Source organism: Zootoca vivipara, chromosome 17 (genome assembly GCF_963506605.1).
Source record: "Zootoca vivipara chromosome 17, rZooViv1.1, whole genome shotgun sequence".
In the NCBI taxonomy this organism is placed as follows: Eukaryota; Metazoa; Chordata; class Lepidosauria; order Squamata; family Lacertidae; genus Zootoca; species Zootoca vivipara.
The window spans coordinates 19,872,826-20,158,961 of NC_083292.1; the positions used below are offsets into that span (position 1 = coordinate 19,872,826).

The following is a 286,136-nucleotide window of genomic DNA, read 5'->3' on the forward strand; positions in this document are numbered from 1 at the left end:
GCAGAGAGGTTGAAGGTTTTCTTATCTCATTATACGGTACTAGAACTCAGAGTAATCTAGTGAAGCTGTACATTAGAAAATTCTGAACAATATTATATATTACTAGCTGGCCCGGCCATGCGTTGCTGTGGCTCATCCCTATGTTTCCCCCCACCCTGTCCCGAACCATGACGTATTCTGTCTCCCCACCCTACTTCCCTGCTCATCCCTGTGATTTCCCCCACCCTGTCCTGGCCCATGACCTATCCCGCCTCCTCCCCGCCCGTTCATCTCTGTGATTGCCCCCACCTTGTCCCAACACATGACCTATTCCATCCTCTCCCCCCCAACACCCACCCATGCGAGTCCCCACCTCCATTCGGCCTAGTTTGGCCTAGTCTGTAAAGGCGAGCCGGGGTGCTGTGGAGAGGGAAGGTTTTCTAGCTGCAGTACCAGTGTAGCCGCTGCTAGAGGGTGCTGTTTTGCAATCTCTTCTGGCTTCTTTTTCCCAGCATGCACTTTTGGGTGAGTTGTGTGTTCTGAAACACTGGGTTTGGTTTTTTTTACCTTGCGCAGGTGTGACATCTGTCTACGCAGACGGTATATGCTTCCTCTCACAGTAGCATGGGATGTTGTGTGCAAATTTGAACACTATCGGTCAAGCAGTTTCGGATAAAAGTGGAAACACACCCACAAGCCCTTTTTACATACAGATTGTATTTTAATAATGTTATTTATCCCCTTATTACATGTTTACATTTTCTTACGGGATTAAAGTTGAATTTTAGCCTGAAAAGTAACCTGAAAAAATATATAAATTGATTAAAAGCACACACAAAACCTAGATCCCTAAACTTGCAGCTGCTCCTATTCAGATCTGCCCCACCATTTAATCAGCTATAGCTTTTGGTTTACTGTATTAACCTACCAAGTAACACTTGCAGCCTTAATGATATGTTATGAAGCCAATTTCAAAGAACACACACATAAAGTCTACTTAGTTTTTAAGCTTATATAAATCAGGAAAGACACCCAAATCTTTAATTTTCCTGTATAGAGTGGCTGTCACCTTCTAAGCAAAAACGCAGCACGCGAAGCAAAATTGGGAATGATTGCAGTGGGCTGAGTCCACACACTGCATTGTTCAGAGCTAGCTGCGCTAAAACAAGAATGCCTGTATGATGAGAAGCATGAAAAGAACACAAATGACTAATGCAGGTGCTTTGTTTTTAGTGTAGGCAAGATCAACTGTGACAGGTATATGGTGTAGTGAATTCTTTTCCAGACAAAATCGCAGAAAGACTATAGATATGATTGCCCAGAGCTGTTAGTCTGAATCACTGCATTTGGGTTCTGCACACAGTTAAGATGTCCCCTTCCTAAGTGGCTGAACATATTTCTGCTTCAGTAAAGCTTGGCAGAGCCTCCTACATGTTATTTTATTTCTCCCCTAAATTTATAATTATGTGCTGCTGCCTTTGTCAGACTTGGCTCTGAAATCCTTTATATTGCTGTTGTTTCTTCAGTAATAAATAACTAGTTAAGTCTCTTGTAACCAGTTCTCCCCACTGATGTTTGTGCTGTTTTATAAACATACTTTAAAAAAACAACAACCATAATCTAAACATAGCAATAGCATAAAGGGCAGCCAAAACCAAAACAAAATAAACTCATAAAAAGAGGTCAAAATCCTGGCTTTTTAAAAAAATCAATGACAGGATTATATTTGTTTGTTTCATTGATTTATATACTGCTGTCCATCCAATGATCACAGGGCAGTTTACAGTATAAACACACACAGATATACATGGGCGTAGCCAAGGGGGGACAATCAATACAAATTGAGGTTCTACTCTCCCCTAACTAAGCCACCATCCTCACATCCAAGGCAAGTTGCTCAGACTGAGGAGATAGCTTTTGAGGCTAGGCCAGGAGTCAGCAAACTTTTTCAGCAGGGGGCCGGTCCACTGTCCCTCAGACCTTGTGGGGGGCCGGACTATATTTTGGAAAAAAATATATGAATGAATTCCTATGCCTCACAAATAACCCAGAGATGCATTTTAAATAAAAGGGCACATTCTACTCTTATAAAAACATGCTGATTCCTGGACCGTCCGCGAGCCGGATTTAGAAGGCGATTGGGCCGCATCAGGGACCCCTGGGCTTGGCTTTTATAAGGTCCAATGGGAATCAGCTGACAGAATGCCGAGGCCAGTTGGTACTATAACACAGCTGTACTGAAGCACAGGTGTAAATTTGGAAGGCTTGCCCTGATTCATGACCCTCATGCGCACACCTTCTTTCTTGCACTTTATAGAAAGTCCTGCCCATTTAAGTCGGACTTACAGAGGAGAAATTTATCCTGGCAATTGTTCCACTTTTGTGATATGGCCTTTCCCTGCCAACCCATTCCTCCTCAGCCATTAGCCTAGCCTAGCCAATATTTTGCTGGCTATGATGATCTTAAAGTCATTTCTATTTATTGAAGTGCCAGCTATTTATAGTAATCACTTGCCACTCTGGCGTAGCAGCCATTTTAAATGTGAGTGTTTTTGTAGTCCTAGACTTTAATGATGCCATTCCGCAGTCCACAAGTCTGCTTCCTCACCATCATAGTAGCCACAGTTGATATCAGCATCCTTAAGCAACTGTGACAGGGCTCTGGCGGGGTCCCCTACTGATTCCTGCCTCAGGCTCCTCCTTATATTTTCTCTGGCCTGGTACTCCAAGCAGTTAGATCTAGCAGCATTGCCTAGGCAGGGAGAAGAATGGGACAAAATTAGACATAGTTGGCTCCACCTGTCATTGTCTCTGGTCCTGCCTATCATTGGCTCTGACTCTACCTAATGTTGACATCTCTGCCTTCCAACCCATCAGTTCCAATGAGCAGCACCCACCACTAGACATCTCCATGCATGGAGGAGACTCTAGCCCAGGCATCCCCAAACAGCGGCCCTCCAGATGTTTTAGCCTACAACTCCCATGATCCCTAGCTAACAGGAACAATTGGGAATTGTAGTCCAAAACATCTGGAGGGCTGAAGTTTGGGGACGCCTGCTCTAGCCCATGGTAGGCAAACTAAGGCCCGGGGGCTGGATCCAGCCCAATTGCCTTCTAAATCCAATCCATGGATGGTCCGGGAATCAGCTTGTTTTTACATGAGTAGAATGTGTCCTTTTATTCAAAATGCATCTCTGGGTTATTTGTGGGGCATAGGAATTTGTTCATTTTTTTTTCAAAATATAGTCTCTTCCCCAGCTTCTCTACCCCAGTGTTTTTCAACCACTGTTCCGTGGCACACTAGTGTGCCACGAGATATTGCCTGGTGTGCCATGGGAAAAATTGAAAAATTACTTTATATATTTAAACATAATTTTTATTGTTTTTACAAATTACAAAGAATGGTACATACATGAACACCTTTTCCACCTTCTTCCCACCCACCCCCATGGGTCCTCCCCTGCCACAGAAGTATCCCACGCAGGTGAACAGTCAGAAGTGGTCCATTTTATGATTGGATTTCTGTCCTCCTCCCCCTCCCCTGCCCCCGAAGCCCCCCCTGCCACCAGGAAGCTCCAGTGAACCAGGGCAGTACGCAGGAGGTCATCCATCCAACCATCTATTGTCATACCAAAAGAAGAGAATACAAAAAGAGAAAAAGAGAAAAAAGAGAAGAAAAAAATGACAAAAAAGAAAAAAGACAAAAAAAATTCATCATAATTGTTAAATTCATAATTGTTAAACCATATTTTGTGGGCTTCCCCACCCTCCCCCCTTCCCCGGTTTTCCTCCCTTATTTATCATCTTCAACAGTTTCATAGTTTCATATTTTATAACATACACCTTTATAGCTTATACCACTTTTAAACTAACTATTATCATTTTCACCTAATGTCCAATCACTGAAAAATCAAACTCCCATTTTTTCTTCCCGTGCCTAATTTTTACCCCCTCTATAGGCCTCCATATTTTCACCTTTTTCCAGAATCAATTCACTTTTTAAACCTATAACTATTCCCAATCTAACCTTACACCCCCGAGTACCGGCTCCACCCCACCAATCCAGCAAGTTCCATGGTCAGCAGTCCAGTTATAATCCTATTAACCCATCCTTACAATCACAACTTCACTTTCCCTTCACCCCACCCCCTGTTTACAGTCTTTTGCCATCCAGGCCTCCATATCAGACCCCTGAGCTTCTTCTCTTCTCTGCTTAATTTTTCCTTCTTCCCTGTGGTCATTCTGGAGTTCCAGTAAATCCAATCGTGCCCCCCTCGAAGGGGAGGCACTCCCTCCGACTTTTTGTAGAATAAAAACATCATTTTTTTCCTGGTGGGCTTCATTTTGTGTTATATTATCACAGTCCTCATCCTCCTCTTTTCCTTCCAAATCACAGTCTCCATCATTGTCATTCTCTCTCTCATCTTCTTCAGTTTCAATAGCTTCATCCTCTATGAAATCATATTCTGCCATCACCATCCGGAATTGTTGCTGTAACTCTCGCTGTTGTGTCTCCTCTTGACATAGTTCTATTCTTACTTCCCACATTAAGGTCAAAACAGTCCGCTGAAACTCAGGCGAGTACCTTTTTGTTGACATAGTTCAATCCTGTCGAGGTCAAAACTTGTCACATGGGGTGGAATATGATCGCAGTTTATTTTCTCGACTCCATTTTAACAAGCTGGCTGCATTCTTCAAGTCTTTTTAAAAATAAAGTTCGAACTCACATTTCAAAAGCATATAGACCAAAAAGGAGTTTCCAAAAAGTCCAGAAATAAAGATAGAAATAAAATTTGACTATAAATCCTGATCAGCTCACTGGGTTGTCTGGGCTGCCGGCTCCCGAGGAAAAGAAAGGTCTTTCTTAGTCTTAACCTCTTTCTGCAGGGCATTCACAACCACAGTCTCTCTCCCCTTTTACCCTGCATTTAGGGGAGATTCTCTTTGATGCCTTTGAGGGATCCTTTTAAGTTAAGATCTTCTGTTTACGGCTTCGGGTTTCTGTTTACTGTCTCTTATGTTACCGTGGGGGGGGGGTGGCTTCCTCTTTTCCCCCTCTCTCCCAGGTCCAAATTATTGCCTTAATTTAAATTCCAAACAATCCAAATTACTCACAGTCTATTCATTTGCTGAATATTCTTGGAAGAATTGGCCGCCTCCACTTCCCAGACACGCAGCTTCGCGCTCTCAGAGCAGCAGTGTCAGCCTGTCTGCCGCGGTTCACCTCCTCGCTCTCGGGGGCTTAAACAAAGCCGATCCGGGGAGGAGAGAGCCCGCTTTTGGCGCCGCCAGGAAAAATCCGTCCCCAAAAAGCTCGATTTGGGGCTTTTAAGGAGGTTTCGCTTCGCTGGAGCGATTCCCTCCACCTCTGAAGCGCCGAGGTCCGCTCCGCTGAGCGGACCCCCGTCTGAGCAAGATGGCGCGGTCAACCGGAAGCCTGGCGCGGTCAACCGGAAGCCGAAAAATTACTTTATATATAGTCAATATAGGCACAGAGTTAATTTTTTTAACATTTTCTAATGGTGGTGTGCCTCGTGATTTTTTTCATGAAACAAGTGTGCCTTTGCCCAAAAAAGGTTGAAAAACACTGCCCTAGCTAACAGGACCAGTGGTCAGTGTTGATGGGAATTGTAGTCCAAAACATCTGGAGGGACGAAGTTTGGCGATGCCTGCTCTAGCCCATGGGTAGGCAAACTAAGGCCCGGGGGCTGGATCCAGCCCAATTGAGGGCCTTCTGACGGTTCCCTCATTGTGAGAAGCCAAGTTGCAGGGAACCAGGCAGAGGGCCTTCTCGGTGGTGGCGCCTGCCCTGTGGAACACCTTCCCATCAGATGTCAAAGAGAATAACAGCTACCAGATTTTTAGAAGACATCTGAAGGCAGCCCTGTTTAGGGAGTCTTTTAATGTTTAATTGTTTTATTTCATTTTTCTGTTGTAAGCCGCCCAGAGTGGCTGGGGAAACCCAGCCAGATGGGCGGGGTATAAATAATAAATTATTATTATTATTATTATTATTATTATTATTATTATTATTATTATTGCCTTCTAAATCCGATCCATGGATGGTCCGGGAATCAGCTTGTTTTTACATGAGTAGAATGTGTCCTTTTATTCAAAATGCATCTCTGGGTTATTTGTGGAGCCTGCCTGGTGTTTTTACATGAGTAGAATGTGTGCTTTTATTTAAAATGCATCTCTGGGTTATTTGTGGGGCATAGGAATTCATGTGTTTTTTCAAAATATAGTCCGGCCCCTCAGAAGGTCTGAGGGACAGTGGAACAGCCCCCTGCTGAAAAAGTTTGCTGAACCCTGCTCTAGCCTCACCTACTGGTGACCTCCCTGCCTTCCATTCCACCAGTCCCAATGGGCACCGACCTGCATTTTCATTTCCCACAATGCCCCTGACCTAACATTCTGGGGCACTGAAGAATATTTTAAATGGTGGCTTTATTCAGCTACTCAGTGCAGATCAGTGTAATGCCACTCCAATCAGACTAAGCCTAACAGAACATGCTGCCCAGGGACCCCTCAAATATGGAGCTGCCCCTGTTGGTGGCCTGGAGGCTGTGATTTTCACTCTATGTTGCAACTGTGATTGTGCCTCTTGAATACCCATGTCTTTTGTGGTTTCCAGAACCATGTGGCATGTATGCTGTCAAAACTACTGCAAAATTCTCCTATGCTAACTAAAGACCTATTTCCTGGTTAGCCAGATGTACAGGCTAAGGCTGATGGGAGTTGTAGTCCTAAACACCCTGAGGGCACCTAGGTTAAGGAAATCTGTGTTAACAGGATCTGCTGCAGTGTGCATGGGTTCTGTTGCAGCCATTTGAAGGGTTTTTCCACAGATGAGTTGAAAGTAGGAAATTAGAAAAACACTGCTCTAGATAAAATTTAAATGTACTTTTTAGAGATATTAGCTACCGAGTTCAAGATCAAGGGGAGAAGTCTTTTTTTAGGGCATTTAGTTTCTTTTTTTTTCTTTTTCAATAGGAGAAACAGTCATCTTGTTATTCAGCTATTACAGAAGGGAACTTAGCAAGGGTGTCAGTGCAGAATCTCTCTTGCTAACAAAGTCTTTGAATCTAAAATTCACCCACACAAAATGGGTGTTGAAATAGATAATTGATATAGAACATATCAGTGACAAACCAGTGCCTGTGCACTTCCTAAAATATCTGGAAATATACAGTCTAATGTAGTGGGTGAGGAAAGCGACTTGTATAGAGAACTTCTTACCTTTTAAAACTTTTTAAAATTCATCTAGAAGAAGGGGGGGCTGAACTTTACCTACAACTCCTCCACCAAACCTGTTCAGTTCCCAAGATTAATGAGCCCAAAATGTCAATCTGTTTCAGAAGCTTGTTGCCAGTCCTCAAAGCACATGTGATGGTGAAATCTTGGCAACAAACTGTATATATATGTCTATAAAACACCATGTAGACTGCCAGGATTTTCTCCCCGAGCTGGTGGAATAGATCAAGCTGCTGAAGAGACGACAGGTGTATGTCACGGAATTCTACCATTTTCCAGGGGATGGAGGGCAGCAGGACTGGCCTCTGGTAGCATACATTTAAAAAAGATTCTGCCTCCCTCCCCCAAAAAGAATAATGGTAACTGTGGTTTGTTAAGGATGCTGGAAATTATAGCTCTGCAAGGTAAGGGCTAAACTACATTTCCCAACATTCTTTTTTGGCAGTGGTGGGGTGTGTGTGTGATATGATTTAAATGTATGGTGTGAATGCAACTTCTGTCCAGTTAACAGCCAACCATTCTACCTGTGACTGCTTATTAACACCATTAATTGATCTTAATTATAAAAGGGTAATAGGGGCAGAGGAACCAGAGACCAAATAGCAAACATGCACTGGATTATGGAGAAAGCTAGAGAGTTCCAGAAAAACGTCTACTTCTGCTTCATTGACTACGCCAAAGCCTTTGACTGTGTCAACCACAGCAAACTATGACAAGTTCTTAAAGAAATGGGAGTGCCTGATCACCTCATCTGTCTCCTGAGAAATCTCTATGTGGGACAAGAAGCTACAGTTAGAACTGGATATGGAACAACTGATTGGTTCAAAATTGGGAAAGGAGTACGACAAGGTTGTATATTGTCTCCCTGCTTATTTAACTTATATGCAGAATTCATCATGCGAAAGGCTGGACTAGATGAATCCCAAGCCGGAATTAAGATTGCCGGAAGAAATATCAACAACCTCAGATATGCAGATGACACAACCTTGATGGCAGAAAGTGAGGAGGAATTAAAGAACCTTTTAATGAGGGTGAAAGAGGAGAGCGCAAAATATGGTCTGAAGCTCAACATCAAAAAAACCAAGATCATGGCCACTGGCCCCATCACCTCCTGGCAAATAGAAGGGGAAGAAATGGAGGCAGTGAGAGATTTTACTTTCTTGGGCTCCTTGATCACTGCAGATGGTGACAGCAGTCACGAAATTAAAAGACGCCTGCTTCTTGGGAGAAAAGCAATGACAAACCTAGACAGCATCTTAAAAAGCAGAGACATCACCTTGCCTACAAAGGTCCGTATAGTTAAAGCTATGGTTTTTCCAGTAGTGATGTATGGAAGTGAGAGCTGGACCATCAAGAAGGCTGATCGCCGAATAATTGATGCTTTTGAGTTGTGGTGCTGGAGGAGACTCTTGAGAGTCCCATGGACTGCAAGAAGATCAAACCTATCCATTCTTAAGGAAATCAGCCCTGGGTGCTCACTGGAAGGACAGATCGTGAAGCTGAGGCTCCAATACTTTGGCCACCTCATGAGAAGAGAAGAATCCTTGGAAAAGACCTTGATGTTGGGAAAGATGGAGGGCACTAGGAGAAGGGGACGACAGAGGACGAGATGGTTGGACAGTGTTCTCGAAGCTACGAACATGAGTTTGACCAAACTGCGGGACGCAGTGGAAGACAGGAGTGCCTGGCGTGCTATGGTCCATGGGGTCACGAAGAGTCGGACACGACTAAACGACTAAACAACAACAATAAAAGGGTAATATACATTTGTCATGGTCTGGATGCATGCACAAGAGTGGTGGGAGGCACCAGGTGGGGAACCCCCAAGGGAATAAGGCTCCGAGCCAGGGGGTTAGTGGTGGGACAGCAATGAGTGGTCGGAGGAAAAAGAGGAAGCAAACTGGGTGGAGAAGATGTCGGAAGCTGTAGAGGTCACAGTGTATAGTGAGAAGGAAAAGGGTGTGGCAGAGAGAGCAGACCAGAATCAGAATCAGAAGCAGAGGCTGGAAAGGAGGGGGGCCAAGAGGCAGAGATGAGGCAGGCTGCTAGAGAAGCCAGGGAGTCTCCCACTCCTGCTATGACCAGCTTCCCTCTTCCCTATTCTCACAGAACCAAAAGAGGTATGAAGAGGGTGGCGCATAGAGAGGCACAGTGATGAAGTCTCGGGTTGCTTGGGAAGGACCCAGGGGAGGAGGAGACTTAGGCAACTGTGGGAATGCAGAGACCTTCATTCCCCACAACTGCCTCATGGGGGAAAGGTCTACCAAGACGAATTGCTGTGATCTCTAGGCCTGGCCTCTGAGTCAACCTTGTTTCCCTGGGTAAATAGTTCCAGGTATCTCCCCACTTAAGCAGGGGTTATGTTCCTGAGTACTACACATGTGAAATTGGGTATAGTGGGGGAACCCCATCTAAAAGCCTGTAAACCTCTGTAAACCCTTGGAAAATGCTTTTAAAAAACCAGCAGCACTTATCAGACTGGCATGAATGGTTGGAATTGTGGCTCTCAGTCTTCCTCATTGCTGGAGGACAATGTGGAAACGACGACAAGCAGGGTAAACTGGTACCCCAAAGTGCTTGGCTGTGGGTTAGAATCACTTGGTGATGATGGTGCAGATGTTGTCTTGCAGAAGAACCAGCTTCTTCAGCTGGTCAAGGTATGTTTGGGCACCCTCCTTATCCATGGATAAGTGTGGATGTTCTTCAGCTTGAAGCAACCCTTGAAGCAGTTCAGCCAACTGGAGCTGGCTTTTAATTTCTTTGCACACTGCTCCCCCTCTTCCGTAGCAGGCTTGAAGCATGCATACAGGCTAAGAGCTTTCTATCGCAAGGTGCTACTGTCGATGGGGATACGCTTGCAGTTCATGTCCTTCAGCCACAGCTTCAGTGCCTTCTCTGTCTTCAGCAGGGACTTGCACCACACCTGGCTGGTGACCTTCACAGTTGCAGGCTTACCCGCTGCTGCTACCCAGATTTCCTTCTCCTGCATCTTAATGGCACGTATGCTTGATTCATTCCTGCCATACCTCCATGCCACAGCTCTCACGGTCATGCCATCTTATAAACAGTCCAATTTATCCTCCAGTGTGGGCACCACTCGCTGCCTCTTGGGTTTCTCAGCACCCAGGGAAAGTGACGATGCCTTGTATTTAGGTGTTGTCTAAAAAAAAAAATCCAAAAACTCAGCCCCAAATCCGCCAGACTCCACCACCATCACTCCCTCCAAAGCTCCTTTCTCAAACTCCAACTCTCCACAGGCCTGAAAGATTGGTGCAAATGCTCGTGGGATTGCAGTTGCAAAGGCTTCTGGAATTGCTAGCCATTGTTCTGCTAATTTTGCACCATTTTGCAGTTTTCCTACTCTTTGGGGGCGGGCTGTTTCCCCCCTTTTCGTGCCTTTGTGCAGGTTAAATAAATTTATTTAATTATTTCCTGGCACAGCACATATGTGCATGACCACATATAATATGGGAGATGCCTGTAACTTCACTGACACTGTGTGATTTATTGCCGACCTGCTCCTGACTCCCGCTGCTGACAAAATACCTCAAATTCTTTTGGTGTGCTTTGAGGATTTTTGCTGCAATATGGCTAACAAAACACATTACAGCAAGTGATAAAGGTTTTCCCAAATAGTATCCCTTTAGTCTGTACATGCATATTTGAATGCTTTCCAATGAAAATATATATGGCTCCAGCACAAGAAAGAGAACAGTCTAGCTAGCCTAGTCCTTTTTGATGAGAGTTGCTTCTGCACCAGAGCAGAAAAGGAATTAAACTGAAGTTTTGACACAAGCTTCACACTGTACTATCCAGCAATACCCACTGCTCTGATCAAAATCCTTCTGGGTTTACTCACAGGCAAGCAAAGATTCTCAGGAATGTTAATTAAAAAGTCTCCCCCAGGTATGTTTTACCTATTTTATTGCTTTCTGATTAGCACAGGCAGGGGATTAGTGATGAATTGCCCCTTGAAAATCCTCTTAGAAATGTTCAAGTGTGGGCTACTTTTCCAGCTATGTTGGGGAAGCTTTAATTACCAGCTTCCTTTATAGGCAAATGAACAGGTGGTTGTACTACCTCCATTTATAACAGTGAAAACTGCACTGGGTCACTTCAAGATCAACACAACAGCTTTCTGGTCACTTGCCACCCAACTACTAAGATTCTATACTTCAGAGGTAGGCCAATTGATTTAAGCTTGTTCTTTTCTCACTGCTGTCCAAACCTCCAGTTGCCAAAAATTCACCTCTTGAGCTTGGATAGTCTTGACACCCCTCTTCAGTTCTGTACACTAGCTTCCTCTTCCTTTCTACATATCGTTTATCACTTGCCTTAGGAAAGGCCTCCCAGGTACAAGAGAGCAAGAGTGGGGAACCTTTCACAGCCCACGATTTTCATTTCCTTCTGGGCAACATTGTGAGATACAAAAGTGGATACAAAAGTGGGCCACACAATTGATGTGCTTTTTACCTGTGTTCGGCTAACAAATTTCTATGCACATTCACACACTTGCCTCTATCTTCCATTTGGGCAAGCAAGAGTCATTATCAGAGTTCAAGGACACATTCCAGCCAAACAAAAACACCCATGGAGGATGTGAAAAAGGGTCAGTGAGGTGTGTGGCTTGGAGAGAGTCTGGAGGGTGAGGCAGAGATATTGGGGGGGGGCTGCATTTCGTTTGAGGACTTCAGCCCAGAATGTGCAATACAGCCACAGTCCCCCCACTCTTATTGGATCCAAAGTTTGCTCAATGGAGCAAGGGCCCTATAATTACAGAAGGCTTTCCCTAGTCTGAATGGAACTACACAGCCCGAGCTGCAAGTCTGTTAAAGTTGCAGGAAACTCTAGACTTCTGCTAAAGTCTAGAGTTGACATGTCTGCAGGACTTGACATCCTTCCGCAGGGCCTGCGAGATGGAGCTGTTCCGCCTGGCCTTCGGTCCGGGCCCAGTTTCACCCCCCTCTAAGTTACCTCTTTGGGCCCCCCTGTAAGTTACCTCTTTGGCCCTTTTATTGGCTCATGTGGGACCAACATGGATAGCTGGTCCTGATGAATACTTGAGGTTCCTGACCCCTATGTTGTAATTTGTGGGCAGTCATTTAATTTTATCCTGATTCTAATTTTTAAGCTGTATTTTAATCAATTGTTTGATTGAGTTTTAATGTATTTGATACTAGCTGTACCAGGCCACGCGTTGCTGTGGCCCTATGTGTTAAAGTGAAAAGAAAGGAAAGCGAAAGTTTACTGGGTGGTGGGGGTGAGGTTAGTCGGCCTGAGTTTCGGGGCGTCGGGTCCATTGTCTACGGAGGTGTAGGGTCAGCCTGGCTCTCTGGGTGTTGCCTCCATCGGTGGTGGGGCCAGGCTGGTTTTCGGGGCGTCAGCTCCGTTGTCTGCGGGGTATGCTGGGTCGGCATGACTCTCAGGGTGTTGACTCCATTGTTGGTGGAGCCTCCGGGGTCGGCCTGGTTCTCGGGGCATCAGCTCCATTGTTGGCGCAGCCTCTGGGGCTGGCCTTTCTCTTGGGGCGTTGGGTTCGTCGTCGCCGTGGCCTCTGTGGGCGGTCTGGGTCTTGGGGCATCGTTTCCGTTGGCGGTGGGGCCTGTGGGGCAGCCTGGGTCTTGGGGTGTCAGCTCCATCGGTGGTGGGGTCTGTGGGGCCCGGTCTGGCTCTCGACGGCGTGCAATTCTGGAGATGCCTGGATAGGGAGGTAGGAGCAGGGGGGGCAGGATTATGGAGCTATCGCTACACAAAAGTATATGGTGTCTGTTCCTTTGACGTCCACTGAAGGGTGCTATGTTTTTTAAGACAAATTCATATTTTTACCTGTGACAGGTGTGATATCTGTATAATCTAAGGTTATGGAAACACTCGCGGATTGGAATGGAATGTTGTGTCCAAATTTGAATGCAATTAGTCAAGCGGTTTCGGAGAAAAGTGGAAGTTAACAAACATGGACACTTTACATTTATAGATGATAGATAGATAGATAGATAGATAGATAGATAGATAGATAGATAGATAGATAGAAAGATTTGATTGATTGATGTTAGCCACCCTGAGCCTGGTCTTGGCTGGGGAGGGCGGGGTATAAATAAAAAGTTACTTACTTACTTACTTACTTAAGCAACATGTAAGGCTGTGAAGCTTGTGTGTGAGTCTTCAGTGTGCACTTTTGTTGGAGCTGTACAGGGTCATATTTGACCTTATGCATGGACCTGAAATCCTATGGAAACTCTGTCTTTGGGCTTGAAGCTCTGGGATTCCTTGCCTGGAATATAACACTACAGTACTTCTGTCCCTGTTTAAATTTAGATCAGGGATAGCCAACATAGTGTCCAACAGCCATGGATGATGAGAGGTGGAGTCTTAACATCTGGAGGACACTGTATTAGTTACCCTGATTGTTAGAAAGGGTCCTGGTATTTTCCTATTTTCGCTTTGTTACTCTGCTCAACACCTTGTACATTAATGCTGTTATATTGCTAACGCCAATAATAGTATCTGAAGAAGTGTGCATGCACATGAAAGCTCATACCAAAATATAAACTTAGTTGGTCTTTAAGGTGCTACTGAAGGAATTTTTTTATTTTGCCAATAATAATGCTTATCACTGACTGTGTTGTAAGTAGGCCCTGATTGTATGTTGCCTGGATCTTTTTTGCAGGTACCAACTTTGGCTTCTTGAGGGAGGAGGAGCACTTGGCCCATTTTTTAAAGCCTTGTCTTAGAACCCTAGTCACCATAGCAACACCATTGTTTAAATGAGGCATATATAGCCAGTAAGGTTGAAACTGTCATGAAACAATTGAGGACATTGATAAGTAAGTAAAGCTCATGCCATATAGTAAAATGTTTTGTGTTGATGTGGTCCAGTTTGAAAGGATATGATGAAGATCTGCTGTTTTCCACAGATAGAGAAGCACCTTATAAAACCAGTGCTCTGCAATGTCATGCAGGAGCAATTCACAAAGACAAGACTCCCCTTCCCCCCAGGTCCTGCTACATAATAAAGGGAACACTACTTTGAATTAGTTCATATAGCAGCCCCTAAAATCCATGGCTGCATATCAATAAGCTCAGTAGTATGAGAGTATCTCAATAACCTTTCCTATTATAAAGTCCTGGGCAAATCAATCTGATGTTACAGTATACCAGGATCACAGAATCATAATATTGTAGAGTTGGAAGGGACCCCAAGGGGCATCTATTCTAACCCCCATAATGCATGAATATTAACTAGATCATACATGACAGATTGCCATCCAACCTTTCTTTAAAACCTCAAAGGAAGGAGAGTCCATTACCTCCTTAGGGAGTTTGTGGACTGTCAAACAGCTCTTACTTCAGAAAAGTATTCCTGATGTTTAGTCAGAATCTCCTTTCTTGTATCTTGAATCTCTTGGTTCGGGTCCTAGCCTCCAGAGCAGGAGAAAACAAGCTTGCTCCATCTTCCATGTGACAGCCTTTTAGATATTAGAACATTGCTGTCATATCTCCTCTCAGCCTCCTCTTTGCCAAGCTAACATACCCAGTTCCCTCAGCTGTTCCTCTTCAGGTTTGTTTTCCAGACCCTTTATCATCTTGGTCTAGTTTCCCCTCAGAACTCTCTCTCCCCCCCCATGTTTTTACCTGACTTGGATGTGCCTTGAACTCTGATAATGTCTCTTCCTTGCTTGATGGAGATTAGAGAGGGCTGTTTGAGTAGAAAATAGCCCACTGTACAGAGGTGACATTTACATTTGTTGCTGCACCCACTTTTGACTCTAGCTCCACCTACCACTTGCATGTGGCTCTCAGGCTGGTAGTGGATCACGTAGATTAAGAACCCAATAGAGGAACAACTGGGAACATCTTGGCTATGGGGTATGCATGAAATGCCCCAAACAGCCTCAGCCCAGTATACACGAAGTAGCGTCTCCAGCCCAATCATTCTGCCCGGACACTGAGGTCCAGCGCTGAGGGCCTTCTGGTGCTTCCCTCACTGTGAGAAGTGAAGTTATAGGGCACCAGGCAGATGGCCTTCTCAGTAGTGGCACCCACCCTGTGGAACGCCCTCCCATCAGATTTCAAATAAAAAACAACTATCTGACTTTTAGAAGACATCTGAAGGCACCCCTGTTTAGGGAAGCTTTCAATATTTGATGAATTATTGTATTTTAATATTTTGTTGGAAGCCGCCCAGAGTGGCTGGGGAAACCCAGCCACGTGGGTGGGGTATAAAATAATAATAATTTATTATTATTATTATTATTATTATTATTATTATTATTATTATTAAAATGAGTATGGGGTAGATTTTTGTCCCTGGGAGAAAGCAGCTTAGGGAGAACAAAAGGAGATGTAGATAGACATCAACCAGTGGAGGCTGGTTCATTTGGTGGGGCAGTGCCCATCCACCCTAGCTCCACCTACCCACAACTAACCCACACCTTACTTACAATGAGCTTGGTGGGTGGCCCTGGCTGTCAATTTCCTCTTTCCTAACCTCAGTGTTACCCTTGTACAACTCCGCAGGGAAGAAGATGGAATGGGGATGAAACTAGAATTAGTTGGCTCAGTCTGTTGTCTCTGGTTCTGCCCACTATTTGGGCTCCTTGCATTTCACCCTACCAGTCTCAATGAGCACCAGCCACTACTGAGAGCAGTGAGCACTTGGCAGCAGTTGAAGCTTGCAGTCCTTTGCCTTGGATGCTTAGCAGGTGTTGTTGATGGAGAGGGGAGTGGTGTCACCTGAGTGTCATGTCTTAACCCTCTACAGGAGGGAGAAGGGAATTACACTAACTATTGTTGACATACCTCCCCCAGGAAAGGTGCAGTAGCTGTTAGTTCTGTGGCAGCAACATCATTTGCAGGATGCCAGACAGGCTGTGCGGCTCACACTATTGTGTGCTCCAACATCTTGCTGCCGTTTCCCAGCATTTTCCACCTGCCTCACTTCTTCTAATGTCCTGGCCGGCCAGTGGGTTGCAAGGCTATACAGCTCAAAATAATTTAGGGTGACTGATGTAGCAAGAGACAGTTTCATGGACAGCTTCCAATGCATTCATATTTGCCCTCCATTAAATGGCTTTCATTCATAGATTTGGATCTGTGCACTACTTTGATCTGCTTCTGTGCATACCACAGTCAATGGCTGGATGATGACATGAAGGAGTTCAAAGCAAGCTCCCAGCCTGCTTCTGGAAATGGCATTCAATAATTTAATTCAGAGGACGATGACAGAGTTGTTTCTGAACAGGAGATTAATGGATGACCTTGAAGTAAACAAAGCATTAATATCCGACAGAGGGAGCATGTGAAGTGGGCCATGGGGTGGGGGATGTGCTGACATGTCTGGGGCAGGGATGAGCACATTGTTCCGGGTTTGCAAGCCAATGCACTTGGAACTAGACAGAAGCCATGTGTCTGTGTCTCTCTCTCTGTGTGTCACTTATGTGCAAGGAAGGTGCGAAAGCAACACTGACATATGTGGGAGGTGGGTATGCCCTTTCTCCCACCCAGTCCTCTGAGCTCCAACAGTTTTGGGGCATGGCTTTGTTTGGAGTGGATTAAATCCTGCTCCATATAATCCCTTTGTGTGCCATGCTCTGGAAAGAGGCATTAGAGATTAATGCTAACAGCACAGTGGCTTTTGCTAATCAGGCCAGGAGGATTATAACGGGCTCTACCAGCAGAAGGCGTAATATTGTGGATGCTCATTTCCTCTTGGTGATGAGAAAGGAGAGTGACTGGAAACAATCTCATAGGCTCTGTGAAAGACAAATTGAGTTCAAGCAGAACAAACTGTTTATGGCTGCTTCAGAGTCTACAGACATAGAAAATCAATGTGGAGAAATCTTTCACTTTGAGAGCAATGGCTGGAGTGTTTGAATTACTGTAGGCTGAGTTATTGGGGCTTTACATGGGGTTGCTCTGGAACAGAATTCAGAAACTGCAACTGGCCGATGATGCTGTGGCCAGACTTCTGACAGGGCAAGTTGGAGGATGACTCAAATTATTATGTTGCAGACCTAGAGCTAGTGAATGCTAGAAATTAGTAAAATGGTAGAATTTAGATAATATTTGGGATATTGAAGGGAAAATACAGGGTGCAGCAGTTCTCCTGAATGATGGAAATTCCTGGGTTTAGCAGCCCTATGCAATCTAGTCTCTTCCAGTTGGTTGAATGTGAGCCATTATGTGAGCCAGTAATCTACATATCAGAGAAGGATCCTTGGGTCTGTGCAAAACAGAGTTGCCATTGTTAGCATGGGCAGAAAAAGGGGTTAGGACTGAAAACAGGCAGGGGCAGGCTGTGCCCACAGAGGAAAAAAAGTGCCCTTCTACACAGAAGCTTGGAGCAAGGTGTTCTGGGAACAAGAAGGAGGAAATCAGTAGAACTCCATGCAGGGGGGACTGAGAGTCAGAACCATCTTGGTGGGCTGGCTGAAGAGAGACTGGGACAGAGACATAGAGATGTCTTGGAATCTGATGCTGCACAGCTGTGGGGAACAAGCCCCTCTTGAGATGTGAATGCTGTAAACCCCACACTCACTCCATCTACACCCAGGTGTAAATATGTGTAAAGAAATCCATATTTCTTTAAGACACCACAGTCTTGGCCATGTGTTGACTCCCAATGGAAACACAACCCTGGGTAAGCATCTGGAACCTCCTGAAATCGCGCTACTGCAAGATTGGAAGAGATTGGAAGTGGCATTCAGCCTTCGTAACACTGGTGTCAGTAGTGGGATCTGTGTTCCCTGGTGGAAAGGGCCTAGAAGCAAAGTGTGCCTGAAGTCAAAATGGAGGGAGAAGCAGCAGCACCCCTTGAGCAGGAGTGCTGCTGCTTCTCCAGTTCAAGTGGATGAAGGAGCACCACAATCAGCAAATGGAGCAGTATAGGCAGCGAAGTAACCAAAGGCTGGAGCAGCTTCTGCAGTCACATAAATGGTAGAGACAGCTGTTCAACCATAACAGAATAACCACAACCAGAGTCGATGAGCAGAGTGAGAAGCCTCATTGGAGAGCAAAGTGAGACTCCATGTGAGGTGATCACCTTGTAATGGGTTCATAGAATCATAGAGTTGGAAGAGACCACAAGGGCCATCCAGTCCAACCCCCTGCCAAGCAGGAAACAAAATGACCTACCGGTAGAAGCCCAGCTTCCAGGCATCCAGATGAAGAAGGTAGCCAAAGAGACCTAGAGCTGAGGGGCTACTGATCAATCTTTCTACTTCCAGGGAGCCTGCTGTGGAAAAGGGTGTACAAGAGAAGAAGGGCTGGCAGGCAGAGCTGCTTCAGATTGATTTCACCACTTCCTGGGAGACTGCTGTAGAGGACAAAATGGAGGTGCCCAAGGGCATACAATAAGTGCTGCTAATTGATCTCTCTGCCCCTTGGGAGCCTGCTGGAGAAAAGTGTGCAAGAGGAACTTGTGCCAGAAAAGATTTCAAAGAAGGCACCTCCTCACTGGGGAATACATTCCGCAAATGGAAAGCCGTAACTGAAAAATGCACACACACCCCACCGCTCTGCTTCAGGGTCACTGCCACCCTCTGAGCCTCACTCAGAGGGAGTTATGTTTCTTAATTTCTGACATTGTTATGAGTGTGCTACTAAAGTTTCCTGTGACTGTGGTGGTTTGTTTTTCCTCATTTTGTTTTTGAAATCTGATTGTGTTTTAACAGTACTGTAAGTTGCTTGGAGACCTTTGAGTAACAAGTGACTAAAAGATCGAATTTGTTGTTGGGGCAACCCAGCCAGATGGGCGGAGTATAAATAATAAAATTCTTATTCTTATTCTTATTAGTAATAGTAATAATAGTAGTAGTAGTAGTAGTAGTAGTAGTAAAAACAGCAACTTGGATCCAATTAATTTCAGTCGGTCTACTCTGAATGGAACTTAGTTCGCTACAACACTGAAGTCTTTATTTTTTATTTTAATTTTTAATTTTAAAAATAAACTTTATTGAGATTCAAATTAAAATGAACACACACATAAACTCTTGAAATAATAATGAAAACATACAAAACCATATAAAATAAAAGATCTGAAATTAACAATATTAACAGTAAAAATATAAATTGAAAGTTAAATCCATACATTCAACTTAAATCCAACTCGGAAAAAAGAAAAAATGACAACACTGAAGTCTTTAAGTCGTCAGGGGACCCTTCCTTGAATTCAGGGAGGATCTGCTAATTCGTTTTAGTGGCTGTGAAGAAGGCGTGGAAGGGAAGCTATTTAACACCACGAACCGAAGCTCAGTTTACTGAGAAGTAAATCCTGCCAAATTCAATCGGACTTACTCTCTACCAGCGCCTTTAGGATTGCAGCCAGACTATCACCACCCATCTGGGATGTAATTGAACTCCACGGGCCTTACTTCTGAGGAGACGTTTTATAGGGGTCCGCTACAACATGCCGGATTCCTTAAGGCAGAGTCTGCTGGCGAAAGCAGAAGAGCAATGCCCTTAGAGATGCGCTTTGATGCAGCTGCCATAAATCTTTCTTAGTAAATAAAACAACTGGGCCCAGCGCCAGCCCAGGCCAAGAAGAGCGAAGGGGAGGTTCCCAGGCATGCAGGGGGTTAAGTCAAGGCAGGGCTGCGGGGAGGGGAAGGGGCCGCACCTGTGGGCCAGTTTGTGTGGAGCTACCCGGCTAAGCGAATCAGAGCAGGCCGCCAAACAGGTGTTTGCTGCCGTCAGGGACAAGGGGCGGGGCGGAGCCGGGCTTGCGAGTCGGCTGGCTGTTTGTGCAGCAGCAGCAGCCGGCGGCCTTCCGCGAGCTTCCCGGGGCCGCGCGATGTTTTGCAGGTGCCTCGGCGGAGATGGGGCTCGGGGAGCGGCGCTGCAAAGCTGGGCCGGCGGCAGCAGCAGGAAGAAAAACCACAACGACGACGACTGCTCCTGCTGCTGCTGCTTTAACTCCGCCGAGGGAGGAACGTCCCGATCGCCTTGAGAGCGCGCGGCTCCAGAGGCGGCCACAGCGGGGCGGCGAGGCAGAGTAGGCGGCGGCGGCCCCCGCACGCAAACCCAGGGCGGCTCGGCTCGCATCCGCGCAGGGGCGCACGGAAGAGGCAGGAGAGGAGAAACGCGGCTCCCCCCCGCTGCGGGCTCCGGGCTCCCTGCTCCGCTGGCTTTCGTAGCCTGGAGTGGCCCGGGGCCCGGCCATGTCCGCTTTCTGCTTGGGTCTGGCGGGGCCCGTTTCAGCACCATCGGAACTGGACAGCGCCTGCCGCATGGAACTGCAAGGGCCGCCCCAGTCGACGTCGGCGGGGGGAGCCAAGGACAGCCGGAGCTCGCCCACAGCCGGGCCCGCCGCCGCCCCTGATGCTTCCTCTTCCTCGGCCTTCGAGGTGGGCGGCTCGGAAGGAGAGCTGGAGCTGGAGGAGGAGCTGGCTCTGCTAGCCGCCGCCGGGGATGCTGCGCCCGGGGAGCCCGAGTCGATGGGCCCGGCGGCGGCTCCGGAGCCGGAGCTGCTCTCCCTGATGAGGCAAAAGGAGAAGGATTTGCTGTTAGCCGCTCGGCTCGGGAAAGCGCTGCTAGAGCGCAATCAGGATATGAGCCGCCAGTACGAGAGGATGCACAAGGAGCTGACTGATAAGCTGGAGGTGAGGCGGCCCGGCCGGCCGAAGAGGGCGAGGAGGGGAGGGAAAGGGAAAGGGGAAGCCGCCCCTCGCTGGGGCTGATTCTGAAAGGGAGAGAGCTGCGTGTGACCCGCCCGGAGATTGGGGCCGCGGAGCTTCCTCCTATCCCATAACCCCAGATGTGCAAGTAGGGGACAGTTAATGTGAACTCAGGTTTACCGAAGGCCTAGACCCAGAACCACTCTGGCAGGTTCCAAAACACATTCGTGTGTGTGTGTGTGTGTGTGTGTGTGTGTGTGTGTGTGTGTGTGTGTTTGTGTTTGTGTTCTTGAGTCTACAGTCTAGGCCCTGGGTGTTAATATTCAACCAAAGGGCATCTGAGCATGTGCAGAGTCCATATTTTGCGATTGTGAAGGAAGAGTTTCTGAGCATGTGCAGAGAGCCTCTCCCATCAGCTAACTCCAGCCGCCCCCTTTCTTTCCCCAAGACCTTTGCATCTTGGATTGTGACATATAATTTGTCATAGCTAATAAGGGTTAAAGGGCTATGACTTCAGATTTGGGTCTCGGGGTCTTCTGTTTGCAATGTGGGGGAAAGTATTCTGCCCATGCTCAGGACTGCCATTTGTGGGAACCTAACCTAATTTGAGACGTCTGAATTATTCAGGGTACTGGCAAATAGATTGTGCTGCCAGGGCCTAGCAAGTCATGGTGGCTCTAGCTAAGGCCACGGAGAAGGTTTGAGCAGTGGAGCAGAGCACGAGCAGAACTTTTGTGTAATATCGAACTAACCTGAAGTATCTGAAAGATGCAGTCCTGAGAGGAGAGGGGAAGGCCCTGTTTACTGTATGTTTGCCAGATGTCCCTTAATCATTTCTGATGCTACAGAAGACATATTTAGTGCCAGCAATAGATGAAATATAGAAACTGCATGCACCCAACATAGAAATGTCCTTCGTGTGACCAGGCTCTAGCGCTGGGAAGCCCCATCAACATATTGCCCCTATTTGTGGTAAGCTCAGAGTCAGGGAAGCCTGAGGACCTCCAGGCCTCTCTGTCTGGCCCTTGGGACTCTCCTGTGTCACACCCACTCTCCCCAAGCCACAACTCTTTCTGGCCCTGCTTTGCACCCTCTTGAGTGTTATTGTCTGTCTGGAATTTTCATAAAGAAAGAAATGTGTATTCTCCATTTCTAGGGCCTATGTACTGCTCAGTGTGGCTTACAGTTATTTTAAAATCACAGTAGCATATGAATGGTTGGGGGGGGGAATTAGTTAAAAATACAACAGAAAACAGTCTTCACCAACTTGGTGTCCCTCCAAATGTCCTGGACCAGAGCTCTCTTCATCCCCAGCCAGCATGGCCATGCTAATGTCCTTAAACTCTGGTAATGCCTCTTGCTTGTCTCGATGAGAGTCTAGAGACGGATGGATGTGCAGAGAATCTAACCCACTGTACAAAGGTACATTTACATACTGTACATTGTTCCATCTGCTTTTGCCTCTGACCCCACCCACCAACACCAGGCGACTCCCTGCAAGGGAGTGTGGCCCTGGCACTGAAGAAAGATTCCCTAGCCCCTCTATAGGCCTCCTACTTTTACCCATTCAAAGGGAGTTGAGAAAGAATGGGATGGGGAGGTTGGGAGAGACCAAGGATTGCCACCTAAGTAGTACAGATGAGAGCAGGTTGGCTGTCCTGCACATCAGGGAGTGTGTGGGGCTAACCTGTAACCCTCCAGAGGTGGCTGTGTTCCAGCTTCCATAATCCCTGGCCATCGATGATGCTAGCTGGGGCTGATGGGACTTGGCATTGGTTTGCATCTGGAGGGACACAGGTTCCCTTTCCCTGTTTTAGATGTTCTTGGGCTGCAAGTTCCGCCAGCCCCAGCCAGTGTGGGCAATTGTCAGGGATTGTTGGAACTGTCGTGGAAATTCAGAACTTTAGTCCAACGACATTTCGAGGTACACAGGTTCCTCACTTTTTTCTGTACATGACAATTGGAGCTCCATGTGTCTTACCCTGGGTAGGCTCCATGTGTAACTCCTTGCTTATCCTGTTAGTATTTGGACTGTGTCATTTTTGTTTACACACACACACACACAATTTTTGCAAGTAGGAGGATAAGTTTGGCAGGAAGCGACACGCTCATAGTTGCCCAGGTGATCAGCAGCAGTTATGCTGTGCTCCAAGGACGATGCTCTGTCCCACTAGCACTTTCCATGGTTTCATAACTTATTTTGAAGCCTTGATTCTCAAAGTGAGAGGGCCTCCCTAAACAAGCACAGGCAGTTGTCAGGGGGAGGGATAAAATGCCACTGTAGGCCCCTCCTAGCCTAGTTCTGTGGGCATCCTGATTGGATGAGGAGACAGCATGCTAGCCTATGCTCTCCAATCAGTGTGCCCTGAATGACCCTGGCATCCTACAGTGCTGAGCGTGACAGATCTGGGGAAGGTTACAGGTAGGTAGCTGTGTTGGTCTGATGTAGTCGAAACAAACAAACAAACAAACAAACAAACAAACAAAATTACTTCCAGCAGCACCTTAGAGACCAACCAAGTTTGTCATTGGTATGAGCTTTCGTGTGCATGCACACTTCTTCAGATAGAATGGTTGTAATATCCCTGTCACCACTCACCCTTTCTTGATGCCTTTTTTATTTCTGTGGATTCTTTCCCTTTAGGGCAGGGGTGTGGTTCAAGTGACACTTCAAAGGTTGTTGGACTCTTGGTCCCACCAGGCTCATCCAGCACAGCCAATGATCAGGGATGATGAAACTGTAGGCTGTGTACACACTATATATCTTTAAAGCACATTCAAGCACATTTTCCTTCACCGTAGTTTGTTAAGAGTATAGGTTTATTCTGGACCGTTCATGTACCATTCTACTTTATTATATTCTCTGTGAAGCTTCCCCAGAGTTACTGCATTTTGTCATCCGGAGGAGCACCCTTGCTCAATAGTGCAACAAAAGCAGGACAAAGCCAAACCAAAACACAACATTTGCCCCAAGAGTTCTGCAGGTGTAAACAATACTGAAGGCAGGATCATGTATAACTTCCCTGATATTGATATGAGCACCAAATGATAATGAATGCGCAGTAACAAGGATGTCTGGCTGGGTCCTTGATCTACCTGCTCTCCTTCCCACTAAGCCAGGCATCCCCAAACTGCGGCGCTGCAGATGTTTTGGCCTACAACTCCCATGATCCCTAGCTAACAGGACCAGTGAGGGCCGATGTTTGGGGATGCCTGCACTAAGCATTTAGTTACTTAGTTAACAGAGGCTGCTGGAGCAGTGTACAGAATAAAAAACAGGACAAAACACAAAAACCATTTCTAAAAGCAATAAAAATCATTTCTGAAACCATAGCTTACCAATTCTAGAAAACGACAAAACTGTTTCTGCAAATAGGCAACCAATATTCTGTAAGTGACTGGGTCAGCCATCAAGGAAAGCCTAAAAATGTATTAATTAGGTAGCTAAACAAAATGATGTGATGCACCTGCACAATTCTGGCTGGTAATTGATTGCAGAGGGCTGGACTTACAATCCTGAATTCCTAGTTTCTAGGGCAAGCTAACCACACCCTCAGCAGTGCCTGTCTGAGAATTGCCGTTGCTGGGCAGGCATATATTAGGTAAGCTGGTCCCAGTGCTAAAAGTAGAAACCTTGAAATGTTCCTTTTCATTTCCTAAAATTTATACACCAGTTGACTGTTTAAAAAACCCTCAAAGTAGTTTACAAAGAGAAATGTTCCTGGTAGCATATTGGCAGCCAGTGCAGCACCCTCAGAGGTTTGTCACACGGTGTTGAAGAAATGCCCCTCAACAACCTAGTTGCTGCATTCTATACCGGCTGTAGTTTCCAAGTTAAGCCCAAGGGACGCCCCACTTAGAGCACATTGCAAGCAACTTTAATGCAGATGCCTACTAGGCTCTTTTGAGTTTGAATTATATACTGTACTTAAAAACCTCCAAGGAAGGAGAGTCCACCATCTCTTGCGGAAGTCTGTTCCACTGTTGAAGAGCTCTTACTGCCAGAAAATTCTTCCTGATGTTTAGTCAGAATCTTCTTTATTGTAACTTGAATCCATTGGTTCGGGTCCTGGCCTCCAGAACAGGTAGAGGCAATTCAATACTACTGTATGTATAGAGTTTACAGCAGCTGTCCTCGTGCCCTGCTGATATTTTTTACTACAGCTTCCATCAGCCCCTGCTGGCCCAGGCAGTGAGGTGGGGTGGGACCAGCCACCCTGGGGAGGGGGACAGCCGTGTATGCCACCTTGAGCTCATTGGAGGAAAGGCGGGATATAAATAAAATAAATAAATATTCACCACATCATCAATTCTGCTTTCAAACCTCTTTTGACTCTTAGACAGGCAGAATGTTCTGTCTCCAGCCTGCAACTTCTATGGAAAAAAGCATTTTCCTGAAATTCCATCTATTAGCCCTCGTGTGGTGCTGTGTTCTCCCCCACCCTCTTTCTATATAAAATGACCTTAATTCTTTCATGCCTGGAAATGACTGCACTAAATCCTCCAGATGAGCTTTTCATGACCTCCAGCATTAATGCTTTAGGAAACACAGGGAAACCACTGAGAGACCCTTTATGTATCCAGGAGTGATGGAACATTCTATAAATTGCTTCTAGACTGAACTGCTTTGCATACATCTAGCGTCTTGTCTTGAGTCTGACCCATGCTCCATCTTGCTGAGTACTGTTGACACTGACCAGCAGCAGCTCTCCAGAGTTTCAGGCAGAAACCTTTGGAGAACTGCTGCCACCAGTCAGTGTCAATAGCAGTCAGCAAGATGGACCAGGAGTTCAGCTCAGTGTAAAGCAGCTTCCTATGTTCCTTATGGATTTCAGGCACGGAATGTTCCCAGCCCTACCTGGAGACATAGCTGCCAAGTTCTCCCTTTTTTAAGGGAAATTCCCTTATGCTGAATAGGCTTCGTCGCGAAAAAAGGGAAAACTTGGCAGCTATGCCTGGAGATGCCAGCAATTGAACCTGTATGCTAAGCAGGTGCTCTACCACTCAACTATGGCCCTTCACTATTTTGAGTCACACTATTGGTCCATCTGGCTCAGTATTTTCTACCTTGACTGGCAGTACCTTCCCAGGATTTGGGGCAGCGGTCATAAGAGCCCTGGGACATTCTGCATGCAAAGTAGGTGCTCTACCACTAAGCTACAGCTGTTCCCTACTGGGCACCATCTCCTGCTTCCCCATATTTCAAGTTTCTGTAACCTTTCACAAATATGTAGGCCACGCTGGTCTCTGACCCATCATGAGTTTATTTCAGTGACAATATGTAGTCACTGAGCTCTCAATCGTCTCTGCACTAGGTGCAACAACTTCAATCCTGTATGCACTCACATACTTTCTTGGCAGTAAGGCCCATTGAACACTGTGGGCTTTTTTTTTCTAAAGGCATGCAGCATGGCAATCTGAGAGATGGAGCTTGAATCTGGAATCCCTTTGTTCAACTATTGCCTCGGATATAAACTCACTTGTGACCTGAGATATAAACTCACTCAGTCCCTCTGCAGTAAGAAAAAAGAAAAAAGCTAATGCTAGTTTTTATATTGTGTTTCAATGCTGTAACCTGCCCTGGGACCTTAGGGTGAAGGGTGTGTAAATAATAATAATAATAATATTGCAAGTGACCTTCCACACCTGATGCCCTCCAGATATTTTGATTACAACTCCCGTCAGACCTAGCCAGCATGGTCATGCTGAAATCATATGCCTGAAGCAGTTTGGACAATCAGAATTATATAAATACTATGCATTTTTTTTTATTCTTGAATCTACTTGGAGATGAGGTGCTGAAAATGTAATAAGGTTGCTTTAAAAGCTTACTGTGTGCTAGATGCATTCAGAAGGTCCCAGGTTTGATCCCCTGCCTCTCCAGGAAAGGCTGGGACAAATCGCTGTCTGAAACTCTGGAGGGTGACTGCCAGTCAGTGTGGACCACACTGAGCTAGATTGACCAATGAGTCTGACTTGGCATAAAGCAGCTTCCTTTGTTCATCTGGAGGAATTTGAAGGGAGGAGAGATGGTATCATACAGGTGTTCTAGGGAATGGTTTTAGGCAGAGGTGAAAGCAAGGGCGAAGTGGCAGTTAAGGATAGGGATATCAGGGACTGCTGGCCATGATGGCTATTCTGAATACCAATTGCAGGAGGAGGGGGGGTACTCATGCTCTGGTCCTGCTTGTGGGCTTCCCATTTGGACATCTGATTGGCTACTATAAGAATAGGATGCTGCACCCAATGGGCTATTGACCTGATCTGGCAGGCTCATCTTATTTGAGAGAACAAGAGACTTTGGGAGTGCTCCCAGGTGATCTGTTTATTGAGCATTCATCTTGATAAAAGAATAAAAGACAATCCAATGATAAATTTTTGTTACTATATATCTTATATAGCAGGCAAGTCCAACAGGTAGGTTGTGATCTACCAGTAGATCACTGGACGTATGCGGTAGATCACTGGTAGATCATCAGCTCCCCACAAAGAAGCTGAACAACTGTGGCTCCCCTAACAAAAAGCTCAACATTTTACCTCCTCCCTGAAAAAACTCAACAACTTTGACCCGAACCCCCCCCCAAAATAGGCCTTCCACCTTCCTTAAAAAAAGCTCAACAACTTTGACCTGAACTCCAAAAAAGGGGGTAGATCACTGCCAGTTTTTAACTCTGGGAGTAGATTGCAGTCTCTTGGGAGTTGGCCACCCCTGTTATATAGTATTTCTGTATTTTAATGTTTTGTTGGAAGCCGCCCAGAGTGGCTGGGGGAACCCAGCCAGATGGGCGGGGTATAAATAATAAATTATTATTATTATAATAAATTATTATTATATGGCTGCTTCTTTTGTGTGTGTGTGTGTGTGTGTGTGTGTGCACGTGTGTGTGTGTAATTGTATATGGATGTTTTAAAATGGTCTATATCTGTAATGCGTAATAAAGGTTTGGCCAAAGAAAGATTCATCTTGATTTGTTTTCAGTGTTTTCAGAGTGATTGGACAACAGTGGCTATTTAATGAGCATTCATCCTGATTTGTTTGCAGGGAGGTTAGATGGCATTGCGTAAAAGCAGGTGTTATTCCACACTTTTCACAGCATTGTCCCAATGCATTCCTTAGCTCAGAAAGTCTCGTCCTTTGCAGGAAGCAGGTATGCTGCAAAAGGCCTCCTAATTAGCTATAATTGTGTGACCTGAATTTGCTGGTATGTGACTGAATCCCTCCGACAATACTGACTCAGTATAAAGCTGCTCCATTTTCCCATTTAAGTTAACCCTTTGTTCTGAACCACGAGGACAGAGATATTTACTTTTAGGAGAAGGGTCAAAGCATAGTGGTAGGGCAACTGCTTTGCATGCAAAAGATCCCAGGTTCTGCAGGTAGGGCTGGGAACACCCCCTGCCTGAAATCCATGAGGAACATAGGAAGCTGCTTTACACTGAGCTGAACCCTTGATCTATCTATCAGAGAACTGTTGACACTGACTGGCAGCAGCTCTCCAACGGCTTAGACAGGTTTCCGTCTGAAACTCTGGAGAGCTGCTGCCAGTCAGTGTCAACAGCATTCAGCAAGATCAGGGGTCCCCCAAACTAAGGCCCGGGGGCCGGATGCGGCCCAATTGCCTTCTAAATCCGGCCCCCGGACGGTCTAGGAATCTGCATGTTTTTACATGAGTAGAATGTGTCCTTTTATTTAAAATGCATCTCTGGGTTATTTGTGGGGCCCGCCTGGTGTTTTTACATGAGCAGAATGTGTTCTTTTATTTAAAATGCATCTCTGGGTTATTTGTGGGGCCCGCCTGGTGTTTTTACATGAGCAGAATGTGTCCTTTTATTTAAAATGCATCTCTGGGTTATTTGTGGGGCCCGCCTGGTGTTTTTACATGAGCAGAATGTGTCCTTTTATTTAAAATGCACCTCTGGGTTATTTGTGGGGCATAGGAATTTGTTCATATTTTTTTTCAAAATATAGTCCGGCCCCCAACAAGGTCTGAGGGACAGTGGACCGGCCTCCTGCTGAAAAAGTTTGCTGACCCCTGAGCAAGATGGATCTTTTCGTGGGGATCTTTGGCAACATGTCATTGATGCAATAATTGTGCATTAGTGGTGGATTTACACTACACTTTCTGCACATAATTCCTCTTTATTAATTTTCCTGTGATGCTGTGCGCTATAATGCAGCAAAGTGGGACACACACACGAGGACGTTTGTGGTATAAAAACTTACAGGATATCACACTGGTGGCTGATGCCGTTGGGAATTCAGTAGGGTGGAATTCAGCCTCATGCTATTACAGTAAAATAATTATGTCAGCGCAAGCATGCCATTCCTGATAGAATTATCTCTCCTCGCCTCCTTCTGCACCCCTCAGATCCCCTTGATTCCCAGGAGCCAATTTGGGGGAGCACGGGGGAGAAGTAGTGATAAGGCTCATTGTTGAGTCCTACAAAGGCAACACTGAGACCAAAGAGAAGGACACTGACAGGCAGTGGCACTCTGTGGGCTGAATGTGTGTTGGAAGGCAGATAGATGGGGGCTGGTTGAGGGCAGACCAAGGTTGGTAGGACAGTACCCCATTTGCCAAAATGAATCAGTCTGCACTGGGTTTATCAGAGGGAATTTATGGGACGTGCACGGATTGGAAATGAAGCTGTATGTCTACCCCAAAACCTTTGCAGGCCCAAACAGTATTAAAAAGCAGGGTGCCATCTCACTGCCGCAAAACCAACATGAGTAAAAATCATCATGAATGCACAAGAACAATAATAATAACAACTTCTGCAGGGGCCCTTTAGGTGCAAACCAAAGTTCTGGAATGCAGTTGAATTGCTGCTGGAAGATGCTGACAGTCTGGAGGTGCCTGGAAGAGGATTCAGATACCAGTTTTTCTGGCTTCCTTATGTGGAATTGAGAAAGGGCGCCATCTAGTTCTTGACCCCAGAGAGCAAAATGTCTTTGGGCAGCCCTGGCTAGAATCTATATGACTTAAGTGATGCATTTTTAAATTTAAAAAAACGTGCATGGTAGCAGAAAGCGTGAAGGGTTGGAACAGTGACATTTTGACCCTCTCCCCTTCCGTCTCCCCTGTTACACAGCACTTGGAACAAGAGAAGCATGAGCTAAGGCGACGGTTTGAGAACAAAGAAGGAGAATGGGAAGGACGGGTGTCAGAGCTGGAAAGCGATGTGAAGCAACTCCAGGACGAGCTGGAGAAGCAACAGGTTCACCTCCGAGAAGCTGATCGAGAGAAAACGCGGGCAGTCCAGGAACTCTCTGAACAGAACCAAAGACTCTTAGATCAGCTCAGCAGGGTGAGTGAGTCTCATGTGGTTGTCAGAACTGCTCAAACAGCTCCGTGTTTCTTTTGAAGTCCATGCTCTTTCACTGATGTTGCTTCTCTTTCTCTTTTAGATAGATAGATATTTTATTGTCATTGTACTTTAAATAGTACAACGAAATTGAATGCCCTCCCTTAAAAACAAAACAAAAACACAATTACAGTCATACACATACTATACATACACACACCCCTATTCTGTTACACTGTCTTTGTTTAAAGTTGTGGCTTCCAAAGTTTTTACAGTGTTGGAGGAGAAAGTCACTTATGTTTCCTTTTCCTTTTGTGTTGCATATTAGCTCTGCTTCCCTTCTGTGGCAGGTTGCTTTGTATATCTTGAAGGGCTTGGTTTAAGTTTTGCACATTTCACAGTAGCGCGGTAGTCTGCAAGGGTGGGTTAGTGAAGAGCAGTAGTTGGGAGATGGAGGATTGGAGTGGTGTTCAGCTTGTTTCAAACGAAAAGTAGGTGCAGTCCTTGTTTCAGAACTTCATCCCTCACTCAAGAGATTCAGTGGTGTTCTGGGTTTAAATGTATGCTGGAGAACAGATTAAAAACCGGGACTCTCTGAAAGAGAAACTTGCGTGCATAGCTGAGTGAAATGGAATCAAAGAAGGTGGAACTGCCTTGTTTCTTTGCTATGTGAGAGTGGGAACAATTGATGAGCTTGGGGGCGTCATATCAGCATGCCGGCCCGACAGCCCCACCCCTGCCTCCTCTCTCTGTGTTGCCCTCACCTCTTTGGTTCTGAAGTGTGTAAGTTTAGTGATGGGGAGCTGTTTTCAGCATGGGGGCCACATTACTTTGCAAGCAGCATTTTGGGGACCACATGGTGCTGGGTGAGACTACGGTATAGGGGAAAGTGGACAGGGCAACAGATGTTTCTCTTTTCTTTGTAGGCCTGGCTGCATTCCAGCCACACAAAAATCAGTGTGATGTATGACAGAGCAAAGTATAAAGTGATGCATGTTGAGACAAAAAATATATATATCTTAATTTCATATACTCATTCATGGGTTCTGATTCATGTGACGTACCAGGAAAAAGGCCTTGGCTGGGATCATACTAAAGGTAAAAGTAAAGGGACCCCTGACCATTAGGTCCAGTAGACAGCTCAGTTAAGATGTGTGCAGCAGCTGTGAAAAGGGCAAATTCCATGCGAATGATCATTCGTAAAGGAGTTGAAAATAAAATGGCTGGTATCATCCCTGTTAAAAGTGCTGCTCTACACATCTGTTGTGTACAGTTCTGGTCACATCACCTCAAAAAGGATATTGTAGAGTTGGAAAAGATTAAGAAAAGGGTTTAGAGAAAAGATGAGTGAGAGGTGAGATGCTAGAAGTTTATAAAACGTTGAATGCCATGGAAAAAGTGGATAGAGAAAAGTTTTTCTCCATCTCTCTGAACAGTAGAACTCATGGACGTCCAGTAAAGCTCAGTGTTGGAAGTTTTAAAAAAGGACTTTTTACACAGCATATACAGTAGTAGTTAAACTGCAGAACTCGCTCCCAAAGGAGGCTTTGATGGCCACCAACTTGGATGGCTTTAAAAGAGGATTAGACAAATTCATGGAGTACTGTATAAGGTTGTCAACGGTTGCTAGCCATGATGGCTATGCTCTGCCTCCACAATCAAAATACTAGAGGAGGATAGAGTGGTATGGTGCTTGCGTCCTGCTTGCGAATTTCCTTTTAGGCATCTGCTTGGCCACTGTGAGAACAGGATGCTGGACTAGATGGACCATTGGCCTGTTCCAGTAGGCTCTTCTTACATGCAGAGGGTTGCATCCAATGTTAATCCTACTCTGAGTAGGCCATCGAGATGAATGTACCTAAATTAGTCATGTCTGATCATTTCAATGGGACTACTCTGAGTAGGACTCACATTGACTACAACCTAGAGGTTCCTGCATACACACTTCTCCATTCCAGGCAAAAAATGGCCTCGGTCCAGTATACCTGAAGGAGCGTCTCCACCCCCATCGTTCTGCCCGGACACTGAGGTCCAGTACCGAGGGCCTTCTGGCGGTTCCCTCGTTGCAAAAAGCCAAGTTGCAGGGAACCAGGCAGAGGGCCTTCTCAGTGGTGGGGCCCGCCCTGTGGAACACCCTCCCATCAGATGTCAAAGAGAAAAACAGCTACCAGTACCAGATTTTTAGAAGACATCTGAAGGCAGCCCTGTTTAGGGAGGCTTTTAATGTTTAATAGATTATTCTATTTCATTTTTCTGTTGGAAGCCGCCCAGAGTGGCTGGGGAAACCCAGCCAGATGGGCGGGGTATAAATAATAAATTATTATTATTATTATTATTATTATTATTATTATTAGAGGAATTTTCTCCGTTCAAGGGGAAAGTGCTCAGGGAGAGCATGGTGCAAGCCTGGGGATGGGTGCTGGAGAACTAGCCTGTTGTATAAAGGTAAAATTTGCCATTTTTGCTCTGCCCATGTTTGCCTCTGGTCCCGCTCTCCACAGCATGTGGCTCCTGGAAGGTTGCCCAGACGAGTATGCGGCCCTCAGACTGAAAAAGGTTTCACACCCTACTCTAAAAGGATTTGAGCATATTTTTTTCCTTTTCAAAAAGGCTGTGGCTTGGGGCAAAACTAGGCTTTATTTCACCCTGGTCACACACACACCCTTTTGCACATGCACATTTGCATACACACACAGGCTGGGAATCTCAATAGCGCCCCTCTGGAGGCTTCAACTGGGGCAGAAAACCTGGCTAGCTCTCCCCCGTAGCTACGGCTCTGTCAAAGGCCTTAAATGTCTTGGGCCCCAAATACCTGAAGAAAACCTCATCCTTTCCCAACCTTCCTATGCCAATTTCACTTTTTCCTCTGTTTCTCGTTTTTCCAGTCTTATGTTCAACTCTCCACTTTTCTGCATCAGTTCACGATTCTTTATTATTTAAAATTAAAAATATTTTAAAATATTCATCAGTATTTCTGTCAAATTTCTAACGTTCATATGTTTGTGTGCAGTTTTGCCTAACGTCCATTTTTGCAAGCGAAAATTCACCAGCATTTTAATGCAAATTCTCCCCAACTGACACGTTTTTGTACGTCATTTCCCTGTTATATCCACAATTCTGCAAGCTGGTTTTTTGCATATTATTTCCACATACAATATATGCACTCTTTCCCCCTAATAGTTACATTTGGGGTCATGCTATTTGCTTGGAGAGCTGAATCACAAAATTTGGAGAAGGACAAATATGAAAGGGTGCTGTGTTTCAGAAGCTGATCATTAGGTAGATTCACATTAAAAGCCTACCAAATATCTCCTCCATCCCTTGTTGCAGCCCTTCTCTGTGTGCATTTATAGTTTTGCTATGTCTGTTTTGCTAATGAAAAATGAGACCTGAAAAGGACCTTATTACTCAACATGATGTTCTTGAAGATAACGCATACTGGAAAGGTTGCCTGAAAATGTATTGGAAAGGACTGCAGCTCAGTGCTGGAACATCTGTTTTGTATTCATAAGGTTGCAGGCTCAATCCCTAACATCAGGCAGGGCTGGGAGAGAGACTCCCTATCTGAAGCCCTGAAGAGCTACTGCCAGTCAATGTAGACCAGGGGTAGTCAACCTTTTTATACCTTCCACCCACTAAATGCAGGCATCCCCAAACTGCGGCCCTCCAGATGTTTTGGCCTACAACTCCCATGATCCCTAGCTAAGAGGACCAGTGGTCGGGGATGATGGGAACTGTAATCCAAAACATCTGGAGGGCTGAAGTTTGGGGGTGCCTGCACTAATGCATCTTTCTTGGTGGTAAAATTTCCTTACTGCCCACCAGTGCTTGATGGATGGAGGATTCAGCTTGTGCTGTAGAACCCCCTGCTGCCCAGCTAGAATCCTGAAACGCCAGCTAGTGGGTGGTAGGGACCAGGTTGACAACCCCCGGTGTAGACAATACTGAGCTAGATGGGCCAAGGTTCTGAAGAACCATGTACAGCAGGCATGTCCAACCAGTAGATCGCGATCTACCGGGAGACCCCCAGCTGATCCTGGTAGATCGCGGGACCCTTATTGATCGTGGGATTAAGTAAAGTTTACCGAAAGTTAACAAACAAAAGCTGAAGAACTCTGGGCAATCCTCCTCAAAAAATGCTCAATAACTCTGGGCAATCAACCCCCACCCCATGCCCGCTCCTCCTCCATCCAATGACAATGGGTAGATCACTGCCAGGTTTTTTTTAATACGGGGAGTAGATCACAGTCTCTGGGGAGTTGGACGTGCCTGATGTACAGCATCTGTTTTGCATGCAGAAGGTTCCACATTCAATTCCCAACATCTCCAGGTATTGCTGGGATAGACTCCTTATCTTAAACCCTGGAGAGCTGCTGCCAGACAGTGTAGACAATATTGAGCTAAATGGACCACTGGTGTGACTCGGTATAAGGCAGTTTTCTATGTTTGGATCTTCTTGCTGCTTCGGAAGGCATACTTCCCCTTTCTTCAGCTCCTGTATCCTTCCTGTCCCCAGAAGCCAGGACTGACGTGTGCATTTCCCCTCATCCTTCTTGTACCAGAACAGTCAGCGCTGCGGATTGCACAGCAATGTGCCTCAGCCCTCCTTTGCTTCAGGACGATCAATCTCAGCCTGGATGGCTTATTTGCAATTTCCAGAGTGGCTCAGGAGCTCTTGTCGCTGGTTGCTAGGCAACTGTATATCACAGTGTCCCAGTCGGCTGGTGTTGCCACGGAAACAAGGATGGTAGTTCCTGGATTCCCCCCCCACAATTCTGTTACCGTGAGGCTGCAGATGCCGGGGGAGACACGGCGGTGACGTCTGCAAGTGGTCACTGGGGGCTCAGAAAATGTCCTTTTAAAAAGAAATAGCTGTTGAGCAGCAGGGATGTTATAAGGATCTGTCCCTTTTTACCCTATATTTTTTATTATTATGGAACAAGAAAAGCAAATTCAACAGTTTGAGCGTTTATCATTTTGTGATGTTTTTCAGAAGCGAGGTGTCCATATAGTCACAGGGTCACCTGTTTTTGTTGGAGGGGGCTATTCTGCAACAAGTCATTGAAGCAATAATAGCGCATTAATAGTGGGCTTATCCTGGATCATCTACACCAGGCATCCCCAAACTGCGGCCCTCCAGATGTTTTGGCCTACAACTCCCATGATCCCTAGCTAACAGGGCCAGTGGTTGGGGAAGATGGGAACTGTAGTCCAAAACATTTGAAGGGCCGAAGTTTGGGGATGCCTGATCTACACAGCACTCTGCTTTATTAGATTATCTATTTTTTTTATTTAATGTATTTATATCCCACCTATTTCAAAAGCTGGGATTCAAGGTAACTTCCAATATTTAAAAACATCATAACAGAATACAGATAAATAAAACAATTCCACAATCAGGACCTGAGCACAACAGCCCTCTCCCACATTGTGATTCCCAGCAACTGGTATTCTGAGGCATACTGCCTTTGACAGTGGGAGAGAGAGGCAGAAAGAAGCCATCATGGCTAGAAGCCATTGATAGCATTATCCTCCATGAATTTGTCTAATCTTTGAAATCCAGCCCAGTTGTTGGCCATCACTACCTCATGAGGGAGTGAACTGCATATAACTTTGCGCTGTGTGAAGAAGTACTTTCTGTTGTCCGCCTTGTATCTCCTAACATTCAGCTTCATCAGATGACTAATGAGTTCTAGCATTTTCTCCACACCTTCACAATGCATAATTTTGTACACACATTCCACCATTGCTCACCTTTTCTTTAGACAACTTTACACGAACATACAGATGATCGGCTATTTAAATAGTTTCCCATTATCAAGCACAGGAACGATACCTTAGCTGAAATGCACAGTTTATGTATGACGGGGAGGTACTGGCAGTTTGGGGGGTGGTCCAGAGGTTTGCACAAGTATAAAACATGCAGCAACCTTTCATTACAGGATCCAGTTGTGGTTCCTGAATGTGGCTACATTTCTTGGGGCCTACCTCGTTGAGAACATAACTTTTTAAAAAAACCCACTACAACTGTGATCCTTAGCTTGCCCTTTGGATAAAAATAATAAACATTGAAACCATCCTCTCCATGGATGCTCTGGCAGCCATGAAACAACAGGGCTGTTTCTGAAAGCCTTCTTGTAAACTCAAAACCGGGCGTTTTTGGTTTGAGTATATATTCCACTATCTTCCACATACTTAGGTAAAGGTAAAGGGACCCCTGACCATTGGGTCCGGTCGTGACCAACTCTGAGACGCTCATCTCTCTTTACTGGCTGAGGGAGCCGGCGTACAGCTTCCGGGTCATGTGGCCAGCATGACTAAGCCGCTTCTGGCGAACCAGAGCAGTGCACGGAAACGCCATTTACCTTCCTGTCAGAGCGGTACTTATTTAGCTACTTGCACTTTGACGTGCTTTTGAACAGCTAGGTTGGTAGGAGCAGGGACTGAGCAACGGGAGCTCACCCCGTCGCGGAGATTCGAACCGCCGACCTTCTGATCGGCAAGCCCTAGGCTCTGTGGTTTAACCCACAGCGCCACCCGCGTCCCACATACTTGGCAATCCACAAAAGGCTGTTCAACGAACAGCTTACATTGCAAGTAATCCTGTTTTAAAATAGCTTTAACACACAGTCGGGGGTTATTATGGAACAGCGAGGCTATGTCCCCCAGTGGAATTGGTTCAATGGTTTTGTTTTTTCTTTCACAAGCAACAAGATGTTTGGGCTTACTTGTGGCCTGGATGCCATGAGTGGCACACTGTAGCCATGGAGGCTGGTCCACTGGGAAGAATGGGGCACTGCCCCACCAACCTCAGTCCCACTTGACTACCTTTTTGCTTACAACCAGCTTCCTTTTCCGTAGTCTCAGCATTTCCTCCGTAGAACCATCAGGGTGGAGACAAGAATGCGTTGGCTCTGTCTGCCATTGTCTCTGGCCCCACCTACTGCCAGCCTTCCAGCCTTCCACTCTACCAGTCCCAGTGGGCACTACCCATTATGTGGGGGTAACTACTTTGAACACTTGTTTGGGGCCCCCAGCATTATCACTCGTGGGTCTGGCTGTGGCACAGGCCGACATCACACAAGAGTTGCTAAATGCTGCTATGTGGGTGTTGCGGTGCAACTATGAAGCCTACATTGGCTTGAACGGGTTGTCGCAGTGCCTTCTACTTTCCCAACAATCCCAGAAGTGGCAAATTAAAATACTGCCTGAGAGGCTCAAGTGTACTATTCCTGTCTTGTGGGGAAATTGCATTTATTAATTTATAATCTCACTTCCCCGATAAAATGTTCCACGGCAGCTCACCCTGCACTCTTAAATTGCAACAAAAGGCAAATCAATAATCAGCAGTGATAGTTTTAAAAGGAAGATGGACAATCGATGGCTTAAACCCAAGGTTTCACACGCCAATAGAATTAAAATTAAGAGGTCAGGGTGCTTCGTAAATACCTGTCTAAAGGAAGAGCTTCAGTGAGTAGCAGAAGGCTGCTAGGGAGTGAGGCAAATCTAGGATGTCTGTGTCTCCTACTTTCCTCTGTTTGAAAGGCCATCTGGTCCCAAGTTTTTTGTTTTGTTTTTTTTAAGATGAGGAATCCTAAGAAGGGAGAACAGGAATTGGTCAAGGAGCTGCTTATAAGTACCTTGCACTTAGACATTCAAATTTTGGCAGAATGCATAGAACAGCCTTCACAGAATATCATAATGCATAACGCAAGACGGAGCTGTTCCACCTGGCCTTTGGGCTGGACTCAGTCTGACCCCCCCTCTCATATTTTTTTTATGGACCCACGTAGGATCAGCATGGATAGTTGGCCCTGGTGAATATCTGACGTTTTCTCCCCTTATGATATTGATTTATGGCAGGCATCCCCAAGCTGCGGCCCTCCAGATGTTTTGGCCTACAACTTACACAATCCCTAGCTAACAGGACCAGTGGTCGGGGAAGATGGGAACTGTAGTCTAAAACATCTGGAGGGCCGAAGTTTGGGGATGCCTGATTTATGGGCTACCACTAAAACGAGGCTGCATTTTAACCTGTATTTCAATCAAGTGTTTGTTTGTTTGTTTGTTTTGTTTTAAATGTTTTTACTGTATTTTATATTTGGTGTTAGCTGCCCTGAGCCCGGTCTTGGCCAGGGAGGGTGGGGTATAATTATTATTATTATTATTAATTATGTTATAGTAAATGTCCCAATTTTCATAGGAACAGCAGAAGCTACCTTATACCGAGTCAGACTCTTGGTCCATCTAGCTCAGTCTTTTCTACACATTGGCAGAGTCTCTCCAAGGTTTCAGGCAGGGGACATCCCCAACCCTACTTGGAGAGGCTGGGGATTGAATCTTCTGCATGCAAAGCAGGTGCTCTATCATAACCTTTCCTATAAAGGTTTATATAGCAAAAGGTAGATATCTCAGTCTCAGGCTGTATGGGCATTAAAAATCAGAGCGGTGACCCCCCCTGAAGACTTCAGTGATCAGGCAAGGATATAAGGAATCAGGCAGTCCTTGAGATATCCTGGAACCAAGTACCGTGGTACCTCGCAAGATGAATGCCTCGCGCGACAAAAAACTCGCAAGACGAAAGCGTTTTGCGATCTTTTTGTTGACTCGCAAGACGAATTTTTCTATGGCCATGCTTCGCAAGACGGATTTTTTTTTTGCATTTTTTTTTGCTTTGCTTTGTTTAAATTGGAAAACCGCAAGACGAAACCGCAATACAAAACAACTCGCAGAACAAATTAATTTCGTCTTGCGAGGCACCACAGTAGTTAATGGCCTTGTAAATGTCATACACACATACATAATTTTATTTGTATGCTGCCTTTCCATAGTTAAAACCATGCTCGAGGGGGCTTACAACATGAAAAAATGCATAATTACCAGCATAACAAAATGGCCATAAACAATATGTAAAACATCAAAAAGTAAATTATTATTATTATTATTATTATTAATACCCTGCCCACCTGGCTGGGTTTCCCCAGCCACTCTGGGCAGCTTCCAACTAAAGATTAAAACTACATTAAAACATCTGTCATTAAAAACTTCCCTAAACACAACCAAATTAAACAATTTCCACATAAATCATAACAAGATCTAAAATGAAGTTGCAGGGGGGGGGAATCAAAAACAACAGCAACCCTTCCTGCAACAAAACCCTTAAACAATACCCCAACCCAATAGTTTATTCAGCAGCTTCAGCTTTCGTAGCTGGAGTCAGTCAGGGCCCCGCCCTCCAAAGCCAGGTGGGAAAAGGCATGCAAGGCAGGGAGCAGGTCTTCCAGGGCTCACAGCCAAGATGGTAAAAGAACCTTGAAACCTGGCCTGGTAGTGTATCTCCTATATCTATATCTAAGCTGGATGAAAATGGGAACAGAGATTCTTCTTTAAGGTGTCAGAGGACAGATGGTAGATGGCTTAGACGTAGCCCTGTATCAGGACCATAATCCTATTAAACTCTGAGTCTGCACAGACCTGCACACCCGCACTGGCATCTACACAAGAAGCAAACAGATGGTCACTTAGCTCATCATGACACATGGCACTCTCTCTCCCCCACCTGCCTGCAGGACAGCAAACAAAGCTACTGAGGTCACTTGTGCATAAGCCACTTTCCTGGGGTCAGAGTGATGCTGTTTTCCAGTCCCCATGCCTTGCCCTCCTTAGTAGCACAGTGCACACCCTCAGTTCTTGCTGCAATGCATTTTTGTTGCCGGCAGGGGGAGCACTGTATGCACACCAGTTTAAGAAGCACAGGTCGCACTCCACACATATATTTAAGCACTCTTATACAGTACCACTACATCAGTTGTAAAGGTAAAGGGACCCCTGACCGTTAGGTCCAGTCGCGGACGACTCTGGGGTTGCAGCGCTCATCTCGCTTTATTGGCCGAGGGAGCTGGCATACAGCTTCCAGGTCATGTGGCCAGCATGACAAAGCCGCTTCTGGCGAACCAGAGCAGCGCACAGAAATGCCGTTTACCTTCCTCCCGCGGTGGTACCTATTTATCTACTTGTACTTTGATGTGCTTTTGAACAGCTAGGTTGGCTTGGAGCTGGGACCGAGCAACGGGAGCTCACCCCGTCGCGGGGATTCAAACTGCCGACCTTCTGATCGGCAAGCCCTAGGCTCAGTGGTTTAACCCACAGCACCACCCGCGTCCCTCATCAGTTGTGGCGTCCTCCAAAGAGTGCTGGGAACTGTAGTTTGTTAAGAACACTGGGAACTGTAGCTCTGTGAGGGTTCTAACAACTCAGCACCTGTAGCAAACTACAATTCCCAGGAATCTTTGGGGAAGCTATTAATTTTATTTATCTATCTATCTCTACTGGGACGCAGGTGGAAGAGAAGGTTAAGGGGTGATATGATAGCCATGTTCAAATATATAAAAATATGTCATATAGAGGAGGGAGAAAGGTTGTTTTCTGCTGCTCCAGAGAAGCGGACACGGAGCAATGGATTCAAACTACAAGAAAGAAGATTCCACCGAAACATTAGGAAGAACTTCCTGTCAGTAAGAACTGTTCGGCAGTGGAATTTGCTACCAAGGAGTGTGGTGGAGTCTCCTTCTTTGGAGGTCTTTAAGCAGAGGCTTGACAGGCATATGTCAAGAATGCTTTGATGGTGTTTCCTGCTCGGCAGGGGGTTGGACTGGATGGCCCTTGTGGTCTCTTCCAACTCTACGATTCTATGAATCCCTGCCACAGGGTGAGCTCCCATTGCTCAGTCCCAGCTCCTGCCAACCTAGCAGTTCGAAAGTACGTCAAAGTGCAAGTAGATAAATAGGTACCACTACAGCGGGAAGGTAAATGCCATTTCCGTGTGCTGCTCTGGTTCGCCAGAAGCAGCTTTGTCGTGCTTCCACATGACCTGGAAGCTGTACGCCGGCTCCCTCGGCCAATAACGCGAGATGAGTGCGCAACCCCAGAGTCAGTCACGACTGGACCCTAATGGTCAGGGCTCCCTTTTTAAATCTATCTATATCTATCTATCTATCTATCTATCTATCTATCTATCTATCATCTACCTATCATTTTGTATGCCATCCTTCATCTGAAGATCTCAGGGACAATCACAACATAAACATACAAAATGAGAACAACCGAAAACAAAAATGAACCAACACATTTAAAAGGCCATGTAATGTTAATCAGCCCAAGGCCTGGTTGACAAAAAACATTTTCACCTGGCACCTAAGTATATGTAAGATGAGACTCCCCGAGGAGAGCATTCCACAAACAGGGAGTCACTGCAGAAAAGGCCTGTTCTTCTGTTGCCGCCCTCCGGACCTGTCATAGAGGAGGCACAGGAAGAAGGGCCTCAGATGATGATTGCAGGGTCCCGCTTGGTTCATATAGGGAGAGGTGGTCCTTGAGCTGTGGTTGTGGGAGTGCTATAAGAGTGCTTTAAATGTCACGGCAGGATCTGTGCTGTGGAGGAATGGCATAACTCAGTGGTAGATCATCTGCAGGTTCAATCCAACCCTTATAGCTATAGTTATAAATTGTGGGTTGCCATCTGATTTATTCTGATTTTAATCTGATTTTAATCTGTATTTCAGTCGATTGCTGGATTTTATGTTTTAATGTATTATATACTTTGATGTAGCCGCCCTGAGCCCAGTTTGGCCGAGGAGGGCGGGATATAAATAAAAAAATATTTATCTATCTATCTATCTATCTATCTATCTATCTATCTATCTATCTATCTATCTATCTATCTCCAGAGAGGATAAGTGGAAGAGAAAGTTTAGAGCAGCATCCCCAAACTTTGGCCCTCCAGATGTTTTGGACTACAATTCCCATGATCCCTGACCACTGGTCCTCTTAGCTAGAGATCATGGGAGTTGTAGGCCAAAACATCTGGAGGGCCGCAGTTTGGGGATGCCTGGGTTAGAGAATACTGAGCGAGGTCACTTCCAGATGACCTGCGTATTGAGTATTCACCTTGATTTGCTTGCACAAAGTTTGTGGGGAGGTTATGCGACATCAGCTGTTTTTTTTGAGCAGTCATTCTGATTTGTTTGCGGGACAGTTCTATGAAGTTGCTGTGCCAAGCAATTGTTTATCCCACTCTTTCCTGTCACTTTCCCTACTGCAAAGCATCCTATGTTTGTGGGCAGGAAGTGGGAATTAGTTCCAGCAAGGGAAATAGCACCTCCAGGATTCTGAATCTTTTTCAGCTCAAGGACTGTATTCCATTCTGAGCAGCCTTCTGGGACCACATGCCAGTGGCAGGAGGAGCTAGGGGCAAAAGTAGGCAGAGCATTGAATGTAAATTCTCCTTTCGTACAGTAGGCTGATTTTGACGCACTCTCACACACCTTTCAGCTAGTCAAAAACACTAAAGGAGGTGTGTTTTTGCAAACAGGCAAATGGGGGAGTAATGAGGGCCCTCAATCCTGAGGTTCCCCCCCCCCCGCCTACCAGATAAAAAGTGTAAACTTTGAACCTGATATCCCAGCTGAAATGTTACCTCAGCTATAAACACACTGGGTATGAGGCTGGTTCCATGTCTGATGGGGGAATGCCTTTTCTTTAAAATATAAAGCAGGCAACTCTTTATCAATGGATTATTTCAAATGCTCCGGCTTCCTCCTTCATTCAGCACATCTCATTTTTAGTTGCTGGGAGATGGATGCCTCTGGCGCTAACCGAGGTCTATTTTTACTTTTTGCAAAACAGAATGGTAATGATTTCCTTTGGGAACATCCTAGGGCAATTTGTGAATAACTGGAACCAATTCCTGGTCTCACTTTTTGTTTTCTTTTTAAAAAAAAGCAACATCAACCCTGTAGGAAAGTCGCTATCCCCGAAGCTTTATTCCTGTGAACCCCCAGGTTCTCCACCTGCTCCATCACAGGTTATGCTGTTCTCTTTTGTCCTCTAGTGGTATTGTTAGTTGACTTACCCCAACTACATGTACCTGCTTTGAGAACAGATCTGAAAGTTCACCTGTTTACAGCTACAAGATTTTTGATCATTGCCCAATGGAAGAGCATTAATTCTCCATCTATAGCAGCACATATTGATAAGGTGTAGTAAGTTCTAGCATCTGGTGGAGTTACTTATTTAAGCGCCTCTTAAATCCCAGTTGTATTTTTGGAAATGGTAACCTGGTGGAACGTGAGATTTGCCACTGTCTTACATGAAGCTGCCCAGCCATGATGGCAGAGCCATTCTGCCAGCAGAGAGACAATCAATGTTCAGTGGGAAGACCAAAACAAGGCAGAGTTCTACATTAAAGCTGTTTGTGCCTTCGATTATTTATTTATTTATTTATTGCCTAGCACTTCCATCTTTTGCAGGCATCGGAGGTGGAAAAACAGCTCTCTATGCAGGTCCATGTCCTCCAAGAGGACTTCAGGGAGAAGAAGTCATCGACCAGCCAGCACATCATACGACTCGAGAGCCTTCAAGCAGAGGTGAGTTCCCCCCCCCCCTACGGCTGGGATGATCTATGGCACTGGTAGAGAACCTGGAGGGGAAGGCCCATAGCAAAATGGTTCAGTTCCCAATGGCATCTCCAGGTAGGGCTGGGGAAGACACCTGGAGAGCTGTTGCCCATCAGTACTGAGCAGTACTGAGCTAGATGGAGCTACTGGTCTCACTCAGTATAAGGCAGCTTTCTATGCTCCTATGTTGGCCCAAAGGCTGCAGGCAAACACACACGCCCTATCCTGACACTGCAGGCCCATACTTCCTCTACCCCTCTAAGAATTGGGCTATAAAAAAGGTAAAGGGAACCCTGACCGTTAGGTCCAGTCGCGGACGACTCTGGGGTTGTGGCGCTCATCTCGCTTTACTGGCCGAGGGAGCTGGCATACAGCTTCCGGGTCATGTGGCCAGCATGACTAAGCCACTTCTGGCGAACCAGAGCAGCACACGGAAACGCCGTTTACCTTCCCGCCGGAGTGGTACCCATTTATCTACTTGCAATTTGACGTGCTTTTGAACTGCTAGGTTGGCAGGAGCAGGGACCGAACAATGGGAGCTCGCTCGCCCTGTCACAGGGATTCGAACCACCGACCTTCTGATCGGGAAACCCAAGAGGCTCAGTGGTTTAGACCACAGTGCCACCCGCGTCCCATAATTGGACTATACTCCTCTAAGAATGGTTTGCTTTATCTGCAGTGTGTGTGTGTGTGTGTGTGTGTGTATGAGGGTGAGAGAGATAATGAGGTGGTGCAGGGATGGAGGGAGTACTATGCCACCCTCCAAACAGCTCCCACCATTGGTTTCACCCCCGATTGATTCCCCCTGAAGTAATATAGTCTTCAATAGGGGGGAAAAATCATACACCAACCCCGGTCTATGGTCCATTTTGCAAGGATTCCAGAAATGGCAGGGCCACCATTGCAATTAAGACCAATTATGCATTCAGCACAATTAAATGGTGAAGCTCTTCCTGGAATGTTCCATGTCAGCCTTGCCAGCAGGGGTTGAATAATTCCCTTTACATAGAATGATGGGGGAAAGCTTAAAGTAGACTGAATCTTCCTTCTAGACCACTTAGAGTTGGAGTTTTCATGAATGTACAGGGAGTATTTTTAGTTGCAGGAAAGTATCCAGACATCCAGCCCACTGCTTTCTGGATTCTGAGGGCACATTCACACCATACATTTAAAGCCCATTGGTTTCCCCACCCCCCTCGGCAAGGGAACATGGGAAGTGTAGCTTGTTAAGGGTGCTGGAAGTGTAGCTTCGTGAAGGATAAAAAATACAGTTCCTATTATTCTTTGGGGGTTGCCACATGCTTTCAATGTGTGTTGAATGTGCTTTAAACATAAGATGATTAGAACTAGATTTTGAGTTCTTGCTCCTTTGGCAAAAGTCTCCAGATTTCCACTTTAATTCATGTTTCTAGACCTTATGGTTGTAGAAATAACACATGGCACAGGCAAATATAAAATATCTGCTCAAAGAACCCAGAGGCTTGATCAATGCAACTTTGAGCAGGAACAAAAGTTTCTGTATTTCTCTCTTCTCTTTTAGCTTCATTTGGGCCCCCAGATCCTGCCCACCATCTTGAGACTCCTGTTTTCCCAATGACCCATGTGTTTATTCTTTTCTGTCCTTGTCTTTCTTCCCTTTCCCTCTTACTAAACAAACAAACAAACAAACAAACAAACAAACAAAAGCTACAAAACTTCCAATATTGCAGCAAGGTGAAGTGAAGTGGATAAATATTTGTTGCAGTTTTGCATAATTTACTCCCCTTGTTCTGGGAGCTCTGGGGCAGCAAAGATGTCTCTTTGGCTTGCTCTACTTGACCTCCTGGCCAAGTAGGTTGGCCATCGTTGGCTTAAATGCAAAGATGGCTTTGTCTATAATTTGTGCTTTGTACCACAATTGCACCCACAGTGGTGCTAAGTTGAAGTCACTCATCAGTATACATATTTGTTCTGCGAGTGAACTGTTTTGTGCCGAAGGAAGCTTGTGCAAGCAAATGCATAGGCAGGTTGCTGGTAAAGGTAAAGGGACCCCTGACCATTAGGTCCAGTCGTGACCAACTCTGGGGTTGCGGCGCTAATCTCGCGTTATTGGCCAAGGGAGCCGGCGTACAGCTTCCAGGTCATGTGGCCAGCATGACAAAGCCGCTTCTGGTGAATCAGAGCAGCACACAGAAACGTCGTTTACCTTCCCGCCGGAGTGGTACCTATTTATCTACTTGCAATTTGACGTGCTTTCGAACTGGCAGGAGCTGGACTGAGCAACGGTTTGAATCCGTCACAGGGATTCGAACCACCGACCTTCTGATCGGCAAGCCCTAGGCTCTGTGGTTTAACCCACAGCACCCACCTGCGTGGGTTAGCTGGTAGCTTTGTGTAAATGGCTTCTGCTAGTGCAACATTATACAACTAGTAAAACTCAACATCTTCTACTGCAATAGTCCTTGCTGAGAATGTTAGCATCTAGAGGTCTACAGGCTCCCACCGCACTCTGTTTATTAAAAAACAGATTGGAGGGCTGGGGTAAGCATTTTGTTTTATTGTTTTAGAAAAGGTTTCCCCTCCCCACCTTGAGCTTTTAGATTTATTGGTTTCTCCTCGTCAATCCTGACTTGTCCCCTTTCTCTCCTTCCCCGTTCCCTTCCTACTTGACTGTGGAGCAGCAAATCCTTGAAGTAAGTACAAAAGTGGTCCTAGGGTCTGAAATGCATGTCCATCAGCCTCCATTTCTTGCATGTCATGCTTGTGATGCTCTTTATGTCTCTAGCTCTCTGGGTTCTTGGCTTACTTCATCTTCTTCTTGTCTCTACTGATCTGCAAGAAGAGTTGGGGTGTTGGTACCATCAGTGGAGGCTGGTCCCTTTGAGGAAATGGGGTACTGCTCACGAATCTCAGTCTATCTTCAGCCAGCTCCCATCTTCCTGGCTTCTGAATTGTATCCGGTCCAGGGGGTGGCACTGCCTATCAGCTTCCTCCTCCTCCTTAGTCTCAATGTTGCCCCCATAGAACTCAGCAGGGGGGAGGATGGAGACAAAACTAGAATTGGTTGGCTCTGCCTCTCATTGACTCTAGCACCACCTACTGCTGGTCTCCCTTCCTTCTGCCCAATGGGCACCAGCCACCACTGGGTACAATCATTCATTGATAAAGGATGCTTTAATCCAGGCATCCCCAAACTGCGGCCCTCCAGATGTTTTGGCCTACAACTCCCATGATCCCTAGCTAACAGGACCAGTGGTTGGGGAAGATGGGAATTGTAATCCAAAACATCTGGAGGGCCGAAGTTTGGGGATGCCTGCTTTAATCATTGACATATGCATTGTTTTTAAGTCTTGGTATCTGTTTTGCTGTTTCTCTCTCCCAAAGACCTTAAGACTATGGCGGGGAAACCCAGGGACTTCAAGATGTTGCTTGACTCCACCTGCCATCATCCCTGACCATTGATCATGCTGGCTGCTGGGGCTAATGGGAGTTGAAATCCAGTAACATTTGGCTGGTCACAGGTTCCCACCCCTGCCATTAAAAATTGCCAGGCTGCATCAAGCTATTTCATATATCTTTTTATACATGGTTTTCTTTGTTGTTTAGTCGCCTTAGTCGTGTTTGACTCTCTGTGACCCCATGAACCAGAGCATGCCTTGGAAACTCTCACTTTCTTCTCAAAGCTTCTCCTTTTTTATATCCATGGAGTTTTCTTGGCAAAATACTGGAGTGGCTTGCCAGTTTCTTCTCCAGGTGGATCACATTTAGTCTAAACTCTCGACTATGACCTGTCTGTCTTGGGTGACCCTGCACGGCATAGCTCAGGGGTAGGCAACCCAAGGCCCATGGGCCGGATGTGGCCCAATCGCCTTCTCAATCCGGCCCACGGATGGTCCAGGAATCAGCATGTTTTTACATGAGTAGAATGTGCCCTTTTATTTAAAATGCATCTCTGGGTTATTTGTGGGGCCTGCCTGGTGTTTTTACATGAGTAGAATGTGTGCTTTTATTTAAAATGCACCTCTGGGTTATTTGTGGGGCATAGGAATTCGTTCATCCCCCCCCCCAAAAAATATATAGTCCAGCTCACCACATGGTCTGAGGGACGGTGGACCGGCCCACGGCTGAAAAAGGTGGCTGACCTCTGGCATAGCTCATAGCTTCTTGGAGTTATTCAAGCCCCTTCGCCACGACAAGGCAGTGATCCATGAAGGGGACATAGTTTTCTACATCTCTATATTATCCCCCCTTAATTGCCTTCTTTCAAAAAAGCCCCAAACATGGTAGCCTTTCCTCATAGGATCATTTTGATTGCCCTTTTCTAAACCTTTTTTTTTCTTTTTGAGATGTGATGACCAGAATTGTACATCAGTACAGTGGTACAATACGATACGATACGATAATCTTTATTGTCATTGTCCCATGCAGAACAATGAAACTGAACATCAAACTTACAACAACCATCAGCCTACTATCCAAAAAATGCATATCGACTCGCTACCCATCTCACCTATACATTATTAACCCCCTAAAAACTCTTAATACCCTTCCTGATTTGCCCCCCCCCAAAACTCTGATGCCCCACAACTGAATACAGACCCTCCCTCACAGACTGCCTCTCGCTGTGTTCAAAACCGAAATCGCTCTTGGATAGAAGCTATTTCTCAGGCGGCTAGTCTTGGTCTTTATAACCCTATACCTCCTTCCAGAAAGCAGAAGCTGAAAGAGATCATTTCCGGGGTGCACACTATCCTGCACAATATCTGCAACTTTCTTATAGCGCCTGGAGGCATAGATTTGATCCAAAGTGGGAAGAGTGTGCCCAATTATCCTCTCTGCAATCTTTACAACCCTGGACAACACTGTTCTTTCTCCACCTGTGCAACTCCCAAACCACACACACAGACCATAGGTTAATACACTTTCTACAGTACAGTGGTAAAATGCCCTCAGCAGGTCCTTTGAGAGATTGTTTTTCCGGAGGATTCTCAGAAAGTATAGCCTTTGCTGTGCTCTCTTCATCAGGTCTTTGCTATTTGCTCCCCATATTAGATCATCTCTCAAATCCATTCCCAGAAATAAAAACACCGAGACCTGTTCCACACACTTCCCCTCGATATTAAGTGGTTGAATATTCAATTTGCATTTCCTAAAGTCCACAATTATCTCTTTTGTTTTCTTTAAATTAAGCAAGAGATTGTTTTCCCTGCACCACCCCACCAACTTCTCAACTTCCTTCCTATAGGCCGCTTCCCCCTCTCCAGCCGTGTGGTACCTCGGTTTAAGAACTTAATACATTCCTGAAGTCCGTTCTTAAACCGAGGCACGCTTTCCCTAATGAGGTCTCCCGCCGCCGGTGCCCTTCCACCATTCGGCTTCCGTTCGTAGACCGAGGTAAAGTTCGCAAAACAGAACACTACTTCCGGTTTTGCGGAGTTCGTAAACCGAATAGTTTGTAAACAGGACTGTTCGTAAACTGAGGTAGCACTGTAATGGGGAACCTCTAGTCTCATTAGGCCCTGCGGGGGACCTAATTTGGCCTCTGAAACCCCCTAACCAAGTTGCACCTCTCTTTTCCACACTGCTGCAAAGGAGCAACTGGGAGCTTTAAGTGCCTTCTTAATAGTTCCTTGGCAAGGAGAGGCTTGAATCCCGCAACAAATGCATGCCGCACTCGGATTGGTTCCACTTGGGACCTGCTCATCAGTGATGGCTACAAATCCCACTTCCTTTGCCTGTGTGCTTTGAAATCAAACTATGCTGGCAAAGGAAAGTGCTTCCACTGATGTGGTGGTGATGTGAGGTGGTTGATGGTTGCACAGCCCACCCCTGTTGGACACAGTATACAATTGAATTTATCTGATTTGCAATTTTATATACCACTTTTCATTGTCTTAAGTCTCAAAGTGGCTTACAATGATAAAAAAGAAAACATTCAACATATAAAATATCAATTCAGCCTAATTCTCAGACATTGGAAATCTCAGAAATTTAAGCATAAAATCTAAGATTTTTTATTTAAAGAATCAGAACATCATTCATAATTCAAAGACCTCCTGAAATAAAACAGTTTTAGCTAGACATCTAAAATTCAGCTGATTTCATTTTTGATCCCTTTCGTAATGATCCATAACATGGAAGATACCTTTTTCACAGCTGCTGTACACCTTGTGTATCCAGAAATTTGGGCTTTTCTTTCTGCTGAAGAAGAGCTCTGAATGTCTCAAAACATTTTTTAGGTTCTTTTAAAGCCTGTCTGCACTCTATATTGCACCTAGCCTTTCTCTGATTTACATATTTCTGAGGGTTTTTTTAAAAAAATTCTTTATGGGACCTTTTGACCTTCTTGTGTGAGAAACAGATTGGATAACGGGAAGGGTCTGGAACTGGTGAACTGATATTTGTGTACTAAAGAATTACAGAGAACAGGACGATTGTGAGTAATAAAACATAAAACGTACGGGCAGAAAATCCCTTCAGTAGCGCTTGATAACCTTGGGCGATGCTGAAAATTCCCCTGACTCTCCCCCACGGGGACTGAGAATGTTTACCGGCCTCTGCTGGAGGTTGCACAGATAGAAAAGGGCCTCAACAGGAAACATCAAAAAACTGGAGACTGATCCATTGGGGCAAATAGGGCACTGCCCCACCAATCTCAGTCTGCCTTTAGCCACAGCCCACTTGCCTACCTTCTTATAATCAGCACTGGCTGTCAAGTTCCTCCTCCTTAGTCTCAGGGTTGCCCTTGTAAAGCTCAGCAGGAAGTTGGAGGATGGGAACAAAATTAGCATCTGTTGCCTTTGCTTGTCATTGGCTCTGGTGCCACCTACTGTTGGGCTCCTTGGCTACCACCCTACCAGTCCCAATGGGCCCATATCAACATCATTTGAAGCCTACTTGTTCTCTGAAAGCTGCTGTTTTTTATTGCCTTCCTTAAATTTTTTTTTAAAAAAAATTATTTTCTTGCCTCTTCATCCTGTCTTTCCCACTATGGAACCCAAGGCATCATACCATGTGGTTTCCAGGCGGTCCTCCATCCAGGCCCTGGCCAGACCCAGACCTGCTTGTTAAGATGCCTTCAGTTCATGCCCAGGACCATTACTGATGCCAAGGGAAAGGGCAGTATCTCACTGGTAGAGCAGCTCTTTTGTAAGCAGAGAGTCCCAAGCGATCAACCACTGGCAACAGAATGGCCAAAAATGTTTCCGCAAGAACTAATGTAAGCTAGAGAGCACTTTTGTGTGGACTAGAAGTCATCGCCTCAAGAGTAGTTCAAGCAGAGACAGGTGTTTAAAACCCCAACAACTCCCATCTTCAGTCAGCGTAGACAATTCTGAGCTAGACGGACCAGTAGTCTAAATCAATGTAAGCTTCTTATGCTCCATATGGTTTTTAAACCCTTCCCTCTTGGCACATTGACTGTCCTTATGCACTGACGGAGGAAGAGGGGGGCAGGGGGAGTGCACCGCCCCCGGCAGCGCGATCACGGTGGGGTGCCATTGTGGTTGCCCCCCGGCCGTGCTGGGTGCCATGCCCCCACAGACGGCGCGCCACGCCCCCCGGACGTGCACCAGCCACGCCCCCGCCTGCTCTCCGCCCCCCCCCCCAGTGCCGGAGCATGAAGCTCCGCCACTGTCCCTATGAACTACTTCTGTTTCTACCGAGCCCAGAAGAGAGGGTGGTTTCTCCATTCTTGATAGCAAGGTACGGTATGTCCGATGCTGTATCTCTTGATCCATTGCAGAAGGCAACTTTATCAAAGTCAACAGAGGGTACTCCTTAGTGTGGTCATTCTCCTTTGATTTGACCTTATCGCATATGTCGTACCCATTGGGAGGAAAGGGAGTGGGAGGGAATGCAAACAGGGAGCAATTGTGTTTTGCTGATAAAGTAAATTAGTTTCTGTAGCATAAGAAGTAATTACCTAAGTTAAAACAAGTGTGAGTGTTAAACAGCCTTTCCCAACTTGTTTCCAGATGTTTTGGACTATGGTTTCCATCGGCCCCAAACAACACAGCCACATAATGCTGGGGTGATAGGAATTGTCTTCCAAAACATCTGGAATGCACCAGTTTGGGAGAAGGCTAGCACAAAATGTGGTGATCATCCAGCAAGCCTAATTGATGGGAGGTCAATTAGACAAGACTGGTATGTTCTGTGCCCAAGCAGAGGTTCTCAGGAAACAGCAGCATTTCCCACAATCCCAGCTATGCAGAGTGCGCTGCTGTCCATAGCCTGAGAAACAAAACCGAGGTTGAGAAAGGAGGATCTGTCATCACCATTAACAAAGTGGAGAAGGTGCAGGCGTTTGAGTGGCAACTCTCTCCAACGCTGTATTGCACAGGCCCTTATTCTCCAATCCCATTATCTACAGAGGTACAAGACCTTATCTGTACAGATGCACCTCGGGAGCCTTAAGCAGGCATCTCTAGCTGCTACTCAAAATACACAAACCAAGTAACCCACAGTTTGGGGATCAATGCCATCACACCCCTTATATTCTAGCTTGGCCTCTGAGATCATGCAGAGGAGTGCTGTTCGTTGTATCAGAGTGGCTCAACTAGAAATCAGGCATTTAGTGTTGCGGGTCCCATGCTGTGGAACACTCTTCCAGCAGAGATTCGGCATGCAGCCTGTGACTTCTAGGCATCTCCTTTCTATGCTGGCAGAGCCAGTGTGGTGTAGTGGTTAAGAGCGGTAGACTCGTAATCTGGTGAACCGGGTTTGAATCTCCGCTCCTCCACATGCAGCTGCTGGGTGACCTTGTGCTAGTCACACTTCTCTGAAGTCTCTCAGCCTCACTCACCTCACAGAGTGTTTGTTGTGGGGGAGGAAGGGAAAGGAGAATGGTAGCCGCTTTGAGACTCCTTCGGGTAGTGATAAAGCGGGATATCAAATCCAAACTCCTCCTCCTCTTCTTCTTTTCTTTTTAGCTGTCTAATTTTTGTTTTTGGATTAGCCAGTTATCTCAATGGTTATCTGTATTCCCCCCCCCCAGTGGTGTTTTATGTTTTAACTTTCAACACTATCCTAGTACTTTATGCTATGGCAGAATGAAAACACTTTTATCAATAAATAAAGAACTGAATTACAGATCCCAACTCTGCCAGGACTGTTTGTTGTTGATTAGTCGTTTAGTCGTGTCCATCTCTTCGTGACCCCATGGACCAGAGCACGCCAGGCACTCCTGTCTTCCACTGCCTCCTGCAGTTTTGTCAGACTCATGTTTGTAGCTTTGAGAACACTGTCCAACCATCTCGTCCTCTGTCGTCCCCTTCTCCTTGTGCCCTCCATCTTTCCCAGCATCAGGGTCTTTTCCAGGGAGTCGTCTCTTCTCATGATGTGGCCAAAGTATTGGAGCCTCAGCTTCACGATCTGTCCTTCCAGTGAGCACTCAGGGCTGATTTCCTTCGGAATGGATAGGTTTGATCTTCTTGCAGTCCATGGGACTCTCAGGACTCTCAGGAGTCTCCTCCAGCACCATAATTCGAAAGCATCAATTCTTTGCGATCAGCCTTCTTTATGAGGACTGTTACAGGACTGAGGCCAGGACTGTTACAGAACCTAATAATATCACCTACAGCATCAGGGGCTCTTTCGCCTGCTCATCTTTCAATGTGGTATATATGCTGTCATCTGCCTGCAGTGTCTTCTGCATTCTGAATAATAATAATAATAATAATAATAATAATAATAATAATAATAATATATTATTTATACCCCGTCCATCTGGCTAGGTTCCCCCAGCCACTCTGGGCGGCCTCCAACACAACATTAAAATACAGAAAATACATAGGACAAATAGGCCAGACTTTTCTATGCAACAAACTAAATGGACCCAAATCTGATTTTAGAAACAGCAATAGACCAAAACCAGTGTGGGGAGATTGAAACTTTCCAAGAACACACTGTGACTGACCTTAAGGTGGGCCATCCTTGAACAAAAAAATATATCTTCGGAGTAGTTTTTAAGATGCCACAAGACTCTTCATTGTTTTGACAAAAAAAATTCCTTCACATCATGTGCCTGTCGTAGCATATCTACATAGGAATAGCCCTGCTGGGTGAAAACAAACTAGTCCAGCATCTTTTTCTCACAGTGACCAACCAGGCGCCCCCATGGGAGTGATCTTGGGTTGTGTCAACCCAACCCAGCGAAATCTGACTAGGAATTGCCCAGAATTGGTTCAGGTTCTGGGTTTTGATTGAATATGGTGCACATCCCTTAGACACACATACACATATTGAGATTTCCAAGCCGACTTAGCTGCAACAGTCACAAAATGCAATCCTTCCACTAAAAACCACTGACAATTTAAACATTAAATTAAAGCTTTTCAACAGAGAGAGGGATCTCCCCCCCCTCTTTTTTATAGTAAGAAAGAAAATAAATAGACTGTATTATACCTAAATTAATGTTATGGATTTATTTGAGATCTATAGAGATGTTTATGTGCTACACTGGAAGCTCTGAAAACTGGGTGCTGGGGACAGCGGCGGAGCTTCATGCTCCGCCACCGGGGGCGGAGAGCAGGCACGCTGCCCCCAGGGACATGGCGCGCGTTTGGGGGCGTGTCATGCGTTTCGGGGGCGGGGCATGCATTTTGGGGGTGGGGCGGGCAGCCACGGTGGCGCCCCTGGGATCGCGCTGCTCGGGGCGCCCTGCCACCACCGCCCCTATCTTCCTACGCCTCTGGCTGGGGACAAGTAGAAGAAAACAGTCATCATCGGGGTCTGCTTGTGAGCTTCCAGAGGCAACTTGGTGGCTGTTGCTGGTAAATTAGTTTAGCCAGGGTTAGAACAGGCACCCCCAAACTGCGGCCCTCCAGATGTTTTGGCCTACAACTCCCATGATCCCTAGCTAACAGGACCAGTGGTCGGGGAAGATGGGAATTGTAGTCCAAAACATCTGGAGGGCTGAAGTTTGGGGATGCCTGGGTTAGAACAACGGTAGCCAACCTGGTGCCCTCCAGATGTTGTTGGACTCCAGCTCACATCAACCCCAGCCAGCATGGCCAATGGTCAGAAATGATGGGAGTTACAGAGTGGGAAAATCTGGAGGGTACCACAATAGTTACCCCTCGGTTGAAGTGCTGCCCGTGGACTGGAGGAACCCAGGTTCAAATCCCCACACAGCTGTGAACCTCACCGAGTGACCTTGGGCCAATCGCCTTCCTTCTCAGCTCCCGTGGATATAAAAATGAGGATTTGTGAACATTATACAACATTAACTTAAGTGTTAGCTGCAGGTTTTGACGGGTGATTTTATGTACTGAACCCGACTGGAATCTTTGAGAATTTGATTTGGGTGGGGAGGTGGTGGTGGTTGGGGGGGGGCGGTGGGGAGAACTATGTGCTCTGCTTTGAGCTCCTTGGAGAAGAGGAGGGGTCAAATCTCCATTTGGACTTGAAGCTCCATCGGTGACTTTGAACCAGTCAGTCTTTCAGCCTAACCTACCCCACAGGGTTGTTGTGAAGACACAGTGGGGGAAAGAGGTGGGGGGGTGAACTACACGCACTACTTTGAACTCCTTGGAGGAGTTCAAATAGATATTGGTGTAAAAGTAAAAGAAAAGGAGAAAGTGTATTTGCCCTGAAGCAGCAAGAAGGCCTCTTCCCAAATCTGACGGGGCTGTTTAGGTACCTGGAATCCAGACCATGGAAATTCCCCCGCATTTGACTACCTAAAAGAAAAAGGAGGAAAAGGCCCAGTGTGGAAAGCAGTTGCATAAACATATCTGTTTGTGCTTTGAAGGTGTAAGCAAGGTGCTCCGTGAGCAGACTGAGAGAGGGGGCAAGGCGTCCTTTCATGGTGTTTTATCTCTCTTGGGAATTCCAGAGAACACAGCGGCCTGGCTTCCCTCCTTCCCTCCCTCCTCCTTTGCCTGGCAACCCACATTCCAGCTCTCTAAGAGTTTAAATTCCTCCCCCACACTCTCTTTCTTGCTTCTCCAGTTTCTGGCAAGAGGGAAAGCGGACTCCTCTTTTGACTACAGGTGCAGGTAGATTTTGCACTCATTTCTCTCCTCCTCTCCACCTGGCCGAGTTCTCATTCTCTCCAGACTGGGAAATCGCAAACTCTTGAGACTTACTTTTGGGGTTCCTTTTCCTCCCCACCCCCCTTCCTCCACTTTCAGATTAAGATGCTTACGGATAGGAAGCACGAGCTGGAGCGTCGGCTGAGTGCCATGATGGAAGAAAACAATCTTCTTCAGGGGACAGTGGAGGAGCTTCAAGATCGCGTGTTGATTTTGGAGCGGCAGAGTCACGAGAAGGACATGCAGGTATGGGGGAACAGGGGCTTGGGGAAAGGGGGAGACAGCTGGAAGGAAGGGGCTGATTTTAAATATTGTTATTATGATCGAGCATTGCTGCCAGATCACCAGTTTGGGCACAGGAAGGTAAACATCGTGAGGCTTAGACGAGCAACCAGTATGATAATGGTGATGGCGCTCCAGATAGCCCTGGACTACAACTCCCATCATTCTTGACCATTAACCACATGGGTCGGAGTTAATGGGAGCTGGACTCCAATGAAATCTGGAGGGCTACAGATTCCCCTTCCCTGCTGCATATTCTCGAAGGTTGCTGCAATCCTAGACCTGCTCCCCCATTGAATTCAGTGGGACTTCCTGTTCAAAAAACATTTATTTTAGTTTATTATTATACTTCACAAGTGGGACGCGGGTGGCGCTGTGGTCTAAACCACAGGGCTTGCCGATCAGAAGGTTGGCGGTTCGAATCCCCGTAGCGGGGTCCCTGCTTTTGTCAACCTAGCAATTTGAAAGCACGTCAAAGTGCAAGTAGATAAATAGGTACTGCTCCAGTGGGAAGGTAAACGGCGTTTCCGTGCGCTGCTCTGGTTCCCTGGAAGCGGCTTAGTCATGCTGGCCACATGACCCAGAAGCTGTCTGCGGACAAACGCTGGCTCCCTCGGCCTATAGAGCGAGATGAGCACCGCAACCCCAGAGTCGTCTGCGACTGGACCTAATGGTCAGGGGTCCCTTTACCTTTACACTTCACAAAAACGTGTATGCCGCTGAACAGTAAATATAACCTTTTTTTAAAAAAAGAAAGAAATTGTATTAGTTTTATACAAACAATCATAATAACAAAAACAACTGCAACATAACAAACACATACGCACTACATGAAACAAAAACAAAACAAATAATCATTTCTCTTTTTATCTGATTCACAATCCATTATTATGTGGACTTCCCCAAGTCCCCCCTATCTGATTTTCATTTCAACTCATCTTAAGCATTTTCTTAAATATAGTAGTAAATATAACCTCTTAAGTGGTTTACAGAGAATATAAAATGTGCATTAAAATTGTATTGAATTATATTTATTATGGGTAGCATTGGTTTTTATGTCCCCAATTTACCATATTTTCCCTTCTATCAGATGCCCCCATGTATAAGACACCCATTATTTTGGGGGATTCAGATTTAAGAAAATGGGGGGAGAGATGTAGCCATGTATAAGACGCCCCCTAATTTTTGACATTATTTTTAGGGGGAAAGCCTAGTCTTATACAGAGAAAAATATGGTATTTTCTGTCTTAGTGTTTAATTGTCCCTTCAAAGCAGAATGCAAAGCTTTCTATCCAACCTAAGTTGGACTCGCTGAAATTAATGGATCCAAGACAGTCATGCCCATTATTTTTAATGAGTCTACTCTGAGTAAGATTAACTGGATACTGCTTAAAACTTTGTAAAATACAATAACGATTATTAAAGCAAAAGGATATGATCATCCAGTTAAAACCACATTATGCCCGCTTAAACATGAATAATAGCTTGTTTAAAACATTAGCAGCAATGAATAAAAGCAACAGCAGTGAATAAAAAGCAGACCGAAATAAAGAGCGTTTGAGCCGTTTTGGAGCCGTGCAGTGTTTTTAAAAGACATGTAGGATTGTGCTGTAAATGCCTCATTTATGTTTTGTTAATCGTTTAACTAAAAACAAAAGCACAATGTTGTGAATACAGTGAACAGGTGTAAAGGCAGGGTGCTAATTTTAACTAATAAAATAATGGCATCATACAGGCATGTGAAGCTGTGGGAATCCCTCCCCACAGAGGTGTGCCTGGCACATTCACAAAACAGTTTTCATGAAATGCACACACACACATATATATATTAAGACCCACCCTATTCTTCTGATTGTAAATGGTTTAAACTGGTTTTTATCTTGTATTTTATATTGCTGAAGCCTGCTCTGTGACCTTATGGTGAAGGGTAGATGATTATATATACAGTGTGTGTGTGTGTGTGTGTGTGTGTGCGCGCACACACACATACACACACACAGTGGTGCCTCGACTTACAAATTTAATCCGTTCTGAAGGCACCTTCGTAGGTCGAAAAATTCGTAAGTCGAAAAGCGCCATTGGAAACGCGATTTCCCATAGGAATGCATTGGAAACGGAAAAAATCGTTAAGTCGAAGCAACCCCATCTAAAAATTTGTAAGTCAAAAAAACCCTATCTAAAACTGCCGCGGTTTCTGTTCGCATGTCGAGAAATTCATAAGCGTGCAGCCATTTGCCCCATTCGTAAGTCGAAAAAATCGGTTGTTGAGTAGTTCGTAAGTCGAGGTACCACTGTATATATTGATATATAAGAATATATCTTTATAATTTCCTGTGCCAGTTGCATCAGAACCAGCTAGAACTTCAGGAGGTGAGACTGTCTTATCGGCAACTGCAGCTAAAGGTAGATGAACTCAGCGAGGAGAGAAGCCTCCAGAATTTCAACTCTACCAGCACGTCACTGATGTCAGAGATTGAGCAGAGCATGGAGGCCGAAGAACTGGAGCAAGAGAGAGAACAGGTAGCATCAAAACTCTTGGCTCCAGAAGAATTGGGTGCAGCACAGGTGTGTTTATATGTGTGTGGTAGAGCCATAGTGGACTTTCTTCCTAAAATCCTCCGCCCGCAAATGTTTGTGTTGCACATTCTCCGAATACTCCAGTGTTTCCTGAATGTTCCTGATCTGCATTTGACATCCAGTCATGAACCCGATTTCCCAGTACGTTCTATTTTATGGTTGGCACACATTAATATTTAATGCTAATAATTTGTTTGCTGGGGGGGGGGAATCAATTCCACAGGGACAAGCTATGTGTCAAAAGTCATGCCTAGCTTGGCCCCAAGTGTGCTTCTTTGTTCGAAACATGTGGGAAAGTGCTACCCTAGGTCAAATGGAGACTGGTCCATTAGGGAAACAGGGGTACTGCCCCACCAACCTCAGCCTGTCCTCAGCCGGTCCCAATTGCTTGGCGCTTCCTTAGACTCAGTGTTGTCCTTATAGAACTCAGCAGGGAAGAAGATGGGGGCAAGAGTAGAATGAGTTGGCGCTGCCTGCCATTGGCTCTGGCGCCACCTACTGATGGGCTCCCTGCCTTCCACCCTATCAGTCCCGATCAGCACCAGTCAACACTCCCTAGAACAGTCCTTTCTGCATTCTCCTCACAGCTAAGACTCCAGCTCTGGGAGGCCTACTGCCAGGTCCGCTACTTGTGCAGTCACCTTCGAGGGAACGACAGTGCGGATTCTGCAGTCTCCACGGACTCTTCCATGGACGAGTCATCAGAAACCTCCTCGGCCAAAGATGTGCCGGCTGGAAGCTTGCGGGCTGCCCTCAGCGAGCTGAAGAGGCTGATCCAAAGTGTTATAGATGGCACAGACTCCACGGTAAGGTGGGGCGGGGGGGATAAATTCAGCTCACATTTAAAGCAAATCTACCTCATTTGCACTTTCCAGAAGGAAACACAAACCGAAACACTGCCATCCTTTGCAATTCGCGCTTCTCTAAATTTTGCAATGCAGGCAACTAATGAAATTAAAAAATGCACATAAGAGGGTAAAGTGCGCATAAAAATAGCATACAGGTGCATTATATCAGAGAAAATTGCTTTGCAAAACTGTGCATATGGGAAGAAATTGGCACTAAAATGCTGGTGCGTTTCAATGAGGACGTCTATTAAAAATTTGCAAACTGGTGTGGAAATGTGGAGAACCAGACTTAAGACTGGGGAAAGGTGAAACTGAGAAGAATGAATCTTCAGAGTCACCTGTCCCTAACTGAACTTGGTGTGGTCCCTCCTGGACCTCTCCTTTCTTCCATGCCGCTTGCCAAACCTCTGCTGATGGTCACTTTTCTTTCTTTGCTTCATTATGGTTGCCAGAGCTCACGGCGAAGTGACGATGATGCCTTAGAAGAACAGATCAAACAGACGAGCGAAGATTCAAGAGCCTTGAGGGAGTTGATGGAAGGCGAAAGGGGGAAACTGAGGCAGAGCCTGGAAGAGCTGCAGCAGCTCCATAGCCAGGTAAGCATGCACCTCTGACTTTCCAAAGGCCTGTCTACCCCAGCAACCTCTTTTCACCCTGATCATATGCTAATCATTTGCCAATGGGAAACAGAAGCGAGACCTGACCACAGCAACACTCCCCTCACCTGCACTTCCGAGCAATTCAGTTGCACACTACCCTGACTAAACTCCTTTGAGATCATTTGTTTTCTGTTGCTGGTTTGAGTTGTCATGGAATTACGTAGTTTGTTTACATCGTTTCAGTCTTCTTGTCCAGTTAAAGGGAGGAGAGGCTTGTGGCTCTTTCAGTATTGCTGGACTACAGTCCCAAAATTCCTCCTGATGCCTTGGCCAAGAACATTTGAAGGGCCAGAGGTTGCCCACCCTTGGTTTAATTTTTGTTTGGGGATATTGTATACCAGTTTTGGTTCCAGAGATTGAGGGACAGGTTTTTCCTCTATATTTGGATGCAATTGGATGGTGGGCTGAACCTTTTTAAAGCACACTAATTTTAACCTCTGATTTCAAAACTCCACTGATGTTTGTTTCTTAGAATTTCCAAGCAGAGCTGGTCACAATTATATTGATAAAAAAGAGTTGGCCTGGAAAGGTAGACTATAAAAACTGATAAGCATCAGACCTCTGACAGAAGGCCTGCCTATGAAGGCTTGCCCATTAGGGTGAATGGGGGCCTGTCCCACCAAGCTCAGTCTGCCCTCAGCCAGACTCACCTGCCTATTTTCTCACCCAAGAGGAATCTAGCCCAACCCCCTGCAATGCAGGAATCACAGCTAAAGAATCTCTGACAGATGGCCATCCAACCTTTGTTTATAAACCTCCAAAGAAGGAGAGGGCACCCCTTTCCAAGGTAGTCTGTTCCACTGTCAGACAGCTCTTACCATCAGAAAGTTCCTCCTGATGTTTAGTTGGAATCTCATTTCTTGTATTTTCAATCCATTGGTTCGAGTCTGAGCTTTTGCAGCAGCAGAAAACAACCTTGCTCCATCTTCCACCCCCTTAGTCTCAGTGTTGCCCTTCTGGGGCACAGCAGGGAGGAAGATAGAGACAAAAGTAGATTTGGTTGACTCTTGTCTTTCATTGGCTCTGGCACCACCTAATGTTGGGCATCCTTGCCTTCTGCCACACCAGTCCCAGTGCGTCCCAGCTGCCCCAGAGCTTGAGGAGGGAGGCCGGCAAGCAAATGCACTGGTATGTGTGCCCGGTTCTGAATCCTATAATCTGCTTCCCCATCTTCCTGTGAACTGATCATTCTCTGTGTGTCGCAGGACTTTGTTGTTGTTGTTGTTGTTGTTGAGTTATCTCTATATATTAAATGGGTTTAAAACCCACTCCCCTCTTCCCACCCCCAGCTATACTTTTTCCTACTGGATCCATTTTTGTGGTTTGAATGATTGATTGATTGATTGTAAATCCTTAAGGAACATGGACACGTGTGTGTGATGCACAAACTTAATTCATTTTAAATTAAGCTGCTGTTATATTTGCTGAGCCTAATGGTAGGAGATAAGCCCTAAATAAATCGAGAAGACTAGCTGAAAAAAGTAAACAAAGCTATGCAGTCCTCAAAACTCTGCAGCGGCCAATTTTCCATTTCTCTTGTAACTAAGGGGTGGTACTAAGGACATCATTTTTATAGTGTTTCAGCTAGCTATGGTAACCACAAATTCTGTATTAGTGACATTGAAATGTTCAAAAATCCTGATGTGGTTCCTTTCACCGATGGGAATTGCTTAAAACAGCCTCCCTCTAACCTGGCGCCTTCCAGATTGTTAGCCAGCACCAATGAGAGATGTAGTCAAAAACATCTGGAGGGCTACCAGTCTGGCTTAAAAACATGAGGTTTGAAAACCAACATGATGCCTTTTTCAGGTTTTTCTCTGCTGTAGATTCTTTTTAGGAATTTAAGGTTTTAAAATTTATTCCTCCCCCCTCAAAATACCCCATTTATAACTGTCGTTGTGATATGACAAGCACAGTTCCCTATCCACGATCTTTTCCTCGCGGCACCTTCAGAGTGGTCAGCCTTATTCTTGCCATTCAATGAGTGGCAATCAAAGGTTAATTTTTCTTCTGTTTCTTATCAGGTGACGCTACTGAGTGTAGAGATGACTTCCCTGAAAGAGGAAAGGGACAGACTCCGGGGATCAGTAGATGATAAGGATATGAGCGAACAACTCTTGAAGGCTATCAGGGATCGGGATGAAGCAATCACCAAGTAAGACGAATTTTTTTTTAGAGACCGGTGTGTGGGGTTGTGACACCCAGGGAGAGGGGAAGCTGCATCATGTTGGCTTTGTGTGTGACAAGAAGCTCAGTAAAAAGTAAGCCATCATCCCCAGCCAGCATGGTCAACGGTTGGGGTGATTGGAATTGTACCTGGGAATCCTGGAGGGCCACAGGCTCACCATGTGTGATGTAAAAACATCTCTGTTCTTTTCTATATAGTACCATTAATTTGCAATCCTGCAGAGCTGGGGAACGTAGCAGGTAGCCGGAAACTGTATATCAAGCAGATGCAGACCCTCCATCACATGTGGGGGTGTAGCCATCCACTTACATTGACCAGATGACACACCTAGCACAGGTAGAAACCTGGATTTCTGTACAATAGAAGTGCTCCCTCCAGTGGACACGCGGGGAAGCTGGGAAATAGAAGGCAGAAGAGGTTGCAACACAGCGCCCTCTAGCGCCAGCTACACTGATACTACAGCTAGAAAACCTTGGCCCTCTAGCGGAGGCTACACTGGTACTGCAGCTACTAGGCCAAATGGAGGCTCGCCTTTACGGACTAGGCCGAATGGAGGTGGGGACTCGCCTGGGTGTGGGTTGGGGGCAGGAGGGGACAGGATAGGTCATGGATCGGGACAGGGTGGCGGGAATCACAGGGATGAGCCACAGCAACGCGTGGCCTGGCCAGCTAGTAAGAAATAATTTATTTCCCCCCAAATATAAATTATTTATTATATTTGTCATACACGGGGACCAGTTGTATTGGGGAAAGCTATGCAATGGTTCAATCTCCTTATTTTCAAGGATTCTGGCATCATCATTACTCAAGGGGACCTTTTCAGCACGTAGAACAGGAAGCATACAGATCTCTGTTTAAAGAGCCATTGTAGCGCTGCCACCTGTTGGCTAAGGGAAGGAACTGGCAACTGCTGAGTTTTGGATGCAAAAGGCAGCTTTTGATATTTTAGTATGTGTGTGGGTTACTGGCTCTCCTGTATCCATGGAAACCAGCTGCTGTTCTGGGGCTGTATGAGTCCCAGAGTTTTTAATATTCATTCAGCAGTCAGGGGATTTTGCAATGCAGGACTTACTTGGAGGGCCTTGTTCTGGTCGTCTATCTTGGAAGCCGCAGGTATATTTTGCTGCAACGTGACCTGTGATACATCTTAAAATACAGGTGTATTTTAAACAAACTTATCCCTCTTTCCAGGCTTTGGGATGGTTCAAGGCAGTAGACAGGTTTAGCTTTGATTCCAGTGCTGTTCCACATAGGGGAAGGTCTGTAACTCAGTGATAGAGCACCTGCTTGGCATGCAGAAGATCCCAAGTTCCCTCAAATCCTCTTGCACTCAAATCCTACTTGCAGACTTTCTGTATGCATCTGGTTGGCCACTGTGTAAACAGGATGTTGGACTAGATGGGCCACTGGCCTGATCTAGCAGGATATCCTTTTTTAACGCAGAAGCTGTGTGGCCACCTATCAGAAATGTTCTAATAGTGGAATTCCTGCATTGACTGGGGGGAGGGTTGGACTTGATTACCTTTGATGATCTCTTACAGCTCTATGATTCTGTGAAATGCCATGTATGCAAGTTCACCCTCTTGTACAGTATTTCATACAATCCAGTATAATCATACCTGCCAGGTTGCTGTCAGAGAAATAAGGGACCGGGCCGGAAATAGCAGACCGGAAGTAGCGCTGCCGCCATTTTGGAACTGGGCAGAGCATGCTCAGAAGTGACTTTTGATGCTGCTTTGCCCAGTTCCAAAATGGCCGCCGCGCCAGAAGTCGCACTGCAGCCATTTTGGAACTGGGCAGAGCAGCATCAAAAGCCGCTTCTGAGCATGCTCCGCCCAGTTCCAAAATGGCCGCTGCGCCAGAATAAACCGGGGAAAAACAAAAAAATTCGTTTTTTCAGCTAGGAACAGCTGTAAAAACGGGGATTTTCCGGGGAAAACGGGAGACTTGGCAGCTATGAGTATAATGATCACCTTCCCTGACTCCCTAGACCACTTTTGTTAGCACAGTCCTTATAAATGCCTCCAGTCTTCCTTCCCCCTCTCAGCCCTTCCACTGTCCTGCTTCGGCGGTGTTTTGAACTCTTTTCAGCCAGATCAGTGGGTGGGTGGGTGGGTGGGTGGGTGGAAGAGGTCTTTCCAGGCAGCCACTTCCTCAAATTGTAGAGGACCATCTGGCGGCTCAGGGTGCTTCCAGATTACCTGTTTATTGAGCACTCGTCCTGATTGGTTTGCAAGAAGATTTGACCACAGTGGCATTCATTCTGATTTGTTTGGTGGGGTTAGCTGATGTTATATCAAAGCAAGTGTTGTCCCACATTTTCCAGTGCATTTCCTTTTCTCTTTCCTTATCACAAGAAGTCAGATCCTTTGGGGGAAGAGAGTTTGTTGCTCAAGACCCCCAACAACAGGAATTGTGTGACTTGAATTGGCTGGTGAATTGGCTGTGATTGAATACCACTCAAACGTAGTGGCCGTCTGGAAGCACCTTCGATGTAACAGAGTATGCCATCTTTGTGGAAGGCAGGAAGCAGTGGCACAGCCAACGGGAGGCAGCAAAGGGGAGCATGATGTGCCAAAAGGGAGAAATGTGCCAGGTTTCCCTGTACTATTGCAAGGGAGCATGGGACGCATGCCCATTTGGGGCTGAGCCTTATAAGCTTGCTGTCTACCATGTCAACTGAGAGTCAAGATGACAGATTTGGTGGGGTCTATGCAGCAGGTATAAGGGACACAGGTGGTGCTGTGGGTTAAACCACTGAGCCTAGGGCTTGCCGATCGGAAGGTCGGCAGTTCAAATCCCTGCGACGGAGTGAGCTCCTGTTGCTTGGTCCCAGCTCCTGCCAACCTAGCAGTTCAAAAGCACGTCAAAGTGCAAGTAGATAAATAGGTACTGCTCTGGTGGGAAGGTAAACGGCGTTTCTGTGCGCTGCTCTGGTTCACCAGAAGCGGCTTAGTCATGCTGGTCGCATGACCCGGAAAAACTGTCTGCGGACAAACGCTGGCTGCCTCAGCCAGTAAAGCAAGATGAGCACCGCAACCCCAGAGTTGTTCGTGACTGGACTTAACTCTCGGGGTCCTTTACCTTTACCTTTTTATACAGCAGTAGCAGCAGCTCAGCCCCCCCCCCCCAACATAAGAAAGCCCGCTGAATCAGGCCAGTATCTCATCCAGCATCCTGTTCTCACACTGGTGAACTAGACATCTACAGTAAGCCCAAAAGCAGGACCTGAGTTGCAAGCAAAACTCTACCCACTTATAATTCCCAGCAGCTGGTATTCCAAGGCATACTGACACCTGACAGTGAAAGATGAACATAGCCATTGTGCTAGCCATTAATAGCCTTCTCCTCTATGGATTTGTCTAATCTTCTTTTAAATCCACCCAAGTTGGTTGCCCTCGCTGCCTCTTGCAGGAGCTAAATCTATTGTTTGAGTGATTCGTTGTGTGAAAACGTCCTTCCTTTTGATTGTCCCGAATCATCCGAGGTTCCGCTTTGTTGAATGTCCTGAAGTTCTAGTGTTATGAGATAGAAAGAAAAGCATTTCTCTGTCCACTTTCTCCACCCTTTCAACCTCTGGCACTGGGCAGGATGTGGGTCCATAATACTGAAATCCACTCTAAAATATTCATCTTTCTACAATAATTAAATAGCTGGGGAAGAGGGAGGTTTGCCTTAATTCAGGGTTTCCCAAACTTGGATCTCCAGCTGTTTTTGGAGTACAATGAATCCCCATCCTTCCTGACTGCTGGTCCGGCTAGCTAGCGATGATGGGAGTTGTAGTCTCTTAATGTGGAATTTTACATTGTACCATTAAAATCTGTATTTAAAAGTTTTGTGATTGTAATGTTAATTTATGTTGCCCTCCATATATTATCTGTCTGTCTGTCTGTCTGTCTGTTTGTCTGTCTATCTATCTCTTACTGTCAACTTCAGCTTCTAATCTAAGCAGTTTACGTGTATAAGAATTGATTATAGAAGTGTGAAAATATAAACCTCCCTAATTAAAGTACATGATAAAACAACCCCATTAAAACATGTCATAATTAACACTTGGATGAAGAGATCAAGGAAAGATAATAGTCACGTCTTAAAAAACTGGCAAAATGCCAGTTGGACTCCCAACTTCCATGAGACCCAGCCAGCATGACCAATGGTTAGGGGTGATGGGAGCTGGCGTGCAATGACATCTGGAGGACACCATATTGCCTTCCTTCATGTTCATGCATGGATCTTACTTTATAATGCTGTTACCCTCTTGAATTGCCACGTTGCTCAGGCTGTTTCTAAATCCAAAAAGCAAGCAATGGCAGAAGTCTCCCGATAAATGAATTTGACCGCCTTCTGCTTTTGCTTTTCAGGAAGAACGCTGTCGAAATGGAGCTAGCCAAATGCAAGATGGATATGATGTCACTGAATAGTCAGCTTTTGGATGCTATTCAGCAGAAGCTTAACCTTTCGCAGCAGCTGGAGGCGTGGCAGGTAAGAGGGAAATCGGAGTGCGGAGTAGCAGCACAGAGCCCGCCTCCCCTCCCCTATGCTCTTAAGTCAGAAATGCTTTGTGGATTCCACCAGGAGTCCCTTTATTGTGCATTCATTCTGATTCACTTGCCTAAACCTTGCACAGTGGTGATGTACACACATGTGCTATTTAACTAGGCCTGATTTTCCTACTTCCCTGTGATCCCTGGTTGACCTTTTCCCCCTCAGTTCTCAACTTCTCCGTCTTCTCCTCTCTCCCTCTCCCCCTCTCTCTCTTCTCTCCTCTGCTTCCAGTTTGCTTCCTCAGGCCTTTTTACAATATGGCTCCTTTGGTTTCTGATCTAGTGTGGCCTTTCTCAGTTCCCGTAACAACAGCTTTAGTCGTACACCCCTCCTGCCTTTAAGGTGAGCGCCCAACCACCTCATCCTGTTTCATCTCATCCCAGTTCAGTCTCACTGCATCCTCTGGGGGGAAAGAATGCAAACATCTCACAGGCACCCACAGAATCAACCTTGTGGGCACATCGCTCTTCTCATCTTCCATGAGCATGTCACAGTTTCTCTCTCTCTTCTCAAAATTACCCTTCTGAATTTGCTTGCCTGTCTTGTGGACTAGTGTCTTTTTTTTTTTTAACACGCGCTTTCCATTCCAGAGCATGGACTTGCAGTAACATCTTGCATTGTTATTATTATTCCAGCAATTGGAATGCAGAAGCATAAATACCTGCAAAGATGGAGGCGTAGGATAGTCATCATGGCTAATAGCCATTGATAGCCTTATCGAGTGCTATTTTTCTAGAAAAAGAGGTGCCAGAACTCACCATGAACGTTCTAAACAAAATCTGCCCTTATTCCCTTAAGGGGCATACAAGAGCCCTTGTAGAGTCTCACAACAAATGTCTCCCTTAATCTCTTAGAATGGCAATGGGGCCCACCTGAGAAGTGCCGGAACTGAGCCCTGGCCTTATTCTCCTCTGCGAGGTTATCTGATCCGGTGTGGTGTAGTGGTTAAGAGCAGTAGACTCGTAATCTGGTGGACCGGGTTCGCTTCCCCGCTCCTCCACATGCAGCTGCTGGGTGACCTTGGGCTAGTCACACTTCTCTGAAGTCTCTCAGCCTCACTCACCTCACAGAGTGTTTGTTGTGGGAGAGGAAGGGAAAGGATTATGTTAGCCACTTTGAGACTCCTTGGGGTAGTGATAAAGCGGGATATCAAATCCAAACTCTTCTTCTTCTTCTTTTAAAGCCATCCAAGCTGGTGGCCATTCCTGCCTCCTGTGCGAGGTCCATAGTTTAACTGTGCACTGTGTGAAGAAGGTCCTTTTTCAAAATCTGTCCTGGCCCCAAAGGCCCAAAGAGTCTAAAGATGGTGTGGGAGGGGGAGTGCTGTAGAATGAATTTGAAAATGAACTAGAAATTGCTCAGTTTTGCTCCAAAATGAATTTAATTCACATTCAGTTCACCTGGCAATTATGGGGGGGCATAGTTTTTTTAAAAACTAATTCAGTAAACTTTGTTAAACCACACTAGTTCATTCCAAGTACTGTTTAGAACTAAATCACCCAGCACATATAGTTCCAGGGTGGGGAGCTCTTGCTTTCCATGCAGAAGGCCCCTGGTTCAATCCCTGGCATCTCCAGGTAGGGCTGGGAAATCCTAGATCAGTCATCCCCAAACTTCGGCCCTCCAGATGTTTTGGACTACAATTCCCATCATCCCTGACCACTGGCCCTGTTAGCTAGGGATCATGGGAGTTGTAGGCCAAAACATCTGGAGGGCCGAAGTTTGGGGATGCCTGTCCTAGAGAGCTGCTGCCAGTAAGTGTTGATAATCTTAAGCTTGATGGACCAACAATGATTTTTCCTCCAAAGACCTCTAAGTGGTGTATGATTCTTCCCTTTTGCATCTTCTTCTCACAACAACCCTGTGAGGTAGGTTAGGCTGAGGGACCGTGATTGGCCCGAGGTCAGCCAGTGAGCTTTGTGGCTGAGCAGGCATTTGAACCCTGGTCTCCCTGGTCCCAGTTTAACACCCGAACCACTACACCACCAATGGTGCTGTGGAGCACTTTGCTCAGCTGGCAGAGAGATGGCGGTTGTTTTGTTTTGGCCCCGTGTGTCGCTCTCCCCAATAAGATGACTCATAATCACAAGCTGAAAACGTCGTATAATAAGAACATGGAATGGAGAACTTAAAACCGCTCCCTGTCTTCCTGTTTAGATCAGCCCTTTATTCACAACCACGATGGCGGGGATCTTTACTTTTAGTGTAAAAGCCAAAGCAAGCTGGTAAAGCAGGTGCTTTGCATGTAGAAGCTCCCAGATTCAATCCCCAGCATCTCTAGGTAAGGCTGGGATAGACTCCTGCCGGAATCTCTGGAGAGCTGCTTCCCGTTGCTGCCTATATGAGCACTGGCCTGTAGCTCGGTGGTACAGCAGGTAGGGATGGAGAAAGTCCCCCTCTCTGAAACCCTGGAAAGCTACGGCAGACGGTACTGAGCCAGGTGGACCAGTGACCCCATTTGGTGTCGGGTCCCGTTTCCCCGCCTGTGGCGAAATGGGAACATGCTGTGCTGCAGCCTTCCTTAGCTGGGTTCTGTGGCGGTGGCTACAAAATGGAGGGGATGGCGAGTTCCAGCGAGAACTTGTGCGCTCCGCAAGATCTCACCGGAAGCCAGCACTGCTTCTTGGGCAGCAGAGGTGGCAGACCATACATGGGGTCCCTGCTTTTTTGGTTTCTGCTGCCTGAGGCAGCTGCATCACCCCACCTCATGGGTCGTCCGTCCCTGCTTGGTATATGTTTCTTGCAGTGCACCCCTTCCTACAAGCAGCCCCTCCAGTTTCTTCCATTTGAATTTCCTGTCTCCTCTTTCTCTCCCCAGCTTATCTTGCCTTCTCCAGCCCTCACTTCTGTCTTGATCACTCAGTAGAAATGAGAACAGCCAAGCCTCTGCTCCCATGACCAATGCAACTTGCTTTCAAGCAGGGAGGGGGAATCTGTGATCCTCCAGAGGCATACCTTTCAAGTGACCCGGGGAAAAAAAGGGACATTTCGTTTTCTCTTGTGGGATCTCGCTGGCCATTTTGGGTGCTGCGCTCTTGCATGCTCTCGTACTGCGCTCTTGCCTCGGAAAAAAGCACTTTTTGGGAGAGCGAGCGAGGCGCAGGTCACATGACTCCCCTGGGAGCGTGTCCCGGAAGATGCATGTCTTGGTTTTGCATTGGAAAAAGTTGGAAGGGATGCATAGGTTGTTGGACTCCCAGCTTCCATCATCACCAGCCAGCATCAGGGGTGATGGGAGTTGTAGTCCCACAACTTTGGGAGGTCCACAGGTTCCACACCCCTGCTGTTGAAGCCTGAAATATCTTGTGTGTGTGTGTGTGTGTGTGTGTGTGTGTTTTAAAAAAATGAATCACTTCCATTATTCTTTGGGAGGCAGGGGTATTCTAGAAAGGAACCCTTCCTTGGCATGCTCTTTGAAATTGCTAGGCCAAAGGGGATATGCGTATAGATCAGGGGTCGGCAACCTAAGGCCCATGGGCCACAACCGGCCCATGAGTCACCCCTGAACCGAGCCGCCCGCTCCCCGAGTCCCTGTGTGCTGCACTAAACCAGTGCAGCGCGGCGCAGGGACTCGCTTCTGCGGCGCCGGAAATCGCGAGCGCTTGCACTCACGCATACGATCCAGCCCACGGAGGGATCTCTGCTGAAGCGAACCAGCCCAGGCAAGGTAAACCTTGCTGACCTCTGATATAGATGATAGCCAATTGGCCCCTTACTAGACATGTAAAACAGCGGTGGCTGGTGCCCTTTGAGACTGGCAGGCAGGCAGGGAGCCCGACAGTAGGTGGCGCCAGAGCCAATGACGGGCAGAACCAACTAGTTCTAGGTTTGTTCCCATCCTCCTCCCTGCTGAGTTCTACAAGGGCAACAAAGAGACTGAGGAGGAAGAAGAAGCTGGCAGGCAAAGACATCCCCTGGACTGGGTGCAAGTGAGAAGGCAGGCTGGCAGGTGAGGACTGGCAAAGGGCAGGCTGAGATTGGTGGGATAATGCCCTAGTCACCCGAATGGACCAGCCTCTCCATTGGTGTAAGATGAGGCCCCAGAGTTAGGTAACTGGCTAGGTCTGTTTTGCTGATACTGGCGGTGATATGGTAGGAGTGAAGTGTGTGTGTGTTTGTGCATGAGTGCACACACGTCTTCGCTGTGTCCATGTGCATTTGATGGTTGTTCCTAGCAACCGAGCCCTTGCTGTGATGATAACCCACGTGTCGGATGGAAATTCTTGTTTCTTTCCTCTTGGCTTCACTGATTTCTGGCTAATAATGATCCCCCCAACCTTCCTTTTACTGCTAGAGTCTGCTTGTCATGCAGCTCATGGCAAGATTCGTGGAGCTATTTCACCTCAATTTGACATTTAAGTGATCTACAGGCACTACAGTTTAAATAATGGTGCCCAATGCCGTTTGCCATGATGCACAAGGAATGTGCTTCTGTGCAGAGGCAGAACTTACTATGCCTATCTGTGTACTGCATAATACTGCTACCACTAGTACTGCTACTTATACTACTTTTTATTATTAGACATTTTTATTCCACTCTTCAGCCAATAAAGGCTCCCAGAGCAGCTTACAAATAATCAGTGGGAAGACATGTTCTCACAATCGAAGAATTCATGACACAAGAGGAAAACGAGTTAGGGAGGGAAGAGGGGAAAAGCAGGCTCAGGCACCAATTATGAGTTACAGATATCTTGTAACGGGAAGAGTAATGGGAGATAGAATTGGCAGAGGAGGCAAAAGTTGCTGGTTTTCAGTTGAGCCAATGTATAGACCCCATCTCTCCCTCTTCTGCTGAGCTCTCTGCCTATAGGAGCGCTACGCTGGCACAGCCATTTATTTATATGGGTGGGAGGGAGTAAAAGAGAACATTTTGGGCAGCATGACTGAAGGGGGGGGGGACCCCAGAGCCTGAGGAGGGCCAGGTTTTGCTGCTTCTCGACCTTCCCAGGATTTGGCCCATGTATGTTTGTTTTATCCCTCCTGCTCTCTCTTTGTCCTTCCTGTTAACAGCTTTCCTTCTTTCCTTCCTGCTGCAGGATGACATGCAGAGGGTCATTGACCAGCAGCTGATGGACAAACATCCAAAGGAGTGGAGCCAGCCCACCTATTCCTTCTCCAGCGGTCATGGGGCAAAGCGGCGCACCAGACCCTCCCCTTTGCTGAGGCCAGAGCAGCAGGGGGCAGAGCCCAGCGGGGCAGAAGGGAATCGCCTCTTTTCTTTTTTCAAGAAAAATTAATTGGACCAGAGCAACCACTCTCAATTCCTTTTTTTTTTCCTTTTTCCTTTTTCCTTTATTTTTTGAGATGAAGGATGTTGGAGAGAGATTCAGCAAGCCCAGCTTGTGATGGATGACGGCCTCCAATTCCGGTCACAGAAGAAGCCGCCAAAAAAAAGAAAAGAAAAAGAAAAAGGGGGCAAGGAGTGTCCCCCCCCCTTAAGAACACTGCACTAATCTTGCAGGCTGCGTGGTCTGAACTCAATGTTTACATGCGTCATAGTCCAATTGCCGGTCTTCTGTGCGATAGCAATTGAAAAGGACACTCTTCTTTTGATACCTTAAAGCAACATAATAAGAAAACACACAACCTTCAGGGTCTCTTGTTAGGTCCACTCTGTTTCTGCTGTGAGTAATCCAGATGTCTTAAAAGTCATTCTCTTCTGCAAAAGAGGAAACTTTAAAGAACCAGTTGAGATGTGGGAACCAAGGAAGGGGCAGGGAAGATCGAGAAAGGGAAATACCCATGCATTTTATCTGCCGAGTTTCCATTCTTTTCACCAGACCAGAGGGCACCAGGTTGGCAAAGGCGGGTCGTGCTTATCTGTCTATTTCTCATAAGTGAGAGAGAGAGAGCAGTCGTGGCTCCTGGTTTGGGCAGAGCCAGACAGAACTCAACAGATGGAGGAGTGTTTGTGCTCTGTCCTGGTCTCTCTCAGGATGGGTGACTAAGCAAAAATGTAAGCACACCGAAGGCAGATCAGCTTCCATGTCCGCTCTGTTCCCCTGCTCTCTTTCCCAGAGGTTGTGGCTGCAAGGAAATGGGAAGCCAGTTGGAAGTTGCAGGTATGCTGCAGCAAGAGTCAAAGGTGGTGTGTGTGTGTGTGTGTGTGTGTGTGTGTGTGTGTGTGTGTGTGTGTAGCTGCTCCTTTGCCTAAACAAGCACCATACCCAACAAGCAGAAGAATCCCTGGACAAATCTTGTGAGAACCAGAGCCCAGGTTTTTTGCAAATCCTTGGGATTCACAGTATTCCCCCCCTCCCCTCCCAACTTTGCCCTTCAGCAAAATGAGACCACTTGCTGTCTTCTAAAACCTTAGGCCAGGGCTGGCCACATGGTGCCTTCCAGATCTTGTTGGACTACAGTTCCCAATATCACTAACCTTTGGCCATGCTGGCAGGGGCTGATGTTGAGTCCAACAAGATCTGGAGGGCACCATGCTGGCAAGGGCAAACGGCAAGTGCCACCCTGCCCTGCCACTGATGGACAAGCGGCGCCAGCCTTGGTGCCAATTTTGGGAGAGATCTTGCACGTAATCCTGAAATCAGCACCAGTGCCTGTGCTGCTTCTCTGCTGGCAGTGGTCTGCCCACAGGGGTGCTGCCTTGGGGGCTTTTGCTGCCTGAGGCAGTGGCCTCACCCCACCAGCCCTGATGTTGGCTATCCCTGCCTAGGTGCTAAACCCCACCCCTTGCTGCTATTGTGAGGTTAAATTGGGAGTGAGGCTCATGGAAGAATAGAAATGAAAGGGGCGTGGCATTTTCACATCTACTGCTCAGATGCGGGAGCTGCTGAGACTTCAGCCTGACTCTCGCTGACTCCCAGCCAGCATGGTCGATGGTCAGTTGCCGCTGACCGATTGAGGGTCACAGGTTCCTCACCCCAGCATAGGTTAAGCCAGATTCCATCTTTTCTTGGTGTGGTAGTGTTCTAGGCTAGGGGTAGCCAAATGGTGCCCTGTGGGTGCTCTTGGGACACCCGACGTCTTGACTATTGGGCCTGTTGAGAATCCATCAACAGGTGCAGGGTAGCACATTTAGCTATCCCTCTTCGAACTGGAGGAAGGTTTGGGGGCAGCCCCAATCTAGAAGTGGCAGAGCTGAGACGCAGGTGGACTCTATGAGAACAAATCCTTTTCCAACCATAGACAGTAGAGTGGACCGCGGGCTCGTGCCCGACGAGCTGGGTGGCAGAGTAACCTCACACCCAGAATTTTCCTTAACAAAGCCCAGCCTGCTGTTATATTTTCTCTTGGCCCTCCAAAAACAGGAACCCAACTCTTGCACCTGCTGCAGATGCCCTTCACAGCTGGAGCAGCCAGCAGAACTCAGGCTAAACTTGTCCCCTATATATTTAGACTGTGTGCACGCTATACATTTGAAGCACACTTCCCCCTTAAAATACTGGGCACTAAAGTTTGTTAAGAGTTGCTGGGAATTGTAACTCTGCAAGGGATAAACTACAGTGCCCAGAATTACTTGAGGGAAAGAATGTATTTTAAAGATATAGTGTGTTACAGCCTTAATCTGGTAACTGGCTGTTAGAGCAGAATGCTTGCAAGGGAAATAAAATTGCTTGTGAAAAGGATGTGGAACCTGTAGTCTATTAGGTGCTGTTTAACTACAGTTACCATCCTGTCCCTAACTTTGTTATCATCATCCTGTCCCTAACTTTGTTGGCTGGGGTTTATGGGCACGGCAGTCCAACAACATTTGGGGGACTGTGGGACAGATAATGCTGATTTATGTAGAAAGGAATCCCTGCACTGTGAGATCTATGCCACCAGGGGTGGGGAACCTGTTGTTACTGGAATCCCATCAGCCCCCAGCCAGCCTGGCCAATGGTCAGGGGACGATAGGAGTTGTAGTTCAGCAATATCTAGAGTGCCCGTAGGTTCCTGATCCCACCATTACACCAGTATGGAACAGAACCCGAGTGGCAACATTCATAAAGGTATTCTGGTTAAAATAGGGTGTAACAGAACCTGTTATCTATACACTGGTTTGGCAGACACCATCTTTGAGCACTGTGGGTCTTCCTTTAAATGTGATATGCCATATTTTTGCCACCTTCTCCTGCAAGGTTAGCTACTGCCCATTGCATTGTGGGATAGCAATAAAGAGAGAACAGGGAGGGCTGGTCTCCCTCCCCCACCCTAAGAAACCTGACAGCCACACTTGTAGACTGTTTCCAGGAGTTGCCAGTCTCCCACCCACGCTCTCTGTTGAGCATTGCCATCTGTCATAACAGCACAGCTCCACCCCCACCCCACCCCCCCAGCCACATCATGTTGTGATATTATTGAACCACACAGCCAGGGGTGAAGGAGTGGGGAGCTCCAATGATTTGAGAGGAGAAGTGGGTGGCTGTAGAGCAATTGCAAGGAGCCACACTGCCAGGTTTATCTCCCCACTCCCTGCATTAGCTGAGAATCCTCACCAGTGGCATCAGTCATTGTATCACTACCTAAAGACCAGACCAGACAAAACATTGCAGATCTATTCAGTTAATTCTTGCACTTAAAAGTACACCACAGTATACTTTGGAACAGGAAAGGGAAAACTGTCCCATCCCACCCCCACCCCCACCTGTTCTGGGGACTGCAACTCCCATCAGCCTCAGCCAATGTGATCCAGCTGGAGTCCCCCCCCCACTGTGTTTTAGAGCCTGGCATGCATTTTGCCTGTAAGGAAGAGGCAGACTGATAATGCAAGGGGGCACTTGTAGAGCCTCTGGCTCCCTCCATCATTGATCACTGCCAAGTAGCTAACCTTTCCTTAGGAGGAGCAAAGAAAGCTACAGTAAAACAGTGGCAGGAGAGAGATGGCTCACAGCTCCTGCTTTCCCTGTGTGTGACTATCTGGGATCCTTTCCAGCTTTCTCTGGCTGTGGGTTAGGCAGGCTCAGCGTTGTCAAGGAGGAAGCAGAGCTAGCAAACCCCATGGGTACACTTCAAATTGGAGGTGCAATGGGCCACCAAGTCTATTGCCTATAGCAAAATAGAAAGTAATTTTTACGGGGGGACAGGGACGGACATCAGGATCCAGAGAGGCCCAGTTCCACATGGCAAAACACTGATTCTCATTTTTACCAGGAGGGCAAGAGAGATTGCATGGGTGAATGCCTGTCTGTAATAAAATAAATCCCTGCACATCGAAAACTTGCCTACCAGGAAAGAAGGCAACTCTAGAACATTTCTCCAAGTTTTATGTGCAATTAAGAAGAAGAAAGATGAGAGGAGCATTCGGTCGCTCAGTTCCCCATTATAGAGCCTGAAGTGATATAGCCCAGGAAGTGAGCAGTACATAGCCTTTTTAAGAACATCAGAAGAGACTTTTTGCCAGATCAGGCCCATCTATTCCAGTATCCTGTTCTCACGGTAGCCAACCAGCCCTTTTCACATACTGTTTGATCTAGGCTGTAAGCCAGAGCTGGGGCAAGCCTACAGCCCTTCAGACGTTTCTGGACTCTCAGTGCCCATCATCCGTCACCCACAGGCTATGTTGGTGGGGCTAATGGGAACTGGAGTCTAACAACAGCTGGAGGGCCAGAGGTTGCCCAGCCCATCATAAGGGAACTTACTAGCAATGAGAATTCCCCACAGACCACAGGCAGGTTCTGGGGACAATTTGCACCTCCAGAGACCCTCGGATCTGGATCTGTCAGCATCCCCCACTTCAGCAGCTCAAACCACTTACCCAAAAGTAAAGCAAGATGTGCCTGGGAGCTGCATCAATAGGCTTCCCCCCCCCCCGCCCAAAGCCCTTGGAAACCAAGCACACAGCAGGGATGAACAGACAGAATGTATCTAGAGGTATATGTACATATTACACAGTGCAGTAATTTTTGTATGTAGCAGTAATGTAAATAAATGTACTTTTTCTATAAATATATATAAGATATTCTATAAAGGCATATTTTAGTAGAAAACGCCGCTCTACTGCTTCTTTTGTAAATAGTTCTCGTCAGAATAAAATGGGTCCTTTCTATGGGTACTGTCTTTCTATGGGTACTGTGAATTGCTCACTGCTGTAGAGGGGGAAGAGGAGCAGCTGTACCCTGCAAGCATTGCTAGACTCCAACTCCCATCAGCCTTGACCACTGGTTATGTTGGCTGAGGCTGATGGGAGCTGGAGTCCAGCAACATTGCGGGGGGGGGGGAAGGAGAGAGAGAGACACCTCCTTTGGGAGTTCCAACAGGGGAAAACACTCCCTTGCTGCATTTAAGCCAGTACTGGGGAACTGCTTGGCGTACTGACATTGTTGGACTCCAACTCCCATCAGCCTCCAGGCAGCATAGCCAGTGGCCAGGCATGATGGGAATTGGGAGTCCAGCAACATCTGGAGGCCCAGTGGTTTCCCTGTCCCTGACTTCAAACAATGGTAGCATGTTAAAAATAATAATTTGTGGTGTTCGTTTAGTGCTCTTTGTACAAATATATGCCAGTTGGTCACAATGCAAATTCATAATACTACAGGACATAGAGTTGAAAACAAAAGCACTTCTCAACAGCTCCAAAACCAATTCAGACAGAATGAATAATCCAATTTCACTATTTAAAAAAAACACACCTTCATTTCCCATAGGATCTTTATTTAAAGCACCTAGGAGAATAAAAATGTCCTAACCTACGGTAGTACCTGATGGTGATGCTGGCACTCAAGGTGGCTTACTTAACTGTTCAGCTTGTAATAATAATAATAATAAATATACCCCGCCCATCTGGCTAAGTCTCCCCTGAGACGGCTGGGCGGCTCCCAATTGAATATTAAAACACAGCGGCTCCCAATTGAATATTAAAACAACACAGCATTAAATATTAAAAGCTTCCCTAAACAGGGCTGCATTCAGATGTCTTTTAAAATTAGGATAACTGCTTATTTCCTTGACATCTGATGGAAGGGCATTCCACAGGGCGGGTGCTGCTACCAAGAAGGCCCTCTGCCTGGTTCCCTGTAACCTCACTTCTCGCAATGAGGGAACCGCCAGAAGGCCCTCAGCGCTGGATCTCAGTGTCCGGGCTGAACGGTGGGGGTAGAAACGCTCCTTCAGGTATACAGGACCAAGACCGTAGACTCTATCCCAGATCTGTCTCTTCTGGATTATAAACCGACTTTAATTTTCCCAGAGATGAGGAGCAGCCATTACTTCTTTATTCAAAAATCTTGTGTATAACCACATTTTTGTACTCCACCCCCACCACCCGCTTTGTGCAACATCTTGTCCCGTGAAGAGTTCTAGGCAACTCAAAAACCTGCCACATTTAGGTTGGCCCCAATAAAGGGGATGGGCCCAACAAGTCTCTCCCCTCCACTTTATGAAGAAATATAATCTAGCAGATCCCTTTCCAAAAGAGGCTACATACAAGACATTTGCATACAAGACATTTTCCTGACGGGCATATGGAGCCTAACTGGGAGGGTGGGGGGGGGGAGAGTCAAAGGAGCCAGAGAAGAAATTTGCACACCTGGTAGTGGGGGAGAAGCAAAAGACAGGAGCCTTGAAGGAAGATTTGGCAGCTTGGCACCTTTATTTTTAGTTTTTTAAAATTATTTAAAAAGCATAATTAGAAAGTTTCAATATACAGAAATAGTCCTAGCAAACCAGTTAGACATTCCACCGCTTGACATCAGCACCGCTAAAAACGCAGCTCTCCCCACCCCCCCCACTCCCCTTTTAATACTCCACAGGCACCACCCACTAGCACTGTCCACCAAGTAAATCTACCACCGTGAAGCCTCCTTTAACGACCGGAGCTTACGCAGCAGCGCTGAGCAAAGACAAGAACCGGGAGAGGTGCTGCTAACGGCATCCTTGGGAAAAGCACCCTATGCTTCAACATCAGAAACCGGGACTGCTGCATTGGCAAAGCTCACACCCACGCCCCCCCCCTTCACAAAAGACCACTGCAATATGAGAACATCCCCCCCTCCCTCTCACACAATGAGGATCCACCGTTGCTTCAGTCCGTGAGTTCCAAACCAAGACACCACCACGTTCCATCATTTTCTACGGGCCTCTTAACGCTAGCCATTCCTTCCCAATTGGTTTGCTCAGCTCACATTCTCAATTCTGGAATTAGTGAGAAGTTAACTTACAAGAGACGCACAGAGAAGACAGCTGTGGAAGGTGGGCAGCTGGGATGGATGTTGTCTTTGAGAACAATTTCACTGGCCGAAACCAGTCACATTCACCGCTTGCATGGGAAAAGCCTGAAGAGTCAGACTACTTGCAATGCGATTGCACGAGGGCTTTGTACAACCATAATTGTTGGTTTCCGTTATTCAAGGCAAGCAAAATTATAAGGGTTTTCAACTTAGCCCTTCTTGCATAATTCAAAGTCCAAAGGGTCAGTGATGCTGGAGAGCCTCTTATCAATTTCATATTCAGGGGGAGGAAGGAATCATTTTGGTTGAAAACCACGTGCTCTCCTATAGCCCGGGCCATCTTAATATGCTAGGTGAGCTCATTTTTAAACAACGAGGAGGCAATCCTCTGGTTATTTCCCTCCTAAAGCCCACCATAGCTATTAAAAAAGAACATGGGGGAAAAAAACCTTTTGCTTTCAGCATAACCAGATCAGAAATCCAGTCAAAACTGCACAAACCACAGCAAGAAGCCCCATCCAATACCTAAGAGACCACCTCTGGTCTGATAAAGGACACAGAAAATAGCCTGTTGACACCTGTTAGGTGCAAGCACCATTTGGAAGAGCCAGATGCCCCTTCAGCTCTTAATTTGTGGGAGAAGGGAACAAAGCAAGAGCCACCGAGAATGCTGGCAGCCAGAAATGCACATCCTGTAACTGTGTACAGAATGATGAGTGCAGGAGTGGGGAATAGTTTCTGACAGATTAACACTTTGGTAGCTCTTAAGGATGTTACAGAAGAGAGATTCCACCAGGGTGGGGATAATACTAGATTTAAGTCTCACATCTAATTGCCGAAGATTTCATTTTAACTGGCCAGAGGAGTTAAATTGGGGTGGGGGTAGCCTCTCTCACCCCGCCAGGGAGCGTGGAGAAGAAAGAGAGCACAGCTATTCCAAGAAGTGACAAAGCTCCAGCAACATTGGCTATTTTGGAGTCTGGGGAAAAAGGAATCTCAGAAGGTTTCCCACACAGCCTGAAAAAGTAGCTAAGGCCTCCATCCTAGCCTGAAGGTTAACAAAGGCTGAAGAGGAATGAATGGCAACAAGGGGCGGCTCCACTTAATGACATTGTACTGTACTCTCTGGAGGGAGAGAGAGAAAAATATGAACTCTGAAGAAGTCATGATTGGTCAATAATTAAGAAGGCAGAAGCGACAACGAGGGAGGCGCAGCTGGTTAAAGCAAAATATACATTATGTACAAAACTCTTGAGATCAAAAGTCCACTTGGTAGGCAAAGTCATTTTTGTCTACAAGATGTTCTTGGGGGGGGGGGGGAATAAGGTAGGAAGGAGAGGGGGCGGAATCACCTCCATCCAATACCTCCTTGGCACTATTGTGGTAAGGTGCCTCCTGACCAAAAAAAAAAAAACGTGGAGAGAACTCATTTAAATAACGGCACAAACTGAGGGGTGTGCGGGGGGGCTGGGAAGAGTCCTCCCGTGGCCTAGCCCAGTGGAATTGCCGCCTGCATCTGGCTGGAAGGGCTGAGCTGTCTGAGGGCGCAGTCTCTGCCGCAGGAGAAAAGGGCATTAGCAGCACCGGTTCTTCTTCCGTTTACTGTTCTTCGTTAGCTTCACCACATCGTTCTGTTGCTGCTGCTGCTGCTTTGCTAGGTTGTCTTTTTTGGCTCGCAAAACCAACTCTGTGATACAGTTGAACATCTGAAAAAGAAAAATGCAAGATGGGAGCGGAGCACTCTGAACAACAATAAGCAACACATTGGAAAGCAGACCAGCAGCAGTCTCTGGCCACACCAGAAGTGGCCAGTTCTAGAATCAGGGGCACCAAAGACATTATGTTAGCTGGCCACTAACTAGAGTTAAGAGCTTGGATAATGGGATCACATGTTCCGTCCCCCTCCCCGCTCTCACCCCTGTTGTTCAGCATAGCAGCTGAACAATGTTGTCCTTGCTTAACACAAACTGAGGGGTGCTATTGAACAAGCTTTAAGAACAGGGATGCAGAAGCTCCAGGTGTTGACAGATTCCCATCAGCCCCAGCACCAGGGCCAATGTTCAAGGGAGACAAGGGGAGGTGTAGTCCAACACCACAGGTTCCCTATCCCTGCTTTAAAAGAGTTGTGAGGGACAAGTGACGTGGTTCTGGATAAAAGCCTTAAGGATACTAAATGGGGAGGGGACCAAAATAAGTGGCAAGTTTTGAACCACAACTCCCATCAGTCCTCATGTTAAGGAAAGGAAATATGTGGCCTTTCACATGCTGTAGGGCTGCAACTCCCATCCCCATGACCATCGCCCCCGCTGGTTATGCCAAAGGACTCTCTTCGCCAGCCTCCAGAAGCAAGTCTATTGCTTTCTACTTCCTACACATCGGGCACTCTGCAGAGAGAGGGATGGTTTCTTCACAACCATGTCAATGCCTTCTTTGGTATGTAGCCTAGAACAGGCAATGGATCAGCAATGCGTTCCTCAGAAGCAACATGTCCCCTGAGGGATTAAAAGTAGGGCCCCCCATCTTTTCCTTGGTTATCACTTACCTCTTCCACATTAATGTTCTCTTTGGCGCTGGTCTCAAACAGCTGGATCCCCATTTGCCCAGCAAATTTATAGGCGTCTTCCGTCTCCACCACTTTCCGTTCTGGGTCATCATTCTTATTACCAACTGCAAGTACCAATAAGTCATATTTAGCATTTATACAGCTCTTCAAGGTGATCAAACCCTTCATATTCTCAGTAATTCGGACAACAGCCTTATGAGGTAGAGCCATATGATGATGACCACATTGCAGGTTGGGGTGGGGGATAGACAGAGGCCAAGAGACAGAACCTTGCTTGCGTAAGACCACCTGAAAAGCTCATGGCTGAAGTGCGACATCAACTGAGAAATTTAATCTGGTTCATAGCTCAATCTGCCACTAGGATTCATTAGCTACCATGGGGAAAGTGCAGTCCTATGAATCAGTCATCAGCTGGCCACAGTAACATGACTCAAAGGCTGCTCAAACCAGGTAGCTTACCTAATATCCGGCACACATCGTCACAATTCTGGTTTATTTCATGCAACCACCGCTTGACGTTCACGAAGGACTCAGCACTTGTGACATCATAAACCACAATAACTCCGTGTGTCCCTCTGTAGTACCTGAGGAGAGAAAGAGATGTATTAAGGCATGTGTCTGTGACACTTTGAGATGTTTCACATGCTTACTTATCGGGGGGGGGCGGCGAGGGGAGAGAAACACCAGTACTGTATACCTGAAGCAAGCAAGATGGCTGTGAAGGGCTTGGGGCTGCCCTTAACTGCTTGGACTGGGCAAATAGAAATTGTGATAGAAACAGAAGGGCAAAAACTGGAGCGTTTGAAGTGGGGAGGGGGGAACCACACAAACAGAGAATGATAGGCTGCCTGGGCTTCAGCACTGTGGGGGAAGCACATGATGCAGGAAGTGGAAGCAAGATTCTGTGGGATGCAGTGTTGGCAGAGATGGTTCAGAATCTCAGATTACCATGGAGAAGACTCTGTGAGCCATGGACAACTGCTGTCACCATGAGCTTGAAATGGATTAGAAATTCAGGAAAGAGAGATGAACACAAGAGGAAGATGTTACAGAAGGAACGATGTTGGCTGGACCAGTAATGTTACCGGCCAGCAAGCCATACTTGGGTAGGAAGTTTCCGAGCATGATAGGAATCCAACAGCACTGAGACATGCAAGGCCCATGGAAAGATTTGGTGGACAGCTTTTTTGGTGGAATGATTGTGACATTCACAGCTGCTATTTTGTGGGGAAGGGACCACATTAAGGCTTGGCACACAGAAGGTCCCAGGTGCAAACCCCAACATGTCCGGGTGGGAAAAAATTCTCTGCATGTCAGTCAGTGTAGAACTGGATGGAGAAACCTTTAGCCCTCCAGATACTGCTGAACTATCAGCCCCAGCATGGCCAATAGTCAGGGCTGACAGGAACTGCAACCCAACAACATTCGCAGGGTCAAAGGTTCCCTACCCTGGAGGAAGACAATCCACTACCAGATAAACTAGTAGTCTCAACTGGTGTGTAAGTCAACTTGATGTGCTAAAAGGTGGGTTGTAAGCACCTTTGGGCAGGGACCTGTTTATTTGCTGCCATGAACATTAGATGGTGTAGTATAAGCAAGAGCAACTTGTAGGCAGCCTTACTACCAAGCAAATGGCACAATGGCGGACAAGAGTAGGAATAGAAGTCGGCTTTTACATGTTAATAAGCTTATTGTGCATTAAACAGCATCTGGATTGGTCACCTGAAGTCACCCTGCACACTCCCTTGGTTCCATTTCAGTAGAATTTACCAGATACAGTTTTAAGAACATCAACTGGACCACACAACTATGTTTCTTTGTTGTAACAAATAGAATAACAAAACACAGAACTACACAATTGTAAATCAGCAAGTGTATTGCACATGCTGGTTCAAACCTACTGTGCGGCCTGCAGCATTTAAGCCTTCAGCCCCTCTTCAGGGTGCAACACGCAGAGATGCATGAGTGCACACAAATCCTGGAACAATACCAACTAAATGCTGCAACCTGAACTCTGCTCATGTGCATTATTTTGGCTGAGCTTGCATGCCACTGGGAGGGGCCAAGTGACGTACAGAGCCCTGAAGCCCCACCCTCTGATCATGCAATGTCTCGTTCGGCATTTCCTCTGGTTTCTGAGATTTCCCCTTGCTCAACCCGGTTTTTATGCAGAAAGCTGAGATTCTGAGGAAACTGAATACCACATTGGATGGCTTCCCTGTGCAATTCTGGGGAACCTGAGTGCACACACCCAGTCCTGGGCGTCACCCTTTATTTACCAAGTGGATTAGGGGCAAAGGCATTCAGCAACTTTTCTTGTTTGCACCCAAAATCTTCTTCTGGGTATTCCACACAGGGTACTGATTCAATTCCAAGAGAGCCCCAAGTCCAAGTCACAATGTGGTGTGTTTGCACGCACGCACGCACGCACGCACACACACACACACACACACACACACACACACACAATCACACGCAGGAAGAGCTCTGCTGACACAGCACCAGTGAGACATGCTGCAGCTGACCCACACTGCCCATTTATCAGATATTCGGCAGTGTCTGGCTGTTTTACCCCCAACACATTTTCCTGTATGAATCTGGCCCACTCAGCACAACCCTCAGAAGATATGCCTCAGGGCCTGAAGGAAGTCAGGGGCCAGTTCAAGCAGCATGCTCAAAGCTTGGCGTTCGTACTACTTCCTGCAGCGATAAGGAAATGCAAGACAGCAGTTTCCAAACAGGCTTTCATGTAAATTGGGGAGACCCCCACTGCACCTCAAGGTATAACGTCTAGTTAAGACTCGCCTTCGTCTCATTTCTAAAATATTTGTATTTGAACAATAATCTATTTCCCCTGCAGATATCTTTTATGTAACATGAATTTTATCTGCAAAGCTCATTTTATAATTTAAGTAACATGCCAACATTAACCTCTTCCTCTGCCCCGAAAAAACAGCAGACATGGAATCAGCTTAATAAAGCAAAGCTGATTTCCTGCCCTGATTTGCTCCTGTTCTGTGAACAAGCATGCCTCCTGTGTTCTGGGCAGTGCAAAGCCCTTCAGCCAATATTTTTTAAAGCATCCACTGGTTGAAGAAAAGCCATCATCTTGTATACACACTACGCATTAAAGGCTTATCAACACTGCAACCTTATATTGGTTTAATGCCACTAACTGCCATGGCTTACCTCAAAGAATCCTGGGACCTGCAGTTTGCAAAAGGTGCTGGGGATTTTCTGTCAGTGATCCTTATCTGCCTTACACACTTCCCAGGATTCCTTGGGGGGAGGGTAACCCTAACCCTAACCCTTCCTTGCTCTCTAGTAAACAACCCACTTGAGACAACAGGCAACAGGGTTTTAAAGACTAAAAGCTGGCAGGCAAATAATCCCCATTCAAAATACACACAGAATCTGGACTCGAGTCATCCAAATTACTTCTGTAGGGCACTTCCTCTTTTGAAGCATACGCCTATTTGCAGCTAGCCGCACATTTCTTTTTGTGAGTAAGTCCTGCCAGAATGGTATGACAACATCTTCAAGAACAGAACAAGGATTTTTTCCCCTCATTTTCCTACCAGTGCAAAAAGGAACTGGGACCAACAGAAAGGCAACCCTCCTACCAAGCTGGGATTCCAGCCTATACTCTTAACATTAGATCATGTTGGGAGGGGTAAGGAACTGGCAACTCTCCAGATGATGTTGAACTCCAAACGCCCATCAGCCCCACCCAGCAGGACCAATGGCCAAAGATGATGGGAGTTGGAGTCCAAAGAATCTGGAGGGCATCACATTGACTACCCTTGGTCTAACCACCACACTGCACAGCAACATCTCACAGGCCACAGGTTAGTCACCTCTGGAGTAGAATCACAGAATCCACATACCCTTATAATATACCTTTCTGTGGATCTGAACTGTCAAATGCTTTGGAAGACAATCTTGGCAGAAAAGCTAGGTAGTAGTAGCAATAAAAATAAACATTACTATTATTGTTGCTATTAAATAGTACTGTGTGTTTATTAGGTGGCAAGTTCTCCTATACTTCCTCTGATATTGTGGAAAGGCACCTTAGCTTATTTAAAGGCAAACTTATTTAAGCAACTACGTAATCATTAAAAGACAGGATGAAATCAAGTCCTTGGGTCAATTGACAATCCCACTGAAATAAACTCACGTAGACGTGATGGTCCGGAAGCGCTCCTGTCCAGCAGTATCCCAGATCTGCAGCTTGACCTTTTCTCCATTAATCTCAACTGTTCGGATTTTGAAGTCTACTCCAATTGTGGTGATGTAGCTGCCTGTTGAGGGAAGCAGCACAAACAAGAAGCAGTCAAGCTAATAAGCTCAGCTGTGCATACAGAACTTCAACGGCCAACAAAAGGGAGGGCCCTGTTTTCTCACCAGAAAACTTTAAGCTTCAAACCCTGAACAATGAAAATAAAACTTTATATTTTGTTCAGAAATAAAGACTGCAAACCCAAGAGCATTTCACAGGGAGAAGAAAATTGTGTTGAGCTCATGCTCATGCTATTTTGAATGGAAACCTTCTCCCTAAAAGACTTTAAATCTTGACATTCAGGACTTTTACATATATATGTTTGAAATGTGTTGCAAGTCGCTTGGAGACCTTCAAGTAACAAGCAGTTACAAGTCAAAATATTTATTATTATTATTAGTTCTGTATGTATGGGCAAATGAGGGGGGGTCCTTGCCCCACATGACCTGTTATACCCAGGATCTAGGGCAGCCATCCCCAAACTGCGGCCCTCCAGATGTTTTGGGCTACAACTCCCATGATCCCTAGCTAACAGGACCAGTGGGCGGGGAAGATGGGAATTGTAGTCCAAAACATCTGGAGGGCGAAAGTTTGGGGGTGCCTGATCTAGGGTGATGAGCAAGGGTGACTTGCCACAGGCTTCCCTGCCTTCAAGCCCCTTCTCTTCTCCTTGAATGTGAATAGAAGCATACTGGAGCTACTTGGATGGAAAGCTCCTCTAGAGTTGTTCTGGGCCCAGCTTACCTGAAAAAGTGTTGTCTGCAAAACGTAACAGCAAACTGCTCTTGCCAACACCTGAAAGAGAAAAGAAGGAATGCTCAAGGGTGCAAACTGAACCAGAGTAGCATATTTTATGTGTTATTTCAACCACTTTAGAACACAAAGCATGTAATACTCTTTTTGTTGGCTACATCTAGCAACAGTACCTTCACATATCTGGGACTCTTAGGTGTCCTCAAATCTGCTTACTAGAGGCAAGTGCTTTGGGTTTTCTGGTGAGCAGGTAACACAGATCATCACACCCAGGAGCTCTTATTTGGCTACAGTTTGAAGATTAAGAAACAGGAGTCCTTCTTAAGAAGCAGGAGAGATTATACCAATCCCCTACCTCCTACAAGCCCCCAACACAAATGAGCAGACCTCATCTCCAACTTCAGTCCTCTGCAGGTGCCAGATAGGGGAGGAAACAGGGTGGTGTCTATGAATAATGGTTGGCTAAAAAGCCATGGGAAGGGGCCACTAGGATATCATTATATGAGCTGGTTCTTAATGACATTATATGTTGCCAACAAACAAGAAAAAAGTGAAGAACTCAGGACAGAGGCTCAATGAATGATTCATTGTAACTCTTGTAATTAAAGTTTTGTTATATATACTATTTTCTAATCATAAGCTACCTTGGCAAGACTGGAGTCTTGAAGAGCAATGCAAAAAAAAAACATTCTAAATGAATAAATGAACAGCATTACTAGGGGTGGGAAGGGACAGGAAGAATAGCTGCTATAGTTCATGCAGGAACCACAAACGAGTCCTCATATCATGGAAATCTCTCCATGTTACCTTTTCTGGTTCAGAAGGTTTACCCCTTACTGGATCGATTGCAAAGGATAAACAAGATAAGAAGTGTATAGTTTCTGTGGACTAGGACAAGCAGCACACTATGTACATTATATAAGCATGTGTTCCTAAGGCCTACAAACCATTTTTTTTCAAGAGAACTAGTAACATTAATATTGGGATTAAATGGTACACATTTTGTTTTTACCTAATTGGGATTAAATGGAATTTCTGATACTGGATTACATTCAGCCAGATGATGACCAATCACTGAATGCTACCTAGCCACTGTACCTGTAATGGCTTGGGAAGCCAGTCATACCACCCTTTGCACAAGCCACGGGGGCGGGGGAAGTTTACAATAAAATCAAATAAGACAATAGTACATAAAATCCATAAACAACACAATCCTTCAAACCACCACCATTCATAACAAATCACTAAACAACAATTACTAATAGTGGCAACAACTACAGTAATTCATTTGTCTCATTGGGTCCCCAAATGGTCTGCTAAAAAACATATGTCTTAACCAACTGGCAAAGAATGGGGGCCAGATGCACCTCATCATGGAGGGAATCTCACATGCAAGGAGCCACCCCGGAAAAGCCCCTGCAAGCACTGAAGTGAAGCCTCCTGCTTTTCTGTCATCTTTCAATTTTTTGAGGGAGCGCAGAAGCCTGGAAAAAATGAACATGGGCATATGAAGCTACCTTATGCTGTCAGACCATTAGTTGACCTAGCCCAGAATGGTTTATTCCAGGCATCCCCAAACTCTGCCCTCCAGCTGTTTTGGGACTACAACTCCCATCATCAATAGCTAGCAGGACCAGTGGTCAGGGATGATGGGAATTGTAGTCCCGAAACAGCTGAAGGGCAGAGTTTGGGGGTGCCTGTCCTAACGTTCCTTTTCAACCAGGACTTTGCCCTTTTAAAATTTGAGGTTTTTGGGGGTGGGTGGGTTATTGGGTTGTTTTTATTTTTATTATGTATTTTGTGGTTTTGTATTTTGATTTTATTCTGTGAACCACCCTGAGACCTCCAGGTATAGGGAGGTATATAAATTCAAATAATAATAATAATAATAATAATAATAATAATAATAATAATAATAGCTGGCAGCGGCTTTCAGAGGTATGTTGTCATCACCCACTGTCTGATCCTTTTGTAACTGGAAATGCCAGATGCTATTATACTAGCGTTCCAGTGCTTGGGCAGGGCAATACAGGCAACTGTCTTACTACAGTGTTGCATGGGCTCCGTGCTAAGCTACCATTTGGTAACTGGTCATCTAGATGCACCAGTTTTTAAGACATCTTAGAGCAGAAAATGGATCAAGAGTGGCTAAACTGTAAACTGCATAAAGATCTCCCACAGCAGAGCCAAGGGAGCAGATGGAAAACTTGCACAAATTAGTGCCACTTCATACATTATGCATTCCCTACACAGGCAGCATTTTCATGTATGAATTAAACAGCGTGAAGCATTTTACACAGCACATATCAAGCATTCAAAACCTTTCACGTACATTATCTCAGTAATTCCAACAACAATCCGAGGAGGTAGGCTAGTATCATCCGTATACTGCAGATGAGGAGTGGGCTGAAATAGTATAATCTTGCCTCTAGCCACCTAGTGAGTTTGTGGTTGAGGTGAGATTGCAAAGGAGCATTTCCTGGCCCATACACAGCTACTATTGCCAATATTAAATCCTCAAAATGTTTTCTAGAGGCATTTATAAACTGTATGCAAAAGAAGAAGAAAAGGGAGGCAGGCTCTGCCCTTGGGTTTACAGTCTAAGTAAGACTAGACACAAAAGGAACGGGGAAATGTAAAACAGCTCTTACAAATGTTAGCTCTGGGAACAGAGAATTGCTTTTAATTAACCAACACTGGAGGCCTCTAAGCTCTCATAGGATGGCCTACAAATCTAAACACCTACATTTCACAGCTGCCTCCTTCCCCATCACATCAACCAGGCACCACATATTCACAATGCAAACTGTACGCCAAGGGCAATCATTACAGAGAGGATTCTCAGAGACTGCTCCATTTTTATAGAATGTCCTTTCTCTGAAGGACCACCAAAAGTTCTAGCCTGAAAATAGTTCAGAGGCAGAGCAAGGCCTTCTTGGTTTTTAAACTAGTTGTGGTTGAAGGGCTGCTTGCTTGGGAAGCCGGTGCTCAAATCCACATTCAGTTTTGAAACTCACAGAGGAAATAATTCCCTTTCCACCTAACCTGCTCAGTTCAATTATTGTGAGGCCACTACTCTAAGCTCTTTGGGAGGAAGGACAGGAAACAATTGATATTAAGCCAAATTACATGTAACATCGCTCCCAGGACTTGGGCCTTGTCACCTGTGCTCTTCCTTGTCCTCCAAACTCTCCACTATTTCAGCATTTAAAATGCAATCTAGCTGGGACAGAGACCTATCCTTTCTGCAACACCACGCTCTAAGGTGTCGTGTATATGAATGGTGCTCCATGGATAGAAATGACAACACGTAGGTGATTCTAACCTTTGGGTAGATGTTTGGTGGCCATGGAGATTAGGAGGAAGCATATTTAAAATTTACTCGTTATTTTCAGTGACTCGGTCTCCTCTCATATCATCTATAATATACTTTTTAAAAAATCTGCAAAATCTTTCATTCATTTTTATTCCTCACATTCAAATCTACCCTCTTCCTCCAAGGAGCTCAGGGCATAATAAATAACAGTCTCCCCTGCTCCTATTTTATTCTCACCACAGGCCTTGAAAGTATGCTGAGGGTTAAGAGCACAACTGGCTCAAGCTATGCAGTAGACTTCTCACCAGTGGCAAGTGGGGATGAACCCAGATTTCACCTGTCTTGAACTACACCCCACCAAAAAAACACATACCCTTCAAATACTTCTATTTTTCAATACCTGACCATACTACAAAGTCTCTATTTTGCCCTTTATTTTAAAATGATGCCTTTAAAACAAGGATGGGACCCCCCCCCCGCCGCCTCTTTGTCCCCACCCACAAGCCATGCCCCTCACTGACTCTGCTCCACAGCCTCCTGCCCCCTAGCGGAATTATGTATCTGAGCTGGGATAATGCCTCTTGTTGGATGGAGAGGTGTAAGTGCATCAATACATCTGACTTTTGAGAGGCCAGAATGTATCCTACTGCACAGAGGCAAGATTTACATCCGTTGCTCCACCTACTTTCACATCTGGCATGTGGCCCCCAGAAGGTTTTTCATGTGGGAATGCTGCCCTCAGGCTGAAAAAAAGGTTTTCCCCTCCTGCTTTAAAACATTAATTAAGAGGTTGTCAGGTTCCAGTTTCCATCTGGTAGGGTTCTAGAAGTAAAATCTCCAGAACATGGGGCAGGTGCATCTAGATTCTGGTGCTCTGGTACAAGACTGGACAGACACAAAATGCCAGTATGCTACTTTCCGCTCACCTCTACAATCACCTCCAGGCATTGCTATCCATATTAGCATTACTCACAAGATCCTCCTTTTATTTGATGCCTGGGCAACCAGGCCGCACTTCTTGGTCCCACCGCCAGATATACCGTAGATGCTTCTCCCATGCAGATAACCATACCAACACAAGGAGGTTTGTAAGTGGGGCCAGGGAGTGTGACTGACACGGAGGATGTGACCAGAAGCTCAGCCCCACTCCCTAGTACAGTAATCATGTGAAGCCACTTTTGAAAATGGTTACTGACTCATGGTAAACATTGTATCCTTGTTTTCACCCATGAGATGTTCGACAACATGCATAGCTTCTAAGAGAAGTGCAGCCCATCAGTTTACTCATACATGCTCCACTGTCTTACTCAGAGGAAAGGAAGCATAGGATTGAAACCTCATTTACAAATCAGGAAGCTCTTGGTTCAAAATGTATCCTCTACCACAAACACACTAGGTAACCTAAGGCAAGCTGTTTCCTCTCTTTCAGACTTGCAACTTGGAGATACCACTGAACTACCTTTCAAGGCTGTTACAAGTATTACGAGAAGACCATGCACGAGGTAACCAGAGCCTGTGTGGTGTAGTGGTCCAGGGATGGTCAACAATGTGCCCTTCAAATGTTTTGGACTACAACTCCTATCATCCTTTATCATTGGATATGCTGTCTGGGGCTGATGGGAGTTGTAGTCCAAAACATCTGGAGGATGCCACATTGGGATTAGACAGTCAAAGACAAGGGATATCAGAGCTCCAAGTCTTCATTCACCTGCTAAGTGACATAGGGCAGGTCACTTTGTCTATACTACCTCACAAGATTAATGTGAGAATAATACAGCAGACAAGAGATAAATATGCATGCCACACTGACCTCCTTGGGAAAAAGGTGTGATGTTTATTTATTTACAATACTTATATTCTGCTTTATGGGTCTGAGCAACTCTCAAAGCAATTTACAAAGGTTTCTCATAAAAATAATCAAGTCTGGTATCAGGAAAAGAAATACTGTAGTATGGTTCCCTCTAGGGTACCAAGATTATTTGAATGGCATTGCTTGCCCTCATCCTTGGGCTTCCCTGGCAGTGTCCTTCAGGCCTCTGCTTACTAGGCAGCAGAGCCCACAGAGTGGGCCTGAGCAGTTAAAGCAGCCCAAGAAGGAGGCAACTGTTTGAACTGATTCTAATATTGTACAGTACTGTATTTTTGTATTGTGGTTACCTACCCTTTGCTTAGAAACAAACAACATAAAGGAGGAATAGAATAAGCATAATAATAATACACCACTGCTTTACAAAGAAATACTCTGCTACCTCTCCTTGACATTCCAAACAAGAGCTCCAGGAAATACACACATACATAAATAGAATATTGTTTTGCAGCAGAAATATACCAGTACATTCATTTCTCTGACATGCCCCCTCCAATCTTCCACAGGCTAGCTCTTCCCAATCCAGTTTCTTTATTAATTTATTACGAACATTTATATCCAACTTTTCATCCAAGGAACTCAAGATGGAGTTTGTAGCTTCCCATCCCCCAGCAGTTTATCCTCACAACAACCTTGCAAGGTAGGTTAGGCTGAGAGGTACAGTGACTGATCCAAGGTCACTGACTGAGTCTCACTCTGACTGAACAGGGGATTTGAAACCTGACCACCTCAGGTCCTAGCCCAGCCATAGCCAACCTAGTACCCTGTGGATGTTGTTGAATTACAACTCCCATCAATCCTGGCCAACTACTGTATTCCTACTATACTAGCTCATTGTTACTTATACTGTGTTCTGTCTCAGGGATCGGAAACTTTGGCCCTCCAGATGTTTTACATCTCCCACCATTGCTGATCACTGGCCTTGCTAGATGGGGTTGATGGGAGCTATAGTCCAACAGCATTCTGAGTGCTCTAACCACTAGGAAACACTAGCCATGCTTCCTCAAAGAAACCTCTGGGGTTCCCCCCCTCCCTCCCTGCACCTTACAAACAAGACTCTTAAAGCTCCAGGGTACAGGCGCTGTGGGTTAAACCACAGAGCCTAGGGCCTGCCGATCAGAAGGTCGGCGGTTTGAATCCCCATGACGGGGTCAGCTTCTGTTGCTCCTGCCAACCTAGCAGTTCGAAATCACATCAAAGTGCAAGTAGATAAATAGGTACCGCTGCAGCGGGAAGGTAAACAGTGTTTCCGTGTGCTGCTCTGGTTCGCCAGAAGCGGCTTTGTCATGCTGGCCACATGACCCGGAAGCTGTACGCCGGCTCCCTCGGCCAATAAAGCGAGATGAGCGCCGCAACCCCAGAGTCGGTCACGAGTGGACCTAATGGTCAGGGGTCCCTTTACATTTACAGATACATACATTAATACAGCGTTTCTCAACCACTGTTCCGCGGCACACTAGTGTGCCGCGAGACGCTGGCTGGTGTGCCGCGACGTGCAGCGACGAGAAGGGCGATTTGCATTGTCACGTGCCTGGCGGCCGCCAATAACCAACACTGACCCACCGGAAAGCAATATTTCTCCTCCTCTTTCCCAAAGCTCAGTGCAAACGAGCCTGGCGGCCGCCAATACACAACACTGACCCGCCGGAAAGCAATATTTGGCAAGTGTTTCTTACAGTCATAATTATAATATAGGGCGGCACAGAGATAAATCTTTTAACTTTTTTAATGGTGGTGTGCCTCATTATTTTTTTCACGGAACAAGTGTGCCGTGGCCCAAAAAAGGTTGAGAAACACTGCATTAATAAATAGAAAATGAACAGGGGGAGGGGGTAAACAGATATTATTCTCCTCACTTCCCCCACCCCTTGGGGATCAAATCCCTACTCCTCCATGATGAAGCTCACTGGATGACCTTGGGTCAGGCACCTTCCCTCTCAGGCTAGCCTACCTCATGGGGTTGTTGTGAGGGTAAAATGGGGAGAAGTTACGCAGACACCTTGAGCTCCTTGGAGAAAAAAGGCGGTATACAAAATGCAATGCAATAAATAAACCCCCTCTCCCCCTCCCTGACTTTCCCACTCTCCCCTTTGCCCAGCTGCCCGCCCCACCGGCTTTTCCGCCTCACACATCCTCCTCCCCGCTTTTCCTCCCTTCGAGGCTCTTCCGCTCCCCTCCCTCCGCGCGGGCCGGGCCGAACTTCCTATCCTACCTCTCCCACCCCGCCCGGGCCCCGCCCCGCCCGCCGCGCCCCACCCACTCCTCTCCCCCTCCCCCACCCTGCCTCACCGCTGTCGCCGATGATGAGGAGCTTGAAGAGGTGGTCGTAGTCCCGGGCCATGGCCGGCGAGGCTGGGGGAGGGGAGGACCGCCGGGCGCCCCTGGTGCCGTCACGGGAAGACCGAGTTCTCCTCAGGTGGCGGCGGCAGTGGCAACAACAGCGGCGCCACCTCCTCACGAAGCCGACCCAGCAGCCGGAACTGACAGAAGCGGCGGCGGCGGCAAAGCAAGCGACGGCGACACCCGCCCCCTCCCCAGTCCGCCGTCTCGCTCTTCCGCACCAAGGCGCATGCGCGCCGAGCTGCCCGGGCAGCTGGAAAAACCGCCAGCTGCTCGAGCGCGGCTCGCGGCGCAGGCGCGGCTCCGCCCCCTTGGCTTGCCCTGCCGCTTCCTTTCTTCTTCCTCCCCTACCCGCTCTTCATCAGGCCTCGCTCTCATTCGCTTCCTCTGCCCTTGCTCGACATGGCTCCCGGAGCGACCATTCCCGTACATCTTTCTTGCTCGACGTATTAATGCGCGTGCGCCTGGAAGAGGAAGCGGGTGGGGGGGGGCGGGAGTCACCTATCAGTAATGTGAAGAATGCAAGGAGGGTGTTTTGGAGCTTTGCGCATGCGGACGCCTCTGTCATCTCACCTGACAGGTTTCCCTGACGGGGGAAGAGAGCGTCTTGCCAGGATCTAGTTCACCTAGGCGTAGCTTCTGGAAACTGTGTTTACTGTATAGTGTGCGGAGGGGAGAGTGCCCCTGAGGGTGTGCAGAGTGCATTCACTTCACCACTGTTGTGTATTGAGTCAAAGGATTTTATATCTGTATTATTATTGTCTGTATTTGCATTAGGATAAAGTAACTGCCTTTTGGTTCCAGAGGGTACAGCTACTATTGGTTCATTTAAGCTGCTGTATTTGGATCCTCTGTCTTATTGGTTCCCTCCAAAAGGCAGCACTGTGATTGCCTGATATTGTTCCCTCCAAAATGTATCCCTTTCTAGCTAGTTCCCTGTCCCTATAAATGTAGCCTTCCTGCCCTCACAGTCAGTCTTGTTCACTTTAATAAAGAGCTGTTACTAGAGAACTGTCTCCAGCATGCTATGTCAAGAGAGCTGAAATCACAAACCCCACGTCACAACAACCACATCAGTGAGCTGCCAGTCACTACATCCAAGGTGGGATCAACCATCATGACACTGCGCTCCTGAGAACATAAGAGTCTGCTGGATCAGGCCAATGGCTCATCAAGACCAGCATTTCTAAAACAGGTCCTGAAGCCAAAGGCTGCAATCGCTACCCACATCTTCTAAAGTGGGATCACTATGGGGGCTGGAGTCAGGCAGGGGCACTTCATACTGTGACAGCTCCTACTGACAGTGGTCACATTCACAACATACATTTAAAGCCCTATGATACCACTTTGAACAGTTATTGTTTTCCCCAAATAATCCTGGGAATTGTAGTCTGTTAAGGGTGCTGAGAGTTGTACTGTGAAGAGGGGGTGATTGATAAACCACTCTGGAAAGGGTAGCTACGGTATGGGAGTGGAATAGAGTTTTAACAACTCTCAGCACCCTTAGCAAATTGCAGTGCCCATCATGCTTTGGGGGAAGCCATGGCTGCTTAAAGTGGCATCATAGTGTTTTAAATGTATGGTGTGGGTGTGGCCAAACTTATTTTACTGCCCCTCTCCTCTACATGGAACAGTCCCCCCATTATTTTTCTTGTGTGCAGAGAACACACTCAGGTCTGCGCTTCTCCTTAGAGCCCTGCTACCAAGTTTTAGGCCTGATGACTGGCCACACAGAGGTGAAAGTGGGACTCAAGTTGCCTCCAGACTCTCACTATTTTGTGTTTGCCCAATGAAAGTGCTCTGTCACCCCAGTGCAACAAATTTGCTTAAAAAATAAAACTAAACAGCAACAGACTTTTGCATGGGGGGAAATGCACTGAAAAGTGTGGGATAAATGATAAATGAGAAAAGTGTAGGATAAATGATGAATGGGAAAACAAAGCCACAAAATAAAGAAATCAGGATGAATGCTCATTGTCATATAACCTCCCTGCAAATGAACCAAAATTAAATATTTAGTGAAGACACGACACACTCTAACCTCTGTGCAAGCTTTGTGAAATCAAATCAGGATGAGTGCTCAACAAATAAGTTTCATTTGAGCTGGAACTCTCAGTGGTTTAGCGCCAGAACCTGTTCTCAATATCAGCACGGAAGCCATAAATTTGTGGCTTTATAAATAAGAGTATTGTGGACATGTGCATAATATTTTCTCTCTCTCACTGCCCTAACCTACACAAGCTTGGGATAAGAGGGAAAGGCTGTCAGGGTGGTCTAAAAGACAGCAGGTTTCCAAGGCAGACTTGGTCCATTGTCTTTGCTTTTTGGAAGTGTTCTGAAAGCATCCTCTCTCCAATGCTCAGCTTCATTGCCTTCAACAGTTCAGTTTGTATCTGGGCAAACACGTACATCAGATGGGCTCGTGATAAAACTATGCTTAGATTAACGTGCTGTGTAAGAGAGCGTTTTTTTCAACCTTTGTGCCTTCTCACTTTAGTGATCTGTATGCCTGTGCTTTCAGCCCCTAATTCCACAAAAGGTGACACAGTTGGTCTGTTTGTAGCCATCCAAATCCCCAATGCCTGTTGTTAGCTGTTCTATTGAGATCAGTTCACCGTTTATGTAAAAAAAAAATCTTTAAACCACACTCCTCCTAAGAGAATCAGATTTCTCAATTGGATTATATTGTAATAGGAGTAGCGAAGCCAGTCAAAGAATCGTTGCACCCACCTCTTTTCTCGAAAACTGCTCAGACTTCCGCGTATGACATCACAGACGATTAACATAAGGCAACCAGAAGCCTTTGCGACGGCTCGTCAGCTTTGTAACTAAGAAAAGGGGGAACCCCACCCCCCTTATTGAATGAAAGTGTGGCTGTGGATATTTTGAGATGCAGGGTGTCTACTGATCGGCACCCCACCTTTTGCCTGGTTGACTGCTCACCATAGCCTGATTAATTGTTGCTTGCTTGGGGACCGAAGGGCCTGCCGAACGAAAGTTAGCTTTGCGCAGTGGCAGTATCGTAGCCAATGAGGTTAATCCGAGGCGCGATTATTGCTAATTGAAAACTTTTCCCAATACCCCGCCATGACGACTTGAAATATAGTCGGCAATGGCAATTTTTGACAGTCTCTACGGAGACTGATTTTCCTGGTATAAAAATAGACTAATGTGATTTTGTTCTTAACTCAAACAAACAAAAGTTTCCAGCAGTGTGTTGGAGGACAACTAAGTTTGTCATTGGTATGAGCTTTCGTGTGCGTGCACACTAAAAACATTCTTCTTCAGATGTTTTTAGCTGTTAGTCTTGATTAGAAAAAGGTGTAGTTTGGTACAATTATAAATACCGTACAATACCTTTATTCCTTTTTATTTAGTGCTGTTATCGTTTGTGTTTTGGGTTTAAAGTTGTAGCTGATTTTTGAGATAATGGGAGTTGTAGCCCAAATATTTGGAGGGCACCTGGCTGGAAAAGGCAGATGCAAAACATTTGTTCTGTGGATGTTGGCTCTGTTTTAGGATGATAGAGTTGTAGAAGGAAATACTGATAAAGTGGCATTTTCTGACTGTAAATACAGTATGTAATTCCTGCATTGCAGGGGATTGGACTAGATGACCCTCGTGTTCCCTTCCAACTCTACGGTTCTATATATAAATTGTTGGCATCTGTCTTGGGAGCCAAGTAAATCCATCATAGCGCCTGAAGTGACTTCCCCTGGGCTGAAGTATGGGCGGTGTGTATGGAAGTCCTGGGCTGCCTTGCTGATGTGGTCCACAGGAAACCAGAGCAATGCGTTTGGCACCAGCTTGGCTGCAGGAATTGCCAGAGGGAGGCGTACAAGATTCCACCCGACCATTTTAGGGACTCCATTCTAGATTTGTACATAGTTTCTTGTATTTTTGTGTGTAGTGCCAAGTCAGACCACGAGTTCATCTAGCTCAGTATTGTCTACACTGACTGGCAGTGCCTCTCCAGGTTTCCAGACAGGATACATTCCCATCCTTACCTGGAGCAGCCGAGGATTGAACCTGGGACCTTCTGCATTCAAAGCAGATGCTGCACCACTGAGCTATGAGTGACAGCCTGCTGTCGAAGTTAGAATGTCAAAGGGCAGGCATCCCCAAACTCCAGCCCTCCAGATGTTTTGGACTACAATTCCCATCATCCCTGACCACTAGTCCTGTTAGCTAGGGATCATGGGAGTTGTGGGCCAAAACATCTGGAGGGCCACAGTTTAGGGATGCCTGTCAAAGGGCCTCAGGAGTTCAAGGCTCCACTCAGCCACCATGCGGAGCTCACTGGCAGACCTTGGAGCAGCCACCCTTCTCTCAGCCTAACCTACCACATAGGGGCTGCGCAGTGAAGATTAAAATGGGGAGGGAGAGAATAATGTAAGTCACCTTGAGGAAGGCCGGAATGCAAATCATAGAACTGTAGAGTTGGAAGGGATCCTGAGGACCAATTAGTCCAGGCATCCCCAAACTTCGGCCCTCCAGATGTTTTGGACTACAATTCCCATCTTCCCCGACCACTGGTCCTGTTAGCGAGGGATTGTGGGAGTTGTAGGCAAAAACATCTGGAGGGCTGCAGTTTGGGGATGCCTGATTTAGTCCAACCCCCAGCAATGCAGGAATATGCAGCTGTCCCATACAGGGGTCGAACCTGTAACCTCGGTGTTATCAGCACCCACCCAGCTGAGCTATCCGGAACATATGTTATAACACTTAAGAGCACATGGCCAGAGCTCTTGTGATGGTTGACCTCCCAGTAAACAACAAGGACATCTAAAGGGGCGGAGATGACAGGCACACATTTCAACAGGCACCCCCAAACTTCGGCCCTCCAGATGTTTTGGACTACAATTCCCATCTTCCCCGACCACTGGTCCTGTTAGCGAGGGATTGTGGGAGTTGTAGGCAAAAACATCTGGAGGGCTGCAGTTTGGGGATGCCTGATTTAGTCCAACCCCCAGCAATGCAGGAATATGCAAATATTCTTATTATCCAAATATTATTATCCAAATATCCAATTATTGTTGTTGTTGTTATTATTATTATTATTATTATTATTATTATTATTATTATTATTATTATTATTATTATACCCGAAGGCATCAGGGCGCTTCGCAGAGCAAAATAAAAAATATAAAACCACAAAAATTGTCCCCACAACAACCCTGCGAGGTAGGCGAGCTTGTGACTGTATGACCCAGCCTAATGACGGCGTGCGTTCCTTCCTTCCTACCCCGGAGGGTCGAATATTAACCTCCCCGGCGAGCCCGCTCACACACATCCCGCGGGTGGCCGCTAGGAGGCGGTGGCGCTTCTAAGCCTATTCGGGGGTCTCTTTCTTCTCCCTCCCTCTGTATAGATTTATGTCGCGGCTTGGTTGGGAGTGTAGATGGAGGGGGGGGGCTAGCGGGAAGCAGCGTGCGCGTACCTGAGTTCGAGCTCGCGCCCGCCTGAGGTAGTTTGCTGCGGCGGCGGCGGCGGCGGGCGGGCGGTTTGTGTGTGTGCGCGCGCGCGCGCGCAAGAGAAAGAGAGAGAGAGAGAAGCGAGCGGGGCTTCTCCGGGACGCGCTGCCTGCGCGAGCGAAGGGAAAAAGAAGCAGCCGTGAGAGGGGAAAGTTGCGGCTGCGCTTCCCTCCAGTCGAGCGGGGAGTGGCGGCCAGACGGCAACATGGACGACCTCGGTGAGCTTGAAGGGCGGGAGGGCGAGGGAGGGAAGGAGGCAGGCAGGAGGTCCGACATGGGGCAACTTCCCCTTCCCCTCAGAGTCGGACTCTTCCCCCCCCCCTTCCCAAATCGTCGCCAATTTCCCTCACAATTTTGTCTTTTTTCCTCTTCGGACACTACCCCTCCTCTCATAACTCCACCTTTCTTTACTTTTTCTTGAGGGGGGAATCCCCAATGGTGCCTTCCATTATGTCCCCTCAACACCGTTCAGGGTTATTTTTTTTTAGAGGCGTCTAGGTCCGTTATGCCCCCCTTGTTGTTCGTTTTTGGGAGGTCCCCCTTTGCTTGTTTGGCGGGGCCCGCTGGTCTACTTTGATTTACCTTTACTTGGGGATGTGTGTGTGTGTGTGGGGGGGTGTTTGGTGGGGATCTATCACTGGCCCGTTTTGAGATTTTCCCTTACTGTTATTATTATTTATTGAATCTATATACAGCCCTATACCCGGAGGTCTCAGGAGGGAGTCCCACGGATCCATTATCTTTCCTTTTCGTGGGGGTAGGAAGGGTCCCAGTAGTTTATTACGTGCTTCCATTGCTCGCTTATTTTTTTTTGGGGGGGGGGGAGTCCCCGCTGGTCCCTAACTGTTGCATCCTCCAACTTCTTCCCCTTCCCTCCCTACCAGCTTCCTCTCCACCTTAACGGGGCTCTTGCCATTTCCTCCCCCCCCCCCAAACAATATGAATATTGTAACATCACTGTAACATCATCCTCCATAAAAGCCTCTCCGCTAAGCCTAACGCCTCCTTCCTCTCACTTTGCTTAAATTCCTTTTGTTGTTAAATTGATTCCTTCTATTCATTTTGTTGTTGAATTGATTCTTTCTTGCTCCCTCCCTGCAAAACCCTCACCTATCTGCTATATCTCCTCTTCACCCTGTGCGCCTTCTGTGTTCTCTCTGCTTCTCCCCTTCTCTAAGTGGTTCCTTTAACTTCTTCACACACCCCACTTGAGAGTCTCTCAGAAGTCAGTAAGGAAGCAATCTCCCACCCCAATTTTCTGGCCGTATTTGAGAGATTTGGGTGAAGTGCTTGATGCAAGTGTGCCTTCAAGTACATTCAGATACAATTTGGAGGTGAAAAGGGTCATTCTTTTCTGAATCTTGCATGTACACGAGAAAGGCAGGCATCTGTTTCTATCCACTAAGAAAACCCCAAAGCTCAGCAGCAGCACACAGCGTTTTATTATTATGCCTGCTAAAATGGCACACAAAGTAGTCAACAAACTTTTTAAATATCCCGAAGCACAAAAGTTTTGCTTTACAAAACAGCCTGAAGAAGTGTGCAGGGGAAGTTGTGAGCTTGGGTCCTACGTGGTGCATCCTTTTTAGTCTTAATAAAGGTATTCAAACTCTTCCTGTTGCTTTGAGGTTTTTATTTATTTATAGGTTCTGCCGACTGTGAAAGTTGTGTAAAGCTTGGCTGCCCCTTTGGATATTAAGTCTGTGATTATGTCTGCAATTGCGTAAGCATGTTTAGGATCGCAGTGTTGCACCTCAGCTATATTTAAGCTATGCAGCTTGGGTTATTGCCAACTAATTCACTCCAAAGGAGACCCTTTGACACTAAGGGACTTCAATCAGTCATGTCCTTTAATTTAGGTCTACTTTAAATTGGGTCTACTTTGAGTATGACCAACAGTGGATACAACCCCTTGTGTTTAGCAGATTATTTTGTGTGTCTTCTCAGTTAGCATGACTGTTCATGCTGATGATTCGTTTTCATGTTCTGGGATTTTATTTATTTATTTTTACATAAAACTGCTTCCGTTTGTCACATGTCTCAATACAGCATTTTTAGGAACTCAGGTTTTTTGTTTTCTGTACAAAAACCAGCAATAAGTAAAAGTTGGTTTTTTAAAAGTTAAAACTTCCTCTCCAGTTTTCCAGCTTTCACTCACAGTCTAGCTACCCTTTCCCAGTCTAGGTTACAATGCACCTAGCCCCTTTTCCTTTCTGCTTCATCATTTCATAGCCTCTGTATGGGCTACATTTTTCTCATTGCTCTTCCTGCACCAGACTCTTGGTTGATCATTTTCCTTTGTTGGCTGCATTCCCCACCCCCTGGAGGGAAAATCTTGGTTGGGATAACTGAAAATGTGCCCAGGTCATAACCTGAATGTCACAGTATATTTTCAGTTTCTTATAAGATTTGTTTAAATGTTTCTGCTACCTGCACATGCTGCAGTAAATGTCACATTTTTATGTGGGAGTTGCAAGAAGTTAGCAAGGCAACCAAAGCCTACACTCTTAAAATGGTTACTCCATTTACTGTAATCTTTGCACACCTTATGCTTTTTACATATTGATGGTTCCACACTAATCCAAATTATAGGCTTTGTGCACCAGAATACATTTGAAGCACATTTAAAACACTTGACTTCCCCCAAAGAACCATGTGAACTGTATTTTGTTAAGGGTGCTGGGAATTGTAGGCTTGTGAGGGGTAAACTACACTACCCAGAATCCTCTGGGTAGAATTAATGTGGTTTAAATGTATGGCATGTATGAAGCCTTTGTGTGTGATTATTGACTGTATCCTGTATGCTCAGAACCTAGTGGAAATTCATATAATATCTTCTGCATATTATATCTACTGTAAAAACCAGGCACACTGCTTTCTGATAATAGTCCACTTACGAATCCTCCATCTCTACCCCATCAAACATTTCTTATTGAGCTTCTCCCTTACCTAACCTATCCCTCCATGTTATTGATTCCTGTTGCCATGTGATCTAAGATAACTGCATGCTCCCCCAAACCTTAACAACAGCCATTGACCCCCAAACATTTGCATGTTGTATGTGGTGTAATATATATGTAACATATTATACCTGCTTTCCAATTTCCTCGTTCAACCCTGAATTGTTTATTGTTCGGATATGGATGTGGGCTTATATTGACTGTTGAGTTCCCTTCATGTTATAGCCTGTTTACTTTAATGTTTTCTAGCACACATCCTTTTCCCAGTAGCAACATCTGGTGCAACCTGAGTTGGCATACATGCTATTCTTTTTGTACTTCATGTTTCTTGCCTTCTGCCCTAAGTTGACTGAACTATCTTCTTTCTTGTGGTTCATGATAGTCATTGATAATTGCACCCTCTGTGTACTTGATGTGAATATTCAAAGGCAGGCTGGGAGAGGAGCTTACCATGTATGCTTATAGCACAATCCACAATACCGTATCTGCTCAGACATTCTGTTGAATTCAGCTGAATTATATTGAGGGGAGGGAGCAGGGTTCAGTGGTAGGGCACTTGATTTGAATGCAGAAGGTCCTTGGTTCAGTCCCCGGCATCTCCAGGTAGAGCTGTGTTTGTCCCCTACATGAAATCTTAGAGAGCTACTGCAGTTTTAAAAATGCTATTCTAGAGTCACCAATGATCAGACTTCGTCCATAACAGTTCCTTTGTCCCTCCAGGGAAATGAGGTTAGAATTGCAGCCTTATTCTTCTAGGATTGTCTCACCTATAATAATAACCACCTTACTCACATGCATCAATTTCTGAAATTGATTTATCCTCTTATCCAGCCACACTTTCCATTCATAGCCTGTCTGGAACTTTTTGTTTCAGCCCTGCAATTCCATTTATACCATTAGACTTCTAGGCATCACACATTGCCTTCTCTTGGCATTGATATTAACAAGACCTGGCTCCTATATTTAGTTTTGGCTTGTAATTTTTGCATTTGTAAAATGATCCCCTTGGACGTGAAATGAGCCATCTGATTTTACAACTAAACTAAAATACAACCATGTTGACGTTGGAGGCTCCTACTATCATGTCATCCTTTCTCCCTATGCATGGATTCTGAGTGCCCTTCCCAAGTAATCTTCAGCACCTCAGGTTTGAACAAGAGTTGAAAAAAACTCTTGGGTGAAGGGCCCTGGAAAGTATTTGCTTCCTACAACTCTTATTGGAGAAAGAATCTGTCTCACAAGTAACCTAAGATCCATTTATGGCATTTTCATCGTTCCTCTAATAGCAACCAAATATCCTGTTCAGATGTGCTCCAAGAAAATCTCTGTTTTATTACTAGACTTAGAGTATTCAATTACCGTGCTAATTTAAAGTCCGCAATAACACCTACAGAAGAGGAAGTCTAAACTGAGCCTTGACAAATGCACCAAGACACTGTGTCCATCAGCCAGCTGACTACCTGAGACCACCGGTATGCTCTGCACCCTTCATATGGGAGGGTGCAGACTGCTTAAAATGACTGAGAATCTCAGTCATGTGATAAAACAATTCTCAAAAAAGATAAGTTCTCATTGGAGTATAGAAGTCCATCTTTTCCTCTGATGTATTTCTCCTTCCCAAGAACCTGTTAAGTTGTAAGACCAGCCCTTTTGGTAGGCAGACTGAGGTGACTGCCTTAGGGAAGAGGGAGGAGAAATTTGATTCAGTTTGTATTTAAAAGTGAAGCTACCTAATTTGCACTGTCTGAAACAATGTGAATCAAAATCCAGTCATCCTCTGGCATTCACACTTGTCCAAACTTTGCAGTGCAGTTCTCCAGACTAGTAATATGTACAAAAATGCATATGCTGGAGGCAAAGTGTGCATTAATTAGTGCATAGATTAGTGAAAATAACATAAAAATGCATGATGTTAGGGAACATTGCTTTGCAAAAATGTGTACATCAGGCAAAATTGCATACAAACATGCATATTAAAATAAATTTGCACTAAAATGCTGGAATTTTTTTGTAAATTGCAGATTTATGTGGAAATATGATTTTAAGATTAGACAAATGAGAAACTGAGAGAAGCCAAAATTGACTGATTCACACATCCCTAGCATCAGAGAGGGGCAGGGGAAGGGAAGTGGCTGCAAGGTTTCGGAGGACAGTCCTGTGTGTGCATGTGCCACATGCCTTCCCTTTAACTCATGGTAGTCTTAACGCAAAGCCCAAGGGCCACATGTGGCGCTTGAGGCCTTTTCGTGGCCCTTGGCAACTTTCAACACTCCCCCTGCCACCCTTCAGTTGCCTTCCCAAAGCTGGGTAAGCGAGGCGCTGGGCTTTGGAAATGAGGTGTGAGGGCTTTGACAGGATGTAGAACCCTCCTGCCTTCTTCCCAATGCTTAATAAGCACTTTCCCAGCTTTGAGAAGGAACCTCCTTCCCAATTACAGGTGTCTTGCTCAGCTGCTTTGGGAAGGCAGTGTGAGGGCTAGGGGGAGGCGTCAAATTTTGGACTCTCTCTCCCCTCCCCATGCAACAAGACAGTATGTGGCCCACAGGTTCTGTCACAGAGTCAAAGTACTCTTGTGACCCTCTTGGTATGAAAATTTGGACCACCCTGCTCTAACTAGCCTGCTGTTTTTAGAGGCAATGGGAGAATGCTACCCCTTTACCACCACTGAAATGTCAGTTGCCAGTTGGGTTGGCTTGGCTTCTGTAGATGGAATTTGGGAAATGAGGTGGGGGGAGGGGCTTGTCCTTCCTAAGGAAGTAAAATACATTGGGTTGGCCCTGATTGGGTATATCTTAGACCACATCTGCACCATACGTATGAAGGGTAATCAAACCACATTAACAGTCATGTTTCCCTCCAAAGAATCTTGGGCACTGTAGTTTAAGGGTGCTGAGAGTTGTAGGAGACCCCTATTCCCGTCACAGAGCTACAATTCCAAGCTACACTTTTACAATCAATTCTTCTTCGCAGAGAACTGTGGAAATTTTAGTTACATGAGAGAGGAAATGGGGTGTGTGTTTCCTAACAGCTGCCATCATCTTAAACTACAATTCCCAGGATTATTTTGGGGAAGCAATGACTGTTTGAAGTGGTGTGGCACTGCTTAAAACATGTGGCATATGTGGTTCGGTCTGAAGGGTCCTTGGGGGTCTTACTCCAAGGTTTAAAAGCTTTCTCATAATTGTAATTCGTTTTTGTGAACAGTTTTCAACTTTCCTTGAGAGGTTCTCTAGCTAAGCATACACAATTTGATGACGTTTATGAAATGAGCAGAGAAACTTTCCAGTATGTGCTAAGATCATGGGTATTGAAATATACAAGCTACAGCTGTTGCATTCCATAAATTCACTGAGGTATTTGTGACTCTGCCATCTGGTCAGATGGTGTACTGCTGCACCAGTGACTATTCTCCATAGTGGGATGCTTAATCTGTTTTTTTTTTTGTAGGTTTGTCATGTGTATTGTTAACTTGCAGTATTTGAAACGATTTATTTCCAGTTGTATTACTAGGCTTGGTTGTTGGTGGTATAGATGAAAACACAGGAGAGATGATTGAAATTGTTCCCTTTTTCCTGCTGTTTGTTACACACTTAGATTAAGCATCTAGCCCACCCATAAGTTTTCTTGCTCCTACTTTCACTTCCTCATCTGTAAATGAGAGTGAGAAAACCCCCAGTTTGTGGCTGACATGTGTAAAGCATTTGGTTCTCTGAAAGTACATGATATTACAGTGGTACCTCGGGTTACAAACGCTTCGGGTTACAAACACTTTGCTTCCAAACTCCGCTATCCAAGTACAGTGGTACCTCTACTTACGAATGACTTGACTTACGAATGTTTCTACTTATGAATGGAGCTCCGTCCGCCATCTTGGATGCTGTTTAGATAGGATTTTTTCTACTTATGAATTTTTAGATAGGGTTGCTTCGACTTATGAATTTTTCTCCCAATGCATTCCTATGGGATCCGACTTACATTTTTTTTTTTACTTACGAATGTGCGTTTGGAACGCATTAAATTCGTAAGTAGAGGTACCACGGTACCCTGTTTCCCCTATTTTAAGACGTAGTCATTAAATAAGCCATAGCAGGATTTTTAAGCATTCAAGGAATATAAGCCATACCCCGAAAATAAGACATAGTGATAGGTGCAGCAGCAATGCCGGCCGCGGCAGGAGGAGGAGGGGAAAAAATAAGGCATCCCACCAAAAATAAGCCACCCTGTGTTATTTTGAGGAAAAAAGTTATAAGACGGTGTCTTAAAAAAAGGAGAAACACGGTACAGTGGAACCTCGGTTTATGAACACCTCGGTTTATGAATTTTCGGTTTATGAACGCTGCGGACCCATCTGGAATGGATTAATTCATTTTCCATTACTTTCAATGGGAAAGTTCGCTTCAGTTTATGAACGCTTCAGTTTATGAACAGACTTCCGGAACCAATTACACCCATGCTTCAGTTTATGAACATTTCAGTTTAAGTACTCCGCGGACCCGTCTGGAACGGATTAATCCACTTTCCATTACTTTCAATGGGAAAGTTTGCTTCAGTTTATGAACGCTTCAGTTTAAGTACTCCGCGGACTGTCTGGAACGGATTAATCCACTTTCCATTACTTTCAATGGGAAAGTTCGCTTCAGTTTATGAACGCTTCAGTTTATGAACAGACTTCCGGAACCAATTGTGTTCATAAACCGAGGTACCACTGTAGTACCTTGGGTTGAGAACTTTGCCCCAGGATGAGAACGGAAATCGTATGCCGGCGGCACAGCGGCAGCAGGAGGCCCCATTAGCGAAAGTGCGCATCAGGTTAAGAACGGTTTTGGGTTAAGAATGGACCTCCGAAACGAATTAAGTTCATAACCCAAGGTACCACTGTACATTCATGATTGAGGCAAGCAAAAAAGGAAACTGAGAGTTTCATTTTTATTCAGGGACAATACAAGTAGAGGTACCACTGTACTTCTCCTCTAGGAAAGCCACAAACTTCTTTTTCTATGTCCACAGCTTCAGATTCAGAAAATCCGAATATAAAAATCTAAATAGCAGAGAAGCAGATGAGTTTCAACACTTACTTTTGGATGGATGTGATCACCTGTGGTAATTTCACACAATGCATTCTTGGGACATGACATTCTATTTTATCTTCTTAATTGCATCGTGAGTGCTCTCAGTTGGTGTACTTGATAACCTGCTATCCAACTGATCCTTTGCCGATTACTTGCCCCCACAGCAGACACAAGACAGCAGCCATGCAGTCCACACAGACAGGGAAAGGGCTCTCAGGCTGCAATGCACCATGTTCACAAGCACTGCTTCCTATGCTTCTCTCTTTTTTCATTACTTATTACATTTAACTTGCATATTTCTTCTAAGGTGCTCCAGCACCCCCACATTTTTAGCCTCACAACAAACTTGTGAAGTAGGCTAGTCTGAGAAATAGTGATTGATCCAGGGTCACCCAGTGAGTTTTATGGCTGAGTTGGGATTGAATTCTTGTCTCCCTTGTCCTTGTCCAGTACTCTAACAATTGGACCACACAATCCCTGCTTGGGGAAGCTGGGGATCCTCTGTGGATGCTACCATGAAGGGAGCCTTTGCCAACCTGGTGTTCTGCAGATGTTTTGGACTTACAGGTGCCATCAGCTATAGCCAGTGGTGGGAGGATTAGATGGCAGTTGTCGTCCAAAACATCTGGAGGGTGCTGGGTTGGCAAAGGCAGATCTGTAGCTTCATTAGCTAGCAGGCGAGATCAAGACTTTTTTTAATTTCTGTGAACTTTTAGGGTTTTTGTTTTTGTTCTCCCTTCCCCAAAATTTCAGTACCAGCTACAGCTGGAGGCTTAAGGAGTGGGAGTATTGTCTTATGTGAAGGTAATGCAAGGAATATTGGACACAAAGCTTGGAGAGCCTTTCTTGTATAAATCATCTTATTGAAAAGAATGGAAGTATACCAAGGCACACAGTTCTCAGGGACTTTAATTTCAGCTTATTTATTTGTTTCCTATTTTGGAGCTAGAAAAATTCTTCCAATCCTTGGGAGCCTTATCAGCTAGCCCTGTATAGAACTGAGGAAATGTTAGGTGCCATCTATAAGGTGATTTAGGGGCCAAGGTAACCCATATGTCTGAGTTTTTTTCAACACTGAACCACAGTATATTTAAGTAAAAAATACATTTTCTTCAGTAAGCAAAGATCACAGCTTTCTAAATTTTGTCCACTGAAACTAACACATTCACAGTGCATCCTACACAGAGTTACTCAGAAGTAAATCCCACTGTTTTATGTGATGTTTGATCCTTAGTGATATATCAATATTTGTATATCACTTAACTTTTGAATTGCTAGTTTGGCGGGAGCTGAGACAAAGCAATGGGAACTCACCCCGTCACGTGGATCCGAACTGCCGACCTTACGAGCACCACACTCTATAGTCAAATTTGACTGGACTTAACCATCGAGGGGTCCTTTTTTTTTACCTTACCTATCACTTAACTGTAAATAAAAAGTCTGAGTGATTTGTAAGATACATAAAATGTACATTGAAATTATCAATAATTGTCAAAGTTAAAAGCAAGTGTACATTGAAATTATCAATAATTGTCAAAGTTAAAAGCAAGTTAAAAAAATTAAAAAGTGTAAGTAAAACTAGCAGTTAACATTAGAAATCAAAATGTATGTCAGCTGTACATGTCTGGGTAGGCTTGGCTAAACAGAAACAATTTAATCAGATGCCAAAAAGTGTGGTAAAGATGCCTCCTGGTGTCAGTAGGCAGGGAGTTCCAGAGTGATCACTGTTAAACTCCATTCAGATCAGTGAAACTGCACCAGAATTATTAAGTGACATGAATCCAGATCTGTTGTAAAAGATGCTAGGGCAGGGATGGGGGACCGTGCACCTACATCTCTACCCGTGGATATACCCCATTTGTCCCCAATTACAGCCAATGTGACTCGTGACTGGGGAACCTGCAGCTCTCCAGTTGTTGGTGGACCACAACTCCCATTATTGACCTTGACCGTTGACTATGCTGGCTTGGGCTGTTGTGAGTTCTGGCCCCACACCATATGAAGGTCCACAATTCCCTCGTTCCTGTATTTGGGGGTTCAATGCTCTTGTGACTGCTTCTGTTGGACTTGTGGTAGAGAACTTCCTTGTGAAGTGGGAAGCTAGAATGGCGGAAGAGATACTCTGACAGATGTAGATGTGCTGTGGGTCACCTTAAAACATCTTTCCCCTCTCCACCAAAGAATTTTACTGTATGCTTTGAATTTTGTTTTCTCTCTTGGTGCATTTCTCTTCCCGCTTTCTGTGGTAGGGAATTTTTCCACGCTCCTGTAGAAGGCAGCAATACCTTTGCCTGTTTTTGATTGGAGCTCTTTTGGGCCTGAAGTAGAGCACATACACTCACATTAGTCTGTTTTCTCATAGAAAAAAGAGAGAAAGAGCCCTAGCTTCTGCCTGTGAAGCCATTCTGCTTGTTTGAGAGTGGGCTTTTTCTGCACGGGCTTCATTATTGTTAGATGCACTGCAGTGTTTGAATGGTGATCTGTTTCTGGACTTAACTGACTGTTGTTGAAACACCCTCCTTGTGAGCTACAACCAGGAAATGGCTTTAGTTTGGAATGTTGGGTTTTTGTTTTTTGTTTTGTTTTGCTTGCTGAGGTTCCTGAGAGTGTTGCCCCCACTGGGGTATGTATGTAAATTTGTCTGTAACCCCACCAGAGTGAAGAGTGATTCCCCCTTTCCTACTGCCTTCCTCCTTAAGTGCTTCAATTCCCTTGTAAAACAGAGGTGCTATTGTCTTGCAGGACTTGGAAGAAGTCCTGTGCCTGAAGCAGTGTGTGATGCAAAGCCCCCCTTGCCCCCCTTTCTGTAGCATTTCCATGGAAAGTCTGGACTCTGCAGATAACTTTTTAACTCCTTTGTGTCTCAGAGTATGCAAGTATCTGCTCTCCCTGGAGTAATGGATCAATAATACAGTCATACCTCGGTTTAAGTACGCCTCGGTTTGAGTACTTTGAGTTTAAGTACTCCGCGGACCCGTCTGGAACGGATTAATCCACTTTCCATTACTTTCAATGGGAAAGTTCGCTTCAAGTTAAGTACGCTTCAGGTTAAGTACAGACTTCCGGAACCAATTGTGTACTTAAACCGAGGTACCACAGTAAATCTCTCTCTCTTTCTCTCTCCCTCCCTCTCTCTCTCTCTCTTTCTCTTTCATGATATATATCCTATGCTCGCTTTCTCCATGTCCTTATAGCTTTCTGTTACATCACCTATTTCTCTCCGTGAAGCTAAACAGAATATTTAAAAGCGAAAGGCGTATGCATTCTGCCCTGTCCTTTAGAGGCTTTCCATTCCTTATCTGGAGTTGCGTGGCTTACTCCAGGACATCGCTCCTAGGGGACAGTTAAACCTCAGATTTGTTGTTGTTGTTATTATTTATTTCATTTCATTTGTTGTTATTCATTTCATTTCATTTTTCTAATATTAAGAAAAAGATCTCAAAGCGGTTTACACCCTAAATTAAAACATCAAGTAAAACAATCCAGAATAAAACATTACTGAAGCAAGTCAAATATAAAGTATATATTCAAACTAACATAATTAATAGGAACCTTAAAATATTATCTTAAAGATTTCAAAATAAAACATTACAAATGAGGTCTACTACAGAATGCACATTTAATGCAGCAAAGTTAACAGCCTTGGGAAGCCCTAGGAAGAATCCTTCCAGATTTCTTGAATGCTTTCCTCTGACTTTGCCTGCTTCACTGCTCACAAGTTTGCTCTTTAAGCTTAGACATTTAACCAGCATCCATGTAATTTGGAATTCACAATGGTGCCTTTATGGCTTTCCTGAACTCTGATGGCTTGTGAGACCTGAAGCTATTGTGCTAGGCTTGGATCTCTTTACTGCAGCATTGGAGGCAGGGCAGGGTGTGGGTGCACATACAGCCCGTGCAAGGACTGCAGCTCACATTTTGTATTGGCTACGTAATTCGCTTGGCTCTGTCATTCAGAGCCAATAACACCATAATTCCTACAGATGTGAACTTCTGCAACTCTGAATGCTAGGAACATAAGCAGAGGGTGGAATATAGGCTTGTCTACACAGCTAGGAATCCAAGTGGTTATCTTCTATCCTGGTATTATTCATAGTTCATGAATTCCATAGTATTTTAGTACTGTTCTAGATGTGATGGGGGCAGATGCATGTTTATAAGAACATACGAAGAGCTGGCTGGATCAGGGCAATGGCCAATCTATTCCAGCATCCTGTTCTCACAGTGGTCGTTTATGTACATGCCTGTGCTGTTGATATATAACACGAGAATACAGTCCTTTAAAAAAATAAAAATAAGAAAAAGAGCATGTAGGTGAAGGTAACAAATCTCCCCCTTTCACCCCCAGACCATGCTTTATTGCTTTAAGTGGTTTTCTCCCCAGCTGGCTCTTTACTGAAGTTTAGTTGGGATGAAAGTTATTTGAAGTATGAAGGTAAGCTGAAATAATAGAATCATAGAATTGTAGAATTGGTACCCCGAGGGTAATCTAGTCCAACTCCCCGCAATGCAGGAACCTCAAAACACAGTCTTCCATCCAGTTTGAAACCATACCGGACCCTGTTTAGCTTCGCAAATGTGCTAGTAGGTTTGTTGCTGCACCACTAGGAAGAGGGGGAGCGTTTAGCAACCCTGATCTGCCCACTCCATTCTGTGTAAAAAATAAAAATAGATACTCCTCCCTACTTTAAATGTGAACAGGGCAGACACTGTTCAGCTTTCCCACCCCATCACCCTTTGCTGACTCTGTTGGTTCTTTTTTGGGTCATTGCCTTTCCCTGCAGGGAAAATAGGAATTCCACCCACTGGAGATGCTAACTTGAATTATTGTTCACCTGGAATCCCAGGGTTAATGCAGAGTGAGTTAGGAGTCTCCCTGCTGTCATGAGGGATGGTAGGCTGTCTGCTTACTTCAACCTCAAATTCGTCCTTTGAACATGTAAACCAATCGGACTGAAGTGATTACAGGGGTGTTATTGTAGCACAATAACCGACTGTGTAAACACAGCGCTGGGATGGCTACAAAAGGTTTTGTTTTGTTTTTAATGAAGGATTTTAGTAGACAAATACCATGGTGTACCAAACCTTAATGCGATTTGAGATTGCAGTTCTGTCTGGCATGAACAAATAGCACAAGTGGGAGTATCAAGTGGGTACTTAGTCTTCTCAGAGAGAAAAAAACCCTCAGACTCATTCCCCTGTGGTCCATTTAGAAAGCTTGTATCTCAACATGGTGTCCTTAAATTCCTTTTCATCCAAAGAAAGGCACACCTGATGGCCCCAAACAAGCCTTAATCTGAGCCAGAGCTCAGAACTGAGCTTGGTAACTTATTTAAAGCACCAGTATGCTTTGGGGGTCGTCTTATACACGGATAGTGGATATGGGGGATTTCTTTATTTGGAGTCCGAAAAAATAGGGGTCATGTTATACATGGCGTTTTATACATGGAAAAATACGGTATCTGAGTGCAACAGCACTCTCATATCCCTCAACAGTCCCAGTTTACGCAGAGCATCACAGATTAAAGAAGCCATTCGGTGTTTTGGTCTTGTGCTCTGGTACAAATTAGCTGGCTCGCACCAGAGCACAGTACTAAAACATGCTCTTTTGGGGGACTCATGTCAAAATACCAGACCAAAAGACACTCGTTTTTGGTATCATTTGAATCAGCTGGCTCCCGCTAGAGCTTGGGACCAAAACCCTAGCATTCCGATTTTGATCAGTGGGATGCTGGAGGGTATGTACTTTACCCATGTGTGATTCCCAGGAACTGGCATTCAGGGACATACTGCCTCCGACAGCAGATGTAGAACATTGCCAGCATTGTTAGTAGCCATTGATAGCATTATCCTCCATGAATTTATCTAATAAATGCACGGTGTGCCTTTCCCATGCCACTAAGAAACCACAGCTGTCTCCTTCACACGAGTCTATCATTGGTGAAAGCACTTTATGGTTCAGAGATGTGGCAATTTGCTCTTATTTTAGAAATGAACTACTGAGCTTGTCTAAGCAATGAATAGACTCAGGAGAATGGGTTGTATCTAACAAAGCTGTCCTGTTAACACAATGACTTTTCTCTCTGCAACAGGTCTTCCTCTTCCTTTGCCTCCCTCCAAATCTGTTGTAGGTGTTCCCCCTCCCCTCCAGAGCAGATTGAGGGGTGGGGGGAATAGAAAAGGGAGAGGAGATCTTATTGTGCTGGTACATCTGGTGGCAAGTAGTTTTATGGGAGGGCCACTTTGAGGCGGGTTGAATGAGAGGGGTTGTGCCAGGGGCCCACTTATCAGCCCCTAAATTTGAGATGGGGGATTTCAACTCCCATCGGCCCCAGTCACTGGTCAGGGATGATGGGAACTGTAGTTCCAACAGCATATGGAGGGTCACAGGTTCCCTATCCCTGCCCTTAATAAACCTCAAGCAAGTCCAATTGCCACAGGATCTCTCCTCCTCCACGAGGGGAGACTTTGCGGGCGGGACCCGCTCCTCGCGGCAAGCAGTGGGGCGTGTAGCGGCCCCCTGCTGCAGCCAATCCCTGCTGCCGCGCCAAGCCGCTGGCTTACCAATAGGGCCGGCCTGAAGGCGGGGCTTACAGCCATTTAAAAGTGGTGCGGCAGCATTGGAATCTCCTCTCTCCTGCATTCCGTCTCTTGTCCTAAAGTTGGCAAATGGATGTTTAGCTGGCGGTGACTGGAGGGCTAGATTTGGCCCCAGGGCCTCTGTTTCCTTTTCCTGCTGTGTGGGCTTCATGGTCCTTGGCATTTATAAAGCTGGAGCTGTTCCTACTAGCTGTAAGCCTCTCTGGCATTTCAAAAGAAACTCTGCATAAGGAGTAGGGGGAGGGGAAGAAATACCATCTCTTTGACATCATATCATCTCTTATCAGTGCCTCCAGTTGTGCACGTGGGTAAGGCATAACCAAGGACAACTGGTCTCTTTTCACTCCTGTAAAATGCAAGAAAATCTTGTATGTCAGTCAAACCGAAGACAGAGTCATTATCTTACAATTGGATAATTTTAATTCAAGGGCTGGATCTGCTTTTTAATGGACATGCTCCTTTAACTAGTGTTCCTTTTAGGGTTTCCTTTCAGCCGTGTAGCTGATAAGGGCTCTGCAACTGTAGCTCATTGGCAGAGCACAAGGTTTGCATGCAAAAATTCTTAGGTTATAAATTTCCAGTACAGTATCTCCAGATAGGGCTGAAACCCCAGAGAGCTGCTGCCAGTTAGTGTTGTTTGAACTGATGGATCAAGGGTTTGACTTGGTGTATGGCCGCTTCCTATATTCTGATCTCTGCTGCAAGCAGAAGGGTATCAAATTCTGATTTATTAAAAGCAGGTTATATTATGTAATATTTTGTTTTCAGAATGGAATAATTAAGCAAGTTTTCAAGGTGTTAGATGAGAAGCCAGATGCTAGCATGCTCAGAGGCAAGGTATTGAGGAGTGCCAACAGCCCACGCAGAGTTGTACTATAGCACCTTCTCATTAGCCCTGTGCCCAGCCCTGTGCCCTGCAGCACTCAAAAAAATTCCAGCCATTCTAGTGGAGAAACAGAAAACTGGAGAAACAATGACATTGGACGACATCAGCTGTCAGATTTTTTGCATAGTAGGAAGGGCGGGATATATAAATTGAATTAATGAACAAAATATTTAAAATTAAATAGGTTCAGTTATTGGACCTGTGGGGGCTTGGCATTTCAGCAGTGCTGCTGTCAAAGATTCACCACTATTCTTAACTTGCCTTGCTACTGATTCTTGGAAGTGGGGTCGACATGTAGAGGAAACTTCCTCAAATGCTGAAGTGACTACGTAGTTATGGGCCTGGTGTTTCTGGGTGCTAATCCTGGGTGTTGGTCCATTACTTATGTGCTCAAGTCAGAAGTCAGGCAGAGAATGTAGCTTGACAAAATGAAGAGCTTTCCCCACCTCAATAACACATGAACCTGCTGGTTGAACCATTTGGTCCAACATCCTGTTCTCAGAGTGGCCAACCAGATGCCTGTGGGAAACCTGCAAGCGCAACTCAAACACAAGAGCACTTTCCCCTCCTGTGGTACTCAGTGGATGTATGCTGCTGTCCATTGTCTACAATGAGCCACATTACCTGTAATGGGGGACAAGAGAGGCATCTCCATGATAAAGAGATACAGGTACATGGAAATGAACAACTCTGCACCCATGGAAGCAGTATTCAGGGGCAACCCCACACTTGTTTACACTACTCTTGGTTGTTGCCTAGGATTCTTGGGTCAGTAAGGCATGCCTGCATTTCACATCCTGGTTGCTTTATATATTTGTCTGCATGTGATGTTTAAAGGGCCTTGTGTTGCTCCCTTCAGCCCAGTTTTCATAGGGTGGCGTGCATAATCTGTGCATGGTACAAATAGGGCTGGAAAGCAGTATGAAATATGCGGGTGGAGGAAAGGAGCTGGGGTGGTGCAGAGAGGAAGTTTTATGTAATTCTTGGCTGCCTTTCTGGTAATTGTTTTAATCAAATGGAATGCAGCATAGTCCATGGCTTGCTTAGCAGAAATAACCATGTTCTCTCCTCCCACTTTTTAGATTTTGGATCTGGGTATGTTCTTGTTTGTTCTGCAAGTGGTGAGATTTGGACGTGTGTTTCAGGGAAGGGAGTACAAACAGAAGAGGGCTAGGCAGTAATGAGGAAAGGACATGTGGTATTCTGTTCCGAAGAGCTGGAGAGAATCAGGGTGGTGTAATAGTGCCAGGCTATAATTGGGAAGACCTAGGCTCATTCAGACACAAAGCTCCCTGAGTCATCAGCCACACACACTGCATATCCTATCTCTCAGGGTTGTAGTGAGGAGGAGATCCATGGAAGTGAGTCTTCAGCTCTTGAGAATTTCCATTTTTCATTTAAAAGATTAGCAAGCTGCATGCCCTCAGTGTTGTGGAGAAACATGATTGTAGACAGGCAGGACAAGAGGTTGAGAAAAGCTGCTTAAAAGTATTTGTGGTGCAGGGAGATTTTATGCATCATATGAACAGTGGGTCTACTGTCCCACTCAGCCGATTCTGTGTAGCATGCAGAGCTGAAGTGTACATTATAAAAGTTTGATAAATAAAACCACAATGCTACAAAAAGCAGCAATACCATATGCTTAAGAGGCAACCTGTGTTAAAGCTCAAATGTACCAGCATAGTAAAATAAAAAGCACCAAACAATCCTGTCGTAGGAACTTAAAAACAGGTACTTTCCTTATGGGGAGCCTGTAGCCCCTCAGCTGCTGTTGGCACTATAACTCACACCTTCCCTGGGGCTGATGGAAGTCCAAGTCCCAACAGCATTGAGAGGGCCAGAGGTTATTTATCTCTATTGTACACTAAGGTTTAGGCTTTTGCCCTCCATTCAGAGGTGCTCTCTTAACTAGCGGCCATGCTGGGTCATGAGGATAAAGCCTGGAACATAACAATTTTATGCAACTGAGGTCACAAGAATGTATCTTATTTACGCCATATCCTGCTAATAGTTGGGACTTTGATTATCTTGTTCTATCCAGGCTGATGGTTGCTGGCCCCGATTTCTCAGCTTTTCAAAATGATCACTTTTAATCTGTCAAATAATCATAGAGCTTTAACACTTTAAAAAACCACATTCATCCTTCTTATACAGTGCCAGTTTCTTGTCTGATGATTACTTATAAATTGTTTAATCTTTTTGTTTTTGTTTTTAAAAAGCTTCCCATATCTGTCCAAATTTTTTTTGCTTTGCAGTCTATGGTTAACAAAATTGGTCTCTCTTAATTTCACTTTGCAAAGTGAAAGGCAGTTCTGTATTGGGAAGTTTTTAACATTTGATGTTTTATTATGTTTTTGTATTCTGCTGGAAGCCACCCAGAGTGGCTGGGGAAACCTAGCCAGATGGGCGGGGTATAAATAAAATAACAACAACAGTTGCTGTGCTCTCTTAGCGTTCAATCCCTTCTGTTAGAAAGAGCCTTATACAAATACCAGCTAAAGATAAACAAAATTCTAAGGAATTTAACCATAATCTAATCTACTTCTACTAATTAGTATTGCAAACAAAGCATAACAGTTTTTTAAATAAACATTTTATTGAAAAGTTTTTAGATATACATTTCCATATTGAAGTATTTCAGTATACCAATGCATTCAATGACTTCCCTTCTTCCCTTTCCAAGGCACCTTTATTTTAACCACAATTCCTGCTTATTCTTATATATCCATTTGATTCAATTTTCCCCCTTTAGATATGTAATACTGTTGAATTTACCTTAATGCCCCCAGCGTTTTCATCTGTGTACAATTATTTTCTACGTATTCAACAAAAAAATCCCACTCTTCTTTGAATACTCATTCCTCTTGCTCTCTTACCCTACTTATTAGGCCTGCAACTTCTGCGTATTCCATCATCTTAAGTTGCCAATCCTCCTTTTTTGGCTAACAGGATCCAAGCTGTTGTTGTCGTATACATGAATAAGTTTTTCTGACTTCTGGGTACCTTCATCTGAAATATTCTGAACACGAATGCATCTGAGTTTTTTGGGAAGGGTAGTTTGAACATTTTTTAAATCTCATTATAAATCATTTCCCAGTACTCCTTAACTTTTTTGCATGCCCACCACATGTGGGAAAAGGTTCCTTCATTTTCCTTACATTTCCAACACGTACGTATTTCAGATTTATACATCCTAGCTAATCTACTTGGTTTATGCATGTATGCATTGTTTTCATATAATTTTCCTTCAGGGTGTAGCATGCAGTGAATTTCAGATCCTTCCGCAATTTTTCCTGGAGATCAAATTCTATATTATGCCCAATGTCACTTGCCCAGTGTATCATTAAGGTTTTTTTACCAGCTCATTTTTTGTTTCCCAGTCTAATAATAACTTACACATTTTAGATAATAGTTTTTCATTATTCTCTAATAAATCTCTTTCAAAGTGTGAGCTTTGGTCCACTGCAGTACAACTGAAATATACATGTATATTTCATATTATAAATAGATTTTCTTACAAGAATGTAATAAAAATGGCTCTAAAATTATAGACCACACATATCTCTTTTTGGTTCTCCTCTTTATGATTTCAGGAAATACTGCTCATCTTTATTTATAGAGGTGGTTTGAATTCTTGCTTTGAGCTATTAATAGTGCATCTGATTCTTATTTTTTACCAATGGATTCTTGTTTCATGTGTGTGTGTGTGTGTGTGTGTGTATGTATTAATCTATGGTTAATGGTTGGTTTGATTTGCCTTTACTCAAATGCTGACTACCCTGCTAATTTCTGAAAGCAATACATGCTGTTTGTAATTCTTATCTGTATAGCATAATAATTCCACCTTTGCTAATCCTTCATGAATGCTATCCAATGAATTTTGGTTGCTTCATGAAGCCCTTTTTGGAGATTTCTGCATCTTGTGTTGGTGGCCTTCTCCTCCTCAAAAGGGTCTGAGAATGCTTGTGGCTCCATTGTCCTCTGCTGTGCCTAGAGGCAGAACGAAATATTATTTGTTGTTATACCCCACCCCCCAATAAAGGTAGCTAATGTTTTTCTTGGTCCAGGAAACATCCCTGAAGCGTTCCATGTATAGGAGAGGTCTAATTTAGGGTTTGTGTTTCATAGACTAGCTCTATCAGACCTCCCCTCTTCACCTGGCACCTGACAGCAGCCTTTCCATCAGGCTGCCTCAATGGGAGGGATGATTATGATGATAATAATAATACTTAATTAATCATACCCTGCGCATCTGGCTAGGTTTCCCCATCCACTCAGAGCAGCTTCAAACAAAATACTGTATTAAAATACATTCTATCAGCTCTGCCAAAAGACCAGCTCCATCAAGCACCTCATACCCCTGAACGGTTTCTGTGCTAGCTGGTCATTATAAAAACTACTACTGTATTTAAGAATTGGTGCCTGAACCCAAGTTTGCTTTTTTCTTCTTCCCTCCCTGTCCCATCCACCTTTTGTGTCTTGTTCTTTAGATTGCAAGCGGGTCTTGGTTTAACTGTTTTTATGTAAGTCACTCTGATATAATTTTTTGGATGAAGGGTAGGGTAAAGGTAAAGGGTCCCCTGACCATTAGGTCCAGTCGCGGACGACTCTGGGGTTGCAGCGCATATCTCGCTTTATTGGCTAAGGAAGCCAGCGTACAGCTTCCGGGTCATGTGACCAGCATGACTAAGCTGCTTCTGGCGAACCAGAGCAGCGCACGGAAATGCCGTTTACCTTCCCAAAGCGGTACCTATTTATCTACTTGCACTTTGGTGTGCTTTTGAACTGCTAGGTTGGCAGGAGCAGGGACTGAGCAACGGGAGCTCACCCCGTCACGGGGATTCAAACCGCCGACCTTCTGATCGGCAAGCCCTAGGCCAGGCATCCCCAAACTGCGGCCCTCCAGATGTTTTGGCCTACAACTCCCATGATCCCTAGCTAACAGGACCAGTGGTCAGGGATGATGGGAATTGTAGTCCAAAACATCTGGAGGGCGAAGTTTGGGGATGCCTGCCCTAGGTTCTGTGGTTTAACCCACAGCGCCACCTGCTACAAATGCGCTAAATAGATAAACAAACACCCAGTGCTGTTTGTGTGAAATGGCTTATGTTCTGGTAATGTTTCAATGTTCTTTTTATCCTAACATCAACCCCTATTAGTGATGTTATTGTAATGCCCTTGCTACAGATTAAGAACAAAGAGAACCTTCTTCAGACACTTTTTAATGTGTTTTCTTAAGATGCATGTCAAGAGGAGGCCCAAAGAATTGTGATGTCATAATGTGAGAGCTAACTGGTGTGCTTATTTTTCTGTGGCCCACACATAAAATCTAGCATAAAGAACATGTTGGGAAAAACTACAAAAAGGCAGGGAACTTGAGATGGTACTTTTCCTGGCTGTGAGCTGCGTTTTGAGTCTAACTTGCCTGGATTTACTTTGTACTGTCATGTTACTTAAAGTAGATTTTTATATAATTGCTTGATTTTTTTAAAAAAGGCTTCTTCTCTGCTTGTGAAATGTGGATGAATATGCCACTAACAAAATATAGCACATGCCCAATCTTTGCCCCATATCCACTGCTTTTCATTCAGAGTCCCTGTATGACTCTAGGGTCACTTACATGTTTTTTGCTGCCAGTGAAACACCAGGCATTTCTGGGCAGGCAGAGAGAGAGAGAGAGAGCCACTTTGCCTGACCATATGTTGTTTTTGCAGGATATGGTGTGAGCTGTGACTTCTTGAACTCTGTTTCCCAATTCTAAACTAAGTACTGCTTATGAAGCCACAGTTCTGTCGATGACTTTCTATACTGTTGCTTCCTGCCATTTGTTCATCATGTGGGCTGGAGATCTGTGGTGACCCCTTGCCTTCCTCTTAGTAAGGCTGGACAGAAAGGAGAAGAGGAGGTACAGACTTTCCCTTAAATGAGAACACTTTTCCCTTTTTACACAGCTTCCCCCTAGCCTTTACTGGGGCTATGAGCATGTTTTAAGGTTCATGTATAGTTAAGAGCTTAAGCAGAGTGCAGCTGGATCAGATCAAAAGGCCCATCTTGTTCAGCACCAGCCAGTCAGCCTGATGATGATGATGATGATGTAGATGTACCGTATTAAATTTATATCACGCCCTTCCTCCCAAAGGAGCCCAGGGCAGCAAATGTATCTGTAATAAAACCAATTAAAAAAACCCCCAGTTACGAACTTTCAACCAGTGATCTCAGGTTTGCCAGGAACAGATCCCTCTGGGAAGCCCACCAGCAGGGTATGAGAACACGTTCTCCATATGTAACTACCGTACTGTATTGTGAGGCCACTGATAGCCTTATTTGAAATGATTTTGTCTAATCCCCTTTTAAATCAAAGTTGTCAAATCACATTGCATTCCCTGTTAATATGCTGAAAACAAAGAAACCATTCACAGAATACAGTACAATGCAGCCCACAAAACACAATTTGGCCTAAAATTTGATGACCCTACTTTACTGATCAAAGGCAACTTCTACTCAGACAACCTGAGTTGTAATCCTTATCAACTTGCATTGGTAAAGTATGGTTACAGGTAGGTAGCCGTGTTGGTCTGGATCGAAGTAAAATAAAAAAATTCCTTCAGTAGCACCTTAAAGACCAACTAAGTTTTTATTTTGGTATGAGCTTTCGTGTGCATGCACACTTCTTCTGAGTGATCCCCCCCTCCCCATCCCCACCCCTCCCCACCCCTTCTCTACATAAGTGCCTGGAAACTTCCATTTCACTGTATCTGAAGAAGTGTGCATGCACACGAAAGCTCATACCAAAATAAAAACTTAGTTGGTCTTTAAGGTGCTACTGAAGGAATTTTTTTATTTTACATTGGTAAAGTAGTTGGTCCAAAAATATGTGTCAATTTTTAAGTCTTTGAGACTAATGTGGGATAAAGAGCAGGAGATTTCCAGCCAAGAAAAACGGGGGTTTTTTTGACAGCTAAACCAGCATTTTTCACTGCTTAAACTTAGCCCCCTTTGAATCTATTCTGCTGGTGCACATGTGGAAATCCTTGTGAGCATATGTCTGTGCACGCAGTATATTTATGTTATGCTCTAATGTGCTAGTCCTTAGGATGTCAAAAAGTCTCTTGGTTTGTTAAACTGTCTAATGTTGCAGGGGACTCACAAGCTTCCTCTGTGATGTTTTAGGTGGTCCTAATAAAAGTATTGTACTATGGCTACATTTATATTCCCCTCCCCTATTAGACCAGCATAGCAACCTGCAATTAAAGTCTTTGGTAAAAACTGTGGGGTAAGATAATGGTTCTGATTTTACAAATGATGAACTCATGTTTGTTTATAGAATCCCAGGGGCCAGATAGGGAGACCTAGTTGGCCACATTCAACCCTGGGGCCTGTTGCCCCCCCCCCCCAGCTATATTAGATGGCCTCCATCTATTGAGTGAGAAATGAGCATCAGCTCTTGGAGAGAGGTGACTTTCTGCAAGACTAAATAATGTTTCTGTGCAAGAGGTGGGTCTTGAAACTGTTTCCTGGGCACATTTTGTTTATAAACCTCTGTCCAAAAGAACCTAGTTGTTTCTTGTAAGTGAGCACACAGCCCTGTGAAGCAGTGTAGGGATTGAACCTTGTGGGGCATGCAGACAAAACTTAATTCAGGTGGAGAGTGCCAAGAGAAATGGAGCCAAAGGGGGCTACTGAGGTAGTAGCATGCTCAGGGAAGTCCTGAGTTTTTAGAAGGAAGAAACTACCACCGCCTGGAAATCTAAGGGGGCTTCCCCCCACCAAAATAAAGTTCCACAGAGAGGACTGAGTATGCTTTGTAGCCACTTAATGTTGAACATCAGTTTATCGTAAGGAAAATTTCTTTTTCTTAAGGAGAGCAGGAGTAGAATGACCTAGAGCTCCTTACAGATTATAGTATCTTGGAGAAATGTATGGCTGGCAGGAACACTTCTCCTAGGAGATGAGCTTAATAAAAGCTCTGTTGGATCAGGCCAGAGGCTGATCCAATCCAGCATTATATTCTCACAGTTGCCAGCCAGATGCCTCAGTGGGAAACCTGCCAGCAGGACCTGAGCTCATCAGCACTCTTCTCACCTGCAATTTCTGACAACTGAGGCCGACTGCCTCCCACAGTGGAGCAAGAACATAGTCATCATGTTTAGTAGCTGCTGGTACCTTTATTCTCCTTTGTGAATTTATCTTATCCTCTTTTGAAGCCATCCAAGATGATGGTCAACACTACATCTTATGGAAGTGAATAAGTCCTTCCTTTGGTCTGTTTTGACTCTTCCAACGTTCAACTTTGTTGGATGACCCTGAGCGTTTCTAGTATTATGAGCATGGAGAGGATGCATTGCTTGTTATTTTATTATAGGGTCCCCTTTCAAGGTAATAGTGATGTACGTTGCCATGCCCTCGGCACATTGTGTTCCTAGTCAAGGTTTGGCAGGAGAGGGAGAAAGCTCTAGGTTTTTTTGGGGGGGGGGGGAGGTCCTTCTCTGTGCACTTGACAGTGCCAGTACGAGGGACTGGATTGTGGCTACTGTTTTACCTGTTTTGTATTTCTGGCCTCATTTTGCAAGGGTTGGCTGTAACCAGTGCAACACATCCTTTCAGCAGATCTGGCAGAACCACAGCATGACTTTGGGCAAAAAGCCACGTCTGCTGCAGCTGCATTGGTACAGCCAGTCCTCTTAACTGTATCCCACAATACAGTTCCTTGTGCTTAGAAATCAACTAGAGACCTTCTGATGCTGAACCAAGAGTGCTACCCAGTGTTGGCCTTTCTATAAGTGGGTAAATGTTCTAAATTTAAAAGCTTCAAACTTTTAAAGTTAAGCAGATCAAAAAGATGGTAGTGAGCATCCTTCCATATACAGAAAAAAATATTTAATCTCAGGCATTATTCTTACATTACAATAATTTATATTTTAAATGATGCTAGAAGCATATTTGTTTCTTCGTTAACAAGAATTAGAAAGTTTATCCAGGGCTAATGAAGTAGCAGGTGCATGCTGTGTGTTTTTTTAGTAGGGACAAAATCCCATGTTAGAAATGTTAACTTGAGTCAAGCAATTGCTTCTTAAGACAAGTTTCAAGCTACTTTAACAACCACAGGGCTACTGGAATATACATAGTTATGATATCCAGGGCAAGTTAATGTTTGACTGTTTTAAATAATACTCCACATGTGGTCCAAGTGCATCTCTGTAACATCACCTATGATTGCAAGGACACCCTTTGTCATGGCAGGTAGATTTTATTCCAAACATCCCTCACTTTTCTCTCTTTAACTCCTTAAGAACTGGGGCATTATCTGGAATCTGCCATGGAGTGAGATTGTTAGGCTGGAAGGGACCTGACCTTACCTGCACAGAATTCATCTTTGCCTTGTTAGCTGAGTGCAACTGGATATTGGCAACTGGTTGTTTATTTTTCTATGTAACTGCCTAGTTCCCAGTGGTGATTACCAGTGGCTGCTATGTGAATATGACAGTTGCTGTTAATATTCTGGGGGGCCATTTGCTCTCAGCTCTCCCTGGGATGCAATGTAAAGCCCTGCTTCCCTGCCTATATCATGAGTCCTTGTTTGTGTGTATGTAGAACGTCTTCTTTACAGAGTGAACTGAGCAAGGCAGAAGGTGTGCAGGAAATGGGAGGGCTGCTGCAGTTTATTGCTGTTGCTTGTTGGAGATAACTCTGTTTTTGTGTAGGAAGGAAGTGCTGAGGTAAGAAGGGGAGGGTGCAAACTGGACTTCCTTTAAGCAAGGATGGAGAGGGTGGGGGACAGCAACTGTGTGGAAAGAGGAGCAGGACAAGGGAACTTTTCTCACATCAGCTTGTTGATCCTTGCAGATGTCCCAGAGTTGAAGGAAAGTTACCTCACTCACGGGACGTGGGTGGTGCTGTGGGTTAAACCACAGAGCCTAGGGCTTGCTGATCAGAAGGTTGGCAGTTCGAATCCCCGCGACGGGGTGAGCTCCCGTTGCTCGGTCCCAGCTCCTGCCAACCTAGCAGTTCGAAAGCACGTCAAAGTGCAAGTAGATAAATAGGAACCGCTACAGCGGGAAAGTAAACAGCATTTCCGTGTGCTGCTCTGGTTCGCCAGAAGCGGCTTAGTCATGCTGACCACATGACCTGGAAGCTGTACGCCGGCTCCCTCGGCCAATAACGCGAGATGAGCGCCGCAACCCCAGAGTCTGTCACGACTGGACCTGATGGTCAGGGGTCCCTTTACCTTACCTCACTCACAGTCAGGCTTTCAGTAGATTGGGGATATTTTTCATTTATTTTTATTATTACATTTATATCCACCTTCTAGGGCTTGCTGATCAGAAGGTCAGCGGTTCGAATCCCTGTGGTGGGGTGAGCTCCCATTGCTCGATCACAGCTCCTGCCAACCTAGCAGTTCGAAAGCACATCAAAATGCAAGTAGATAAATAGGAACCGCTACAGCGGGAAGGTAAACGGCGTACCCGTGTGCTGCTCTGGTTCGCCAGAAGTGGCTTTGTCATGCTGGCCACATGACCTGGAAACTATACGCCGGCTCCCTCGGCCAATAATGTGAGATGAGCGCGCAACCCCAGAGTCGGTCACGACTAGACCTAATGGTCAGGGGTCCCTTTACCTTTATCCAAAGTGCTCATGGTGGCGCTCATGTGTCTCCCCCTCTCCATTTTATCCTCACAATAACCCTGTGAGGTAGGTTAAGCTGGGAGACAGTGATTGGCCCGAGGTCACCCAGTAAGCTTCATGTCTGAGTGAGGATTTGAACCCTGGTCTCCCAGGGCCTAGTCCAGGACTCTTTAACTACTACTCTACACTGGCTTTCAGGGTGATTTTTGGTGCAAATTAAAGTTCCTAACTCAGGCGTTGTCACTTCCTTCTATAAATTACAGTTTTTGTCCTGCTCCTTGATTGCTATTAACTTCAGGTGAGAGCCGCCCTAGCTGGGTTTGCTCTGAAGCATAGGCATTGAGGAAAGAACTGTGTACTGTTGCTGTGCCGCCTGGTGAAAAGCACCATTTCATCACTGGCTCCACAGTTTGGCAGGGAACACACTTTTTTATTTTTTAATCCACAGCCTTCTTGTCTTACCCTGTGGCTCATGGCTTGGGCGCGCTGCAGGTCCTGTGGTAAGTGCCACCCCCTGGGTAAGTGGCACCCAGTGCGCCCCACCCCTAGCTACACTGCTGTCTGAGTTAACCTCACTCCTCTCCTGTGTTGGAGGAGGCTTTGCTAGTTCCCTGACTTCTCTCTCTCTCTCTCTCTGTTTTTCTTTTTGTGAGAGCTCAAGGACATGACAAAGAGACAATGGTTAGAACTGGCTGGTTTATATATAGAGATGACTACTGCTACTTTATCATGTGGAAATTCAGATTCCAACTTGGTTTGGATAGCTACCATCCCTTTCTACTTTCATTCTATCCCAGGGTCCTAGGTTTGCATTCTGATTTGAGTAATCCTCTCTGGGCAAGCCTACTCCTTTCAGGTAGGAGAGGATCTAGCATCTCTTCATCTGGGTTGGCTCTTTTAGCAGAGGCAGCCAGTGTCCTTTCTGAACGTATGCTTAAAGTGATAAATATACCCACGCCTCCCATTCCTGAACAGTTGCTCACCAAGTAAAACCGTCCTGCCAGGGATTGGGTTACTGCCTGGGATTGTGTCCTCCTTAAATGAGTAGTGAGAGCTAGGGAGGGCCAATTTACTTTGTGCAAAAGGGGTGGGGAGTAGGCTGATGGAGTCTGCCTTTTTTAATGTGAGGGTCTATTTCTGTCTTCTGGGCTCACAAGGACTTCTTAAATTCAGTCTACCAAAAAGATGCCATTCTAAATGCTTCTGTGCTCTTAGAACTTGTGCTTCTACAGGGGCGTGTGGGGAGTTCAAGCTGTAGAAAGCTGTTTGCATTCATTCTGTTAAGCCCATAGCTGCCAAGTTTTCCCTTTTCTCGCGAGGAAGCCTATTCAGCATAAGGGAAAATCCCTTAAAAAAAGGGATAACTTGGCAGCTATGGTTAAGCCTGTAATGAATGAATCTATAGTGCAGACAATTCTTCAGTCATTCTTTTTTGTGGGGTGGGGGCATATATATTGTGAGCATTCCTTTTTCCCCTGACTGCAGTTAATGCACAGATTCTGCTTCACATGTTACAGACAAACTTGTAGAAGCCTGGAATATTTCCACTTTCTAATCCCCTGTATTTCACAACACATAAGAAGAACTCTATTGGATCAGACTACAGATCAATCAAATGCTTGTTTGTAGGGCTGGGTGATATATCGATATATTCAGGGCCATCTTAAGCATACCCGGCGTCCTGGTGCGAAGATCCCTCTGGCGCCCCCCCATTTTCCAGAGTTGACCCCCCCAGTCCTTCCAGCTTCCTTTGGGCGAGGCCAAGAAAGGCAGGCTGCAAACAAGCCCCTCTCCTCACTTGCGGCAAGTCATAAAAATAGTCCCGGCCCAGGAGGACAATCCACACGCTACCAGGCAGGCTGGAAGAGGCGGGATTCCAGCAGCTCCTGTCCCCTCAGCTCCTGTGGCCACGTACGTGAATGCTGCCTGGCCCTGCTCTCCAGGGCGCTTGTACTTTCCACACGTGCTGCGCTCTTACCTCTCCAGTCCCGGCCTTGCACTAAGCGCGCTGGTCGAGCGCCACTGCTGCCGTCTCCGCCGCCGCACCTGGACACAGAGTCCGTGCGCCTCAGGCGAGCCACCACCCAGCCAGGTTTCGGCCCTGCACTGGCTGCTGGGTTAGCGGACCCCAGCAGCCGCAGTCAGTCAGTCAGTCGCCGCCCCGAACCGGGTGGAAGAACGAAGGCAGGGAAACAAGCCCAGCAGCAACCCCCCCTCCCGGTTGCTTGGGCACGGCTGACGCCGCTTGCTATCCCCCGGCCGCCTCAGCATGGAGGGAAGGATGGGGGGAAGGAGGTCAGGTGGGCGCCACGGAGCCAGCGGGGAGAGCCCCAGACTGCGGGAAGACACCTGAGCCTTCCCGCCAACAGGGATGACCCTGGTGCTGCGTTTCATTGGTAGAGCTGCTGCCATGTGGCGTCGCCTCTACCAATGAAACGCAGTGCCGGGGTGAGGGATGAACCTGGCGCTGCAGAGCGGAACAGGGTCATAGTGCCCCTGCTCCGCTCGCTTACCTCCCTGCTCTCCCGAGCGGCGCGGGTGGCGGGCGTGCAGGAGGAGGGGAAAGGGAGGCCGCCGCGCAGCTCCCCCACTTGCTGGGGCGCCCCTCAGCACCCTGGCACCCCACGCCACTAGACCCAATGGGTGAGTTGGCCCTGGATATATTGTCCAAAACCAGTTTGAAATCCATATCATGATATTGGTTTCATAATTTTTGACCTGGCAACGTATTGCAAATTGTGTGCAAAAATCACGTGTGAAAAACGATGAAGACAGCCAATGCTTCTGCAGTCCCTGTTAACTCTGCTGGCTCTGCAATCCCCTTCCTCCTGCAGTGGCAGCAAATCACAAGAGCAGGTGCTGGAACATATCACGATGTGGGGAAAACCGTTAAGCCAGCCAATGCCTCTACATAGCTCCATCCTTATTTCAGTTATTGTGATATATTGGTATATTTAGCTGGTGGTATATCACGATGTTGGAAACCAAATACAGTGGTGCCTCGCTTAACGAACGCCCTGCTTAACGAAATTTCCGCTTAACGAAAGGATTTTTCGAGCGGAGGTTGCCTCGCTAGACGAATGCGTTTTCGTCTAGCGAATTGCGGTTTCCCATAGGAATGCATTGAAATTCAATTAATGCGTTCCTATGGGCAAAGAACAATTCGAAAAAAATTCAGTGCATTCCTATGGGACTCGCTAGACGAATTTTTTCGTTATAAGAAAAGACCCGTGGAACGAATTAAATTCGTCTAGCGAGGCACCACTGTATCGCCCAGCTCTACTTGTTTGCCACACTGTCCAGTTAGATGCTTCTGGGAATCCCATAAGCAGGACATGAGGACAATAGGCTTTTCATGCTGTTGCTCCCCAGCAACTGGTGAGAACATAAGAAGAGTCTGCTGGATTAGGCCCATCAAGTACTGCATCCTGTTCTCACAGTAGCCACTCAGATACCTGTGGGAAACCTGCAAGCAGGACCCAAACACAAGAGCACTCTTGCAGCTACTGGTCTTCAGTGGTATATTGTCTCTAAACCTAGAGGTCGCATATAGTATAATGACTACTAGCCATTAATAGACTTCATTAATTTGTCTCTGACGCTTTTAAAGCAATCCAAGTCTGATGGATATCACCATCTACCCACCACAAGTGGACAACGCTACACTATGCATGGGAAGCATTTGGCCTCCAGGTCATTTGGTCTGGTCTCCCTGGGGTTTGGGTTGACATCATCCATTCTCCCTCCCACCCCTCCAGGCATAACCTTTGATAATGTGTGGGGCTGTTCCTGGATCGTTAACAAAATAATTGTTGGAGTGAATTGAGTTGACAGCTAGGTATACACACAGCCTGAAACTCCTCTTATCTGTTTCTGTAAATGATGGGGGGAGGAATATGGTTAATGTGGGAGGGGGCAATCGCCAGCATTTTTGTGAGAGTAAGGCAATGCCTTTATGTTTTAAGGCAGCTGAGTGGGTAGGAGGCAGACAGCTTATTATTTATGCTGGCTGAGCCTCTGCAGTGTAGTAGGGTGGGCTCCATTATGCTCCTTCATTGCACTCATCTTGTCCTTCTAGCAAGGGCATTCCAAGGATGCATAGGAGGTTTCTGCTCTGTGGCGGGAGTTTAAAACACTGTAGCAAGTGCAGTCTCCAAGCTGTGTGTTAGTTAGCATGAAGGCAAATCACCCCTTCAGTAGTGTTTCACCTAAAGGCTCCTAAAAGGTAAAGGTAAAGGGGGCCCTGTTAGGTCCAGTCGCAGACGACTCTGGGGTTGCGGCGCTTATCTCGCTTTATTGGCCGAGGGAGCTGCCGTACAGCTTCCGGGTCATGTGGCCAGCATGACTAAGCTGCTTCTGGCGAACCAGAGCACCGCATGGAAATGCCGTTTACCTTTCCACTGGAGCGGTACCTATTTATCTACTTGCACTTTGACGTGCTTTCGAACTGCTAGGTTGGCAGGAGCAGGGACCGAGCAATGGGAGCTCACCCCGTCGTGGGGATTCTGATCGGCAAGTCCTAGGCTCTCTGATTTAGACCACAGCGCCACCTGCGTCCCTCCAAGAGGCTCCTTGAGAAACATAATTTCATAATTATCTGAAAGGCCCATGTAGCCTGGAGTTAGTTATCCATGAAAATGGTCTAGAAACAGTAGCTAATGCAGAATGCATTGGCTAGCTAGCTTACTAACTGGGACAGAATATTGCAGTTATATCACACAGGTGCTACACCAGCTGCAGTGGTTCTCTGTTTCTTAGCCCAATTCAAAGTGCTGGTCTTGGTCTTTAAAGCCGTTCATGGCTTAGGACCAGGGAAACTATGTGCCTACCCCTATGTTCTTCAGAGAACTGGTCATTCTTCAGAGAACTGGTCTGTAAATGTTGCTAATGATTTGTTAGAAATGAAATAGCTATCATTTTTCTCTGTTTTCTCTGCTTTTATAGAGAAATCTGGGAAATGTTGGGAAAATGCCTTTTCCTTGTTTATTCTGCCTAAGGTTCCTGCATTCTTGGCTGGCAAGAACCAACATGCAGGGATTGCTGAAGAGCCTGCAGCAAAGTGCCTAGAATGAATGAACTCTTCCCCTGTCTGATATGAGGGGATGTGTGCAACAAGGGACGTAGTGAAGGAATGTTTACTGTATAATTGGGGTCACTTGTGGAGTTTACTTAGTGCCTGAGCAGGAACCTCTTATTTCACCTGAAAGTTGTTCCCCACATTTTTGTAACATGCCCTCGTCTTAATATAGGGATGATTTTATGCCAGGTGCATATTTCACAACTTTCCCACTGTATGATCAGCTAGATGCATTAAGACAATGGTAGAATTTGCTTCATGGTACACAAAAGACATATTGCACCTGCCACCAGAGCCCTAGCATTACCTGGATATTATCTGGAGGTAGCTCAATTGCATATTGATTTTGTACAGTTGAGCAACATCCGGTTCAAAGACTAGGAGCCAGCAAGAACAAATAAACTAAGACTTTAAACAAGGGGGCCAGGCTCCAGGCTCAGTCAGTCATGTAATGCTCTGGATTACCTTTGTCTATCACTGCCTCTTATGGTGTGTTCTCTCCCTATTTAAAAGAGAAAAAATCAGTGACCCACCTTGGGGTTATGAGAATAAATAGGAATTGTACTTAAAAGTAGTTTCCATGCAAAAAAAATTATATAGAAATTATTGCTGCATTAAAATATTAATTTCATAGTGGTGCGATAAATTAAGGTCTAGATGTTTGGGCAGAGGCATATTTTGGGGGATATTTTGCTCATCAAAACCTTTTATCAGGAAAACCTCTAAGCCATTATTGCTTTAATGCAGGCATGTCCAACAGGTAGATATGATCTACCGGTAGATCACTGGACGTCTGTGGTAGATCACCGGTAGATCAGTGCCCCCCCCAAAGAAGCTAAAAAACTTTGGCTCCCCTAAAAAAACTCAAAAACTTTGTCCTGCACCCCTAAAAAAAGCTCAGTGTCGCTTTCCTCCTTCCTAAAGAAGCTTAACAACAACTTTTACGTGAACTCCAAAAACAGGGCTTTCCTTCCTAAAAAAAACCTCAACAACTTTGACCTGAACCCCCTACTGGCTACCCCCTTCTTTAATGCTATGGGAAATACAAACGTTTTCAAAATAAATGGAGGGATATCATCAAACCAATCTATATTGTGCTGAAAAATGTGCAAATGCATGAGTTACACAGAACTCTTTATTTGGTTAAGCAAACAGGTATGCATTTCCTACAAGCATTTTCAGAGTTATGCTACTGTAACTTTGTCATTTGTGGACCCATACATGGCTGGTGTTTTGGGGTTTTGTTTTTTTTAAAGTTTGGCTTCAGCCCATGACCAAGTGAAGTGAAGGATGCAAGGCAGGAGTTGTTGAAGCAGGTGAGCTGTGAGTAAGCAAGCTGATTGCTAGCTCGGCAGAGGCTTTTTTTATTAGCAAGAATATGCACACGTTTAGGAGAAGTCTGACCTTTAGCACTGGTGGTCATTCCTTCACCAAGCATAGTTAGAATTTGCATTTGATCCAGGTAATTTGCCCCTGTTGGCACTGGTTGTCTATCCTTCAGCTGATGTGCCTCTGTTGCTGCATATTTTCTTCTCATAGTGAACACAGACAGTATCAGTTGGCTCCTTCAGGACTATAACATTGTAATCACTGGTTATGCTTCAGGATAATTGTCACCAGCCCTTCTGATCAGATCCCACATGAGAGATCAGCACCCAGTATTTCTTCTGTCCTCTTTTACTTCCTATTCCTCATCAGTTGAGCGAGCTGCTAAAGTCAGGAAGGCAAAGGATGCAGGGTGGAGGAAGTTAATGAATAAACCTGTGATCTCCACCACTTAACTGTTTCATAGGCTGGGCTCTCCTTGTTCATTTAGAAACCTCTCCTGCTTTAATTTGCCTGTCTGCCACATTGCCAAGACCAAAGGAAGGAGCTTTTCACCTCGGTGGAAAACATGTTGCTTAAGAATCCATCTTTGCTCACCACACTTTTCTACTGGCTGAGTTTGCGGATCTAGCTTTGTTTCTGGCTGAAGATCATTACTTTGCATTTGTTTATAATGTTATATATAATACATTTATATAGAAGATCTGCTTGCTGGAGGAAAAAGTAAGTTGTATCATAAACTGGGAAAAAAAACAACTTAGAGACAACTGCTTGGAACACAAACTAGTCTAGGTTGCCATGTGGCCTAAATCCTACTACACCAAAAACCCTCTACTTTTTATTTACATAGAGTTGCATCCAATAATAGCCGTAATCTAGTGAGATTAATGGATTTGACAAAATTAGATCCACCAATCTCAGTAAATCCAGTCTGAATAAAACTTACTTAGAAGCAACCCAATAGTTTTATATATTATATACCAACATTTTACATTTATATTTAAATTATATAAATCCCATAAAATAAAACAATCCTTCAAAACTCATAACAAATCACCAAATAACAGTTACTAATAGCACATTAGCAGTCAGGTCTTCTGTTCGAAACCCCTGCTTAGAGATTTGCCTTCACTAGCTGCCTTAAAGTATAAAAGATGAGTCAGTAGGGAGGAAGTTCCCTCCATTTTAAGCTGCAACTTAACAAGTTGCTTCCCAGGCCCCCACACTACTTACTTTATACTGAGGAGGAACCACCAGGAGGGCCTCATCTGTTGATCTTGGAGCTTACCTACCTACCTACACAGAATGCCTGTTTAGAGATGGCACCTCTTAAGGGACCCAGCTGTGCCCCCAAACTTTTACTATATAATGCATGTTCACAACTGCCTTTTAAGCAATAGTCGTTTCTTGCCCGCCACATTAACTTAAGCAGTAAATTCTAATTTTCTATACTGGGGAAAAATATTTATATGTCTAGCCTACCTTACCCTTTCGACTCTGAGAATTGCAGCAGTGTCACCCAAAGCTATTGATAAGGCACTGCACCCTTCACAAATCATTCATGAACAAATGTGAAAGACTTGGTAAACAACTCTTTGAAAAAAGTTAGGGAGTCAAGTAAATTGTCTATGGTGCATCACTTCCAGTTCCAAGCAAGCCTGTGTGACGTATTACGGAGTCATTAATCACTAAAAAGGTCAAAGCAATGCAGTGTCAATTGCTAGAGTTCTTCAGATATCAAGTACTTCTTAGTAAGAGCTTGGGTCACATCCATGCCATACATTTCAAGCAGATGGCTTCTTCCCCCCAAGAATCCTGGGAACTGTAGTCGACACCTTACAGAGCCACAGTTCCCAGCACCCTTAATAAACAACAGTTCTCAGGATTCTTCAGGGGGGAGTATGCATGCTTCAAATGCATGGTGTTGTGACCATGGTCTCAACAGATGTTGGCTATGTTTTTACTGCTAAGACAGCTGTTCCTCTTTGCTTTACCTCTGACTGAAAAGAGGAGAAAAGCAACTATCCAATAATGAGGACTTGTGTTGAATATGTGGGATATTGTCTTTGAAAAGGGCACTACAGTATTTTATGCCCAGGAAGACAGAAATAGTTGCAGTTTATTCCAGAACTCTTTATCTTCCAGGCACCCTAGAAGGAAACAGTGCATTAACTACCATAGAGGTGTGTCCAGCTTTAGCTGCAGCAGAAACCTAACAATGCGAACAAACACTCACCGGGAACCAAGTTTCATCCTTTTCAGAGACTATATTAAACATTTGTTTAAAAAATAAGGGGAAAGCGCAATGGAGTGGGAAAATGTGCCTGTATCAACAAGTCTGCATACAGGACAGGCAGCTCCATTCCCCTCTTTCTCTGGACTGTTGACCTTTGCAATTGAGAATTCCTCCTTCAGTAAATCACAGAGTGGGGTGTGCGTGTGAGAGAGAGCGCAAGCGCAAGAAAACATGATTTGATAATCATTTCATGAGGAAAGTTTTTGTCATTCAGAGCCACACCTTCTCTGATAGAGCTTGAATCATAAACTGTGTACACATAGTCACACAATCAAAGAGCAACAGTATTAGAACAACTGCAGCTTCTCACCCTCTTCTCAGGGGTATGTATTCTGTGCCTTGGGAATCCTTGTTGCATATCGTGTTCCTTAAAAACAAGTCCTCTTTCTAGGCTGTGCTCCAGTTATGTACCCTGAGGGAACTGAGGGGTTCACAGATGACCTTAGAGTTCTTCTAAATAACTTGGAGCCCCTTTAGGCTTAGGTTATGTTCAAGTGTCATAAATATGAGGATGGCTGTAATCGTGTTAGCCTGGTTGTTTGAAATGTATGTTGTGTACTGAGATGACCTCTTGTGGGGAAGGGCTGTGGCCCAGTGGTAGAGCATCTGCTTTGCATGCAGAAGGTCTCAGGTTCATTCTCTGGCATCTCCAAGTAGGGCTGTGAATGTCTCCCATCTGAATCCCCAGAGAGCCTCTGCCAGTCAGTGTAGACAATCCAATAGTTGATCAACTGATCTGTATATGACAGTTTCCTATGTTTGCCGTATTTCTGAATTTTTCCTCCACACGTATGCAGCATGTAGTTTATACAGGCAGTACTCCTTACTCCCAAAGGGGGTGTTTTACTGTATCCCTGGAGGCACTCTTTTAGTAATCTAATTAAAACAACGCCTACAACATCTTTGTCTTGAAAGACATGCAGGGTGCTCAGACGTTACTTCACCCCTCTTCGCTATACATGGCAAGATTTTATATGTGGGCTGAAGCCTTGAGTTGGTGTATACTTTAAAGAAGCATTTAATAACCTGTGACAATTTCATCAGACAAGCTGATGTGTTATTCACCTAGAAATGTGTTATTCACCTAGAAATGAATCCGTAGGTTGCAGGGTCCTCCAAACATCAACTTACTTGTTTATTGAAATCTCTTTTAGAGAGAGAGCCAAGGGAGATAAATAAAGCAAGCAAAAGCAGATACCCCATTGCAAAATCTCCCTGGCTGAGTATTCAGTTTTGTATGCAGTACAGAGACATGGGTATGCAGTGTTGAGGCACTCTCCTGATCTGGCCATGTAGGTGTGTGTATGCTGAGTACCGTCTTCATAATTGCGTGAACAGTAACCTAAGAGGGCAATAATGTTTTTTCTTCCCACTCTGAACATCTAAAGATTGCTTTATGCACAACATGTTTAGTTAATAGGTGCTATTTCTGCATAGGACCTTAACAAGTGATGAACATGAAGACTTTCCATCTGCTAAGTACAGCAAAATATATGTATGCCAACATCACATGCAGTTTTGTGTAGTTTCCTTTATGGCTGTGATAGCAACATAAGAGGGAGTTCATACACAAAATGGCCAGAAATTTGAGGTCGTCCAGCTACATGTGCATCTGAAATATATACCGTTTCCTTTTATTTAAGTGGTGTCGTGCCACAACCTTTTATGCAATGAAGTTCTTTTTCATGTCAACCCCTGTCTATATCATATACAGTCTAACATAATACCTACTTAGTTTGCTGTGAAAGGATAGTTAGCAGTGGTTTGCAGTGTATGGACTAGGGGGAACTAGGGTACCGTAGTCCCCTAATTGTTCCCTAGGGCTGCCTTCCAAAGCCTGGGAAGCTTCTTCTTGGCTTAGGGAGGAAGGTGCAATGCTCTGATGGGTCTAAGAGCCCTCCTGCCACCTTCCCAAAGCCCAGGAAGCTTTGGGAAGGAGGCAGGAGGGCTCCAGCATCCTTTCAGGGGCCCGGGGCCTTCTTCCGAAAGCCTGGGAAGCTTAAGGTGATACTCACAGGCATGATGTGGCTCCCCACCCCCATCGCCCTCGCCAGCTGGCACCTCTGGCCCTACAAAAAAATTCACTACATGCCATTGATAGTTAGGCAGACATTGCCCTAGAAACACAGCTGGAATATGAGCTTTGTGTGACTCAAAAGCTTACTTCTCGTTTTGAAACCTTAACTGGTCTATTGATAGCGTATTGTCTGGTTTGCCTTCAACCTTTCCTGTGCTCCATTTCTCTTTGAGAGTAGCCTGACTTGGCAAATGTCATCCATTGTTCTTTTTCTTGAAGCGTCTTTTTACAGCAACTCTGGCTGGGATTCACTGCAAGTTGCTGTAGCTTGTTATGCTCCAAACAAAACCTTTCATCTGTTGCAGAGTTTCGCTTCTTGCACTTTTTTCCCTCCCTTACTAAGCAAGGACAGGCTGTGCTAGCTTAAGTATCTAGATTTCTGCCTGCCCCACTTTGCCTCTGCCTTTTTTGAAGGTGCATTTTTATCTGGGAGAGGCTTTTCCTCCCCTTCAAGAATTTGCGATCTGACTCGGCATGTTGAAAGCTATTTGCAGGAGGCAAAATTGCATTTACCTGGCAGGGAACTGAGCTCGTGTTAACTCTTTGCACCTGGGAAGCAAGTGTGTGGGCCGACAGAGTCCTTTCCTAGATTTCTTCGGATATAGAGGAAGAAGAATCTTTCCCGAAATCTCTGCTTCGCACAAAGCAGTGCTTGTGGCCACGTTTTGAATGAGTTCATGACACAGAACTAGTAATTAGTCTGCTTCAGACTTTGGTGGGTTTGTCTCAGAGAGAGGCCTGCTTAGGTTCCTCTTTAGCAAAGCTTCAGGGGCTGAGGAGTCATTACTATCTGGCTTTTCTTTGGATCTTCAGGGTGCTTTGTTGTTGCTATCACCTGCTGTAGTGTCTTGGTCTGTTTACTTTTTTGCAAAGGTAAGGAAGGTTTTATTAATTGTGTTGGTGCTGTGTTGGAAAGACCAGCGGCTTTCTAGAGACTTGGTTTCTGACAGTACAGAGAAGCTCGTTGAAGGGCTGCATTCAGGATAGCGATGCCTGTTGACTTGGCTGGGAGGAGTGAAAGAAAGTGTGTAGGCCCAGAGGAATGTTTTTCAGTCTGAGGGCTGCATTCCTTTCTAGGAGACCTTCTGGGGGCTGCAGTGGTGGGCAGGGCTGCAAGCAGGACAGAGCAATAGACGTGACTCTTATCTTTGTACAGAAGGCTTTGTTCTAGCCATGCAAAAAATTAGAGGTTTCTGTGTACCCCCCCCAAAAAAATCATACATGCATGTACCTTTCACTCCTGGTGAGCAAGAGGCATTATTACCATTCAAGTACACATTCTAGCCAACAAAAGCACTTGAGAAGGGCTTGGAACAGGGTCAGTGAGGTGTGTGGCTTGAAATTGGGACATGGCCAGGTTGGACCTGAGAGTCAGATAAAGAGGCCTGGAGGGCTTCGTTTGGCCCCCAGGCATGAGGTTCTCTATCCCTAATATAGACAAAACCCTCCTTTTCTAATTCTCCTCTTGTATGTCTTCTGTGCAGATGCATTGTTAGCAGACCTGGAATCCACTACCTCTCACATCTCCAAAAGACCAGTCTTCCTGTCAGAGGAAACATCTTACTCGTATCCAACTGGAAATCATACGTACCAGGAAATCACTATACCTCCTCCGGTGCCACCCCCTCCTTCTAATGAGGCCTTGAATGGGACTGTAAGTGAACCTTTAGACCAGTGGCAGCTCAGCATCCCCAGAAATATTCACCAGCAGGTAATTTTGCTTGTCAGTTATGCTCATGGAACTGAGGGAGCCAGTTGTTGGTGTGTTGTGGAGCAACGTATTGTCTGTTAAAATATTTGTATCCCATATTTCAGCTCAGTGCTGGTTTATGGCCATATTGATAAAAGCATTTGCTCTAATAACATAACATGAAAACTTTATTGCCAAGAACTAAACATTTATGGCTTGTGATTGTTTGATGCTTCCAATTGGGATTGGACGCTTCCTCGTTTAATTAGAAGAAGCCTCCTCTGGCCAGCGATCTTCACATTGTGCTTGTTACCAGCCCAGTTTAAATGCTTACATGGAAACTGACTCTCCCCTCCCCACATAGCTCTGAGTAAGCATGGCAGTACTCAGCTTTAGCTGGCAGCATAATGTGAAGATTGCTCAATTTTTCTTTCGGTCTGTAAAGCTAGACCTGAAGGTTCACGCCCTGAAAACACTACTCACAGTCTCCTCACCAGTGCCCTGTCTGAAGCCACAGTGGAATGATGCAGATCTTAATCAGTCACCTTGGGGCTTCTGAAAAAGATAATGTAGTTTTGTAGATCACAGGTATATGAGCCATAGATCAGATTGGAAGAAGCATGAAATGTGTTTCTGGAGGGGGGTGAAGGCTAGCTCTAGGGAGAACAATTTGTTACCAGGTTGCATCCTGCTTGTTCCACATTCCAAGATCCCAGTCATGCATTGCATGTAAGTAGAGGGTGAGCTCTCAAAACTGTTTGGGCCTTTCAAAATGTGGAAGTGGCAACTTTTTGTAAAACTGGGGAGTGGGGGGGGGAGAGTAGTCTTCTTGCATGATCTGATTTTTGTGTAGATCAGTTCTGAAGGAAAGTCACTATTCTAACAGCTGTACAAGTTGGGTTGTGAGCCTGAGTGAGCAGCTGGCTCAGGGCCATCCAATTTGTGTATATTCCTGAGGAAATAAGTGAACTGTAACTATTGCTGCTTTATAAAATAAAAGGTGCTAGGGTTTGATCTGGAAGCCTGTGTGTTAGAGGCATAGCTGCCAAGTTTTCCCTTTTCTCACGAGGAAGCCTATTCAGCATAAGGGAAAATCCCTTTAAAAAAGGGATAACTTGGCAGCTATGGTTAGAGGTAAACTTTGATTTGCTGCCTTCTTACGTTGCATGTTCCAAAGGCTGAATTCACAATGGGTTCTTGGGGTTAAGCTGCAGCTCAGACTAATCTCCAAACCCTGATCTCCCAAATGCTAAGACCAGCAGATTTCACTGACCCACACTGCTTTGCATGCACCCTGCGTTGTTTTTGGTTTTGTTTGTTTACAGCAAGGCTGGGGAACCTTTGGCCTCCAAACATTGCTGGACTACAGCTCCCATCATCCCTCACCCATTGCCTACACTGGTAGGAGCTGATGAGAGTTGAAGTCCAACAACATCTGGAGGGCTAAAGGTTCCCCAGCCTTGCTTTATTAGCACAACTAAAGAATAAAGTGTGCATTACATGGAGCTCCATGTATCTCGCTCCTGACGGTTGAAGGAAAAGCAGCACTTGGGGGCTGCATTTGGGAGCTGGAAAAGGGGCTGCTTATTCCTTCCCAGCTTATTCTGCTTTGTTTCCCCCTTGCTCATCCCCAGACGGCCTCTCCTCAAGCTGCTTTTCTTGGGGGTGGAAAGAGCATTTGGGAGAAGAATATTCTGAGAATATTCTGAGAGAGGCAGCAACCAACAGAGAAAGGGTTAAGGGCCTACTTGCCCTTCCTTGGCCTTTGATTTCAGCTTTCAGTGGCTGCTTTTCATTTTTTTTAAAAAATGTCAGATCTGGAAATGATGGTCAGTGGCTTACAAACAAATTCGGGTTTTAAGCCAGTTTCAAACTCTGGCTTCATATCCTGGTTTGTTCTGATCATAGTGTCTTGAGTGTTCATATAACAGGAAGGGAAGCGCAAAGACACAGGAGAGGGGTTGTCTGCAAGTGCAGCCTCCTCATTTTGACTTAGTTTTGTGTGTTAATGTGACAATTTTATAGGATGGGGTGGGGAACCTTATACCCAGGGGCTGACAGTGGCTCTTCAGGTCTTTCTGTCTGGCCCTTGGAACTCTCCCCAGGCCACACCCATCCCCTGTTCTACTTTGCACTCCAAGTGTTCCCGCCATTTGCTTGTCTGGAAGAAATATAGAGAGGGTTGTGTACAGTATGTGTAGAAAGTAGCCTACTGTGCAGGGGTAAAATTGACATTTGTTGCTGTCCCCACTTTTGACTCTGGCCCTGCCCACCACTGACTTGAGACCCTCAGAAAGTTGTACATTTGGCCCTCGGATTGAAAAAGGTTCCTTAGCCCTCATTCAGTGCTTTGAATTTGAAAAAGGACTACATACTTGTGCAACACAGTAGTTGGGTGAAAGTCTCTTGCACAGAGCTGGTTCTGGAACAGAGGTTTTGACTCGTCTCTCTCCTAATCTCTCTCTGTCTCTCTCCTAATAAATTTAAATAAAATATGCAAATGGTTCTTTCTGCAGCCGCAGTCCCAGTCTCCTGTGTGCAGCTCCAGCACTTCGGTGTCCAGAGAGTGTGCCATCTCTCCTTCACGTGTAAGCGAAGAGGAGCACGTCTACAGGTAGCCCACTATTCCCATGCTTACTCTCCCAAATCCCCCCTACACTCAGAAGCTTATGGTGAAGTCAGGAGCTGGTTCTGCTTGTGGTGGTCAGAAAAATATTGGGCACCCATGTTGATACCATTTCCTGTTTCACTTCAGAGCTAGTTCTTGGGGATCTTTTCCTACTGCATTTGTGGAATAACATTCCATAAACAGGATTTTGAGGTGGTGAAATGCAGTTAACTTTCTCTAGCACAGTGGACTTAGGAGATCAGGATTTTTATTTTCTGCTTTGCCATTCATTTTACATCTGCCTTCGGTAATCGGGTTTTGATCACTGTATCTCCAGCTGTAAAATGGAGATATGGGTGGCTGTCATTCCCAATCAAAGTTATTTTAAAATCTGTAAAACAAAAACACTATTTAAGCCAATCTAGCAAAATGCCACCAAGGCATATAAGACTGCATCATAAATTGAAGCTCTCTCTGTGTGTGTGTGTGTGTGTGTGTGAGAGAGAGAGAGAGAGAGAGAAGGAAGGAAGGAAGGAAGGAAGGAAGGAAGGAAGGAAGGAAGGAAGGAAGGACAGAAAGGAAAGAAAGAAAAGAAAGAAAGTTCAGGAATATGCAGCTAATTGCAGCTCCATGGTGATGGTTCTTAGAGGCTAGAGTGGCTCTTTATGGTGCAATGGGGAGGAGGTGGTGGGGAGGAGCTTGGATGGATGCCAGCAAGAACAATTACATGTACTTAGGTTTTAATTCCCTTGTACCATAAAGACAAGTGAATTAAGCTATATGCTCCCTCACCCCCAGTAGGTTTTGAAGAAAAATAAGAGAGAGAGCTCCACATCAGGTATATTCTAGGGAAGGGCTTTAACTTTTTGGTGGAGCCCATGCTTTGCATGTGGAACTCTAGGTGCATCAGCCCTCATTGTTGCCAACTCAACAGTAAAACCACAAATGGGATGCAAATAAGCCATTTGGGGTTTATCACTTTTGATGACTTGGAACTGCTTTTATATAGAAGTAAAAACAGCAGCAACCATCCATGCAAACCTATAACGCAAGTAACTTAACAAGGTTTAATAAGAAGATTTGTGTTCAATTCGCTTCCCTTTTGATCCCTTGAACACCAGTTTCCCCAACAAGCAGAAGTCTGCAGAACCATCTCCCACCCTGATGAGCTCTTCGCTAGGCAATAACCTGTCAGAACTGGACCGACTGCTACTGGAACTGAATGCCGTTCAGCACAACCCTCCCAGTGGCTATGCACCAGGTAGGAAGCAATAGCTCTGGCAGCATAGGTAAATTCGATGGTGGGGATCGAATTCCTGTCCCCTGATCCTGGATCTGTTGCCTGCCCCATGCACATGCTGTGCTCTGACTCCCAGTGTAACTGAAATGCCTGCAGAGTTGGAGAAGACACACATTTTGGTGGTCCCCAAATAGGCCTTAAATTATAATTTGAGGAATTAAAATACAGTGAACTGAAGTGCCACATAATATTCATTCTGCACTTGTAGCAAATGGGTCTTTTAGCATGACAGTACCTATAAATTGGAGCTCCCTGCCTATTTACACCAGACAGGTGCTTTTATTGTACTTTTTTTGCTGCCTACTGAAAACATTTTCTTTAAGCAAAGCCTATCCAGACACAGAAAATGCTGACATGTGCTTTAATTTATCTCCCTAAAGTTTACTGTTGATTTGAACTATCTTTTAGATATCCTCTTTGATTGCTTGTTTTTTAAGCTGGTTGTTTCCCCCCTTGATAATTTCTTGTAAACCATTTAGAGGTTGGTTCTGTTACAAGCAAGCAAGCAAGCAAGCAAGCAAGCAAGCAAGCAAGCAAGCAAGCATTTATTTCCTTTTGAATAAATAAAATGAATAAAAACCATTTTGTCTTTCTGCTTATAAGATGAAGCCACTAGGAGCCCTTCATTGCCTGGTGGGACTGGATCTCACTACGGTGTCCCAGAGAACACTACCTCTTTGAACACACAATCAGCAACCCCACCGAAGGAGAAGCCGAAGCGGAATGGAGGGCACGGCATTGAGGACGTGTGCCCTAGTGTGGAGAGCCTTTTGGATGAACTGGAAAGCTCTGTGCCCAGTCCAGTGTGAGTAACAACTTGGCCACTTTCTCCCTTCCTATGCGGGGGCTTCCAGGCTGGTGCAGGAAGCAGTTGGTGTCTCACGTCAGAGAATGCAATATTGGCCAGTTTCTGGTTCCTCAAAAGAGAAGGGGAACTTCTTTTCAAAGAAGAAATGGAAAACTGGGGCCCATGTGTCAAGTGTCCACCAAGAGGCGAAGTGCTCTCATGAGCAGGAGCAGCAAGGGTGAAAAGACGCAACCAGGGAACAGATTGGTGTGATTTTGCAGTTTACAAGAGTGGGTCTGAGAAAAAAAGATAAAGAGACTGACAGCATTTAGAGGTCAATAGCGGAAGCTTAACTAGATAGAGGAAAAAGGAAGCCAGTGTAGAGGAAAGGGGAGCATATTGTGTGAGCAGAATGGGTTAAGTAAGCTGCAGTATTCAAGAGGGAGGAAAGAGGTTTCTGAGAGGAAACCGGAAATCTGAGAAGTGTTGCAGTAATCACTGCAAGCAAATAATGAGTGTGCTCGAGAGCATTACATCATTCAGGAAGAAGAAAAAGGTGGGCTTTGTACATGTTACAGAGCTGAAAGCAACAAGGTTCCACAGCTATGACTGTTGAGAGAGAGGGAGAAAGAAAGAAAAAGAGAGAGAATAATTAATTAAAGAGAAATTTTTAAATTAATTAATTTTTAATTAATTTTAATTAATTAAAAGATCAGGATGCAGAGGCTTGAGGGCAGAGGAAACCATGGAAGTGTCTCTTAGAAGGTACTGTGTTTGAGAGGGAGTAGCTCTGTTTCAGTTATATACAGTAGCTCTCTTTCAACTCCCAGCATCTCCAGGTAGGGTTCGGAGAGACCTTGGAGAGCTGCTGTCAGTAGCTGCAGACAGTACTGAGCTAGATGGACCCATGGTCTGACTCTGTACAAGGCAGCCTCCTATGAAAGGGAAGGGGCCATAGCTCAGTGATAGAGCTTCTGCTTTGCATGCAGAAGGTCCCATGTTCAACCACTGGCATCTACAGGTAGGGCTGGGAGAAAACCTTGTCTAAAACCCACTGCTAATCCATGTTAGATGAACTAACTACTGAGTTAAATGAACCCCATGGTTTGACCTGGTATAAGGCAGCTTTGTGTATTCTCAAACGAGGCCCAGGTTCAACCAGATCTGCACGTAATGGATAGTTGTGCCCATGCTTGCCTCAACAGGAGAGTGTACCTGTCTCCAAAAGGATCCAAAGTTTTTATCTTCTGAGTGACAAGAGCCAGATACAAGTGGGAAGATTGTGGATAAAACAGTTCAGAGGGAGGAAGCCTTGCTGAGTGTTCTTGGGAAGAAATGGCCACCTCCCTCTTCTTAGCAGTGTGTGACTGTCTTCTGTCTTTCCCTTAGTCCAGCTATCACTGTGAACCAGGGCGAGATGAGCAGCCCCCAGCGGGTCACCTCCAGCCAGCAACAGACTCGCATATCTGCCTCATCAGCCACAAGAGAACTGGATGAGCTGATGGCTTCACTTTCCGACTTCAAGGTACCCAGTCAATACCATTCTTTCCTTTCCCATTCACTTGTCAGTATGTCACCTCCACTTTTATTTTCCTGAGTCCCTCTCCTCACCCTGCTGCATAAAGCACCACCCCTCATTCCTCCTTTTGGTGTTTGTGTGTTAGAGCAAGCTCTACACTGGCTGCACATCTGTTAAGACCCTGGACATTTGGGTCTGTGATGCATGGATTCATTCTTGCCCTCATGTGGCATGCCTCACAAACTGTACATATTGGATTTTGAAACACAGCACATTCTTTTTCTTCTACTGATTTAAGAACTGAGCTGTCTCTTCAAGGAAGTACAGTTTCTTCAGTCACACATATTGCATACTACTGTATTTTTCCTTCCATAAGACACACTTTTTTCTTCCTAAAAAGTAAGAGGAAATTTCTGTGTGTCTTATGGAGCGAATGCGTGGCCCCTGGAGCCGAATTGCCCAGGGGCTAAAGACAGATTGTGCTCTTTTTTAAAAAAAGAAAGAGCTAAAGGCTAATGAGGGAATGAGAGCTTTGAAAGGAATCCACTCAGCAGCTGATTGCAAGAGATCGGGGAGGGAGATAAGGGAGCTAGCTCCCTTCCGGGCCCCTCTGGCCCCTTGCCTAGGCCTCAATTGGTGTCTGCAGAGGGAGACATGTGATTGGCTGATTAGATTATCTGTCTGGAAACTGTAGAAATAGTCCCTTTCCTTTCCAAGAAGCTGCAGAACTGTGAGTTGAACCCCATAAAAACAGGATTTTTCCCTTTGCAAGGAAACTCAGCAACTTTGAGCTGATCCTAAAAAATGGAGCTTTCCCCCTTTGCAAAAAAAGATGCACAACTCTGAGCTGACCCCCCCCCAAAAGAACGGGGCTTTTCCCATTTGCAAAAAAAGCTGCACAACTTTGAGCTGATCCTAAAAAAAATGGAGCTTTCCCCCTTTGCAAAAGAAGCTTCCTCAAATATTTAATTGGGGGGGGGGGGCAAGGCGCCTAGGCCTCTAGGAGTTGGCTGCTATGCCTAGGACAATTCAAGAAAGCAAAATATTTTTTCTTGTTTTCCTCCTCTAAAAACTAGGTGCGTCCAATGGTCAGTTGCATCCTATGGGGCGAAAAATGCGGTAGTTTGCACATCTCATGTATACCTTGCTAAATATGCAGGAATACTCAGCCCCAAAAAAACCAAAAGATAGGATGGGAGAGGAGAAATTCTAAGCAAGTGGGCTAATGCAAAACCAGAATTGTGTGTGTAATTTATGCAGTACTTGATTGTAAAAACAAACAAACCACCTTTCTTTAAGTCATTTAAAGAATAATAAAATAATTGGTAAAAACAGTTAAAAACAAGTATTTAAAATATTCCAAAAAATAAAATCAATGATAAACTAAAAATAGACTAAAATATATGTTAAGAAGATACCACTAAGAAAGGTATTTTTAATCTCTCCTATTCACAAGGGTGAGGGAGTAGATTACAACCTTTCACATGCATGGTTAAGCACAAAACCATGATAATGCAGTTGTGGGAACATTCTGTTGAGTGTCCAAAAGAATCTGTTAAGAAAAGTCTGGGATAGAACTGTTTCGATATGTGCAGTTTTCACCTGTTTGTGATCTTTTCCGTGTGAACGTAGCAAAATGTAGCAGAACCTATCCAGTTCTTCCTTTTTTGCTGATTTAAATTCATTGTAAAATCCAAGGATGTCGTAGGAGCATTGTCCTTTTCTGTATTGTTGAGAAAAATCTTATTACAAGTAAAGTTATGAGGTGTTAAATTCACATTTTATCGAGCAAATGGAGGGCAAGAACTACAACACATGTCACATAGGAACATGCAGCTATTGGGGTGGAATGGCTCCTTATCAAGACCAACATAGAGGAGACAGCCTGAGAAGTAGCAGAAGAGAGAGACATGCCTGTTGGATAAGGAGTGGGGGAGAAGACACACACACACAGAGAGAGAGAGAGAGAGAGAGAGAGAGAGAGAGAGAGAGAGAGAGAGAGAGAGAGAGAGAGAGAAGAAGAAGAAGAAGAAGAAGAAGAAGAAGAAGAAGAAGAAGAAGAAGAAGAAGAAGAAGACCACCATGAAAAGGACCCCTTCTTTGGTGAGAGTAGTGTGGGCTTCATTTGATGCTGTAAAAGAAAAAGCAATAGGCTAGGTTGGTTGAGGTGCAGAACATGAGGACAGAACATGGGCAAGGGATTGTGAAAGTGTGAATACAGAGGAGAGTGGTGAGGTTCGGGACCTGAGCACCTGCAGAGAAATCTCCAGATCCCCAGCTTTCTTTTTTATTATTTAAAAAAGAGTAAGCTGCTATCATTTATGGAACCTGAGACATGAAGCAAAATATATAAGTAGTAGTATTTTTGCGAGAAACTCAACTGCTTCCCAGAGCCTTAGCTAGGTGATCTTGCGCCCCTGGAAGAACCGTCCAGATTGCACCCCCTAGCCTCAGACAAATTAGCTCTTCTTTCCGCCTCTCCTCCAACCCTCAACCCCACCCATTCAATTCACCCTCTATTAAAAACCTTTTCTTATGAGGCAATAATCAATACTTTTATTTTTATATGTCAGAACAGCTGGAGCAGCTTGGTGCTTTTTGTTGTTCTTGTTTCTTCTTTTTTTTCAAAAAAAAGATATGCCCACTGTTGATAGATTAGTTTGGTTGCTGTTGTCCTCTGTGCCACTCCCTCTTCAGATTTAGAAAAGCAACAGCAACACTAACAATAAAAACATATACTTTTAACTTAAAAGAATAATAATTGTAGCCCACTTGATTTTCACAAGAAATTCAGCATAACTGGCAAAATTAACTGGTATCTGATGAAGTGTGCATGCACACGAAAGCTCATACCAAAATAAAAACTTAGTTGGTCTTTAAGGTGCTACTGAAGGAATTTTTTTATTTTGGCAAAATTAAAATAAGATATAAAATAGTCCATAATTGCAAAAGAAGATACAAAATAATCCATAATTGCAAACCCAAAAGCTAAAAATAACTATCTCTCCCTCCATCTCTCACTTTTCTCTGTGTGTAAGCAATTATTTTTGAGAAGCTGAACTGTACCTCTCCAGCCCTTTTTCTCTGTGCTTGTGGAGATGACAGCAAACATGCAGTACTAGTTAAAGAAATGGTTAAATTGCAGTCAATAAGTTTGTCAGATCTTCCCCTTCCTGAATGATGGGTATTCATTGTTCCCTTTAAAGTTGGTTGTGCATGTGAGACTGAACATGTAGATTCAGAACAGAGCATTATTGTTTGGTTTAAAGGGACACAGTCTCTGGTCTGTATCTCTTTTCCTGTGGATCCCGTTGCATGAGGATGAGCATGTCCCTCGAATCTTATGTTGCAGGTCCTCCAAGCCTTCACTTTCATTGCTACCAGAGCAAGCAGTGGTGTATCTGTGTGTGGTGGGGATGGTGGCTTCTTGAGCAAGCTTGCGGCTCGTGTGTCACAGTTATGTCAACTGATTGTTGGCTTCCGGGTTGGTTTCTGGTATAACCGATTTGGGTGACCTACCGGTAGTTCTGTGAAGAGGGGAGGAGATAGACAAAACAGTGCTTGCTGGCTGCCAATTGTAAGAAACCGCAGCACCATCTCCAGATTTCCATTCTGCCGCCTTGTTCCTTCTGGCTAGCCTTAGGTTAGTGCCATTTTCCTTTCCCCCCTCACTTCCCTACTCCCCCTTTCCCCTTCTTCCTCTTCCTTCAATTCTGTTTCCATCCTTTTCCCCCTCCCACATTTCTTTATCTTTTCACAGACCTCGTCTACCATATCACTGATCTCTGAACCCTCCCTGGAGCTACTTCCTGGCCCAGTTGTCTCAGATGCAGCCCATGTGCTTCCTAGTATATCTTTCCTGACTACCTCAAAGCAGCAAGACATGGGCCACTCTGGGGGTGTTCTGCACCCTCTGGCACCTCTCCCATTGGAGGTGCTCCATATTGAAGAGGAAAGCAACAGCCCAGTCACTAGTGTGATTCAAGAGCATTCTCTCATCACCCCTTCCAGACTCTGGACTGAGCCCCTGCACCCAGAGGCCTCTGCTACTCTCACAAGCTCAGACGGACCAAGCAGAGAGTCCACTTCCAATGTGAAACTTCTCTCATTTTCCAAGGTGGAGTCATTGCCTGTTCATTCTGATGTAGGAACCCTGAATCAGAGGTTTGCAGAGCAAAAAGGACCTTGGAGGAATGAGCAGAGAGATGGAACCCAGGCTGCAACAATGCTTGTTTCAAGCTCCTGCATAAGTGGCAAGGTGAAAGTGCCAGTGCCACAAGAGTTGGAACCTGTGTTTGATCCAACAGTTGATGCTCACAAAGGGATTGGCATCAACAAAGGAGCTTTGGATGATCTGAACAACTCTAAAGCATCTCACTTTGCACCAAGACTACAATCCGAGGGAGACTGCATCGTGCCAACAATGCACAGACCTGGTCCTTTGAGTGTTGATCAATGGGAGAACTGTCCAGGTACCAGAAGCCACTTGGGCCAGAACATACTGCATGGTACTGAAGTCCAAGATCCAGCCAGGGCAAGCAGCTGTCCTGATGTTGCCGAGAAGAGGCAAGGTCCAGAGAGGGCGCCTAGGAAAAGCAGCCTTCAGAATGCTCTGACGGGTGAATGGAAAGAAGCACTCTCCGGCGTAGCAGCTGCTCCAGGATCGACGGGAAATGCCTGGAAAGAGGAAATGGATCTGATTCCTTCTTGCAAGATTCCTGTGGAGAGGATTTCTACGTCAGGCCAGGCAGGCATCAAAGTGCATGTAGTGGCGAGTGAGCTAGTGTGGATTTCTTCTGCCAGTGCATCTCATTTGGCTGTGCATGGTGTGCTTTTGAGCCCTCTGAATTAAGCTGCTTTGCATGCTTCTCCGAAGTGAGACTTAGTAGCAGCTGTACGGGACTGTGAACTGGGAAAATGCTGCAGGAAAACAACTTTTGTGGCAACCCTTTGCACATTGGCCTCCAGACTCAGTTCCCATAGCATTGTGAAGACATACCAGCCACTTTTATCCTTCTTAGTAGTGGAAAGTGTGGCCTGGAGAGAGAGAGAGGGCCTTGGAAGCTTATAACAATTTGGGCTCAATGGATCTCTTCCTAACAGCCACCCACTTGCTAGATTATTTGTTTTGCGCAACTGGTGTAGTGCAACATTTCCTATAAAAGGTCAAGCTACAAGAAAATCAAACCACCATAAACTAGACTGTTTTGATGCTGCATCTGTTCTCCTACCTATGGAATTATCATGAATATTATTATTTATTAAATTTGTATACTGCCCTATACCCGCAGGTCTCAGGGAGGTTCTCACCTTGATGAATCTGTACACCTTGATGCTCTCATTGAGCTGGCAGGGCAGGATAGTCCAGCGCCTCCATGAATTTACAGTGCACTGTGCATGAAGATACTGCCATTGGTTGTGGTGTTTTAAAGCTGTTCCTAACACTGGATCTAGCACATTTGGCCTAGGAACATAGGACGCCACCTTACACAGAGTCAGGCCATTGGTCCAGCTAGCTCAGTATTGTCTATGCTGTCTAGCAAGAGCAGCTCTTCAGGGTTTCAGGCTTTTCCAGCCCTACCTGGATATGCTGGGGATTGAACCAGGGACCTTTTTGCATGCAGGGCATGTAAACTACTGAGCCATGGTCCTTCCCCTACTGCAACAAATTATTTGTTCTCCCTTATCAGTCCTGTTTGTTCAGCTGACCTGGCTGACCTTGGAAGACCTTTCTCAAGGTTGACTTGCTGCTTGGGGATGGGCCAAAAGGATTTGTTGTTGTTGTTTTCATCCCTCCCCTTGAAGAGGCAATGGCTGCTGTTTTTCCTGCTCCTGGTCACTAACCGTTCTTGAGCCTGAAGCGTGTGCATCCTGTGTTTTTGTTGCCACTGCAGCTCTTGTACTGAAACTGCCATTTCCCTCCTGTTAAGATAAAATCTGTAATCAAGCAGACAAAAGAGACTTCCCACGTGCACCCGATGTGCCGCGACCTCTCGCCACGGCGCAAGCTGGGCCCAGCCATATTTCACAAGACGGTCTCCCAAGACCGCTTGATTGAGGAACTGCAAGACAGGTTGGGCATCAGCAAACCTGAACAGGAGGAGTGCAGAAGTCCAGACAACTGGATGACCGAGGGAGTCATCATTATCTCCAGGCCACTGAAGAAAGAGCAAGAGGGTAGTCAGCAGGTAGAAAAGGTAGAGAATGAAATGCCTTGTGGGTTTTCTTGTCTCTCCTCCAGGAGTCTCCTAACTCTGATATATTGAAAATGGCTTAGGACACATCCGTACAGCACTTGTTAGCATTCAAAGTGTGGAGAGGTAATCCATATCACAGAGAAGCTCAGGAATTCCCTTTCATCCTCTTGGTCCAAGAGAAGAAGCCAGCTTACTGTGTGCATCAACCATGCTGGATGCTCAAGCTTCTGGAGTAGCAGATGAGCACATGTAATTCCTGAAATGAGAAAAGTAGAGATGTGCCATTAGAATGCTTATATGAGTAAGAATCCGCCCCTGACCACCAGTGTTTCATTGGACACCAGGAGAAAGCAAGGGGATTCAAGATGGGTTTGTTGGCCAGGTGATTAACAGCAAGGTCTTAGTGTTTCTTGAGTGTTAAACCTGCTGGAAACCTACTGGAGATTTACTTTTTGTCTAGATGACTCAGATCACCCTTACTGCGTTGGCTTGTGACCTAGATCCCTCTATTTAAATATGGGAACTTGCCCATTTTACATGAAGAGTGTCGGACCCTGGATTTATTAATTTTTGTTCCGTAGATATGGCACACTCAGAGGTAGAACAATATTCCATTTTTTACTAAATGAAACATGATTCCACTGCCACATAGGTTTCTGCAGATTGAAAGTCCATAAAGGCAGATTCTGGCTATTATTCCCCCTCATGTTTGATTATACTTGACTATTGCATTAGTTTTTATAATTTCTGCTTGTTTTGCGTCCAGACTAAGGCTCCACACTCAGGAGTGGGTCACTTCTTTCATTTCATGTTTTCTCCTCCTTTAGTCTATGCAATTCCTCTGGACTAAGTGCCTCTGGACTTGTTTATGTTTTCTTCCTGCTTCCTTCCTAGGTTATAATTCCTGCAGAGTCACCCCTCCCTCTAAGAAGGACGATTGCTGTTCCACCCTCTCCCCCACCACAGTTTCCTAAAGATGTTTCAAAGGCTGCCTCTGTCAAGGCTGCCTTCTCTTCTCCTCTCCCTCATCCTCCGCCACCACCACCTCCCTTGCCACCACCACCATCGGTGCACGTCCCCCAGCTGCGCTATGTGCCACCAGCTCCACCTCCTCACCCTCTGCTCCAGTGGGAAATGCTTCTGGAGGAATGCCCCCCTTCCCAGGCACAGATCCCAGCAGAGCCAGTTGAAGTGGCCTCTCCTCCCAAGATGGTGGTGTCAGTTGGTTGCCAAACGGACGAGGATTCATTCTTCCCACCAGATCAGGCATGGTCTTCTTTCTTTGGGCTCCTGACTTACTAGAATAGTGCCAATGTGAGCCCAGTGGATACAAGGTTCATTTTTGGGGGTGGGTGGGTCCTCCTCTTAGACTGAATGTTTGGGCATCAGCTTATTCTGAGCTCACAGGGAAGAGCAACTATTTGGATGCTCAGGACAGAAAACACATTTTAGCTTTCATAGTGGTACTAAGTATGCATGAGTACACTCTGCCACATGTGCAGAGTTGGGAGTAGTGCCACAAAGGGAATAGTGTGTGGCCCACATTGCGGACGGCGGTTGGATGAAGACTGAGCTAGATGCACAAAGCGGTCTGTGTAAGGCAGCCTACTATGTGTCCCTCTGTGACCCTTAGAAACTTTATTGCACAAGCAGTTTTCTTCTGCCTTCATGAACTGTTCAAGGGTTTCTGGGAGCACCTGAGCTTTTCTTACAAATCCTCATGCTCCATGGTTTTAGTATGGTTGCATAATTGCTCCATGCTGGTGTTTTTATTTTTAAAAGTGCTGCAGACGCCGCCTGTATGCCACATAGCTGAGTGCTCGACTTTCTCCTTCAAGTGGCAATGATCCCAGGCAATGATCAGTTCCAGTTCACTGTAGTAAAAAGGCTGCACACAGGTTATGTGTGGTAAACCCATCTTATGTATAAGGTCAAGATAGACTTTCCTTATCTCGCACACCTTTGTAATACATTTAATGGACAGCCATTATTTCCATTTTACAGATGTGAAGGTTTGGACTCTTAAGCCCTTCATGACTTAGCTAGGACTGGGGTGCAGGACTTTCCCTGAATCCACGTACAGTGGACTTTCTACTGGCTTTCTCACATCACTACAGCTTTCAACCTGCTAGCACTCACTGTGAATTATGCTTTTCAGGTCTCGTATGCTCCACCTCCGGACTGGGGCTCCCAAGTTCTTGCTGTTCGTCCTCCCACTCCTGAGAAGGCAGGGCATCCTCTCTCTCTTTTTTCCCTGTAGCATGGTGTGTGGGAAACACTTCTCTTGGCATAGATTTGATTCTTGCATTGGTAGAATTGCAAGTGTTCTGCAGAAATGCAGTTTTGTGCTTTTTCCCTAGGCTCAGCCTGCTTGCTTGTTTCTAATTAGTATGGGGAAGCAACAGTAGGTCTCTTAAAACCAGCATGATTTTTGAGAGCTTGTGGCATGACCTTTTCAAGGACGCGAGTTTAGTGGCTAGAGAATGGGAGAAGCAGCAACAAACGCTCATGCAGTTTACCAAGTAAAAAGTATGAATGTCTTCCCAGCATGAATTGAGTGAGGCATTTTAAAACAAGGTATCAAATGCTCAAATATATTTAACAACCCCATGAAGAGAATATATGTTTGTTAGGACTTGTCCTTTATTTTTTGTTGTGTTGCTTGAACATATGTATGTCACTGGAATAAAGTAGAATCATTTTCTGGGAGAATTGCATACTGTGCTGTGCCCCAGTCCTATCAATCACCAGTCACCTGTGGCGAGTAAAAACTGACCACAGGTTAACCAAGCGGGAAAAGATGTACAAAATCTGTCTTACTCTCTCTTCTTTCAGGCCATGACTAACTAACGTGTGATCAGGTGGGCTAGTAAAAAACAAACAAGCAGACTACTAATATTTGCAGACTTGCATGTAAACCTGCCATTCTAACCAAGTCAGTAAAAAGTCCAGGGGGAATAGTTTGAAAACATTTGATACAGCAACCTTTTTGAAGCTAAGCAGGTCTGAGCACAATTAGTGTCTTGATAGGAGACTTGTATTTACAGCACCTCGATTTCATTCATGGAAGAATATTGTGTAGTGGTTAGAGTGTTGGGCTAGGATCTGGCAGACCAGAGTTGAAATTCCCCACCCACTCATGAAGCTCACTGCGTAACCATTGGCCTGTCACAATTTCTTAGCCTAACCTACCTCACAGGGTTATTGTGAGTATAAAATGGGGCAGGGGGTGCATGTCGTACCTTGAGTTCCCTGGAGGAAAAGTTAGATGGCCAATCTACTCAAGAAATAATAAATGTGGAAGACAAATGTAATAAATGAAAGTTCCGCCATGTGCATGACTAATACCTACGCTGTGTCCTTTGGCATCATACAGAGCATCCTTCACCAACCTGATGTTCTCTAGATGCTCGATTAATTTATTTGTTTTATTAAATTTATATGCTGTCATTTCCCCCAAAGTGGCAAACACTTTCCGTAATAAGAATACAATTAAAAATAAAATAAAACCACATTTAAAAATTGGTAAAAACAATAAAACATCAGAAGCAAATTTAAGAGATGATGGGAGTTGCAGTTCAATGGCATCTGGAGGGCCCAAAGCTTCCCCATCTCTGCTTTAACCCTAGAAAACCATAGCGAAGTTAGCGTGTACATGTGCAAGGATCAAAGACTTATAGAACAGCACAGGCTCCCATTTGCCAACCCTCCCTGCACCCCATGTGTTAATTGGAACAGAAGGACTTACACCAATAGACTGTGTTATAATCAAAAGTATACTGTGGTGTAACATCTCACGATCAAGTCACACATTCCTTTGGCTGATGTTAGAGCTGGAATTGTCATCGTGTGGGTGTCTTTAGGGCCTTTAAAGCCCTAAATGGCCTCGGTCCAGTATACCTGAAGGAGCGTCTCCACCCCCATCATTCTGCCCGGACACTGAGGTCCAGTACTGAGGGCCTTCTGGCGGTTCCCTCACTGCGAGAAGCAAAGCTACAGGGAACCAGGCAGAGGGCCTTCTTGGTAGTGGCGCCCGCCCTGTGGAACCCCCACCCATCAGATGTCAAAGAGAAAAACAGCTACCAGATGTTTAGAATACATCTGAAGGCAGCCCTGTTTAGGGAGGCTTTTAATGTTTAATCGATTATTTTATTTTATTTTTCTGTTGGAAGCCGCCCAGAGTGGCTGGGTAAACCCAGCGAGATAGGCGGGGTATAAATAATAAATTGTTGTTGTTGTTGTTGTTGCATATTGTGGCACTGGCAGAACAATCTAATTTGGGAATACGGTTTTGTTGTGTTTACCTTGGGAAGCTTGAAAGCATGATCTGAGCTTACACAGCCTTGCCATTTTCATTAATCTGCCTATGGGAAGAGCCTTTTCTTGTGACTACCTAATCCATGGGTCTGTTGATTTGAGGAGACTTGCTCAAACAAAACTGCTGGAAACCATTCATCCTAGCCCTTCACTGTGATCCCTTCACCAGCTTCTGCAATTACACTGTCCTTCTTGTTATATGTTAATGGAGGCAGGAGGTGGCTCAGCGAACTTCCACAGGGAAAGAAGAACTTTAGCATGGTTCTTAACTTTAATAGTCTCTGCTTTGACTCTGTTGTTGCAGTTCATGTCCCAAGGGAAAGGTGGGAACAACTACCCATCCACGACTTCTCCAAAGCCTGGCAGCCAGTTGGATAGCATGCTCGGAAGCCTCCAGTCAGACTTGCATAAACTCGGGGTAGCAACAGTTGCCAAAGGTGTATGTGGAGCCTGCAAGAAGCCAATTGCTGGACAGGTGAGTCTGAAGGACAACCCCCACTTGTTGAGAGTCTTGAGCTACAACTGGGAGGGCTTTAAAAAAATCATATGGATGAACGGACTGGCGATGCTGAAGAAACTGAAGTACTCTATTTATCCACTGGCTAGGTACGCTGTAAGCTCCTCCAGTGACCTCTACCCTGCCCATGAGGGACTGCCCTCTTCTGAGATGATAGGTAATTCAGTTTTCATGCTACCCCAGTCCAGGGATCCACCTGTTAGTAGAACGTTCTCTCTCATTTGTTCTAGACTCCGTGCTTTTTTATGTCTTTGTCACACATATTATGCCCATACTTGAGAGGTGGAGCATCTGCTGGAGCCAGGGCCGTTTTTCCCTCTCTCTTTCCCAGGTTGTCACGGCGATGGGAAAGACTTGGCACCCTGAGCACTTTGTCTGCACCCACTGCCAGGAGGAGATAGGATCACGTAACTTCTTTGAGCGTGACGGCCAGCCCTACTGTGAGAAGGACTACCACAACCTCTTCTCTCCGCGCTGCTACTACTGCAACGGTCCTATCCTGGATGTGAGTCCATGGCGTTTATGCAGTCTTACTCCTCTGGCTGTCCAGCCTTACACTTTCTACCTTGCCGATCCCGTAGCTATGCACACATTTCATTTGCTTGTGCAGTGGGTGCTAGTAATCCCACCCTAGTCTCTGTGGTTTAGAAAATTAAATCACAGTGGGGGATTTCAGCCCACCTTCAGCACGTAGGTCTCCTCTGCATCCAGCCCAACAACCTCTCCACAGGCCCTCCCCATGCCCCCATGCTGCTGAACTGCAGTTTCCAATCAGCTGAGTAGTGGGATTGGGGTTCATGGGGGAGGATACATTTAAACCTCCCTTCCTTATAGTCTTCCCCCAATCCTTGTGCTGGCCATCTGATCAGGGATTAATTTCTCTATTGCTGAGTTCTAATCTTATAAATTCTGATCTGTGTGTGCATATAAGATCATAAGGAGGGAAGGTTTAGAGTATGTATTTTATTACTACTTTTCTACCCCAACCTTTCCTCCAAGGACTTTAAGGTGGCATACACAGTTCTCCCCCTCCTGTCCTTAAAACAATTGTGTGAGGTAGGTTAGACTGTGACCGAATGACTGGCCCACGGTCACCCAGTTGCCTTCATGGCTGAGTGGGGATTTGAACTCCGGTCCTAGTTCTACACTCTAACCACGCCAATGCACTGACTGGTGGAGTGAGCTGCGCATGGAGGAAGAGATTGCTTTCTCAATGGGTTGCTTGCTGTGTATCATTTATCTGTTTAACTTTTACAATGCTTTATATTTCAACCAAAATAACTGTGCGCATCCCAGCAAAAATAACATTTTAAAAAATACAATACAAATTCTGCATTCAGTAGGTAGTAAATACAGTGCTACTGTTACTGCCTCTTTCTCATTGCACAGCACAGAAATGAAGTGAACTGGGTGTGTGAATGAATGGGGTGGGTGGGTGTGCATGTGGGTGTGCTTGTACCATTATACATACAGTCCCTTGCTACTTTCCCCAAGGGAATATGGCCTTTGGGCTGCTGGGAGGGTGGAACTCTTCACCCTTACCTGTATACATGTATGGGCTTCCCGTAAAATGGCCAGTGAGCTCCTAGCCACCTCGTGGGTTCATGTTATCAACACTGCTACATCAGCTTCCACATTTATTTACACGTGGCCAACCTAGCAGTTCGAAAGCACGTCAAAGTGCAAGTAGATAAATAGGTACCGCTACTGTGGGAAGGTAAACGGCATTTCCGCGTGCTCCTCTGGTTCGCCAGAAGCGGCTTTGTCATGCTGGCCACATGACCTGGAAGCTGTACGCCGGCTCCCTCGGCCAATAACGCGAAATGAGCACCGTAACCCCAGAGTCGGTCACGACTGGACCTAATGGTCAGGGGTCCCTTTACCTTTACCTTACTTTTCATATTATATTGAAATGCTCTAGTCTAGTCGGACACAACTAGAGACTGGCAACACACACATTGGGAGCAGCAAGTCTAGGAGTTAGACGCCCCCGTGTGGCAGGTTGAGTGACACTATTCTAGTGTTAGCTTGGGTGTTAATGGGATTCCCCCCTCATTGACCTTGGTTCTCGAATGTAATTCGTTCTGGAAGGCCATTCGAGTTTCGAAACGCTTGAAAACCGAGGCTGCAAATTCAATTGAGAAAATTGAAAAACACGCAGCAGAAGCCGTTCGACTTCTGAGGCGCATTCGAAAATGGAAGCATTTACTTCCGGGTTTTCGGCGTTCGGGTTCCGAAATGTTCGTCAATGGAGGCATTTGAGAACCAAGGTACTACTGTATGTGAAACAGCTGGATTCTGTAAATATAATAAATTGAGATGATCTGGCAAAATGAAGTGAGGGAAGTGAGAATTACAGTAAATAACCATAGAATCCCATATATTTCTCTCTCCCCACCTCACCTGCCAGTCTCATCAGAAGGAACATAGGAAGCTGCCTTATGCTAGGTCAGACCACTGGTTCATCTAGCTCAGCACCTGCTACACTAAGTGGCAGCAGCTCTCCAGAGTTTCAGGCAGGGGATACTTCCAGCCCTTCCTGACCGGGGATTGAACTTGGGCACTCTTGAGTGCAAAGCAGTTGCTCTGCCACTGAGCTATGGAAAAGGCCCCCTCTCCCTTTATGACTGCCAATTTTACTGGCACTGAACTAGGGTTCAGAGTGGACACTGCACAGAAGATGCCGCTTAGTTAAATTGCCACATCCCTCACCTACTTGCAAGATGCAATTCTCTACATTCCTAGTGGTGATGCTCATGCCCTTCGGTTTGTCAGTTCCACTCTGCCACCAAGAAACCAGTCTTGGTGGAAGGAGTGGCATAGCTTGACAGGAAAGCAGGCAGGAAAATCCTGAGGAATCTCAGGATCAATCCAGGGTAAAAAGTAAAGGGTTCCCTTGGCAACTTCTTAGGCTGTAATTTGGACATATTTTGCCCAAGGGTGTGCAAAATATGGAAAAACAGAATTGATGCATAACAACAGGCTTTGTTTGTATCCTTGGCCATATTTGCAGATTTTAGATGCCACATTAAACACAACAAATGATGTATTGAAAAACTGCAGTGGGATAAGGAGAGGGATCAATTATATTCCCAATTTTGTGCTTGAAGGGAGGAGAAGAGTTTTGTTCACCTACATCTTCGCACTCCATTCTCCTCTTCTTAGTTTTAGCCTTCATTTATGCCTTAGAGTACTGTTTCATCCGTTTGCTTTCTACATGGGTGGGGCCCATGAGCAGACATACCACAGCAATCAGCCAGTTAATCTCTGTACTGTACATGTCCCATGGTGTCTATCCATCTGCTGGGGAGTTCATTGACCTTCCAAAGGCAACAGGAGAGAGAGAGAGAGAGAGAGAGAGAGAGAGAGAGAGAGAGAGAGAGAGAGAGAGAGAGAGAGAGAGGAGAGAGAGATCGGAAATGCATGTTCATGAAATTCTGGGCTTAATCCATCCAGAGAATCACATTATTGGAATGTTAGTAGTTCAGTTTCCTGGGGTCAGAGGATTCCTCTCTTCCTCTCCTTTAAATACACTTCTTGTCTTATCTACTATCCATATCTCCTCACCATGTTTCCTTGCAAATTTTTTTTTAAGTTTTGGCTACTCATTCATGGTTTATTGTTTCTTTCTATCAGAAAGTGGTGACGGCGCTGGATAGGACATGGCACCCGGAGCATTTCTTCTGTGCCCAGTGCGGAGCATTCTTTGGCCCAGAAGGTATGGTCCCTGAGGGCTGATCCACAGCTTGCATGGCTTGCTTATTTTCAGATGTGTAAACTGTCTCCAAGGTATTGAGCTTGAGGTCTTGTGAGCTGACATTCAAGTGCTGCGAGTGGAATTTCAGCTCAGATTTGCCATTTCTCCCATGCAAGTCATTACTTCATGTTGCAGACACTCACAGCAATGGGCATACATAAATAAGCTTAGTACAGGCAATCCTCTCCCTGGCATTTGGATTGCATAGACTCATGTAGCCTTGCTCCCCAGGAAGTGGAAGTGTAGTGTAACAGCACTGTTCTCAGCCCCAATAGGCTGCTTCTTTGGTAAGTCCAATCCTGTTCATGTTTACGTGGAAGCAAGCCCAACCCCATTCAGCAGGGCTTACTCCCTGGGAAATGCGCACCAGATTGCACATTTGCAGTTGCCTGATGTTGATTCCAGCTTTGATGGTCCTTTCCATTTCTTAGGATCTTTTGGTGATGCCTTTCTTTTATGTCTAGGCTTTTATTTTTGTTCATTGTTTTTTCTTCTTCCCGTCAACTTTTTATTACATACAAATATGTGCAATCTTTAAATGGCTGTTTCTGTTTATGACAGCAGCAATAAATCAATCAATAAAATCGGGTGTAAATTTGTTCATTTTTATTGAATGTTTTCTATGTTCTTTGAGTGCCACATTCAGATTTGGAAAAACATTTTATAAATTCTTAAAATAAAAAGTCCAGGCAGATGCTAATTTTCTTCTGTCCTTTTTTGCTACTTACTCCTCCACCCTGGCAGGTTTTCACGAGAAGGACGGCAAGGCCTACTGTCGCAAGGATTACTTTGACATGTTTGCTCCTAAGTGTGGAGGCTGCGCCCGGGCTATCTTGGAAAACTATATCTCTGCCTTGAATACCCTTTGGCACCCTGAATGTTTTGTCTGTCGGGTAAGAGCACTTCAGGAATTCATTCTCCTTCCTTTCCATTCAGCCAGCTGAGGACATCTATCATCCTGACCACTCTTGGTGTAATTCATGGGTCACCAACGCAGTGCACTCAGGCACACAAGTGCCAGCGGAGGCCTTTCTTGGTGCCCACAGGGTTCCTTCTTTCTCCTGCTGAAATTATGCTTGTAAGAAGCCTTTCATTGTAGACAATAGGAGGCTTAAAAAAACTTAATTGCTGTCAGTGGGAGAGGATGAGTGTGCATGGTTGCATTGAGTGTGCATATGTGTGTGCATGGTTGCAGTGTTTGCATGATGCTCACAACAGTTTCTCCAGTTTGCAAATATTCCTGGGGGGTCGGAAAGATTAGCAACTCTAGAGGACTCTGAAGCAGAAGGATGAGTGCATCCATAAGTGCCCATCTGTAACAGCAAAAATGATACCTTATTCCGTCAGTGTGACAGTACTTTACTTTGGAACTCCTTGCTTATTGATATAATGCAGCCACCATCATTGTATTCTTTAAGACAGATGCCTGATGAAAACTATTCTGTTTTGTTGCAACTGTTCTTAATTTTGTTACAGATGTTTTCTTATCGTGCTCTTATCGTGAGCGGTTTTCCAGAGCTGAGCTCTGGAGCTGCCCTCAGCTACTAGCGCCATGTTTTTCCGTCTCTGATACCTGATTGCAGTCTTGCTTCTCCTCCTCCTCCACAGGAATGTTTTACTCCATTCATTAATGGCAGCTTCTTTGAACACGACGGGCAGCCCTACTGTGAGGTGCATTACCACGAGCGCCGCGGCTCGCTGTGCTCCGGCTGCCAGAAGCCCATCACAGGCCGCTGCATCACTGCGATGGCCAAGAAATTTCACCCTGAGCACTTCGTCTGTGCCTTCTGTCTCAAGCAGCTCAACAAAGGAACCTTCAAGGAGCAGAACGACAAGCCCTACTGTCAGAACTGCTTCGTGAAACTCTTCTGCTAAGGCCAACATTCAGCATTGTTTTTGTTGCCTTTCCAGGAAACCTTGACTCTTTGGACATTGCCACAATTTGGCAACCTGTGGCCTTGGTGGGCTAATCTAGGAGAAGAGGAGGAAAGTGTGTGTTTGTGTGTGTGTGTTTGTGTGTGTTTCAGTGTGTGTGTGTCAGTGTGGGATGGGATGGGATGGGGCAGGATGAGATGCTTACCACTGCTCTGGAAAAGTGGTAAATCCAGAGAATGAATCACATTGGACCATTCACTTAGAAGCTGTATTTTAGCAAGGAGATGCTGAGACTGCCATTGATGCACCAGATGGACAGCTTAGTCAAGCCAAGACGGTTTGGGTGGGAGGCTCTGTTGGGTTGTGGTGGTTGGTTGGTCAGTTGATTGGTTGCACTGGTAGCAAAGGTTCAGGCAGTCAAATAAAAATGGTTTGGGTTTCAGCTTGGGGGCAGTGGAATTTAATTCTCCTCCCCAAGAATACTAAAAGGAAGGCTACGAACACCAGTATGGATTCCACTTTGAAATGGGGAATGGGAAGGGCTGTAGCTCAGTGGTAGAGCATCTGCTTTGCATGCAGAAGGCCCCAGGTTCAGTCCCTGGCATCTCCAGGTAGAGCTGGGAGAGACTCCCTGTCCGAAACCATGAGAGCTGCTGCCAGTCAGTGTGGACAGTACTGAGCTAGATAGACCAATGGTCTGACTCAGTCTAAGGCAGGTTCCCGTTTTCCTAAGTTGACTCTCCCAAGAACACTGTGAAGGGTCAAAAGTGAGCAAGAGAGCACATGTTGCAGTCCCACATGGCAAGGGCCACATTGGCAGATACTGATCTGTGCAGGACTCTTGTGACTGGGTGAGCAACTTCCTTCCTGTCTGCAACCCCTTCCAGGGAGATGAGGTTAAAATGATACTGGAAAAATGCTCAACACCCCTTTTAATCACCACCACATGCATGTACAGAGTGGGTCGCTGACTCTTTTTGTACTTCTACCCTATTTCAAATAGGACAGCTCCCCATTTGGGGATGTTAATTTCACCACCATTACTGCCATCCACTCCTGAGAAATCGTGAGAGTGAAGGTGTGCTCAGTGGGGTGGAAGTGGTATTTGTTTTATATGACAATCCAGAGAAGCGAGGCGTCCCAGCCTTTCCAGGTTTTAGGCGGGGGTGTAGCCTGTGTTGTGATTTTCGCCCGAAAGGCAAGAGAAGCTTCATTTAACAGCATTGACTTCTTTCGCTTGTCTCTCTCTTGCAATCACAAGCACATCTCTCACTCGTGTGAAATATGCCCTAGAGAAACACAGTTCTGAGCAATAATTCATTTTCTATTGACATAGTAAGTTTTTCAGTGTGTGGGTGGGTGTTCTTTCTCTCTTCTTGCCTCTTCTGGTTTTTATGTCTGTGTGTGAGAGAGAGAGCGCGAATGACTTTTGCTATCAAACTGAATACTGTGTGTTTGGGGGAAGATGCTGATTTCTACATTGAGTCTTGAATTCATAACAAAATGACTTTTAAATCTCTTGTATTGAAAATTTTAGTTTTTTGAAATGATTTTCAACAGATGACTTTCATACCTGACAGTGTCTGGGCAGGGCCCTGGTTGTGCTGGTTCCTGCATCCGCAAGCCTTTGGTGCTTTGTTAAACACAACTATTAACATGACAAGTATTGTCTTTTTAAAACTGGGGTGGGAGAGGGGGAATGTGCAACGAGCGTGTATGTGTGGTTTTATTTCATTTTTGCTTATTAAGTAGCTTTTCTATTGATCAGAGCTCAACTGGAACAGATTTCTTTTTTAAAAAATAACTTGTAAACTGCTGTATTTGGAATTGTTTGCCTTTCTCTCAAAATCAGAGCTGCAGATTTTTTTTGAAGTGAGTCTTAAGTTACTCCAGCAGAGAGAAAGAGCTCAGATCTTAGACGTTTGGTGTCAAGCTTCATAATCTGTTTCAGAAGCTGACACTGGGCCTGTGGTCTTAGCCTTCCCATTCATAGAATTAACATAGCTGACCAGCCTTTTTTTTTTTTTGCCCAAGTGTGCCATTACTCAACTTTGCAGTGTGAGACTGCTGTGCTAGTGTATGCTACAGTGTGTATGTGCACACACTGCTGTACCTATGTGTCCTCTGGTGCCTTACCTCTTGTCTACTGAGCCAGGGAGCAGGCAGCAGTATGGCATGGGAGGTGTTGACAGAAACACACTTTTGTCTCTGCTGATCTTCTGGGCCTTGTGTAACTCCATGTGCGATGCTTTGCAAGCCCTGACAATCTGCTGATGTCAGCATTTTTCAAAGCACTGTGAACTGTCCTTTGCATTGCAATCCCCCTTTGGCCCCAGTGCGGCTTTACCTACCCTGTGGGTGTGGTTTGGTGGGATGAATGAGGGAGGCCTGGCAGGCTGAAGGCTCTGTAGCCAGGCCTGTGGATACTCATACTCCAGCCCAGGAGTGCTGTCAATTCCTATTGCCTCTCTTGCATGTGGTCCCCTCCACTGCTGCAAGTTGGCCATTTGTACATTGGCGCCAGCAGGCTGTCCTGAAAGCTCATGACTGGATCGCTCAACTTCTATGCACATGTGCTGGCTTCGCCACCACATAACCATACCAAGCACCCAGGCAAGCCAAAGTAATATTGAGCTTTTCTCGAACTACTACCGGTAGGGACAGGCAGGGAAGAGCCATGATTTTGTATAGCTGTTTCCATAACTTTTCTGCATCTGCTTGCCTCTGTAAACTGGGAATTTCACATGGGGGTGGAGAACAGGACCCCAGGCAGAGGACAGTGAAAGGTGGGGGTGGACTGAGCTGGGTGTGCTGTTCCACCAGCTCCACATCCCATAAGCTAGCCTGCTGCCCTCAGCTGCAGCAGAAGATGCTCCCGCTCACCAGCATTGAAGTCTGATTCAGCTGCCACTTCTGGTCAGCTTTTTTTATCTGGAATGGGAAGCAGCACTGTTTCGTCCTTTGCAACCGGAGCTGGCCTTGGTTGGGGAATGATGAAAAACAATATTGGACAAAAAGTCTGTCAGCTGGTGAAGTGATTCTGAGAGCAGCTGAGTGGGTCTTTCATTTTTGTGGGAGAGTAAAGCCTGCATTGATTTGCTAGTACCAGGCTGCTCAGGTTATGAAGGATTGTGTGAAGTTGGGCCTTTTGGAAGTCTGGGGTGTTGTTGTTTTTTCTGGATCTGGGCATGAGGAGGTATTGCAATCTGATGGAATGGCCTGGTGCTGCCTCTGATAGGTGTCAGATGAAGATACACCATTGTTTTTCTGAAAATACCCACTGTGCTACCATAGCTTTGTGACATTTTAGGCCTGGGGCGCGGTTTCTTTCTTTCTTTTGTTTAACTTTTAAAAATGCATCAGAATGAAGTGGGTCTCAATTAAAGCTTCAACAGATCTTCTGAGAAGGAGGAGAAGGGGAGATTCTCCTGTGGAATGACATTTCTCTCCCCTCTTCCTGTTTTCCCCTTTTGTAAACCTCTAACTCTGCTGGTTTTTTACCCCACTTTTAAAATTCCTGTGATGATGCTAATAAATTTTATGATAATTTTCAGTGTCATTGGTTGTGGCCTTTCTTAAATAAACAGTAAAAAAAAACCACTTTCATAATAAAACAGCAACGTAGCAAATAGAACAGCATACAAAACCCCACAACATTTCAGTACTGTAAATATAACGTTAATTACATGTATGTTGCACTTCCTGGCAAGGAGCTTGACAGTTTCACTTTGGACCTAGAAACACCCTTCTCATGATGTTGCTTTCAATCAATCTCCTGAAGCTACTTACAAGGCTTCGAAAGGCATGGGGCTGGGACAGCTGGAAAGACCTCTCCCATGATGTTGTTGCACCATAAAATACTTTTATCATTTTATTTCTGCATTGGGGGGAGGGGTAGAGTAAGCTAGCAACTTACCGTATGCAGGGGCTACATTCCAGGGATCACGCCTAAAGCCAAAATTGGGTTCAATGGAGGATAGGATTGCCAACGTCTTATTTCTTGTACTCCCACCCCCTTTCCATGTTGCTGAATTCAACATTCTGATCTCAAATCTTTCCTTTGGGCTCACTTACTGGCCTTGGGGAATTCACTATGCTAGAAGCAAAGGGTTATCATCCTGCATATACAAGCAGTATTGTAGGGAAGGGCCTTCACTGTGCAACAGAGTATCTTGCCTTGCGTGCAGAAGGTCTGGGAAACTCCTGCATGAACCCCTGGAGAGCTGCTGCTTGTTATAGTTGTTTAGTCGTGTCCAACTCTTTGTGACCCCATGGACCAGAGCATGCCAGGCCCTGCTACCAGCCTTAAATATTTAGTAATGGCTGTTTATATCTCAATGTTTAGTAACTTGGCGTTTGCAAATTAAACTGCTTGGAAGCCTAAGAGGTATAGTAGAATTAGTAGGTTTTATTTAGTGGGGAACTGCAACCTTTCAGGATCCAGAACAAACTTTTCAGAGGTCCTGTTGAGTGCTTTTTAAAAATCCTATTCTTTCTTTCATAAAGTATCATAGAGTTGAAAGGATCCCAAACGGTCATTTAGTCCAACCCCCTGCAATACAGGAATTCTAAAAAATCACTGACAGGTGGCCACCCAACTGCTGCTTATAAACCTTCATTGAAGGGAGAGTGCACCACCTTCCCAAGGTCATATGTGGAATGTTTCACTGTCAAAACAGCTTTTACCCTTAGAAAGTTTTTTCTAAAGTTCAGCTGGAATTTCCTCTCTTGTATTTTGCATCCATTGGTTCAGATCCTCCCATCTGGAGCAGCAGAAAACAAGCTTGCTGTATCTTCCATGGGGCAGTTGGAAGATGTCTCATATTTACATATTTAAATATTTACATGTGTTTGTAAATATATACACATATTTAAGTTGCAAATCCCTGCCTATATTGTTTTATTTTTTGTAATAGTTCTTACAAAAAAAAATTGTTCAATCGTTTTTGTAAACTGCTTTGAGGGGTTTTCCTACAATAAGAGGTATATAAGTCTGTCTGATTAAATAAATAAATATATATATTTGCAGCCTATATCAGAGATTTTCAACCTTTTGGCGTCTATGGCTCCCTTGACCAAACTATATTCTTTCTGCGGCACCCCATGGGACTTGGGAGGCCAGTTCTGTCGCCCCTTGCCTGCAGAGCTGGCAGCCTCTCCTTTTTCGAACACCCTCCCTTGTGGAGCGTTCCCTCATCCTCCTCTCCTTGGAAGGCCTCTGGGCAGCCACAGTTGCTGCCCCTGGTCTCTAAGCTGCCCCTCACCGCAAAAAGAGGTGCCTCCTCACACTGCCCCGCAGGGGCCTGGGAAGCCCTCCGTGGCCACCCCCAGAGGCTCCATTCGCCTGGGAAGTTTGTAGCCAGGACTGCTGCAACAAACAGCCATGCAAGTCTTTGAGAGGCAGAGATGCAAGAGGGCATCAGAGGAAGGGAGGGAAGGAAAGAAGGACAGAGGCCAGTGTTGTCCGCAGCACCCCTGACCATCACCCTGGTTGAAAACCACTGGCCTATATTTCTCTCTACATCTACGGTATTTGCGTTTCTGCCCCAGCAGGGGGAGCTTGCCTCTCTCAGTCTGCACAGCTACAAAAGCGTCCTCTCCCCTTTTCCCCTTTAAAAGGCGGGAGGGGAAGTTTCTTGCTACTTTGGAAGGATGTCTCTTTACGCCAATAAGAGCGGAGAATAGCTCTTCTCTCTCTCCCCCCCCTCCCCACGCTCTCCCGCCGCTTCCTTTCGTCATCGGCAAGCCTGTCCAATCCGCAGCGAGAGGAAGGGGGAGGAGGAAACCTGCTCGCCGCCGATTGGCCGCGGCGCTCGGGGAGGTTATAAAAGCTTGGGGCAGGGGCGGGGCCGACTCTTTTGCTCCACGGAGGCCTCGTGAGGTAGGTGTGTTGCTGGCGGCGGGCCGGGGAGGCCTTTGGGGCCTAGGTGGGGCCAGGCCTAACCGGAGCCTCTTTTGTCTGTTCTCTGCAGAGAAACACCGGAGTCTTTAAACCGCTGCCGTGCGATCCTTGGGTCACCGCGATGCCCAGGGAAGACCGAGCCACGTGGAAGTCAAACTACTTCCTCAAGATCATCGTGAGTCCTTCTGGTAGCTTGGGCGAGGAGGAACAGGGTTGATGTTCTTATTTCTCTCGTTGGAAACCTTTTCTTTGTGGCACAAGTGAAAAACAAGACAAAAAAGTGTTGCCGGCGAGGGTTTCTCTGAGCATGTACAAAGTACCATTAGTTCCTAGCATCCATTAGATTCCTCATAAAATAAAGAAGAACACTGCCTCACTCTTATTATTTATAACTTCATGGAATTTATCTCGTGCTTGATTTTTAAAACAGCAGCAGCCCTTAAAGCAGTTAAGTGATCAGATAGGTCTAACATAAAAAGGGCCTTGATGGACATCTTAGTACAGCATCCAGTTCTCACAGTGGCCAGGCAGCTGTCTGCATGAAACCCGCAAGCAGGATTTGAGCACAACAGCCCTTTCCCCTTGTGTGGTTTACAGCAACTGGTATTCAGAGGCATTGCTCCCTCAGACTCTGGAGGCAGAGCATAAGCACCCTACATTACACCTTGCAGCAATCATGTAATTAATTCCATTAAGAGATGCCTACAATTATAAGTACATTGTATGATTTGCCCTGAAAGCTATTGGGCACAGGAATTAAGTTGGGAAAGTAATAAGCACCAGGTAAAGAGCGCTTTTTAAAAAGTAATAAATTATTGTAATCACAAAGCAGTACAGTACAGTCTACGTTGGTGAAAGTAATCCTATTTGTATATTGTGCAAAAAACCTTAAGTTTCAAAAGCAGCAGCAGGAATAACAATAGACAATTAAAAAACACTTTTATACGTACAGGATGCTTTTCTGTTTAAGTTGCGTGTATAAGACCAAACCTGGGTAAGACGAAAGGCCCACCTGTCCAAAATACTGTTTTCATAGTGGCCAACCAGTTGCTAATGGGAAGCCTGCATGCAGGACATGAGCACAACTCCGCCCACTTGTTATTCTGAATGATATTGTCTCCATGATTAGTAGCCGCTGGTAGCCTTATTCTCCATGAATCTGTTTATTCCCCATTTAAAACAGCCAAAGTTGGTGGCCGTCACTGAATCGTCTAGCAAATTCTATGGGCTCACCACACCATACAGCTCTGTCCCTATGTTGCAGCATCGGCTCAAGTCTGGAATGTTAGGAGTCTTAAGAATAAGGATCTCTCAGTGCATACAGAATAATGTGGGATTCTAGCCAGACCCTTTCAGCGCTGCATGGTTGGAGCAGGGTCAGATTGTACTATCATGTTGCAGTATTGGAGATCACAATATGAGAAGCAGGAATCTGATGGTTCCTCTGAAGCGTGTACAGTAAAGTGTGACCACAGTTGGCCCATAGATCATAATCAGCATAAATTTGTCTACAGCAGGCATGTCCAACCAGTAGATCGTGATCTACTGGTAGATCGCCAGCTGATCTTGGAAGATCATGGGACCTTTATCAATAGTAGGATTAAATGAAGTTTACCGAAAGTTAACAAATAAAAGCTGAAGAACCCTGGGCAATCCTACCCCCAAAAAAGCTCAATAACTGGGCAATCCACCCACCCCACGCACACTCCTCCAATGACAATGGGTAGATCACTGCTTTTTTTTTTTACTGGGAGTAGATCACAGTCTCTTGGGAGTTGGACGTGCCTGTCTACAGGAATGGTGTAATAATGGGCAAGATAATATATATGAAACACTGAACGCACAAAAATGTTAAGTATTGTTACTGTTACTAATTAGGCTATATGCGGAATTTTGTAAGTGTTCCAAAGCGATTTGTATGTGTTAACCTGATTGTGTGCAGCCGAGAAAGCCAGCACTTTCTGTTTGGAGTTAATTTGTTAATTTAAATGCTTTGCTGTTTGGGATCTGCATCTTACTGCAAGCAGACAGTGTGCCAGCCCTAAGTTTGAAAAGGTTTTCTCAGGGTTTGCTTTCTTTCCGCAGCAACTCTTGGACGACTATCCAAAATGCTTCATTGTGGGAGCAGACAATGTCGGTTCCAAGCAGATGCAGCAAATCCGCATGTCCTTGCGTGGGAAGGCCGTGGTCCTGATGGGGAAGAACACCATGATGCGCAAGGCAATCCGGGGACATCTGGAAAACAACCCAGCTCTGGAAAAGTTAGTGATGTAGCATTTCCTAGGCTCCTTTGCATTAGCAGTTAAAAATATGCATTTTAAAAATAAGATTGAGCCAGTAAGTCCTTTGTTCAAAGTGTTCTTGAGCTGCAAATTCACTAGATGACCCTCTTTCAGTCTCACAGCCAATCTCTGCAGTATAGGGATAATACTGTCCTACCTTAAAGGGTTGTTGCAAAGGTTATTGAGAGCATGTATGTAAAACATTTGTTAATTCTACATCTGGATGTTGTTGTTATCTGCCTATAATTTTTGTTTGTTTATAAAGAAACCGGGTTAGAAATTGGATGTTACTAATAGAACATGCCTTGTTTCTCATTAGGCTTCTGCCTCATATCCGTGGTAATGTGGGCTTCGTGTTCACCAAGGAGGATCTGACTGAAATCAGGGACATGTTGTTGGCCAACAAGGTAAGCGGTAACCACTTAGGAGGAAGAGAGTGGCTCTTTCCACCTAAATTGCCCCAACCTGGTGTTCTCCATATGTTGTAGACTACAGCTGATATAATAATAATAATAATAATAATAATAATAATAATAATAATAATAATAATAAATAATCTTCCCAAACTACATTCCTGTGTACTATCCTTGCATGCTTTTGCCTGGCAGCAAAGTAGTAGTAATAATAATTTATTATTTATACCCCGCCCATCTGGCTGGGTTTCCCCAGCCACTCTGGGCGGCTCCCAGCAGAATATTAAAACAGAATAAAACATCAAACATTAAAAACTTCCCTAAACAGGGCTGCCTTCAGATGTCTTCTAAAAGTCATAGTTATTTATTTTCTTGACATCTGATGGGAGGGCGTTCCTCAGGGCAGTTGCCACCATTGAGAAGACCCTCTGCCTGGTTCCCTGTAACCTTCTCACAGTGACGGAACCACCAGAAGACCCTCGGAGCTGAACCTCAGTGATAAGGAAATAATAAGAGCTTGCTGGATTAGGCTCGTATAGTCCAGTGTCCTGTTCTTACAATTGCTAACCGGATGCTGCAGTGGGAAGCCTGCAAGTGGGACTTGCGTGCAAGAACACTCCCCTGTGGTTTCCAGCAACTGGAATTCAGAAGCTTACTGCCTCCAGTAGTGGAAGAACAGTAGCTACTGTGGCTAATAGCCATTAATAGCCATCTCCATTAATTGTCTTTAAAAGCCTCCCACATTGGGGACCATCACTGCCTGTGGGAGTGAAATTCCAAAGTTAACTGCACCTCTTTGAACAAGTACTTTCTTTCTCCGCTCATGAATCCTCCCAACATTCAGTGCCAATGATGACTTGGGGTTTTTTTTCTCCCTCAGGTACCAGCTGCTGCTCGAGCAGGTGCCATTGCCCCCTGTGAGGTCACTGTGCCAGCTCAAAACACCGGCCTTGGCCCTGAGAAGACCTCCTTTTTCCAGGCTTTGGGCATCACCACCAAAATCTCCAGAGGCACCATTGAAATTCTGGTGAGTGCTTAGTGGCTGTCTATAGTGATAGTGCTTATACTTCTATTATTTTTTTAAAAAGTTAGCTACCCTAGGTTCTCATGACAAGAAGGGCAAGTTATAAGGGGTGACAGGACAAGGAACAATAATAGTAATGTATACTCCCAAGGCTGGAAAGATAAACACCCACCATTTGGTGGTCTAAAGATCTCACTGACCTTTCTGCGTTTGAACGTGTATCTTAACCATTGTCAATCTTGTTTGGCTTGTAGGGCAGCTTATATTAATACAGTAAATCATCTTTAAGTGTGTGCAGGGGGTTATTGTTTGGATTGTAATTATGTGGTATGTTTTTGTGTTTCTATATTGTAAACTACTTCATTGCCCTTGAATGAAGGGCAATATGTAAGTGTAAAACAAGTCAGGAATGATTTATTGTTTTTCTTGTTAACATGAGCTGATTCTGTTTCTTTTTTTCCCTTTTGTTAATTTTTCAAAATATAAATGGGGTGTGTGAGTAATGCTATCTGCAAAAGTACTTGACATGACTCACTGGTTTGAAACGAATGAAGCAGAGGGGCCAAGAGGGACTGGGCCTTGGCCAGCCTGACAGGAGAGCGTGTTGCTTTCTCCTTTCAGCACTTCTGACTCAACTGGACTCAACATACATCCCATTGCTGAGAAGGTGTACAATTCTTGTTCTTGTAAAGAAGTTGCTGTTGAATTTGCTGGTTTTTCTCCCCCTCTCGTTTCTCAGAGTGATGTGCAGTTGATCAAGACCGGAGACAAAGTGGGTGCCAGCGAAGCCACCTTGCTGAACATGTTGAACATCTCCCCCTTCTCCTTTGGGCTCGTCATCCAGCAGGTGTTTGACAATGGCAGCATTTACAGCCCTGAAGTCCTAGACATCACTGAAGAGACCCTGCATGGGCGCTTCTTGGAAGTAAGTGGTGCCTCTTGATTTGCGTGGACAAGTGGTCTGCCTTCGCTTGGTGTGGTCTGATTCAGCGGAAGGCAGCTTTGTTGTGCCTAAAGTGGGCCTTCCTATATCCCCTTATCCTAGGTGTAAGCCCCACCGAACTTAATAGGACTTACTTCTGAAAAGGCATATATAGGATTGTGCTCTGACTGTTCCATAAGTAGCTCTGAAAATTGTTTCCTTTGTATGGGTGTGTGACTAGTTTGAAGTCACTAGACTACAGTTGGGGGAGTAAAAACACCAGAAGTTGTTCATTTTTGCATCGTGAATTTGGGAGAGTAAAGGGAGGACCTAAAACATAATGGAATCGCTATGGGGTGAACAGGAGTAAAGACTTTTTCTCCTTCCAGGGTGTTCGCAATGTTGCCAGTGTTTGCCTGCAAATTGGCTACCCGACAGTTGCCTCTGTGCCCCACTCCATCATCAATGGGTACAAACGAGTCCTGGCTGTGGCTGTAGAGACTGATTACTCTTTCCCATTAGCTGACAAGGTAAGGATGATGATATGTTGAACTGGATGATGAGTACATAATGTTGAATTGGCAAGAATGGTTCCAGTGGCTACACTTTTCCTTTTTGTATGTGTGCATATATTATTTGAATTTTATATATAAACGTAATGGAGAGCAAGCTAGCATAGCGCGCATCAAGGTACAACTTCGAAACATTACCTAACACCCAAGCACGTCAGGTGCTCTGGTACAATTACGGTATATTGTTCATTTTGAAACTATTAGGTATAGTAATAAGTCTGCGAACCCCGAAGTCCTTGAATTCTCCGTTGTCAGTGTAACACCAGATAGCTTAAGACTCTGAAATTTACAGGTGTGGAAGTTGTATTATTGCCCTCTCCAAAAAAAAAAAAAAAAACCGCATTTTTCACACTAAACCTTAAGTTGAACTGCAACTTAATCTGGTTTCTTGTGATTGTACTGTAGTCTTTGAGGCAGGTTTTGCAGAAAGTTTGGAGAAGCCCATGGGAAAATTCTACCACAAGTTAATCAATCACTCTTTGGTTCCTCCAAACCTCCCCCCCCTTCAAACATGATCCAACGTAAATAGGGAGATTGTTTAGAGGGAGAGCTTGTCTGTTTCTTGAAACCGGGGGTGGGCAACCCTTTTCACCTCTAGGGCTACATTTGCTTTTGGTGGTGGTGCACATAGTAATGGTGAGCGGGGCAAGGGGGCAAAAGTACGTGGAGCAACAAATGCAGATTTTACCTTCCTTTGCAGTACATTAGTTTCTGCACACACTTGTGCACCCCTCTCCATCCAGGCAAACATGATCCCGAGTTCAGGTGACACATTCCTGTCTGCAGAAACCATTCAAGGCACAAAGGAAGATGTATGAAGCTGACTGCTTTTTATTTTATTTCTCCATAGGTAAAGGCCTTCCTGGCTGACCCCTCTGCTTTTGTGACTGCTGCTCCAGTGGCAGTTGAGGCTGCAGCTCCCGCTGCAGCAGCCCCAGCCAAGGTGGAGGCCAAGGAGGAGTCTGAAGAGTCTGATGAGGACATGGGATTCGGTCTCTTCGACTAACTTTCAGAGCTTTGTTGTTGTCAATCAGTTGGGGCAGAATGAAACAATAAAATAAAAGTACTTCTCTACAGACCCATGTTGCATCATTGTTCTTGGTTAGTCCTCTGCCAGGGGGAAGCATCAACTTCTCTCCAGTGGTTATGCCCCCCCCCCCACTTGTTATAAAGGCAGGGCCATGCAACTGAATCCATGCCTGGTCCACAGTCAGGGACCTCCCCCATTCACAATTCTAGCCCTCCCTAATCTGAAGCAACAATGCTTTCCAAATTATTTTTCCAAGTTCTGGAAACTTGGAATGATCTGCAGATTTACAGATCAAAGAGTAGTTTTGCCCTGGGCCTCTTACTTCCTTGAGCAAAAAACTAAGAGAGGACTGTGTAAATCAGAGATGAGGAACCTTTGGCTTACTAGATGTTGCTAGAATGAGGTGAAGCCCCCCAGTATTGCTCATTCATTGCCCCATGGAGGTGAAGGAACTAAAACTGCATTCAGTTAACTAAAAAAGATAGGACATAATAAGCAATGGCTAACTCCTGGGTAATATCCTATATCGTATGTATGTATGTACATACAGTAAGTATTTTTGAGCTGCTTTTCTGGACAAGTCCAGCCTATCTTAGGGGTTGTGAGGATAAAATGAGGGAAGGAGAACTGTACTACCTTCAGCTTCATTCAGGAAAAAGGTTGGGGTATATTTGTGAGTGAGTGAAGAATATGGCAACCACTGTGGGGAAATGGATGTTTGCTCTGAATCAGCAGGGGGGCTATCGCACATCCCTACCTACCTAGCAGTGATAGGCTTGTGGGAAGTAGGGATACACTCTAGTAATTATTACAAGAATTATTATTCCTTCAGTAGCACCTTAAAGACCAACTAAGTTTTTATTTTGGTATGAGCTTTCGTGTGCATGCACACTTCTTCAGATACAGTGAAATGGAAGTTTCCAGGCACTTATGTAGAGAAGGGGTGGGGAGGGATGGGGATGGGGAGGGGGGATCACTCAGAAGGGTGGTGGAAATGGGTGATTGACTGACTGATAGCTGTTGATGACCGCAAACGACTGCAAATGGTTTTGCATGAAAAAGCAAGGGTTGAGATGGCTGAAGATCGCTTATCATGTATAATGAGATAAGAACCCGATATCTCTGTTCAAACCAGGTCCCTCCATGGTTTTGAGCTTGGTGATAAGTTGCAATTCAGCAACTTCTCTTTCCAGTCTATTTCTGAAATTCTTTTGTAGTAAGACAGCTACTTTGAGATCTTGTATAGAATGTCCTGGGAGATTGAAGTGTTCTCCTACTGGTTTTTCTGTCTTCTGGTTCCTGATGTCAGATTTATGTCCATTTATCCTTTGGCGTAGGGTTTGGCCTGTTTGTCCAATATAGAGAGCTGAAGGGCACTGTTGGCATTTGATGGCATACACAATGTTAGAGGATGAGCAATTAAATAGTCCTGAGATGGTATGTTGGATGTTGTTGGGGCCAGTAATGGTGTTGTCTGGGTGTATGTGGCAGCAAAGTTGGCATCTGGGTTTATTGCAGGCTCTGGTACCAGTGTCCATGTTAAGTCTGGTGGTTGTATTATTGTGGGTGAGGAGTTGTTTAAGATTGGGTGGCTGTCTGTAGGCAATGAAAGGTCTTCCTCCCAGAGCTTGAGAAAGGGAGCGGTCATTGTCCAGGAGAGGCTGTAGATCTCTGATGATGCGTTGTACTGTTTTAGCTTGGGAGCTGTATGTGATGACTAGTGGTGTTCTGTTATTTTCTTTTTTGGGTCTGTCTTGCAGCAGGTTCTCTCTAGGTATCTGTCTGGCTCTGTTGATCTGTTGTTTAACTTCATCAGGTGGATATTTTAGTTCTAAAAAGGTTTTCTGTAGATCTCTATATTGGACAAACAGGCCAAACCCTACGCCAAAGGATAAATGGACATAAATCTGACATCAGGAACCAGAAGACAGAAAAACCAGTAGGAGAACACTTCAATCTCCCAGGACATTCTATACAAGATCTCAAAGTAGCTGTCTTACTACAAAAGAATTTCAGAAATAGACTGGAAAGAGAAGTTGCTGAATTGCAACTTATCACCAAGCTCAAAACCATGGAGGGACCTGGTTTGAACAGAGATATGGGTTCTTATCTCATTATACATGATAAGCGATCTTCAGCCATCTCAACCCTTGCTTTTTCATGCAAAACCATTTGCAGTCGTTTGCGGTCATCAACAGCTATCAGTCAGTCAATCACCCATTTCCACCACCCTTCTGAGTGATCCCCCCTCCCCATCCCCACCCCTCCCCACCCCTTCTCTACATAAGTGCCTGGAAACTTCCATTTCACTGTATCTGAAGAAGTGTGCATGCACACGAAAGCTCATACCAAAATAAAAACTTAGTTGGTCTTTAAGGTGCTACTGAAGGAATTTTTTTATTTTACTTCGATCCAGACCAACACGGCTACCTACCTGTAACAAGAATTATTATGTAGCTATTATAGTCTGTTGAAACAGAAGCAGTCTTGTGCTGCCAATTTGTGAAAGCCTTTGTAGATAGTAATCCTGAGGTTGCTTTTTCTCCTCCCTCCCATTCCCTTTTCCTTTTGTGCTGTCTCTCAGGCCCTGCCCTCCAGTGTCAAATCATCTTACTGATAAGCCACTTCGGAAACATTGTTTCTATGCCTGGGGAGTGGCACAACTTGCCCCCTATTACTAATCAACAGTCGTCCACAGAAGCTTACACCAAACTGAATTTTTCATCTTTAATGAGTTGTTGACCAAGACTGGGAATTAACGGGGGCAATTTAGGTACAGTGCTGTAATTCATTTGGAGTGGTGGCTGCTTGTAGGCCGCACCCTCACTTTAGCTTAGCCACCACAGAAGGCGAGGTAAAAGGAGGAGGAGCCTCACTTAGCCTACGTCAGCCTGCCTCGCTCCTCCCCTTCTAACAGCTCAGCAGGAAACTTCGTGACGCTATCAGGCTGCGTCCAACGCTCCGAGGAAGTGACGGAGAAGTATTTCCGGGTTGGAGCCGGCGCTATGGCGGCTGACACGCAGGTGGGTGCTGCTTGAGGCGAGGCGAGGGGCGGTACGAGGAGGCGAGAGGAATGGAAGCGAGCCACGGGGAGGCGAGGGCGGAAAGCAGCGGCTCTCCCCTCTCTGGCCGCGGGGCCGCGTCCTCCCTCTCTCCGCCCAGCTGCGGAGCCCCAGGGGCAGGGCTGGAGGAGGGGGAGGGGGAGGTCAGGAGTTGGAGTCCAGCTTTTCTGTTGGCTGTCAGAGGGGGAGAAACAGGTGCCAAGGAAGATAGGAAGCGACCTTACACCACGCCAGACGCCACCGAGCAAGAGCCCTTCTGCTAAAAATAAAGCAAGATTCCAGTCCTAAGGGTTCTGGAGAAAGTCCTCGTTTTAATAGGAGCCTGCCTCATGCTTAACCAGATTGTTGGTCCATCTAGCTCAGTGTTGTTAGCTCAGCAGCGCTCCGGGTTTTCAGACAGTGACTCTCTTCCAAGCCCTGCCAGAAATTGAACCTGGTACCCTTTGCATGCAAACTAGGTTCTCTGTTCTAGTTACAGTGTTGGTCTGAGTCGAAACAAAATAAATCCTTCAGTAGCACCATAAAGACCAACTAAGTTTTTATTTTGGTATGAGCTTTCGTGTGCATGCACACTTCATCAGATACACTGAAACAGAAGCCACCAGACCCTTATGTATATTCAGAGGGTGGGTTCTCTGTTGTTGAGCAAGTGCTGCTCCCCAGGAACATACGTAGGAAGCTGCATTATACTAATGGCTCTTCCAAACTTCTTTTTGTGCCTTGCATCTAGGCACAGATCTGGGATTTCCAGGTCTGTTTCGGAGCAGGTTTTCCCCAGTTTTCCCTGGGGAAACCTGCATTTCACCACTGAATTGAAACAAATAGAAATTGGGTTTCCCCGCGCATTGCTGCTTGCTCCAATTCAGCGATAAAACACTGTTTTTCCTCGGTGAAAGTGGCATGGCAGTGAAACCAATCAACCCAAAATGCAGTACTGCTTGGACCTGGACCTGGAAATCCCAGACCTGTGCCTAGAAAGCACAGCACAAAAAGGAGTGTGGTTGAACCCTCAGACCATTGGTCCATATACTCAATATTGTCTGCGCAGAATGGGTTTCAGACGGAAGACATTCCCAGACATACTTAGGGATGCCAGGGATTTTACCAGCCCTGGATGCGTTTCTTACCTGCCTTTCACCATAAGATCCCAGGGTTACAGTAATTTTAAAATGTAGTGCTGAAAATAGTTAAAAACAAATTGAGTTTGGGAGCTGCTGCATGCAAAAAAATGCTGTGTAACTGAGCTGCAGTTTCGAGTTCTCATGGTTCTGAATTAAAGACTGGTTTAAAATAGAAGCATAGGAAGCTGCCTTACAATGAATCAAATCATTGGTCTATCTAGCACAGCTTTGTCTGTCTGCAATGATTGGCAATAGCTCTCCGGGGTTTTAGACGGGGAGTCTTAACACACCCTACCTAGAGATGCTGGAAATTTAACCTGGATCCTTCTGCATATAAAAGTATATGCGTCACCACTGAGCCACATCCTTTACCACTAGTTCACTATTTTCAGGCTAGCAGCAGTTTTCCACTTGCCAGTCTCTTATTTGACAGTGGGCATAGCTTAGTGGCACAGCACTTGCTTTCCACGCAGAAGATACCAAGTTCAGTCCTCTCTGTTAGCCTGGGAAAAACTTCCATTGGAGGTTCTGAATAGCCTCTGCAGGGTAGCCACCATGTTGCCTGTGAGGTGGTGTTGAAGTACTCCAACTCCCATAGTTCCTGAGCATTGATCATACTGGCTGGGGCTGATGAGAGTTGGAGTCCAACAGCATCTGGAGGGCACCATGTTGACTACCCTCAACACCAGAGTTAGATGAATCGAAGATCTTACTCTGTTTGGGCCAGCTTCCTATGTGATGATAATGTGGCAAACCTGTTGGGTACCTTTGTGTTTTCTGCTAAGCGTAGTTCCTCTTGGAGTGAATGAAATTTGAGAAAACATAAAAACTTTTCTAATGTAACCACTGCAATACACTGCATTGCGACTTTCCTGCTGGGTTGCTAGGGAAACCAGAGCTACAGGTAAAGCTACAGGAGAATAGAAGCGGATGGAAATGGGAACATTTAGTGGACACACTCTGCCAGAATTAGGCTGGATTCAAATACCTCCTCTGTACCGAATAGGTGGCTTTGAGCAAGCTGCTAGGAGTCAGCCTGGTCAAGCTCATAGAGCTTTTAAGGATAAAATGAGATAAAACACAGGAAAGAGCTTTATACCATGACAGGCTATTGGTCTACTCAGCTCGGGATTGTCTTCACTAGCTGGCAGTGGCTCTCTCCAGGATTTCAGACAGAAGTCCTTCCCAGCACTGCCTGGAAATGCCTGTGATTGAACCTGGGACCTTCTGCATGCAAAACAGATGCTTTGCCACTGATTTTTGGCCCTTCCCTCAACACACATGAGCATAGGAAGATGCCTTATATTGAGTCAGACTACCGATCCATCTAGCTAAGTATAATGTCTATGCTGAGGATTTCATATAGCAGTCTTTTCCATCTGGGGATGCCAGTTATTGAACCTGTGACCTTTTGCATACAATGCACATGCTCTGCTTTCTGACCTACGGCCACCCCCTCATCTATCTCTGCCTTGGCTTGTTTTCCTGGCCAAGGGTGTTATGTAAGGAAGAGTACCTATCCAAGGGTCTTTTTCATTTATTTTATTAAATTCTACTCTCTTTTTCCTGATTGGCTCCCACTAGTTGCTGGCTCACTAGGAGGCAGACCCAGGACCTGTCTGTCATTCCTTTCTCAAAATTTGATACTGTGTTAGGACCTTTCTCTTTCCCTTGATTCTATTTTGAGTCTTTCTCCCTTGTTTTCTTTGCCTGCTGTGTGTGTATGTGTGTACTACAAAGAAATAATGAGTAGTAAAGAATCCAGTCAAAAACACTTTCAGGTGAAACTGGCAACTTGATCCAATGCATGTTAAAGCGTGCAAGCTGATGCACACCTACCTGAGAGTAAGTCCCAATGAACATTTCTCAAGAGGAAAATCACATAAGATCAGGGTCTTAGTTCAACCAAGGAGCACTAATGCAGATGTACTTTGGACTAAACTGGAGAGGACTAAACTGAAAACCCTTCTCTCCTTCCACCCTGATTGGCTGTTTAGGTTTCCGAAGCACTGAAGAGATTTGCAGTGAAAGTGACCACATCCAGTGTGAAGGAACGAAGAGACATCCTCAATGAACTTGCAAGATGCATCACTGGGAAAGGTATTCACATCCCGCCACAGAAAGGCTCAGTCCCTAGAAATCTCTGGGCCAAATCTGGTCTCATCTGGCCCCTTCATTGCAAACTCAGAGGCAAAAAAAGTTTGTCGTTTCATATCCATCTCTTGCTAAAGAATATGAAACGAAGTCCTGCAATCTGAAGATTCTCAGGGCAGCACACATTTTATAAAATGCACCCATCAATACGACAATCATTAAACCCTCTACCTTGTTTCAGATCTTCCAGAAGGTGCCGTGAAGGGCCTCTGCAAGCTGTTCTGCCTCACCCTGCATCGATACAGGTAAGAGCGTGAGGTTGGAGTGTCAGAAGATATTCAGAAAAGACTAACCAAAATAAGGGCTTGTAACAGCTGTTCTGTGAGGAAAAGTTAATGTTTGGGGACATGAGGGAGGTGTTCTTCTCCCTCCCTCCCTCCCTCTGTGATAGCTGTTTATTGGCGTTTCTGTTTGATTCATGTACATTAAAGTTGAGAAACTTTTTTTAATCCTGAGGGCCACATTCTCTTTGGGGCAGCCTTCCAGGGGGCTGCATGCCATAGGTGGTGTCGTGGACTGGCTGGGTGCAGGGAAGTGGTAGGAGGCATCAGATGGGAAGAAGACTCAGAGCCCAAGGACTGGTGGTGGGACAACAATGAGTGGTCAGAGGGAGAAGACTGGGAAGAGAAGGTGTCGGAAGCTGAAGCGGTAACTGGATTTAGTGAGCAGAAAGAGGCTGTGGCAGAGAGCAGTCCAGAAGTGGAGGCTGGAGAGGAGGGGGCCAAGAGGCAGAGATCAGGCAGCCTGCTGAATAAACCCCTCCTGCTGCAACCAGATCCCTTCCCCCTTGGTCACCCAGAACCAGAAGAGATATGAAGAGGGAGGAGCAAAGACAGACAAGGTGGCTAAGACTCAGGTTGCTTGGGAAGAACCCGAGGGAGGAGGAGTTTCAGGGAACTGTGGGAAGTGGGGGGACGGACCTCTCAACTGCCTCATTGAGGCAAGACCTACTGGGAAGAGTTGCTGTGCTCACTAGGCCTGAGCTGTTTTGTTTCTTTGAATAAAGAGTTAACTTCCCCGACACCTTGTGAGTTATTCCTGACCTGTTCCCTCCTCCTGCCTCGACAGGCAGGCAGAGCAACAAATGTGAATCTTCCATTTGTACAGTACACACACTTGCATGCACCCTGCTCCATCTTCCACCCAGGGAAGCAGGAGGCATTATCAGAATTCAAGGGCATATTCCAAAGCACAGGCAAAAACACCCAAGGAAAGCAAAACAGAGCTGGTTTGAGGGGTGTGGTCTGGGAAGGGTATGGGGCCTGGTAAAAGTCTCAAGGGCCAGATAGAGAGGCTAGTGGGGGTGCACATTTCATCCTTATGTTGGACGTTCTTCATCCCTGATGTAAACATTTGCCATGCTCAGTGAAATAAAGACTGCCTTATAACAATCCAGTAGTCGTCATTGTTTACCTATTATGTTACATGTCTTTCCATTTCAAAGAGACATCGATATTGAGGTCCGGTAATATGCAGATTTGTTTAAATTAACTTAACAGGTTAATCAGTTGAAACGTAGCTTGTTAATAATGTAGGCTGGTAGGAAGGTGCTTACAAACAAGGACAATCAGCTGATTATTTCTGAAACCCTCCAATTTCTTCCCCCATCAGAGATGCAGCCTCCCACAGAGCCCTCCAGGCAGCGCTTCAGCAGCTTGCAGAATGTCAGCCAGAAGCAACTGCCAAGAACCTTCTGCAGTCCCTGCAGTCTTCGGGGATCAGCAGCAAGTCTGGAGGACCCAGGTGAGAGTCGCAATTCAGTGCCATGGCATCTTCGGGAACCATTTCTTGAAAAGGTGGCTGTCTGCTTCCCGGGGCCTCTCCAGAACACCCTCTTTATTGTGCATTCGTGACGATTTGCATTTGTAACAGGGCTGGGGCAGTTATATGTGATTCCTGCTTTCAATGCTGTTTGCTCCTGCAAAAGCTTTAGGGTAGGCATGCTTCTTCATTTCCGATCACCGCATGCCTTGTAGCTTCCTGCTGAAACCCTGTAACTTCTTATATCACAGATATTACAGGTTGGGAGTTTTTTTGGCTCTGCTTTTGTTGCACTCAGGAGAGCAGTAATATAACTGTTAACATTATTGACTGTTTTTCCTGGAGTTGAGGCCTCATTTCCTTCTCGCTCTTTCTGTGGCAGTAAAAGCAGTGGATCTGCAGCCTTGCAGGCCCTCTCCTGGACTTGCCTGCTCGTTCGCATCGTCTTCCCCACACATGAGAAGAGACAGGGAGAAACCTGGGAGAAACTAGTAAGAAACCTGGACCTCCACTTTTTGATTATGCATTGTATACGTGTATATTGCAGAGCAATACAAAATACAAAAATTGAAAGCAAAAATGAAAAAAATTACCCTCACCCTCTGCATGAGATGAAGTCTGCATCCAAATCAGACGTCCATTCAAGTCCACATCATATATCCAGATTACATATGTCCACAAAGAAGGACAGAAAGTAAAGCAACCAAAAATGCTTGTATGAAGTATTTTATACTCATTCTTCACTGTATACAGAGTGAAGCAAAATGGCGCGGGTGACACTGTTGTCTAAACCACTGAGCCTCTTAGGTAGGCTTGCCGATCAGAAGGTCGGCGGTTTGAATCCCCGCGGTGTCGTGAGCTCCCGTTGCTCTGTCGCAGCTCCTGCCAACCTAGCAGTTTGAAAGCATGCCAGTGCAAGTAGATAAATAGGTACTGCTGCAGTGGGAAGGTAAACAGTGTTTCTGTGTGCTCTGATTTCCGTCACGGTGTCCCATTGCGCCAGAAGCAGTTTGGTCCTGCTGGTCACATGACCCGGAAAGCTGTCTGTGGACAAACATTGGCTCCCTCAGCCTGAAAGCCAGATGAGCGCCAGAACCCCATAGTTGCTTTTGACTGGACTTAACCATCCAGGGGTCTTTTACCTTTACAGAATGAAGCTATGCCAATCAACCCTAAAGGGGTCCTTTCGTTCTGCACTTTGTGCCATTCTAAGTTTATTGGCGTGTTTGTCAACAAGTGCAAATTTCCATACTTTTTCATGCCAGTTCGTCAAAGAAACCCAGTCCATACATTTCCAGTGCATAGTTACATTGGAGTTCAGCAACATCTGGAGGACCAAAGGTTCCCCATCATTTATACTGGTTCATTCTCTCTTTTTTAAACAGGTGGAAGTTCAGTGTCTGCTGCTGTTGGAGGTTCTGGGTGGCTCTCGCAAGCCGGTGGTGGACGGGGCTGTGAAGAAACTGAACAGGCTGTGGAAAGAGGTGTTGTATACATCTTCTGAGAGCATGACACAGATCCTGATTATTTAGGTCATGGGTGGCCAGCATGGAACCCTCCCGATCATTGTTGGACTGCAACTCCCATCAGCCCCAGCTAGCATATCTAGTAGTTGGAGATTGTGGGAGTTGTAGTCCAACAACATACGGAGAACCCTGTGTTTGCTACCCCTGATATGAGCTCCTTGAATTAGCTTCTTGGTTGTGCTGATTTGATGTCTTCTCCTCAGAACCCTGGGCTGGTGGATCAGTACCTCTCCGTTATTCTCAGCCTCGAAGCCAGCCAGGGCTACGCAGGCATGTTGGGCCTGCTGGTGCAATTCTGCACCACTCAGAAAGAACTTGACGTCATTAACCGATACAAGGCAAGTACCCCAGGGCATCCTTGGAGAAAGATGTGACAAGTTAGCAGGTTGCCAGCAGGGGCATGGGTTGAGCTTGCACCCAGGGTTAGAATCAGCCGGTGGTGGGACCTTAAATCAGGTTGTGGAGAAGTGGATCCAGTCAGTGGCTTGCATCCTTATCTCTCCAACCCACAGTGTCATCAGGTGACCTGTTTTTGCCCGTGCTGAGGACCAAGCAGATTGTTTGGACTTGCATAGCCCCTTTGACTCAGCAGCATCTTGTAGAATTCCCTTAGTAGGGCCGGTAGGCATGGCTGGACCAAATTGTGGGGCGAAGGCAGGGCACTGGTGAGCCTTATTCAGACGGACTCGAGGGGGAGGTGGGGGAGTCCTGGGGGATGCTACCTTTTAATATCTGGAAAAGTAATGCACCTCAAGTTCAGATTCCTGTCTATTGTACATCAAGTACCAGAAATTCTTGCACACTTCTTTTTGGGGAAATAAGGATGGTGTTTACAACTGTGCCTATGAAGTGGGAGGGCTCAAGCAGCAGTGGGGTCCTAAGCCTCTACTTTGTAGCCTTGGTGAACTGCTGCAGCAAACCTTTTCTGTCTGTCCAGTGTCGTGGTACATTGCTGAACGATTATAATAGGTGTTCCGTCTTCTTTAGAGCGCCCTCCTTGATTTCTACATGAAGAACATCCTGATGAGCAAGACAAGACCTCAGAAGCACCTGCTGGTGAGAGAAACACCTAGCCTTGAGCATCTAAGGCTGCAGTCCTAACTCTACTCACCACGGGAGTAAGCCTCATTGAATTCAATAGGACTTACTTCTGTGAGTAGACATGGTTAGGATTGTGGCCCTAGTCAAAAATAGTTAGCTAGCTCACTGGGTTAAGTCTGCCACAGCAAACACAAAACAAGAGTACCTTGGCACTCTTTGCAGGCATGCAAATTTATTGTGGTGGAAGGTTTCGTGGCCTAGGGCCTGCTTTATCAGATGAATGAACTATACATACAGAGAAAAGGATTAGAAAGCCGTGAAGCAAAATGGCTATGAAATGTTTCCAGTGTTTCTGCGCTTTGCTCAGTCTAATAATAATAAAAAATAATATTTGTATGCCGCTCATCTGGCTGGGTTGCCCCAGCCATGCTGGGCAGCTCCCAACAGAGTATTAAAAACACGATAAAATATCAAACATTACAAACTTCCCTAAACAGGGTTGCCTGTATACAGGCATTAGAAACAATCCTTACTTAAAAACAACAGCACTTTGAATTTCTGTTAACTGCCGTGGGATTTTGTGAAGAGTCGGTAAGACGTCATATTCGTCATAACAGTCATGCTAGGTGCCATCATAGTCTTCCTGACTTGTAAGTTAAATACCCCTATTATTCCTGACTCGGAGTCAGCTTGCTGGATGGGAATTTGTGCTCTCCCTAGGTGACCAGGCAAGTAGCTATTTAACTGTTCTTAATTATTTAAGTGTAAATTGCCTTTGGACAGTGGTTTGGAAGGCGATGAATAAACTGTAACAACAGCGGCAATAGTAATATTTGCACTAAGGGTCCCGAGCCATGTATTGCATTAAAGCGGGTGGGTTTCTTGCAGGAGAACTGTGCCCCTCTGCTCCGCTATGTGTCACACACTGAATTCAAGGACCTCGTCTTGCCAGCTTTGCAGAAGTCCCTCCTGCGGAGCCCTGAGAATGCAATTGAAAGTGAGTGGCCAGTGGAAGCATGTGCGGTGGGGGGGTGGGGTACATTGCAAAGGAAGTTTGCACCAAGCTGATTTGTCAGCACCTGAGACCCACATAGTGGGGGTCAAGAATGAGCTCCAGCTGGGTGACAGAAGCAGCATTTTGTTCTTGATGTCCATGTGTGGGTGGATCTGTTTTAAGTTTATGCAATAGGCCTTTCATGATTTTGGCTTGAGGTACAGATTCTGTTCATCTGTGGGGGGCACATGTCACATGCCGATGTTGCATTGGAATTCTGTGTTTCATTAGATCACATAAACTCAAAATCTTCTGAAATGCCCTGTGCTTTTTAAAATTATTATTCACAGTATTAAAAAGCAACTTGCCATATAGGTTTTAGAAAAACATAGGCGCTTACAATTCTCTGCAAGTTTGTTTCTTTCGCACCCTGGTACAGGTTTCTTAGTTTTTAGGAAGCAACATCTCAAGTGTCAGCATCTTTGTAGTTCCCAGTTACTTTATTTTGGTTCTTGTGCATCGACCATGAGTGCTTGTTGTATTCCTGTCCCACTTGGAGGCTTCCTTTTGGGGACATCTGGGTGGCTGCCGGGTGAGAGAACAAGATGCTGGACTAGATGGGGCCATAGGCTTGATCAGGCATCCCCAAACTGCGGCCCTCCAGATGTTTTGGCCTACAACTCCCATGATCCCTAGCTAACAGGACCAGTGGTCGGGGAAGATGGGAGTTGTAGTCCAAAACATCTGGAGGGCCGAAGTCTGGGGATGCCTGGGCTTGATCCAGCAGGTCTTGCTGTTGTGAACTCTCAGAGATTGGTCCCCAGCAAACCTGTAAGCTAATTAATGTTAACACACTTCTCTCCTTCCTGTCTTCAGCTATCTCCTCTCTCTTGGCATCTGTGACCCTCGATCTCAGCCAGTATGCTCTGGACATCGTGAAAGGTCTAGCTGGTAAGTTCAATTGTCTGCGCTTACAGAGGCCAGCAGAAATTTCCCTCTATTGCTGCTGCTTTTACCAATGCCATCCTGTACTGTTTCAGGCATAGGCAAACTCGGCCCTCCAGTTGTTCTGAGACTACAATTCCCATCATCCCTGACCACTGGCCCTGTTAGCTAGGGATGATGGGAGTTGTAGTCCCAAAACATCTGCAGGGCCGAGTTTGCCTATGCCTGGTTTTGAGAGTGGAGCTTTGTTATAGTGAGAGCAATTGAGAATGGTTTGAAGCACTTAAAGCCTGGTGGTTGTTTGCCATTCCAAGCAGGTGCTTTTTGGGAGGAGAGGGTGCTAGTCTTCAAGGAGAAGAAAACAATTACTCTTGAGTAAGCGACCCAAACTTTTCATGATTGGCAGGGGCCAATTTTGAATAGGTGGAGAGAAAATTTAAAAGTTGGGGCATGTTTATTTTTCAGAGAGAGGAACTAGGCTGCAGTCATCATGTCCATCTCTCTTCTTCCCAACCCCACTTATTAGTAAAGATAATTGTAAGCTTCCATACAGCTCCGAAGATTTGAGCATTTGTGTTTTGATTTTCTAGGCCAGTTGAAATCCAACAGTTCTCAGCTGATGGATGAGGCTATTGTAGCATTGAAGAACTTGGCTCGGCAGTGCAGCGACCCATCAACAGTGGAGTCACTTGGGAGACACCTGTTTGCCATTTTGGGAGGTGAGTGGCTCTGATCATTCCCTTTTCTTGTGTCACTTGCACCTTGCCTGGGAGATAAGCAGTGTTAGTCCTACTTACAGTGGACCCATCAAAACTGACGGGCAGGTAACTTAAGATCATAGATTTGAATGGGGTTGCTCTGCGTATGACCGGCTAAATTCACACCATACCATTAAACTGCAGTGTTGTCACTTGAAACAGTCGTGGCTTCTCCCAAAGAATCCTGGTAGCTGTAGGTGCTGAGAGTTTCCAGGGGACCCCTGTTTCACTCCTAGAGCTGCAATTCCTGGAGTGGCTTAACAACCAGTCCTTCTTTCCCAGGGAACTCTGGGAATTGTGGCTCTGAGAGGGGAACAAACTACAGCTCCCAGAAACAGAGGCGTGAATATGGCCTTAGTTGGATATCGCCCTTTGCCCTGTTTTGCAGTGCACCTAACCTCTGCTTGTGGGGTCTCAGTTGTGGGATTTGAGGAATGGCCAAGGTCAGGAGAGCTGGGAGCAGACTTAGTTGCATATTCCTATTCTACATCTGGCTTCAGAAACCTCATGCCTTTTCATGGTTCCTGGAAAGTCTTCCAATGGGGCACTTTTGGTGGTCCCCCCCAACCCCCAAATTTCCTGGTTTTGACATAATCGGACGCTGATTATGCAGCAGCAGGTTTTTTGGTTTGTGCCCTAGTTTGCATGAAGAAGGGAGAGGCAAATTTTTTTCCTGTTGGTACCCAAGGCTCATTAATACAGTCATACCTCGGATTAAAAACGTGATCCGTGCAGGAGGCGCGTTCGCAACCCGCAGCACCATGTCTGCGCATGATGCGATTCGGCGCTTCTGCACATGACATCATTTTGTGTTTTTGCACATGCGTGAGCGCCGAAACCCGGAAGTAACCCGTTCTGGTACTTCCGGGTTTGGCGCGGAGCGCAACCCGAAAACACGTAACCCGCAGCGTTCGCAACCTGAGGTATGACTGTATCTTGGCCTATTAAGCTGAGATGTGATTGTCCACAGCCAGAGCACTAAAATTCGGGTTTTATGTCTTTTCGAACTTTGAGTCTACGGCTAACCCAGAATTCTTGTTGACAGGTGCCGAGGGAAAGCTAACAGTTGTGGCACAGAAAATCAGTGTCCTCTCAGGTAAGGGAAAACCTCTTGGATGGCCTTACAGTCGTAGTGGAGTGTTGGAAGATTCAGGGCAGATGGAGTACTTATTCACACAACGCATAAACTGTAGAATTCCTTCCCATGGGAGGCAGTGATGGCCACCATCCTGGATGGCTTTAGAAGAGGGTTGCACAAATTCATGGAGGAGAATAAGGCTACCAAAGGATATAAGCCATGATGACTATGTTCTGGTTACGTTGTCGGAGGCAGTAATGCTTCTGGATACCAGTTGCAGGTGATCAAAGGAGGGGAGAGTGTTCCTGTGCTCAGGTCCTGCTTGCAGGTTTCTCAAAGGCAGCCAGGTGGCCGCTGTGAAAACAGGCTGCTGGACAAGATGGGCCGTGGGTGTGATCCAGCAGACTTTTCAATGTTTTCCTGCAGATACAGAGTTTTTTTTCTTTCCTGTTTTCGAAATGCCAAAAGGAAATATAGCTCTAACCTAGGGAGTTTTTCTGCTTTTAGGGATTGGCAGCTGTAGCCATCACGCAGTTTCTGGGCCTTCAAACCAAGTTGTAAGCGGAACTATAACTGAACTTTTCATCCCTTTCCTTCAGCAGGAAGGTAAGGTGTCTTATTTTGTGGCACTCTGTCGACTTCAGTGATTGGCACGTGATTGTGAAACACACACTGTTGATTGACAGGTTGCTTTCTTTGCCCCAGTGTCTTTTCGTTTTCTCTCTCCTCAGTCCATGAAGGCACTTTGGTGCACGCCATCTCTGTCCTCGCACTCTGGTGTCATCGGTTCACCACCGAAGTGCCCAAGAAGCTGGTCGAGTGGTTCAAGAAAGCCTTCAGCCTTAAAACCTCCACTTCCGCTGTAAGGCATGCATATCTCCAGTGCATGCTGGCATCCTTCAAAGGCAAGAAAGAGTTCCATTCCTGTGTCTTCTGTGCAATCCCCTCCAATAGCAGGTTTTTGGGGAAAGGCCTCCCTGACGTCTTTTTCTGCTTCCACAGGCAACGTACTTATGCAGGGAGTAGACATGCTGCCATTGCTGATGCAGACGGTTGAAAAAGCAGCAGCACAGAGCACTCAGGTTGCCCTGGTGACGGAAGGTGTGGCAGCAGCCTTGCTGATTTGTAGGCTCTCAGTAGCTGATGCACAAATAGGTAAGCTCCCACGAGGTTTAGAAACAAGTTTCCCTTTTTTGATGGGGTGAAGGAACGATAGGTACAGATGAACAATCTTAGTGCAACTGCATAATTCAGGTTCTCTCTCTTTATCCTCTCTCTTCTCCTTGCCCACCCCTGCGGTCTTCACAGTTGTAAGATCTGCTACAGAATTATTACTCAAGAGACAATTGTGGTGATTCACTTTCCTGCATTCTGCACGTCACGTCTGGATTTATATAGTTAGTTGTTGCATTTTCTCCCATCTTTTTCTCCAAGGAGCTCAAGGTGGCATACACAGTTCTCTCCCCTACCATCATTTAATCCCCACAACAACCCTGTGAGGTTGGTAGGTTAGGCTGAGAGGCCATGGCTGTGGCCCAAGGTCACCCAGGGAACTTCATGGCTGAGTGGGGATTTGAACCCTGGTCTCCTAGGTCCTAGTCCAACACTCTAACCACTACACCAACATTGGCTCTCATTGGATTGCAATGGCCTCAGACCATTCTCCCTCCCACCACCCATTTCCCCCCTGCCTATGGAAGTGTAGCACTGCTGATCAGCCACCTGAGATTCCTGCCTCTCAGGAATTGGTCCTCTCCAATTCTGTGGTTCCACGTGCCCTGGGCTGTAAGATTCATTGCAGTGTTTCATTCATTTTACTAGTTGTTTTGGGTGGTATCCAGCACAGCTATTTCATTTGCACAACGGAACTTCCCCCTCCTCTCCCATGGTTGGAGCAGATTTTGGGGGCACGCAGGGGAAGAGGAGAAGGAAAAGGGGAAATCCCATTATGCAAGCAGAATACTGTTTGTGCAGTGTTGGATACAACCCTTTGTTTTTTATCGATGTGTTTTTATTTTTGCTGAGGTCCAGCACCGAGGGCCTTCTGGCGGTTCCCTCGTTGCGAGAAGCCAAGTTGCAGGGAACTAGGCAGAGGGCCTTCTCGGTGGTGGCCCCTGCCCTGTGGAATGCCCTCCCAACAGATGTCAAAGAGGGAAACAACTACCAGACTTTTAGAAGACATCTGAAGGCTTTTAATGTGTTTAATGTGTTCAGGGAGGCTTTTAATGTGTTTAAAATTACTGTGTTTTATTTTTCTGTGTTTTATTTTTCTGTTGGAAGCCACCCAGAGTGGCTGGGGAAACCCAGCCAGATGGGCGGGGTATAAATAATATATTATTATTATTATTATTATTATTATTATTATTATTATTATTCTCATCATCATCATCATCTCTTTCTTTTCCTCTCCAGAGAACAAACTGAGCAGCTTCTGGCCTCTTGTTCTGGATGAGAAAAAGCAGATTTTCACTTCCGAGAAGTTCCTGCAGTCTGCATCAGAGGAAGGTAAGCTGGATGCCTTTGCTTTAAGGGGTCATCCTCAGGTTTTGCAAAAGGGTTTCCTAAGATGGGCAGGCTTCTGTGTTTTCGGGCTTTGGGGCACTGTATGTTCTCCTCTTCTGCTGCTTGTAGGCAAAACTGAGTGAGGCAAGTTAGACTTCCTTGTGGACAAAGAAGATGGGCTCCTAACTTTTGCATGTCTCCTTAGTACACTTCCACAATGGACTGTGTTGCCCAGGTCTTAATATGCGCAGTTCTGCCTCTCTTGTTTCTTTGTTCCTTGGGATCAGGTGTCTTTTTAGTTAATATCTTTAGCAAGAAAAACTCAACTGAAAACATGGGAATACTGATAACATCATAGTAAATTAAACACAGTGTAAGGACGCAATCTAGCAGTTCGAAAGCACCTCAAAGTGCAAGTAGATAAATAGCGGGTGTTTCCGTGCGCTGCTCTGGTTCGCCAGAAGTGGCTTAGTCATGCTGGCTACATGACCTGGAAGCTGTACACTGGCTCTCTTGGCCAATAAAGCAAGATGAACACCGCAACCCCATGGAAGGACCTAATGGTCAGGGGTCCCTTTACCTTTTTAAGGACACAGGTGGTGCTGTGGTCTAAACCACTGAGCCTTGGGCTTGCTGATCTAAAGGTCGGCGGTTCAAATCCCTGCGACGGGGTAAGCTTCAGTTGTTTGGTCCCAGCTTCTGTCAACCTAGCAGTTTGAAAGCACGCCAAAAAGTGCAAGTAGATTAATAGGTACCGTTCCGACAGGAAGGTAAATGGTGTTTCCGTGCGCTGCTCTGGTGTTGGTGTTCCGTTGTGCCAGAAGCGGCTTAGTCATGCTGGCCACACGACCCGGAAAAACTGTTTGCGGAGCGGACAAACACCGGCTCCCTCAGCTTGTAAAGCGAGATGAGCACTGCAACCCCAGAGTCATTTTGCAACTGGACTTAACTGTCAGGGGTCCCTTTACCTCTACCTTCAAGGTTGTACATTGTCATGAAACATATTATTCTGGAACATCACAAAAAAATCCTCAATCGCTTCATAAACTTATTGGATCCAAAAGATCCAGTTCTTTATGATGACGATAAAACTAAGCTGCTATAAAACAATACAGTACATGTAAATCAACCAAGTGCCTATTTTTTGATGTTTTTGTTTTTTAATTATTTGAATATCAGGCCTATAATATCTTAGGCAAGCCTTTTGTAGTTGTTAAGTTGCTTTTTTTTTTAAAGGAAAGCTGTGATTCTCTTGGCGAAATGACGTTACGCTTGTGGGATTGTGATATACATGCAGGGTTAGGTATGGTGAATGCAACAACAAGGCTGGCTTCCACACCTTTTTCTGTTTTTCCTCCCCTCATGCAGCAATGTGCACAGTTCTGCAGCTGACAGAACGCCTCCTCTTGGACCACGAGCATCGACTACCTGGTGCTAAAGTCCAGTACGTATAGCTTGATCTCCTTCTCTTGCTTATCAACAAACTCTTGAACCTTCCTCTGAGGCTGAGGGCACCCCCAGAAACTTGCACACAAAAGGCTGGTATGCTTTGGCTCATGATCACACTGTTGTTGGCCGCTTGCCTCCTCCCCATACCGAATCGGACCATTGGCCCATCTAGCTCAGTACTGTGTACCCTGACTGGCAGCAGCCTCTCCGGGTTTTCAGGTGGGACATTCCCAGCCCTAGATTGAACATGGGACCTTCTGCATGCAAAGCAGATGCTCTGCCCCTGACACATGGCTCTCCTCCCTCCTGTCTCTCTCTCCCCCCTTCCTCTCTACCTTGTTTTCTCGCTTTCAGGCAATATCACAAAGCCCTGGCTGCAGTCCTCCTCAGCCGATTGTGGTGTGTCCGAAGGCTTGCCCAGCAGACTGTGAGGAAGCTCCTGTCCTTGCCCAGAGGGTTCAAGTTGGCTTATGGGCTCTTAGAAGAGCTGAGAGTAGTGCTCAGTTCTCACAAGGTAAAGTCCTTACAACTTTTGGGACGAGGTCCAGCCTTTTAAAGTCCTCCATCCTGAGGTTCATGGAGGATAAGGCTAAATACCCACGATGGCTAGGTTCTGTCTCCACTGCTGGAAGGAGCGTACTTCTGAAGACCAGTCGCTGCGAACTGCAGGAGAGGGGGGTCTTTTTGTTGCAATCAGGTCTGGTTTGCAGGCTTCCCATAGACATCAGATTGACCACTCATTCAGCATATTTGCATAATTTATTTGCATAATTTAGACAGTAGAGGAGAAAAAACAAACCATCCATAAAACATTGATAATCCAGACATATTGAACACATAAAACATATAAACGATTCATTAGCCACCATTAAGTAAAATTAAGTAGTTTTAGGTTTGACTTTTAAACATCTCAGCTAAATAATCCTGAAACGATCTCAGTAATTTTGGGAGTATCATCCCTCAGCAGATAATTGGATTGCAAATTCTTTGCAAGCAGATCCTTTGGGCTTCAGAGGAGTTACCAGTTGATGGGAACTACAGGAGTGGGAGAGAGTTTCTGTTGCACTCAGGTCGGGTTGCAGGCTTCCCACAGACATCCATTCGGGCACTGTGAGAACAGGATGCTGGGCTGGATGGGCCTTTGGCTTTGATTCAGAAGTCAGACTCGGCTGTGCTTTACTCTACAAGACTTGGTTCAGCATTGCACTCTCTACCCTTCAGCACTTGCCTTACTATTGCATTGCTTTATATTCACGATTCGTCAGGTCCTGCCCACTGAGGCCTTGCTCACCGAGACAGGAGAGCTGTCGGAACAAGGAAAGACCTACATCCCTCCTCGTGTCCTCCAGGAGACGCTGTGCATGATCTCGTGTGTGTCGGGGCTGGAGGGTGATCCAGAGGAGAAGGAAAAGTTAGCTTTGGAAATGTTGCTAGTAAGCAATCACCCTTCTCTAGGTGAGTAGGAGAGGGGAAAGTTCACACTATGTTATTCTTTGAAGGAGAACTACTTGAAAATGGGTTAACAGATGGTATTTAACTACGAGTAGGCTTGCTAAGATGTATAATAATACTGAATCAGGTAAGTGCCGGAGACGCAAAGAGGTGGAGGGAACGTTTTTTCACACGTGGTGGACTTGTAAAAGCGTAAAAGAGTATTGGGAAGTAATCCATAATGAACTGAAAAAAAAGTTTAAGAGTTCTTTTCCAAAATAACCAAGTCCTTTTTATTGGGGATAATTCAAACTGAAATTCCCAAGTGTCAAAAAAGGCATGCTACTACTGCGGCCCATGTTTGGTTAGCCCAAAAATGGAAAACGAGCGAGGTCCCAACTAAAGAAGAATGACAACTTAAGCTGACAGAATATGTGCAGCTTGCAGACTTAACGTATAGAATCAGAGAACAAGAAGAACATACGTTTAGAGAAGATTGGAAAATGTTTATTGAATATATGGGGGGGGGAATTGTGTACACATGAAAACGTTGGCAGCATTAAGATAAATTCAACAGTGTAAATAAGTTTTGATGGATGCAATAACGGAGTACTGAGTGGTATAGTTTTTGTAAAAATATGCAGGGATATATGAGATGCAAATTGAGCCATGGAAAGAGGAGACGGGAAATCATTGATATTTTGAGGATGTTAAAATGAGTATTTTAAAAGGTAGAACAGAAAATTTAATTATATATTTTACCAGTTGGGTATGTGACGGAAGTAAGGTCTGTTGTGCCTCTTGTAAGTCTCTCCCTCCTTCCTTGTTTCTCCCTTTCAGTAGCAGGGCAGTCTGGCCTTTGGACAGCCCTCCTGATCAAGATGAAGCTGGACCCCGTCGATTTCATCGCCAAGTACCTGGAAAAGATCTTTGACCGGATTGTCACCCAGAGCCCCATGAGTAAGGTGACTAGGTTTGATTCTTCTGCAGAGGTTTTCAAGGGCATCCAGAGCTGAGAGATGATGAAGCTGCCATAGACAACAGAAACTGTGGTCCACTTAGTTTCAGTGCTGTCAACTCTCCAGGGGTGGGGGAACTTTTTCCAGGCCGGAAGCCTCATTTCCTTCTCGGCATCCTTTCAAGGGCTACATGCTAATGGTGGGTGGGGCTAGAGGCAATGGTAGGCAGAACAGTAAGGTAGTTTTTACACCTCACCCTCAGCAGGAGGCATAATCTGAGTTCAAGGGCACATTCCAGACAGGCAAAGCTACTCAAGGTGGGTGCCAGAGGGCCAGCCAGAGAGGTTTAGAGGGCTGTATGTGGCCTGGGGGCCCAAGGCTCTCCCCACACCAGGTCCACTCTGAATAGGCTCTCCAGGGGTGCAGGCAAAGGGTCTCTTTTTGATCTGCTGCTTATAAATTTTAATTGGAAATGGCAGGGATTGGACCTGTGGCTTTCCCCCCTGCAGAGTTGATGATGCTCTACCACTGATCTATGTTCCCTTCCTAAATGCTTCTTAATGGACTTAGTGTGATAAGATTTTAGACCTGGGGGTTGTGGGTTGAAAAATCTTGCCGGTGCTGCTTCTTTCCTGTCTGCAAAAGGACACAGGGGCCCCAGGTGCATGCAGTGAAGAGTGCTGCAAATTAAGACTTACCAGCCCTGAGTGTTGAGAGAATACTATATGGTGCTGTAATTCTTGACATGTGGCTGTTTCCCCTCCCCTTCCTTGTTTCGCAGTCGTCCCTGAATGCAGTGGGTCTGCTCTCTGCCCTCTCTCCCAGCCAAGTCCTCCCTCAGGTCATCAGCACCATTTCCGCCTTTCTAGAAAACCCAGCGCTGTGTCTTGTGACCCAGGAGGAATTTGCTATCATGAAGACGCCCGAAGGGGAACTTTATGACAAGTCCATCTTGCTCAGGTGAGGATGAACACTTGGATACAGGAAGCTGCCTTATACCAAGTCAGGTCATTGGTCCATCTAGCTCAGTGTTGTCTACACTGACTGGCAGTGGCTCTCCCGTTCCAGGCAGGGAACCTTTTTGCCAACCCTACCTGGAGATGCCGGGGATTGAACCTGGGACCTTCTGCATGCAAAGCAGATGTTTTGCCATTGAGCTACAGCCCTCCTTATTTCCTAATAAGACATGTTTTTGACAGGCTGTGCCAGGTTTCCAAAGCACTTTTAGGAGAAAAAAAAATCTCTTTTTAATCACGACATGTATGCCATTAACCTATCGACCTTGTGTACACAGACCACTAAACGATGACCCGTTCCCTTGAAATGTGTGTGCAAACCACTATTAACTAAACTGCTTCGATCTGTGGAACTGGCACTGTTACAAGTGAAACATGATACTCGTTCTGCACATGTAAGAAATCAATCTTTTAGTGTAGCAATGCTTAAACTTCGGAACTCCCTGCATATTGACATCAGGCATGCACCTTTGCTGTACTTTTTTGGTGCCTGCTTAAAACGTTTCTGTTTAGGCAAGCCTGTAGAAGTTACATGTGTCTGAACCCACCTCCAATTGTTGATTTTCATAAGTTTTTAAAATCTCTTTTTAGCTGTCATATATATATATATATATGTAGAGAGAGAGAGAGAGAGAGAGAGAGAGAGAGAGAGATACTGTAAATAGTTTGTGTAAAATGCTTAGAGTGGTTTTCATCACAATCAAACCATATATAATTTTTGTTTAAATAAATAACAAATATTAAATGTTTTTTGTTATTTTGTGATAGCTGTAATTGAAGCTGATAACCTGAGATGATTTCATTGGATTGTGCTAATCTTTCTCTCTCTCTCCCCCCTCTCCCTCTCCCTCTCCCTCTCTCTCTCTCTCCTTTGCTGTCTTCAGTGCTCAGCAAGACAGCCTGAAAAAGGCCAACATGAAGAGAGAAAACAAAGCTTATTCTTTCAAGGAGCAGATCATTGAACTGGAGCTGAAGGAGGTGAGGTCTTGCATGGTGGATAATGCCACATTTAGGTCTAATATAAGCCCTGTTTTAAAGCAACTGGACTGGTTGCTCCCCTTAGCATTTAATGTTTTTTTAATGTTTGATGTTTTATGATGTTTTTATATATGCTGTAAGCTGCCCAGAGTGCATCTTCTCCCCCCCCTTCTTCTTCTTCTTCTTCTTCTTCTTCTTCTTCTTCTTCTTCTTCTTCTTCTTCTTCTTCTTCTTCTTCCTCTTCTTCTTCTTCTTCTTCTTCTTCTTCTTCCTCTTCTTCTTCTTCTTCTTCTTCTTCTTCTTCTTCTTCTTCTTCTATATTACAGTCGTACCTTGGTTCTCAAACGCCTTGGTACTTGTACATTTTGGCTTCCGAACACCAAAAACCTGGAAGTGCCGTATTTTTCGCCCCATAAAACGCATCTGACCATAAGATGCACCTAGTTTTTTAGGGGAGGAAAGGGGGAAAGCCCAATTTTTGGGGGGAATCAGCTCACAGTTGTGCAGCTTCTTTTGCAAAGGGGAAAAGCCCCGGTTTTTTGAGGATCAGCTCACAGTTGTGCAGCTTCTTTCAAAGGGAAAAAATCCTGTTTTATGGGGTTCAACTCACAGTTCTGCAGCTTCATTAGGAAAGGAAGCCGTTTCTACAGTTTCCAGACAGATAATCTAATCAGCCAGTCACATGTCCTTGGGGAAACAAACAGCCTCCGCCTGCAGAACATTCAACAATAGAGGCCTGGGCAAGGGGGCGGGGCCGGAAAGGGAGCCAGCGATCCACCACACATTCACTCCATAACATGCACAGTCATTTCCCCTTTTTAGGAGGGGAAAAGTGCGTCTTATGGAGTGAAAAATAAAGTGTTCCGGTATTTGACCGTTTTTCGGAAGCCAAACATCCGATGCGGCTTCCACTTGGGTGCAGGAAACTCCTGCAGCTGATCGGAAGCCACGCCATGGTTCTCGAACTTTTTGGAAGTCAAGTGGACTCCTCGAATGGATTGCATTTGAGAACCAAGGTACGACTGTATTATTATTAAAGCTCTGAATGACTCAGGCATGGACTGAAGGAAAGTTGGATTTAAGATATTCACTCAGTTCTGCAGGGGTTTTTGGAACACTCACCTTTACTCAGCCTGATGATGAAGAAGAAGAAGAGTTTGGATTTGATATCCCGCTTTATCACTACCCCAAGGAGTCTCAAAGCAGCTAACAATCTCCTTTCCCCTCCTCCCCCACCACAGACACCCTGTGAGGTGAGTGGGGCTGAGAGACTTCAAAGAAGTGTGACTAGCCCAAGGTCACCCACCAGCTGCATGTGGAGGAGCGGAGACGCGAACCCGGTTCCCCAGATTATGAGTCTACCGCTCTTAACCACTACACCACACTGGCTCTCTCAGTGTGAACCACCTCTCAGTGAATAACAGGGGAAGCATGCCATGTAAAGCTCCCTGAGTTTCTGGGAGAGAAGCGGAAAGAAAATGAAGATGAAAAGAAGACTGAATAGTTTTAAGTTGCATCGACCTTTTTTGGTAGCATTTGATGAGCAACCTGTGATAAATTAAGGCAGATTGCATAGAGCTAGGTGTCTTTTTCTTCTTGCTGCTGTCATCCTGAGCTTGTCTGTCTCTGGGCACAACTCCCAATTCATGTTCATTTTCTCTCCCATCATGTTGTTCGTTGTCTTTGAACTGCTGAAGCTGCTTCCTTTGGAGGGAATGTTGCCACCCGCTTCCCCGTTATAACCAAATAGATGGTTTTCTCTTCTGCAGGAGATTAAGAAGAAGAAGGGGATCAAGGAGGAGATCCAGCTAACCAGCAAACAGAAGGAAATGCTGAATGCCCAGCTGGAAAAGGAATCTCAGACCAGGAAGCAGTTGAAAGAGGTAAGCTATAGCTGGGCCTAATGTTAAGAACATAAGAGGAGCCTGCTGGATCAGGCCACGGGCCAGTCGTATTCTCGCAGCAGCCAGCCAGATACCTGTGGGTGTTACAGGAAAATCCTTGGGCTCACTTGGATTGTCAAACAAAGACAGCAGCCAGGAATATAGGAGCAAAACAGCAGCCTGTAGGCCTGATCATTATTCAAAAGACTGTTGCAACAGGACTTCCACCCACCACGTGGAAGAAGCAGGAAGAAGCCCCGAACAAAAGGGTGCCCCTTCTTTTATAAGCTTTCCCTTTCCCCACAAACCCCTTTGGTGAAGCATCATGCACACATCACAGATACATCATACATATGTCACAAAGGGGGAGGGGTTTTCTTGCCCCCAACCCTCCCTTGCCCTCCACTTTACACCCATCAAGTGATACAATGGAAGTATTTACAAGTTCCTGGTTTTCCCCGTTCAGGTAATCACACTTCTTTGTCCTGACCCAGAACCTAATCCATTTCTGGATGGTTTGTTATTGTCCACATGATGTCTACGTGTCTGTCACCTATTTGCCAGGATGCCAGTGATTATCTCTTATGTAAGAGGCTGCTGTGTACGTGATCCCAGGTTTCAGGGATTATGGCTGTCTTTTACCAGTTTCCCAAGTGCCCCCCCCCTTCGGTAGCCATCTTTTCTGTGAGTAAAATGAAGTTGGAATGGTGTTGATTTGGGGGGGGGTCTGGGGGTGCAGTGTCCCGTTTAACTTGACCCCCCCTTATTAAAAACTTTGGTACCATGGGAAACCCACAAGCAGGATCTGAGCACATGAGATTTCTCCCCTCCAGCATTGAGATGAGAGGGGCTGGGGAGAGACCTTGAAATTACAAGCAAGAATAGGATCTCTCCTCTGAACTGGCACATTTCCACACTCAAGGGCAATGTTTGCTTCCTGGCCAGTGGTGGTGGTTGTTTTAATAAATTTAATTTAATTTAATTTTAAAAATAACATGGGCTGGATCACACCAAACAGTAGCTTAGCCTGCTGCAGAGCATATGTCAACAAATCGTTACCTGTTGCCTCTGAGGACCCTCTTGACTCTGTCTCTAAAGACCACCCCCTCCATCTCCCATTAGCAGATCAACCACCCCACCATATCCACTGGTCACCAGCTGCCGCTGTGGTCCAATATTGTCATGCCATTTGTTTCTGGGTCAGCAAGTCCCTTTCCCCCTCTTACTGTGCTGAGAATATTGATAAAGGAAGAAAATACAGAGAAAGGAATGTACTTATGGGTGTGTTAGTCCACAGCTTGGCTGCTTCTTCCAAGATTGCCTTTCGCCAGTAACCACTGGTTCTATTGCAGCTTGACAATGAACTGGAATCAATGCTGGGTCTCCTGGATGCTGTTCTAAAGAGGAACCCCCCTGGTCTCTCCCAGTACATCCCCAGTCTCATAGGCTTCTTCCTGCCTCTGCTGAAGTCCCCTCTGGCGGCTCCAAGGATTAAGACCCCTTTCCTTTCTTTGGCGTCCTGTGTGATGCCTGATCGGTTGAAGACTTTAGGTTAGTGTTCATATGTGTTTATATCTATCTATCTATCTATCTATCTATCTATCTATCTATCTATCTATCTATCTATCTATCATCTCTATGATGGGGGAAAACTCAGATAAGTTCAGCTTTTGTAGCATAAATATGCAAAAATACAAACAACGTAGATTGGGGTAGCCAGCCAGGGTGCCTTCGCCCCTCCCCAATTTTGGTGCTGGACTTACAACTCCCTTCACTCCTTTCCCCAGGTACTGTAGTGAGTCACGTGACCTTGAGGATGATCAAGCCTGAATGTGTTTTGGACGAATCCTGGTGCCAAGAGGACCTGCCCACTGCTGTGACCAGAGTGGTGACCTTGTTGCACACGCACACTGTGCCTGTCCGAAAGAGCAAGGGAGAGGAAGGTGAGGACCTGCTTCTGATTTTTGCGACCTGATTTGGTTGCTAAGCAACCACTCCCCCCTCGGCAGCTGACTGCCCCGGAGAACAGAATTAACTCTTTCAGTTATGCACTGAATGCTCTCTGCTGTTGCTCTTCCAACAAGTCAGCCATGCCCATTGATTTCAGCGGATCTACTCTGTCAATGGCTGATGTTGGCATGTATGGGCATGTCCTTCTGCATCTGTATCTCCCCTCTTCTTTTCTGCCTGTTGCAGGACCCGTGCCATTAACGGCCCCAGCCTTTTCCTTAGTCTTCCCTCTCCTAAAAATGGTGCTGCTGGAGACTCCCATCGACAGTGAAGAGAAGGAGGAGCTCTTGGTCAAGGCTCTGCAAACGATCACGGTCCATGCTCAGCTGAGATCATCTGCCAGCAGCCAGAGTTTGCTGGTAGACGAGGTCAGTGTTTTCCATGGGGTTGCATCACCTTCAGAAAGCAAGCTGCCATTTTTACTTGGTGGCAGACAGACGTGCCCTACCCCCAGGAGGTTCAAATGAAGCTGAAAATGCAAAAAAAAGCTGATGCAAGTGTTGAGATACTTTCCTTCTCTCCTTTTTCTCACCACATCCCTCCTCCTCTGCCTCTTTGTCTCGAGAGCCGCCTCCCTCGCCTGACCCAAGATGCAACATACAGCAGCTTGTAGCCATAACAAAAACAGGAAGTACTTCAACATGACTTTAAAACGTTGTAACAGTAATGCAACTGAACAGAGTTACAGTGGTACATTGGTCCTCGAACTTAATCCGTTCCGGGAGTCCGTTCGATTCCTGAAACTGTTCCAAAACCAAGGCGCAGCTTCCGATTGGCTGCAGGAGATTCCTGCAGGCAAGTGGAAGCCGTGCAGGACGTTCGGCTTCCATAAAATGTTTGCAGACCAGAAGACTTCTTGGTTTGTGGCATTCGGGAGCCGATTTGTTCGGGAGCCAAGCCATTCGAGAACCAAGGTACCGCTGTTTTTGCTGGATTGGGGTGTTACATCTTAGTATTCGACTGCTACTTTAACAATGTATCGATTCACATTTTTGTTCTGTTGTAAGCCACTTTGAAAAAGCAGCATATAAATGTAAATAATAACAGCAACTTAATAAGTCAACCGGTATGTACATTTTGTTAAGTACATAAAATACAGAATGCTCACCTGTTGCGTGCCATTCCGAATCCCCCAACTTCATTGTGTGATGCAGATGAATGTTCATTGTTGGTTGTGCAATTGCCTTTTTTTAAACGACAAGTGTTTGTGTTTTTCCTTTTGCCCCTCTTTTCCCCCGGTCACCTGTCAGAACGGACCCGAGTTACTGCCTCGCACAGAGATGCTGCGGCTGCTGAGTAAAGTGATCGGGACAGGCTCTCCACGCTTACAGGTGAGCTGGTCACCCATTCTAGTACAGCAATCACTCACAGACCAGATGCAGAGCCCCCATAGCTTTTTTTATCTGGTCTTTGTTGGTCCTGTTAAACCTGTATTCAGCTCCCCTACTTCTAATGTTGCCCTTTTAATATGTTATGCAGTGCCCGAGTACGTGTGAGCCAGTGTGGCACAGCGGTTAGAGTGCTGGATGAGGACCTGGGAGACAAGGGTTCAAATCCCCACTCGGCCATGAGGTTCACTGTCTCTCAGCCCTAACCTACCTGACAGGGTTATTGTGGGGATAAAATGGAGAGGGGGAGAACTGTGGATGCCACCTTGAACTCCTTGGAGGAAAGATGGTTTATATATGCAATTAATTTAGGTGTCTGCTGAAGACATTTGTGCTTAGCAAGGCTTTCCCTTGAGGGTGCAACCCGCCCATTTATGGAATAACAATTTTATATCTGATGAAATTGCTTTGTTGTTGTTTTGGTTTGTATGGACGGTTCTATGGTTTTTAGTTGGTTGAATCTGTTTTTATTGCTTTCAGTGTGTGTTTTAATGTTATCTTTGTACCCCTTTGATGGCTTTGTGCCGTGAACCCGCCTATGAATTTGTATGACAACAATTACATTCCTTCGCTGTCTGATTTTAAGCTCTCTTGCCTCTTGTCAGGTCTTGGCTTCCAACGCCCTGACCGCCCTGTGTGCCAGCAGCAGTGGAGAGGATGGCTGTGCCTATGCAGAACAGGAAGAAGTGGATGTGTTACTCCAAGCCCTTCAGTCCCCGTGCATGAATGTCCGAGATGCAGCCCTCCGGGTCAGTCGGGATCTCTTTCCAGCCAGCACAGGGGAGGAGATGGGGGGACGGGACAGGTGGCTTCCCATCCACCACTGGAGGAAGATAAGCTTGTAGAGCTGTGTTAGGGAATCCCAGGCCTGGGGGCCTAATGTGGCCCCCTGGGCCTTCACACCTGGCCCTCGGATCGCAGCATGCCCTCCCAATCTTGCTGCAAGCATGTGCCTGCAAAGTAATAGCCTTAATGCATGCGCTTGCAACCCCTGGAAAGGGGACGTCACTTCTCATTGCAGTTTTGGAATACAAGGAGCTTGGGGAGGAAGGCTTTCTCTGACTTGTCCTGTTCTGATCTTCAGGGCTTGATGGAGCTGCAATTGGTGCTGCCAACACCGGACAGTGATGAGAAGAACGGGATGAACCTTTTGCGCCGTCTCTGGGTGGTGAATTTCGACAAGGAAGAAGCAATCAGGACGCTGGCCCAGAGGTGAGAATTTGCTGTCCCACCAAAGAGGTGCTCTTTTATCTTTTGCACCAGAGGCACGTTGCTCAAATGTCAGATGATGCTTCTCCGCCAGGACCTGAGGAAGTGCCTTGACCAATGGACATAGGAAACTGCCTCTGCAGAGTATTGCCTAACAAGTGGAACCCTCCTAAGTCTTGCCAGGGCCTAACAATTATTGGCCCACGTTGATGCAGAGGCAGACTTTTTCACTGGTGGCACCTCGGTTGTGGAATGCGCTACCTGCTGAAAACTCCCTTCGTTGTTGCCCGATACAAAACTGGGGTGGATCTTCGATACCCGGAGGATGACCTTCGCCTTTTGTCTCTTACAGGCTTTGGGAGTCGATGGGTCTGGAGTTGCAGCCTGACATCTGTTCGGTCCTCATTAAAGATGTCATCCACTACGAGGAAGCTGTGCGCCAGGCTGGCGCCGAGGCGCTTTCCAAGAGCGTTGAGCAGTATCGAAGCCAGACGAGGGACGTCATGACAAAACTGATGGAGATCTATCAGGAGAAACTCTATGTAAGCCATTCGCGATGAGGGACTGGAGGAAGGTCTAGAGCAGGGGTTGTCCTTACTGCCCACTAGTGGGTGTTTCGGGATTCTAGGTGGGCGGTAGAGGGTTCTACGGCACAAGCTGAATCCTCCTTCCATCGAGCACTGGTGGGCAGTAAGGAAATTTTACCATCAAGAAAGATGAATTAGCGGGCAATAGGTATAAAAAGGTTGACTACCCCTGGTCTAGAGCAACTGTGGGGAAGAACCTTTGGCCCAGAGGCTCTTGCACTGAGGTGTCTGTGTATCCAGCCCTTGGGACCCTCCCTAGGTCACACCTCTCCTCTTCCCAAACTACATTTCTGTGTACTATCCTTGCATGCTTTCGACTGGCAGTAAAGAAATAATAATATTTATTTATTTATTTATTTATTTATTTATTTATTTATTTATTTATTTATTTATACATACCCTGCCCATCTGGCTGGGTTTCCCCAGCCACTCTGGGCGGCTCCCAATAGAATATTAAAAACACGATAAATACATCAAACATTAAAAACTTCCCTAAACAGGGCTGCCTTCAGATGTCTTCTAAAAGTCAGATAGCTGTTTATTTCCTTGACATCTGATGGGAGGGCGTTCCACAGGGCGGGTGCCACTACCGAGAAGGCCATCTGCCTGGTTCCCTGTAACCTCACTTCTTGCAGTGAGGGAACCGCCAGAAGGCCCTCAGTGCGGGACCTCAGTGTCCAGGCTGAATGATGGGGGTGGAGACGCTCCTTCAGGTATACTGGGCCGAGGCCGTCTAGAGCTTTAAAGGTCAGCACCAAGACTTTGAATTGTGCTCGGAAACATACTGGGAGCCAATGAAGGTCTTTCTGGACCTTCAGTGTCCTCGTTCTGTGATAATGAGCATAAGAAGAGCCTGCTGGGCCAGGCCAGTGACCCACCTAGTCAAGCATCCACTGACCAATCAGATACCCCAATGGAACAGCTCTCCTAACACAGTTACCTGACAAATGATGAACATAAAACAATATAAGTAATTCAAGCACCAGGTGTGTGGAGAGCAGTACTGTTTAAAGCAGGCACCCCCAAACTCAGCCCTCCAGATGTTTTGGGACTACAATTCCCATCATCCCTGACCACTGGTTCTGTTAGCTAGGGATGATGGGAGTTGTAGTCCCAAAACATCTGGAGGGCCGAGTTCGGGGGTGCCTGGTTCAAAGCATTGTGGAATAAAGCACAACAGAACAGAGCAAGAGCCTGGCTGCTGGATCAGGCCAAAGGCCCATCCAGTCTGGCATCCTGTTCTCCCAGTGGCCAACCAGATGCCCCAATGGGAAGCCTGCAAGCAGGACCCAAGCACTACAGCGCTCTCCTCACTTGTACTCGAGAGGTGCGCTGCCCTTGATACCATGGCTGGTAGCTCTTGAGTCAGAGTCTAGCCACATCTACAGGGCCACAGGTTCCCCACCCCCTGGTCTTGATAGAGAAGCTTATGTCTGGCATGGTATGCTTCTGTCCCCATCCCTCCCCCCCCTCTTATTTGTTTTGCACCTGGATTTTGACTGTGTTCAGCTTTTATAAGATCCTTTGCTGGGTTTTCTGACATAATGCCTGTTTCTCTTGAACAGAGGCCTCCACCAGTTTTGGATGCTCTGGGACGTGTGATATCTGAATCTCCACCCGACCAGTGGGAAGCCAGGTAGTCCTTATTTAAATTCTGATTCTCTCTATCCAGCTGAGGTGCTTCAGGCCTCTGACGTTATAAGGCAAGGTGTAAATGTAATAGTTTAAATCGAGGTTTCCTCCAGCTGTTTTTTGACTACCATTCCCAGCATCCCTGACCTGGTAGCTAGTAGGGCTGGGCGATATCTGGTTTTCAACATCACAATATATCACCAGCTAAACATCACGATGTACTGATACAGCACATTGTATGAAATAAAGATGAAGTTATGTAGAAGCACTGGCAGGCTTCACAGTTTTTCCCACATTGTTATTTTTGCATAGTACTAGCTACACACACACACACCTTATTGCCAGGTGAAAAATTCTGAAACCAATATCACAATAGGGACTTCAAACTGGTTTTGGACGAAATATAGATATATTGCCCAGCCCTGCTAGCTAGGGATGGTGGGAGTTGTAGTCAAACAAAAGCTGGAGACCCAGGTTTGGGAAACCCTGGTTTAAAAACATAGGAATGCAAGAAGCTTTCATATGCTGAGTCAGCCTGTCTAGCCCAGTACTGACTTAACTGATAGTGCCTCTCCAGGTTTCAGGCAGGAGACATTCCTAGCCCTACCTGGAAATACCTGGGACCTTCTGCAGGCGGAACAGATGCCGCTCTGCTACTGAACCACGGCCCTTCCAAACCATAGCTACCATGTTACCTTTACAGGTGTGGCATTGCGCTGGCCCTGAACAAGCTCTCTGAGCACCTGGACAGTTCCCAGGTGAAGCCTCTCTTCCAGTTCTTTGTACCAGATGCCCTTAATGACCGCAACCCCGAAGTCCGGAAGTGCATGCTGGACGCAGCCCTCTCGGCACTCAATACCCATGGCAAGGTAGGCTTTAAGTTACATCAGAAGGAAACATCCTTATATTGACTTGGTCTTTTAGTTCATCTAGCTCACCATTGCGCCCGGGTCTTTGAAATCACGGTTAATGCTATTGTATGTGTGTGTTCTACGGCTTTTCAGGACAGCGTCAACTCCCTCCTGCCTGTGTTCGAGGAGTTCCTGAAGGATGCTCCAAACGATGCCAGCTATGATGCCGTCCGGCAGAGTGTCGTCATTCTGATGGGCTCCCTGGCCAAACATTTGGACAAAAGCGATCCGAAAGTCAAGCCGATTGTTGCCAAACTGATAGCAGCACTTTCCACTCCATCCCAACAGGTAAGCTCTTTCTTTTTTCCTTTCCACCTTTTGCGGAGACGGGAGCAGGGTAGGAGATTTTTTTTGGGGGGGCGGCGGGTTCAAGACGCTGAGAAGAGATCTCTGAACCAGTTTTTGCATTTTAGATTCATATTGACTCTTTGGGTAGTTTGGTTACTGCAGTAATCCCCAGGCAGTCCAGCAGGGGGCAGTGGCATACCTCGAGAAACAAATTGATTGAACATGCAGCTGCTGGGAATAGAATGGTGCTTAAGTAAACTGTGTCACCAACATACGGATGGCATCCTGCTCTACTCAATTTCAGTCCATTTTAGGAGCAGCAGTCTCATCCCTGAGTCGTCGGCCATGTTTGCCCTTCAAATTAAGCCATAGTTGAGTGTGATGTGAATGAACCTGTACCAGTCACAGCAAGCCCTGGGCTCACCCACTCCCCTTTCCCCTGTGATCCACCTGCAGATCGAGGGAGAAATTTGAAGATTATTGCTTCTCTTTTTGCTTCATTGCAGTGTTATTTTGTCCAAATTAAGGTTGACGTTAACTGGTTTCGCGTTGCCTTGTTTCAGACTGCAGTTAATATTAACCACAGTTTGGGTGAAATGACAAACTGCAGTTAAGCCAAAGTGGAAGCTTGCTGCCTCTGTTCTCTGGCTGCTTGAGAGGCTTGCTGTGACTCATTTGACTCTACTCACACTAAACAACGGTTTAGCGTGTTGTGCGAATGTGGTCTCTATCTCTGTGCGGGAGAGCTACAAAAGTTTGGAAATGAATTCACATAAGACAGAGGGTTCTGATAATGGTGAGGTCTTTGAGCTTTGGTTTCAGAATTTGGCTGCCCATTATACTTTTTCTAAAAAGCAAAAAATAATAAAAAGAGGCTTGTTTCAAGGAGGTTGCTCCTGACCCCACTTTGCTCCAGGAGATCCAGGAAGCAGTGTCCCTTTTACCTGGTTTGTTTCATGGACCTTCCTTGCTAAAATGGACTAGTCATCAAATCTTTTTTAAAAACAACAGTTATAAAACAACAGTTATAAAAGTGTGTGTTTTAACAATGGGGGGGGGGCAGTAATAAAAAGTGCATTATATTCCATTAGGGAGCAAATTCCCCACCTGCCTAATCATACCAAATTCACTGGGACGCGGGTGGTGCTGTGGTCTAAACCACTGAGCCTCTTGGGCTTGCTGATCAGAAGTTTGGCGGTTCGAATCTGCATGATGGGGTGAGCTCCGTTGCTCTGTCCCAGCTCCTGCCAACCTAGCAGTTCAAAAGCATGCCAGCGCAAGTAGATAAATAGGTACCGCTGTGGAGGGAAAGTAAAAGGCGCTTCTGTGCGCTCTGGTTTCTGTCATGGTGTCCCGTTGCACCAGAAGCGGTTTAGTCATGCTGGCCACATGACCCGTAAAGCTGTCTGTGGACAAACGCCGGCTCACTTGGCCTGAAAGCGAGATGAGTGCCGCAACCCCATAGTCACCTTTGACTGGACTTAACCGTCCAGGGGTCCTTGACCTTTTACCAAATTCATTTTCTATGACTGCCCCCTGAGTAAGCCCAGGGTAGCTTTTGCTTGAATTGCTTTTGCTTGAATTTGTAGGTCCAGGAGTCCGTGGCCAGCTGCTTACCGCCCCTGGTGCCTGCCATCAAGGAGGACGCAGGAGGGATGATCCAGAAGCTGCTGCAGCTGCTGCTGGAGTCGGATAAGTACGCCGAACGGAAAGGAGCTGCTTATGGGCTGGCCGGCCTGGTGAAAGGCTTGGGCATCCTCTCCCTCAAACAGCAGGAAATGATGGCCACACTAACAGACGCCATCCAGGACAAGAAGAACTTCCGGCGGCGAGAAGGTGAATTGATTGGCAGTTTCTTAACCATCTTAACTTCTTTAAGACTTTTTGTCCTTGATGTGGGTGGGTTTGTCGCTTGCTTGGAACCTCACCCAATGTTCTCTGCCTGCTAGATGATGGGCTCTTGCGCCAGGGGACATGGGGATTTTAATGTTGCGCAACGGGGATCTGGTACAATGGTTCTGCTGGCGGGAATTTGTTGCACAACAGATTTCACAGTCTTATCGCGTGACAAAATTGCCAGCGGCCTGATGCCTTCTCTTGTGTAAAAAAGTGTTCCGTTGGCACAGAACAACACTCGCGACTCACACCAAAGGAGAAACAATGAAGATGAGGTCCAAAGCCTTGATAGATAATCTGCTTTGGACGAAGACAGGAAATGGGCTGAGTGAGGACAGGAAGCAGCCACATACTTCTCAACTCTGAACATTTCCTGCCTTGGATACCAGACGGCAATATATTCACCCATGTGACAACCTGACATGCGTCAAAACCACCTTTCATACAAGGCCAGCGGTCCATTCCGTTGGTGCAAAACCTTTCGCCAGCGGAACAGCTGTACTGCTAAGCAACTTTAACGCGACACTGCATTGGATACAACCCTTAGTTCAGATCAAGGGGGTCCCGGTGCAGTCTTGGCCTGAACTAAAAACTAACCCATGTGTTGCAATAAGAACCAATCACAACAATACAAACACAACACGTAGGCTAATCGTTAGTAGAGAATATATAATAGAATAATGTTGTTGTTGTTTAGTCGTTTAGTCGTGTCCGACTCTTCGTGACCCCATGGACCATAGCACGCCAGGCACTCCTGTCTTGCACTGCCCCCCGCAGTTTGGTCAAACTCATGTTGGTAGCTTCGAGAGATAATAGAATAATGGTATCATTCAAATTACAGGAATAAGCCAATCAAAGTTCACATGTACAATATAACACGGTGGTAGCGAGGCCCGTCAAGCCCTGTGTTCAAAACAGATGTCTAAGGACAGTCTCACAATGGTCTTTTGAAAGTTTCAACAGAAGACATCTCAAAACTTTCAAAAGTAAAGTCTCTCAGTAGTCTTTCTAAAGTTTTAATGGAAGACGTCTCAAAAGCCTCAAAAGGACAGTGTCTCTGAAATGATACTACTGTTTCGTGATAGTCTTCATCAGCTGGAAATAAGATACAAGGCATACAATCAATGAGTGATAACAAAACTGACCTACCTGCACACACATTGTAAAATAAAAGAGAATATACAAAACAGAATAAAAAATAAATAAAGGTACATACCCGATATTCTTCAACAAATTGAAATTTGAATGATACCATTATTCTATTATATATTCTCTACTAACTATATTGTATTGTTGTGATTGGCCTGAACTAAGGCAGTTGCAGTGTTTCTGGACTAATAGTTGCAGCATTTCCCTATTTCAGGCAACATCCAGTGGCTGGGCACCATGATCTTGCTTTTCTTTGAGAAGGGTGGTTGAGACAGAAATTAGAAAGGGGGTGGGGAAGCAGAGATAAGCTGCACAGAAAATTCCAACCCTTTACTTCACTTCATGTTTTGTGCTTGCAGGCTGAGAGAAAGTTGGCGGGGACAGAGCCTCGCCAGTCTGCCGCTTGCCCTGATAAAAGCCTTTTTTGCCTCCCATTTAGGGGCCTTGTTTGCCTTTGAGATGCTCTGCAGCATGCTTGGGAAGCTCTTTGAGCCTTACGTGGTCCATGTCTTGCCCCACCTGCTGCTTTGCTTCGGAGACGGGAATCAGTATGTCCGAGAGGTAAGAAGTGCCTGGTGTTCCCGGGGCAGTAGGTTAAGGACGGAAGAAGCATTGGGCTGCTGGATTAGGCCAAAGCCACCCACCCACCCCCTGCCCAGGTGCAGCACACTGTTCCCCACAGACGCAGTTGAGTTGTTGTTTAGTCATGTCCGACTCTTCGTGACCCCACCCCTGTCTTCCACTGCCTCCCACAGTTTGGTCAAACTCATGTTGGTAGCTTCGAGAACACTGTCCAACCATCTTGTCCTCTGTCATCCCCTTCTCCTTGTGCCCTCAATCTTTCCCAACATCAGGGTCTTTTCCAGGGAGTCTTCTCTTCTCATGAGGCGGCCAAAGTATTGGAGCCTCAGCTTCAGGATCTGTCCTTCCAGTGAGCACTCAGGGCTGATTTTCTTAAGAATGGATAGGTTTGATCTTCTTGCAGTCCAGGGGACTCTCAAGAGTCTCCTCCAGCACCATAATTCAAAAGCATAAATTCTTCGGCGATCAGCCTTCTTTATGGTCCAGCTCTCACTTCCATACATCACTACTGGGAAAACCATAGCTTTAACTATACAGACCTTTGTCGGCAAGGTGATGTCTCTGTTTTTTAAGATGCTGTCTAGGTTTGTCATTGCTTTTCTCCCAAGAAGCAGGCGTCTTTTAATTTCGTGACTGCTGTTACCATCTGCAGTGATCATGGAACCCAAGAAAGTAAAATCTCTCACTGCCTCCATTTCTTCCCCTTCTATTTGCCAGGAGGTGATGGGACCAGCCAGTGGCCATGATCTTGGGTTTTTTGATGTTGAGCTTCAGACCATATTTTGCGCTCTCCTCTTTCACCCTCATTAAAAGGTTCTTTAATTCCTCCTCACTTTCTGCCATCAAGGTTGTGTCATCAGCATATCTGAGATTGTTGATATTTCTTCCGGCAATCTTAATTCCAGATTGGGATTCATCCAGTCCAGCCTTTCACATGATGAATTCTGCATATAAGTTAAAAAAGCAGGGAGACAATATATAGCCTTGTCGTATTCCTTTCCCAATTTTGAACCAATCAGTTATTCCATATCCAGTTCTAACTGTAGCTTCTTGTCCTACATAGAGATTTCTCAGGAGACAGATGAGGTGATCAGGCACTCCCATTTCTTTAATAACTTGCCATAGTCGACACAGTCAAAGGCTTTTGCATAGTCAATGAAGCAGAAGTAGACGTTTTTCTGGAACTCTCTAGCTTTCTCCATAATCCAGCGCATGTTTGCAATTTGGTCTCTGGTTCCTCTGCCCCTTCGAAATCCAGCTTGCACTTCTGGGAGTTCTTGGTCCACATATAGACGCAGTAGCCCTCCCTTACTGCATAAGAACAAAAGAAGCACCTGGCTGCAGGATCAGGGTCATCTCTTCACACACTGGCCAACCAGATCCTGCTGGACATAATAATCTCTTAATTAGCATACATATGCACTAAACACACAAGAAGGAATTCCTTAAAACTAGATGAAAATCAGATAAGAGCACAACTATGTATCACAAGCATAACACCTTAAAAAACATTAAGCGGGTCCTGGCTGGAGACAGAGAAACTCGCTGCAGTCTGTTACTGCTGATGAGTGTAAAAATACATGACAAATGATTGTATGGTGATTCCCCTGGCCCAGGGGCAGCCAGTGCTGAGTCTTCCGGATGTTAATGGACTCCAAATCTCATCAGCTCCAGCCAGCTTGACCAGTGGACAGGAAAGATGGGAGTTATAGTTCAACATCACCTGGAAGGCCACCACAGTGACTACCTAACCTCACATTTAGTTTTCTGGTGCCCCCACCCCTGCACACACGGTTCATTGCTGGAGTGAGACTGATCCTCCATAGGTTCTAATGTTTGGCTGCTGGATCTTGGAAGTGGGTTGAGGCCAGTTGTGACTTCTCCGTTTCCTTCCTTTGAGGCCGCGGACGATTGTGCCAAGGCTGTGATGAGTAACCTGAGTGCCCACGGGGTGAAGCTGGTGCTGCCTTCGTTGCTGGCTGCGCTTGAGGAGGAGTCTTGGAGAACCAAAGCTGGTAAGAAACTGGACTGGGCTTGTTTTTCATTTAAGGGAAGGGAGCCTGACTGACAGCTTTTGGAATGGCTGTAGCTCCTTCGTTCTTGCGGGAAGATTATACCAGCGTTGCCTTATTTTGCCCGGGTATTATTCTCTGCAAAGAGCCATCCTAACTAGGTAGGTTCTTTACAGCTATTGGGAAACCTTAGGCTCTCGAAGTTTATTAAGTGGTTGTAGCAGGGTCCATTGAGGATGGAATTTAGTCTCTGCTGATCACTGTTTTTCTTAGCTCTCCCAAACTTTTGAAGCTGCATGCATGACTGCGGCTGTAATCCTCTGTACACTTAATCTTGGGGAGGAAGGTCGCACCGAGCTTGGTGGATAAGACTTCCTAGTAAGGCTGCCCTGTGGACTGACTATCTATCTATCTATCTATCATCTATCTACCTACCTATCATTCCATCATTCCCTGCCTTCCTGCTCTCCCCACCAGGGTCAGTGGAGCTGCTGGGTGCCATGGCTTACTGCGCCCCCAAACAACTCTCCTCCTGCTTGCCAAACATTGTGCCCAAACTCACCGAGGTGCTCACAGACTCCCATGTGAAGGTCCAGAAGGCCGGGCAGCAGGCGCTCCGGCAAATTGGGTCGGTTATCAGGAACCCCGAGATCTTGGGTAAGAGCTTGTAGTTTGTGTTTGTGTGTGGACTGCTATCTTCCTCTTGAGGTGTGCAAGGTGAAACAAATGGGACAAACATTTCAAATTAAAAATAAAGCACAATAAAACATGAGATTCAGGGAGCCAGCCATCCAACGCTACCGTATTCCAGGATACTCCATTCCCCCACCTGTTTCCTATTTTCCACTCCAGATATTAGGCGTCCTGTGGTCTCTAAGCATACACAGTCCTCATTGGGCTGTTTCAGCAGGGGTTTCTCCTTTGGGATTCCCTGCCCCCATTTCCCCCCTCCTTAGTTCTGAAAATCGTTCAGGCCTGCTGAAATCTCCCTCTTGTTTCTCAGTGACCCCGTTGCATAGTACATAATGGCCTGGACTCTACTGAGTTTGCTATTGGAGGGAGCAGCTGGATCCAAGCATGGAGGTTGGATGTATCAGTGGCTACCAATTATGGAGTCTGGATTAAACCTCCATGTACTGAGGCTGTATACCTCTGAATACCAGTTGCTGACCTTGCTCTAGAACGGAACAGGACTTTATTGACATCTAATGAAACCTTGAGTCTTGCCTGATAGCAAACTGGCAGCCAGGGCATCACTTCCAACAGAGGTTTCACATGTTGTTGCCAGCAGCATTTTGCATATGGGTTACCAATATACGGACTGTTGTCGCCAAGCTATCAGCTGGCTCTTGACTCTGATCCTGGCCTTAGCTTCCTGACCATGTCCTCCTCCTCCTTTTCTTCCGCCGCCTACAGCAATTGCACCCGTTCTATTGGATGCCCTGACCGACCCATCCAGAAAGACCCATAAGTGCCTGCAGACCCTGCTGGAAACCAAATTTGTCCATTTCATCGATGCCCCTTCACTGGCTCTCATCATGCCCATCGTCCAGAGGGCTTTCCAGGATCGCTCCACAGACACAAGGAAAATGTCTGCCCAGATCATCGGCAACATGTACTCCTTGACGGATCAGAAGGTGAGCTGGAGAGATGCTTCAGAGCCGGGGGTGGGAGCCTTTTTTCCGGTTCAAGGGCCACTTGAACTTCTGCAGGAGCCACATGCCGTGGATAGGTGGGGCCAGTCTCAAAAGGGGGTGGAGCAATGAATGTAAATTTTACCTTCGTACACAGCAGGCTAGTTTCTACACACACACCTTTCTTTATCCTCTGGACAAACAAGAGCCATTGTTGCAGGTCAAAGACACAGCCCAGCCAGACAAAAGCATGCAATAGATTCATGGTATGAAACTGACAGCCAGAGGCTAGATGTGCTCTGGAAATCCTGGCATCCACTCATCTCCTATGTGAGATGCAACGATCAATCAAGGCAACCTCCCCAGACCCACAGAAGCACCTGGAAACTTCTTGGACTTGCACCATTGACTTGTTTTGAGTTGTGGTTCCAACCTTAAGATGCAGTTAGGCCTCTTTTTAAGAAAGGACAGACCAGCTGCTGCTATTGTTGTTGTCTATTGTCTTTTAAATTACGTGTATGAAAAAGCAATGGCAGATAGATACAGTGCTTTGTTTCTAAAAAAAATATGTTTAGGGGTACTCTGATTTTCCTACTCCTATTGAAATACTGCCCCTCAATGAGGCCAAACTTAGATCCACAAAATGTTTAGGGGTATGCGTACCCCTGCGTCCCTCCAGAAAAAAAGCACTGGATAGATAGAGATATATAGATATAGATACAGATAGCTATAGATTTAGATAAAATACGCAGGGAGTGGATCATGACTGGTGAGGGGTCTGGCCTGGGTAGGGTTCCGAGGGCCGGATAGACGGCCATATGTGGCCTCTGGATCTGCTGTTCCCCATCCCTGCAGGAACTGCAGCAGGCCCACATATGAAGAAATGGTTCCATGAGGACAGAACCTCTACAGGTCATGGCTGCTGTTTGTTGCCCTCCCAGCTGTGTTTGGAGGGGGCCTGGATGCTAAGTGGAAAACAGGGCGCATGTGTTGTCCGCGCTGTTTGCCATCTGCACCCTTCCAAGGTCCACGTGCACAGATTTCAAAATCCCAATTTGTGGTGTTCATCCCGCTTAACCTGTCCCCCATCTCCATTTCAGGATCTGGCTCCTTACCTGCCCAGTGTGACCCCAGGTCTGAAGGCATCTTTGCTGGACCCGGTGCCTGAGGTACGCTGTCTCGGTGCAGTTTCTTCATTGGGTGGCCTTTTCCTCCCAGTTTCCTACAATCCTTTCCTTTGGACCCTCAGGTGCGCACGGTATCCGCGAAGGCGCTGGGAGCCATGGTGAAGGGGATGGGCGAGTCTTGCTTCGAGGACCTGCTGCCTTGGCTGATGGAGACCCTGACGTACGAGCAGAGTTCAGTGGATCGGTCTGGGGCTGCCCAAGGCAAGGACAGCAGCCTTCTTCCCTGGCATTTGATAAAAATAATGGATTTGGCTGCAAGGGAGTTGGGGACTGGTTGCCTGCTCAGCTCCCCAGCATGTTGCTCAGCCTCACAAAGTTATTTACTTACTATCGGGGAGAGGCATTGTGGTGGTGTGGTTAGATAAGAGTCTTGGACCAGGGCCCGAGAGAAAAGGATTCAAAGGTGGGTTGTGCTAAGAGGCAGTGACCGGCCCACAATGTCGCCCAGTGAGCTTCACAGCCGCCAAGTGGGGATTTTGAGCACAGGTCTCTCCCAGGTCCTAGTCTGACACTCCCACCGCTACACTGCACCGGCTTTCAAGTTACTCTCCGCCCCGTCAAACCATTTTGCAAGATCAGGTCTCTCAATGGCCTACCTCGCAAAGTTGTTGCGAACGTAGAAAACCTGGGAAGCTGCTTTATATGCCGAGAGAGACTTATTTGCCAATCTAGATTCTGTGCCAATATGCGCTCAGCCATTTAGCTGTGGCTCCTCACCCACAACAAGAGGCAAGGTTTAGTTCACCAACGCATTTCAGATTCTGCTTTTCCTGGGCATGGGGCGGGGCAGGAAGCTGTATACGTCATTGAAGTCCTCCAGTCACTGAAATCCCGATTCGGCAAATCCTTGCAGGCTCTGTGATTTTACCAGAGGTTGCCCACACATTGTTTGATCACATCTTCACAAACATAATGGGCTAGCTGTTTGCTTTGTCTTATTAAACCCAGAAAAGTAATAGGTTCTCAGAAGGCTGTTCTGAACCCAGTGGCACCATTCTGCATTTCTATGGGGTCATACACACCCATGCGATCCTGAGCAAGAGAATTACACCAAAACACACCATCTTTTCCAGGTCTGGCTGAAGTCATGGCTGGCTTAGGAGTGGAGAAGCTGGAGAAACTTATGCCAGAAATCGTGGCTACAGCAAGCAAAGTGGACATCGCCCCCCATGTCCGGGACGGTTACATCATGATGTTTAACTACCTGCCCATCACCTTTGGTGATAAGTTCACACCTTACGTTGGGCCCATCATACCTTGCATCCTTAAGGTAGAGTTTTCGGGGCAGGTTTTTGATCCTTCCATCCAGCAGGGATGGAGGCTTGCATTCAAGTCACGAGAATGGAGGAGGGCTATTGCCTCCAAGTCTCTGATGGCTGGATCCAACTCTTAGTCGCTGTGCTGCACCCACAAAACCAGCCCTTGTTGGTAATTTGTACCCTCCTATTTAGGCACTGGCAGACGAGAACGAGTTCGTGCGGGACACGGCTTTGCGCGCCGGGCAGAGGATCATAAGCATGTACGCAGAGACAGCCATTGCGCTCCTCTTGCCTCAGCTGGAGCAAGGCCTCTTTGATGACCTCTGGCGAATCAGGTTAGAGCTGACTTCCCATTCATGTGGCTTGTCACTTGCGGGGAATCTCACTTTAGAATGGGGACAGAGAACCGCATGTCCGGGGGACCAATGCCGACCCTCCAGTCCTCCCTCAGTGCCCTCGGGGCTCTCCAGAGGCCACACCCACACTCTGGTCCTGCTTTGCTGTTTGCTTGCTTGTTCTTGCTCGGCTGGGGTGTGTACAGCTACCCTACTTTTTTTTTTTAATATGTTTTAATGTTTGATGGATTTCTGTATTTTAATATTTTGTTGGAAGCTGCCCAGAATGGCTGGGGGAACCCGGCCAGATGGGCGGGGTATAAATAAATAAATAATAATTATTATATTATTAAAAAGGCCCCTGACCATCAGGTCCAGTCGTGTCCGACTCTGGGGTTGCGGCGCTCATCTCGCTCTATAGGCTGAGGGAGCCGGCGTTTGTCTACAGACAGCTTCCAGGCCATGTGGCCAGCATGACAAAGCTGCTTCTGGCGAACCAGAGCAGCACACAGAAACGCCGTTTACCTTCCCGTTTACCTTCCCTATTTATCTACTTGCACTTTGATGTGCTTTCGAACTACTAGGTGGGCAGGAGCTGGGACTGAGCAACGGGAGCTCACCCCGTTGCTGGGATTCGAACCGCCGACCTTCTGATCAGCAAGCCCTAGACTCTTTGGTTTAACCCACAGCGCCACCTGGGTCCCTTTCATATTATTATTACTACTGTACAAAGATAGAACTCACACTCATGGCTCCACCCACTTTTGTTTCAGACCCTGCCCACCATTGTCATGTGACTCCCAGAGGTTGTGCAGAAGGGAATGTGGGCCCTCTGATGAAAAATGCTTTCTCATTTGTGCTATACATCAATCTTGCCTTACCCGCCCTCTTTTTTTAAATTTATTTTTCAAACAGGTACAGCTCAGTTCAGCTACTCGGGGACCTCCTCTTCTATATTTCGGGAGTCACAGGGAAGATGACCACGGAGACGGCTTCTGAAGACGACAACTTTGGAACAGCCCAGTCCAACAAGGCGAGTGCTGTCCTTTCGTCTCCTGGCTGCTTTGTGAGCAAACAGCTGGAGCCTAGACTAGACAAGACTGTGGATATATGCAGTGTTAGAAACTCAGGTGTATAAGCTGGGCGCCAAATGACACCTTAAACTTAGGTTACAGTTGCCACAACAGAATGTCTGTCCGCCAGGGGGTTGGGCTAGGCGACCCCTTTCTAATGTTACAATTCTACATTTCTGTGATTCTATTGTCTCGGCTACATTGCCTGGCAGTAGCTTGCTCTTACAACAGTTCACTTGTCCCAGTATGCAAGGAGGAGAAGCACACACAGTGGAAATGGAGATGATATTAACTGTGGGCTAGGGCAGAGGTTGTTAAACTGTGGTTGCCAACCCTGACCCCCAGAAATCTCACAATTGCACACAGTAGCAAAACACACACGACACCCGGGGAATTTCAAACACTTGATATATGACTACCCTCTTTTTCCTTTTCCTTTTTTTTTTTTAAAAAAAATAGCCTCCGCCAACCCTTTAAAAAACAAAAACAAAAAAAACAGTGCCTTCTGCTTCACTGGTAAATCTCTCCACTCAGAAATTACTGCTTTCCCTTCTTTGGGAATAAGGGATGTGAAGAGATGAACGATATGATTAGAGATCTCCCAAGGAATGCCTTACCTACCCTGTTTCTCCAAAAATAAGACATACCCATAAAATAAGCCGTAGCAGGATTTCTAAGCATTTGCGCAATATAAGCCATACCCCGAAAATAAGGCATAGTGATAGGCGCAGTTCTGGAGGGCGCCAAGGAAGAGGCGAGGCTGGACGCGTAATTAAAAAATAAGACATCCCCTGAAAATAAGCCACTGTGTGTTGTTGTTTTTTTTGGAGGAAAAGTAAATATAAGACGGTGTCTTATTTTTGGAGAAGCACGGTAGTTTGGCCCTGTAGTATGTTTCTTGCTAGTGTGGAGCACAGTGGGCTTTATCCAGATAAATTCTCAGAGGAGAAGACCCATAGAAATCCATGCATCGTACGTTGCTGTTCCTGCTCGTTTGACTTCTTACCTGCCCTCCACCATGAGGTCCCAGGGCGTTGGTTACATCATTTTTTAAAAAAATACAATATTAAGAATGAAACAAAATAAAAAATTCCTTCCAGTAGCACCTTAGAGACCAACTAAGTTTGTTATTGGTATGAGCTTTCGTGTGCATGCACACTTGGTATCTGAAGAAGTGTGCATGCACACAAAAGCTCATACCAATAACAAACTTAGTTGGTCTCTGAGGTGCTACTGGAAGGAAATTATTTATTTTGTTTTGACTATGGCAGACCAACACTGCTACCTACCTGCAACTAATATTAAGAATGGTTGAAGCAGTTTGCAGTCATAAGAACAGCCTGCTGGATCAGGGCAATGGCCCCCAAGCAAGGCGGCATCCTGTTCTCACAGAGGACAACCAGAAGCCTTTTCTAGCAGAGCCTGAAAACAGGACCTGAGCACAAGAGCCCTCTCCCCTCCTGTGGTCTCCAGCAACTGGGATCCTGAAGTATTATAGCCTCCAACTGTAGAGGAAGGGCATAAGCATTTTGGTCAGTGGCCGTTGATAGCCTTGCCCTCCATAGGTTTGTCCAACCCTCTTTTTAAGCCATCCAAATTAGTAGCCATCGCTGCTTCCTGCAGGAGTGAGTTCCGTAGTTAAAAACTGTGTGCATAGAAAGAACACATACAGTTTCAGTGGGCCTACTCTCACTGTGTCTAACACTAGGTGCAAACCGAAACTTGTTTTCTTGGCTGCACTCCCTTTTTTAAAAAAATAACACATTATTTTTTATTTTTCCAGGCAATCATTAACGCGCTCGGAGTGGAGAGGAGGAACCGGGTGCTGGCGGGACTGTACATGGGCCGCTCGGATACGCAACTGGCTGTCCGCCAGGCATCCTTGCACGTTTGGAAAATTGTCGTCTCAAACACGCCTCGCACGCTCCGCGAGATTCTGCCAACTCTCTTCGGCCTCCTCCTGGGATTCTTGGCCAGCACCTGTGCGGACAAGAGAACAGTTAAGTCTTTGGGCCAACCAACTTGACTCTGCCACTGTTCAGGTGTTAACAGAGTTTCGCTTTATGATTCTGCAACGCAGGGGTGCCGACTTGAATAAAATATTGTGGGGGCCCAGGTAAGTCCCACCCCGCATAACCGACCACATGATGCAGTGCACACACACACACACCATTTGAATAGGAATGTCCATCAACTTTGTGGGGGCCCAGCCCCCTCAAATATTTTATTGTGGGTACCGAAGCCCCCACGGCCCCTAGTAGTCTGCTCCTATGCTGCAATGTAGTGATCATTTGCACAAAATTGGGACTGTGGGGGATCAGTGCTAGATAGGTTGAATTTGTGGGTGTTCTGCTATGTATTCCAGTGGGACACAGAGTCTGTTGGATTTCTGGGAGCAGGTTAGGCACGTGGGATAAAGGGAGACCTCAGCCTCTCATAATGTGTAGGCTTTATGCACTTGTAAAATGGATATCTTATCTCTCTCTCTCATGGAGGGGTTGTTCCCTCTCTCCCTCTCAACCTTTTCCTCCACCTTTCTCCTCATCCTTAAAACTTGGAATGTGAGCTCCATAAGGCAGCGATCTGTTGCTACTCAGTCGATAGCAGATACCAACCTATCATGTGGTCCGTTTCATGCAACATAGGAGTCTTGCCTTTGTTGTGGTGGCACCACCCTTTGGAAGCCCCTCTTGTTAAATATTATACAGGGGTCTCTCTTGTTGCCATTCTGGCACCCGCTGAAGACCTTCCTTCCCCAACACAACTTTTTAGGCAGAGATTTTTTCAAAGCCTGCCATCTGTATTAGAATCGTTTAGCAGATGCTTTAATTGTTTCAATTCCCCCCACCCGTTCTTTCATCTCTCTCTTGTAAGAATAATTGTTTTATCACGTGTGTTTACTGCCCTGGGCTCCTTTGGGAGGAAGGGTGGGATAGAAATGTAATAAATAATAATAATAATAATAATAATAATAATAATAATAATAATAATAATAATAGGGAAAGCATAATGGGACATTCACGGTGAATAAGAGTGGGGACAAGTAGCCCTTCCCAAGTGCAGTTGTTTTTGCTTCTTTTAAAACCTTGTGACTGGCTCTGTTTTGACACACCTAAAATTCTCTATTGGCAGATCGCAGCACGCACATTGGGGGACCTTGTCCGGAAGCTGGGGGAGAAGATTCTTCCAGAAATCATCCCCATTTTGGAGGAAGGTCTGAGGTCGGAGAAGAGCGACAAGAGGCAAGGCGTCTGCATTGGCCTGAGTGAGATCATGAAGTCCACCAGCAGAGATGCTGTAAGTTCTTGTTCACAGCAGCGGTAACCTGGAACCTGGTGGGGTGGGCTGCTTTAGTTATTTATTTTAGTCGTCATTACCGTGTTTCTCATATTATAAGTCATGTCTTATATTAATTTTTTCTTCAAAAAAACACGACATGGCTTATTTTTGAGGGATGTCTTATTTTTTAATAAAGTGCACGCGGGCGCTGTTTGCCGGGCTTGTCAAGCCCAGCAAACAGCGCCCGCCGATCTTCGGTGACAGGCGGGGGTGGGCGGAGAGCGGAGAACGATCTCCGCTTCCCCCCCACCCCCGCCTGTCACACAGCACAGGTCGGCGGGCGCTGTTTGCCGGGCTTGTCAAGCCCAGCTAGGAGCGCCCGCCGATCTTCGGTGACAGGCGGGGGTGGGCGGAGAGCGGAGAACGATCTCCGCTTCTCCCCCACCCCCGCCTGTCACACAGCACAGGTCGGCGGGCGCTGTTTGCCGGGCTTGTCAAGCCCAGCTAGGAGCGCCCGCCGATCTTCGGTGACAGGCGGGGATGGGGGGAGAGCGGAGAACGATCTCCGCTTCTCCCCCACCCCCGCCTGTCACACAGGACAGGTCCGAAGATCGGCGGGTGCTGTTTGCCGGGCTTGTCAAGCCCAGCAAGGAGCGCCCGCCGATCTTTGGTGACAGGCGGGGGTGGGGGGAGAGCGGAGAACGATCTCCGCTTCCCCCCCCACCCCCGCCTGTCACACAGCACAGGTCGGCGGGCGCTGTTTGCCGGGCTTGTCAAGCCCAGCTAGGAGCGCCCGCCGATCTTCGGTGACAGGCGGAGGTGGGCGGAGAGCGGAGAACGATCTCCGCTTCTCCCCCACCCCCGCCTGTCACACAGGACAGGTCCGAAGATCGGCGGGCGCTGTTTGCCGGGCTTGTCAAGCCCAGCAAACAGCGCCCGCCGATCTTCGGTGACAGGCGGGGGTGGGCGGAGAGCGGAGAACGATCTCCGCTTCCCCCCCCCCGCCTGTCACACAGCACAGGTCGGCGGGCGCTGTTTGCCGGGCTTGTCAAGCCCAGCTAGGAGCGCCCGCCGATCTTCGGTGACAGGCGGGGGTGGGCGGAGAGCGGAGAACGATCTCCGCTTCTCCCCCACCCCCGCCTGTCACACAGCACAGGTCGGCGGGCGCTGTTTGCCGGGCTTGTCAAGCCCAGCTAGGAGCGCCCGCCGATCTTCGGTGACAGGCGGGGATGGGGGGAGAGCGGAGAACGATCTCCGCTTCTCCCCCACCCCCGCCTGTCACACAGGACAGGTCCGAAGATCGGCGGGTGCTGTTTGCCGGGCTTGTCAAGCCCAGCAAGGAGCGCCCGCCGATCTTTGGTGACAGGCGGGGGTGGGGGGAGAGCGGAGAACGATCTCCGCTTCCCCCCCCACCCCCGCCTGTCACACAGCACAGGTCGGCGGGCGCTGTTTGCCGGGCTTGTCAAGCCCAGCTAGGAGCGCCCGCCGATCTTCGGTGACAGGCGGAGGTGGGCGGAGAGCGGAGAACGATCTCCGCTTCTCCCCCACCCCCGCCTGTCACACAGGACAGGTCCGAAGATCGGCGGGCGCTGTTTGCCGGGCTTGTCAAGCCCAGCTAGGAGCGCCCGCCGATCTTCGGTGACAGGCGGGGGTGGGCGGAGAGCGGAGAACGATCTCCGCTTCCCCCCCACCCCCGCCTGTCACACAGCACAGGTCGGCGGGCGCTGTTTGCCGGGCTTGTCAAGCCCAGCTAGGAGCGCCCGCCGATCTTCGGTGACAGGCGGGGGTGGGCGGAGAGCGGAGAACGATCTCCGCTTCTCCCCCACCCCCGCCTGTCACACAGCACAGGTCGGCGGGCGCTGTTTGCCGGGCTTGTCAAGCCCAGCTAGGAGCGCCCGCCGATCTTCGGTGACAGGCGGGGATGGGGGGAGAGCGGAGAACGATCTCCGCTTCTCCCCCACCCCCGCCTGTCACACAGGACAGGTCCGAAGATCGGCGGGCGCTGTTTGCCGGGCTTGTCAAGCCCAGCAAGGAGCGCCCGCCGATCTTTGGTGACAGGCGGGGGTGGGGGGAGAGCGGAGAACGATCTCCGCTTCCCCCCCCACCCCCGCCTGTCACACAGGACAGGCCCGAAGATCGGCGGGCGCTGTTTGCCGGGCTTGTCAAGCCCAGCAAACAGCGCCCGCCGATCTTCGGTGACAGGCGGGGGTGGGCGGAGAGCGGAGAACGATCTCCGCTTCCCCCCCACCCCCGCCTGTCACACAGCACAGGTCGGCGGGCGCTGTTTGCCGGGCTTGTCAAGCCCAGCTAGGAGCGCCCGCCGATCTTCGGTGACAGGCGGGGGTGGGCGGAGAGCGGAGAACGATCTCCGCTTCCCCCCCACCCCCGCCTGTCACACAGCACAGGTCGGCGGGCGCTGTTTGCCGGGCTTGTCAAGCCCAGCTAGGAGCGCCCGCCGATCTTCGGTGACAGGCGGGGGTGGGCGGAGAGCGGAGAACGATCTCCGCTTCTCCCCCACCCCCGCCTGTCACACAGCACAGGTCGGCGGGCGCTGTTTGCCGGGCTTGTCAAGCCCAGCAAGGAGCGCCCGCCGATCTTTGGTGACAGGCGGGGGTGGGGGGAGAGCGGAGAACGATCTCCGCTTCCCCCCCACCCCCGCCTGTCACACAGGACAGGTCCGAAGATCGGCGGGCGCTCCTTGCTGGGACCTGTGCTGTGTGACAGGCGGGGGTGGGGGAGAAGCGGAGATCGTTCTCCGCTCTCCGCCCACCCCCGCCTGTCACCGAAGATCGGCGGGCGCTCCTAGCTGGGCTTGACAAGCCCGGCAAACAGCGCCCGCCGACCTGTGCTGTGTGACAGGCGGGGGTGGGGGGGAAGCGGAGATCGTTCTCCGCTCTCCGCCCACCCCCGCCTGTCACCGAAGATCGGCGGGCGCTGTTTGCTGGGCTTGACAAGCCCGGCAAACAGCGCCCGCCGATCTTCGGAAATGTCCTGTGTGACAGGCGGGGGTGGGGGAGAAGCGGAGATCGTTCTCCGCTCTCCGCCCACCCCCGCCTGTCACCGAAGATCGGCGGGCGCTCCTAGCTGGGCTTGACAAGCCCGGCAAACAGCGCCCGCCGACCTGTGCTGTGTGACAGGCGGGGGTGGGGGGGAAGCGGAGATCGTTCTCCGCTCTCCGCCCACCCCCGCCTGTCACCGAAGATCGGCGGGCGCTGTTTGCTGGGCTTGAAAAGCCCGGCAAACAGCGCCCGCCGATCTTCGGACCTGTCCTGTGTGACAGGCGGGGGTGGGGGAGAAGCGGAGATCGTTCTCCGCTCTCCGCCCACCCCCGCCTGTCACCGAAGATCGGCGGGCGCTCCTAGCTGGGCTTGACAAGCCCGGCAAACAGCGCCCGCCGACCTGTGCTGTGTGACAGGCGGGGGTGGGGGGGAAGCGGAGATCGTTCTCCGCTCTCCCCCCACCCCCGCCTGTCACCAAAGATCGGCGGGCGCTCCTTGCTGGGCTTGACAAGCCCGGCAAACAGCGCCCGCCGATCTTCGGCCCTGTGCTGTGTGACAGGCGATCTCCGCTTCCCCCCCCACCCCCCGCCTGTCACACAGGACAGGTCCGAAGATCGGCGGGCGCTGTTTGCCGGGCTTGTCAAGCCCAGCAAACAGCGCCCGCCGATCTTTGGTGACAGGCGGGGGTGGGGGGAGAGCGGAGAACGATCTCCGCTTCCCCCCCCCCGCCTGTCACACAGGACAGGTCCGAAGATCGGCGGGCGCTGTTTGCCGGGCTTGTCAAGCCCAGCAAGGAGCGCCCGCCGATCTTCGGCTCTGTCCCCCGATGCGCGACGGCTCGGGGAAGCAGGCAGGGAGCTCCTGCTGGGTCCCGCGCCTTCGCCTCTCGCTCGGTCGGGGCTACACGACATGGCTTATTTTCGGGGTATGTCTTATTTTTCACCAACCCTTAGAAATCCTGTCATGGCTTATTTTTTGGGGATGCCTTAAAATATGAGAAACACGGTATTATTATGCTTTACATAGAAACCAAAATAAAAAAGAAGAAGGATGTAGTTAACTTAAGGAATGCCGGAAGATAGTAAATATCCGAAACCAAAATCAGACACGAAACAGATTTAACAGATTTAATCAAATTCAGAGTTCCAAGCAACAACTGCTCTAGTAAATTGTGAAAAGATTCCGTTTCCCCACAAGGACGTTGTTATCTTCCTTCTCTGTTTATTAACCATATTTCTAAGTTTACCATGTAAACTTTTCTTCATAGAACCTTTTCTTCCCATTTTGCCAGATAATAATAATAATAATAATAATAATAATAATAATAATAATAATACACTAATTTCTTAAAGATTAAAAGCTTCCCTAAACAGGGCTGCCTTCAGATGTCCTCTAAAAGTCTGGTAGTTATTTTTCTTTTTGACATCTGGTGGGAGGGCGTTCCACAGGGCGGGTGCCACTACCGAGAAGGCCCTCTGCCTGGTTCCCTGTAACTTGGCTTCTTGCAGCGAGGGAACCGCCAGAAGGCCCTCGGAGCTGGACAGTAGAGCGATGGAGTTGGACAGCGTCACAGTGTTCCGTTGCGCCAGAAGCGGTTTAGTCCTGCTGACCACATGACCTGGAAAGCTGTCTGTGGACAAACGCCAGCTCCCTTGGCCTGAAAGCGAGATGAGCGCAGCAACCCCATAGTCGCCTTTGACTGGACTTAACCGTCCAGGGGTCCTTTACCTTTTTACCTCTTTCTATTATGTACAACGAAACTTCACAGAAAACACAAGTTTGCATTGGTTTCCTGGGAGTCGATTGCACCTTTCCCCACGTGGAAAGAAACCTTCCAGAACCCTCCTGAACTAATCAGAATAGGAAAGATCTCTGTACATCAGATCGAGACTTTCTGTACTAAGAAATGAAAACTTGATTGCACCTTTCCTCTTGTAATCACCATGGAAATCCACCCTGCAGCGGTCTTCCTCTGCCCCCTTTCCAGGTGCTGTGTTTCTCAGAGTCTCTGGTCCCAACAGTGAGGAAAGCTCTGTGCGACCCTTTGGAGGAGGTTCGGGAAGCAGCAGCGAAGACCTTCGAACAGCTGCACTCTACCATCGGGTACCAGGCTCTGGAAGACATCCTGCCCTTCTTGCTGAAGCAGCTGGTGAGCGCATCCGAAGTTCTTTCTCTCTGTGTCCTGTTGGATTAGGAAAGATATGCAACTGTAGCTCTCCATATTTTGAGGGGCTGCAGAGAACAGCCCCAAAATAACTTGGAAGGTGGACTGATTGATGAAAGCTAAATGGGAACCTCTGTGTATAGATGATTAGATTAGATTTCTTCATTGTCATTGTGTAATTACAATGAAATTGGATGCTATCCCATAAAAACAAAAACAAGAAACAAAGCCAAAAAAAAAACACATTTTCAGCCACACATTCACTGTAAAGGAGCATGAGGTGCGACAGGTATTGAGGATGGTGAATCCGAGGAAGGCTGCTGGACCTGATGGTATCAGAGGAAGGGTGTTGAGGGGCTGTGCAGATCAATTGGCGAAAGTCTTTACTAAGATCTTCAAGCCACAATTAACATGCTGATAGAACATTGGGAGCACAGTCTTAAGTTTGTTGTTGTTGTTTAGTCGTGTCCAACTCTTCGTGACCCCATGGGCCCCAGCAATGATGTGCACAGCTTCCGGATACTTGTCTTGCTGGCTGCTGATAAATCTCTGCAGAGACCTCATAGCTAAGTTGGCATTGGCCTCTGGTGGAACGTACACACCAGTTAACATAACAGCTGTGAACTCTCTAGGGCAGTGTTTCTCAACCAGTGTGCCTCCAGATGTTTTGGGACTACAACTCCCATCATCCCTAGCTAGCAAGACCAGTGGTCAGGAATGATGGGAGTTGTAGTCCCAAAACATCTGGAGGCACACTGGTTGAGAAGCACTGCTCTAGGGAGATAGATTGGTCTACATTTAATAGCCACATACTCCAAATCTGGTGAACAGTGACTGCCTACAGCAAATCTCTGAATGTCAGATGCTGAGGACCAGCATCATGGCTTTGGGGACTTCCAGGGGCATTTGGGTGTTGGAAGATGAATCACCGGGCTTGGATTAGGGCTGGGGAACCTGTAAGTGTCCATATGCTACAATTCCCATCTTCTGTGGCCATTGGCTGGGGTGCTGCTGGGAGTTAGCAGAAGTACAGATTCTCCCACCACTGGCTTAAACGGGTCTCCATCTGCTCCAGCAACACAGTTCTTGGCATCTTATGTCTTTGCTGTAGGGGATGGATCTGGCAGGCGGAGAGGATGGGGCAGGCCTCCCCCTGCAGTGGCCAGACCATCAATGGAGCTAATGAAATCCGATTTCATGTTTAAAGTGCTTTTAGCTTCCTGGACAAGTAATGCTTGCAGTGGCTGTAATGGCTGTACATGCAATGGCTTCTTTCCTTCTCCTCCTCGTAGGAATGTGAAGAGACGTCGGAGTTCGCTCTGGATGGCCTTAAGCAGGTGATGGCTGTGAAGAGCCGAGTGGTGCTGCCTTACTTGGTGCCAAAGGTATGTGTGTGAACACTCCCCACCCCGCCCTTTATGTAACCTTTGAAAGTGATTCCCTCTCGGCTCAGTTCCTTGATAAGCAGGTGCAATAGCTCAGTTGGATAGAGTGTGGTGCTGATAATCCCAAGGTTGCAAGTTTGATCCGCGAATGGAACAGCTGCCTATTCCTGCATTGCAGGGGGTTGCACTAGATCAGGCATGTCAAACCTGCGGCCCTCCAGATGTTTTTGACTACAATTCCCATCTTCCCCAACCACTGGTCCTGCTAGCTAGGGATCATGGGAGTTGTAGGCCAAAACATCTGGAGGGCCGCAGGTTTGACATGCCTGCACTAGATGAACCTCAGGCGTCCCTTCCAAATCTATGATTCTATAACCAAAAATATCTTAAGACTTTTCAAGCACGCATATAAAAATCTCAAGGTTTTCGAAAATGCATGTTTCCATCAGAAGTGAGGAATGTAACTGGCTCTTGGAACTCTACTCCATCCACACCCCTCACCAGCCCTAAATTTACACCCTCCTTGAGTGTTTTTGCCGGCTGGACTGTGCCCTTGAACTCTTGACACTGCCTGGATGGGCGACAAAGAGAGAAGGGTGTGTAGAAGCTAGCCTACTGTTCAAAGGTAAAATGTGTGTCTTGTTGCCCTGCCCACTTTTGCCTCTGGCCCCTCCTACTGCTGACATCTGGCCCTCAGGAGGGAATGTGGCCCTCAGATAGGGGGGGGAAACCCTATCTAAGTGTAGGTGGACCCCCCAGAGGGCCAGGATTTGTCTGTTTATATATTTCCCACTTTCCTTAAGAGGAGCTGAAGGTGGAGTACACGATTCTCCTCTCCCAGTTTTATCCTGACACCCATCCTGTAGCGTAGGTTAAGCAGCAGCTGGCCCAAGGTCTCCATCTACTGATGCAGAAGAGGTAGGGATGGCCACCAACTAGACTTCACTCATAGAGGATAAAGCTGCCAGCAACTGCCAGTTGTGATGGCAGTGTTGCTGTCCCCAGAATCGGGGGCAGTATGCTGGGGGACATGGCTGGGAAAATGCTGGCGTGCTCAGGTCCTGGTCGTAGGCTTCCTGTTTGGGAAACAGGTTGCTAGACTAGACAGGGCCGTTGTTCTGATCCAGCAAGGCTCTTCTTGCAGCCTCCAGCGAGGTTGTGGCCAAGCGGGAATTTTAAGCTGGGTCTCGCACGCCGTATGCCAACACTCTACCCGCCATGGCACCATGGTTCTGAGTGTGCACATTCAAGAGCAAGCCTATTGGTTGGTTGATGTGCAACACACCCTTGGGAATTTGGGGTCACAGAACAGTGTCTGGGGGTCAGTGTCCAGGCTGTAGGTCAGACAGAGATGGGGAACCAGTAGCCTTCCCATTGTTGTCGGACTCCATCTCCCATCAGCCCCAGCCAGGGAGGGTGGGAGTTGTAGTCCAACAACATGTGGAGGGCTGCAGGGTACCCCACCTGTTACAGGCCAGTAGTTTAAAATATTCTTCTTATTTCTAATTTCTTGTTTCCCTTAGCTTATTTCTCCTCCTGTAAACACCAGAGTCCTGGCCTTCCTCTCATCTGTGGCTGGCGACGCTCTCACCCGGCACCTTGGCGTGATCTTGCCTGCCATGATGTCCGCGCTAAAGGGGAAGCTTGGGACTAACGAAGAGCAGCAGGTAAGAGTGTTTTTTGGAGAGAAAGATGAGCTGAAGCTATTCATTTTCTCCAATGTGCTCAAGGTGGCGTACATGGATCACACCTCCTCCTTTAATCCCCACAACAACCCTGTGAGGTAGGTTAGGCCAAGAGGCAGTTACTGGTCCAAGGTCACACCCAGCAAGCTCCATGGCCGAGTGGGGATTTGAACCTTGGTCTCTCCCAGGTCCTAGTCTAACCACCACTCCATGCTGGACCCCCAGCAAGAGTCTGGCACTGATAGGAATTCTAGTCCAAAACAGCATTAGCGCACCAGGTTGGTGAAGGATGCTGGCAGTGATGTTGCAAGTGGAAGGTGGCACAGGAATAGAGAAGCTGGAGAGGGGCAGAGAAGACTGCCAGTCAGTGGGCTGCCATTCCCAGTGATAGAGGATTTGTATCATTTCTGTGACATCATTACCCCATTGAGTTTATCAATTGCTTTCTAAACCACTGTCTCAAGGTGATTTACATATAAGATGGTTAGAAACCATCGAGACACCAAAACAACCAATACATTTAAAACAAGGGTAAAAACCCAACAAGGGGCACTTGTGGTAAAGACCCATTATTTCAGCTGGGAAAACCTGTCGGGACAAAAATCTCTTCAGTTGTTTCTGGAAAGTGCTGGTAGTGGATGTCTGTCGTGTCTCGCCAGGAATGTTGTTCCACAGAACAAGGACGGACACACTAAAAGTCCTCCAAGTTACCCCAGAGGAGGCTTCTGAGATCTTTGGGACGTGGTCTGCGGAAGTTTCTCCTACAGGGTGTATAAGGCTCAGGTGGTCTCTCAAGTAACCAGGCCTTATATGTTAGTGCTAGCACCTTGAACTTGGCCCAGTAGTAGCCTGGCAGCCAGTCTAAGCAAGGGGTTATATACCAGCGGTAGTCTGGCCCCACAAGCAACATAGCCACCGTATTCTGCAGCAGCTGCAGCCCCTGAACCAACCCCAAGGGCAGCCCCACAGAAAGCACATTGTAGTAATCCAACCCTAAACGTGTCGCTCCACACCACTCCCTTTTGGCCTTCATATGTCCATTGAACTGTGTGACTAAATCCTACCTTTAAGAGGGCTCACTAAATGGGGAGAAGAGGTCTATTACCTTTAGGCTTTGGACAGCAAGGTGAAGGGATCTCCAGCATGCCATCTTGGGAAGGACTCATTCCCAGGATAAAGTTGCGGCCAAAAACCAACAGGACACCTGTTGCTACTTTTCCAGGAGATGTCGAACTGCCAGGTGGTCATCCTGTCGGTGGAGGACGAGGCCGGGCAGAGGATTATAATTGAGGACCTGCTGGAGGCGACACGCAGCCCCGAGGTGGGGATGAGGCAGGCAGCTGCCGTCATCCTCAACATCTACTGCTCCAAGACGAAGGCCGACTACACGGCCCACCTGCGGAGCCTGGTCTCAGGCCTGATTCGGCTCTTCAACGACACAAATGCCGTGGTCCTGAACGAAAGCTGGGACGCACTCAACGCCATCACCAAGGTAGGATTCAGAGTGAGTTGTTTCGGAGAGAGGGAAGATACTGTGGTTGGTTCGGGGACAACATTAGGGCTGCAAATTTTAGTCAATTGATTAGATAGAGTTTGGTTAGACCCTCAGAAGAGGTGATCTCCGTGTAAGGATCTCTTACCCACAAGTAGGACCCTGGCAGAGACACATGCCCGACTGGCATGTTCTCTCCCTCCTGGTCAATTGTTTGGGAGCTTCAAAAGCATTCTTCAGCCCAAACATCACAGTGACTGATGCCAACTGACATCAGCACGCCTACGGATCCGCAGAGTTTGCGCAGTTGCGTAACAGACCTCAGCAACACAGCATTTGGCTAATCTACCTTCATTTACATACAAACACACATGGAGCACTGCAACATGGCTCCCTCTCTCTCTCTAGCATCAGGCAGCAAAGAGAATAAACAAAGGTCAATAGTCCCACTTCAGGAAACACGGTAAATCAAACATCCTGTCTTCGTCCCACTTCCCGCTGTGGAATGAAAACATATATCATCATGTGATAGACAACAACCCCCTTAATGCAGACATGGGGAATGAATCATCAATGATCAATCAGTTGGTGGATTTTTACCGTGTTGTTTTTAAGGCAACGGCGTTGTAATGCCATTATACCAAGTAGCAGTACCAGCAAGAAAGTTGATTGCATTGCCAAGGAAAAACAAAAGGTTTACACCTTGCGCCCTCTTGAGGCCAATGTAGGGAGGAAGTTCTGTAATTGGGGATGCAGGGAAGGCAGCCACCACCAAGAAGGCCCCATCTCACTTCATCACCCACCCAGAAGCAGCTAAAGTTGGAATAACAAGCAGGACATCCCCAGCAGATCTTAGCACCTGTTTTACCTCCGCTGTTGGCTATTAGCTGTGTTGGCTATGCTTTGCCTCCACAATTCGAGGCAGCAGTGCTTCTGAACACCAGTTTCTGGAAACTGCAGGAGGGGGGTGGGGAGTCCTGCTTTTGGGTTTCCCACAGGGATCTGGTTGGCCACAGTGAGAACAGGATGCTGGACTAGATGGGCCCTTTTCGGTCTGATCCAATAGCCAGGCTGTTGTGTTAATAGTTTGGTAGGGCAGTGCAGGAGAAGGGTCTCTCTCTGGTACCTAATTCCCAAACTGCCCAGCTTCTTCTTCTTCTTCTTTAGGGCTGCATCTGCTAATCCTAGCCCTATCTCTGCTTCTTCCCCCAGAAATTAGATGCTGGCAACCAGCTGGCTCTCATTGAGGATCTGCACAGGGATATCCGTATGGTAGGCAATGATGCTGGCGGAGACCACGTCCCTGGGTTCTGCATTCTGAAAAAGGTAAGAGCTCTGAGCTCCAGTGGGACCCTGGAACGTTATGGTGGTCCCTGCTCTGTTCTGGTTTTCTGTCACTGTTGCTTGTTTCTGTTAAGCCTGCAAAAAAAAATCTCTCGAGAAGAGTGCAAGGCAGGGCTGCCAGCCTAGGTTGATCTTTTCCTTCCTCTGGCTGCGAGAGGGAGAGAATTGGGGGTGGGAGTGGGGGTGGTCAAGGGCAGTGGTTTTCAACCAGTGTGCCATGGCATCCTGGGGTGCACCTTGAATGATGGTCAGGGGTGCCCAGGCAACACTGGCCTCTGTCCCTCTTTCCTTCCCTCCCTTCCTCTGATGCCCTCTTGCGTCTCTGCCTCCCAAAGGCTTGCACAGTTGTGTGTTGCAGCAGCCCTGGCTACAAGCTCCGCAAGTGAATGGTGCCTCTGGGGCTGGTCAGGGGGTGCTTCCCAGGCCCCTGTGGGGCAGTGTGAGGAGGCACCTCTCTTTGGGGCAGGGGCTGGCAGCTCAGGGACCAGGGACAGCTGCAGCAGCTGCCTGGGGGTCTCCCAAGGAGAGGGGAGAAGAGGCTGAGGGAACCCTCCACAAGGGAGGGTGTTCGGAAGAGGGCGAGAGGCTGCCAGCTCTGCAGACAAGGGGTGACAGAACAGGGCTCCTGAGCCCCACAGGGGTGCTGCAGAAAGAATGTAGTTGGTTAAGGGAGCCATGGAATCAAAAAGGTTGAAAACCTCTGGTCAAGGGACTTCCTTAAAAAGGTAGGCAGGATGATTCGTTGGCTGACTAGAGCAGGGGGGGGGGACATCTTTCAACCCAAGGGGTTGGGTGCCCAGTGATGGGTGGGTGGAGCCAGAGGGAAAAGTGGGCGGAGAAATGGGTGCAGATTGTACCATTGTTCAGGAAGCTAGTCTTTCCACATATTCACATGCCCCTCTCTGTCCTCCATCCAGGCAAGAAAGAGATATTGTCAGAATTTAGGGACGCTTTCCAGCCAGGCAAAAACACACACAAACACACACACAAGGGTGCAAAGCAGGGTCATTGAGGGGCGGGGCCTGGGGAAGAGGGTGTGGCTAGGGAGGGTGCATGTCCAGGGGAGAGTCCTGAAAGCCAGCCAAAGGAGCCTGGAGAGCCACATTTGGCCCGCACACCTGGATGAGGGACACCACTGGAATCTCAAAAGAAATCCTCTCTCTGGTCAAGAGGAGGGAAAGCCAAACAGAGAGAAGGGAATATGGCCGCCTTAGGAGCAGGCTGAGGTCTTCCTTTCTCTGCTTGCTCTCCCCCACTAGCTGAGCATAAAGGGGCTATTATTATTATTATTATTATTATTATTATTATTATTATTATTTACTGACCTATACCTGCAGGTCTCAGAACGGTTACAACATAAAATCACAATACAAAACGCAAAATACATACAAAATACATAATAGGATAATTTTTTAAAAAACCCTTCCCTCTTCATTTATTTTACCACTTGTCTTGTTTCCCACCCCACCCCATCCCACCCTTTTACACAGGGTGTGACGTCCATCCTTCCTGTGCTTCGGGAGGGAGTCCTGACGGGCAGCTCGGAGCAGAAGGAGGAGGCGGCCAAGGCGCTGGGGCTTGTGATCAGGCTGACCTCGGCCGAAGCCCTGAAGCCCTCCGTCGTGAGCATTACGGGGCCGCTCATCCGTATATTGGGAGACCGCTTCAGCTGGAATGTCAAGGTGGCGCTGCTTGAGACGCTAAGCCTTCTGCTGGCGAAGGTAAGTGGCGAGTGCTTTTGGCGGTCACTGTGTGTTTAGAAACATTTTGAAAGCAGTATTATCAGAATGAGATCATCTGGACCAGGGGTCCCCAAACTACGGCCCCCGGGCCGGATGCGGCCCAATCGGCCTTCCAATCCGGCCCGCGACGACCCCCGCCGCCCGCTGCCGCCGCCCGCTCTCACGGCGCGCGGCGCAGCGGCGATCTGAAAAATCGGCAAAAAATCGCCAAAAATCCTTTGTGCGCATGCGTACGGGCCTCTCCCGACCCGGAAGAGGTCATTTCTGGTGCACTTCCGGGTCGGGGGAGGCCCATACGCATGCGCACAAGCGATTTTCGCCGATTTTTTTTCCGCCCGTGTGCGTGTGCGCATGCGCACGGGCGAGCACTCCCCCGCCCTCCGGCCCGCTGCGCGCGCACTCCCCTGCAGTCCGGCCCACCGCGCGGTCGGCGCGGCGGGCACCGGCCCGCCGCTCCGTAAGTCTGGGGACCCCTGATCTGGACTGAAGGTTGAGGAGGCCTGCTTAGAAGTTGTGTGCTTCTTTCCTCCAGCTTTCCTACTCACAACAGGCCTGCAGTGCCAAAACAGAAACCACAAGCTTGCTGTCCCACAACAGACCCCCACATTAGTTATGTGTAGCCTGAAAGAGTTTTTTCAAATCACATTTCCTGGCTTGGTCACCTCTAGGAGATGCTTACTTGCCAAAGGCGACTAGAATAAAGTATCTGCTCTCCCTTTTTGCTGGACTGGCTCAGTCGGTAGAACATGAGACTCTTAATCTCAGGGCCATAGGTTTGAGCCTCACATTAGGCAAAAAGATTCCTGCATTGCAGGGGGTTGGACTAGATGACCCTCGTGGTCTCTTTCAACTCTAGGATTCTAGGATTCTGTGAACAGTCCAGAAGTGCTCTCCTCATGTTTCTGTATTCTTTTTCAGTATTTTGGGTTACCCTCAGACTTTTATAAGAAGGTGAGGGAAGATGAAATAGTAAGGTAAAGGGGCCCCTGACCATCAGGTCCAGTCGTATCCGTCTCTGGGGTTGCGGTGCTCATCTCGCTCTATAGGCCGAGGGAGCCGGCATTTGTCCGCAGACAGCTTCCAGGTCATGTGGCCAGCATGACAAAGCTGCTTCTGGCAAACCAGAGCAGCGCACGGAAACGCCGTTTACCTTCCCGCCGGAGCGGTCCCTATTTATCTACTTGCACTTTGATGTGCTATCGAACTGCTAGGTGGGCAGGAGCTGGGACCAAGCAACGGGAGCTCACCCCGTTGCAGGGATTCGAACCGCCGACCTTCTGATCAGCAAGCGCTAGACTCTGTGGTTTAACCCACGGCGCCACCTGGGTCCTAGTAAGGTAAAGGGGCCCCTGACCATCAGGTCCAGTCGTGTCCGACTCTGGGGTTGCGGCGCTCATCTCGCTCTATAGGCCGAGGGAGCCGGTGTTTGTCCGCAGACAGCTTCCGGGTCATGTGGCCATGCTGGTTACCCTCAGACTTTTATAAGAAGGTGAGGGAAGATGAAATAAGTTACCGTAAACATAATTTATGTGTGTGTTAAAGGGTATTGTAGTAGATGATTTTGGTCCAAACACCACTTTGAGCACATTAAAAGAATAAACAAAAACACATCCTCCCAGGACAAAGATAGTAAATTCGCCCAGTGTCTAAATTACTTTTCAGTCCATGGTTGCCCGTCAGGTTTTAGCTGCATGTCATTCATATACCATAATTGCGTCGCCACGTTGCATTTGTGCGATAGATGCAGTTCTGCATTCAGGACCAACTGCTTTGCCACACAACCCACAGCTGAGCTTTGGAACTCATTGCCGCAGGAGGCACCTGTAGGACTACCAGCTTAGGTGGCCATAAAAGAGAACTGAGCACATTCATGGATGAGAAGCCTACTGTCTCATATAAATCTGTTCTTTCTCCACCGTTGGAGGCAGTATGCCTCTGAATGCCAGTTGCTGGGAATCTCAAGCGAGCAGAGCGCTGTTGTGCTTGGGTCCTCCTTGCAGGCTTCCCATTGGGGCTTCTGGGCAGCCAGTGGGAGGGCAGGATGTGGGGGTTAGATGAGCCCTGATCCAGCAGGTCTCTCCTTATGTTCTTTTGTAGAGCTGGCCGTCTTTTGCAATTCGTTAACAGTATTCTACTTTTGAAACAGATTTTCGTAGCATAGAAGAAACACACAATGCTCATGCATTTATTTTTCCTTGCCTTCCAATTGCAGATTTTGGGACACCTTTGCCCTCACATGCTAAGAGCATGAGGGCCAGGATCTTGCCCTTTAAAGCAATACCCTGGGTGCTCTCAGAAAGCCCGCTATGCTTAAAATAGTCCACAAGGCTCTTCTTTGTGCTTCATTCTTTTGCATTGGCTTTGAATCAGAAACCAGAGAATTGATGGGCTGCCATGTTTTCTTGGAACCAGCAGTCACGCTTTTTTGCCGCTGGCTCTGCTGATGTGCTTTCTGCGACACGTTACAGGTGGGCATTGCTCTGAAGCCGTTTTTGCCCCAGCTGCAAACCACCTTCACGAAGGCGCTGCAAGATCCCAACCGCATTGTCCGCCTGAAGGCCGCCGACGCCCTGGGGAAGCTGATTGCCATGCATGCCAAAGTCGACCCGCTCTTTACCGAGCTGCTGAACGGCATCCGGACCAGCGAAGATTCCGGCATCAGGCAAGCGAGATCATGGGAGGCTGAAGTGTCAGTGGACCAAAAGCCACACGGAGTGTTTGCTTCCTGTCTCTTGGCTCGGGGGAGGAGGGGTATCCTGTGACGAGGGACTTCTCCCAGTCACTGCAAGGCAGGATTTCCAAGGATTAGGCTTGACTTGAAGGAGGTGATTGTACCTGACCGGCTGGCAGGCGTTAACTTTTATTGCTGCTTTTCAGGGACACGATGCTCCAGGCCCTGCGGTTCGTCACTCAAAGCGCCGGTGCTAAAGTTGATGCTGCTGTTAGGAAGAACATCACCACGGTGCTCCTGGGCATGTTAGGACACGACGAGGTATTTTTAATTAGTTTGATTTTTGCGGAAGCTGATCTGCCCCATATTGATTGTGAGAAGGCTCATAGCTCAGTGACGGCCTAAAGGGACGCTACCTCCAGCCTTGGAGAGCCACAGCTAGTTGTAGTCACAGATGGGCCAAGGGCCTCTTGGCAGCTTTGTGTGTGCTTGTGCAAAAAAACAATACAGTAGTACCTCTACTTATGAATAACTCTACTTATGAATGTTTCTACTTAACGAATGGAGCTCTGTCCACCATCTTGGATGCGGTTTAGATAGGATTTTTTCTACTTACGAATTTTTTCTCCTAATGCATTCCTATGGGATTCGACTTACAAATTCTTTCTACTTAATAATAATAATAATAATAATAATAATTTATTATTTATACCCCGCCCATCTGGCCGGGTTCCCCCAGCCACTCTGGGCAGCTTCCAAAAAAACAGAAATTCTAAAATACAGAAATTCATCAAACATTAAAAGCTTCCCTAAACAGGGCTGCCTTGAGATGCCTTCTAAAGGTCTGGTAATTGTTCTCTTTGACCTCTAGTGGGAGGGCATTCCACAGGGTGGGTGCCACTACCGAGAAGGCCCTCTGCCTGGTTCCCTGTAACTTGGCTTCTCGTAATGAGGGAACCGCCAGAAGGCCCTCGGAGCTGGACCTCAGTGTCCGGGCAGAACAATGGGGGTGGAGACGCTCCTTCAGGTATACCGGACCGAGGCCGTTTAGGGCTTTAAAGGTCAACACCAACACTTTGAATTGTGCTCGGAAACGTACTGGGAGCCAATGTAGGTCTTTTAGGACCGGTGTTATGTGATCTCGGCGGCCGCTCCCAGTCACCAGTCTAGCTGCCGCATTCTGGATTAGTTGTAGTTTCCGGATCACCTTCAAAGGTAGCCCCACGTAGAGCGCATTGCAGTAGTCCAAGCGAGAGATAACTAGAGCATGCACCACTCTGGAGAGACAGTCAGTGGGCAGGTAGGGACTCAGCCTGCGTACCAGATGGAGCTGATAAACAGCTGCCCTGGACACGGAGTTGACCTGTGCCTCCATGGACAGCTGTGAGTCTAAAATGACTCCCAGGCTGCGCACCTGGTCTTTCAAATGTCCGTTTGGAACGCATTAAATTCGTAAGTAAGAGGTACCACTGTACCACCTTTTCCTCCTGCCATTTCTCCAAGCAGCTCAGGGCCACATATACAACACTTGGTAGAATTTGTCTTGGCTGAAGTCGAGCTTAGCAATGAATCTCAGCTTGGAGCAGCACCTTTTATATACCCTGAATGCGATCACATGGAGACTTTGCATTTAGGAAAACAAGGACGTTTATTAAAGGAAATACTTGGTTGATAGAACTAGGATATTTTCATCTTACTAAGGTGGGGGTGCAAAGGGCCCTGCTTGTTCTTTTATCTCTGTAGGGGGAGGGAGGAAAGAAAGAAAGAAAGAAAGAAAGATGTCTCATCCCCCAAGGGTGGGAAGTCAGAAGTGAGAACAGCAGCCCTAAGGATACAAGTCCAGCATCAGACCTGCACAGGATAGGAAGGTTGGAGAGTCTTCTCTCAATCTTCTTTACCTCCGCTTTAATACAAGATGAGTTTGTTTCCCAGGACTTTCAACAAGTCCTCTCTTCCCTGCACCCCCCCCCCCCCCCCGGGCCTCACTCGATTCATTTTTTCCACTCGTTCGCAAAATGAACTCACTGATTAAAATCGAGTGATTAACATGAGAGTGACTGTGAAAGGTACAAGGGCGACCTCATGCCAGGCATTAAGTGTATAGGAACAGAACCTGGAGAAAACCAAGTGTGTGCATGCATCAACCTCTGTTATGCTGGAAAGCCTCAATGTTACTTGGGATATTTCCTTGTAGGATGCCACCCGTATGGCCTCCGCTGGCTGCCTGGCAGAGCTGTGTGCGTTTCTGTCGGAAGAAGAACTCGGCAGCGTTCTCCAGAATCACCTGCTAGGTATGCTTTGGCAGGTGGTGCAGAATGATTCCCAGGAGCAGAAAAGGTGTCCTCCCTGTTTGTCACCATAGAGTGGTCCAGACTTTGGGGGGGGGGGAGAGTACTGTCTTCTCTGTCCACTAGGAGGCAGTAAAAATTATGATGATCGGTTGCACTCCATTACATGCACAATGACAACAGACCTCAGACTAGGTGGTTTGCTAGGGGTTGGGTTGGTTGGAGTGTCCTGGTTCAGTTCTTAAGTTATGGATTTAAAATTTACACTGGGAAAGCTTTTTCAGGCCATTGCCCCCTCAGTTCCACAAAAACATTCCCAGTGCCCCCTACCCTCTAAAAAAAAAGCATTGTTCAAAATAGTAGTTTCCACAACACACTAAGGAAGATAATAACACAATAAAATCCAAAAGAGTAACAATTAATTGCACATTTATTCAGCATGCAGTTAAGACTATTTAGTTTATTTAACAAAATTGACGAACTTGATCATTGATTGCTTGATTGAGTTTATACACTGCCCTATACCCGGGGGTCTCAGGGCGGTTCACGGAATAAAATCAAGATATAAAACCACAAAATACCTAATAAAAATAAAAAAAACAACCCAATAGCCCCCCCCCCCAAGGGCATAGGATGTAAATCGGATCAACCAAAGGCCTGGTTAAAAAGGAACGTTTTTGCCTGGCACCTAAAGGGACCTATAATGAAGGCGCCAGATGAACTTCCCTGGGGAGAGCATTCCACAGACGGGGAGCCACTACAGAAAAGGCCCATTCTCGTGTTGCCACCCTCCTGACCTCTTGAGGATGCACACGAAGAAGGGCATCAGAAGATGATCTCAGGGTCCGGGTAGGTTCATATGGAAAGAGGCCGTCCTTGAGGTATTGTGCCCCTAAAAGCTATTCAAAGTCGGATAGCCATTTACACCTCCTGTAATCTCAGGGGGCAGTACCACCTAGTTTAGGAACCATTGTTTTAAAATGATTGGCATCCTGAAATGGAGGTGCCGTCCAGATTTTTTTTGGGGGGGGGGGAAATAGGAAGTGGTGGCCTGATGCCATGCTCAGAAACTCTCTTCCTTCGCTCCTGCAGCGGACGTCTCTGGCATTGACTGGATGGTGCGGCATGGGCGCAGCCTGGCGCTTTCCGTGGCCGTCAGCGTGGCCCCCGGCAGAGTGTGTGCCCCCAAATACAGCAACAGTGTCCACGAAATGATCTTTAGCAATACTACTGCAGACCGGGTAAGCGTCTCCTTCCGGTGTGGCTGTCAGGTGTTTCCTAACAGCTTCCTGTTAGGCCCTAAATCCGGGGTGCCCTGATCTGAAAGACAGAACGAGGACCACCTCGAAGGTTGTGAATGTCATTTACCTGCTTCTGCTTCTTCTCCAGATCCCAATTGCAATCAGCGGCATCAGAGGGATGGGTTTCCTTATGAAGTACCACATAGAAGCCAATGGGGGAAATCTGCCCCCCAAACTCTCCAACCTCTTCATTAAGGTGAGCCCCTTTCTGAACGTATGGGATGGACTTTGCTGGTAATCAGAGAGCTGCTTTCCAGGAACCAGCCAGGTGTGGTTTGGCCTGTCCTTTGGTGGCTCTTTCCTTGCTGTGTCCAAAGAGCCTGCATGTAAGCCCTAGAGCAGAGTGGTTTGTTGCACAGCCTCAGGGCCACATGTGGCCCTCGATGCCTTTTTTTGGCGGACCTCAGCAAAATTTGACACCCCAGCTTTGGGAAAATGGGGAGGGGAGCTCTAGGACGCTGCCAGAGCCTCATGCCTCCTTCTGAAAGCCTGGCACAGTGCTTAATCCAGCTTTGGGAAGGCAGCATTGAGGGTTGAGGGTGGTGTCAAATTTTGACCTCCACTCCCCCCCCCCAAAACCTGGCACAACAAGGCAGTATGCGGCCCACAGGTTCCATGTTGAAGTATTCTTGCAGCCCACTTGGTATAAAAGGTTAGACCATGCATTCCCAAACTACGGCCCTCCAGATGTTTTGGCCTACAACTCCCATGATCCCTAGCTAACAGGACCAGTGGTTGGGGAAGATGGAAATTGTAGTCCAAAACATCTGGAGGGCCGAAGTTTGGGGATGCCTGGGTTAGACTGTCCTGCCCTAGAGCAAGAGACTCGTGCAATACCAGCAGGTTCCATGTACCCTCTTCATTGTGAGATTTTTTTTTTATGTATGAGTTTGCTTGGGGCCAGGATGGAGGGTTGAGGATGGGTGAGAGCCAGGAGGCCGAGAGATGCTGAGCGTGTCAGAAGGAGGAATTTGTATCAGTATACAATTAGTCATTGGTATTCTCCCCTAGCTATTGCCTAGGAGAGAGGCCTTCTCAGTGGCTGCTCCCAGACTTGGGAACTCCCTTCCACTGGAGGCTAGGCTGGCCACTTTTTCGTTTTCCTTTTGCAGGCACACAAACACTATTTTTTTTTTGACAGGCCTGTGGCCGCCACCAACTGTCTTCCGACGGTGGGTGTCCTGTGACTGTAATGTGTTTTCACTGTTTTAAATTCTGAATTGTAACTTGTAAATATAATCAGTCTTTCTAAAGACCACTGGCAGAGGAAGAGGAGTGCAGGGGGAGCGCACCGTCCCCGCAGTGCAATCCCGGTGGGGTGCCATCATGGCTGCACCCCCACCTGCGCTGGGTGCCACGCCCCCAGGATGCGCGCCAGCCCCACCCCCGCCTGCTCTCCATCCCCCGGTGCCGGAGCATGAAGCTCCGCCATTGCTAAAGAACTTGTAGTTGCTTGTGTTGAATTGTTTTGTTAGTAAAAAATTAGCTTCTTGGTCGGAACTGAAGAGTGTGTGTGTGTGTGTGTGTGTGTGTGTTCCCCCCTGCAGTGTCTTCAGAATCCATCCAGCGACATCAAGTTAGTGGCAGAGAAGATGCTCTGGTGGGCCAACAAAAGCCCCCTCCCTCCCTTGGATCCCCAGACAATGAAGCCCATCCTGAAAGCGCTTCTGGACAATACAAAAGACAAGAACACCAGCGTGAGGGCCTACAGTGACCAGGCCATCGTCAATCTCCTGAAGATGCGAGAGGGCGAGGAAGTGCTTCAGGTATTGGCCCATCATGGAGGAGGAAGTCAGTTTCTCTTCCCCCTCTCCCCTCCCTTCCTCATGCTCTCTACTAATTGGCAGAAGCATCTTCTTCCTAAGTTGTAAAAATATCCCACCCCCAGTTCTGTGCTGGTGCTAATGCCAGCCAAGTCCTTCGTAGTATGCGACATCTGTCCTCTCTGCTCACTCCCTTGATACGGAACTGCGGACCACCATTCCCCCACCTCCAGTTACCCCCTCAGAAGGATGCCACATCGCGGTGTCATGTTGTTTAGGGGATAATAATTATTATTTCTGTGCCGCCCATCTGACCGGGCAGCTTCCAACAAATTAAACTACTGCAAGACATCAGACATAAAAAATTTCCCTACGCAGGGCAGCCTTCAGTTGCCTTCTAAAAGTTATTTACCGTATTTACTTAAATCGAATGCTCGCCTTTTGGGGCTAAATTGCGTCGAGAAAATTAAGGTGTGCATTAGATTCGACAGCACATTTACGTTAGCCAGGAAATACCTCTTGTGGTTTCAAGCTTCTGAAAATCAAGGGGCACATTAGATTTGATGGCACATTAGACTCTAGTAAATACGGCCTTTCCTTGACATCTGATGGGAGGGGGTTCCACAGGGTGGGCGCCACTACCGAGAAGGCCCGCTGCCTGGTTCCCTGTAACCTCACTTTTCTCAGTGAGAGAGCTGCCAGAAGGCCATCGGAGCTGGACCTCAGTGTCCGGGCTGAACGATGGGGTTGGAGACACTCCTTCAGGTATACAGGGAGAGAATGGGATGTCCTACTGCTTTCATTTGCCACTTGCTAATCGGATGCTGGAACAGGAGGAAGAAGGTTTTCACTCAGACTGGTTTGGGCAAACAGGGCACTGCCCCACCAATCCCCACCTGCTCTTAGCCAGTCCCCCACCTGCCTACCTTCTTCTTACAACCAGTAAGAGGGTGGCTGTGCCCATCCATGGCTCTAGCTCCACCTATTGCTGATCTCTTTGCTTTCCCCGCTGCCAGTCCCAATGAGCATTAGCTGCCGCCACGATGAGCCACAGAAGCGGGCTTCGTGGCCACCTCCCACACCACACACCCTTTCCTCTAATAACAATTATTTCCTGCAGTGCGTCTCCAAGATCCTCGATGCCGCCAGTTTGGAACTGCTGAACGAGAGCTGCCGTCGATCCCTGAAGAAGCTTGCTAGCCAGGCCGACTCCGTTGAGCAGATTGACGACACGATCCTGACGTGATTTTGGAGGCACAGAAGGGAGAGGTGGCCCTTGTTACCCATCCACTGCATCAACATTACAACTCAAAACACCAGTGGAAATGTTTTCATTTTCGAAAATGCTAAATTCTGATGGGAGCTTATGGAAAACAAAGGAAAAAGGGCTTCCGGAGTATTTAATAAAGAAATATACCAGAATAGCCTTATTAAGAGTTCTGATAGGTTAAGTAAATAAATAGAATTTGGCTCCCTCCAATTTAATTTTTTTTTAAAAAAACACACCACAGAATTGGTAGTTGGTCCTGTTGTGAATCTCCCTCCCCCACCTTTGTGTTAAAGGAGCAATTCCCACTTTGTGTAAGTGGAATTAAAGAGTTCTGTGGAGGTTGAGCAGTTTGTTTTGATGTACTGCTGATTTGCTGTTGTTGTAGCTCGGGGGGGGGCCTGCAAATTCTGTAAATCAAAACTTAATTTAAAGAGCCTCAGAAATTGGAGGCGAAAGGGAGATGACAAGTAGGCTGCTTGGGTGACAGTTTAATAAAAAGCTTTGAAACGAAACTCTGGTACTAAAGCATTATTTGCAGATACGCACTTCTGCATGGCACAGGTATGGTTTGCTGCAATTCATTAAAAAGAGCTACTTGTGGTTTTCTAGAATCCAGTGATGTGCTTCCAGGACCCTGCTTAAAAATCACATGCAAGGTTGTTCAGTAAGATCCCTCTCTCGTACGGAAGATGGCAGTAGGAGACGGTGTGTTATCTGATGAGCGAGTAAATCCCATCTGCAGATACTGGATCCCTAAGGGGAAGCTCAGTATATCATAGAATTGTAGAGTTCAAAGGGACCGTGGGGGTCATCTAGCCCAACCCCCTGCAGTGCAGGAGTCTTGCCCAATATGGGGCTCAAACACACAGTCCTGAGCTTAAGAGTCTAATGCTGTACTAACTGGATGAGAAGCCGCCGGGAATGCATACTGCTAAAACAATTTTTTTAATAATTCAAAGCATACAGAAATAACAAAACAAAACTGCCCCTTTCAGCAGAGAGAGCTGATCACCACAAGCAAAGGGATCTGCTCCCTTCACTGAATTACAGGTTGCCGCAGGCATGTAATTCCATGCCTCCTGTCCCAAATTAAATTAAACATCTAAAACTTCAAAGCAGGAAGGACCCTGTGCAAAAGTTAAAATGGCTTTGGCTGTTCAATTCTCTTGTCATTTTGAGCCTGCAGCTGCAAGCGATGGTGGTGCAATTCCAAATGAACCTTTTTTGAGAATGAGCAATTCCAGCCTTTTGAGAGGGTTCTAGAGTGTGGCCCTTAGGCCCTAGCCACGCATCATTCCAGGCGGATGAGCAAGAGTACGTTCTCCAAGTAGACACTCCAGGTGTCGGCTTCATCCAGCTCTTTCTCGGCACGTGTCTGATCTCTTTTTTAAAAAAACAAAAACAAAAAATGAAGCTTTGTCCTTAAGTCTTTTTGACCCGGCCCTTGCAGGGAGGGGGGCTTTCAGCATATCGGCGGAGCGCTGTGTGCTCGCTTAGGGATTGTCACTCGAGACTGTAACCATTGTTTGTAATCGTCCATGGGCATCTCCACAATATATTCACGCAGGAACTATGAAAGAGGCGAGAGGGAATGTGTGACAGGTTGTAAAGGAGAAACATACAGGCCACTGAGCAGGGGTGAAGAACCTCAAGCCCAGGGGCCAAATGTGGCTCTCTAGGGTTCTCTTATCTGGCCCTAGTAACTACAGTGGTGCCTTGCTTAACGAATGCCCTGCTTAACTAAATTTCCGCTTAACGAAAGGATTTTTCGAGCGGAGGGTGCCTCGCTAGACAAATTCGTTTTATGAAAAATTTGTCTAGCGAATCGCGGTTTCCCATAGGAATGCACTGAAATTCAATTAATGCGTTCCTATGGGCAAAAAAAATATTCAATGCATTCCTATGGGATTCGCTAGACGATTTTTTTGTTATAAGAAAAGACCCGTGGAACAAATTAAATTCGTCTAGCGAGGCACCACTGTAAGCTCTCACCTGTCCTGCTTTGCACCTCCCTTGAGTGCTTCTTGCCTGGCTGGAATTTGCCCTTGAACTCTGATAATACCATTCTGACTGATAATACCATTCTGGTTTGTTTTTTGTTCCGCTTTTTGCATGCATGAGGTTGTTGCTATACCTTTGCATGTATACACACCTTTTATAAACAAAAATCTCTAGGAAGAGCACAACGACAAATGGTACCAGCCTTGGCCACCATGCTTCATACCAGGCAAAACGGAAGTGTCTGCTTTTTTCACGGGGCAATAGGCAAATGCCCATTTCATTTCCTGAAATAGTAAGAGGTCTTTCGCAAAAGTGATGAAGAGGTTTTGCACAAGACCTGGAACTCGCATGCTTTTTAAAAACAGGAGCAATTAGGCTCCACACTAGTTTCACCGCCATCTATTTGATGGATCTCTTAAAGGAACAGGTCCTCCTACCAGGTTACTGGAAGCCGAACGGGCAGCAATTGGTGGAAATAGGCACTGGTATTGTTTGAATTGCCGGAAACAAAGCAAGTTTGTGGTTGGAGGACAAGTAAGGTTGGTTTGGTAGTGATACATCATTCCTACTGCAATGTCACCCTGGTGGGAGATCTGGCTTACAAGCTACAAGGCTGGACTCCGGGGAAGGTAAGGGTCCCCCCCCTGCCTCTGCTACTATAGCCCTCTACCTGCAACCCTGCTAGTTCAGCAGTAGGGGAGGGTTGTAGCTCAGTGGCAGGGCAACTGCAGAACTGTCTCCCACGTAGGGCCCTGCCTGAAACTCTGGAGAGCTGCTGCCAATCAGTGTGGACATTACTGAGCTAGATGGACCCAAGGATCTGACCTGCGGTTGTTCCCTGGAGATCCAAATCACACTCGTCTAGTCATTTGGTCAGGAAACCCTCCTAGTCACAGATTTACCTCCCTTCAATACCTTGTGAGTCTTAAACAAGTAAATCCAGCACAAAGTGAGTTAAGTATGCCATTGAGGGCTAATGTAGGGGATGTGTGTATCGTCTTCCCCCAAATTTCCTTTTCCCTTTAAACCTAAAAGCAGATTCAAGAGACTTGTGTGTATAAACAGGAAAAAAGCATGAGGACCTTCTGGCTCATTTTCCATGCAAGGTCGTCCCCCTCCTCTCCACCTGCCATAATTGCTTGTACCCAAGGAGAGGGGTGTGTGAGCAACTTCTAAAAACAAGCCTGCAGGACCACAACACTTATGTGAAAAGGAACTGTATTGGATTTCTCTAGTTGGATGTTCTCTGTTCTCACGCACCCAGAGGCACTTGAGACAAACGGGAAATAGCATTCCTCTCCTGTCCAAGACCCCCCTTGCCCCCTTTTGCCTTGGGTGGTTCTTTAGCAAGCTCAGGTGTTCTCGTCTCGAGGTGGTACGGAAGCAGCTCCAAGCCCGCCACGTCCTCAATTACCTAGGACAGGAGACAGAGCCCAGAGGAAAGTGGGAGTTGTAGTCCAACAACATCTGGGGACCCAGGGTTGAGAAAGGCCGCCCTAAGGGTATCTGCTTGGCCACAATGAGCACAGGAAAGATGCTGGACTTGAGGGGCCTTTGGGGATATATTTTTCATCCCAGGAGTTCAATGGTGTATGTGAAACTGTCCATGCTAATCTTACCCTAGATCAGTTCCACTGTGCGACCCTCCTTGAGCTTCTGGGATGTATATAGAAAGAGGAGAGGAGGAAACACCTCTCACCATACCTGCCAAGTTGCTGTCCGCGAAATAAGGGACCGGGCCGGAAATAGCAGGCCGGAAGTAGCGCTGCCGCCATTTTGGAACTGGGCGGAGCATGCTCAGAAGTGACTTTTGATGCTGCTTTGCCCAGTTCCAAAATGGCCGCCGCGCCAGAAGTCGCACTGCAGCCATTTTGGAACTGGGCAGAGCAGCATCAAAAGTCACTTCTGAGCATGCTCCGCCCAGTTCCAAAATGGCCGTCGCGCCAGAATAAACTGGGGGAAAACAAAAAAAATCTGTTTTTTTCAGCTAGGAACAGCTGGAAAAACGGGGATTTCCCGGGGAATACGGGAGACTTGGCAGCTATGCCTCTCACTCTCAACTCCCTCCTTTGCAAGATGGCAATAATAACGCTGACCCATCTTGCAGAGGCTTTGTACCGATTGCTCCAATAAAAGGAGCACGTTTAAAAAGGTAATCTAAATCCTAAATCATTCTGGACAGAAGCAGAGGCCTGCAGAGCACAGCCTCCCTCCCAGAAGGCCAAATATTTCTTACCAGGATCCTTGAGCTGGAGCCTAATGAACTGAATTTTGTTTTCTCTCTTTTGTCATGGAGAGGCTCAGGGATGAGCAAATCTGCCTTGGGCCCTCTCGGCCCTTTCAGACAGACTCTCCTTCCGCATCTCTCACCTCCACAGCCGCGCAGATGTCCGGAGAGCAGATTTCCCAGATCCGAAGCTCCCCCAACACTTTCAGGAAGGTAGGCGGTCGGATGCGCAAGTCCGGATTCCTTGCAAACCTCTCCAGTTTCTTTAGGACTTTCTGGGTACGCCGGTCTCTCTTGACGTCATCTGGGATCCTGGCCAGCAAAGTGGAGAACCTGGGAACAGATACGAAAACACAGGCATTCCAACGCAAGTGTCCTGGACGGCTTGTGGTGAGCTGTTAGGCCAGCGTTCCCCAAACCTGGGTCTCCAGCTGATTTCAGACTACAATTCCCATCATCCCTGACCACTGGGGTTGCTAGCTAGGGATGATGGGAGTTGTAGTCCAGAAACTCCTGGAGACCCATGTTTGGAAAACATTGTGTTAGGTTCTTCCAAGATGGCATTTCCTCCACGATGTGATGGAGAGCAACTGCATGTCAAAACAGTTTCTCTCCCACCCACCAAATGCCCATGACAGGTCCTCAAGACCAGGGGTCAGCAAACTTTTTCAGCAGGGGGCCGGTCCACTGTCCCTCAGACCTTGTGGGGGGCCGGACTATATTTTGGAAAAAAAATATGAACGAATTCCTATGCCCCACAAATAACCCAGAGATGCATTTTAAATAAAAGGACACATTCTAATCATGTAAAAACATGCTGATTCCTGAACTGTCCGTGGGCCGGATTTAGAAGGCGATTGGGTCGCATCCGGCCCCTGGGCCTTAGTTTGGGAACCCCTGCTCAAGACAATGCTTAAAGGCTGCAAAATCCTCAGATGGGGAACGGCAACACCTGTCCGGCCATATCTACCTCCCTACTGGAAACCGAGACAGGAGGGCAGAACTCTGCCCACTTCCTGGTTTTAAAACACCTCCCCTTGCCCACCGTTTTTGCATGTTTTCATCCCGCTGGGATTTTTTTTTTTTTTACATGCCTGCTGCTCATTGAGAAGTGACTTCCTGTGACCGCTGAGATTCCTGGCCTCCCGGAGGTCACCTGTAAATGCCTCTGTGCTTTCAACTGCCTCCTGACAAGCTAGAAACTTTGGGTTTTGTTTTTAAAATGCCAAGTGCCAAGGTTCTTTGGAAGCTGGCTCCTGATGCCAGTACCCTGTTTTGCGCTCTCCCCGCGGCAAAGCGCTCTGGCTTTTCAGCCCTTCTACCCGTTTCCTCACCAGTTCTCAGACTCGGCGTCTTGCTCCGGCTCTGTCCCCACCATCGACTGCCTCATCCGCTCGAGATCTTTTCGGAACTTGGTGATGCGACTCAGGCACAGGTACTTCCTCGTGCTCTTCTCTTCTCGCCTCCTGCCAATTTAGCTCACGTTTGTTTTTTTTAAAGTGAACCCCCAGCTGCAAGTTCAAATCTGCCCTGTTCTGGTGACAGGGACGCAGGACAGGCAGGGCTGAAGCTGGGAGCCGCAAAGTAAAAACGGGAGGGGTTTTTGAGGCAGGGGGACAGTTTCCCTAAGTAGTAGCAGTTGCCAGGACATCACCTTGTTTGCCTCTACATAGTCACACTGTTATTTCGGACATTGTGATATATCAGTGCATCATAATGTTTAGGTGGCGATATATCCCAATATATGGTGCTGGAGGAGACTCTTGAGAGTCCCATGGACTGCAAGAAGATCAAACCTATCCATTCTGAAGGAAATCAGCCCTGAGTGCTCCCTGGAAGGACAGATCCTGAAGCTGAGGCTCCAATACTTTGGCCACCTCATGAGAAGAGAAGACTCCCTGGAAAAGACCCTGATGTTGGGAAAGATTGAGGGCACTAGGAGAAGGGGACGACAGAGGACGAGATGGTTGGACAGTGTTCTCGAAGCTACGAACATGAGTTTGACCAAACTGCGGGAAGCAGTGGAAGACAGGAATGCTGGCGTGCTATGGTCCATGGGGTCACGAAGAGTCGGACACGACTAAATGACTAAACAACAACATATCACAATGTCGAAAACCAGACATTGCCCAGCCCTAGTTCTGGGCTTGGGCTCATAACCAAGATGGAAGCCAAAATATGATTTACCTCTCTAGGATATCCAGTTGATCATGCAGCCTGAACGCAGACTCGTGGGCCACCTCGTGGAAGATATCCTTCATGTTCTGGAAAGTCTGCTCTTTCCTTTTAAGGAAGAGGCTGGAGGAGAGAGAGACAGAGGGATTAACCCACAGGCTCCAGATCTCTAGAGAGGTCTGGGTAGGTCCAGTTTATCTGCCCAAGCTGGCCAGTTTGGGAAACGGACCTCTCTGGGACAAACAAAAGGGCTTGGGTCGGAAAACCCTCCTCTCCTTGCCTGAGATTCACAGCAACGGGTATTCAGAGGCACACCGCCTGGGACAATGAAACTGGAAGAACGTAGTTAATAGCCACAGATAGCTTGATCCTCCATGAATTGGTCTCATCCTTTCTTAAAAAACATCGCCTTGTGGGAGAGCGAGTTCCATACTATATACTCCAGGGGAAAAAGCCCTTTCTTTTGTCTGCTCTGAATCTCCCACTGTTCAGCTTCACCTCTGATTCAGCTCCTGGGACAAAAAAGTTCCCCATCCTATGTTTCTCTCCTATGCTAACTCAGCTGAACAGCCCACTAAACTCCCTGCTCTAGAGACAAGAAGGTCGAGAGGTTTTACTAGGGGGCCGCCATACGTCTGGACACAGCTTGTATTCTGCCCACGTAGACAGCGTTTGGACTGTTTAAATGTCCTGGACAATCTGGACATATGGCAGTTCCCCATCCTGCTGTGCAAAGTGCAAAATGGTCTGATTCTCACCTCCTGATGCTATTCCAGGGAAGTTTTTAATGTGTGACATTTTAATGTATTTTTAATCTTTGTTGAAAGCCACCCAGAGTGGCCGGGGAACAAATAATAATAATAATAATAATAATAATAATAATAATAATAATAATAATAATTTATTATTATTATTATTATTATTATTATTATTATTATTATTATTTTGTTTAGCCTGTTTACTATGAATCTTCTTTTCTCTCTATCTCTTTTTCAGTTAAATTTTATTAAGTTTCAACATTTCTAACACAGGCAGTCAAAACACAAGTTCGTCTTTTTTCTTATTTTTGTCAAATTCCAACTCAGTTATTCATGGAGTTGTTCTTTCTTCCCGTCTGCTGCACCCTATCTTCTATCAAATCATAACCACAATGTTATAATTTAGTTACTTCTGTTGCTCGTAGTTCAAATCCTGCTCGCGAGATCATCATACTATTCTTTAAATAGTCCCAAAAATGCACCCATTCTTCCACAAAACACTCATCATACTATGAATCTTCTTTTGGAATTTATGTATGATGTTTGTTTTGATGTTAGAGATGATGCTCAGTTTGGTAGCTACCTGTATTTCACAGAATGTAGAAAAGCTCTGGCTTTTAATCGTACTAGCTGTTTATTTTAAGATATTTCTCACTTACATTGTAAACCCCTAAGGGTTCTGTTTACAGATAAGCAGTATATAAATTACCATACACACACACACACACACAGGTCATCCCCTCTCTATCAGCAAGATAGCAGGGGAAAGGCCCAAATTAACAGCTGCATTTCCCCTTCATCGCCTTACTTTCTGCCACTGAGACATCCCTGGGTGTGTGCAAACTCCTCCTCCTGGGTGATGTCAGAGTTTGTGGGAGGAGCCTCAGTGCGGCCAGAATAGAGTCCCTCCTATTGACCCTCAGGAAAGAAGCCTATCTCCGCACGCCTACCTTTGAGGTTTGCCGTCAGTTTCATCGTCTGAGTAGGTTGCTGTCACCGTTTTATCTTCCCGGACAGTCACCGTCATCGAACTGCAAGGAAATTCAAAGGGAAATGGACACACACAGCTAACAATCCAGGGGAAGGGGGGCAGGTCTGAAATCAGGGGGCTTCTTCTGTGCAAGGACGAGGATATGAAAGTTTGTGGATCCGGGATTATTAGCTCGAGGAATCTAGCCTCAATTACTCAGGGAAAGAATCCCGGGGCGCTTCTCGCATACAGGATTGCTCTTGGCGCCTGTCTCTTCCAGACATCCAGAGTTAGGAGTCTCAAGTAGCTGAGAACCCGTGCTGCTGTTTTGCAACGAGTGCAAGTCCAGAGTTCAAATCCCACCAACGCTTCAGTTTCAAGAGAACGGCCTGCAAGTTCTGTTACGCACAATGGAACGTCACAGAAAACACGATTTAAGTCGCTCTGAAAGAATATATTGGAGCATTTCAAGTCATTTGTCCCGGTGAAAGGCAGCACATTGAGAGCTAGCTGCATTGATTGTAGCAAGGCACCCCTAATTAGTATTATTGGGTCATTATGAGATGGTTGCATAATCCTAGGATGATGCTGAAGGCACCCTGGCTTTCTGAACTTGCCACTACCCTGCTGCTCCCCCTCCCTACCTCTTTGGCCTCTGCTCCCCTGAAGTCTCCTCTTTTGCAGCTCCCGTGCTGGTCTTCTCTTCCTTCGAGGACGAAACTGAGCTGTAAAGCAAGACACTCAGATTTAGCAACATTAGAAGAGTGGCAGACTATATCTATAGCTATAGAGAATATGTCCAAAAATATAGTAGCAATAATCTAACCATGCTAGCTTTCGAGTGATTAAAAGGAAAATACGAAGTGGAATTTAAAAGGAAAGAGATAAGGCGATATTAGAAAGTATTAGATAAATGCTTGTAAGAATGCTGAACATTTTTAGTACACTCAGTTTAAAGAGAAAGTATCTGCATTGGGTAATGTCAGGAAGTCGATTTTTCATTTTCATTTATTTATTTTATTATTTTTTATTTTTTCTCTTGGTTTTTGAGGGAAGAAATAAGAATTGTAATAACAAGGAAGAAATAAAAAAAATGATCTGTATTTAATGAGTGGTATTTGTGGTTTCATGGTTTATGTTATGTGGGAAAATTCAATAAAAATTAATAATAATAAAAAGAAGATTGGCAGACAAAGATGATGGAAAAGGCAGAGCTAGCGAAGCTGACTGGGAAAATCCAAAACCAGTGTGATCAAGCTTTTCAAAAAGACGGGGGTAAATTTATGCAATATTTGAAAGGCAATTGTAAACATTTAAGTCAGGATTGACTTAAGAAGACTTGTAATGCTGATGAGTCTACCTTTTTGCTTTTTATTTAAATAATATGACAATGGCAATGGGAAAAGTAATTAGGAAAAAGTAGAAATGTGATGATATAGTAAATAATTAAGGTAACCATGAATCGGGGGGGGGGGGGAGTCGATTAGCTCATATGAGCAAAAAGTAATGTGAATAATGAGGATGTATTAGAAAATGGAAACTTAATAAAATATTTTATATATATATATATATATATATATATATATATATATATATATATATAAGCAAGACACTCCCTCAGCACATGACTCCTCCAGATCCAGGAGTCACTCTGCAGCAGTGGGCATGGAAGGTACTGTCTAGCACAGGCATCCCCAAACTTCGGCCCTCCATATGTTTTGGACTACAATTCCCATCTTCCCCGACCACTGGTCCTGTTAGCTAGGGATCATGGGAGTTGTAGGCCAAAACATCTGGAGGGCCACAGTTTGGGGATGCCTGGTCTAGCAGGTCACCATCATTCTCAAGTGGGCTCTCTCTTACGATACAAAGGGAGCACCACTAAAGATAAAAGAAGACTTCTCAGGTAGCCTCCTATCCAAACATTGAGCACACCGGCTCAGCCTCTGCATGGAGGCCAGAATATCAAGTGGTTATAAGTAGGATTTGACCCAGTCCACTTTTAAAATACAAATCTACGTAATCTGCACTTTCTTTGGTATCAGGAAAACCCAAACGCAGCCGCCCTTTGAAATTTGCACATCTCCAAATTTTGCAACATAGTTCTCCCATCAAGCAACATGCGCAACGATGTGCATTATAGAGGAAGGCATGAGCAACAATGCGAGCATCAGTGCAGGCAATGTACAGAAATACATGATGTTAGGGAACTTTTGCTCTGCAAAGATGTGTGTTTTAGGCAAAATTGCATTAAAAAAATAATAATCACAGAGTTGGAAGGCACCTTGAGGATCATCTTGTCCAACCCCCGCAATGCAGGAATCTTTTACCCAATGTGGGGCTTGAACCCACAACCCTGCGTCCTGTGCTCTACCGACTGAGCTATCCCTTGGGATAAATTTGCATTAAAAAATACTGGTGAGTTTTCATATGGTCATTTTTTAAACACAAACACACACACACACACACAAATTAAAAAACATTTAAAAGTAATCAGACATTAGCAAAACTGACTCCTGGTATTGCCATTGCACCCATAATATTCACACTGAAGATCTCAACTGCTCATCCTGTTCTCACAGTGGCCAGGCAGGATGCTCTGTGGCTTCCAGCCACTGCATGAAGAAAATTCGTGTCTGAATTGTAGTAAAAACCGTAAAAATGAACGATATGGCGCACTGTTCAGCTGCGTCGCTGCCATGTGCACCATGCTCAGTCGCTTTCTCCTGCAGAGTCCCTACCTTTTGCCCTTCTGCCCAAACGAAAATTCGCTCTCCAGCTCGCGCCTCGACAATATGGTGTGCGAGCTGCAAAACAAGGAGGAGAAACTGAGTTTTGCACGTGGCCAGAATGCAGGGATTGAAGCCAAAATGCCATGAGAAATGTCCACCCCACCCCACCCCCCAACATTTGGCCTCTCTTTTGAGATACACAGTCATCTGATCCTATGAGCGGGTATAATTTTCCACAGTTGTCCAATCGGGGGCTCTCTGGGTAGGGCCTTTGGAGGAAATTGGGGAGATAGGAAGACCCTTAAGCCACATTTACATCATATGCGAATGACAGGGCCACTTTAAACTTTCATGGCTTCCCCCCAAAGAATCCTGGGAGCTATAGTTTGATATGGGTCACTAGAAGACACCCCGCTGCTGTCCCAGAGCTCCCTGAGAAGAAGGATCAACTGTTGAACGACTCGGAGACTTGTAGCCCCACGAGGCGGAATAGAAGTTTCCTAATAACTCTCAGCACCCTCGGCAAAACACAACTCGCAGAATTGAGGGAAGCCGTGACTGTTCAAAGTGTTCTCAGAGTGCTCCAAATATATGGTGTGATTGTGGCCTCAGGGAGCAAGCAATGGAATGAGCTGCTGGCTGCGTATGTGGGAATGGCAGCTCCCCAGAGTGGCTGCGGAAACTCAGCCAGATGGGTGGGGTATACATATAGTATTATTATTATTATTATTATTATTATTATTATTATTATTATTATTGGAACTGCCAATCCCACAAGTGTCACCCTACATCCATGGAGCAGCGCCAACATAAGAACTTGCTGAATCAGGCCAGCTGCCCATCTAGACCCGCATCCTGTTCTCGCAGTGGCCAACCTTTTCTGGGAAACCAGCAAGCAGGATCCGAGCCCAAGAGCAAACTCCCCTCCTGTGGTTTCCAGCGACTGGGATTCAGAAGCATTGCTGCCTCCGACAGCGGAGGCAGAGCAGAGCCGTCACACCTAGCAACCTTCCACAACCCTCTCCCCTCTCTTCTCAATCTTTGGAATCACCCGAGGAGGAGCATTTAAAAACGCCAATCAGCATTTCAAAGGGACCCAAAATGGTCACTGGAAAAGTTGCAGCGGCCCATGGGTTGGTGAATGCAATTCCATAAAATCATAGAATTTTAAGAGTTGGAAGGGACCCTGATGGTCATCTAGTCTAACCCCCTGCAGTGCAAGAATCTCGGCTCAAGCATCCCTGACAAGATGCCCACCCAGCCTCTGCTCAGAAACCTCCAAGGAAGGAGAGCCCACCACCACCTCCTGAGGGAGGTGAATACTATCAGGAAGTTCTTCCTGATGTTGAGTCGGAATCTCCTTTCTTGTATCTTGAAGCCATTAGTTCAAGTCCTACCCACGGCAACTACTTCCAGCTGAAAATAAGAACAGCGCTCTTTATACTGCGACTGCTTCCACAAAAGGCGCGACATACCAGCCGTGCGTCAAGTTCCAAAACATATTTTCTTTGCTAAAATTCTTCGCCACATCTTCGTGCACCATCTGAAGCAGCGTCTGCAGTTCTGAGAAGCGGATGCAAAAAAGAAAAAGAAAAAAAGGCAGGTGATATAATAAAGAAATTCTGGAGAGGGGTAGTTGTGGCAGCCTAGAAGGGAGGCGCTGAGCTCTTCGGGACTCACGGTAACACATCGGCTCCTCTTCCTCCCTGGTTTGCTTGCTGAAGACGGACTCCATCTCCTCCCCTTCCTTGGCGCTGTCGGAAGGGGGCTGAGCTGCTTCGTCGTAGATGGGCGACAGGGAGCTTGTGCTGGTGAGGGTCGTTTTGCTGTGGGGAGAGGAGATGCTCATGGTGGAAGACCTCTTGGGGACTTTCTTGCCCCGGTACTGTCCTTTCTGGGTGTATTTTCTGCCCTAGAGAAATGCAACAGAAAGCCCATAAGAGGCAGGGCCTCGTCAGGATGGAACTACTGCTTAACGGGGACAGGGATGGACATGGACACACACACACACACACACACACACACACACACACACACACCCCAATTCCACAAAGTATTAGGAAAACATGGGAAACCGATTTAGGCACCTGGCTTGAGGATGAACAAAGGGGCAGACAATGTGGTCAGCTTTGCCTTGACGGACCATTTTGGCACGCATTCAAGGAGGTGCTTTGAAGATGCTATTCTGTTGGGACCGGACGCTTGTAAAAAATTCCGGATGTTATCAAACTCCAACAATATTATGGTGGAGATGCGGCAGAAGAGGATTGGTGCTTTGCCTGCTGTGGGGCTGCCCTATAGGTCAATTTTTTTGGAACGAGGTCTTTTTGGAACAAGACCAAATCCTCTGCTGAGATCTGATTCTAGCACTCTTCTTGACCAGGAGGAGAAATAATTGTGGAATTCAATACAGAGAATTATTGGCTACGTTTCTGGTTGCTGCGTGGATGGAATGCTCTCTTCCAGAGAAGTTCGCCTGGCGCCTTCATTACACACTTTTAGGCGCCAGGCAAAAACGTTCCGCTTTAACTAGGCCTTGGGTTGATTGGCATCCAATGCCCTTTTATAACGTGTTGGGGAGGGAGAGATTATTAGGTTGTTCTTGTTTTTATTATGTATTTTGTGTTTTCATATTGTGATTTTATGTTGTGAACCACCCAGAGCCCTGGGGGTATAGGTTGGTATACAAATTTAATAAACAACAACAGCAACAGCAACAATAGCTAGTTGTTGGAAGTGGGGTTCAGAGCCCACCAAGGATGGATGGTATAAAAACAAGTATGAGGGAGGCGAAGCCTATGTATGGTGGCCTCCAACACTCACTGCAGAGCCATAAGGCAAGCCTCAGTTTTCCCATCTGCAGTATGGAGACAATGACAGCTACCCAGTATAGCATTAAGTAACCACCCCACCGGAGAAAGAATTTACACTCCTGCAATGGAACTGCTTCTCCTCCTCCTCCTCCTCCTCCAACCACACATGCCACGGAAACTGTTCTGAAAGGCTGGCGAAAAACCCCAGAACCCCAGGGTGTCAGGAATGGTGATTTGTTTTATTTTATTTTTTCAAGGCTCTAAACAAAAACTAAACAACTACAGTCGTACCTTGGGTGTCGAACGGAATCTGTTCCGGAAGTCCATTCGACTTCTGAAAACGTTCGACAACCAAGGCGCGGCTTCCGATTGGCTGCAGGAGCTTCCTGCACTCAATTGGAAGCCGCGTCGGACATATGGCTTCCAAAGAACGTTCGCAAACCGGAACACTCACTTCCGGGTTTGCGGCGCTCAGGAGCCAAAAACGTTCAAGTCGCAAAGGCGTTTGAGATCCAAGGTACGACTGTATTTGGAAACTGGCATAAACCGAGTTACCTTTGCATGCAATAGAAAGTGCTCCCATCGAGACTTCACCGTCTTTTCTTTCGCGATGACTTTCAAGGAACTTTTTGCACCGCCGTAGTGCCTAAGGGGAAAAAAAGAAGGGGGCGAGCTTTCAGTGGCTACACCCTGGCTTTTATTCCATGCCCCTTTTGGCTCTGCTGAGATACAACTGACTCTTGGGCCTAGCCACAGATCCTACATCCAATGGCAGGACCCAGTCATGGAAAGTGCCCAGCTTCTGGCTCTAAACACGTGCAGAGTGCTTTTCCTACGGCTAGTGGCCTGTCCTCTCTTGAAAGTATAGAATACGAAAAAAAATAACACCTCCACCCCACCCCCTCCACCTCATGTGACTCATTTGTTATTTTTGTATGTGTGACCTCCTTTTTTCTGTTTGTCTTTTGTTTTTCCAATGTGATTATTTTGTATTCGGAGGAAATTTTATTTGTTTCCTTTGTTTCCTTTTGATTTCTGTTTATGTTAGAAAATAATTAATATTTGCTTAGATTTTTATTTGATGCGCAATTTTGATTTGATTTTAATTTCTATGTATGCTTGGGTATGTTTTGATTTGTTTGATTAGTTTTGTTTGATTTGTAATTTATAATTTCAATAAAGTTTTTCTAACTCTTAAATAAATAAAATAAAGTATAGAATACGGAATTTACAGCTGTGTAGCCTTCTAAATCCAGGGCTAAATTCTTCAACCCAAGCTCATGGGATGACTTTTTTGCATAGTTTACTCACAGCGGTGAAGCCACAGTCAACCTCAACCAACAGGAGTTGCTCTACCCCAGGCATCCCCAAACTGCGGCCCTCCAGATGTTTTAGCCTACAAGTCCCATGATCCCTAGCTAACAGGACCAGTGGTTGGGGAAGATGGGAATTGTAGTCCAAAACATCTGGAGGGCCAAAGTTTGGGGATGCCTGCTCTACCCCATTTTCAGAGCCACCTCCCCATTTCCAAGGTATCTCCTTCTACCAAGCCAGAGGGGGGGGAACCAGCCCCCCCCCAAACAACCATCACCTGGCCTAACTGCACCAAGACCTACCTGGGATGCCAGCATGTGATCACAGGTTTCATGCTGCAGCCGGAATCCAGCGTCAAAGCTTCCAAGAACCAGTTGAGGGCGCATAGCTGCCGGAAGATAGAGTCGCTGCCAAGGAGAAAAAGAGAGAAAGGCAGGTGGTGGGTTAATTGGCAGACGGTGGGGCTGATTGGCAGAGGGGGTGGGCTCAGGGGCAGCAGGGCTTGTGAGTTTGGGGAGGGGGAAATGGGCCACAAGGCAGAGAACTACGCAACCAGGCTTTGGGCTTGTGGTCCTCAAAAACAACAGTTTAGGTATAACAATAACCACGACAATAATGAATTACTTCAGCCCCACTCATCTGACTGAGTTTCCCTAGCCACTCTGGGCAGCTTGTAACAGAATATGAAAAAAAAAAACCCACAGTGAAACACAAAACTTAAAAAAAAAACTTCCCATACAGGGCTGCTTTCAGAGGTCTACAGAAAGTCGTATAATTGTTTATCTCTTTGGCATTTTGATGGGTGTTCCACAGGGCGGGCGCCACTACCGAGAAGGCCCTCTGCCTGGTTCCCTGTAGCTTCACTTCCTGCAGTGAGGGAACCAAAAGAAGGTCCTCAGAGCTGGATCTCAGTGTCCGGGCTGAATTATGGGGCTGGAGATGCTCCTTCAGGTATACTGGGCCGTTTAGGGCTTTTAAAGGTCAGCACCAACACTTTGAATTGTGCTTGGAAACATACTGGGAGCCTCTGTAGCTCTTTCAGGACCGGTGTTATATGGTCCCGGCGGCTGCTCCCAGTCACCAGTCTAGCTGCCGTGTTCTGGATTAGTTGTAGTTTCCGGGTCACCTTCAAAGGTAGCCCCACAGAGAGCGCGTTGCAGAAGTCCAAATGGGAGATAGTGCATGTACCACTCTGGCAAGACAGTGTGCGGGCAGGGAGGGTCTCAGCTAGCATACTAGATGGAGCGGGTAGACAGCTGCCTTGGACACAGAATATATGCTAAACTCTCTTGCAGGTACTGTTCAAGGGAAACAAACACTCTTCCTTTAACCACCTGCTTAGCATCTTCGTATTCCATACGTGGTTATGACCCCCCTTTTCCCAAGGGAACAAATACAAAGGAGCCAAAGTCCCCCCCCCCCCGAGCATGTACAGAGAGCCTTTCCCAGACCAACAAGCCAACTGCAAGTGGTCTCTGAAAAGAAATGGCAAGCAGAGAATCAGAGAGTATTCCCGATGTTATTAACGCCTTTGAACGTACAAATGGGCTTCCGGATGCTTTTCCGACAGCAGGCCGTTGTAGACGGGGGTGAAAGGTCGGACAATTTTCTTCTTCTTCTTCTTCTCCGTCTCTCTCAGAAAGGGACATTCTGTTAGAAAGAAACTTGGGGGAGAGAGGGAGAGACAAAGAGACACAGGTGTCAGAAAACAAATGCACAATCTGTTCTAGACAGGAACTGCTTATTGATCCCATTTACACCCGCTCCTGGCACTCCTTGTCCTCTCTGAAGAACACCCTGACCTGTAGAAGTTAGCACCCCCTTAGACATTTATAACTGCAGAGTCCTGTACAAGGAAAGTGTCATAATAGCAAAATCAGCCTCCTCTTCGGTCTCTTGCATGCTTAACAGCTAAAGATGCTCCTTTAATGAAGGGCTGGGGAATCTTTTTTTAATTTATTTTATTTTGACCAATAATTTTTTTATTGATTTCTTTTTCCAATTTTAACAATTTACACAATACATAATTGACAACTGTGCATCATATAGCTTTTTCCAGCTCTGACTTCCCTCCTCCCCCCAGCAGGTAAATTAAATCAATCCTCTCGCGTATTATCCAATTTTTACATAACATCAGATATTTAGGATTTATCTCATAACCGCTAGGGTTTCCATATCTTTATAATTATCTTTAGCATAGTCTACAAATTTACTCCACTCTTTATGAAATTTCTCATCGTCCTGATCCCGGACTCTGTGGGTCAGTTTGGCCATCTCCATGAAATCTAGCATTTTCGTTTGCCACGCCATTATTGAGGGTATCTCTTGTGATTTCCACTTTTGGGCGATTAATGTTCTGGCCGCCACAGTGGAATACATAAAAAACCTTTGGTCTGGTTTTGCAATCTCTTTATCCATCAGCCCCAGTAAGAAGGCTTCAGGGTTTTTTGGGGGGGGGAGGTGTACCTAAGTATCTTTTAAAATTCATTATACACCGATTCCCAAAATATTTTAAACTTAGTGCACCCCCACCACATGTGGAAAAATTCACCATCTGAATTTTTTTATTTTTTATTTACTTATTTTAAAGGTGATTTATATTGAGAAAAGTGTCTCATGTGCTTAAGGCATAGAGATATTATCACAATTCCTTCGAATACTGATTCAAATTGTGCCATGTGCCATGCAGAGCCTCCACTCATTCCCCCTATACCAGTGTTTCCCAACCTTGTGCCTCCAGATGTTTTTGGACTACAATTCCCATCATTCTTGACCACTGGTCTTGCTACCTAGGGATGATGGGAGTTGTAGTCCCAAAACATCTGGAGGCACAAGGTTGGGAAACACTGCCCTATACTACTGTCCGGTCTATGAGTGCCATTGAGTGTATACCCTAAACCCACGTGCAAGAGAGGCGTTCAAGGGCAAAGCACACGCTCTGCTTGCCAAAAGGTTCGATCCCCAGGTAGGGCTGCGAGGAACTCTGGCAGAGCTGCTGTCGGCCCGTGTAGAAAATGCAGAGCTGGGTGAGCCAATGGTCTGATTCGGTATAAGGAAGCCCCCTATGATTGGGGGAAGGGCAGCAGGTCAAGGGTGGAGCTCCTGTTTTGCAGGCAGAAGGTCTGTGGCTTGATCCCTGGAATCTCCAAATAGGACTGAGCTCCTGGAGAGCAGCTGCCAGACAGTGTAGATGACACTGAGCCAAGAATCTCACTTGGTATAAGGTAAAGGTAAAGGACCCCTGGACGGTTAAGTCCAGTCAAAGGCAACTATGGGGTTGCAGCGCTCATCTCACTTCAGGCCGAGGGAGCCGGTGTTTGTCCACAGACAGCTTTCTGGGTCGTGGCAGGCATGACTAAACCGCTTCTGGCGCAACGCTACACTGTGATGGAAGCCAGAGTGCATGGAAATGCCATTTACCTTGCCGCCACAGCAGTACCTATTTATCTACTTGCACTAGTGTGTGTTCGAACTGCTAGGATGGCAGGAGTTGGGGCAGAGTGACGGGACCTCGCCCCATCGCGGGGATTCGAACCGCCGACCTTCTGATCGGCAAGCCCAAGAGGCTCAGTTTAGACCACAGCGCCGCCCGCGTCCCACTTGGTATATGTAGGACTGCCATGCACCCTGGATCTTAGACCTAAGTCAACCGACAAGCCCTGGTTTTTACTTTTTGAAATATGGCAGCCCAAGGTTACACGGCCGTTTCTCACACTGTCTAAAATGTCTGGAGGGCATCGCCTTGGCCAACTCTGAGCTAGTCAACCTCGCAAACAGGTGTGTGTGTGGATGATCTCCTGAGACGCCGTCAGCTCAGCTCTCAATCGAACCTCAAGATTACCTGATGGCGCCGCTTCGAGGTCACATTTGGAAAAAGGAAACGGCTGTTAATAGATTAAGAGCCCCGAAGAACACCTACTCGGTCAGTTCTTCATCCCCTGAGTCTTCATCAGAGGACGACGAGGATGGATACTGCGGCGGCTGACAGTCAGTCCTCAGCCTCTCCTCCTCTTTCCACTCTTCCAGCCTGAGTGCCTCCTGCCTCTCTAGAGTTTCTCTGCGAAGCATATGGAAGTAGCCCCGGCCAATCTTCACCGAGTTGATCAGATACCTGTTAAAAATGGTGCGAGGTCAAGCACTGAATACGGAGAATACGGGGAATACGGAGATATATTATTCCCCTCCTGCAACCCTCCAGAAGAACTGTCTGTCTCTTTAAATTTCTGCAAAGAGTAAAGGAGCACATGTTGAAAGAAGTCCAGGACCCAAAGGGATTATGGGTTGTCTCAGAGGCATTCCTCTTCCTCAATCTTGTCAGGAGAACTTATTTAATTTTTTTTAAAAAATTAGATCTTTCTGAACACTATTCACAACCCCGAAAGTGCAGTAGCAGGGTGTGACATCACAACATAAACAGGGTAAACAAAATAAAAAAATTCCTTCAGTAGCACCTTAAAGACCAACTAAGTTTTTATTTTGGCATGAGCCTTCGTGTGCATGCACACTTCTGCACACGAAAGCTCATACCAAAATAAAAACTTAGTTGGTCTTTTAGGTGCTACTGAAGGAATTTTTTTATTTTGCTTCGACTCAGACCAAATGGGCTACCTACCTGTAAGGGTAAACAAAGAATTAATAATAAGGAAAAGACAAGGTGACGCGCCAAAAGTAAAGCAAGACGTTCTGAGCTGCAGTGGTTGGTGAATCTTGAGTATCTAAGTCTAATGCAGAGCTGGGCGATACAGCAACACATCGTCCAAAACCGGTTTCGATATTGGTTTCATATTTTTTAACCTAGCAGTATATTGCGAATCTTGATGCAAATCTTGATGTTTGTGTGTGTGTGTGTTATGCAAAAATCGCCCTGTTGTAAAAACCATGAAGCCAGCCAATGCTTCTACGTAGCTCCAATGTCCTTATTTCAGACATTGTGATAACAGTGGTGCCTCGACATACGAATTCAATCCGTTCCGAAGGCACCTTCATAGGTCGGAAAATTCGTAAGTCGAAAAGCGCCATTGGAAACGCGATTTCCCATAGGATTGCATTGGAAACGGAAAAATTCGTAAGTCGAAGCAACCCTATCTAAAAATTCGTAAGTCGAAAAATCCCTATCTAAAACCGCCGTGGTTTCCTTTCAGATGTCGAGACATTCGTAAGCGCGCGGCCATTTGCCCCATTCGTAAGTTGAAAAATTCAGTTGCCGAGTCGTTCGTAAGTCGAGGTACCACTGTATATTAGTACAGTGGAACCTCGGTTTATGAACACCTCGGTTTATGAATTTTCGGTTTATGAACACCGTGGACCCATCTGGAACGGATTAATTCATTTTCCATTACTTTCAATGGGAAAGTTCGCTTCAGTTTATGAACGCTTCAGTTTATGAACAGACCTCTGGAACCAATTACACCCATGCTTCAGTTTATGAACGCTTCAGTTTAAGTACTCCGCGGACCCGCCTGGAACGGATTAATCCACTTTCCATTACTTTCAATGGGAAAGTTCGCTTCAGTTTATGAACGCTTCAGTTTATGAACAGACTTCCGGAACCAATTGTGTTCATAAACCGAGGTACCACTGTATAGCAAAGGCATAGGCAAACTCGGCCCTCCAGATGTTTGGGGACTACAACTCCCACCATCCCCAGCTAACTGGACCAGTGGTCAGGGATGATGGGAGTTGTAGTCCCAAAACATCTGGAGGGCTGAGTTTGCCTATGCCTGCTATATCACAATGTTTAGCTGATGATATATCACGATGTCAAAAACCAGATATCGCCCAGCCCTAAATCATAGGAAATAAAATCCCACTGGATGATTTAAAAGCATTCTGGACCCCCCACCCCCTGGAGTCGTGCGGTTTGTGTGCAATTTTTCCCATGGTAGCCAAAGTCCGTAAGTTATAATACCACAGAGCCAAATGCGGATTTTTTCAAGGTTTCCCATTGCTGGGCTGTTGAAATCCCAGCAGCAGCTAAAATCCAAATCAAGAGCTCTTCGGAGTGACAAGCTGTCTGTCCGCATATTGATGAATGACAGTTGTGGGGGAGCCTGAGCAGGTGATTTAATTGTTTGGGATATTTCTTAATATACTCGGGACCGGAATAATGAAACCTGATGGCATTCCCACCAAAGGTGAAAGGATGTCCCTCAGAGCCCACAGGCCCTCCAGCAATCTTGTGTTGATTGCGACATGATAGGAAACATCTGCACAGGTGTGCAATTGCCATCTGTGCCGCCAACTCCCTCCCATATAATGAAACGGATTTATAGGAATTAGCTAATCGCAGTGATTTCCATTCAGATTCCTGTACTGGAACTGATGGGCACACTGTACGCCTAAACACAGAACCTACAAGGAAGGCGAGCTATTGAATTCCCTAGAGAGATTCTAGCCCATGGGTAGGCAAACTAAGGCCCGGGGGCCGGATCCGGCCCAATCGCCTTCTAAATCTGGTCCATGGACAGTCCGGGAATCAGCGTATTTTTACATGAGTAGAATGTGTCCTTTTATTTAAAATGCATCTCTGGGTTGTTTGTGGGGCCTGCCTGGTGTTTTTACATGAGTAGAATGTGTGCTTTTATGTAAAATGCATCTCTGGGTTATTTGTGGGGCATAGGAATTCATTCATTCCTCCCCCTCCCCCCCAAAAATACAGTATGGCTCCCCCACAAGGTCTGAGGGACAGTGGACTGGCCCTGTGCTGAAAAAGTTTGCCGACCCCTGGTCTAGCCCATAATGGAGGAGTCTGAGGATGGAGTGTTACTCCGAGGAACGCATCTCCCTGACCCAAGCGTTGGACTACCTACAACAGCCTTTGTCAACATTATATGCCTCTTGACATCCGGCAGGCTCCTTCAGTCTGCTCTTTCCAGCACCTGGCAAAAACATTTTCGCTTAGGCAAAGCCGACGCAGATATATTGAAAGTTGCCATGTGTTTTAAACTGGCCATTGCTGAATTTGATTATTTTATTTTTGGTAATTGCTGAATTTAATTATTTTCTGAAGGTTTTTAATCGCTGTGATGAACTGTTTGTTTGTCTGTTTGTTTTAACATGATAATTTAATCTTAACTCGTTTTGTAAACTGCTTTGAGATCCATTATTCATAATAATAATGATAATGATGATGATAATAATAATAATAATAATAATAATAATAATATTTTATTTATACCCCGCCCTCCCCAGTCAAAACTGGGCTCAGGGCGGCTGATACCAATAAAATTACAGTAAGACGTAAAAGAAAGAAAACAATTAATTAAAATACAGGTTAAAATACAGTTTAAATTTAAAATTTTAAAATGCAGCCTCATTTTAAAGTAGCCCAAATCAATACCATAAGGGAGGAAAACATAGGGGTCAGACTGAGTCCAGGCCAAAGGCCAGGCGGAACAGCTCCATCTTGCAGGCCCTGTGGAAAGATGTCAAATCCCGCAGGGCCCTGGTCTCCTGTGAGAGAGCGTTCCACCAATACTGAAAAGGCCCTGGTCCTAGTTGAGACTAATCTGACCACCTTATGGCTCGGGATCTCCAAAATGTTGTTATTTGTGGACCTTAAGGTCCTCCATGGGGCATACCAGGAGAGGTGGTCCTGTAGGTACGAGGGTCCTAAGCCGCTTAGAATCGTAGAGATAAATGCAACAGTGTAAATAAGTTTTGATGGATGTAATAGTGGAATACTGAATGGTATCGTTTTTTTGTAAAATATGCAGGGGTTTATGATATGCAAAATGCACCATGGAAAGAGAAGAAGGAAAGTCATTGATATCTTAAGGATGTAAAAATGAGTACTTTAAATTGTAAATAATAATAATAATAATAATAATAATAATCACACACACACACACACACACACACACACACACACACACAAAATGAGAAAATGATAAGAGTTGGAAGGGACTTCAAGGCTCATCTAGTCCAACCCCCTGGCAGTGAAGGAGGAGGAGGATGAATTCCTTATTGCATTTCTATCTTTTTCTTCAAAGGAACTTAAGGTGGCAAACATTCTTCTCTCCCTTCCTCATTTAATCCCCACAACATCCCTGTGAAGTAGGTTAGACTGAGAGGCAGTGATTGGCCCAAGATCACCCAGGGAAGTTCGTGGTCGAGTGGGGATTTGAACTGTGGTTTCCCAGCTCCTAGTCCAACACTCTATCCACAACACCACATTGGTAGACAGTCGTACCTCCGGTTATGAATTTAATCCGTTCCGGGGGTCCGTTCTTAAGCCAAAACCGTTTCTTAACATGAGGTGTGCTTTCGCTAACGGGGCCTCTGGCACGCGACTTCCGCTCACATCCCGGGGCAAAGTTCGCAACAAGGGGCACCTACTTCCGGGTTAGCGGAGCTCGTTACCCAAAGGGTTCGCAAGGAGGACGGTTCGTAAACAGAGGTTCCACTGTATCACCATCGTCACAATTATCATCATAGGATCACAGAATTGTAGAGTTGAAAGGGACCATGAAGGTCATTTAGTCGAACCCCCTGGAATACAGGAATCTTTTGCCCAATGTGGGTCTCGAACTCACATCCCTTCGATTTAGAGTCTTGTGCTCTACCGACTGAGCTATCCCATAACCACGATTCATTTATATCCCACCTTTTCTGCAGAACAGGGACTGAAGGCGGCTCACAAAAAAAACAACACGAAAAGCTAAAAACATATCAAATATAACAGTTAAAAAGCAATTGAACTAAAATGACTAGGTAAACAGTGGCTTCCATCGTAAGACGCATTTGTGCCCCTACAAGGCTGGTGTTCACATATTTAATAAATATATATGTGACATACAGTATAAGAGGAGAAGACCTCATCCAGATTCTAGGCAAATAAAGGCTTGGGGTTCAGAGAGAGATGGAGACAGTTGAGTTTTGCATTGGCTATGAGACTCCAGGAGAAGATTTCTTTCGTCTCTCTCTCTCTTATCCCTCCACCTTTTCTTTTTAAAAGAAGTCTTTTGTCGGATGACAGACGAGACAGACAATGGAAAGCGCTCACTGGCAGCAAAATGGATACATCACGACAAGTTGTTCTGCAGTCCGCGCGCAAAACATATTTCTACCCTGTCCGAATCAGACAAGCCCATCCATCTCCCGAAACATTGCGCGTACCTCCTAAAGTAATGGCTGCAACCGGGTTCAGAACACCCTCTTCCTTCCTAGCAATGCATTAAAACTACTCGAAGGCTACTAGACACTTAACAAATGGAGCTTCTGAATCTCAAGGTGATTCTCCGTCTGCCTGTAACATCCGTGAAATTCCGGACATATGGGAACCCATGTTGGAATGTATAGATTTTGGCAAATTTCCTTTAAAAAAGCTCAAAAACTTCTTTTTTCATTAAAAATATATATTTTATTTACGATTTTCAGGTTTATACATTTCAATAATTTTAATGTCGCTTTAATGGCGTGCTATGGTCCATGGGGTCACGAAGAGTCAGACATGACTAAACGACTAAACGACAACAATGTCGTTTTAACATTTCAAAACTTGACTTCCTTCTCCCTCTTTCTGCAGTTCCTTAAATTTATTTCTAATATTTTGTGAATATCCAAATTAACTTAATTTGTTCATTTATTCATCTGCTTTAAATATATACTTAGGAAACTGCAGTTTATCACAATAATCCTGCCAATGTTCTTATCTGTTTACAAGTTATCTGTAAATATCCAATAAACCATTTCCATGCTTTTATGAAAAGTTTGTTATCTTGATTTCTTATTTTTCCAGTAAGTTTTGCCATTTCTGCATATTCCATATGTTTTTGCAGCCATTCTTCTTTTGCTGGGACTTCTTCTTCTTTCCATTTTTGGGCAAGTAACATTCCTGCTGCTGTAGTTGCATACATGAATAAATTTCTATACAGTTTCAGTAGTTCTGTTCATATAATTCCCAAAAGGAAAGCTTCTGGGTTTGTTTGTTTGTTTGTTTGTTTGACAAATGTTATTTTAAACATCTTTTTCAATTCATTATATATCATTCACAGTAAGCTTTTAACCTTACTACAAGACTTCTTTTTCAGATTCTGCAAAAGCCCAACAACCTTTGTGTCTGGATTTTCACTTTTTGAAATATGGCAATCCTAGAAATGTATGCCTCCAGCAGTGGAGGTAGAACACGGACATTGTGGCTAGCAGCCAATGAGAGCCTTGCCGTCTCTGAATTTGTCCAATTGCCTTTTAAAGCCATCTAAGTTGGTTGGCCACGCCTTCCTCCTGCGGGAGTGAGTTCCATAGTTCGACTATGCGTTGAATCATACCTGCCAAGTTCCTGTGGGTGAAATAAGGTACGAACCGGAAGTAGCAGACCAGAAGTCGCACTGCAGTCATTTTGGAACTGGGCAGAGCTGCATCAAAAGTCGCTTCTGAGCATGCTCCGCCCAGTTCCAAAATGGCCACCGCACCAGAATAAACCGGGTAAAAACAAAAAAATCAGTTTTTCCAGCTGGGAACAGCTAGAAAAACGGGGGTTTCCTGGGGAATACGGGAGACTTGGCAGCTATGTGTTGAATAAAGAAATACTTTCATTTATCTGTCCCGAGTCTCCCAACTGTGCGGAAGCTCTCCATTTCACACACCAATTCCAATCTTTTAAGTTTAGTTCTCCACAATTCCATAGCAGTTTCTGATTTTTATTTTTATTTTTTTAAAAAAACTTCATCGAAATTCAGCAGCATTTAAGTGTCGTTTTCTCCAAATATATGTATACTGTTCCATGCAATTTTGCTTCGCTTGTTCCTTAAACTTGAGCAGTTGCATCCACACAGGAAGGGTGCTGCTGCAACTGGAACTGCAACCATGAATTTTGAACGATGACTGTGTTTCAGTTCGCATATTGTTTCAGAAACTGCAAATTAGAACTGAACTGAATTTCTACCCTGTCTGTACCAGGCAAGCATTATGTTCTGACAGCTCTCTCTCTCTCCCTCTCTCTCAACACACACACACACACACACACACACACACACACACACACACACACATTCTGTGCTGTCCCCGGCAGGTGGCACAAACAAGGGCTAGTCATTTTCACACGAGGGGTGGGGAGGGGGGCAAAGCAAATACCTTTCCATTTAAATCCTCGTTTCAAAAGCATCGTATTTATGCAGCAACTTAATAAAATTAGCCTCTGCCGCCAACTTGACGAGGAGGTAAGAATCATTCATTAAAATGCAAATGCATTTGAGATGAACTTTGGAATGCATTTATTAACAGTAATTGAGCTCCAGCCGGCTGGAAGTCACAACACGGATTTTCCGCCACCTTGCCGACAAAGGCCATGCCTTTCTTGTAAACTAATAACTTTGTCACTGGGAAAATTGAGAGGGCTCCCCCCCTCCCCCGTTTTCTGAGTGCTAATCATTTTCATTGGATTGCTCCGGCTCCTTTATAGGATTAAATTGATATAGATAAAGGTCGGGCTCGTACTGTACCAAAATAAAAATGACCTGGCAGAAAACCAGTGGGTGGGTGGCAAGCTGACGAGGAGCTCGCTTTCATGCTTAATACAACATCATGGGCATATAATTACCTTAAATCGTCTGACCGCCCCGCTGAGCTATTCGTAAATTTGTAACACGGAATTACAAAGGAGTCAAGCTTGAATAGGCCTGATGCATTACTTTGAAGCAGGAGTAGAAACATACTTATCAAAGGGTATGATCTGACGATTATTATTATTATTATTGACCTGTACTTCACCCAGAGGTCCCAGAGCAGGTTACAACAGCAAAACACAGTATTAAAAACAGGTTTAAACAACTGACAATTGCAAAATAACACACCTCGGAGTGTCAAAAGCCTAGGTAAAGAGGTGCGTTATCAGCACTCACCAGAAACAGTATAATGAAGGTGCCAGACTCACCTCCGAGGGGAGGGAGTTCCACACTTAGCGACCACCACATCTGGGCATCCCCAGAACCACCGTACACACTGCCCAGCTATCGCAGCAGTTTGGCTTCACCCCCATAGGCGCACTCCATTGTCTCACAAGACAACGCCAACAACGATAGAGTCTGCACTGTGAGAACAGGATGCTGGACTAGATGGGCCATTGGCCGGATCCAGCAGGCTTCCCCCCATGTTCTTATGTTCTTTACAGAGTTCCACTCCAGGGCAAACTGCGTCTCGGGTGCACAACTGGGAGACGCAGTGCTGTTGCCGGGCCCCGAAAATAGCACTTTCCTTTCATGACTGACGGCGTAGGTAATATTCCACCCATCCAGACACTCAGCTCCCTGTCTGCTCATGTCTGCTGTCTAATTAACGTGAGCTGTCATTCACAGAGAAAGAAAGTCTCTCTCTCTCTCTCTCTCTCTCCCCCCCCCCCCGCCGATCCACTCTCTTTCTCCCCTCTTTCTTTCTGGAACAGAATTTTGCAAACCTCCAGCCGTGACCGTGCAAGAAGCATGTTAATTAGAGCGCTGGCTGCCAAATGGCAAAAAAGGGGAAGAAGCCTAAGATACAAGGTAGCAGAGTACCTGTTTCCAAGCAACTGGCATTACCAGGCATTAGCTGCAGAGGAAGTCTAGTGTGGGCAGGTAATGCCAAAGCACCCAAGCAGCGGCGCAATTTCTCTCTTTCTCTCTGTCTTGCGGATGCTCATCGCATCTCCGACCATGATCACTGCCACACCAACAACCTGATCTGCTCCAGCTGATTTGCTGGCGTTGGGAGAGGAGGGAATTTGCAGAGTACGAAACAACAGCCAAGGCTATGTTTTGAAAAAAATGAATGAATGAATGAATGAATGAATGAATTCCTATGCCCCACAAATAACCCAGAGAAGCATTTTGAATAAAAGGACACATTCTACTCATGTAAAAACACGCTGATTCCCGGACCGTCCGCGGGCCAGATTTGGAAGGCGATTGGGCCAGATCTGGCCCCCTGGGCCTTAGTTTGCCTACCCATGATCATGAAGCTCACTGAGTGACCTTGCAGTCAGTCAGTCAATCTCAGTCTCACCTACCTCGTAGGGTTGTTGTAAGGATGATATGGTGAGGAGAACTATGCCCCCCCCACCTTGATTGAGCTCCTTGGAGGAAAGGTGGGGTGCAAATTTAATTAATAATTGTTGTTGTTTACCTGCCTGGGAGCTGCCTCTTTAGGAAAGCTGACATTTCTAGCTTTCAGTTATCATCGGAAAAGGGAAGAATTTGATTCCTTATTTAGGAACCAACGGTTGCTGGTAAAAGGGACCTCTTAACATCAGGAAACATTACTTTCAGGAAACAACTGGAGACCTTTTCGTTCCGACAAGATTTCCCAGCAAGATGAAAAGGTCTCTGCCTTAGGTACTCCTTTTTTGCATTGTTTTTTAATGTATATCTTCTGTTGGATTTTTTGTACAGCTTTCCAAACTGTTTTTAGCATTTTTCATGGCGGGTTTGAAAACTGCCTCAAGGCATAGGTAAAAGGTAAGGAATTAATCAAAATAGAGTTATTATTTGTTGGATTGAATCTGTACCCTGCCCTTCATCCTCAAGGGGCTCATGGTGGCAAACAGGTAACTTGGAGATAAAACTGAAGCAAAAAACATTCTAAAACAGATTAAAACATTACAAAAAACAATGATAACTAAAGACATTATAATCTAGCCAATGATCTCAGGGTTGCCAGAAACTGTGTTCTTCCGCCACCAAATGCCTGGGAAAACAGGATTGTTTTCAAATTCCTCCTGAAAGCTGATCATGATGGAGACAGGCGAGCCTCACTAAGGGAGGCGATTCTGCAACTGGGGAATCACCACTGAAAAGGCCCTGCCGTGGGTCAACACCAACAAGGCAGCCCCCAGTGGCGATGCCACGACCAAGGTCTCACCCGATGTTTGTAATAACAATGCTTTCTGCAAAAGCCCAGTCATCCAGCTGCTTTTCCTATCTTCTTGCTCAAAGATAACTTGTAGTTCTGCTCCTGATCTCCCCAGTGCTCAGAATACGTGCGTCTCTCCTTCCCCATACACCCACTGACATCTTGAGGAAACCTAGTGCAAGGGAGACCTGAAATAGCCGGCCAAAAGAATTAGGACAAATTGCACAATGCACAACTGCCCTAAGATTAACTAGCACCTGCCTTCTTTCTGTTGTTTACTGTCTGTTCTCTGCGGAACCGCTTTTGAAAGATGCTACTCTGGATGAGAATGTCAGTTTGGGGATGTATGTGCCCTTCTGCAGTTGGCAGCGATCGTTTGTCAGCGTACATTTTGTACCGGGCTGTTGCTAAACTCTGCAAGCGGTAAATCATGGCATTTGTACCCACGGCTGATGTTCTTGCTGCAAAAGTCTGATATTCAAATTAATGAGTATATGAAGACCAAAGGAGTCGCCATCACGTGCAATGAGCATACAAATGGAAATTTCCATCAGTTCCAGCCACCTCTGCTCAATTTTAAAGGGTCATCGCTGGAGACCACTTCATTTGGGACTCCCCGCCCCCCTTTAAACTGGCATTTCTCTGCTTTAGAAACCAATGCATGCACCAGCCAAATAAGAACATGAGATGGTCTGTTTTGCCACCTGTGCTTAAGCCTGAACACCAGTCGGTAGCACCTGAGTCTCTTAATCTCAGGGTCGTGGGTCGAGCCCCACGTTGGGTGGAAGATTCCTGCATTGCAGGGCGGCTGGACAACTCTACGATTCTATGATGGCATATTAAATTCCCACCATTGTAAAGGTAAAAAGGTAAAGGACTCATTGACAGTTAAGTCCAGTCAAAGGCAACTATGGGTTTGTGGTGCTCATCTCACTTTCAGGCAACCCAATAATACCCGCCCCCCCCTTCCAAAACACATTTAAAAGGGCATCAGATGTCAATCGGCCAAAGGCCTGGTTAAAGAGGAACATTTTCACCTGGTAAAGGTAAAGGACCCCTGACAGTTAAGTCCAGTCGCGAACGACTCTGGGGTTGCGGTGTTCTCATCTCACTTTACTGGCCGAGGGAGCCGATGTTTGTCCGCAGATAGTTTTTCCAGGTCATGTGGCCAGCATGACTAAACTGCTTCTGGCACAATGGGACACCGTGACAGAAGAAGAAGAAGAAGAAGAAGAAGAAGAAGAAGAAGAAGAAGAAGAAGAAGAAGAAGAAGAAGAAGAAGAAGAAGAAGAAGAGTAGTAGTTTGGATTTGATATCCCGCTTTATCACTACCCAAAGGAGTCTCAAAGCGGCTAACATTCTCCTTTCCCTTCCTCCTCCACAACAAACACTCTGCGAGGTGAGTGGGGCTGAGAGACTTCAAATAAGTGTGACTAGCCCAAGGTCACCCAGCAGCTGCATGTGGAGCAGCGAAGATGTGAACCCAGTTCACCAGATTACGAGTCTACCGCTCTTAACCACTACACCACACTGGCTCCAGAGTGCATGGAAATGCCATTTACCTTCCCGCCACAGCGGTACCTATTTATCTACTTGCACTGGTGTGCTTTCGAACTGCTAGGTTGGCAGAAGCTGGGACAGAGCAACGGGAGCTCACCCTGTCACAGGGATTCGAACCACCGACCTTCCGATCGGCAAGCCCAAGAGGCTCAGTGGTTTAGACCACAGCGTCACCTGCGTCCCTATTGTGCTTAAGAACATAAGAGGAGCCAATGGCCCATCTAGTCCAGAATGCTGCTATCGTTTGAGGACACCTCAGACATTAGGTTGCATCCAGGTAAGTTCTAGTGAGACTAGACCTACTGGAATCAATGGGCCTAAGTTAGTCATGCCTTTTAGTTTCATTGGATCAGTATGATAAGCACTGAATACAACTCAATGGGCTGCATCCAACTAAATAAAGCCACTTTAGAATCATAGAACTGTACAGTTGGAAGGGACCCTGAGGATCATCTAGTCCAACCCCCTGCAATGCAGGAATATGCAGATATCCCATACGGGGATCGAACCTGCAACCTTGGAGCTATCAGCAACATGCTCTAACGAACTGAGCAATCCACTAGCACAAGCACTCTTTTGGCTGTGCAAGGGAACTTCTGCTCCCTCTTGTCTCCCTGTGCTCCCCCTAAATGGGAGGGCCATGGCTCATTGTGTGTGTGTGGGGGGGGTGTCCACCAACCAACGGCAGAGATTCTTCTTTGCATGAAGAAAGTCACAACATCTCCAGGTAGGATTGAGAGAGACCCCCCTGCCTGGAACCCTGGAGAGCCATTGCCAGTACTGAGCTGGATGGACCAATGATCTGACTTAGTATAGTGAAGGGCTGTAGCTTGGAGGTACAGCATCTGCCTTGCATGCAAGGCAGTCTCAGGTTCAATCCTGGGCATCTCCAGGTAGGACTGGATGAGACAAGTGGCCAGACTTGGTTTCAGGCAGCTTCATTCTCTCCTAAATCTCTTCTGGACAGATACTGCCCAATGTCACCTCCCAAGAGGGTGGAAAGCCAGGTTCAAAACCTGTGGCTAGTACAAGGGTGATAAAGCACATCACCTACTTCTGGGAATGAGCTCAGAAAACAAGAGGAGAGTACAGGGATTCCTTCATTTGCAGGTCCAGATCAACAATTTTGCTAGACGTTGATATATGGTATCACACCATCCTTCTTACCTTGTGTGTGCAAGGTCTTTATGGAGGGTCCTCAGGTCCTTTTCTAAGTTTCTAAAAGGCAGGAGCTTCTTCTCAGGTTCCTGTAGACATTGAATGGAATGTTAGAAGAACCTTTGCTGGACAAGGCCAAAGGAGAACCTAGCCCACTGTTCTGTTCTCACGGGTACCTAACCAGAGGCCTTTGGGAAACCCGTAATCTCTGAGATCCCTATTGGCCACCCATCATGCCTCCCTGGGAACTGTGGCTGTGTGATAAACTTGGTTGCATTAAGCCTAAACCTCAAATCACAGGCTAGTTGAGAGACTGCCTTATCCTTTATACCACCATGTGTTAGGGATTGGGCAGAGGAGGAATGGTGGAGACCGCCTCCCTAGCCTGACCCTTCCAGAGAAGAAGAAGACAGTTCAGAATTACAACAAGGTTTTGAGGGAGATCACAGCTCAGAGGCAGATGAGGGGAAAAGCTGGGAAAGAATGGGAGAGGAGGAAGAAGAAGCACCAGAGGGGGGATAGCTGATGGACTCAGTGTCTTTAGAAAGCATTCCAGACCCCTCCTCTCCCAGAACCCGGTGGGCATTGAAATTAGGAGAACAAGAAGCTCAAAGGCAGAGGGCACTTTTCAGCACCTGTAGTGATGACACATGAGAAAGGGAGGGGGTGGAGATTCACTCGGGACAACGCCATTATTCCAAGAGGCTGCATTTCCAAGCCTCTCTCTGTGAATATTGAATAAAAAGCAGTCGGTAAGAACTTTTCATTGTCTTATCCGTTCCTGGCAACCTGCTGTGGGGGTTGGATCCTCTGACGCCTGACACCAAGAAATCCCTGTGGTCTGTGGGAGAGTCTTTCTTGCAAGTTCCAAAGATCACAGAAGCTTGGTCTGCCATAACTTGGAGCAGCGCTTTAAGTGTGGCTGCCCCGTTTCGTGGAACAGCAAGATATGACAGGCACACCCAAACTACATCTTCCAGAAACAAGCGGATGCCTTTCTGCTCCATTTCCCAGCTGGATAGACAGGACTCTAGCACGAACGTCCACTTCCTGGGGTTTTCATTTTGCTTCAAATACATTGCTGGTTTTTGTGTTTCTAATGATCTTCTATGTAAATTGCCTTAATGCAGTGGCTTAGAAGGCAATTAATAAATCAAAACTGACAGTCATGTGAATGTGAGAAATGGTCAGTGTGTGTGTGTGTGTGTGTGTCACGAAAACACACTTGTGGGTGTGTACACTGTCCTGTCTGAGTGTGCATCCCGCGATAAATTATATCCAAGCTATGCACCAGTGAAATCTGCCCTCAGCCAAAACGCTCATCATTCTCCTGCGTTTCCCTAGGTGGGGCCGCTTCTCCGTTTGGGAACCGATATATTGATTTATTATGCATTTATTGCACATCTATCCAACTTTTTTCCTGCAAGGAGCTCAAAGTGGCATGCATGCTTCACCTCCACCCTATTTTAACCTCAGAAGAACCCCGTCCAGTAGGTGAGACTGACAGAGGCAGGCCCTGGCCCATGGTCACCCGGTGAGCTTAATGGCCAAGTGGGGATTTGAACCCAGCACACTGACCAGTACACCACGTTGGCTCTGAAGACAGAGATACAGATCCTATTACATTTACCTTTGGTTTCCGCTTCTTAGCACTGACTGGTTCCACTGGTTCTGCCACTTCTTCGGGGCCAACATCCTCTCTGAAGAATCCCTACAAGAAGAGGCAAAACATTGTCATCAGTAAGGAGCGCTATGAGAGATAAATGAGCATAATGAAGATTCAAAGATAGCTGAAGGTATGTCTGGTGAATATACCAGCCTCTACCCTGCAACCTGATACACCCTCCAGATATTTTGGCCTGTAACTCCCCATCAGCGCCAGTAATGGGAGTCTGAAACATCTGGAGGGCACTGGCTTGAAAGGATGGAATAGACAAAGGCGGTTGTTTTGGGGAGCCAGCCAGGAACAGTGACAGAGCACTAGGTGGAGCCTGGAGCTGCCTAATTGATCTCCTCTGAAAGCGGAGCCACAAAAAGCATTACAGGAGGCTATCAAAATGAAGCTGGGCAGTGAGCATCACAGAGCGGTTGTTAGCCATACGGTGGGCTTAATAGGGCAGCAGCAAACCAACGATCAGCCTGGTAGAAATGAACCCCTTGTCCTCCTATAAATAAAGGCAATCAGTTCTCCTGAAGCACTTTTCGAGCTTGGCAGCCTGCAGCTCATCTTCCTGGATTGAGCTTGAAAAATGGAATCCCAGGGCAGGGATTCGTTTTTATGCTACCACTAAACAGATACAGTACACACACACACACACACACACACACACACACACACACACACAGAGCTATCACTTAGGTACAGCCCTTTACGCATTGCCTTGAACAAGAAAAAGAGGTTTTTGTTGTTGTTTTGCATTCAGATGCCAGAACACGCTGTTAAGATTGCAAGGAATGAAACCCAGCATACCTGAAGCTTGTTTTTTGGTTTTTGTTTGTTTGTTTTGCTTTAAATGAACTGAAGCATGTTGTTTTCCTCAAATACAAAATCCAGACATTAAGGACACTACTTAAATGTCTGTATATCTGAGTGCTGGAAGGCTCACAAAGACACAGGTTTGGGGAACAGGAAAAATATTCCAGGAACGATCACTCTCCAAGGGATGGGCCATAGCCCAGGAAAAGGATCTTAGCTTGGCGGTGGTTGTTGTTGTTGCTTAGTCGTTTAGTCGTGTCCGACGCTTCGTGACCCCATGGACCAGAGCACGCCAGGCACTCCTGTCTTCCACTGCCTCCCACAGTTTGGTCAAACCCATGTTGGTAGCTTCGAGAACACTGTCCAACCATCTCTTCCTCTGTCTTCCCCTTCTCCTTGTGCCCTCCATCTTTCCCAACATCAGGGTCTTTTCCAGGGAGTCTTCTCTTCTCATGAGGTGGCCAAAGTATTGGAGCCTCAGCTTCACGATCTGTCCTTCCAGTGAGCACTCAGGGCTGATTTCCTTAAGAATGGATAGGTTTGATCTTCTTGCAGTCCATGGGACTCTCAAAGAGTCTCCTCCAGCACCATAATTCAAAAGGATCAATTCTTCGGCGATCAGCCTTCTTTATGGTCCAGCTCTCACTTCTCGCTTGGCGGTTAGAACATCCAAATTGTATGTAGAAGCTCCCGGGTTCAACCCCAGGTTTCTCCAGGTAGGGCTGGGAGAGACTCGCTGTCTGGAAAGCTGCTGCCAGTCAGTGCAGACAATACTGAGATGGGCAGGCACACTGCGATCAACTATCTGCAACCAACCAGGACTTCTGGACTTTTGCACCAGCCGCAAAAATAAAATACAGTGGTACCTTGGTTTTCGAACGTCTCTGTTGACAAATATTTCAGTTTTTGAATGCCATAAACCTGGAAGTAAATGCTTCGGTTTTCGAACACACCTCGGAAGTCAAACATGCCATGTGGCTTCTGTACTGAGTTTTCCGTATTGAGACTTCTGTATTGGGTTTTCAAATGTTTTGGAACTCGAATGGTCTTCAAGAACGGATTACGTTCAGAAACCGAGGTACCACTGTACCTGTTTACATGTTGTTGTTTAGTCATTTAGTTGTGTCCGACTCTTCGTGACCCCATGGACCAGAGCACGCCAGGCACTCCTGTCTTGCACTGCCTCCCGCAGTTTGGTCAAACTCATGTTCATAGCTTCGAGAACACTGTCCAACCATCTCGTCCTCTGTCGTCCCCTTCTCCTAGTGCCCTCAATCTTTCCCAACATCAGGGTCTTTTCCAGGGAGTCTTCTCTTCTCATGAGGTGGCCAAAGTATTGGAGCCTCAGCTTCACGATCTGTCCTTCCAGTGAGCACCCAGGGTTGATTTCCTTCAGAATGGAGAGGTTTGATCTTCTTGCAGTCCATGGGACTCTCAAGAGTCTCCTCCAGCACCATAATTCAAAAGCATCAATTCTTCGGCGATCAGCCTTCTTTATGGTCCAGCTCTCACTTCCATACATCACTACTAGGAAAACCATAGCTTTAACTATACGGACCTTTGTAGGCAAGGTGATGTCTCTGCTTTTTAAGATGCTGTCTAGGTTTGTCTTTGCTTTTCTCCCAAGAAGCAGGTGTCTTTTAATTTCGTGACTGCTGTCACCATCTGCAGTGATCAAGGAGCCCAAGAAAGTAAAATCTCTCACTGCCTCCATTTCTTCCCCTTCTATTTGCCAGGAGGTGATGGGACCAGTGGCCATGATCTTGGTTTTTTTGATGTTGAGCTTCAGACCATATTTTGCACTCTCCTCTTTCACCCTCATTAAAAGCTTCTTTAATTCCTCCTCACTTTCTGCCATCAAGGTTGTGTCAGCAGCATATCTGAGGTTGTTGATATTTCTTCCGGCAATCTTAATTCCAGCTTGGGATTCATCTAGTCCAGCCTTTCGCATGATGAATTCTGTATATTAGTTAAATAAGCAGGGAGACAATATACAACCTTGTCGTACTCCTTTCCCAATTTTGAACCAATCAGTTGTTCCATATCCAGTTCTAACTGTAGCTTCTTGTCCCACATAGAGATTTCTCAGGAGACAGATGAGGTGATCATGCACTCCCATTTCTTTAAGAACTTGCCATAGTTTGCTGTGGTCGACACAGTCAAAGGCTTTTGCATAGTCAATGAAGCAGAAGTAGACGTTTTTCTGGAACTCTCTAGCTTTCTCCATAATCCCCTTCATGGATCAATGCCTTGTCGTGGCGAAGGGGCTTGAATAACTCAGAGAAGCTATGAGCTATGCCATGCAGGGCCACCCAAGATGGACAGGTCATAGTGGAGAGTTTTGACTAAACGTGATCCACCTGGAGAAGGAACTGGCAAGCCACTCCAGTATCCCTGCCAAGAAAACTCCATGGACAAAGACAAAACGTCTACCTGTTTACATGACACTCACACAAAAGCTTGGGCCTGGGATGGTTCAGTCGGTAGATCATGAGACTCACTATCTAAGGGTCATGGGTCCCAGATTCCTGCATTGCAGGGGGTTGGACTAGTTGAACCCTGGGGTCCTTTCCAACCCTATAATCCTATGATTCTATGATATGCTGTGTATCTCTTCCCACTTCGATTGCCTCCCCTAAAAAAAAGCTCAACAACTGTTTCTGAGGAGTTACTGCTTCACAATATTTTATATACGGTATATATATAAATTATATATAATAATTCTAACACTTCAAACCTTGACTTCCTTCCTCCTTTTTCTGCAGTTCCTTAAATTTATTTTCATCATTCCCTGCATATTCTGAATTATCTTGACTTAATTCTTTTATGCACCTGTTCTCATATATGTCTTTTGAAGCTGCAAGTTATTACAATAATCCTGCCAATGTCTTAATCTCTTTACAGTTTGTTTGTAAATATTAAATAAACCAATTCCATTCCTTTATATATAAAAAAGTTGGTTGTCTTGATTTCTTATACTTCTGGTAAATTTCACCATTTCTGCATAATCCGTTAGTTTCTATAGCCATTCTTCTCCTGTTGGGACTTCTTCTACAGTATACTGTGTTTCTCTACAGTTTATGACAATTTTATGGTATTTTTATATATATTAATGTTTCGTAAGTCTCCCAGTAAATTTCTTTTGAAAGTAAAACAACAACAACCACATAGTAGAAACCGCGTCAATTATTTATCTACTTATTAGTTCAATTTATATCCAGCCCTTTATCAGTTTCATCGATCCCAGGGCGGCCGACGCCATAATACCCTATTAAACAGGATGGTAACATTTTGAATAATTAATCCCTCCACTAAAATATAACCAAATAATTAAATAGGTATTAAGCAGTCATGAAATTAAATACAGTAACTACTAGCGGGCTCACTGTGTTTCTGGAGGGCCTGTGGGGAGCAGCTTTTTAGGATGCCAGGTGTTGCTGGACTACAACTCCCATCATCCTTTGATCAGGTTGGCCGTTAGGAACTGGAGTCCAACAGGTTAACCATCCCCAGGTTAGGGGGGAAAGAGAACTATTGGCTTTACAATTCCATTGTGCGCAACTCTGCCTCTTTCGTTTATTTCAATATTCATCCTTCCGCATCTTGAGGATTCAGAGCAGGTATGAGTGAAATAAGGGCTGCCTTTGACGGACCCAAACCATGGATCCATCCAGTTTTATAGGTTTCTGTCACTGTTTTGAACGTAAGAAAGGAAGCTAACAAATTGAGGAAGGGCCATAATCGCAGGGCAGGCATGCCAGTTTGCTCCTTCAATTGAGGAGGCCAGCACCGTGTGACGTGCTCATATCACAAGCGCATGCATTGCAACTTGTGCATGTAACACGCAAGTCCTCCTTGGCCCCCCTTAGCTGGAGTCCCTTTTGCATTGTTTTTCAATGTATATCAGGCATCCCCAAACTTCGGCCCTCCAGATGTTTTGGACTACAATTCCCATCTTTCCCGACCACTGGTCCTGTTAGCTAGGGATCATGGGAGTTGTAGGCCAAAACATCTGGAGGGCCACAGTTTGGGGATCCCTGATGTATATCATGAGTTGGATATTTGTACAGCTTTCAAAACTGCTTTTAGCATTTTTCATGTATTCCGCTCTGGTCAGACCTCACCTGGAATACTGTGTCCAGTTCTGGGCACCACAGTTCAAGAAGGATACTGACAAGCTGGAACGTGTCCAGAGGAGGGCAACCAAAATGGTCAAAGGCCTGGAAACGATGCCTTATGAGGAACGGCTTAGGGAGCTGGGTATGTTTAGCCTGGAGAAAAGAAGGTTGAGGGGTGATATGATAGCCATGTTCAAATATATAAAAGGATGCCATATAGAAGAGGGTGAAAGGTTGTTTTCTGCTGCTCCAGAGAAGCGGACACGGAGCAATGGATTCAAGCTACAAGAAAGAAGATTCCACCTAAACATTAGGAAGAACTTCCTGACAGTAAGAGCTGTTCGGCAGTGGAATTTGCTGCCAAGGAGTGTGGTGGAGTCTCCTTCTTTGGAAGTCTTTAAGCGGAGGTTTGACAGCCATCTGTCAGGAATGCTTTGATGGTGTTTCCTGCTTGGCAGGGGGTTGGACTGGATGGCCCTTGTGGTCTCTTCCAACTCTATGATTCTATGATTCATGGTGCGTTTGCAAACTGCCTCAAGGCATAAGTAAAAAGGTAGCCCATGAGGGCTAGAAGCTTGCTTTTAAATAACAGAACAGTAAAGCCTTGAATCTTGCTGGTAACTGAATTCCACAGCAGAGAGAGACCTTATTCTAAGTATGGACTGGTTAATTGAAAAGAAAAGGATTCACTATATTCTGTCTGTTTTAGCAATAGGTTTTTAAACTTGCATTGTACGTTTTCCCAAGAGGCTTTTAATATATGCATTATTAATGCTAACTGCTGTCTCCCTTTCATTTTTCCTCCGCTTTCTGTTTTATTTTTTACTAAATTCTCATGTCTCTTGAAATAAGCTTAATTAAACCAGCAAACCAAATGGGAACAAAACGGGAAATGAATTAGTCGAGCTTGAAAAATCCTGATTGCCTTTGAGCTAAAAAGCCTTTGGGCATGATCCAGCCCATGCTCTTAGGCAGAAATTGTGAACGTGCATATGAGGGAGTAAGGTTTCCATGCTGTATACATTACCTGGGAGTTAGTCCCATTGAACTCAAAGGGGCTTTACATGTGTAAGTCCTACTGAACACATGGGGGTTTACTGAGAAAACATGCTTAAGATTGGTCTGAAAGTCCCACTGATTTCAACAGGACAAAGGTCAGCACATGCTCAGTGTCCCAATTCAAACATTAACCACCTCAATCTGATAAACCATGGTTTATTGGGCAAATAATCAATGTGTCCCTGTGTTTCATCTTCCCTTTTCCTTCTCTCTGCTCTCTCACACCTTACTGCCATACTTCTGAGGTTTGTTAAGCCACGGTTTCCTCTTACACCTGAACCAGGAAACTGTAGTTTAAGCTCCAACTACAAACCAGGATTTCAGACTCTTGACGATGGTTCGCAAGCCAGGATTGTAGTCCAAGCTTAAATGGGAAACTGTGGTTTAACAAATCCCACATGTACTGTATGGCAGTAAGGCACCCGAGAGAAGGGGAGAAGGGAACAAGCGGCCATAACACTCATTCTTGGTCCTACAGGCCAATGTAGTTATGTCCGAGTCAAGCCTCTAGCTTGCCTAAGTCACTCCATGAAATCTATAGGTCTTAAAAGAGCCAATGTTTTGGCAGATTGTGCCTTAGATTTCTTGCATCAGACTTCCTATATTTACCTGTGTAGTCTTAACACTGAACTTTCAGCCTGGCATTGTTTTGTCTTTGGGAGCGCCCAAACAATCTCATTTTATTCTGCTACATCCTCATTTCTATCCAGATCTCTCTTCCATCTCCTGGTCTTCTAAAACATTACATACTACCACCAGCCGGAAGGGAAATGTGCCATTGATGTAATAATAGGGCATTGGTGATGGATTTATACCGGACCGTCCACACACATCATCCCACATTATTAAGTTGCTCAGCAATGTCTCCCCAATGTTATCACATTATTGCCGTCTGGAGGGGCGCTCTTCAACTACAGCACAACAAAAAGGGAGAAGAAAATTTAACCAGAAATTTAACATTTGTGCTATAAAAAGCACAAGACTTCAGTAGGAAATTACAAGACGAAAAAATGTTTAAAATAACCTTTTTTTAAAAAAAAACCTAAAGCCTTCTTTTCAGGAATTCTAGGTGCTGAAATCCCAAAGGAGCAAAAAAGACTATTTATGTCTGCGACTACGGCTGCGCGGATGTTATTGGCCCAGAGATGGAAAGAAGATAAAGTCCCTACCAGAGAAGAATGGCAGATCAAGTTGATGGATTATGCCGAAATGGCTAAAATGACTGGAAGAATCAGAAATCAGGAAGACCAAAATTTTAATAAGGAACATAGCTGCCAAGTTCCGGCCTGAGAAATAAGGGACTGGACCGGAAGTAGCAGACCGGAAGTAGCGCTGCCGCCATTTTGGAACTGGGCGGAGCATGCTCAGAAGCTACTTTTGATGCTGCTCTGCCCTGTTCCAAAATGGCCGTCGCACCAGAAGTCACGCTGCAGCCATTTTGGAACTGGGCAAAGCAGCATCAAAAGTCGCTTCTGAGCATGCTCCGCCCAGTTCCAAAGTGGCCGCCACACCAGAATAAACCGGGGGGAAACAAAAAAATCAATTTTTTCGGCTGGGGACAGCTGGAAAAACAGGGGTTTCCCGGGGAATACGGGAGACTTGGCAGCTATGATAAGGAATGGGGAAAATTTATAACTTATCTTAAAGGCCATTGTAAACTGTTAAAACCGTTAGTAGGATTGTTGTTTAAGGGTGAATTCTGGATACGATGGGGAGATAAGAGATTTGGATTATTATAAAAGATGCAGGAGGAAATGATTAACAGTAGGACCCACAAAGGGGAAGAGGGAAGTCCAAGAGGTTGCTTGGAATGTTGCTTTTATTTTGTATCTCAAACACCAAACAAATATCTGAAAAACCAAATAAATAAATAAATAATGGGGGGGGCAGTTACAAGATGCACACCAATTGGAAATGGAGCAGCAAGTTAGCCCTGAAACGTCTGCAGGTCCAAACAGTACTGAAAAACGGCAGTGTGTATAACTACCCTGATACCATTGTGGATGGAGAAGGCCGTCAGCAACCACTAGACATGATGGCTATGTGCTGCCTCCACAGTCGGAGGCCGTAATGTTTCTGGGCACCAATTCCTGAAAACCACAGGAAGGGAGAGCGCTCTTATGCTTGGGTCCCGCTTGCAGGTTCCCCATTAGCCACTGTGAGAACATGATTCTGCACTAGATGAGCCACTGGTCTGATCCAGCAGACTCTTCTGAGGTCCGGACTGGTTGCATGACAACATGAGCAAATGGCTTTAGAGACCGATTAGGTCCATCAATTACCATATAGCATATATTCAACACAAAAAACAGCGGCAATTTGTTGCTGACAAAGGGCAGCTGGGCATATAAAGGGCCCCATTACCTTCAGTAGCTTAGGGCCTCATCAAACCTAAATCCGGCCCTGATCCTGCTTGAAGGTTTCCTACAGGCAACTGGTTGACCACTGGGAGAACAAGATGCTGGAATCCACTTTGCAGCTCTAGTAGAAAATCACTTGTGAATGAGTGGGGGGGTGGGACATGTATCAATGGTAGTGCAAGTCTTCTTCAGTCAGATTTACATAGGTGGCGAAACCAAAGAGCAGTAAACAGGTCCTACATTTGGAACTGCCAACTGTTTACGGCTCTGGTTGCTGGAAATCAGAGGAGGGGAGAATGCTCTCATGCTCAAATCCTGCTTGCAGGTTGGTCCTTGTGAGAACATGATTCTGCACTAGATGAGCCACTGGTCTGATCCAGCAGACTCTTCTGAGGTCCTTATCTTGAGCACAAATAATGAATGCATGATAAAAAAAAGGACAACCTCAGGGGGGGGGGGAGGTCCCTAAATCTACAATCTGTCTACTTCCAGAGCAGACCAAATGAATGCAACGGGGCTGCTTCTGCAGTCAATTAATTCTGGATTGCTGCCTTTCAGAATTAAAATGCCAGAGCCATTTCTGATGCAAATCCAATTAGTGCCATTCTTGAATTTAGGCTTAGAAACCCTGAGTTATTTCAGTCAGCCTTGGTTCTATTCCCAGGCAGGGTATCTGAAAAGCGCAGAGTTTTTTCTTTTTTTCTAATCTACCCACGGGAGCCAGTGCTTTTGTGTAGGCATGTTTTTTTAAAATAATAATAATCATAATCATCCTATTGTATACAACATCTCCATTTCTGCTTCCCAAATTCTTCTCTTTCTTTGCTTTGTTTCATTTCCATGACCGTTCGGAGGTGTGCCAAAGATTTCAGCTTCTTCTTGCAAACGTCCCCCACATCTTCTGTTTGTTGCATGTTACCAATGAAACTCTTATTGTCCTTGGCAGAGGTTTCCTCTTTATCTATCCTATTCAGTTTCTAGCTTTCCATCCATCAGCTAAACAAGAGGAAAGTGGAGATTATTTCTCTCCACCCCCAACCCACCCCAAGTATATTTTCCAGGAAGCAACTACCTCTGGCCACGGCACTGTTATTATTTTTTAAAAACTGCTTGTTGTCAGGACATGCTCATGAAGTCATTTTTGGCACGGGGACGAGCTTTACTGGAGCCGCAGTTGAGGACCTGATTTCAAGTCTCCCAATAAGCTGCCTCCAACTTTGATTTAAAAAGTAGAGGCAGGGAGGCGAGGTGGGGCCACACTCAAGGTGGAGGAGAGTCAGGCTGCACCTGGGGTATAATAAACACATTTTAAAAAATATGAATAATAATGATACTTGCAGAGCTTTCCAGTACCCCCACAAACCTGCCTGCCTGCCTTCTTAACACTGCTACAACAACTATTTTCCTGCTCTTCACCCTAATGTGCCAGGGCAGATTATAACAACTAAAAAAAAAACCATTTAAAACAGCTCAGAACAACTGAAAATCAGAAAATAAGGTGTGTCGTAAAAAAAATTCATCTCATGTGTCAAAGAGGTGTGTCTTCAGCATTCACCGAAATCTGGAGAGTTGCTCCAAAGCAGACTGCTTGATGCCTTCAGAGCAGGGGTTCCCAAACTAAAGCCCGGGGGCCGGATGCAACCCAATCACCTTCTAAATCCAGCCCGCGGATGGCCCGGGAATTAGCATGTTTTTACATGAGTAGAATGTGTCCCTTTATTTAAAACTAGCTGGCCAGGCCACGCGTTGCTGTGGCTCATCCCTGTGATTCCCCCCACCCTGTCCCGTTCCATGACCTATCCCGTCCCCTCCTGCCCCCAACCCACACCCGGGTGAGTCCCCACCTCCATTTGGCCTAGTCTGTAAAGGCGAGCCTCCATTCGGCCTAGTAGCTGCAATACCAGTTTAGCCTCCGATAGAGGGCCAAGGTTTTCTAGTTGTAGTACCAGTGTATCCGCCGCTAGAGGGTGCTGTGTTGCAACCTCTTCTGCCTTCTATTTCCCAGGTTCCCCGGCTCTCTAAGTTCAGGGTTCCAAACCAGTGGGTTTTACCTGGTTTTCGTGGCACAGGTGTGCTATGTGGCCAATCTATGTACATGGAAACACTCGGATACCCCCATGTGACGTTGTGGCCAAATTTGAACGCGATCGGGAAAGCGGTTTCAGAGAACGTCGCGGCCTAACAAACATGGACCTTCTACATTTATATATATATATATAGATGCATCTCTGGGTTATTTGTGGGGCCTGCCTGGTGTTTTTACATGAGTAGAATATATGCTTTTATTTAAAATGCATCTCTGGGTTATTTGTGGGGCATAGGAATTCATTCATTATTATTATTTTCAAAATATAGTT

At 46.2% G+C, this 286,136-nt stretch overlaps 6 protein-coding genes and 2 non-coding genes across 12 annotated transcripts in view; 6 read left to right on the top strand and 2 right to left on the bottom strand.

The window, feature by feature from the left end:
- The first annotated feature begins 19,981 nt into the window (after positions 1-19,981).
- On the top strand, positions 19,982-73,930 carry BICDL1 (BICD family like cargo adaptor 1). 2 transcript variants are annotated; one of them, XM_060269977.1, is made up of 10 exons: positions 19,982-20,831; positions 29,940-30,155; positions 43,460-43,576; positions 55,723-55,869; positions 58,246-58,470; positions 59,070-59,288; positions 59,783-59,926; positions 62,014-62,144; positions 66,539-66,659; positions 71,759-73,930. In XM_060269977.1, exons 1-10 carry the CDS (start codon positions 20,391-20,393, stop codon positions 71,957-71,959), a joined length of 1,962 nt encoding a protein of 653 aa, XP_060125960.1. In that variant the 5' UTR covers positions 19,982-20,390; the 3' UTR covers positions 71,960-73,930. The 2 variants fall into 2 exon arrangements, with proteins under 2 accessions (XP_060125960.1, XP_060125961.1); XM_060269978.1 differs by having other exon boundaries at positions 58,246-58,425.
- A 4,295-nt stretch (positions 73,931-78,225) lies between these two features.
- Positions 78,226-94,195, bottom strand: RAB35 (RAB35, member RAS oncogene family). Of its 2 annotated transcripts, XM_035098741.2 has the most exons (6): positions 93,894-94,191; positions 86,413-86,463; positions 85,567-85,690; positions 81,849-81,973; positions 81,369-81,493; positions 78,226-80,532 (listed from the first exon to the last, which is right to left on the bottom strand). In XM_035098741.2, the coding sequence occupies exons 1-6, from the start codon at positions 93,943-93,945 to the stop codon at positions 80,401-80,403; spliced, it is 609 nt and encodes a 202-aa protein (XP_034954632.1). In that variant the 5' UTR covers positions 93,946-94,191; the 3' UTR covers positions 78,226-80,400. The 2 variants fall into 2 exon arrangements, with proteins under 2 accessions (XP_034954632.1, XP_034954634.1); XM_035098743.2 differs by lacking the exon at positions 81,369-81,493 and having other exon boundaries at positions 80,426-80,532; positions 93,894-94,195.
- A 2,749-nt stretch (positions 94,196-96,944) lies between these two features.
- Positions 96,945-97,085, top strand: LOC118076619 (U4 spliceosomal RNA). The gene has a single exon (XR_004691525.1). It is a non-coding gene; the product is annotated as a U4 spliceosomal RNA (small nuclear RNA).
- Positions 97,086-99,402: 2,317 nt separating this feature from the next.
- Positions 99,403-164,452, top strand: PXN (paxillin). 2 transcript variants are annotated; one of them, XM_035098567.2, is made up of 15 exons: positions 99,403-99,636; positions 137,817-138,043; positions 140,539-140,636; positions 141,752-141,891; positions 142,534-142,735; positions 144,107-144,242; positions 147,997-148,983; positions 150,167-150,433; positions 151,328-151,699; positions 152,592-152,660; positions 155,055-155,225; positions 155,599-155,772; positions 158,904-158,985; positions 159,769-159,917; positions 160,633-164,452. In XM_035098567.2, exons 1-15 carry the CDS (start codon positions 99,624-99,626, stop codon positions 160,897-160,899), a joined length of 3,354 nt encoding a protein of 1,117 aa, XP_034954458.2. In that variant the 5' UTR covers positions 99,403-99,623; the 3' UTR covers positions 160,900-164,452. The 2 variants fall into 2 exon arrangements, with proteins under 2 accessions (XP_034954458.2, XP_034954460.1); XM_035098569.2 differs by lacking the exons at positions 147,997-148,983; positions 150,167-150,433; positions 151,328-151,699; positions 152,592-152,660 and having other exon boundaries at positions 99,414-99,636.
- On the top strand, positions 161,441-161,509 carry TRNAA-UGC (transfer RNA alanine (anticodon UGC)). The gene has a single exon. It is a non-coding gene; the product is annotated as a tRNA-Ala (tRNA).
- A 2,257-nt stretch (positions 164,453-166,709) lies between the features above and the next one.
- On the top strand, positions 166,710-173,092 carry RPLP0 (ribosomal protein lateral stalk subunit P0). The gene is made up of 8 exons (XM_035098570.2): positions 166,710-166,780; positions 166,872-166,976; positions 168,887-169,062; positions 169,403-169,490; positions 170,377-170,523; positions 171,260-171,445; positions 171,832-171,972; positions 172,865-173,092. The coding sequence occupies exons 2-8, from the start codon at positions 166,923-166,925 to the stop codon at positions 173,018-173,020; spliced, it is 948 nt and encodes a 315-aa protein (XP_034954461.1). The 5' UTR covers positions 166,710-166,780; positions 166,872-166,922; the 3' UTR covers positions 173,021-173,092.
- Positions 173,093-175,980: 2,888 nt separating this feature from the next.
- GCN1 (GCN1 activator of EIF2AK4) lies at positions 175,981-242,575 on the top strand. Its single transcript, XM_035098566.2, has 58 exons — positions 175,981-176,067; positions 179,225-179,327; positions 179,563-179,626; positions 180,993-181,124; positions 181,525-181,633; positions 182,528-182,626; positions 182,872-183,006; positions 183,656-183,724; positions 184,598-184,706; positions 185,580-185,654; positions 186,239-186,367; positions 187,452-187,502; positions 187,992-188,090; positions 188,216-188,389; positions 188,487-188,639; positions 189,897-189,989; positions 191,355-191,430; positions 191,790-191,949; positions 192,701-192,890; positions 193,707-193,831; positions 194,607-194,785; positions 195,726-195,819; positions 197,589-197,702; positions 199,055-199,253; positions 199,490-199,645; positions 199,899-200,080; positions 200,963-201,043; positions 201,706-201,849; positions 202,185-202,312; positions 202,662-202,851; positions 204,462-204,532; positions 205,232-205,397; positions 205,533-205,727; positions 207,317-207,563; positions 209,212-209,333; positions 211,255-211,369; positions 211,844-212,023; positions 212,783-213,003; positions 214,101-214,169; positions 214,250-214,388; positions 215,261-215,457; positions 215,639-215,781; positions 216,697-216,814; positions 218,638-218,853; positions 219,987-220,151; positions 225,120-225,281; positions 226,589-226,681; positions 228,205-228,348; positions 229,589-229,858; positions 231,071-231,184; positions 232,693-232,923; positions 235,413-235,606; positions 235,822-235,936; positions 237,810-237,906; positions 238,996-239,144; positions 239,293-239,400; positions 240,752-240,970; positions 242,088-242,575. Exons 1-58 carry the CDS (start codon positions 176,050-176,052, stop codon positions 242,211-242,213), a joined length of 8,016 nt encoding a protein of 2,671 aa, XP_034954457.1. The 5' UTR covers positions 175,981-176,049; the 3' UTR covers positions 242,214-242,575.
- A 1,054-nt stretch (positions 242,576-243,629) lies between these two features.
- The window catches only part of CCDC60 (coiled-coil domain containing 60), a 53,139-nt gene continuing 10,632 nt past the window's right edge, over positions 243,630-286,136 (bottom strand). Inside the window, exons 2-16 of one of the 2 annotated variants that reach the window (XM_035098571.2) lie at positions 275,397-275,477; positions 273,776-273,855; positions 261,147-261,338; positions 258,769-258,891; positions 257,530-257,634; positions 256,469-256,559; positions 254,781-255,012; positions 254,576-254,663; positions 253,110-253,175; positions 251,013-251,093; positions 250,349-250,429; positions 248,653-248,763; positions 247,800-247,931; positions 246,609-246,798; positions 243,630-243,807 (exon numbers count right to left, since the gene is read on the bottom strand). In XM_035098571.2, the coding sequence (XP_034954462.1) occupies positions 243,700-243,807; positions 246,609-246,798; positions 247,800-247,931; positions 248,653-248,763; positions 250,349-250,429; positions 251,013-251,093; positions 253,110-253,175; positions 254,576-254,663; positions 254,781-255,012; positions 256,469-256,559; positions 257,530-257,634; positions 258,769-258,891; positions 261,147-261,338; positions 273,776-273,855; positions 275,397-275,477 (1,761 nt within the window). In that variant the 3' untranslated portion in view covers positions 243,630-243,699. Of the gene's footprint in view, positions 243,808-244,588; positions 245,653-246,608; positions 246,799-247,799; positions 247,932-248,652; positions 248,764-250,348; positions 250,430-251,012; positions 251,094-253,109; positions 253,176-254,575; positions 254,664-254,780; positions 255,013-256,468; positions 256,560-257,529; positions 257,635-258,768; positions 258,892-261,146; positions 261,339-273,775; positions 273,856-275,396; positions 275,478-286,136 lie in introns of those variants that run through there. The other variant, XM_060269729.1, reaches the window with a different exon arrangement.

Coding starts and splice junctions, on each gene's coding strand:
- RAB35 (XM_035098741.2), bottom strand. CDS start 93,945: ATGGCCCGGGACTACGACCACCTCTTCAAGCTCCTCATCATCGGCGAC. Junction 86,464..93,893: donor CCTCATCATCGGCGACAGCG/GTGAGGCAGGGT, acceptor TTTCTCTTTCAG/GTGTTGGCAAGAGCAGTTTG. Junction 81,494..81,848: donor CGATGTGTGCCGGATATTAG/GTAAGCTACCTG, acceptor TGGTACTTGCAG/TTGGTAATAAGAATGATGAC.
- BICDL1 (XM_060269977.1), top strand. CDS start 20,391: ATGTCCGCTTTCTGCTTGGGTCTGGCGGGGCCCGTTTCAGCACCATCG. Junction 58,471..59,069: donor AAGAATTGGGTGCAGCACAG/GTGTGTTTATAT, acceptor TTCTCCTCACAG/CTAAGACTCCAGCTCTGGGA. Junction 59,927..62,013: donor TGCAGCAGCTCCATAGCCAG/GTAAGCATGCAC, acceptor GTTTCTTATCAG/GTGACGCTACTGAGTGTAGA.
- RPLP0 (XM_035098570.2), top strand. CDS start 166,923: ATGCCCAGGGAAGACCGAGCCACGTGGAAGTCAAACTACTTCCTCAAG. Junction 169,491..170,376: donor ACATGTTGTTGGCCAACAAG/GTAAGCGGTAAC, acceptor TTTCTCCCTCAG/GTACCAGCTGCTGCTCGAGC. Junction 170,524..171,259: donor GAGGCACCATTGAAATTCTG/GTGAGTGCTTAG, acceptor CTCGTTTCTCAG/AGTGATGTGCAGTTGATCAA.
- PXN (XM_035098567.2), top strand. Junction 150,434..151,327: donor GTAGTCAGCAGGTAGAAAAG/GTAGAGAATGAA, acceptor CTTCCTTCCTAG/GTTATAATTCCTGCAGAGTC. Junction 152,661..155,054: donor GTCCTCCCACTCCTGAGAAG/GCAGGGCATCCT, acceptor CTGTTGTTGCAG/TTCATGTCCCAAGGGAAAGG.
- GCN1 (XM_035098566.2), top strand. Junction 215,782..216,696: donor GATGACCTCTGGCGAATCAG/GTTAGAGCTGAC, acceptor TTTTTCAAACAG/GTACAGCTCAGTTCAGCTAC. Junction 228,349..229,588: donor GGACTAACGAAGAGCAGCAG/GTAAGAGTGTTT, acceptor CTACTTTTCCAG/GAGATGTCGAACTGCCAGGT.